The sequence below is a fragment of the Tachypleus tridentatus genome, chromosome 13, assembly GCF_004210375.1.
Source record: "Tachypleus tridentatus isolate NWPU-2018 chromosome 13, ASM421037v1, whole genome shotgun sequence".
Classification (NCBI taxonomy): domain Eukaryota; kingdom Metazoa; phylum Arthropoda; class Merostomata; order Xiphosura; family Limulidae; genus Tachypleus; species Tachypleus tridentatus.
This window is the reverse complement of record NC_134837.1, coordinates 235,939,735-236,228,092: the sequence shown is the minus strand read 5'-3', so window position 1 is coordinate 236,228,092 and position 288,358 is coordinate 235,939,735. Positions and strand designations below refer to the sequence as shown.

The 288,358-nt window shown below is 33.4% G+C and overlaps 5 protein-coding genes across 15 annotated transcripts in view; 4 read left to right on the top strand and 1 right to left on the bottom strand.

Moving 5' to 3' along the window:
- Window positions 1-63,006: 63,006 nt before the first annotated feature.
- Window positions 63,007-180,027, top strand: LOC143239129 (atrial natriuretic peptide receptor 1-like). Of its 3 annotated transcripts, none has more exons than XM_076479969.1 (22): window positions 63,007-64,512; window positions 103,198-103,312; window positions 127,138-127,330; window positions 128,601-128,736; window positions 130,846-130,937; window positions 131,755-131,893; window positions 133,269-133,350; window positions 134,208-134,337; window positions 137,496-137,570; window positions 138,181-138,258; window positions 141,541-141,645; window positions 142,056-142,127; window positions 144,578-144,743; window positions 149,755-149,910; window positions 154,672-154,840; window positions 165,348-165,497; window positions 167,211-167,334; window positions 170,876-170,944; window positions 173,614-173,788; window positions 174,151-174,249; window positions 174,637-174,728; window positions 176,197-180,027. In XM_076479969.1, exons 1-22 carry the CDS (start codon window positions 63,741-63,743, stop codon window positions 176,260-176,262), a joined length of 3,255 nt encoding a protein of 1,084 aa, XP_076336084.1. In that variant the 5' UTR covers window positions 63,007-63,740; the 3' UTR covers window positions 176,263-180,027. The 3 variants fall into 3 exon arrangements, with proteins under 3 accessions (XP_076336084.1, XP_076336085.1, XP_076336086.1); XM_076479971.1 differs by having other exon boundaries at window positions 63,054-63,352; XM_076479970.1 differs by lacking the exon at window positions 142,056-142,127 and having other exon boundaries at window positions 63,016-64,512.
- Window positions 180,028-213,274: 33,247 nt separating this feature from the next.
- LOC143239279 (uronyl 2-sulfotransferase-like) lies at window positions 213,275-226,845 on the top strand. 3 transcript variants are annotated; one of them, XM_076480195.1, is made up of 5 exons: window positions 213,281-213,809; window positions 215,992-216,152; window positions 220,866-220,945; window positions 223,965-224,152; window positions 226,610-226,745. In XM_076480195.1, the coding sequence occupies exons 1-4, from the start codon at window positions 213,422-213,424 to the stop codon at window positions 224,140-224,142; spliced, it is 807 nt and encodes a 268-aa protein (XP_076336310.1). In that variant the 5' UTR covers window positions 213,281-213,421; the 3' UTR covers window positions 224,143-224,152; window positions 226,610-226,745. The 3 variants fall into 3 exon arrangements, with proteins under 3 accessions (XP_076336311.1, XP_076336310.1, XP_076336309.1); XM_076480194.1 differs by having other exon boundaries at window positions 213,286-213,809; window positions 223,965-224,124; window positions 226,610-226,845; XM_076480196.1 differs by lacking the exon at window positions 220,866-220,945 and having other exon boundaries at window positions 213,275-213,809; window positions 226,610-226,813.
- A 1,963-nt stretch (window positions 226,846-228,808) lies between these two features.
- On the top strand, window positions 228,809-234,713 carry LOC143239499 (uronyl 2-sulfotransferase homolog pip-like). The gene is made up of 2 exons (XM_076480622.1): window positions 228,809-229,007; window positions 233,541-234,713. The coding sequence occupies exons 1-2, from the start codon at window positions 228,929-228,931 to the stop codon at window positions 233,690-233,692; spliced, it is 231 nt and encodes a 76-aa protein (XP_076336737.1). The 5' UTR covers window positions 228,809-228,928; the 3' UTR covers window positions 233,693-234,713.
- Window positions 234,714-253,007: 18,294 nt separating this feature from the next.
- LOC143241065 (peroxisomal trans-2-enoyl-CoA reductase-like) lies at window positions 253,008-279,178 on the bottom strand. Of its 6 annotated transcripts, none has more exons than XM_076484549.1 (9): window positions 279,027-279,178; window positions 276,127-276,248; window positions 269,678-269,811; window positions 267,745-267,910; window positions 259,636-259,717; window positions 258,608-258,704; window positions 255,807-255,911; window positions 254,077-254,191; window positions 253,008-253,467 (listed from the first exon to the last, which is right to left on the bottom strand). In XM_076484549.1, exons 2-9 carry the CDS (start codon window positions 276,245-276,247, stop codon window positions 253,394-253,396), a joined length of 894 nt encoding a protein of 297 aa, XP_076340664.1. In that variant the 5' UTR covers window position 276,248; window positions 279,027-279,178; the 3' UTR covers window positions 253,008-253,393. The 6 variants fall into 6 exon arrangements, with proteins under 6 accessions (XP_076340664.1, XP_076340661.1, XP_076340662.1 ...); XM_076484546.1 differs by lacking the exon at window positions 279,027-279,178 and adding an exon at window positions 278,076-278,266; XM_076484547.1 differs by lacking the exon at window positions 279,027-279,178 and adding an exon at window positions 277,987-278,122.
- Window positions 279,179-282,767: 3,589 nt separating this feature from the next.
- The window catches only part of O-fut2 (O-fucosyltransferase 2), a 24,973-nt gene continuing 19,382 nt past the window's right edge, over window positions 282,768-288,358 (top strand). Inside the window, exons 1-2 of one of the 2 annotated variants that reach the window (XM_076483458.1) lie at window positions 282,768-283,176; window positions 285,643-285,905. In XM_076483458.1, coding sequence (XP_076339573.1) covers window positions 282,896-283,176; window positions 285,643-285,905 — 544 coding nt within the window. In that variant the 5' untranslated portion in view covers window positions 282,768-282,895. Of the gene's footprint in view, window positions 283,177-285,627; window positions 285,906-288,358 lie in introns of both variants that reach the window. The other variant, XM_076483457.1, reaches the window with a different exon arrangement.

Sequence of the window (288,358 nt, the reverse complement as noted above, 5' to 3'; positions counted from 1 at the left end):
CTATTCATAGTCAACATAGAGACAAAGACTATTAAAACACCTATGTTTACATCTCTTTTCTCGTGGATATATTTTCTATATTAGGGGGTTGAGTAGGTGGAGGTTACGTATAAGCAGTAAGAACTCTAGCCTGCCTGTTTAACTCAATGTTTTGTATATTGTTTTGTTCCAGTTGGAAATACTAAATGCTAAACTTATAAGACACATATATGTAATTACAGAAATTTTCTCTAAATTTTACGAGTGTCTTAAAATCACGGATATTAAACCTAATGCATCAACAAATTTTGTTCACCACGGTGTTCAACGTGAAAACTGTCAGCCAACATTTTAGTAAGTATTATCTTACAACACGCATATTACACATGCTTGTGAAAGCCATTGAAGTTAATTATTTCCAAATATAGCAACACAGCAAATACTTCTTTGTTTTAACCAAGTAGATTTCAATTTATAGGTTCTCATTTTTGGTTATCAAATTCGTTGTTTTAACCGGCAAACTGAATACGTATTAAAATACACAGGTGATTAAATATAAGACATATTCCTTTCTATGTTACTTTCGTATCAAGTCTCAAGTATAATAATCAACGCTAATTTATGAAACGCGGACTTTATGAAAAGATTAAATATTCTGTAGGAAAGAATGGATGTATACAAATAGTTAACTTCTTCGCTATAAAGAGACAAATGTTTTAGATAACAAAGACATTCTGCCGTAAACCAAGCCAATATGCACAAGAAAAATACATGTATTTAACACTGTTTGAAAGACAAAGTGTGATTTCTATCAAACATAGACCAAATTATTAGGAAATGGCGAATAATAAACAAAATATAAAACACACGTGCTATTTATTGGTCTAATATTGCTCTCGAATACGCTTTAATTTCATCTGTTTTTACGGACTTTACTAGCGAAATATACAGTAAATATTCACAAAAATAAAATGAACCAAACACAACTTTCACATTTGCCAGATTTCGCATACGCTACTTTTAGATTCAGTACGAATACATGTCGTACATGTTATCCACATTAGAACATTAACTTGTACACAAAAGTCAATCATATAGAACATTAACTTGTACACAAAAGTCAATCATATAGAACATTAACTTGTACACAAAAGTCAATCATATTACCTAAAATGCCGAATTACTTAAGCATACAGGTTTCCCAGAGCCATTTTTTAAAGGTGTTCCAAAACTTAGTAGCAATATTATAGGATTTCTTAGGTTCTCTAACGTTCGCTTGTATTATTTATACGATTATCGCAGTATAGAATTAGTCTTAGAACATAGTTATATAAATAACATATGTTTTATCCTTATCCTTGGATCTATAAATGTTATTTTCCATTTATAGATCCGTTAGACAAATTAATCACATGTGACCGATTTACTATTTTTAATATCGATGTTTAACTTAAATTGATATTTAGAAATGTACTTTACTTACACTGTTAGATCTGTATGATGAAACGTCCGCCTATTCACAAAAGTTATAAAAGATTCTCGAGTGTAAGAATCAACAATATATCTATGTACATAAACACTAGCAAATCTATCATTTATATTGTTGTGCAGGCTAAAATTTCTAGACACTTTCCTCACGTCTATAAATGTAACCAACGTGCTGCGCCAAGAGATAGAATATATATATATAATTTGAAATGGTGTGTTGTGTGTGTATTCTTATAGCAAAGTCACATCGGGCTATCTGCTGAGTCCACCGAGGGTAATCGAATTTCTAATTTTAGCGTTGAAATCCAGCGGGGGACTATTTGAAATAGACTTACACTTCACAGAACCAATTATAACTGTGATTAACGCTTATTAATCGGAAAACTTCAGATGTATTAATCAGAACATTTATAGATTTCGAACATTACAAATCATTTAACTTCACATTAGTTTACATAGAATGTGCATCAATCTGTAGTTTTATATTACAATGATAGGATAGATTTGATATAAAAATTGAATAATGAAACACCGAAGATAATGATATTAAATGTCATTATATAATCCTATAATATCCTGTTTCTCGTAAATTATGTTTTCTTCTATAATCTTATATTTGATACTTAATATCAGTGAAGTAAGTATTAATATGAAAAATGATTAATAAAGCGATTTCTTGACCCCCGATAGTACAGCAGTATGTCTACGGATTTATAATGCTAAAATCAGGGGTTCGATTCCCCTCGGTGGGCTCGGTAGATAGCCCGATGTGGTTTTGCTGGAAGAAAACACACACTGATTTCTTAAATTATGTAGGGAAGGCAGAAGATATATTAAAATCGAATTCAACAACGGAAAACTTTTCTTGTATGCATAAAAACATTACATCTGTACTATTTAATCAATTCTGTTTAATTATTTTATATTTTTAGTGATTAAAACTACTCAAGTTTGAAAATCGATTTACTTCTTACAACAGATTTCTAGAACATCGAGCCAGCAGTACATAAAAAAGATAAATTTGACATTAACGTTACGTCGACATACGCTGATACAAGCGTAAAAATAACAAAGCGAAAAGATAAAATAATATACAAGCGGTTAAACATAAAATAAAGTAATGAAGTCAGTGAAGTAGTCTTGACTGATATTTTTTTGAGATGTATCAGTTAATGTTATTTTATGCTATTCTGAGTTTCCTAGAAAGACAATGTACTGTAGTGGTGTGTCTGTATGGTTTCTCGAATTATCAAATCATGTATATTTACGTCTGTTTGTTTGTTTTGTTTTGGAATTTCGCACAAAGCTACTCGAGGGCTATCTGTGCTAGCCGTCCCTCCCTAATTTAGCAGTGTAAGACTAGAGGGAAGGCAGCTAGTCATCACCACCCACCGCCAACTCTTGGGCTACTCTTTTACCAACGAATAGTGGGATTGACCGTCACATGATAACGCCCCACGGCTGGGAGGGCGAGCATGTTTAGCGCGACGCGGGCGTGAACGCGCGACCCTCGGATTACGATAATAATTATTACGCGCTAGGCCATGCCGGGCCATATTTACGTCACACGATAAAATAAGTGAGTTTTACATTACTATAAACATGTGGTACTTAATGATGCCTAATAAAGTATCTGCAAATTGAAACTAGACACGACACTTTGAAATACGAGAAACGTTTTAAAATTTGATTTGTACGAAGTATATAGGTCGTATTATAATGCTTAATCGTGAATACACAGTAAGTTTTACGTGTGAACGCATCAAAACTAACATTGAAGTTCATAAATTGGACGTATTTTAATTTAGTGTTTGGTATTTTGTTCATAAAAGAAAGAAGAACGTAATGAGTTAATGACTATTACATATGGAAACATAGGAATTAATATTATCACAGTTAGTAAACTAGAATGTTTAAAAGTTAACATAGTATACTGATAATTTTAGCTTTGCTTTTAACCACGTTTCTCACCGATTATGAAACATTTCGGGAAAGAAAAAACTCTCAGCCATAGCTACAATTTCACCACTATGTAAATAGCTCGTGATGCCTGATTTCATGGTGTGAAAGGTTTTAAAGGATTTATTAACACTAGCAACAACTAATTCGACTGTTCTTTATCAAAAGACTCTGTTAACACAACGTATTTATGTCGAAATAATGTTTTAGAAAAACAAATTTGATAAATATCAAGTAGTACTACAAAATCACTCGTGTTTTATATCCTCATTAAAAAACTATAGCAACCTATAAATCACTATAATACGAGCGATGTTGAACAGATGTTTATAAAATATTTTTCTCGTGTTAGAATTATATATATAGCTGGTATCTTGTTGTTTAAAGTGCTATGAAGAAAACAAACTCACACCTTCACGAAGCTCTTTTTAGGATTATTTAGTTCTTTAGGAGCACTTTTCATGTTGTTAGGATGTATTTTGTAGGTTTTTTTCCTTAAAATTATTAAGAATTATTATTTTATCATTATAGATACAATGTACACGATGTAAAATTTACTTTCAGCTTTTTTTATCTCTATTTTTAATCCCCGCTTGACTAGTAACGAATGAAAAATGTTTATTTATGATGATTGATATTGATATGAACGCATGAAAATAAAGGGGGATCGGAGAACTTGTTAAATTTAAGTGTTTTGTTTATTTTCTTTTTGTGAAGTATCCACTTAGTTATCGACCACATATAAAGTTTTCGAAACAGCTGTTATAAAGATGATAGATTTATGTGGTCTCTATGAGTGAAACCACGTGATAGCGAACAATACCTAAAGTACAAATGCATTCAATTAACATATAATTTAACCGAACTGTCTCATTTAGAGCGATAGTAGATCCACATAGGCCTAGCAGTTAGGCCGAACAACTCGCTATCTTCAGGTCCCGACTTCGAATCCTATCACCTATTTGATTAGAGTAAACAAAGTGCTGGTGGTGAGAAAAGATCCCTCTTGATTATCACTTGTAAATTAAGAACGGTTAGTGCAGGTATCCCTTGAGTAGATTTGGGCGAAATTCGACAAACACCTTATATTATTCCATTATTTACTTTTATACAAGTATGATTTACCTATGCTCATTTTTAATTATTTGATTATTAATGTTTCAAAATACAGTTGTGAAATACGTTTTGTGCTGTTTTTCAAATATACGCTCATTCACATTTTACATTTATATATTTTTCAATTTTTCATTTTCCTGGCATAGAAAATTGTTTCTCTGTCTGTTTTCTTTCTACACAGAAATTGTTGTACTTTATACCCTGCATTTTAAACACTGTACTGTTATTATATAGTATCAGTCAAACATTTAGAATTGGTTGTTGATTAAGCCATTATTTTAGTTTGTACGTTTAATATGTACTATTGTTTAATTTCTACTTTAATTAGGTTATTCTTTCTCTAATAACACCTACAGGTGATATCGACTGAAATATATGTTTATTTTATTGGTTTTATTGAGTATTTTGGTCAATTCTCAGTATATTGTTTTCTTGTTTATTTTCCCAACTTTGTTTGTTGGGCACTGAAGCATTCTTTTGTGTTTTAAATTTCGTTTGACACATTTTCATTGGTTCTTGTACTAAGTTGCAACGAAATTTTGTAAAACCCTGTTAATGTTCCGATTTCCCCTTTTTTATTGTGCGCAATACGTTTCGTGTAATTGTAAATTTTCAAACTAAAGGTTACGTTTTTGTCTTGATGATAAAAATACCTTTGTTGCTATTATTTTATTAGTACACAAAGCTATATAATGAGCTATATGCATTCTGTCCACCACGTAGCATTGAACACCGGATTTCAGTCTAGTAAGTCCGTTTGGTTTGGTTTGTTTTGTTTTTCGCGCAAAGCTACTCGAGGGCTATCTGCGCTTGCTGTCCCTAATTTAGAAGTGTAAGACAAGAGAGAAGGCAGCTAGTCATCACCACCCACCGCCAACTCTTGGGCTTAAATTAAGGACGTTCAAAAACCAAACCAAGTATTCACGAAACACAAACATCCAACAAACGCACTAAACCTAAAACAATTTATTTGCATATGGTAGGAAACAGGGCCAGAAGGATGAAAGATAAGATAATTAAAGAAAAAAACATTAAATAACTCATTTATTAGAAAACTAAACATGTAAAATAAATAAAAAGAAGAAAGATTTTGTTTGTTTGTTTTGAATTTCGCACAAAGCTACTCGAGGGCTATCTGTGCTAGCCGTCCCTAATTTAGCAGTGTAAGACCAGAGGGAAGGCAGCTAGTCATCACCACCCACCGCAAACTCTTGGGCTACTCTTTTACCAACGAATAGTGGGATTGACCGTCACATTATACACCCCCACGGCTGGGAGGGCGAGCAAGTTTAGCGCGGCGCGGGCGCGAAGCCGCGACCCTCAGATTACGATTCGCACGCCTTACGCGCTTGGCCATGCCAGGCCTAGAAGAAAGAGCCAGAAGATAAAGAACAAAAGAAAGTCTTCAATCGAACTGGTGTAAAGTTAAGTAAATGTTTTCTTCATTTTCTTCAGTGGTTTAAAATTTGCCAGATGTTACCAGCTCAAAAACTAGAAAAGTGACTTCGAAAGACTAAAAATATTAACAAACAGATAAATAAAAGACTAAAATATATTGATAAAAAAGAAAATAATTAAAGAATCGAACAGCACAATAAGAGAGACTAACCAGGATTTGTAAAGAACAGAAAAGATAAAAAAATAACGAGTTATTTTCTTAAGAAACCAAGAGCGAAAGCAATAAGTGAATTTTTAAAGAAATTTTAGATAAATCAGAATTTTTCATTGAAAAGCACAAAATATTTAAAAAAAATAAGATAAAAGAGCTTTGAAATATTTGCAACAAATTTGAATAGGGTAATCACAAAAGATGATAAGGGTAATATTGTTGTTATACTATCAAAAACGAATTACAAAGAAAAATCGAAGTCATTGAAAATTCTAAAACCTTGATAAACCTAAAACAGTATCTTAATGGCATGTGTGAAAGAAAACAAGCTTCACGTTTAAAATAATTAAAAGGCAAACATTTTATCAACATTCATCGTGATTTTCTCTAATAATTACAAACACTAAAATACTGCACTTATGCGAGACACCAACTAAAAATAACAAAACTTTGCTCTACGAAACCAGTTCTATCAACAAACGGCTACTTTCACTACGAACCATGTAAATTGTGTGTGTTTTCTTATAGCAAAGCCATATCAGACTTTCTGCTGAGCCCACCGATGGGAATCGAACCCCTGATTTTAGCGTTGTAAATCTGTAGACATACCGCTGTACTAGCGGGGGCAAAAGGGCGAGCATGTTTGGCGCGACGGGGAAGCGAACCCGCGACCCTCAGATTACGAGTCCCACGCTTTAACCCATCTCGCCATGCCCGGCCATAAACATATACTCCCCGGCGGAGAATCGAGCCTCGGTCTCCCACGTGACAGGCGGGGATACCTACCACTATACTCTCGATGACTCGTGTAAATTGTGAGCTTGGGTCTTAAATTAATACAGAATAATTAAAACTGAAGTGTTGTACCACTCTTACGAAGTAACAAAAGTATTGAAAAGGAAAAACCTGATAATACTGTATCTAACCTTGATATAGTGTCAACTCAATTTATTGCTATTCAAGTATCTGTGATTAAAAGAGCAACTGGAAAAGCAACAACAAAAAAGTGAGATCTAAAAACCCTTTTAACAGATATGAATCAAATATCTTAATTAGTAATTAGCAACTGTTTTATGTTTGAAAAAATCTTATTTGTATGAAGAGAGTGTTTAGGAATGGAAAGCGCCCTATCTCCAGTATTAACCACACTATTCGTTTGTTTTAATTTCGCGCAAAGCTACACGAGGGTTATCTGCGCTAGCCGTCCCTAATTTAGCAGAAGAAAGACTATAGTGAAGGTAGCTAGTCATCACCACTCTTTTACCAACGAATAGTGGGATTGATCGTAACGTTATAATGTCCCAACAGCTGAAAGGGCGAGCATGTTTGATGTGATGGGAATTCGAACTAGAGACGCTCAGATTACTAATCGAGTGCCCTAATCACCTGGTCATGCAGGGCCTAACCACACTATTCATAGTCAACATAGAGACAAAGACTATTAAAACACCTATGTTTACATCTCTTTTCTCGTGGATATATTTTCTATATTAGGGGGTTGAGTAGGTGGAGGTTACGTATAAGCAGTAAGAACTCTAGCCTGCCTGTTTAACTCAATGTTTTGTATATTGTTTTGTTCCAGTTGGAAATACTAAATGCTAAACTTATAAGACACATATATGTAATTACAGAAATTTTCTCTAAATTTTACGAGTGTCTTAAAATCACGGATATTAAACCTAATGCATCAACAAATTTTGTTCACCACGGTGTTCAACGTGAAAACTGTCAGCCAACATTTTAGTAAGTATTATCTTACAACACGCATATTACACATGCTTGTGAAAGCCATTGAAGTTAATTATTTCCAAATATAGCAACACAGCAAATACTTCTTTGTTTTAACCAAGTAGATTTCAATTTATAGGTTCTCATTTTTGGTTATCAAATTCGTTGTTTTAACCGGCAAACTGAATACGTATTAAAATACACAGGTGATTAAATATAAGACATATTCCTTTCTATGTTACTTTCGTATCAAGTCTCAAGTATAATAATCAACGCTAATTTATGAAACGCGGACTTTATGAAAAGATTAAATATTCTGTAGGAAAGAATGGATGTATACAAATAGTTAACTTCTTCGCTATAAAGAGACAAATGTTTTAGATAACAAAGACATTCTGCCGTAAACCAAGCCAATATGCACAAGAAAAATACATGTATTTAACACTGTTTGAAAGACAAAGTGTGATTTCTATCAAACATAGACCAAATTATTAGGAAATGGCGAATAATAAACAAAATATAAAACACACGTGCTATTTATTGGTCTAATATTGCTCTCGAATACGCTTTAATTTCATCTGTTTTTACGGACTTTACTAGCGAAATATACAGTAAATATTCACAAAAATAAAATGAACCAAACACAACTTTCACATTTGCCAGATTTCGCATACGCTACTTTTAGATTCAGTACGAATACATGTCGTACATGTTATCCACATTAGAACATTAACTTGTACACAAAAGTCAATCATATAGAACATTAACTTGTACACAAAAGTCAATCATATAGAACATTAACTTGTACACAAAAGTCAATCATATTACCTAAAATGCCGAATTACTTAAGCATACAGGTTTCCCAGAGCCATTTTTTTAAAGGTGTTCCAAAACTTAGTAGCAATATTATAGGATTTCTTAGGTTCTCTAACGTTCGCTTGTATTATTTATACGATTATCGCAGTATAGAATTAGTCTTAGAACATAGTTATATAAATAACATATGTTTTATCCTTATCCTTGGATCTATAAATGTTATTTTCCATTTATAGATCCGTTAGACAAATTAATCACATGTGACCGATTTACTATTTTAATATCGATGTTTAACTTAAATTGATATTTAGAAATGTACTTTACTTACACTGTTAGATCTGTATGATGAAACGTCCGCCTATTCACAAAAGTTATAAAAGATTCTCGAGTGTAAGAATCAACAATATATCTATGTACATAAACACTAGCAAATCTATCATTTATATTGTTGTGCAGGCTAAAATTTCTAGACACTTTCCTCACGTCTATAAATGTAACCAACGTGCTGCGCCAAGAGATAGAATATATATATATAATTTGAAATGGTGTGTTGTGTGTGTATTCTTATAGCAAAGTCACATCGGGCTATCTGCTGAGTCCACCGAGGGTAATCGAATTTCTAATTTTAGCGTTGAAATCCAGCGGGGGACTATTTGAAATAGACTTACACTTCACAGAACCAATTATAACTGTGATTAACGCTTATTAATCGGAAAACTTCAGATGTATTAATCAGAACATTTATAGATTTCGAACATTACAAATCATTTAACTTCACATTAGTTTACATAGAATGTGCATCAATCTGTAGTTTTATATTACAATGATAGGATAGATTTGATATAAAAATTGAATAATGAAACACCGAAGATAATGATATTAAATGTCATTATATAATCCTATAATATCCTGTTTCTCGTAAATTATGTTTTCTTCTATAATCTTATATTTGATACTTAATATCAGTGAAGTAAGTATTAATATGAAAAATGATTAATAAAGCGATTTCTTGACCCCGATAGTACAGCAGTATGTCTACGGATTTATAATGCTAAAATCAGGGGTTCGATTCCCTCGGTGGGCTCGGTAGATAGCCCGATGTGGTTTTGCTGGAAGAAAACACACACTGATTTCTTAAATTATGTAGGGAAGGCAGAAGATATATTAAAATCGAATTCAACAACGGAAAACTTTTCTTGTATGCATAAAAACATTACATCTGTACTATTTAATCAATTCTGTTTAATTATTTTATATTTTTAGTGATTAAAACTACTCAAGTTTGAAAATCGATTTACTTCTTACAACAGATTTCTAGAACATCGAGCCAGCAGTACATAAAAAAGATAAATTTGACATTAACGTTACGTCGACATACGCTGATACAAGCGTAAAAATAACAAAGCGAAAAGATAAAATAATATACAAGCGGTTAAACATAAAATAAAGTAATGAAGTCAGTGAAGTAGTCTTGACTGATATTTTTTTGAGATGTATCAGTTAATGTTATTTTATGCTATTCTGAGTTTCCTAGAAAGACAATGTACTGTAGTGGTGTGTCTGTATGGTTTCTCGAATTATCAAATCATGTATATTTACGTCTGTTTGTTTGTTTTGTTTTGGAATTTCGCACAAAGCTACTCGAGGGCTATCTGTGCTAGCCGTCCCTCCCTAATTTAGCAGTGTAAGACTAGAGGGAAGGCAGCTAGTCATCACCACCCACCGCCAACTCTTGGGCTACTCTTTTACCAACGAATAGTGGGATTGACCGTCACATGATAACGCCCCCACGGCTGGGAGGGCGAGCATGTTTAGCGCGACGCGGGCGTGAACGCGCGACCCTCGGATTACGATAATAATTATTACGCGCTAGGCCATGCCGGGCCATATTTACGTCACACGATAAAATAAGTGAGTTTTACATTACTATAAACATGTGGTACTTAATGATGCCTAATAAAGTATCTGCAAATTGAAACTAGACACGACACTTTGAAATACGAGAAACGTTTTAAAATTTGATTTGTACGAAGTATATAGGTCGTATTATAATGCTTAATCGTGAATACACAGTAAGTTTTACGTGTGAACGCATCAAAACTAACATTGAAGTTCATAAATTGGACGTATTTTAATTTAGTGTTTGGTATTTTGTTCATAAAAGAAAGAAGAACGTAATGAGTTAATGACTATTACATTTGGAAACATAGGAATTAATATTATCACAGTTAGTAAACTAGAATGTTTAAAAGTTAACATAGTATACTGATAATTTTAGCTTTGCTTTTAACCACGTTTCTCACCGATTATGAAACATTTCGGGAAAGAAAAAACTCTCAGCCATAGCTACAATTTCACCACTATGTAAATAGCTCGTGATGCCTGATTTCATGGTGTGAAAGGTTTTAAAGGATTTATTAACACTAGCAACAACTAATTCGACTGTTCTTTATCAAAAGACTCTGTTAACACAACGTATTTATGTCGAAATAATGTTTTAGAAAACAAATTTGATAAATATCAAGTAGTACTACAAAATCACTCGTGTTTTATATCCTCATTAAAAAACTATAGCAACCTATAAATCACTATAATACGAGCGATGTTGAACAGATGTTTATAAAATATTTTTCTCGTGTTAGAATTATATATATAGCTGGTATCTTGTTGTTTAAAGTGCTATGAAGAAAACAAACTCACACCTTCACGAAGCTCTTTTTAGGATTATTTAGTTCTTTAGGAGCACTTTTCATGTTGTTAGGATGTATTTTGTAGGTTTTTTTCCTTAAAATTATTAAGAATTATTATTTTATCATTATAGATACAATGTACACGATGTAAAATTTACTTTCAGCTTTTTTTATCTCTATTTTTAATCCCCGCTTGACTAGTAACGAATGAAAAATGTTTATTTATGATGATTGATATTGATATGAACGCATGAAAATAAAGGGGGATCGGAGAACTTGTTAAATTTAAGTGTTTTGTTTATTTTCTTTTGTGAAGTATCCACTTAGTTATCGACCACATATAAAGTTTTCGAAACAGCTGTTATAAAGATGATAGATTTATGTGGTCTCTATGAGTGAAACCACGTGATAGCGAACAATACCTAAAGTACAAATGCATTCAATTAACATATAATTTAACCGAACTGTCTCATTTAGAGCGATAGTAGATCCACATAGGCCTAGCAGTTAGGCCGAACAACTCGCTATCTTCAGGTCCCGACTTCGAATCCTATCACCTATTTGATTAGAGTAAACAAAGTGCTGGTGGTGAGAAAAGATCCTCTTGATTATCACTTGTAAATTAAGAACGGTTAGTGCAGGTATCCCTTGAGTAGATTTGGGCGAAATTCGACAAACACCTTATATTATTCCATTATTTACTTTTATACAAGTATGATTTACCTATGCTCATTTTAATTATTTGATTATTAATGTTTCAAAATACAGTTGTGAAATACGTTTTGTGCTGTTTTTCAAATATACGCTCATTCACATTTTACATTTATATATTTTTCAATTTTTCATTTTCCTGGCATAGAAAATTGTTTCTCTGTCTGTTTTCTTTCTACACAGAAATTGTTGTACTTTATACCCTGCATTTTAAACACTGTACTGTTATTATATAGTATCAGTCAAACATTTAGAATTGGTTGTTGATTAAGCCATTATTTTAGTTTGTACGTTTAATATGTACTATTGTTTAATTTCTACTTTAATTAGGTTATTCTTTCTCTAATAACACCTACAGGTGATATCGACTGAAATATATGTTTATTTTATTGGTTTTATTGAGTATTTTGGTCAATTCTCAGTATATTGTTTTCTTGTTTATTTTCCCAACTTTGTTTGTTGGGCACTGAAGCATTCTTTTGTGTTTTAAATTTCGTTTGACACATTTTCATTGGTTCTTGTACTAAGTTGCAACGAAATTTTGTAAAACCCTGTTAATGTTCCGATTTCCCCTTTTTATTGTGCGCAATACGTTTCGTGTAATTGTAAATTTTCAAACTAAAGGTTACGTTTTTGTCTTGATGATAAAAATACCTTTGTTGCTATTATTTTATTAGTACACAAAGCTATATAATGAGCTATATGCATTCTGTCCACCACGTAGCATTGAACACCGGATTTCAGTCTAGTAAGTCCGTTTGGTTTGGTTTGTTTTGTTTTTCGCGCAAAGCTACTCGAGGGCTATCTGCGCTTGCTGTCCCTAATTTAGAAGTGTAAGACAAGAGAGAAGGCAGCTAGTCATCACCACCCACCGCCAACTCTTGGGCTTAAATTAAGGACGTTCAAAAACCAAACCAAGTATTCACGAAACACAAACATCCAACAAACGCACTAAACCTAAAACAATTTATTTGCATATGGTAGGAAACAGGGCCAGAAGGATGAAAGATAAGATAATTAAAGATAAAACATTAAAAAAACTCATTTATTAGAAAACTAAACATGTAAAATAAATAAAAAGAAGAAAGATTTTGTTTGTTTGTTTTTGAATTTCGCACAAAGCTACTCGAGGGCTATCTGTGCTAGCCGTCCCTAATTTAGCAGTGTAAGACCAGAGGGAAGGCAGCTAGTCATCACCACCCACCGCAAACTCTTGGGCTACTCTTTTACCAACGAATAGTGGGATTGACCGTCACATTATACACCCCCACGGCTGGGAGGGCGAGCAAGTTTAGCGCGGCGCGGGCGCGAAGCCGCGACCCTCAGATTACGATTCGCACGCCTTACGCGCTTGGCCATGCCAGGCCTAGAAGAAAGAGCCAGAAGATAAAGAACAAAAGAAAGTCTTCAATCGAACTGGTGTAAAGTTAAGTAAATGTTTTCTTCATTTTCTTCAGTGGTTTAAAATTTGCCAGATGTTACCAGCTCAAAAACTAGAAAAGTGACTTCGAAAGACTAAAAATAAAATTAATCAGCATTAACAAACAGATAAATAAAAGACTAAAATATATTGATAAAAAAGAAAATAATTAAAGAATCGAACAGCACAATAAGAGAGACTAACCAGGATTTGTAAAGAACAGAAAAGATAAAAAAATAACGAGTTATTTTCTTAAGAAACCAAGAGCGAAAGCAATAAGTGAATTTTTAAAGAAATTTTAGATAAATCAGAATTTTTCATTGAAAAGCACAAAATATTTAAAAAAAATAAGATAAAAGAGCTTTGAAATATTTGCAACAAATTTGAATAGGGTAATCACAAAAGATGATAAGGGTAATATTGTTGTTATACTATCAAAAACGAATTACAAAGAAAAATCGAAGTCATTGAAAATTCTAAAACCTTGATAAACCTAAAACAGTATCTTAATGGCATGTGTGAAAGAAAACAAGCTTCACGTTTAAAATAATTAAAAGGCAAACATTTTATCAACATTCATCATGATTTTCTCTAATAATTACAAACACTAAAATACTGCACTTATGCGAGACACCAACTAAAAATAACAAAACTTTGCTCTACGAAACCAGTTCTATCAACAAACGGCTACTTTCACTACGAACCATGTAAATTGTGTGTGTTTTCTTATAGCAAAGCCATATCAGACTTTCTGCTGAGCCCACCGATGGGAATCGAACCCCTGATTTTAGCGTTGTAAATCTGTAGACATACCGCTGTACTAGCGGGGGGCAAAAGGGCGAGCATGTTTGGCGCGACGGGGAAGCGAACCCGCGACCCTCAGATTACGAGTCCCACGCTTTAACCCATCTCGCCATGCCCGGCCATAAACATATACTCCCCGGCGGAGAATCGAGCCTCGGTCTCCCGCGTGACAGGCGGGGATACCTACCACTATACTCTCGATGACTCGTGTAAATTGTGAGCTTGGGTCTTAAATTAATACAGAATAATTAAAACTGAAGTGTTGTACCACTCTTACGAAGTAACAAAAGTATTGAAAAGGAAAAACCTGATAATACTGTATCTAACCTTGATATAGTGTCAACTCAATTTATTGCTATTCAAGTATCTGTGATTAAAAGAGCAACTGGAAAAGCAACAACAAAAAAGTGAGATCTAAAAACCCTTTTAACAGATATGAATCAAATATCTTAATTAGTAATTAGCAACTGTTTTATGTTTGAAAAAAATCTTATTTGTATGAAGAGAGTGTTTAGGAATGGAAAGCGCCCTATCTCCAGTATTAACCACACTATTCGTTTGTTTTAATTTCGCGCAAAGCTACACGAGGGTTATCTGCGCTAGCCGTCCCTAATTTAGCAGAAGAAAGACTATAGTGAAGGTAGCTAGTCATCACCACTCTTTTTACCAACGAATAGTGGGATTGATCGTAACGTTATAATGTCCCAACAGCTGAAAGGGCGAGCATGTTTGATGTGATGGGAATTCGAACTAGAGACGCTCAGATTACTAATCGAGTGCCCTAATCACCTGGTCATGCAGGGCCTAACCACACTATTCATAGTCAACATAGAGACAAAGACTATTAAAACACCTATGTTTACATCTCTTTTCTCGTGGATATATTTTCTATATTAGGGGTTGAGTAGGTGGAGGTTACGTATAAGCAGTAAGAACTCTAGCCTGCCTGTTTAACTCAATGTTTTGTATATTGTTTTGTTCCAGTTGGAAATACTAAATGCTAAACTTATAAGACACATATATGTAATTACAGAAATTTTCTCTAAATTTTACGAGTGTCTTAAAATCACGGATATTAAACCTAATGCATCAACAAATTTTGTTCACCACGGTGTTCAACGTGAAAACTGTCAGCCAACATTTTAGTAAGTATTATCTTACAACACGCATATTACACATGCTTGTGAAAGCCATTGAAGTTAATTATTTCCAAATATAGCAACACAGCAAATACTTCTTTGTTTTAACCAAGTAGATTTCAATTTATAGGTTCTCATTTTGGTTATCAAATTCGTTGTTTTAACCGGCAAACTGAATACGTATTAAAATACACAGGTGATTAAATATAAGACATATTCCTTTCTATGTTACTTTCGTATCAAGTCTCAAGTATAATAATCAACGCTAATTTATGAAACGCGGACTTTATGAAAAGATTAAATATTCTGTAGGAAAGAATGGATGTATACAAATAGTTAACTTCTTCGCTATAAAGAGACAAATGTTTTAGATAACAAAGACATTCTGCCGTAAACCAAGCCAATATGCACAAGAAAAATACATGTATTTAACACTGTTTGAAAGACAAAGTGTGATTTCTATCAAACATAGACCAAATTATTAGGAAATGGCGAATAATAAACAAAATATAAAACACACGTTATATTTATTGGTCTAATATTGCTCTCGAATACGCTTTAATTTCATCTGTTTTTACGGACTTTACTAGCGAAATATACAGTAAATATTCACAAAAATAAAATGAACCAAACACAACTTTCACATTTGCCAGATTTCGCATACGCTACTTTTAGATTCAGTACGAATACATGTCGTACATGTTATCCACATTAGAACATTAACTTGTACACAAAAGTCAATCATATAGAACATTAACTTGTACACAAAAGTCAATCATATAGAACATTAACTTGTACACAAAAGTCAATCATATTACCTAAAATGCCGAATTACTTAAGCATACAGGTTTCCCAGAGCCATTTTTTTAAAGGTGTTCCAAAACTTAGTAGCAATATTATAGGATTTCTTAGGTTCTCTAACGTTCGCTTGTATTATTTATACGATTATCGCAGTATAGAATTAGTCTTAGAACATAGTTATATAAATAACATATGTTTTATCCTTATCCTTGGATCTATAAATGTTATTTTCCATTTATAGATCCGTTAGACAAATTAATCACATGTGACCGATTTACTATTTTTAATATCGATGTTTAACTTAAATTGATATTTAGAAATGTACTTTACTTACACTGTTAGATCTGTATGATGAAACTTCCGCCTATTCACAAAAGTTATAAAAGATTCTCGAGTGTAAGAATCAACAATATATCTATGTACATAAACACTAGCAAATCTATCATTTATATTGTTGTGCAGGCTAAAATTTCTAGACACTTTCCTCACGTCTATAAATGTAACCAACGTGCTGCGCCAAGAGATAGAATATATATATATAATTTGAAATGGTGTGTTGTGTGTGTATTCTTATAGCAAAGTCACATCGGGCTATCTGCTGAGTCCACCGAGGGTAATCGAATTTCTAATTTTAGCGTTGAAATCCAGCGGGGGACTATTTGAAATAGACTTACACTTCACAGAACCAATTATAACTGTGATTAACGCTTATTAATCGGAAAACTTCAGATGTATTAATCAGAACATTTATAGATTTCGAACATTACAAATCATTTAACTTCACATTGGATATTAGTGTTTTAACGAAACCATTATACAACTTCACCCGTGGAGAAACTCGACATATGACCGGCGGAAAAAAAAAAAAAAGAAGAATGTAGAAAAAGCTAGTTTTCCCGTTAAGTGAATTGAACTCTATATGAACTTAAAATTAATTCGCTTATCGTGAACCCTCAATAAGATATCCAGTTCAAGACCAGATAGAAGACCCACTATTGTTGTATGTCTGTAAAACGTTTTTATATAAATCATTACTTGTAATATTATTATTATCAATCGTATTATTCTTTGAATATTAAAACATATTTATATTAAGAAAGAAAATATCTTATTGACAAGCATCCTAAACTAGAGACCTGTCGACATTTATTTAACTTTTAAAACTAAATTACAACTTAACTCAGTTTTAGGCTGATTAAGATTGCAATACCTAACACATGCAATTCACATTTTGTTCTATTATTTAACTCAGGCACACCAGTGGCTCAGCGGTATGTATGCGGACTTACAACGTTAAAAACCGGGTTTCGATACCCGTGGTGGGCAGAGCACAGATAGCCCATTGTGTAGCTTTGTGCTTAATTCAAAACAACAACAACATTATTTAACCCTCATCAATATCTATTTTACTTCATTTTCAGGAAAAAATAAAGCATCTTGATAAACTTAACACACACAATTTTCTTTGAATTTACCATTTGGTTTTCGTCCAACATGAGCAGGTGGTTAGGGATTCCACCCACAATCTGAGTGTCGCAGGTTCGAATTCCCATTATACCAAATAAGTTTGCTCTTTCAACCGTGGGGGCGTTATAATATGACTGTCAATCCCATTATTCGTTGGTAAAATAGTAGCCCAAGAGTTGGCGGTGGGTGATGATAACTAGCTGTCTTTTCTCTAGTCTTACACTGCTAAATTAGGGACGGCTGGCTCAAAATTCAAAACCTACAAACAAAACAAAACCACATGGCCTTCCCTTCCTCATATTCCAAATTCAACTCTATATTCAACTTATTTTCGTATTTTTGTGTTGTTTCCACAAATGCTAAACTTTTCATTAAAGTTAAAAGTATTTAATCCACCTCGACAGAAATAGATGTCTACTAAAACGTTACGAAATTAACTCGTTTGTGTTCAGTAAAGAAAACTTTCTACATGTCGGTTATTTATTCTTCTCTGATAGTTTCAGAAACAAACTGTACCAGACACTAACAGTCATTTTCTTTTTTTTTCCTTATTCTGATTCTACTTTATTAAAAACGTGGCTTTCCAGCAGAAAGGGACTAGCTTCGTATTTATAATTTGTTTTTCCACTTAAGGTTTTTCAAATATTCTTTCATAACGCCTGAATGCATAAAGTATTTTCTTTTTTGTTTTTGTATTCCGAGTTGGAATTGTTATTGCCGCTTGGTCCTTGTATCTAACCTTTATTAAGTCAATTGATCTTTCGAAGCGCACCACACTTTACATACTGACTTTAGAACTATCTAATTTACGTATTCTGATAAAACAAATATTAAATTAGTTATGCTTATGCATCCTCAAAATCAAGAAAGGTTCAATTTCCAATATAGTTTGTTTGAAAGCCATCAGACGTTTATTCAGAACCCAATGCAATGTTACAGCGAAAAAAAGATGTGTTAACTTGGCTGTAAGCTAGTTACAAAATTCGACTCAAAGAAAATCATTTTTAATCTACCAAAAAAGTATTTTTGACAGCGTGTGCATGTCGTGTTTATGTCTCTAATGGTCCAAGGTTGAAGCCATTAGCTACCACTGTACACACTTCAAACTTTTAGCTGTGGATGGAGGGTGGGTCGTAATTGTGTCACTTAATCTCACTATTCAGATATTAGTGTGTTGGAGATGACCTAGTAATTAGTGCTGACATGTTGCAGGCAGAACCAATATATTTAAGTAGACACTTAAGTAGTAAAGATTGTTTAATTGTTGTTCTTTCCTGATCACTAGCTATCAATCAGGAATGGACGACCATGTCCAATCCTTGAAATTCGGATCTGGTTCTTTAGCATACGACGATTATTAGGCATGAAACACCAAATACTTTAGCTATTTCTAGTTCCATAAGGTTTGTTTTCACAATCTTAATAATCTTGCTTCTTTCATTTTCAAATTATGTTGCGTAACATGCTGTTTTTTTATTTCGCCCAAAGTTACAAGAGGGCTATCTGCGCTAGCCGTCTCTAATTTAGCAGCGTAAGACTAGAGAGAAAGCAGCTAGTCATTACCACCTACCACCAACTCTTGGGCTACTCTTTTAACCACAGCTGAAAGGACAAGCATGTTTGGTGTAACGAGAATTCGAACTCGTGACACTCAGATTGTTTATTGTGGCTATTCACAGGCCGCTAAACAAGGACCACCTACACTTACGGAAAGTACCTGATAATCTAGCATCTGAACTACATAAACAGATCAGAAATAAATCTTTTAAAAAAGAACTGATTCAAGCAGAAATATATCGTAAAAGTTTTATCTACTTATAGACATGTACAGATAAATATATATATATATATATATACATATATAAAATCACACGTGATGGCCCGGCATGGCCAGGTGGGTTAAGGCGTTCGACTCGTAATCTGAGGGTCGCGGGTTCGAAACCCGGCCGCTCCAAATATGCACGCCCTTTCAACTGTGGGGGCGTTATAATGTGTAGGTCAATCCACTACTCGTTGGTAAAAGTGTAGCCCAAGAGTTGGCGGTGGATGGTGATGACTAGCTGTCTTCCCTCTAGTCTTACATTGCTAAATTAGGGGCGGCTAGCGCAGATAGCCCTCGTGTAGCTTTGCGCGAAATTAAAAAAAAACAAGTAAATAGAACACACGTGATAAATATCCTTACAAGTAATTAAATTTATACTTTATTAAATGTAATGAACTGCCTCGAGTAATATTTATGGTACTTTTCCCACAGAACTTTGTGGTAATTCCTAAAGTCTAAAAAGGCAGCTGAGTGTATCAGATAGGAAGAATACTTTATTATCATCATACAAACAGAGCCTTAAATGCAAATTAATGTGTAGGAACACAATTTATATATATTATATTTAATAACACTTTCAGATACGGATACTGTTCTCATGCATATAATAATACTTTCAGTTATGTTTTGACTGTTCGGCTATTGTTACTTCTGGTAAATCATGTGTGAACTTCGTCCTTGTTCTTGACTGGATGAAACTTCTTGACTTGTAATGAAACTAAACAATGACCATAATAGAAACATTATGAGTAGGTGTGTACATTTCAATAGTTTTTTTTTGTAATTAATCACAATAGTATTCACAAGTCTTAAAAGAAATATCAATGATAACTGTTGCAAAACACCTATACAAGTGATGCTATATTTGTTAAAAATAATAGTTAAATAATTATTTTAAATAAATAATAAAAGTTGTTCGTTGATGATAGTACAGATTTCCTTTCCTTTCACCAAAAAGTAAAATAGGAAATGCACTCTGTGACGTATCGGTGTAATATGTTTCTTTATTTATATGCACAAAGCTATACAATAGGCTATTTGTTTCGTTCCCACATTGAATTGTTTTAACATCTACTGATAAAATTGTTTTTTTTTAAATATTGACACTTATTCGTTTACTTATGTGAAGCTTTATGCTAAAATACAACAGTAATAACAATGTCTACTTAATTATGAAACTGTCACTTCATTTTTAGGTTTCGGTTGTTTTAATACTTCTGACAAGCTATAGAAAATAAACAGCGAAACATAATACTGAAAGTGTTTATTTACAACATATAACCTTTTACCTAAATATATTAACATTTACAACATAAACAAGAGTTTTAATTTACGTGACAACGACCTGAATTATCTATAAATTTACACAACGAAACTTATAGTAATTACCTACAACGCTATGGGCTTTAAGAAATTTGAGCTTGTTTTCACTTAAGTGTGGAAATAGAAGCTGCCTGTCGTGAATGTTTGAAGGTATTTTAGACTTAGATAAGTTGCCCAGGACAGAACAGTTTGAGTAGTGTAACGGCTAAGCTGAAACTGAAATATTATGATCATAAGCTTTGGGAACCGAAACTCAGACTTGTTTTTAATTAAATATACTCTATTTTGTTTTATCATGATGTGATATATACTCTGAAATTACATCTAATGTTTATTAAATAAATGTATAATCGTGAAGGCCTGCGTTTTGTTTAGTGTGGTGACCTTTGTAAATATCCTTTTATTGACTAAAACAAATAACTAACTGCCAGTATTAATGTAAATTAAACTGGTATACAATAGAAACATGAAGAATACGTTAAGTATAATTTGCAATGTAGAATAGTTTGAAACTAGCACAATAATAATAAAAAAAGAGTTTTTCTAATGAAGCTTGTTCGAGATTGGAAATAATACATTTATTATCATTTAAATAATGAATGAAATTTAGATATTTGACACATAAATTCATATTATAAATTTTTGTAAGTCTAAGTCTTTCACGGCAAAAAATGCCTGAACTTTGTTTTACTGAATGCCATTCAACAAAGCAAGAATACATTACGTGTATATCATAAACAAATCATCATTGACGCCACAAACTGGAGAGACATGGAGAACCAACAGACCTAAAATTGTGATGAAAATTATGTAAGCACTTTTTTGTGAACCAAATTCCTTCTCTTTTTGTTTAAACTCGGATTTAAGAAAAAAAGTAATAAATATAAGCTTAGAAAACCGACATCTAGACTTTTTTTTAATCGAAGTTACTTTTAGAATAAATCACGTCATGATATTGTGTATCCTCTCTAGGCATAGTATTATACTGCTTCTACGTATAAAGTTTCAGAGAATTGTTTCACTTTCATCGTACAGCCGACCTGATACCTATTGTCGGTGACTACTTGGAAACAAAAAATAAAATTGAAATAATATTTTTACAGGCTTTTGATTTTGAATTCAAAATGGAGAAGTTGGGAAGAATGCAAGAGAAAAACATCTGTCTACTGATATCGTTCTAAATGTTAAATCACTGAAATGAAGCAACATTGTAAAGTCATGAGATGGACTTAATGCTATCGGAAACTAGCTCATTGTACGTCTTTGCGCATAACTGCAATTTTCCCCTAAACTTTTATGTTGGTAGTGCCATCTAGCGACACAACGAGATTTGCGTTACTTCTACCAAGTAAGAAACATATGTAGTTCCGACAAAGCTTGACGTCATATCTTCTTTTTTATTAGTTTATCGAGAAACAGTTTGCTTTGATTGCTTCTAAAAATTATGATGTGGTAAAATGCATATCAGCCAAATTCATCGCCGTACATTTCATTAACTAATATTTGTACAATTAACAGGAGTACAAGATTAAAATAATCGCACAATGAATAACCTATCAAAAACAGCGATCAGCCCTAAAAATGAGTACATGTTCCAATGTTTGTACGTCACCATTCTCAGGAGTAAGATTTAAAGTTTAGTTAATATTTACATGTCACATAATCAGATGTATGGCTCTAAAGGACTTACGTTGACTAACCTTTGATTTTACGTTTAGTCACTTATAATTGTCATTTTTCTATAAATAATAAATAAAATTTATCACACGAAAAGTTAATAAACTAACGAGCAAAATTTATGTTTTTTTTTTTTGCTATTTTACACACTGACATTTTCAGTATACTTCCCCGGTGACACAACAATATGTCTGCGGACTTATACCTCTGGAAGTCGGGTTTCAATACCCGTAGTAGGTGGAGCAAAGATTGCTCTTTGTGTTGTTTTGTGCTTAATATTGAACATAAACACCAAAATCTGAGTTAACCGCTGGTACAGCGGTAAGTCTTCTGATTTACAACGCTAAAAACAACGATTCAATTCCCGTCCGTGGACTTAGCAGCTACCGCGAGGTGACTTTGCTTTGAAAAAACATACATGTTCTTTACTTTTAATCGACTAGTTTTATGTTGTATTAGCACATACGGACTTGTAAATTTGAAATAAAATTAGCTTGATACAACCTATGGCATTAATAACCATATAGTTATAAGTTTATTTTCCAATATTAGATTAATAATCCAGCCACACTGTTTTAAATTATTTTAATTAAAATTTTAAAATGCTATTTGACAACGTCTTTATCACGGTTTAACAAAATATGGCATAACTTGGTGATAAGGGTGTTCGAATTGAAATCTGTGAGGTGTGGGATAGAAATCCAGTTCCGAATATTTCGCTCATACATCATCCATAAAGACTTATGATGGGATGGACAATCACATTATTCGTTGGCAAAGAGTAGCCCTAGATATTTTAGTGGGATCTGTTACTGATCGGTTGCCTTTCATGTGGTCGACAGTTCAAAATTAGTAGATTCGCTATAAACAAATAAAAGTTAAAATGTTACAATTGCTTTCTGTCATCATTTAGAGATGGCGCTACAAGACCTTTACGTTGGATGCACTCAGAACAAGCTGTTCGGTTATTTCAATCTCTCATTTGTTTTAAGCATTTTTATTTTGGGTTATTAGAAACCAGTTTTTTTTTCAACTATAAAACAGCTAGTAAATCACACGTAGACCGTTTGTTTTCTTCTTTTCTAATTAATCAAATGAGAAAAAAATCATATATCCTTTTTTTATTTTTTCTTAGTTCGAATTAAACTGGAAATCTTATTGCAATACCGAAATTTATAATCCTACATATTTCTAAAATTAAATTTATAAAGCATATTTTATACAACCTGGATCAATTATATTAAATTATAAGTAGTTGCATCGTTTTAATTTAAAGAAACAAATATCTTATTAAATGGATGTTGTTATTGTGTTCCACAAAATCCTTCATTGTAGATGTTAATTGATTGATTAGAATTAAATACAAAGCTACATAAGGAGCCATTTGTACTCTGCACATCACGGGTATCGAAACCCACTTTCTAGCGATGTGACTCCACAGACATATCGCTATACCACTGGGAGGCTTAAATGCTAGGTGTGTGTGTTTTCTTATAGCAAAGCTACATCGGGGTATCTCCTGAGTCCACCGAGGGGAATTGAACCCCTAATTTTAGCGTTGTAAATCTGTAGACTTACCGCTGTACTAGTGGGGGACTAAAATAAAGTAAACAATATGTGAATTAATTAAAAAACTAACATTTTCGTACCTTCTGTGTTGTGATTTTATTAATTAGAAGAAACAAGTTTTTGTAAATTTAACACAAGGATAAGTCTTAAAACTTTCAGTTTTCTGAATTGGAAGTCAGATGTTAATTTCAATATCCTTGAAATGGAATAGCAGTTTGTAAATAAACAAAACAACGAAATTTTGTCAATAAATCACAGAAATATATATATATACCAGTCGTAATTTACATGACATAAAGTAGCTAGTGCTATACATGTCAGTCGTGTTACACACAATATAAAATAACTACCCCTAAACACACCAGTTGTGTTTTCCACGATGTAAAAATAAATACTCCTATACATACCAATCGTGTTTCACATTATGCAGAATAATTATTCCCATATATACCAGTCGTGTGTTATATAAAATAACTACACCACACGTGCAAGTCGTGTTTTACACAACACAAAATAGCTACACAACATGCAGAAGTTATACTTCACATAACATAAATATTCCACACACGAACTTCACTTTTTACATGACATAAAGTAATTATACTTTACATAAAAGTCGTGTTTTACATGACCAAAAATAGCTACCTAAAATATACAGCTCATGTTTCATATCGTATATAGTATTTCCTTATCTAATGAAATATTGCTAATCCTTCAGCAAAACATTAAAGTTTACAAAGTGGAGGGACAGATGGTTTAGAACAATTTTTCCCAACCAAGCGTGCTCGCACCTCTTGGTGGTGCAAGATAGCGTTACAGTGGGTGCGAGATGACATTAATAAAAATTTGTTTTGGCCACCTTCACTTTTATTCTTAAATAAATAATTCCTGTGAGGGGTGCGTGAACATATTAACATTTTTTAGGGGTGCGGGGCATAAAAAAGGTTGGGAACCACTGGCTTAGAAGAACAAGATATAGTTTTGTCAGATAAAGTACATTTTTTTCTTTTTGTTTAACACAGCAGCATGTCTACAGACTTACACCATGAGAAACCGGTTTTTGACACTCATGGTGGGCAGAGCATAGATATCCCATTGTGTAGCATTGTGTTTAACTTCAAATCTTGCTGTTTACATACTAAATTGTGTGCTCTCCTAAAACTTGCATGGAAGATACTATTTATAGCAATCATAATGTTGTACTTCTTGTTAACAAGGGTAGTTAAAGCCTTAAATTAAGAACAATAACACTTTGATTTTCTTTAGTACATGTGTGTATGCTAGATGATGTTTAAATAGATGTGCATTTCTTGATAGAGTCTATGTTGTGTGTTATGTTATCAATCTTTCAATACAAATCTTATTACATTCTGAGTTTTCTGTTAATTTACATGGTGATATTTGATCACATATCGATGCCAACTTTATTAATTTTCTAAATTAGTTCCTGACATTGAGAGGAGTTGGTAAGTAATTAAAACTGAGCTCCTTTAGGAATTACGCTATAAGCAGATAAGTTTTATAATCCTTATATTCCTTACAAAGTATGGATACGTATCAGTTCATAAAGTAGGGTGCGTGGAAACACTATAATAAAATTGAGAAACCTGTGATAAAATCGCTGAAAGAAAGAGAAACATTTCGTCAATATGTCGGCTAAGTTGTGAGTTAGCAAACTTTTAAATAGTCACTTAATCTATAGAAGTACATTCTGTTGTAATTATAGAAATGTACAGATAAATAAATAGACATTGAGAAAGAAAGTATAGAAATGTCATTAGATAATATTCTAACATACTTCTAGATAGAACACGACAGAAATTATAAATGAAAAATTGTTCTTAACAGCTTTAAGGTTAATATAAGGAGTAAAGATTGTTTGTTTGAATTTCGTTCAAAGTCACACGAGCGCTATCTGTTCCTAAATTAGCAGTGTAAGACTAGAGGGCAGCTAGTCATCACCGCCCACCGCCAACTTTTGGGCTACTCTTTTACCAACGAATAGTAGGATTGACCATCACATAGTAGCGCTCCCACAGCTGAAAGAGCGAGCATGTTTGATGTGACAGAGATTCGAACCCACGACCCTCAGATTAAGAGTCGAGCTCCTTAACCACCTGGCCATACCGGGCCCAAGATTAAAGAAGTGATATTTTTTGGTTTAATTAAAAATTATTTACATCCCAGATATATTAGCAGGCAATTTATTACTTAAATGTTGTCACTAAATATGTGGCAAAATGTGTGTTTATACCTTTATTCCCCAGAATAAAATAACTACACCATACATGCAAGTCGTGTTTCACATGACACAAAATAACTACACCATACATGCAAGTCGTGTTTCACATGACACAAAATAACTACACCACACGTGCAAGTCGTGTTTTACACAACACAATATAGCTACACAATATGCAGAAGTCATAGTTCACATAACATAAATATCCCACACACGAACTTCATTTTTTACATGACATAAAGTAATTATACCTTAAATAAAAGTCGTGTTTCACATGACACAAAATAACTACACCACACGTGCAAGTCGTGTTTTACACAACACAATATAGCTACACAATATGCAGAAGTCATAGTTCACATAACATAAATATCCCACACACGAACTTCATTTTTTACATGACATAAAGTAATTATACCTTAAATAAAAGTCGTGTTTCACATGACACAAAATAACTACACCACACGTGCAAGTCGTGTTTTACACAACACAATATAGCTACACAATATGCAGAAGTCATAGTTCACATAACATAAATATCCCACACACGAACTTCACTTTTTACATGACATAAAGTAATTATACCTTAAATAAAAGTCGTGTTTTGCATGACCAAAAATAGCTACCTAAAATATACGGCTCATTTTTCATATCGTATATAGTATTTCCTTATCTAATGAAATATTGCTAAATCTTCAGCAAAACATAAACGTTACTATTAGTTTATTTTCACTACAGGGGACAGGAGTGTGCTGATGGCGGAATTCTTCTTCTAGACTACAATTTATATACATATCTGTGTTTTGCCCACTACAAGTATCAAAATCCGGTTTCTAGTGTTGTAAGTCTGAGAAGCTTGATAAATTGACCTGTAATAGGTTTCATAGGTATTTTGTACAATTACAACTTACAAATGTTATCACTTAATCAACCGATAACTTGGCAGTAATATTTATTTTAAATCTTTCAGGCATCTTCATTCCTCTTCTGCTTTTACATTAAAGTAGAATAAGACCAGAGAATTATATATATATATATTAGTATGTTTGTTCTATAAATAATATTCTAAACTAACACTAAATACAGATATTTGAAACACAAAAATCTGAAAGACTTGGGTTGAATGTTGAATATAACGGAAAACTATATATACTCTGGATCTTTGTTCAGATCAGTAACGGGTATACTTCGCACGGCGTGACTACCTACCTCTTATAAGTTTTCACTTCGACTTGCTTCCACAATTTCGAAATTTGAACACCTCGAATCGTACTCTTTACAAATATACGAAAATTTGATTTTTTTCTTTTAAAATGTTATTTGAAATATATTAGGAGGAGAGTTTATGTTTGTTTGACACAAAGCTTCACAATGCTCTGTTTGTGTCCACCACGAGCATCGAAGCCCGAGTTTCAGCGAAGTGAGCCTTCACGCTTACCATTGAGCATCATATGAGCAGGAGAGGAGATATTTAATAAATAAGAGTCCAGAGATTTTGATGCATGTTTCTGGATGTATGTTAAGTGCAGGCCCGGCATAACCAGGTGGGTAAGCCACTCGACTCCTAATCCGAGGGTCATGGATTCGAATCCCCATCACACCAAACGTGATCGCCCTTTCAGTTGTGAGAGCGTTATAATGTGACGGTCAATCCCACTCTTCGTTGGTAAAAGAGTAGCTCACGAGTTAGCTATGGGTGGTAATGACTAGCTGCCTTCCCATTAGTCTTACACTGCTAAATTAGGGACGGCTAGCACAGATAGTCCTCGCGTAGTTTTGCGCGAAATTCAAAACGAATCAAACCAAATGTTAAGTTCACTGTGGGGAGACTAATAGTCATGAAGATTATTCAGAACAAAGTAAGTAAAACATTCTTCAACAATAATATCTGTATTCCATTTTATCGTTAAGGTTAAAAGGCAAATATTAATTTCAAAGATTCGTTTTAATTAGGTTTTGATATTTAAACGTCAGTAAAAAGATAATTTACTTTATAATTTGAACTATTCTGATATAAGAGTAAAATATTATAGATTTAAACTTAAAAACAAAACTTGTATATTTTATTTATATTTTGAACTTAAATGTAATACTTATCAATAAAGTGCTTATTTGTTTTCTGGTTTCTACATTGAAATGTAGTCTGTAATGTTACTAAACTGGTTAAATAAATAATAGTTTATATAGATATAGATACATATGTATATATACATCCACACGACATAAATATATAAATACACAGGATTAACTGCATTATACAAAAACGATTTTAACTATGCAAATAAAAAAATTTAGTGAAAAACACAGCATACACAAGTCGCAATGGAATGCACTTGAATTACGTTTAGACATTGTTTGGCATTTCATAAGTTGTGTGACGCCACCGAAAATTGGTCACTTATGAAAATGGTATGTAATAGCCTTCTACAACGCAAAATATTCATACATTGAGACCATAAAAGTCTGTTCAGGTCGTGGATTTAGAATATTCAAAACAGGATATCCGTTTTACCAAAGAAATATTGATAAACTCCTGGCATCAGTACTGTACACGAAAAGACGCGTAACAAGTGTTACTCATCAATTCGAAATAAGCAGAGTGCGGCGTCTTATAACAGGCGAACGCCAATGACTACAAATGCCTCAGTCAAAAGCTGCCAACGTGCTCAACGAAACAATATATCAGATTCTCAAGAACTTCCATCTTGTAATGAGATCAGAGTACCAGTTCACCATGTTTCCAGTCATACCTCCTGTTCAAATATTGCACACCTCAAACAGCGGGAGATTTAAAAATTAATTTCTGTCTGATGAAACGGTTGAAGAGGGTGCTGGAAACCATTGTAGTAATACACTAACTGACGTAGATGAATAACGGAAGCCAAAAAGGAGATATGTTGTGCTATGGATATGATAGCCTTACGACATATTCTTTTACAAAATAAACGGTGTTGCAGGATGATTATCAATATGCATGATTGTCAGACAGAACACGACCGGACACAGTGAAGTTTCAAAATAATTTTCATATAATGGGTTAGCTGGGTTCGAGGTGCTTGTAAACTGTTTTGAAATTCAACCTATAACGTCTGTTTTTTTATTTCTTTCGTATACAGATTCCAAGTAAAACATGTTATGTCATGACAGTAATACAAAATGAAAGTGAATGCATATGTTTATGAAAACAGATAGTTAGTACGTATGTCTGTATGTGTGTGTGTATGTGAATGTTATCACTTCCACTTACACAATCACGAATGTTATTGTGTATCACTTCCAGACATGCAATCATGAATGTTATTGTGTATCACTTCCAAACTTACCCAAGGATTCGTTGTTTACTTCCTGTTGTGGCAAAACAAAACAAAAAACCTCCCCGTATGTTTGTGCTGTTGGTACGTTCCTATAGTAACCATCAAATCACATTTTTCATTCACCAAGAAAATAGAAAATAATCCAACATTGAACCATTAGTGTGATTATCCAGTTAACGTCACTGCAGTCCATCTAACGTGCATTTTCGCGAAAATTGTGGAACATATAAACTTATCTAAAATAAATACGGTCGCAAGATTGTATAATGTAGACGAATGTTTCGTGGTTACCTAGAAAGATACAAAGTCGAATAATGGACCATAAACTTGAAATATATTGTATTTAGTATAATATGCTCCTTAAGTTGTTACTCTAGCTTCTAACTTGTGTATCGTCAACAAGCAGTCAAAAACAAGGGTATAAATACTTCATGTATTGAAACAATATGATATATAATGTTTGGTTTTATCATTGGACATAGAGGTACACAATGCCAGTTGCGTGGATAAAAACGTCAGTTTTAATAGACTTTCAATATTACTTTTTAACTTGGAGGACAATATATAATGGGTCTAGCATGGCCAGGTAGTCAGGACGCTCAACTCACGATCTGAGGGTCGCCGATTCAAATTCCCGTCACGCCAAACATGCTTGCCCTTTCAGACGTGGGGGTGGTATAAAGTTAAGGTCAGTCCCACTATTCGTTGATAAAAGAGTAGCCCAAGATATTGGCGGTGGGTGATGATAACTAGCTGCCTTCCCACTAGTCTTACATTGCTAAATTGGGGAAGGCTATCGCAGATAGCTCTCGTGTAACTATGCTCAAAATTCAGAAACAAACAATGTATATTGTATTTAATTATAAATATAGAAGTATACAATACTCAACGTCCAACAATGATATTTGCATCTACAATCCATAAAGTATTAATCTGCCAGTGGTAAGTCTGAGGACTTATAACCCTATAAACTGGGTGACCACGGCACAGATAGCCCACTTCTTATAAATATATTCATTTTTGTATTTTTTATAAAAAGAATAAGAGATTATTTTCTGAAAATTATTTTATTAATAAATCTAAATCCATATTAAATGGTATATAGTTTAACACATAGAGGGACTTTAGGACAAACATAAATTTGTAAGGCTAAAAATACCTAAAGTTTTACATTGTTAAATCGGTCTTGTTAGAGAAAGCCTTATTTTAGAAACCGAAGAGTATCCTTAAAGAAATGAAACCGATATTCATGCTTCTATTTGTGTATTTTATTTATTTGTTTTAAGTGAATAGCAGTGCAGGTTTTGTAAAAATATTTTATTGGTATGTTCATACTGTTTCATATGTACATATATATATTAAAGAAACTTCCCGTTAGACAAATAGCCCTGTCATGTCTTATCTATGGTTCCACATACTTTTTTGGCTCAGTCACTTACCGTCACGTGGCATGCCTAGTTGGTTCACCTCGGATATTAATCAGAAAACACCATTTTCGATAAAGTTTATTTGACAGAATGTGGTTCGTTGGCTTCGTGAAACGTCCAAGTTACTCAAAAAAGTGTCTTTATATCTCGGTTGTATCACACACCCTAAATATTGTCTGATAATGTAAAGTTTCGCACGTGCGCAATGCTACGTATTATATTTTATCATTTTATGTGTTTATTATGTTACGTATTTCGATTTCGAATAGCCTGAAAATGAGTTAAAATTTTAATTTTAATTTAGAAGGTAATTTGCTAACAGGATTGATATACACAGTTTTCTTTCTTTATGGAACTATATTTTGATATACAAAAAAACTATAATACAATTTATAACAACGGTTATCACAAATAATATGTATATACAAAGTTTTTACAAACTTAAAAACAACATTGAGTTTTCTATCCGATCCGGAAATTCCTCGATATCTGAGTTTGTTTGACTGTTTTGAATTTCGCGCAAAGCTACACGAGGGCCTTCCCTCTAGTCTTACACTGCTAAATTAAGGATGACTAGCTACTCTTTTGCCAACGAATAGGGAAATTGACTGTAAGTAACATTGTAAAGCCCCCACGGCTGAAAGGATGAGCATGTTTGGTATGACGGGGCCTCGATCCCGCGACTCTCGGATTACGAATCGAGTGCCTTTATCACCTGGCCATGCCGGGCCAATTTTGAGTTTATATAGACAAAGTTTAATTAACGAGGAGCTAACTAGCTCTTCGCTGATTACACAAGAGTTATTAACTGCTGAAGTTATATAATGTATTCTTAGAAATACTAACGTTTGAATTTAGTCCGCTGAAGTTAAACGGTTTGTTATGTTCGAATTACATAAACATCCTGCTCAAATATTTCTAGCTATCCGATTAATAAGCATTAATCACAGTTATAGCTTCCAAGGCTATAGTATACCAACTGTAGCAAACCAGCAATGTATACTGTCTCCCCACATGCTACGATGGCTACCTTTTATAATTCTTAGTCGTGATTGTAAAACTTTCAGCTACAGTAACAATACTGGGAATCAGTAGTATTTATATACATACATACATACAAATATCTATATGTAACTGAAACAAACATCAATAATAAAATAAATATATAAAAATAAATCCGTCACAACAATCCAAAAGACATCAATAACCTGTAGGTGTTCATGCAGTACATGAGTGAATTAGTCAGCCTGCGAAAGATTGCGTTTTGTCGGACAGAGCGTTTCGTTAGAAAACAATGTATTAAAATTTTTATCTTAATTAATAAGTCATGGTCAAGCTTTTGCATGACTGGATTTTCAACGAGAAAGTCCACGGTTTGGATCCCGTCACCACTAAAACACTCTCCGCATTTTTAGGTCATGGGTGCGCCAGAAGATTGTCGGCAAAATGTTACTGTTCGGTCTAACAAGAACAACCCAAGAGTTGGCGGTAGGTGCTATTGATTAGCTGTATTTTCTTCTATTAGGAAACGTTTATGCTTAAGATTTGTAAACACCGAAATTGCAAAATGTACAAAAATTTAGAAATATATTTATTTTTTTTTTTTTATAATTTTTGCACAAATCTATAGGAAAGGCTATCTGTGTACAGCCCTCTCTTATTAGCAGATAAGGATGGCAGCTGGTTAACAGTACTCACAGACAATTATTTTAAGCCCCCCAATGGCTCAGCGGTATGTCTGCGGACTTCCAACGCTAAAAACCGGGTTTCGATACTCGTGGTGGGCAGAGCACAGATAGCCCATTGTGTAGCTTTGTGCTTAATTCAAAATAACAACAACCCTTTTGCTGCTATTGTTTTACCGGGTGGCAAGGTTTGATTGTTACAGTAAGCGGTGAAAGAAAAAGTAGCTTTAATTTTATGAAAGAAACTATAGCAATAAATATTGTTAAATAATACAAAAAATACTGTAGTTGAAAAATCTGTGTTAAATATAATACGAATTCAATCATAAAATACTACTAAGAAGGAACTACTGCAAATGTGTCAGATTAATGCATCACTCAGAAAACGTTTTGTGGTTTATCTTTTCGTAATCATTCAAAGACTAAGTGTGACTGACGTTTACCTGTGTTCGTTAATAGCGTATAAACTCACAGTCGTCAAAGCGTCACTTTCGTTAGAACTGTATTACGAGACATCTGTTCGTGACTGTGAAACACTGGTAGCTGCCCGAACAGGGGTTTTCAAGAGAGAAGATTTAACCACACTTTAGCCTCTCAAGGCTGCAGCTGACGAAGCAGTTTATTGAGTATCAGAGCTCAATCAGGTTCGCTGCTTACGACAATAAGTTCTAATTGACACGTCCTTTATGACATTCATCTACATGAAGTTTTATGTAGCGCTGTAATTCATGCGATCCATAGAGTTTGTTTAAGGAAGGAGTTCTGTTGGCAAAAATAGTCCGAGTCCATTGATAACATCAGACATTTGGACATATTTCCTTATTTTTGAAGAACCGAATATAATAAACGTTACGTAGCAGAGGAAGCCCGGCATGGCCAAAGGGGTTAAGGCGTTCGACTCGTAATCTGAGGGTCACGGGTTCGAATTCCGGTCGCACCAAACATGCTCGCCCTTTCAGCCATGGGGGCATTATAATGTGACGTTCAATCCCACTATTCGTTGGTAAAAGAGTAGTCCAAGAGTTTGCGGTGGGTAGTGATGACTAGTTGCCTTCCCTTTAGTCTTACACTGTTAAGTTAGGGACGGCTAGCGCAGATAGCCCGCGTGTATCTTTGTGCGAAATTTAAAAACAAACAAACGTAGCAGAGGTATGTGGTCTACAGTGAGCGCCCCTCTAGTTACAAATGCCTTACTTGAGTAAGGAAGTAAATTAATACTACAATAATAAACAGGTAAAGAATGATTTATAAACATAAGGAAAAGTGGGTATGTTCCATCATTAATACAACTTTTATTTGTGCCTATAAAGCTTTGTTAATTTACCTATTATTACATATGTCTTATTTTAAAAACGTTTGAAATAACTGCTCTGCTCATTATTGAAACTCACTTCTTAGTTTACTTTTAGAGGTACAATTAGTAACCCCTTGATTATGTATAATTCATATATTGTCGTTTTGAATCTCCTGGTTTTATTGTAGTCCATCAAAAAAAAGACTTCTTTTTTCCATTTGTTACAAAAGTGTCATCAGACTTAATCAATGCATACGTATCATTTCAAATGCATTGGTTTTTTACAGCGGGTCACATTACGTGAGCTATTATCATTTTATTTACATAATTATAAAATATAATATTGTAAGATGTTTTCACAGCAAGGCTTGGTTAAATTTAAAATGATTGTAACAAGCATTCCCTTATAGTTCTTGACCAGTTTGTTGGTGTAAATGAGCTCGACAATAAGAACGTTAGCAATTTCAGTCTCATACTTTATTATTAGACTTTTAACGGTTTCTAGATATAAAAGAGCATTTTAACAGCATACTTTGCAACATTGAACTTCAGGAAGTTAGTGTTTATATTTAGTGAGACTTTTCTTTATACGTTCCTTAATATGAAGTATTTGTGACGCGAAAAAGCCCTCGAACCAAACAGGCACTTGTTTCGAACTGGAAAAGCTGGTAGTTATCTGTTATATATATTATCTAGTAAATTTCGGGTAATGTCGTTTATGTTGTTTGATTTTTAGAAGTATTTGAAACATGTAACTAAAAATTATCAAAGCTTTGTAAATCAGCAAAAAAGAAACTTGCAGGCAAAAACTGTTCAAAATAAATTATACTAAAAGCAGTAGGATGGAATGAATATATTTTAATTATTATACTAAAAGCAGTAGGATGGAATGAATACATTTTAATTATTATACTAAAAGCAGTAGGATGGAATGAATATATTTTAATTATTATACTAAAAGCACTAGGATGGAATGAATATATTTTAATTATTATACTAAAAGCAGTAGGATGGAATGAATATATTTTAATTATTATACTAAAAGCAGTAGGATGGAATGAATATATTTTAATTATTATACTAAAAGCAGTAGGATGGAATGAATATATTTTAATTATTATACTAAAAGCAGTAGGATGGAATGAATATATTTTAATTACTAACTAACTATCCTCCCCACCACACCAAACATGCTCGCACTTTCAGCCGTGGGAGCGTAATAATGTGACGATCAATCCCAGTATTCATTGGCAAAGAAGTAGCCCAAGATATGGCGATGACTAGCTGCCTTCTCTCTAATCTTACATTGCTATATTAGGGATGGTTAACGCATGTAGATTTGCGCGAAATTCAAAAACAAACTAACTAACTCTCCACTTCCACAAGTATGCGAACATAGAAACAATATCTGAAAGACTCTTGCATAACTATCTAAAATATTTTAATAAGAATTGGCATAAGAATACCTTAATGTGTGACCTCGAGAGATATTACGTGCATGATGAAAGTAGTCCTACATACCTCTCACCTTTTAACATATGTTTAAGGAATATCACACAAGCTGGCCACCATGCACCAGACACTTAATCCTTGTTTTCTATTATTGTTCCCTAATTTTCTTATTTTCTTTTTTCTTTTTCTTTTTTTATTTTATTTTATCATTACTACTAGTAGTAGTAGTATTTTCTCCATGGAGGAAAGTAAAATATTCAAAAAGAAAAAAGGAAAAAATATATACAAAAAATATAAAAAAAATAAAAAAAAAAAAAAAAATTCTTGTCGTGTCCATGCATGGACTGTGTCCTGAAACTGGCCTGAGTACGGTGTCATACTCTGGCCCAAAGCTATAACAACTAACAAACCCTGAACGACAGACGCTATCAACGTTCGAGATGGAGGAAGATGTCTAATGCACCTGACCCTCTTGGGTATTTAACATCAATACCCAAATACTCACTCAGAGAAACTCGCTCTCCACTTCCAAGTGCAAAAAATTGTCACAGAAATTTATTGGTAGAAAAGCATTTAAATTGTACTGTTGAAGACCTTGCATATTATGGCTAATCCCAGATATAAATATTCTGGTAATATAGCAAATATTTTTACCGATTATTATCAAAATAAAAAAATTACTGGTCGCTATTTCATAAAGAAAAATGTTTAATTTTAAAAAGCTGTAAGCTTATTATTTTCATCATAAAATTATATTAATCTCTACCTTCTTTCATAAGAGTTTGCGTATGTGTGTTTTTCTTATAGCAAATCTACATTAGGCTATCTGCTGAATCCACTGAGGGGAATCGAACCCCTGATATTAGTGTTGTAAATTCGTAAATTTACCGCTGTATCAGCGGGGGCCCTTTTATGAGAAAAAATGTTAAACGTGACGGAAACTTATGTATTTGAAGATGCGGTGTGTACACGTTTGTACAGGAATACAGGACTAGCAGACGTGTTATGTTAGCAGTTATCATAAGAACAAGATTATGATTTAATTGCACTTTAATTTATTAAAATCCTGCTGAAATTTAATCATAAACAAGCGTATTAAACTAAAGTGTTCATTGATGAGGTAAACAAGAGCGAATCATAAATAGTTGCAGCACATAAAACTATTTTAAACAGGATTACAATACATTAAATTATGAGATTTTTCCTTCTTTTTATTAGCTATATGTTTGTGCGACAGGAATATCAAGCGTGGGGTGTTCGTATATTCGATTCGATTATAATTATTACCCATTAGAATTTCTACCAACCTACCCTCAAACTGAAATTATTTCAGGCAGGATTATAGTAAATTAATCTATGAGACTTTGGGCGTGGCCAACTACGTCCATCGAAAGGGTTGGATATTCTGAGACCAAAATGGTAATTAGTTCTCCAATCGAGCAAGAGTTTACGGAGCTATGAATTAAACGTTTGCACTTGAAAAAATCAACAACAAAAATTTTGTTTGTTTTTGCAATTCGCACAAACCTACTCGAGGGCTATCTGTGCTAGCTGTCCCTAATTTAGCAGTGTAAGAACTGAGGGAAGGCAGCTAGTCATCACCACCCACCGCCAACTCTTGGGCTACTCTTTTACCAACGAATAGTGGGATTGATCATCACATTATAACGCCCCCACAGCTGAAAGGGCGAGCATGTTTGGCGAGATGGGGATGCGAACCCGCGACCCTCAGATTACGAGTCGCACATCTTAACACGCTTGGCCATGCCGGGCCAACAAAAAAAAATCTCCACACTTTGGGGTTGTGATTAGTTATAATAGTAAAAACCTAATCCCATTATTCGGTCAAAAGAGCACAGTCCAAGAGTTCATGGTTAATTTTGTTCGCTACTGCCTTTCCTTTTGTGTGTCGGTTAAAGTTCAGGACTGCTAACGTAGACAGCTCTTAAATAGCTTTGCTCAAGTATTAGAAAACAAGAGCTCATCTAAGTATAAATACAAACACGAAATACTAAACTTTGTGGACATTTAAAGCACTCTTGAATTTTTCTGAACACTTTCATGAACAAACGTTTGTTTTGAAATTGGCTATACCTTCTATCCCCAGAATAACAGCCGACACCTATATGAAACTTTATAAAACCATTGGTTACGAAATATGTCTAAAGACTGTATTCATTGGCCTATTCGTTCATAAGTGTAACCATTTCGTTAAAACATTTTATTTTTAAACAAAAAACATACAAACAAGAATCTCTATTTTAATTTAACACCTCATTCAATAGACCAGAAAATATTTATCAGTAATCTAAAAAATGGTAGAAAATACATGGAACTCAAACTGTGATTTTGAATGACAAAAGATTTGAGAATTATACTCTAAACTTTTTGTTATGTTTTTGCAGTTTCTGTTGTGAAATAGGGTTTCATGCACATGTGCTGGTTATAAAAAGGAAACTAGGTTTATTTTTCTTTGCAGATTCTGACATTTACCCATGACTAAAATCCTTGTATTTCCAGTAAAATCATTATTTATTAATGTAATTTGTAAACATGGAAAATTATTAGGATTAGGCTAAAATAATCTGATTTCGAAATCAGTCTCGTGCAAAACGATTCCTTGGCAGGATCCCAACTTGTAGATAATGCCAAAGAAAGCGATAATGTATTTCAAAAAGGCTGGTATGGGTATTAACACTTTTATTGATAAGGAGAGAACAACGTTTCGACCTTCGTAGGTCAATTTTAGGTCATTTCTTAACCTGAAGATGACCTAGGAAGATCGAAACGTTGGTTTCTCCTTATCAATAAAAGTGTTAATACCCATATCAGCGATTCTGAGATACATTTCTGTATCAATTGGGTTTCTCGTCATCAAGAAAGCGATAATAATTACAACGAACATGAAAAAAGAAACATTACGTTGAAAGCAAAATAGAATTTTTATGTGTAACGGTAAGCAGCTGTTACGAGAATAAAAAAAAGGTATAAGGCAACAAAGTTTACTAACTGTAACTTTCCACACACCAGGTTTATCTTGTACCAGAACAAATCACTCTGACAAGATAATGCCATCAATTATTAATGCGTTAGTAGAACTAACGAAGATATTTTTGTGAAAAGCTTTTGCTTGTTTGTTTATAGTTAAGCAAAAAGCAACACAATAGGCTATCTATACTCTGCCCACTACGGGTATCCAAACTCAGTTTCTAACGTTGTAAGTCCGCAGATCCGAAGGCATTCTGCTGTGCCGCTGGCGAGAGAAGGAGGTATCAAGAGCAATATGCAACAAGAAGTGGCTGCCAAATCATGCAGTTCCATTTTAATAACATTAAAAGAAGAAAACGAAACGTTTGTCAGAAATACTTTAAAATTATTTTAACATGATTGGGCGTCATTACTTAGCAACATGATAAAACAAGGAGAAAGTGGCTTGATGGTTTGAGCCCTCGACTCCGAAGTTGTGGATCGGAGTTTATAATGCATGTTACAAACATGCTCGCCCTCTCAGCCGTAAAAGCGTTATAATTTCACGGTCAATCTCACCATTCGTTGGTAAAAGAGTTGGCGATGGTGATGTTGACCAGCTGGTAAATCACTGGTAACTTAGGGACAACTAGCACAGATAGTCATTGTGTAGCTTTGTGCAATATTCAAAATAAACCAAACTAAGGAAAAAAAAACATTTTATCCTACACAATTAGCCAAAAGTTAATTTTGTCACTTGTGTATAAAGAATCTTACTGTTTCTAAAAAAAACTATTACAGTAAAGCTGTTTCTAATAAAACAAAATAAAATATCTGATAAAAAGTATCATGGATATAAGAAATACATATTTATTTCCAGGAAATAAGAAATGATCCTGAATGTTGACTTATTAACCGAAGAGCGCTTCGAATCTTTGCTGTTTTTATATAACTGAATGAAAGAAATGTTAAAACCATAATTAATAATATTGAAATTATTGCTGTTTTATACACTATTCACGTGGAACATTTTATTTATTTTTAACTTAATATCACATGTCTTGATTTGCATTTGTGATTTTTCAAAATGTTTAGCCCTTTCTTCAGTGGCACAACAGTATGTCTGCAGACTTATAACGCTAGAAACTAGGTTTGATGGGTTAAGCAGAGGGAGTCCATTGTGTAGCTTTGTGCTTAACTGCAAACAACCAAACAAAATTTTCGCATATATTTAAAGACAGGTTCAACCATAATAGACGCAGATACGCAGTTTCTTGAAAATGGTATCCCGGTGAGACTGCGATAAGTCTACGGATTTACATCGCTAAAACCAAGGATTCCATTCTCCTCAGTAGATGCAACAGAAAGTCATCTGTGACTTTTCTATAAAAGTCACGGGAATTCGTTTAAAATAATATTAAATACTGGTCAGTTTTTATTGCGTTATTTCAAAGATAAATTACAGAATAAATGAATTTATAAGTTGTTTACAAACATTTATTAACATAAAATCTTTCTGTTTTTCTAAAAGAAAAACTTAATAAGTGTGAATATTATGGTATGAGTCTTACATCAGAGTAGAGATAATTAAACAAACCTTTAATGTATATTTGACAATAATATGAAAATAGAATAGGCATGTCAAGCTCAAGGCGGTTTTCACGTATAACGTGCTGGTATACGAAATTAATCAATGTAGGCTCTGCTCAAATTCAGTTATCTAAGGAAGATAATCAGATGGTTTTCGATGTGTTAAATTTGGTATCCAACTATCGCTTCATGTACAGTTATCTTTTACGTTTATCTTTTAGCAAAGCCACAACAGACAGTCTGCTGTGTCCACTGAAGAGAATCAAACCCCTGATGGTAGCGTTTTAAACCAAAGACTGTCTCGCCGCGAGACTTATAAAACATATGAGCGTAAGACGTGGAAGTTATTTTGAAATATCAGTCTGCGAATTTTAAAAAAACTGTACAGATAACTTTCACAGTTTTAACATTTAACTGGAACAAAAAATGAAATTCCAGCATTTGAACTAAATTCATAAATTCGATGAATTTCAGTTTGAAAGTGATATTTTGATTTTGAAAAACTGTTATGAATACACTTTCACATTCAATAAAAAATGATAGTATTTTTACTTAAATTGATAAAACACGAAATAACTAATATTAATAAAAGTTACTTCGAAAATTATGAGTTGTTACTGATCTATAATTCGAAATTTGGTTTTAATTTTTGTTCCATTGATTATTAAGCTGTGAAAGATATCTGATACTTCGAAGTTTCAAGTATTTTTAATTTAAACTTATTAGGACCATTAATCTCAAATCATTTTAACACTGTGTGTTATATTAATTATTCTCGTGATGCCTCCCTACTTGTTTAATTTTTTAAAGAAATTGTATTAATATGTCCTTCTATATGAAAGTTTATTTAGGTTGTTATCAAAAACCGTTTTTTAATGTTTACAATAATATTTGTATTATAAAGTTACGGCCCGACCTGGCCAAGTGATTAAGGCACTCAACTCATAATCCGAGAGTCACGGGTTGGAATCCCCGTCGCACCAACATGCTCGCCCTTTCAGCCGTGGGGGCGTTATAATGTTTCAGTCAATCCCACTATTTGTTGGTGAAAGAGTAGCCCAGGAGTTGGCGGTGAGTGGTGATTACTAGTCTTACACTGCTAAATTAGGGACGGCTAGCGCAGATAGCCTTTGTGTAGCTTTGCACGAAATTCAAACCAACAAAGTTATGAAATGTCTTTCAAAAATCTATGGATAAAACATTTACATTTCAGGAATAAATCAAGTGAATTTAGTTTACGTGCTTTTGATCAAACTTACACAATAGGCTCTCTGTGTTCTGTCTACCACAAATCATTGAATATCCTATTTTAGTGCCAGAAATTCTTAAATTTATAAGTAAAGAAAACACGTATCCCACTGAATCACATACCTTGTGTTTAAAATCATTAGCTTTTAGTCTGGTAGTTTTATACCTAATCAACATTTTGGTGTCTTTTTGACACTAATATCAAATATCTAAGTATAAAATTAATGATATTTCTAGTTATTAAAAATTTTAATCCAAAGTAAGTATTGTATATCAGAATTATGATAATTTAAAGTAACGTATACCTATATGGCGATTTTTCAGCACAAGTAAGAAGCTAAAGTTGCAAATGTTATATTCGTAGACCAGAAGCAACAAATAAACTACAACCATGAGAATGCCTATTTATAGAATCATATCCTTGTGTTGTTATTGATTTATTAAATAAAAGACATCTAAATAAACAAATATATGTTTAGCATGTAACGACAAGTGATCAATGAAAACCAGCTTCTTGTCTACTGTGTAACCTTAATTTGACATAAAAGATAAATATCGCATGTGTGTGTGTTTAGTAACAGATCTTATAACAGGAATGTCTTTGCATAAATAGGGCCTTTAATTACAAATAATCAAATAGCAACAATAGTTTAAATACATCAAAACTATTTATAATCTTATCAAGCTGTATTCGAACTAAACTTATAAGACAGTATTATACTATATAATGATGAATCACATAGCTCACAATCACGGGTGAAAAGTGATATTAATGACCAATTAACTCAACAAAATTGTTTATTTCTTTCATACTCATTTTAAAATTACTAATACATAATAAACCTAAGCTATAATCATGATATTTGTGAAGAGTTGTAGTTATAAAAATACTTTGTCATTTTTAATTGACGCACCCAAATAACTTAAACCATATTTTCCGTAATTTGCTTTTTTCCGTCTTATCAAGTCACATAAATGTACAAACAAAAATATGCTACAACTGTGAAAAGCAAATAACGTAAGAATTCTGATTTATTCGGCCCTATTATGTATTAAATTTTATTCATTCATGGTTGGTTACAAAGTTAATCTTTGTCAGTTGATAATTGTGTTCTTCGAATCTCGAACTTGTTCAATAATCCTTTATAAAGCTTTAACAACTTTGAATATATATATATTAAAAATATATATATATACATATGAGGTGTGACCAAAAAGTTCTAAGACTTCACTTTTATTCTGAAGAATAATGTACATACATCAGTATTATATGCTTTTCTCTTCAACGTAATCTTCCCCAGCTGATATACACGTGTTCCAACATTCCTGTCGTTTTCGGAAGCAATGCTGGAAGTCTTCAACTGTTATACGATTAAGTTCTACTTTCACATTGTTATGGATGGTTGAAATGCCATCAAATCTCTTTCCTTTCAATTTAATTTTTAATTTTGGGGAACAGAAAAAAAATCACACGGGACAAGATCGAGAAAATACGGGAGGTGTAGTATCACAGGAATGTATTTTCTGCCAAAAATTCTTGAACAGACAGAGCAGTGTGTTTGAAGGGGCGTTGTCATAACGAAGAAACCAGTGACCATTCTCTAACAGCTCGCGGGGTTTCTTCTAACTTTCTCCCTCAATCGAATAAATACCTCTTTATAAAAGGCCTGGTTAGCTCTCTGGCCACTTTGAATTTTTTTTCTTGTACTTTAGTGACCGTTTCATCAGTTGACGATGTCAACGGTCGCCAAGGACGTTGGTCATCTTTGACCGATTCCCGGCCATCATGGAAGCGCTTTATCCACTGATAAACGACAGCCTTACTTAAGCAGTCATCACCAAAGGCAGTTCTTAACATTTAAAGGATTTCTATTCCTCCTTTACCATTTTACACATAAAACGTGATGCAAACATGTTGCTCTTCTTTTCTGTCCGTTTGTATTACGACAGGGGCAGGAGATACGTTTGTCTTTGAACACGTTTTTCGCAACATGGGTATAAGGTCTGGAAAAATGGCTTGTTTGCGGGGTAGATCACTATTTGTACTTTGTGCACACCTCAGTGAAGCTCACTGCCTCTGTACTGGTACCTGTAACAGGAGGTCTTAGAACACTTTGATCAGACCTCGCATATGTGTACGTGATCGTTATGCTGCGGCCTTTTAAATGTTGATTATTGATCATTGTCAATTTGGTATCGCTCCTCCGATAGGTTAGCGTTTCGTTTATAAACTTACAACGCTAAAATACGGGGTTTGATTCTCCGCAGTACACAAGGAACATATAGTCTATTGTATAGCTTTGCGTTAAAACATGATCAATTTTGCATTAACAAAAATATAATGATAAAATATAATAAAGCACTTAAAGGTTATCTAAAAACATCACTATAAACACATACAAAAAACTAAACAACACCCAACACAATAAGCTACTTATTTTCCCATTATCTTCAATCGTAGGCCTGGCATGGCCAAGCTTGTTAAGGCGTTCGACTCGTAATCGGACGGTCGCGGGTTCGAATCCTGGTCGCACCAAACATGCTCGCCCTTTCAGCCGTAGGGACGTTATAATGTAACGGTTAATCCCACTATTCGTTGGTAAAAGAGTAGCCCGAGAGTTGGCTGTGGGTGGTAATGACTAGCTGCCTTCCCTCTAGTCTTACAGTGCAAAATTAGGGACGACTAGCGGAGATAGCCCTCGAGTAGCTTTGCGCGAAATTTCAAACAAACAAATCTTTAATCGTGCACTCAAAATATTGATCTTTTGAAAACTTTTGTTACGGGTCCTTAAAGTCAAATCAAACTACTCCCAGAGTTATGTCGTTATTTTTAAACTAATGAACTGTTCTATAAATGATTGAAATGTGTGTGTGAAGTATGGTGAAACATTTGAACTAATAAAGCAGTGAGAAGCTGTAAAGTTAACAAGATTGACTGAATCGTGTTTGACTGCACATGGATTTTGTTCAGATTACTTTTAATTTATCCCTTACGAACATCAAATTAGAGATGTGAGAAAACACCATTTCAGATAATTTTTGTTTGCCAGAAGCCACTACTAAAAATGTCTTTCGTTCAGTCCTGGAACTCATTAGCTGAAGTGAGGAATTGGTAAACAAAAGATTTTATCGGAAATGCGATTTGTATCCAGCTGAAGAAACTGCAGTGGAGTATAGTGCCTATGGCTAATGAAATAGCGAGTCTCTTTCGTGGTACAAACGTGACTAAATTTATATTTTGTGATGACGAGAAACCTACTTGAAGTAAAAATGTATCTCAAGACGGCTGGCATTGGTATTAGAACTTTTATTAAAATAAAGTAGAGAATAACGTTTTGACCTTTTTAGGTCATCTAAGAAGTAGCCCAAGAGTTGGCGGTGGGAGGTGATGACTAGCTGCCTTCCATCTAGTCTTATATTGTTAAATTAGGAATGGCTAGCGTAGATAGTCCTCGTGTAGCTTTGCGCGAAATTCAAAACAAAACAGATATGGTACGCTGATTATGTAAACTTTGGATGGGTATTCTACACATATCACAAGTTATCACTGAGTAATAAAATACAGTTGAGTTTGATATTTCTGGTCATTATTCATGACCACCACAGCTCCGTGCATGTTTCAGCATCGGGAAGAAGTACATCAAAGTAAAACATAACAAGCATCACACAAGTATGAAGGTAAAATATTTTTTTTACTGTTAGATGAGGTGGAAGGGCGTTGCTAGTTATATTCACATGAAACTGTTCAGTCAAATGGAAGAACACTGGCATCTATGTTAGCTATTGAATGACAGATTCTGCTTCATAAGCACTTAATTTGGACACACTTTGTACTTTGTCATGAGTGTGATTGGATTTATATTTGGCCTTTACGAAACCATACTTACCCTGTGTTGATTATTACTATAATTTTACTTCCAGTTTATTTTCTTCTTTTGCTGGACAAGAAAAACACATGAACAAACGTTTGTTTGTTTATGTAATTCAATGTGATTACACTGCTGCTAGATCTATCATCATGTTAAAATGCGATTTTGTTAAAAAAAAAGGTTTACAAGTGAATTATTTGTTTGTTTGTTTGTTTGATAACGCGCAAAGCTACACAAAGGGTATCTGTGCAAGCAGTCCCTAATTTAGCAGTGTAAGACCAGAGGGAAGGTAGCTAGTTCTCACCACCGACTGCCAACTCTTGGGATACTATTTTACCAACGAATAGTGGAATTAATCTTCACATAATGTTTAGTGTGATGGGAATTCGAACTCGTGACATTCAGATGCGCCCTTACCATCTGGCCATGCCGGGAGTAAGTAAATTATTTGTTTTGTTGTTTTAAATTTACCACAAAGCTTCACAATGGGCTATCTGTGCTCTGCTTTCACGGGTTTCGAAACTCGGTTTCTAGCGGTGTGAGTCCACAGACATACCGCTGTGCTAATGGAGAGACAAGCAAATTATAAAATTTGTAATATTTCTTTCACAAATCTCTAGAACCATTGAAATAACAGCAAATCAATGACAAACAGACCCAATATTAAGTAATGGTGGATCTAAACATATGACAATTAAGTTTTGACGTTATAGTTGGTTTGGTGACTTAGAACGTTTGTCGCTTTTGGAAAGGGAATGTAACACCCCCTTCTAACGCAAAATATTCCCACATGTAGGTCATAAAGATTTTGTTTGTGATGGGAAATTAAGAATTTCCAAGACAGGAACATCCTTTGCACTTAATAACACTTGGGAAGAAATGAATATGGATCAGCTTGTGTCACCAGAACTTGCAACAAGTCGTGTTAAAACCATAGTAAGCAAAGTGCTACGTCTTAGTAACATATGATAATCCATAAACACAATATTCAGTAGCAAAACTCATCTACCTTTGTGGACAACATAATAAGAATGGGCCTTCTCCTGGAAAAGCGATACAAACTACATGTTTTTAAGTTACTTACATGACATATCTGTTCAATATACTTCAAGCTGCTAAAGAATGAAACAGGTAGCAATTTATAGGAAAAACATACAGATCAAGCAAGTCACCGAACTATGGATTTTTGCGCCATTAGACTGTTGAACGGGAATTCAAAGGACGTCATCCTCGTTCCTATATTGCTTATGGAAAGCTTTCAGGAAAGAGTGCTGTTCTTTTGTAGCCTTACAGTGGAAGCCTTTCTCAATGGAAACTGTGCTGCAGAGATAATGTCAAAGTGCATGGTCGTCGTAATAAACATACCAAACATAATTATTAAAGTACAGCTTGCAAACGGTTATATTTTGCTGGTATTTATCTATTTCTTATTTTATTAAGGTTAAATCTATCTATATTGTGTAACCTGAAGAAGAAAGGTCCATCAGTCGAAAGCTCTCGGGTAATATGGTTTTTATCGTTTTATGTTCTTACTTTATGTTGTTTAAATACTCTCTCGGTGTTTTCCGATCAAACTTTGACATAAGACAATACGGTTGTATATCTGTACATCTGTAATTCATTTCTTCCTGTTTATTCTTGTTGTTTATGTTATTTCTTCCATAATTTATCACTTATGATGCAGGAAAGCAGGTTCCTAGCCGTCGGCCAAATACAATTTACATTTTGCATTTTAAACTTACTTTTCATTTTTAATTTTAACTTTTTTGTACAATTTCTCTGGATGAAATTTTCGTACTTTCCTCTTACTGGAAAGCTGTAAACGTCTAATAAAATTTGTCAAAACGAATACCAGTCTCATTGTAATGAAACATAGATCTGTATCAGGCATTTTGCCAGCATAGGCATTATATATCAAATGAAAAAAATAAGTTCTACTTTCTCGTTTCTGTTAATTTATGAGTAAAAATCGAGTAACAAATATTGAGATATACGGCTACACCACATGAGTGTTCTAAATTCTCTCACAAATATATAGACATATATATATATATAGACTTACCAACATTAAGTTGGTATTGTACGCATAACAGCTTAGATGTAATCAGAAGCTATATCCAGTATAGGTAGTTAGTTATCACCATTATATTCCATCCAGGAACATGGGGCCGCAATCGCTTGCGGATTCTTCAACAAGCATTTAAGTGAGTAGGTTATTAGCCCACTGCACCGAGCCGTCCCTAATTTAGCAGTGTAAGACTAGAGGGAAGGCAGCTAGTCATCACCACCCACCGCCAACTCTTGGGCTACTCTTTTACCAACGAATAGTGGGATTGACCGCCAAATTATAACGCCCCCACGGCTGGGAGGGCGAGCATGTTTGGCGCGACGCGGGCGCGAACCCGCGACCCTCGGATTACGAGTCGCACGCCTTACGCACTTGGCCATGCCAGGCCCATATCCAGTATAAATAAATTGAAAAATTAAAATATTTCATAAATTGTCAATGTAATTAGAAAGTCTGATCTAAAACAATTACTTGTTAACTATGCAGGTTTAAAACTAAAGACATCTGAAAATGTAAAAATTAGTATTTAAAGTCATATTTGAAAACATTTCGTAGAGTTTTACGATTTTTCTGTTATATAATAATAGGTATAATAAATTAACAATATTTTCAAAGGGATCAATATTTGTCCGTCCCCTGTACATGAAGTAGGATAATTAGCAAACATGCCAAGAGATAATTTTTGTTTAACATTCTGTACTGAGTAGATTTAGTCGGTAATTGGGAATGACAAATGGTTTAGAATACATAATTAATGGAAGGTGTGCTGAGCCTGACTCCTTCTCTGTATTGCTGTACGAGGTAAATGTCAAAACATATGCTTACTAGAAGCTAACTAGCTAGCTTTAATCACGTTTGTGAGATTGTAGAACTGGTTTATGGGTAATCGTTGGAACCTTTATTATTAATCTAGTTAAAGAAGTGATACCGTTTTCTTGATAAAAACATATCTTACGAAACAAAAAAAATATTGTAACCGTAAAAAAACATTTGAGTATTAATTGAGGCGAGCAAAATAATACATAATGTAATCTTCGTTTCTTTAGAGCAAAACCACTAACGCTATCTTCCCCGTGGCAGTACACAATGTCAAATGTTGGATTACTCTTTTCTATCGAATAGACAGGGATTGACCATATCCTTTCAGCAGTAGATATTATAATGTTCGGCAACTGGTTTCGACCTTACGACCCGCAGGTTTGAAATCGAGTGCTCTAACCACCAGACTATGCCAGGCCCTGTGTTTAGAAAGATATAGAATATCTACTTTGATCTGACGTGGATATGTCGTTATACACCTAGAAATACATCAAATGTGATTTAATCTTATGCGCTAGTACGCAAAAGTTCAAGGAAAAACATATAAAGGGGAAGAAAAATAATAACTTCGAATTAAGTGTTCCACTCACCCAAGGGCATGGGATTGAATAAACTAATAATGTTTGTTGTTTTACCTCATTGGGTCTACCTAATTCTTAGCCATTCGATACGTGCCCTGGGGAGCAAAATGCAGCGTGCTATGAAATAAGAAACCATGTTAGAACTGAAAATAAAAATGCTGGTTATTTTTATCTTACCAGCCGTAATATTTTCAGTTAAAAATGAAGAATTGACATAAAAACTAGATCAATGTTTTTGTCTTATGTTTTGACACAGAAAACTATTTATTGATGAAACACACTAGTAAAATAATCAGTTAAGTTTTTTTTTTCCTTTTAATGTAACAAACGTGCATTTGAATTGCACCTTAGGCAGGCGTTTTCAGGCTGTGACTCCAGAGTGCTCGTGGACGATTATCCAAAGTAGCGCACAGTAAGATGCATTATAACCTTTTGTATATTTTGGATTGAAATTAAACTGTATACGTAGAACTTTATTAGACTAGACGACATTATTCTACAAATAAATGCACTCAGTTTATCTATTTTTTGGATTCTTGAAAACTAGAATTTGCGAGTTGTTCCGGTCCATAAAAGTCTCCCTGAACCACCACATTATTTTTATTATCAAAAACGATTTTCATGTCCATTCGTATCCCAATAAACGGTTTAGTAATCCACACGATCAAAACACATATTTTGTGTAATAACTATTTATTATATAAAAAGAAATGTTATTGCGTTTTGTTTCAAAAGGTCAAACAATAACAAAATCAAAGGGAAATTGTATCTTTTATACTTGTTGGTTACTCATGATAGTGAAAGTGAAATATATACATATCCAGACCTCTGACTAGTTATTAATTTGTTATTTTAACTCAAAAACAAGTCAAAACAAAAACAAATTAAACAAGAAAACGCTGTATCAATTGAAGAAATTCGATGGTACAATATATGGATAGATAGATAGATAGATATGATGAAATGTGAGCAAAAGTAACATATGATTGTTATAATTTTTAATTTGCCAAATATCTAAAGTAACTTTATTGTTTTGATTATTTTTATTCAGTTCTCCTTTCTTTAGCGCAGATCTACACCATGGGGATTCGAACCACGGACCTTAACATTGTAATTATATCGTTCTGTAAATTATAAATGAAAAGATTGATTGATACTTATAAATTTTCAAAACATATCAGCAACACAACCTGGAAATCCTGATACAAACTATAAGAATACGATATCGAATATTACAACAAGCATTTCGAAATGGTAGATTTCTGTAATACTCAGATACAATTTTCTCTATCTTTGCTTACTTTTATGATATTTACTCTCATATAACTGCATTTTACAAGTACTATAAATAAAGGAACAACATAGACCATCTTAAAAAGTGACGTATGGTAAGTACTTTAAGGAACTATTAAATTTTCAACAAATTTAACATAATAATTACATTATTATTAAAATCCTTGTTAAACGTTGTTTACCTATTAAAGATTTACACTTAGTGGTTTAACAAAAAATAAACCAAGTAATCAAATTTCCATATTTAAAGAAATGTGCGAGACAAGTCTGAAATACCAAAACTAACCTTTAAAGATATCAGATTAACAGTTGCAACTGTAGTTAAACTGTACAATCTAAATGTTCACTCAGAAGAGGCAACTACGTTTGCATAATGAATTAAAATTTACACATTTTGAATACTTATTCATATTCTGGTGATACCGCGATAAAAATATGGTTTCAATACTTGCTGTAGACATAACACAAACATTCTGTTGTGTAGTTTTGAACTTAACAACAAAAGATATTTATTTTGTAAAATATAATAAGGCATAAAATTATTGTGCAGAAAATACAGTTATCTAACAATAAGGATATACATTCTGTCAATGAACTTTATTTCTCAGCGTAACATTTTGTTTAGTCACAAAATACTCAGACAAACGGCCATACTTTGATGCTTTAAATCCATTTTATCACTCAAGCATTCTCTGTGATCAGTAATAAGGAGAAAGCTCAAAAACCAATAACTATACACAAAATAGAATCGATTAGCATCCTGTACTATTAAAAACACTGATTTGAAAAATGTATTTCTAGCTAAAACGTATTTTAAACTGCAAAACACTGACAAATTAGCTTTGTTATTTACTAAAATTAAATACATTTTGGTTCATAGTATTTCTATAAATTATAACTTAAACCTACATAATGTTACTCTGAAACAGTAAATTTTATCAAAATTTTTGAATAAATTATTATTCGTTACACGCATATTTATTGTCAATAACATTTTTAAATAATGGAATATGAAAATTAATCAACTGTTTCTTGGTAAACACTCAACCGTAACAACAAATGTGATTAAACCATATGGAAATTTTTTGAGTTATACTGTTAATATATAAATAATTCATACACGGAAACATATGACTGGAAACACATCCACCACTATCTGCCAATGAATAAATAAATGTACGAAAAAAAAAGGTTTAGTATACTGTGCAGAAGATTGAAATATAAATAATATGGTTTTACATTTCTTGAATTTCACGTGAAATAATTATTTTCGTCTAAAGATTGACCATTTCGAAATTACGTTAAATGGAAAATAAATACTTCGCATATACTTACAAGATTTGTTTTACGTATAATGTAAATTTTACGAAATATTAAAATTCTGCAATGGCTAAAACTAGTAACCAAGGACTTTATACTATGATATGACCTAAGGAATGCCTAAAATATATAATAGCTACATGGGATTGTTAACGTCAATATATAAAACACAAGACTGTTGTTTGTATTGTTTAAACCTATATTCTATTATTATTATTATTGTAAATGAACATTGAATAAAAAATTATTGAAATTCTTTGTTATTAAATAATAAGATACCAACATTTAAGAAAATGGAATATAATTTTAAATTTCAAAATTGGCATTCTAGATTTGACCACTTTTTAAAATCAGGATAAAATTCTGGAAGACTTACAGCTTTATATTTCTTATTTTAGATCCCAACTGCCAAGTTTGAGTTTAAGAAAAAAACATTTTCTAAGGATCTACAAAACATTCTTTTAGTTTTGTTCTTTCTACTGGTTGTGTTTCTCCGTTTATTATGACAATATCTTTTTATCGACGTGGTCTATGAAATTATTGTATTAATGATAAACAGTTTGATAGAAAGCTTTTAATGGGCGTAAATCTCCAAAATCACACTAACGGTAACTATAAAAATAGAATTTTTAGTTGTTTTTTTATATTTTCAACCAAATACTTCAGTTGTATATATATTTTTATTTTTCTAAAAGTACGCATTTCAGTGGTAGAGATCTTCATCAGAGATGGCGTACAACTTTAGGAGTGGATTATAATTTTCCAGTTGGAAGTAGTACCTTTCCTCAGGCTTAGGTTTCTTTCCTGTGTCAACTCAACTGAAGAAAACAGATTTTAAGATAAATACTTAAGTATCACACAAAAAAGAATCACATCGCGTCGATATTGTGAACGTATTGGATACATAAGAATACTGTCTTAATCCGTTCCACGTGCTCGTTGTGGAGACGTTAAAGATGCTAACGAAAACAACGTGACAAAAACAAAAAGTGGCATCGGATTGAACCTCAAAATTATATTTCATAGAAGTGTGTATTACTTCAGTCTGAACAAATCTTTTGATGTATCCAAATGTCAGGAAAACTTTTTTTTATAGTATATATAGTAAGCTAAACGGTGTGTTGGGCTAAGGATTCTTCTACAGTAGTTGTCTGTGAGTTGTTGGCGATAAATTCGATGATAAACGAACAGCACACTCTCCACTTATTTCAAAATAATAGATTTAAAACAAGTTAATCGTATGTAAAAAAAATCTTTACACTATGTATGCATAGTTGTGTTCGAAATAATATACAGTTTTCTTCTTGTTGTCTGAAGTCCACTGAAGTTAATTCAATTGCTTTAGAATTCAGTTGAAAAGTCAATATATCTTTCTCTATTTTTATCTTAAACTCTATCAGTGTATAATTCACCTACTCATTTTTCTCATTTTTCTTTTATCACAACAGTATCTGTTTATAATTCACTTACGTTGTCACTATGTTACTGCACTTGGATCATAAACTTTCGATACTCGAATAGGCCTACTTCCAAATAAACGTACACGTAGGTTAAATTGGTTTAGAACACCTTTGGACGAGCCAAATTGTTCTCCTAAAATGTCAGAAAACTATTAATCTCACGTTAACTATCAACGTAAGGTTATTCACTCCTTCGACACTTAACTTTTCGTATCCTAACTTTTCTGTCACCGAAACGTTTTTTCACTAGGATTTATTTTTGGTTCTCTTCATACTATTTTTATTCGTCTTCTTGCCGCTGTTTATAAGTCTATTATATAAGCATCCTAGAAATTTCTGTATCAATAGATTGCAGGCAACGTTCGATGGCTTCGACATCAATAACTTATAAACACAACTTCCAACAATTGTCTGCTTTTAACTCTTTTATTATAGAAAAAAAAACAATAATAATATATTCAGTCACAAAGTAAATTAATTAATACTAACTGCAATAAAAAGTATTTCATATTTGACACAAAGACAAGCAGAAGAGATATTTTCATTAAAACATCTGTCCAGTCAAAGTTCTATGAAAACTCACTGAAATCATTAACATAGTAGTGAAAAGTCTTACACAGAGAAAACATCTAGTGCTGATGCGTTTAACGGATCAACTTGTGAACAAAGGATAAAACTTACTTAATTACTTTCAAAAATATTCTAAGACTAAAAATAATAACATTTTGCCTCTTTTTATTTAATAATTTACTGAATTAATAATGTTCAATGAGCTGTTAGTACGATTAATCTGATAATTAACTAAAAAAATGTTGTTTGTGAAATATAACATAACATAATCAAACCACAATTTTTAATTTTGCGATATTTTTCAGGTGAAAATCTATTCTATTTTGTATTTTTTCTCTATAGACATGTACGAAACTGAAAGAAGGGATATAAACAGAAATAAATGTTTTAAATATAATGAAAACAAACACATATGCAGTGCAAGTAATAAGAGCCGAAATATATTCTTACATGTTTCTGTCTTCTTTATAAGTTACTAAAAATAAATTTAACATATTTAAACCAACATTATTTACTTCTTTGCAATATTTACGTAAGTTTGATAGATAGTTATAAAACTTGAGTACACAAAATAGTAGATTTTGGTTGTGAGCACTAGTTAGCATTGTCATGACAAACATCACCTGGCGCCTTTAAGCAAATTTGTTCAGATGAAAGTTTCCGTTCACCATCCAGTCTACTTCATAAGCACTAATGCAGTATTCATGTCTAAACGGGATAAGAAAAGATAACTAGTTCGTTATTGACGGTTCATGCTTCCATTCAGAGTGTATTTACTTAAAGCATTCATTACAAGACATCAGGAACAGTGCTTACAGTACAATAAGGAATAAATACTTTTAATTATACATACTTTTAGTTTGCTTCTTAATAATTATTTTTCTAGAATACTGATGTATTTAAATTTAAAAATACTGTAAGTAAATCATTCACTATGTTCTCGTAGACTAAAGGTAAAAATGTGAACTAAGATTGTTCGTTTCAGATTAGTTAAATGTTTGAACTTACTCGGCCTTAGCTCTTGATTCTAAAATATGTTAGAATATATTTTATACAGCATACAGTTAATTATATAACAAAATGCATAAAATAATGTTGGTAAATTACCATTATATATAATTAAGTATCAACTCCTATGTGATGTCTCATGTTGTTTTTAGTTATTCAAATTTTAATACCATGACATATCAGTTTAGAACAAAAGAGTTCATAATTTCGTTTAATTTTGGAAGTTATTGTATGTAAAGTTATAAAAGTGTACTTGTTTGTAAACATGTTTTTCTTAAATCTTTAATTTTTTTTGACAAATGATGGTTGTAGTTTGTGATCATTTAGAATTAGTTTTTTAATACTTATTTTCGAAGCATCCATCCAATAAGATCGAGTAAAATCCATTGGAAAGTATAACCCTCACGTGTAGTTGAGCTTTGTACTATTTCACGTCTAACAGGCCCGGCATGGCCAGGTGGGTTAAGGCGTTCAACTCGTCATCTGAGGGTCGTGGGTTCGAATCTCAGTCGCACCAAACATGCTCGCCCTTTCAGCCATGGTGACGTTATAATGTGACGGTCGATCCCACTATTCGTTGGTAAAAGAGTACCCCAAGAGTCTTACACTGCTAAATTAGGGATGGCTAACGCGGATAGCCCTCGAATAGCTTTGCGCGAAATTCAAAAAAACAAACAAATACTTCTTAAATTTTAATTCAGACATAAGCGTGTCTATAGAGCGAATCGGAGTATAAAACGTTTGCGTCCCGTTGCTCTCAAAATGGGTTTTACGAATAACTTTATTTTCTCTACAACTTAATATTGAAAGCTATGAATTGTTCGTCAAGGTCCTGGTTCGTATGCCACATTTCTGTGTTTTATTTGAAGCATCTTGATTACTTAAAAGGAAATTTGCGCGTTTTTGGCACTAGATTATTTTTAATCAGTCATTAATTTGTACATCTCCTGATATTATACAAATGGCATGAAATATATATATATATATATTAGTGAAATTAAATAATTACATCCAAATGAAGTCAAATAAGTAAACAAAATCATGAGGAAGTACTGCATTAAAAATAGTAAATCCGAGCCTCTGATTAATTATATAATAACCATAAATATTTAAGCCATAAACAAAACAAACACATTAAAATTAAACAAAATACTCTGCATATTTTAAAAAAGATCCTGGGGTACAAGCTACAATGTGGGATTATAAAATCTATCCTAGGTTTTAGAGGTGACTGAGACCCACATTGTAGTAGTTATACGCAGTCTATCAGCTTTAGCCTCCAATTCACTAGTCTCACATAAGAAGATTAGAAATTTATAAATTAGAAAAGCGAGATGTGGGTGCTCAAGCCCACAACGTCCCACATCTATATCACCCTTCACTGCCCCTAGACAGTTGTGGGAAGGTGACTGCTCGCCCAGGTTAAAATAAAAATAAGAAAACAATAAGCATAAAAAGATGAAAAATGAATAAAATGAAAATAAAAATAAAATAAGGAAAATAAAGTACTACCATTTGGGGGGTAAGTAAGATAAAACTTGCCTCTTGAAGTTAGCATTTCAGCCCCCAATATGGTAGATACACTAATTAACACGACATGAGTAAAATGATAATTTACTGTGACTGTCGTACTTTCATATGCGCCTTAAGATGTAAATCCGCATAAAGTAGTGCCAAGTTCTTAAATGATCTTATCTTTAACTAAAAATACTTTTGTGTTTTTAATAATATTTATCTCATTTTACTTTCTTTGTATTTGTTTAATGCATTTTTGTATTTATTACAGAATAATTTAATAATTTTATCTACAATTTCTTTATTAAATCCATTAACTATTGATATGATACGAAAATTAACTTAAGAGCAGTTACTTACCCACAACTGTCTGTTACTTTTGTCTCGTAAATTGGAGGTAATAATAAGATGTTAATGATTCTCATCCAATCTTCCCTTTTCTAAAACACTCGCCCCCTAGTGGCTCAGAGGTATGTAAGTCTACGTACTTACAACGCTAAAATCCGGATTTCGATTCCTGTGGTGGGCAGAGCACAGATAGCTTATTGCGTGGCTTTGTGCTTAACTCACAAACAAAACAACAACAACTAAAACACTTTGTTAAAGCTTACATTATGTTTTAAATCGATATGCTCTTTCAGGCTCATTGTTCAGTGTTGACAAAAGCAGATTGGAGTTATTATTTTAAAATATTACACTTATTGCGATTAATATCATCTTAGGTAATCTATTTAGCTCCTAATTACTTTATTGTTTACAGATTTAGATTTTATACTTGTTATACCAGTGAAACATTAAAGGTTTTTTTCTTTAAAACCACCCAAACAGCCTTTAAAGTAATCAATACAAAAAATGAAATATATAAATAGTGTACAACAAATAGGTCAATTGGTGAAGTAATTTTATCTAATAAAAACATAATGAGACTGCGAAATTTCATATTGAGTTTCACAATCCTACTTTACGTTTAACATTAATCAAGATTACCCAGTAATTGGTCTATCTATCTTATGCATTTGAACTCTATCGGAACTCTAACTTTATCGACTGCTATAAATTTCCCACTTATGAAAATATTTTATCAAATCGTTTATATAAACTTATTATTTTAATGGCTGTGGAACATAAATTCAGGTTTTTAATCGATTACATTATTTACGCTATTTAAAAAAACCAACAGTAATAGTGTGTGTTTTATCCCTTAATTGTATACTCTTGCTAATACTTTGTAGTACTTAACAGGCTTATTCAGATAACACCAAACAAGTTGTAACATTTAGAAAACAATTCTTTTTTCTTAAAATCCTTTCTAAACTCTTCGTTTTCAGTATATAGAGTAAAGAATTTTGCATTTCTAACATCCTACCTATGGCAAATCAAAATGACTTTTATTAACAACTTTCATTGGTGTTAGTCGAACAAAATGACCAATTATGATCTGAAATGTGATTGAGAAGGGTCTCATTCTATACTACACGTATTGGTATCACACATCTTTCTTTCTCTATGGTTAATTTGATGTAAACCATAGAGCTTAAATGTAGGTTGTGTATTTTTAAATGTTTCATGAAAACACATTTTTATTGTCGAAACTCAACTTTATGTTCTTTTGTCAGATAAATTTGCATTTTTAGCGACTTTTCGTTAGGTTTAATTTAAATTTGCCACCACCATCAAATGAATGTTAGAAATCTTTGTAACGCATTAACATGAATTATTCCTTCAATTAAATAGCTTTTGTTTGTTTGATTTTGTATTTCTCGCAAAGCTACACGAAGGCTATCTGCGCTATCCGTCCCTAATTTAGTAGTGTAAGACTAGAGGGAAGGCAGTTAGTCATCACCACCCACCGCTAACTCTTGGACTACTCTTTTACCAACGAATAGTTGGAGTGACCGTCAAATTATAACGCCCCACAGCTGAAAGGGTGAGCATGTTTAATGCGACGGGGATTCGAACCCGCGACCCTCGGATTACGAGTCGAGTGCCTTAACCACCTGGTGATGTCGGGCCTAAATAGCTTTTAACGCTCTTTCATGAATTACGAAAATACGTGTGTGTTTTTCTTATAGCAAAGTCACATCGGGCTATCTGCTCAGCCCACCGAGGGGAATCGAACCCCTGATTTTAGCGTTGTAAGTCCGGAGATATACCGCTGTACTAGCGAGGGGCTACGAAAATACAATAATTTGGGGTTGAAATCCCGTGCCTGACATAAACCAAGTATCCTATTTGTGCAGCTTTGCGTTAAAACAATTACTTTCAAAGCAGGCATGAGCTAATGATTAGGGTGCTAGAATACGAGTCGCGGGTTCGAATCCCGTCATCAAAAACGTTTTTAATGCAAACGGTAATTTTACTTGAAGTTGGTAAATTATTAGCCTTACAGTTGGCGATGCTGTTGCTGACTAGCTGCATTTCTTCTAATTCATAACATAGATGTCATGCACATCTAACGCAAATAACCCTGTAGTACTCTTCATAAAATTCCACAGAAAAAAACTCAAGATATTTTGCTGTTGCCATAGTTACCAATTACTCTGCAAACATAATATTCACGATTATTTCATTTTGAAATTTGGAAACGAGAGTCCTCCTGCACATTATTTATTTATTAAGCTCTTAAATTATTTTGTTTTAGAAAATGGAGCATAGAAGTCTACTAACATGTAATTAAGAACTTTATGCTGAATTATCAGAGTTAGGTGTAGATTATCTTTGTCCTTATGAAATTGTTTTACTAGTTAGGAAAAAATAATAGATCCAATTCCAACTGATAGCTATCGGTTTAAAAAGGACGTCTTTTATTCTTAAGCCTTTGACGCCTTCTGGTGCATCAAATATTTTACAGTTTGTTTTCTTATAGTAAAGCCACATGGGGCTCTCTACTCTCTCCACGGCAGGGAATCAAACCGCTGATTTAAGCTTTAGTATATCCGGAGACTTACCTCTGTACTAGCAGGTAACAAATGTTTTAGGCCCTATAATTATCTTGTAATAAATTTCGCAGTGACGCTGCGAGTTTGTATCTCGTATATCTTGCAATCCTGCACACATTATACATTTTAACAAAAATATCAGAAATGTTAGGCTTTAATATAGTACATGAAAGAAACATGTTAATTCATATCAAATATATGTAGATTATGTTAAGTTACTATCATCAAATACTTTTTTTTATTCTTTTTCTCTAAGTCAAGAACTAAATTTGAAGATTTTTCATACTATTAACTCGTTGCTTTCGTAATAGTCTGATGTTAATGTGGTTGTGCGTTGCAGTATATATATATACAGCTATGTGTATATAGCATGCAAAGTACATTTTAAAAGAAGTAAATAAAGTACATCGCCTGGGAAAAAGTTAAAAACTAGTTTTCGTGAACTTGTTTGAATGATTCTTTGCCGAAATCACTAAACTAAAAATGTATGTATATGTATATCACTATAATAATTATATAGATTTTCCTTATGAAAGACTGAAGAGTTTCTTATTCTAAATATGATATAATTTTGTAGTGGCTGACAACAAAAAACAACAAAGAATTTGAACTGAAAAAATGCACGTTATTAAGATTTAAACTTTTATTTAACGAAGGTTAAATTTACGTTCAATGTAATGTTTGTGCAGTTTCATTCTGAGAGCTGCTCCTTTTTCAATCGCACAAATTATTTAATCAACAAGCATGTGTACTTAGATAGTTATTCTTTTTTTTCTTATTATCACTGTAGCTATTAGTTATTTATATGGAAAGAGCATGGCCCGACAGTAAAAATTGGCGGTGGGTACTGTTAACTAGCTTCCTTCCCTCCAGAGTACCTGCTCAAAGTTATGTACGGCTATGCGCAGATATCCCTTTTGTTGCTTTCCGTGAATATACAATATCTTTCCTACCTCGTAAAAACATCTATTATAGATATATTTTGAGTCCTTTCAAAAACTGCGCTTTCAGAACTAGTTTGGTTTGGTTTTTGAATTTTGCGCAAAGCTACACGAGGGCTATCTGCGTAAGCCGTCCATAATTTAGCAGTGTAAGACAAGAGGGAAGACAACTTGTTATATCACTCACCGCCAACTCTTGGGCTACACTTTGTTTGGTTTGGATTTCGCGCAAAGCTACACAAGGGCTATCTGCGCTAGCTGTCCCTAATTTAACAGTGTAAAACTAGAAGGGAGGAAGCTAGTCATCACCACCCACCGCAAGCTCTTGGGCTACTCTTTAAACCAACGAATAGTGGGATTGACCGTAACATTATAATGCCCCACGGCTGAAAGGGCGAACATATTTGTTATGATGGGAATTCGAACCCGCGACCCTTGAATTGCAAGTCGAATGCCTCAACTTTCTGGCCATGCCGGGTTCTTTCAGAACTGGTGACAAGGTTAACAAATGCACAGATGAACAAATTTTACATCATTGAAATGTATTAACATGTAACAAATTTTTTACATTTTCTTGTTCCTAGGCAGAAAGTTTTATTTCCTAATTGCTTATGCCTAAAGTATATGAAAAAGACCTATTTTTTCTCTACAAACTTTGCTTTTGTGACCTGAGTAACGAAAGTTTCAAATTTACTCATTTTTCAGATAATTTCAGGTAGATTCACTGCTGAGTAGCTGATAGAAAATTTTCTCGAACTTACAAGAATTTTCAAGAACCTTTTAGAATTTTCTAGAACTTTTCATAGTAATATATATATACAGGGTCTAATCACTTACCACTCACCACTTAAGTTTAGTTCTAGTTGCTTAAGTGAACACATAGACCTATCTATTTTTATCAGAGAGGGCATCAAGAAGCTGCAAGCATTCTTCAGACGCATTCTGCTATGTATGTAGCTAATTTATCAAGACAAGAGCGAAAAAGTACTCTATCACCGCATTTGTAAAATGTGTGAAGCCTACAAGGCATATTTCAGCATGCCTGTTGGGAATCAAGATAAACTCTGGGCACCTCATTTTACCTGCGAGCAATTACAAAAAAACCACAAAAAACTAGAAGGTAAGACGGACAATTTTTGCTTGCTTGAATAGTAAGATTTTATATTATACAAATTTTAAACCTTTTAACATTTAAATATATTTTAATTTATTTTTTAATTTCGAATAGTATAGAAAAATATCACATATAAAATATTTTGCATGAACCTCTTATATAAACATTAGTTGTAGATGAAATTTATTCATCATAATAACACTGTAGCGCACTATAACAGGAAACACTAGCCACAACGGACCAAGTTATCTGTGGGGAGGCACAATGCCAAGTGTGAGTCACTAGTGGACTTCCAGAAGGTGTTGTTCCCACCATTGAACATAAAATTGGGTCTTATTAAACAAATTCACAGCTCTTGATAAGGAGTCTGCAGCCTTCAAGTCCCTTCGAAACTTCTTCCCTAAGCTGTCTGAGACAAAGGTCAAAGCTGGTGTCTTTGTTGGACCACAAATAAAGAAGATCCTGAAGTGCACAGAATTCCCCAAGAAGCTCAGAAGGAAGGAAAAAAAGTTTGAAGACGCTTTGTTGCAGTTGTTCGGGGCTTCTTGGGCAATCATAAAGCTGAAAATTATGTGGAACTAGTTGAGGTTCTGGTGAAGAACTACAGCAAAATGGGCTGCAGGATGTCCCTGAAAGTCCATATCCTTGACATTCATCTTGATAAATTCAAGGAGAACATGGTAGCTTACTCAGAGGAGCAAGGCGAGCGTTTCCACCAAGATATACTGGACTTTGAACGCCGCTTCGAAAGAGCGTATAACGAAAACATGATAGGAGACTTTATTTGGGGGTTGATTCATGAAAGTGATATACATTACAGCCGCAAATTGCGAATTATTACTCACTAACAAACATTCTTGAATAACTTTAGTATAAATACATGTAAATATTGATTCATATGTTGTTTTATTCATACCTTATGTAAATGAAAATGTGCAAATTTGGCCGTTTTTTAATATCCACTGAGCCCCCCGAGGAGAATCAAACCCCTAATTTTAACGTTTTAAACCCGGATACATACCGCTGTACTAGTGGGGTCGGAGTAGATGGTTAAATATTGTATAATGTAGACATTTCAAGTATTTCTAACATTTGTGAATTAATGTTAATAATTTGGATAATAAATACCGAGGTGAAATTTAAAAAAAAATCTGTATAACAATATTTAATGACACCGTTATTTGAATGATAAGTGTTTCACTATTTTTCTTGTATTTGTATAGTAAAACCACGTCGTGCTAACTGATGTACCCACCGAGGAGAATTTAACCCCTGAACTTAGCGTCGTAAAACTATAGTCGTTTGTGATTTTTTTATAACAAATAAACGTTCAGATATATCAATATTAAACTAACGACAAATATCAAAGGTCATCAAGTACAATCACATAACCATTTTAAACCATCATTTACCTTACAAGGTAAAACTTGTAATGATGAAAGACTTATACCATCATGAATTAATTAAGATTTGCACAGAAATAAAAATACGAAGTTAAGAATTTAGGTGAAGTGACAATATTTATTTATTTATTTGAATATTGAGCTGATGCGGTTTGGTTTTTGAATTTCGCGCAAACCTACACGAGAGCTATTTGCGCTAGTCGTCCCTAATTTAGCAGTGTAAGACTAGAGGGAAAGCAGCTAGTCATCATCACCCACCGTTAATACTTGGACTACTCTTTTACCAAAGATTAGTGGGGTTGACTGACACGTTATAAAGCCCCATGGCTGAAAGGGCGAACATGTTTGGTGTGACAGGGACCCGAACCCGAATACTGAGTTGAAAAATTATTTGTATTTTAACAACTAATCTAGGTAACTAGTGCATACAGCTTCAAATGCCTAAACGTTTAACGGTTTTGTGAAGAATACGACAGTAGAATGTTAACTCACTGTATATGGACTGAAAATTAACAAAAAAATGGATAAAAAAACTGATTAAATATGAGCAATTGAAATTTAAGTTTGAAACGAGCGCATTTACACAAACATATGCATACTGAATATATTGTTTCTTTAATGGTTGATGGTTTGATTAAATCTATTATAAAATCTAGGAATGAACAAGGAGAAGAGTTAATTGTTTTGATTTTTCTTATTTGTCGACATTCTGCATGAGAGGGCGTTCCTTCTGCCTCGTGAGCGCTTACTGGAGAATGTTGCGAAGTCTGCGGAACTTTGTCAAAGCTGAAACTAGTCCAGTTACAGGAAAGCGCCATAAGATACCTCTACGTTCCATAACTAAGATGTCTTGTTATAGCTGTTGGATAAAGAATATGGTTTATTTACATAGTTGATAAAAATTGTTCTCGCTAACTGTTAGAAAATGATGGATGTTCTGGCGTTTGTATTCTAAACTTTCGCTAAAAGAAATCCAAGATAATTCCAGTTTTATACGTTTGCTAAAGCCTTGGATCTTCCACAAGGATTTATGTGGTATCACAGTAACTGTTGGTTGATTTTTCTGTTCATGAAGTTAAGAGTATCCTTAAGTTTCCTGGATCACTGCTTTTTTAGTAAGAGGTATTTTGATCTAAATTGATAAATATATATATATATATTACTAGATGATTTTAATTAGCTTTCCTTTATGCTAATAGATCATAAAGTGGAAAGTGTGGCAACATGATACTAGCATATGATGATCACAGTTTTGTTTCGAAATTTCACGGCAAGTGGTGTGTAAAAAACCGCGACAGTTGACTTTCGGGTTTTTGTCTCCTAGGTAATTTTTTCTCGTTCTTTTGTTTTCAAAGTATTCCATCTTCATTATTTATACTCAGCATATTATATATATTAATCGAGGACTTATTCATTATAAATAATTTTTCTTTTAGTTTTCTTCTCTGTTAATCCCTATTTAACAAAGTTGGGTCTTTTTTATTTCAATAATATCAGAGAAACATGACAACAAGAACATTGTTCTGTGTAATTATGATGGTTGTAGTCATTACGGCGTTGGGCACTTGTGAAACCAAGGACACTGTAATGTTCACAGAGGCCCAACCAAAAGTAGCAGCAACTTTCCGACAAAGATCTTTAGCAGCTGCGGGGGATACCAGTCGCTCCATACGCTTATTGGTTTTAGCTCCAGAAGATCCGACTCTTCCGTACTGTCTGGGTAAAGTATTAACTGGCGTAGCATATGCTGTTCGCAAATTGCAAGCACAAGGTGCCCAGGGTCCTCTCGGAGGACGTTCAGTAGAGGTTTATAGAAAAAATACACAATGCTCTTCAAGGCACGGCCCTCTAGCTGCAGTTGATTCTTACATTTCAGGTGAAGTGGACGTTTTTCTTGGTCCACTCTGTCCATACGTACTCGCACCATTGGCTCGTTACTCGGTTGTTTGGAACATACCTCTACTAACTGCTGGTGGACAGAATGAGATATTTGACCAGAAGAGGCCTTACTACAACCTACTGACCAGGATGAATGGGTCATACACTCAAATTGGCCACATCTTTCGAAAGATATTGAGCAAATTTCATTGGTATGTAATGGCACTACTTTTTCACAATTTTGACGATAAGAGTAAGGGTAACTCCAACTGTTTCTTTACTCTCGGTGCCGTCTACACTGAATTTGAGGAAAAGGTGTACCATAAGAGCTTTGACGAAACCAATTCGAAAGTAAACTATACAAGCATCCTTACACACGTGGCCAAACACGCTAGAGGTAAGTACATGTTTTTAAGGAGAATGTTTCTGAGCTGATAGTTGAGTATAAACAGTATTGTATTTTACACATTTTGTATTGTAGCTCTTAAGTAAAAATTACATATGTGTTTATATAAATACAGTTTTTTGTATTACATAAAACACCTGTTAATAGACAAGGTGAGCAAAGATATGCTACTATTTCAATTTTGAATTATAAAGCCGCCAATGAAATGCAAAGGCTTTTGTCTCCGATATTACGATATTAAAATTTTGTTGCTGAAATGGTATGTAAATATATAAGGAAATAAATAACATGTTGGTGAATTATGATAAAAATGAAAAGTAATATAACAACTATGAATGTTATAACTTAACATTCAGACTTTCAAATTGCTAATTTAGTTTAGATATCCTTTGAGGATGCCTTCTTTGCATTTATTTTCAAAGAAGTCACATTTCAGAATTCGTGTAGGTTCAAGTTTGTTGTTGTGAAATAGAGTTTTGAAGTTGTGTTAACTTCAGTTGGATCTATAGTTTCATCTTCGGTAGTGAATTATAAAACTAAATTCAAATATTAGTTAATATACACACTTTTCTACTTCATCGATAGATATATCTAATAATAACCTAGCACTGACCTACGTAACGTTTGGATCTTGAATAACCGAGGGAGCTGCGTAATGTCTCTTATTACAATGGCATTGTGCTACCTTTATGCATAAACTATAATTGTCTCTTATTCTATTTCATCTTACGATCGTTCAAAATTTAGTTTATATATGTTTATATATTTTAAAGTTAATTTGTATAAATTAAAATGCTTTTATTTTATCCCTGTGTTAAAACTTTCTGTTTCTTAATCACGCTCTCTGTTAAAAATCATGAGTAACTGATCAAGCTGATTTTTATAAGAAGGCTAACTATTCTATGACGAGCTTTTTTCTTTTAATTCAAAATCGCTTACAATTCATGAAAGAGACTAGAAAATCTAAGCAAAAGTAGTTTATCAAAATAAACATAAATTGCTGTAAGTATTTTCTTAAACTTCTGCTATTAAAAAAAAACAACACACATAAACTTGTACAGTTTGCTTGAATTTGCGTTTGACAAAGGCTATCCTTAGACTTTTCTAATTTACTTAGCGTCCTCTTACTGTAAAACCACGGATTCATAGATCACATCCCATTATTCAGTCATAACCGGAAAGTCCAAGAGTTGGCGCTGGGTGTTGTTTTTTTACCATTTTACTTCTTTCCAGTCTATCAGTTGAAAACCAGCCCATCATATATTTATGAGCAATAATTCTGAAACATATTTGTACAATATTCATATGAATGTTGCTGATGATCAGACAGTTTTGTATTCTTCCACCTCCATCTGTATTTCTAATAAGTTGTTGATTACAGTACAGACCTACATGTTTTTATGTACAAATAAAAGCGTAGTGGCAAGAAATGTTTCTAAGTTGCACGAGTGTCCATATAGAATAATTATCTTCAAATGTTTTAACGACGATTTGTGGTTGAAAAGTTTTGTATAGAGTAAAATACTTCAAACATCTTGGTCTGATCACCTTAGTGAAATAGACAGAAGTTAACTTTTAATGTAAATAATTCCCTGTGTTTTCATATTGTGTTCGGTTAGGTTTGTTTGTTTTATGAACTTCGCGCAAACCTTCACGAGCGTTATCCGTCTCTAATTTAGCAGTGTAAGTCTAGAGGGAATGCAGCTAGTAATCACCACCCACCGCCAATTCTTGGGCTACTCTTTTACCAACGAATATTGGGATTGTCCGACATCTTATAATGCCCTCACAGCTGAAAGGGCGATCATGTTTGATATGACGTGGATTCAAAGCCGCGACCCTCAGATTACTAAGTTGAATATACTCTCAGATCTTAATAATGAGTGATGCATATTTCACATTCATTGATAAGAAACATCTGAGGTGATATTACATATACATTAGCACTGCATTTACACGTAAATACGTAAGTGTCCTTAACATAAACCAAGAATGAAAGCTAACTTAAGAATAAGTACACAATTCTATAGTAGTAAAGTGCTCTTGCCCTGGATTACTAATGAGCAGTGTAATTCTTTGAAACCAGTATAATTCAGATATACATGATTATTCAAAGAACTGCTCGTGTTTGTTTTACTTGTGTGTGCGTGATTTCTTTTCTTTCTGCTTTTAATTCTAAAAAATATTCGATTCGTTTATGTTTAACAACTGATTGAAAAGTTGCATCTTAACTACATTTGTACCTACAAACAATAGACTTCCTGAGTTATTTCAATCTTATGAACAACATGTTTATCAGTGTATAGGATAGTGTAATAGTCATTTCTTTTGTTCATGTATAGTAAAATATTTGATATGATGGTTGTTAAGTTTGCTGAGCAATTCACATATGCTCTGATTAATAAATGAAACTAAGGCTTTGTGGTCTCTTTCATTAGTGACGTTATAGATGAGTAATATAGACGTAGGAGTTTATCTGAACTCGGGTTTATTCTCCTAATCAGACGTAACAATTTTTCGGGCAATACTTAAGCAGCTGTTTCGCATCAAACAATACGTTGTTTTGAAATAAAATCATCCTTAAAGATACTGTAAGTAAAAGTAAATATATGTAATACAACACATTAACTTTACTTTGTTCTGTTTATACATTAACTAGTTTTGTAAAGCGATAATTTAACGCCTGTTGCTAATTATTGAACTTTTATGCTTACGAAGATTATTTTGCATTGTGAGATTAGTACATGGACCTCAAAATTTAAAAAAATCTCCCAAGATGGCCGAACCTTATGAAACATAATTACGATAATGGTCGAAAACACCATTAAGAGAAAGATTATCCATTTAATAAGCTAATGTATTTTAATCATTATAGGTGTAGCTGTTTTTTGTACTGATTTATTATTTTATTGACTACTTGTTAGTTATTTATACAGAATTGGTTTTATTAGTTTATAAGCTACTTTTTTGGATAGAAGTTTTGCGATCAAGAAAATGTTTATATTTCCTTATATTAAATTTAGGGAATATTTAAATACATATTGATACGCTGAATTATATTTAGAGTCTAAAAGTGATCTCGTACGACGTCCAGGAACTCGAGATTACATGCAGTTTTTAATCTTTGAATCTTATTCCACCAAAAGGCAAAAGCAAAAATGTTTTATGATTTTGACAAGAAAGTTGGTATTATTGATGAAAAGAAAGAACAGATATGTACCTTAGGATTTCAATTGAGTAATATGGTAACTATATACATTATTACATGAAATATGAGTAAACACTTCCCAGTTTATGAGAGTGCCACAGCATAACAGAAGGGCAGTGTAAGATGAGATGTTAGTGTCAACATCAGGAGAGAGACAAATTTTAAATAGTTTCTCAGGTTTCAGTGATTTACGTTATTCATTAGTACACCAGTGTTCTATTCAATGTAATTTTCTTATGTGTCAAATTACATATGTATATTTGTATTTGCAATATCTTGCTCTTATAATAAGTGCTCCAATAGTCCGTTAGAGTTTGTAGTTCGAATCCTTTGTAAACACAGTGCAGATACCCCAATGTGCAATTTTTGCGTCGATACAAAAATGACTTAATAATAATAATTGAATAAGAAAAAAATATACACGAAAAATAAACTTGAACTAATGATATTCACCAAGTATCTCTATGTAACACTGTGTATACATTTCATGTCTTGCTTTCTTTTGGACAAACACACTTTTATTAGTCCGTTGGTTTAATGGGCATGTTCTTGCTATGTCGTTTATGAAAAACAATCTGTGTTCTTCCTATCATGGGCATCGAAACCTGATTCATAGCGTTGTAAATCCGCGGACATACAGATGTGCTACTTAGATTCAACATTTTTTGTACCCTTCACAACACGCGCTATCATACCCTGAAATCCATCAAAATATTTTGGTTTTGTAAAGACTACATTTGAATAGCCTGATGCAGTGTATCAGTGCATAATATTTAACTGTCTAATAAGGATAAGATATCGAAATAAGTAACTTTACTTTTGCTCTATATGTTGTAATATAAGTACTTTTAATTTTCTTGTGTTTGTTGTTGAGTCCAAAGCTACATGTTGGGTTAGCTGTGATATGCCAACCGCGAGTATGTAAGCCCCAATTTTAGCGTTAAAAGCCGTCAGACTTACCGCTGACTCATGGAAGGGGTTTTTCTGTGTGTATATGCTATAAATAAATCTTATATTGTGTTAATTGATTCATGTAGGAACATGTTACATAACCATTTACAGTAGATGAAAAAGCTACATATATTCATCCATATAGTTGTGCGCATGTAATCACTCTCACGTGTCTTCGTTTAGATAAGGTTTTTGAAAGATAATTTCCTTCTATTGGTCATCAAAATTCAAAACATAAAACTTTAGTATGGTACCGATTTAAAACTATCGACCATATAGACCTAGTCTTTCTTTCTGTAAGAGAGGTATATCGTTCTAGCAACAATAAATTAAATATTCTTTAGCGAATTACATTCAGCTTATATAATTTATTTCTATAATTTTGTAACACATATACAGAAAAACGTTTTGTTTATTTACATATTTGTTACAGTTACTTTTATTTGCGTTGAAAAAATGCACAAAAAACAACGTCACGCCGAAATAAATAGTTGTCGTAAAACAAAAAATGACACGTGAAGGTTAATACAGGATATTAAAATCATGGCTGTTTTAACTTCCTGCCGAATCACACGTTTTTTCTTATGAAAGAGCAAACAGGCCAAACGCAGATTAAAATATTTTATTGAGTTTCTGTCATAGTTTTGGTACATATTAGCTCTGATTTGTTTCTTCAGCTTGTCACAAACTACAATCCTAATTGTAAACATTGTAATGATGTTTCAAATGTACATACGTTACGAACAGATTCAGTTTTAAACGTGTATGACTCTTCATTTACAGCCTTTGATAGAAATAAACATCATCTTCGGCCCATTTACTGATAAAATTATAGAATCCAAAGCACTGTCCCTCTTGGTCAGGGAATGTCACACACCATACGTTTACACACCAGTATTGTCATTAACTTTTTCTGGCGACACTGTTACGTTCCGCACTTTATCGGGTAGTCGTTGCTGTAGTCACGCATGTGTGTAACATATCATTATAGCTGATATACCAACTTCCCTATCTAATGAATTTTATATCCTGTCCTATTAGTCCTCGCGACTTTATGTTTCCGGGCCTTGAATAACAGTTACACGAAAATGAACAACGGGAAATCCAAGCAGTGGAAAGCGTATGTGAAAAAGGTTTTCAGCGTGGTGACCACAGCTGAAGTACTGTAAGCTTATACAATACACTAGTTTAGGATGCGGCAACAGAAATCTAATCACGTGGTATTAGCTCTTTATCCTTTAGTGGTTAGATACATCACGTTTATATAAACAATTAACACAAACTTATGAACAGAATATTGTAACGCACCAGTCATGTTTTGTCATATATAAAGATACCCTATTTATGTTCTTCAAGCTCTTATTCAAAGGAGTATAAAACTTAAGGCATAGCCTAATTATCGTGTCGGGAATACCTTAAATATATAAAGCATTTTAGCTATCTGTTCTCTCTTCAGCGTTTACAGAAAAACTGTGTAGTGCAATTAATTTCTCTTATCCGTACTGAATGTTTTTAATATTGGTTTCTGATCTCTGCTCTGTCGACAAATGAAACAGTTGTATCTCGAAAGGTTTTATTCTTTGTTTTTATGACAAGTCAGTGATAATTTAATCAGAAAACTCCACTTTAATTTTGTTTTCTTCCCTAATATTTAGACTATGGTTTCTGCTCTTTAATACTTCCAAATATATCTTTAAATACAATAAATTTTATTATAATATTTTACGCTTCAAATATTTCTTCCTTACGATATGAGGACTTGTTTGTTTGTTTGTTTGTTTTGAACTTCGCGCAAAGTTACTCGAGAGCTATCTGCGCTAACTATCCATAATTTAGCATGTGAAAGTTATATGATGTAAATGCCTCTAGTACCCATGATGAGTTTCACGAATGTGTTTTTAAGAAGATAGGTGCTCAGATTTTAAGTCTGAGAGACTATAATTTCAAATAATACTTTCAATCATGCATTGCAGTACAGTCAAAAAACTATTATGATTTCGAAAAATAATTACAAAACAGGTCAACATACATTGTAGTGCACTGCCATAAAACTATTATGATTTTGGAACAAAGCTATACGAGGGCTATCTGCGCTAGCCGTCCCTAACTTTGCAGTGTAAGACTAGAGAGAAGACAGTTAGTCATCACTACCTACCGCCAACTCCTGGGCTACTCTTTTACCAAATAATAGTAGGATTGACCGTACATTATAACGCCCCCACGGCTGAAAAGACGAGCATGTTTGTTGTGATGAGGGATTCGAAAACGCGACCCTCAGATTATGAGTCGAGTGCCTCAACCAACTGGCCATGCCAGGCCGAGGACTTGTTAGTAAATAGCATTTCTTCAATGGTATGGCCATTGTTTTCAATTATTTTAGTTTATAAACATGTTATTATTTCATAGTTTATTACCACTGTTTATCAAAAGTATGGAATATCTGGATAATAAGTGTTTTAAATTAGGGAATAAGCAACGAAATGTATCATTTGAAATAAAAAACAAAATATGAGTTTTATGTAACTCCGAAGCACAAAGAGCGCAGCTGCGTGTATTTCAGTATAAAATAATACATTAACAATGTATATTCATAGTATGAGAAAATACAATAAAACAGTTATGCTTTGTTTTTGAACTTTACTGTTTAATTAACATGACATTAACAGTAATAATCATAAACTTCAGTAACCATACACCGCATATGTATCTGAGGATTTAAAAAAAATCAAAGTTTCATCAGTTTTAGGAACAGTATAATAAACAAATTTTGTTTATTTATTATATTCTACAACAATTTGTCGAAAACAACCTGTTGACAGATACATTCATGTGACTCATAACTTTACATCATCCAGATAAGATGGTTAATGTCTTAAAATAAAATTATATTTTAGACATACACACCGGTCGAATTTGATTAATAAGTGAAATTTACGTGTTCTGATGGTTACACATAACTGCAAATCCTGGTTTCATGATTATCGTCCTATTGTCGCAAAAACACTTTAGGGCCGTGGATGTGAAAGTTCTAAATCTTGTTAACTTTATAAAGCATTCTGACCACATTTTTCTAGATTATTATATTCATGGTTAGTTATTCTTAGCTTTTTCCTAACAGAAACATAAACAACACAATCGTTTATTCAATATCACTCTCAACTATTAAAGAACTGTTAAGAATTTTATATGCACGTTCACTGGGTTTATTCAGATGTCCAAAGTGATAAGTCATCCAAAAGTTTCGTATCAGATATTGGCTTCATATAAAGAATACACGTTATTAGTAATTACAATTACACTGAACACTGCTTGTCAGCGACTTATAAAGAGAGATAACATAATAAAGCAAACAATTTCAGTATCATTAATAGAACTGAGGTTAGACTAGTAGAACTGACAATGAATCAAGAAAATTCTCTTTTTTTTTACCAATTAGTTTACCTTTAAGTTGGCTTCACAGGTGTAATGTTACTATAACCCAAATTTGATCACGTAAGTTACAAATATTCCTGTACCTAAGGATCACATGTTTTCAACATCCCACACAACTTCAAGCTCAGCACCATCGGTTAGAAAGCTATAAATTACAATCGCCTCATGTTACATGGTTATTTAATTTTTTTTAAGAATAGTCAATGTAGCTTTAATTTTTAAGAGATCTAACTTTAAAACATTTTTCACATACATTAAGACAAATACCTGCATTATTGAGTAATATACGGAATATAATATGCTACACAAATATGTCGTAACATTATTAACATAGCTAAATTTATTTAGGTTACGATATGATGAAGTAAAACGGACTCAAATCGCCATAGATATTACACAAATCTGTTGTCATTTGTTATAAAGTCAAGATACTAATAAAAAAGTTGCTCGAATATTTTGATATAGTTTAATGTGGTATATACAACTTAATATTTTCTAATAAGGTTAACAATAAAACGTCAACTTGTATAAAGATTTCAAATAAGGTGCGTGTCAGAGTAGTTTCATTTCTAAATTGTAACATCTTTTGTAAATAATGTTCAATCTAGTTAAGAATAGGATGTCTTTGACCTTTAGACAAAGCGGAGGATTTGAAATCTGCACCCGTAGAAAATCCCTTAAGGTCAAAGTAATAACATTCAGACTGATTCATTGTGGTTAATGAAATAACTTTTGCCCTGTCTAGTATATTTCTCCCACTTCAACCCTAAATAATATTATACGAATAGGGCAGAATGTTTAACAAGTGTACTTATATGTTCAAATATAACGAATAGTGCGAGTGAATTAAATGTTAACATTAAGTTTTAGATTCTAAAGTTCAATAAGAGCTGGCATATCACTTTTACAAAGTATTCGAGCCCCAATTTAACTTATTCTCATGTTTCTTTACAGGCATTTTAATTATACATTTTAAAGCCTCATCGCAAGTACGCGAAAATTTTAAAAACTGAGTACTTTTACAACACCCTCCGCCCATTTTACAATACTTGAGGCTAACCTATGTAATGGATTCCAATTATCCAAACACCAACATCTGAAAAGATAACCTGTGAATCCTCAAGTAAAAAAAGATTTCTCAACCTAGCGTCCTTGGCTTTAATTAAGCTTTGAAATCTAATAGGTTTATACAAAAAAAATGTTTAAAATGTTATAATTGGTTCTCAAAAAAGAAAACGTTTACCTAGATTCATCATAAGGAATACATGTTGCACCTTTATAATATTTAGACTGTCAAAATTTTGTTCTCAAAAGTAAATACATTAGAACTCTATACTCAAATTATTAATTCTAAAATAGCGTGACAAGAAGTGAATCATGTCACATATGATATAAAGAAGCTCCTAAATTAATTAAAGTGCGTTACAATCTGTAATTAAACTACAATGTTAAATATGCAATCTTGAGGTCAACAGATTAAGCCTGTGTACATTGTTACGTGTTACAAAACACTAAAAAACAACGAATAATTGTCTGAAAGAGCAGAAAATAGTTTTTTTACTACTTCCTCGTTTCTGTAACTTCTATGATCTGGTGAGTCATAATCTAGTACAAAAATCACACGGAGTTATCACCTAGTACTAAAACCTACACAGAAGCATTATCTAGTACAAAAACCACACAAATTTATCTCGTAGTACAAAAACCACATAAAGCCGTCACCTAGTACAAAAATCACACAGAGAAATACACTTAGTACAAAAAAACAGAGAGAAATACACTAAGTACAAAAATTACACAGAATCATCACCTAGTAGAAAACTACACAGAGTCATCACCCAATACAAAATCCACACAGAATCATCACCTAGTACAAAAACACGTAGAATCATCACCTAGTACAAAAACACGTAGAATCATCACCTGGTGCAAAAACACGTAGAATCATCACCTGGTAGAAAACCACATAGAATCATCACCTGGTAGATAACCACATAGAATCATCACCCAGTACAAGAACACACAGAAACATTACCTAGTACAAAAACCACATGGAGTCATCATTTAATATGATAATCACATAGAGAAAAACACAAAAGTCACCTTCATACGTTTTCGAACACTGGAAATCAAATAAACACAACATAACCATGGAAAACACCCAAATACTAAATAAAGAAGCAAACATAAACAAACGCAAAATTAAAAAAGCCTTACTTATACAACAACTCAAACCCAAAATAAACCAATACAAATGAACACTTTTATACCTATGTTAATAAATATATACAACATCTAATCACGCCCTCTACATTCCTACACTCAGTTACACAACCGCTTTCAAGCATGTGGTCAGCTACCGGTCAGTAACTCCTTCTTTCTTTGTGAACCTGACGATGACCGAAGATGGTTGAAACGTTGTTCGCTCATCTATTAGTGCTTTCTCTATCCATACCAGCCAGTTTTTACATATATAAAAAGCACACACAGCATCACCTAGTACAAAAACCACATACTCATCACCTAATAAAAAATACAACAACAACGCATAAACACAGCTTTTCCACATTGGCAAAACAGAATAGCTGGTTCCAACCTGCTTTTTTTACGTTATTTTCGAGTTTTGTAAATACTTTGATTGAAAGCGTGAAGACACTGTTATGTGCTTTTCGTCCTTAGTCAGAAGCTATTTATCATTATGCGAACAAATAGCTTTCACGAGCATTAATATTCAATTTCAGTGTTAACATCGAATACACCGAAGATGGGCAATATCTGTTTAATAGAAGGTATCAGTATAGTGCTATTATCTATATTCACTGAAATATTAAGCACGAAACTTCAGCCATATCATTAACTTAACATTTTGAAGTTTTTGCCATTATCTTGTCGCGATTATGGAAGCAGCCAACTAATGGACTGTTGGATGAGAATATAAATTTGGAATTTTTATCAAGCCAAAAGGACTTGATAAATTGATGAAATATTATGAAAGACAACTTACTTTTCACGTAAAATTACAAGAGAAATGACACTGCTAAGTAAATAGATACCTTGTGAGTTGATGTCGATGAACATTAAAATTAAAAACAAACTAAAATTGAGAACAAAAAGTGCATTTTAAAATATGTTTTCGTTTGCAAATGTCGTTATGGAAGATATTTCATATGTTTTGTATATATATATATATTTATTCACGGGACCTTACGGCGGTATATACTAATTTCGCACGTTCATTCTATTACCAAATTCTGGCGTAGCATGGCCAGATAGTTAGAGTGCTCAACTCGTAATACGAGGGTCGCAGGTTCGAATCCCCGTTACACCAAACATGCTTGCCCTTTCAACCGTGGAGGTGTTATATGTGATGGTCAATCCGATTATTCGTTGGTAAAAGAATGGACCACGAGCTGGCAGTGGATAGTGATGACTTGCTGCTTTCCCTGTAGCCTTTAACTGCTAAATTGGGAACGACTAGAGCAGATAATCATCGTGTAGCTTTGTGCGGAATTGCAGAACCTAATCTGTAACTTTGATGAGTGATTAAAAAAAATTGAAGCTGCAGGTTAAAAAAAACCTAAATTAATTTAGATTTGTGAATGATACTAGAACATTGCTCCCAATATATTATTCGACATTGTAAATTAGACCTATTGTTTAATAATCATATTAAAGCATTATTTTATTTTCATCAATGATAAAATTGAAAATTATAAGAAGCCTACTGGTATTTCTTTGATTTATTGACAGAAGCTTTGAATAGGCGAAACTGCAGTCCACACTAGTAGGGTTTGTTTGTTTGTTTGTTTGTTTTTAATTTCGCACAAAGCTACTCGAGGGCTATCTATGCTAGCTGTCCCTAATTTAGTAGTGTAAGACTAGAGGGAAAGCAGCTAGTCATCATCACCCACCGCCAACTCTTGGGCTACTATTTTACCAACGAATAGTGGGATTGACCGTCACATTATAACGCCCTCACGCTTGGCCATGCCGGGCCCACTAGAAGGGGAATCAAATAACGCATAGCACTACATCAAATAACGCATAGCACTAGATCAAATAACGCATAGCATTACATTAAATCACGCATAGCACTACATCAAATAACGCATAGCACTAGATCAAATAACGTATAGCACTACATCAAATAACGCATAGCACTACATCAAATAACGCATAGCACTAGATCAAATAACGCATAGCACTACATCAAATAACGCATAGCACAACATCATAGATTATATTTTCAGTTTCACCCATAGTGGATATAAAAGAAATCTGTAATGTAAAATTTGTTTGTTAGAAATCACAGAAAAAGTTTTGAAAAAGTAGGTTGTTTGTGTAGAAAAAAAAATACATTGTATTCATCGGTTTCCTATTGTTTTATGAACTTTGGTGTACCCTGTTGATTTCTTTGTTCTAATAACGTTATATTTTTAAAAATCGCTTGATACTGTTAGTTATATAAAAAAATAGCACCTTTAATACGTATATTAGTAGCAAATAAACAAAACTACAATAGCAAACTGACATTTGCCTGGATCGTATATATAAGAACACTGAGAATACAGTACCAGTGTGACGTAGTGGTTAGTGTACTGAAGTGTGAAACTGAAGGTTTATGGTTTGAAACATATTAGTAGCAACTGTACTTTAAGACACGTGAGAACATCATACATGGTTTTTATTTAATACTAAAAAAATTACAGTTTCAGAAATACTGAAGACTAGAGAGACTGGGAATTGTGTTTTATCATTATATTTTGTTACTATTATTTATGCATGTATCATAACACTAGTAAGAAAAACACATGTACTCTTGTAAGTAAGAAAATATAGTTTAAAAAATCATTCAAGTAACTTACTATGTTAGTTGTCTGAAATATTTCATTAAAAGTTCCAATTGTGATATCGATATTATCTAGTTTCGCTCGAGTATTGCAAACTGTTTGGTATTACGAACTTCTTTTTATATTTCAACACCAGGTCCACGCTCTCTATGGAAAATAATGCTAACTTTTTGTTACTTTCGTATCTCCGAATTCTCTCAGGTTGTTATGAACACTCGACTGGGTTGTGGGGATACGACAAGTCACACGTCTCTGGCTTATAACGCTATTGAAATAGTGATTTCTTTTCCACATCACAGTACATACCTCACTGCACTCAGGGCATCATAAGCGGAGTGGATGTAGATAGAAGGATAAACAAACATATTGGGTTATTGGAATATCATTATAATCCCTTAACAATATACTTTATTTGTTGCTTCTTAACGATTCTAAGACATTTTCATCTTGCGATGTGTTTATTAAACCTAAGTATAATGTAACCATTTTAAGGTTCACACTCTACAATATACAGTTTGTTTCTATTGCTTTCCAAGTTGTTTTTAGGTTATCTTCACATTGCATATATTATTTTGATAACAGAACGTAGAAAATGGTAAAACATAACGTATCAGATAGAATATCTACTGTACATTATGCTAGGAATTTATAGTAATATCCATACTAATAAAAGTAAGATAGTATGATAAACAAAGTAATGTAACAAATAGTTTGATTTTCCAAATTCGTCAATCTGAAAATATTTCAGTACACTTATTGTCAGTAAGTATCAAGAGAAAGACATGAATGTTTTTGTTTCTAGTCTTAAGAGAAAGAGATATTCGAATATTTTAAATGACATTTAAAACTGGAGTTAAATTAGCACATTTCTATTTGCATATTTCAAGTACTTCTCTACCATTTTTGACTTTTTAGGTAAAATTACAATTAAAAAAAAGAAAATGGCGAGGTAAACGTATTAGCTTGATTTCTTAAAGTTCTAGTAAAATTGTAACGCATATGAAACTGTTGCATTACATATAAATGAGGGTAGAATTGTGGTAAAATGGAAACTTACCTACTGATAATTTAATCTTGGATCAAGATGTTTCAAACACTCATCCAGATTTTAAACAAAACTTTTGTAAGTTCTTTTCGAACAATCCAGTGGTTGCCACGCGACACCAGTCGATGATATCCAGTTAGAGTTTTCTGCATTCTTGTGTATTAGGATCCAAGTAAAATTTCATTCGGTTTAAACGCAGGCATTTCAGAATTAGTTATATCACTCTTAACTAGCAAGGCATGGCTATCACTTATGGCTTAGATAATCACGGGAAATGTCAATCAGTGACATAAACACAGAGCTTTCATAAATTGTTTCTTTATTTTTAGAACTTCGCGAAAGCTACTCGAAAGCTATTAGCACTAACTTTCCTAAAAATTAGGGTAGCTTGTCAATACCACCCATCGCCATCCCTTGGACTGATACTTTACCAACGAAAAGCTTAATTGTTTTATCGTTTTGAATTTCGTGCAAAGCTACAGGAGAACATTCTGATTAATTGTCCCTGATTTAAAAATTAAAGACTAGAGAAAAAGCAGAAAGTCATCACCATTCACTGCCAACTCTTGCACTTCTCTTTTGCTAAGGAATAGGGAGATTAATCACACATTATAAGACACTCACGGCTGAAAGGGTGAATATGTACAGTGGTGGTATTCAAATTCGTGACCTGCATGTTGCGAATTGAGCGCTAAGCTACCAGACTAGGCTAGCTCTTTATAAGATGTCTGAATTAAATAAATATATATTGGATTACATTTATTATCAAACCTAAGTCTACAAGCAAAACGCTAAAATCATTTATAATTCCTGGAAGAGGCAATAAAATGTCCTGTTATGATTAAAACTGTCTAGCCTGTCTCTGTTAAATATCCGTCGGCTATTCTCTTTAGTTATAAATAAATGTATTACAACAAAAACCGTTTCTCGTAGTGTCAATAATCTCCAAGTTTCAAATAAGGGTAAAAAACCATTAACAAAAAAAAAAAGAAATGGAAGAGAAATAATCATTAATATGCATTAATAATAAAAAGCTACATCCCTATGTTGCTGTTGTTGTAGTGCAAAGCTACACACTGGGCTATATACGTACTCTGTCTACTATGGAGAATTGAATCTCGGATGTTATCATTGTAAGTACTTATTAATTAAATCAGCCTGAGTTAGGTTTGAATATGTGTCACACCAGATAACACGCTAAGTGAATATCAAAAGATGCAAGAGTGTCACATGATATGAGAAACAAGGGCAATATTTTGTACTTTTTTGATATGTCACTATTCTGTTTTTAACGATCAATCTCAGTGTGGTACCTACAAAAGCGTAATTACCATGTTAACATTATTTTTTTAATTACCAATTTTACCAGTAAAGTCATAAACGAGAAGCTAAAGAGAAACTCGCTCATTTTCTCTCCACACCCATTCAGTTACTCTTGTAAAGAACTTTGATATTTAAAGCTAGTCTGAACAAAACTTTGATATTCAAACATCTTCGTTTTTTCCTTGTTGTTGTTTTTTCAAACTTCTAGGCCTTACTTTTTATAGTACCTAACACTGTCGACCTTACAGCTAAACGTAACATGTGTGGGTAGCCATTTATCTTTGACGTTAAACCAATTATGTTATTCAGTCGGGGGACGAGAAATCAGTTTTCATTAGCCACTAAACACTTTTTGTTAGAATTATAAGGAAAGACATGAGTATATTGGTGTCACGAGTTTTTAGGATCAGTGGATACTTTTTGATTTTTATCCATTTCAGGTGTTGTTTTCTTGGTAACGTTTATCAGATTTTAATATCGGATGTGCACCCCTGTTTGTAAATTCGAATAAATACAAGTATATTTACGTTCCGCGTATTCATAAGCTGAATGAATCTCGAAAGCAAACGGCTGTTGTTTTCATGAATCATATAAATAGTAACCTATTCCATTTCACTTTGTGTTTAGTTTTATCGAATAGTATTAGATACAACGTTTAATAAGGTTTCAATATGTTTGAACGAATGTTTACATTTATAAAGATTATTGTGTGTTGTTAGCTTAGAATATAGATTTAGGATTGATCTAACTCTTCTAAGATAGCCGAATACCTTGAAATATTAATGGGATTACGACAGGAAATATATTTAATAATGAGGCATTCTAATAATTATAGATTTTATTTTGAGACTGGACTTTGCCTACTGCTCAGTAGCCTGGACTGTTCACCGTGAAGGCCCATGCTTCGAGTTCGAGACACGATAAGTTACTGAACCCTGACTATTTAATCATTTCCTGTTATATAGATCAGGTTTTATTTACCTGTAAACCAGTTTTTAATTGTGATACAGTCATTGAACCCCACTATCTAAAAATTTACTTCTATATAGAACAGGCTTCCCTTACCGATAAACTAGTTTTTTAGTTGTGATATAGCCATTCTTGTTGTTATTTTTTTTAATTTCGCGCAAAGCTACACGAGGGCTATTTGCGCTAGCCGTCCCTAATGTAGCAGTGTAAGACTAGAGGGAAGGCAACTAGCTAGTCATCAGCACCTGCTGCCATCTCTTTGGGTTACTCTTTTACCAGCGAATAATGTGATTGACCGTTACATTATAACGCTTACATGACTAAAAGGGCGAACATGTTTGGTGTGAAGAGAATCCGAACGCGTGGCCCTCATATTACGAGCCGAGCGCCCTAACCACCTGGGCGATATAGTCACTAAACCCACACTATCTAATAATTTCCTGTCATATAGAACAGGCTTCATTTACCTGTAAGTTAGATTTCAGTTATAATCTAATCACTGAACCCATACTGTCTAGGATTTTCCTGTTATTTAGAACAGGTTTATTATCATATATCTGTAAGTTGCATTATTCAGTTATATATATTCTATATATTTAAATTAATTTTATTCAAAAGCGTAGATATCAAATACTTTCTTCTTGTTAATAACAAAGTTCTTTGGATATAAGTTATTATAATGGAGGAATTACAAATCAAACACCGTGTAAGTGTGATTTTTTTCAAAGTAAAGGCAGTCGTTTACAAACCTTATTGGTTCATATAATACACTCACTGTAATTTTCTCTAAATAATTTTCAAAATTGCTTTCCTTCCACATTGTGGTTCAGATGAAACTTGTAGATCAATATTTTGCTTTTATTTTAGACGAACATTCTGATTCTCTGTAGTGTTTTGCTTTTATCCTTCCAAAACAAGATTGAATTTTCTCAGCAATGTATGTATACATATACAGGGTGTTCGGAAAGTCACTGTGCAGTTTTGTAATCATATGTCTATTCAGTCTATTTCAAGGCAGCAACTGATAGCGGTGTTTAGAAACAAAATAAGAAGGATCCAAGCCTGTATTGATGCCAACGGGGATCACTTTCAACATTGTTGATAATCGTCATTCATATTTACCTCCTGTATTCTATATTGAAACATGTCTATTAATAAATACATAAGTGCACAGCGACTTTCCGAACACTCTGTATATAGGCGTTTAGATGGTGCTTTAGAGTTTTACTAATTTACATTTAGATACGAGTAGTATTTTTTTAACTTTTTTTCTTCGATAAAGTAGCACAGGATGTGGGCCAATGGTTAGCGTTTCGAATTACGGATCAAATTATTTAAGGATTGAGTTGCAATATTACCGATGAATATACTCCGCATTTTCAGCTGATTGTGACGCGTAAAAACTGTAGTTATCATTTGGGGGGTATCCGCATAGAGGTTTATATTTGTGATTGAATGCCTTTCCTTATTTTATTAGCAGTTTAACATTAGGGACGAACATACCATTAAGCCAGGGAAGACGCAGTTCAGGTTGAAAGTATATAATACTAACCAAACATATTGGTACCAAAAAGTATCTTGCATGCTTTTTTTCCTATTTGTTTTTACTAAATAGCGTAAAAGATACAATTTTATTTTTTAAGAGGACGTCCCTGTAGCAGTACGTCTGAGGACTCGCACCGTTAAAAGCTGGGTTTCGATACCCATGGTGATTAGAGCACAGATAGTCCTTTTTTGTAGCGATGTGCTTAATTCCAAACATTTACTTAAGAGGATAAAATCTCACCTACACGATTGAAACTACGTAATCAATTATTTCCATAGAGTGTATGTGCGTTTTCTTATAGAAAAGCCACAAATGGCTATCTGCTGAGCCCATCGAGGGGAAGCGAACCCCTAATTTTAGCGTTGTAAATCAGGGTCTATTTGCATAGAACTCTAATTTGTGCTTCTATTTTGATCTATTCATCATCCTTATATATCACTTGTTGCTTGTAATTAAATACAAGGCTGCACAAGGGATTATCTGTGATCTACCACCACGGGTATCGAAATACGAAATCCAGTCTTTAGCATTGTAAATCTGCAGACATACCGCTGAGCCACCGGAGGGAAGGCCCTTATGTATCGAAATTTATAAATATATATATATATATAATTATAAATGGAAATATACTCTTCAAAAAAAGAAACGCAAAAGGCAAAATTTGAGACACATTGTTAACAAGTTTATTCCGGGTAGTTCTGTATGACATGTGTGAAACTTTGCACATTCACTGCTGAACATCCAAAGTCTACAAAGGCAAAGTCCACGCCCACTAGTTGACGTTTAACGTCACTCAACGTCAATAACGAGTATGACCCCCGTGAGCATCAATAACTGCTTGACATCTCCTGCCCATGGAAGCGATGAGATGACGAATCACATCCTGTGGAATGGTTGTCCACTCATCCTGCAAAGCTGCTGCAAGCTGAGGTGAAGTCTGCGGTTGAGGTTGTCGCCGTCGCAGACGTCGGTCCAACTCGTCCCAAAGATGTTCGATGGGGTTTAAGTCTGGTGATCTGGAGGGCCAGGGAAGAACGTTGATGTTGTGGTGTCTCAAGAAGACAGTGGTGAGTCGGGCTGTGTGAGGACGGGCGTTGTCATGTTGAAAAACGTCGTTGACGTTCACCATGATGGGTTGCACATGGGGCCTAAGAATCTCTCGACGGTTGTGTACGGTCTGATCGGAAATCCTACGCAGCCCAGTTATGGTTGAGTTAGTATACGTTGCAGTGAAGGTCCTGTCCCGAAGGTGACGTAACCAGATGTAGCGATCTTGTGCGGGCGTGGTCACACGAGGTCTGCCAGATCGTGGACGGTCACAAGTTGATCCATGTTGTTGGTGACGATTCCATAGCCTTGTGATGGTGCTTGGTCGGACATTCACAGCTCTGGCAACATCTGATCGAGGTTCGCCTGCTTCCAAGCGACCAATGGTGTTGTTGCGTTGTGCTTCAGTCAGTCTTGACGTAACTGTATTGCGTGTCGGTGGCTTAACACTGAGCTATGGAAACCGAGAACCCGTCACTTTTATAGGGATTTTGCACATGTTGCACTTGCAGAACATGCAGATCTCTGAAACAAATTTATTGGACACGAATGCGTTTTGGCGAAAAATCCGATGTTTTCCTCCGTTTTCAATTTGCACAACTTTTATTGTCATTTTGGTCTGACAATCAGTGCCTTAACACGTGTAACATCATATACTCTGAGCTTGTAACGTTATTACATATATTTCTCTTAAAAAATAACAAAAATATCCCTTTTGCGTTTCTTTTTTTGAAGAGTATATTTATCGCTAGTTGTTATATACAACATTACGATTTGTTTAAAACATCTTATTTAGATACCAAAAGATTTGCATAACCAAAAGTGGTTCATTAAAAATAGGTATTACCTTTTAACCCTCGCAAATATTTACTAACTAAAACATAGAGAGACTAAGGTTTATAGTTAAATTGTTTTACAGCCAAATACGAAAAAACAGCAGGAAATGAAATATATTTTTGGAACACTATTAACACAATGAACAAACTAATATATCCGTTTCATGGGCAGTTGATCGCTAACTACAATGGATGGAGCATGGGTAATATGAGATTTCACGTTCTCAGAGTGTGATTTGACTAAATTAAACATTCATTAAGAATATGTTCTCCCTTCCCCGACATCGATGCAATTACTGTATCCTGCTTGGTTTGCTTTTGGCATTAAGTATGGAAAATCTCATTACATCAGTGAAATGCCAAGCTCTTCAATATGTCGTGAAGAACTAGAAGTTGTCTTGAAATTATAATGTGTTTTTAGGGATGAAACTCAGGCAACGATTCCTTCTCAATCAATCCATTATCTCCTATTTCTAATTCGTGGTGTATTCTCACAGTCTTGGCAGTATGATGACGTCGAGAATTATGCTGCAAGTAGAAAGTGTATTAAGTATTTTTCAGAACTATATAATCGTCAAATATAATTCTGAGATTTGTAATAAATGGAAGAACAGCTCGTACAAAATGTACTGGGTCATGCTAAAAATTCTACAGAACTTGCTTTATCTTAGTAAGATTTGTTTTATAATCAGTGAAATATTGTATAAATGGGCCAAAAAATCAAGTTCAAATATTGTGATGCAGTATAGATTTCTAGTAGTGAAAAACCTACTTTACGAATGATATTAAGGTGTGTAATGTTTATAATCCAATATACGGTGGCACAGCTGTATGTCTGTGAACTCACACTGCTAGAAACCGTGTTTCGATACCCGTGGTGGAGAGAGAACAGATAGCCCATTGTGTAGCTTTGCGCTCAATTCCAAGCAATCAAAATAAGAGGATATTTTATAACTAGTCCTACATTTTTCAATTTTCTTTTCTTTTATATTGTATGTAATTTAAAGGTAATTAATCAGAAAATATGTATTTTTACCCTTCCTGATAACAGTTTGCACAGGGTCAAATCTTACCCATTAGTCTACGAGTAGGATGTAAAACTTTCGTTCAGAACAGTTTTGACATTTGTATTTGTCTTTTTATTGTTGCATTTTTACGCCTACTTTACCTTCTTGCAAAGCATATTTTATACATAAAATATCCATGTATTCAATAATTTTGTTCTGTCTTATCTCTGAACTTAGAAACAAGAAGAAATGCACCTATGATCTATTAATTAAAAACTTCTTTAACACTGTGGCTTTGTTGCAGGGAATTTTAAACATTACTTCAATGTCTCCTAGGTAATCAACGCTTCCGGTATCTACCCTCTCATCTCTGCTCATAGTCTTTAAAGGCAGGTTGATAAATAGTACGATTTGACTACGTTCTTTAAGAGCTATTATTTATGTGGGCGTTCTATCACATGTAAATTCCTTTTATTTTTCTTAAAAGTCGAGACCTTTGTTTTGTTTTAAATATTCCACATAAAATGCGCGTGATAAAAGATACGTCACTAATTCGAGCGAAGAAAGAATAAAAATATTTGCATTTATATGTCAAATTGTGTGTCTTGTCCCATTTATCTTGCTATCTTCGTTGAGCCTTTTTTATCTATACTTGGATCTGACTGCCAACTAATTACACAATGTATAACATAATACATCACTATATACGTATATCACAGTATCAAGCAAAGACCGATTATTCTGCCTATCAGCGACAAATATAAATTTACACAAACAAAAACTATTTTTATTGTGGGTCTGAAAAATCTGGAACGATGGTCACTTCAACAATCTCTACAGAATGTGTTCGACATGGTGTCATTGTAATTCGAAACACGTTTGAATTAACAGCAGGATTAACTCGACATTCTCATGCTTTGACAGAACCATAATCAGTTACGTTTCTAGAATTAAAACAAAAGCTGTAAATCATCTGTGTTTCCAGACTTTTCTGACACCACGTTTACTTTAAGCAAACGTCATTCTTCTTTTAGCTGTTAAACATGTATACTTACGTTTCAACTTTACCACTCCTTACTTCTGTGTTAGTTGTTCTGTCAGTGATTATAAGCTTAGTATTGTGCCTTTCATGATGTCTTATCAGGGAGCAAAAGTTACTAGTGTACACTATGCATCTGAAAATAATATTTATATTCATTAAAAATGGATAAAGTTCCAAAGACGAAAAATTTAGAAAAGTTTAGAAACCCAAACATAAATAAGTAAAAATCATCTGCGCCTTTTTTTGTATTGTAATTAAAAGAAGAAAAGTAAAGATATTCATCATAAATTTAGGCTTCCCATAACTTTAACAGCCCCACAATGGCACAACAACCCGGGTTACCATACACATACTGAGATCTGTCACCGACGAGCATTTTTGGTGCTGGTTGTATTGATTTGGGCTTAACTACGAACAACCATACAAACTATAACTGCAGTTGACTAACACTGTACTTTATTTTAATAACAATAATTTGTTTCTATCTATATAAATACAATGGTACTATTTGTTGTATGCCCATTTAACTACTTCGTAGAGTTTAGATGGATCTTCGAGAAAATCGGTATGGAGGTTCTTTATGTCTATGCTGGAGTACATACAAATTTGTAGTTTCGCATTTTGCGGTTTACGGTTTAACTGGGCATGTTTCGCGCTTTTATTACTACTTCACCCTCTTTTATTGGATCTTTACCAAATTTCACATGGAGGTTTATTAGGTCCATGTGGGGATACGTACAAATTTGCGGTTTCAAGTTTTGTTTTTTACATATTTGCAGTTTTTTAGAGAAGTTTTGCATTTTTTTAAAAACGTATGAGGGAAACAACTTTTCATGTCCCAAAATAATCTTCCATTAGTCATGAATTTACATAACTTCCGTTTATGGGACGGGTACTTCAGCTAGTATATAAATATTTTGCACGTAACAATGCTATTTGTGGTTTTTTAATATGGTACATAATATATTTTAAGTTTTCTTTAATTGTTAGAAAGTGTAAGTGGAACGACAAAGCATTTTAAATTGATTTAGGCCCCTCAGTGGCACAATGGTATGTCTGCAGACTCAAACCGCTAGAAACCGGGATTCGATATCCGTGATAGGCAGAGCAGAGATAGCCCTTTGTGTAGCTTTGTGCTTATGAACAAGCTACAACAACAAAAAATTGAGTTAGAATCTGTCTTGTCGATGAAATGAGTAAACGTATTTCAGTAATGGAATAAGGTAATAGTTTCATCAAAGAATTCTTAGAAATATAAAATACACATCTTTTAAGTTGAGTATCATCTGAGGCAATATTCTTTATTTTGATTTAGGTTTGTTTGTTTTGACATTTTGCGCAAAGCTACACGAGATCTATCTGCGATTTTTTCCATCCCTAATTTATTAGTGTGAGACCAGAGGGAAGGCAGCTAAACATCACCACCCACCTCCAACTCTTGGATCACTCTTTTACCAACGAATAGTGGGATTGACCATCACATTATAAAGTCCCCACGGCTGAGAGGGCAAGGATGATTGGTGTGACGGGTATTCGAACCCGTGACCTTCCGATTACGAGTCGACCATCTTAAACACATGGCGATGCCAGGCCTAAGTTTTTTGTGTTGAATTTCGCGCAAAACTACACGAGGGCTGTTTACGCTAGTCGTCCCTACTTTAACAGTGAAACACTAGAGGGAAGACAGCTAGTTATCACCATGATCACAATCTATTACGACACTATTTCTTAAAGAATAGTGGAATTAACCTCACATTATATGGCCCTCTCGGTTGGTAAAATTAAGCATGTTTGGTATGATAGGCATTCGAGTGAAGCGCCTTAACCACCTGCCCAAACCAGGAATCGAAAGGTAATACCTATTCAATAAGTCAGAATAAAGATGTTGAATACTACATTAATTGACCAATGTTTTATCAGATTTACTTTTAAAAAATACTCACTTCACTCAGTTTGTTTCCTTTTTTGTTTTGTGAATTTTGCGCAAAGGTACACGAGGGCTACCTGCGCTAACCATCCCTAATTTAGCTAGTCATCACCATCCACCGCCAACTCTTAAGCTACTCTTTTACCAACAAACAATGGGATTGGTCGTCACTTTATATCGCACCCACGGCTAAATAAGCAAGTACATTTGTGGGACGGGAATTCGAATATGTGACCCTCACATTAGGAGTCGAGCTCCCTGATCACCTGATCGCCTTTGATTTAGGTAACATAGTGACAACCAATAAATCTGATTACAATATATTTCAACCTATCAATTGGAAAGTTTTTTATGTCTTTATCATTAATATAATCTGAAATACTTTTAATGGACTATACTACTGCGTTCTTTCATTTCAAAACATGTCTCGTGTTCTCACCCATATGTTTTCATGTATACTCACGCAAGTCTTAGAACGTTCTTAATCACATATAACTTAGTATGAAACTGGGAAATATAAAATTTTAACAGCTCCAGATGTTTTTTATATCAGTTTTATTTCCTTAAGCCTGGAAAATTACTACAGTCTACATTCTTATTTTAAAACTTTAAAGCTTTAAGCTTAGTGCAAATTTATTTAGAAGATAGTGAGTTTTGCATGATATTTACAGATATTAACTTCTATTGTAAATAATCCTGCCCCCTGGTAACATTCAAGTTTTACAACACGTTTTATTACAGTAACTGTCACGTTTAATTTATAGATAAACAATTTTCTCTATGCCAGAAGTAATTTAGATACATAATAAAAAATACTTCATTACTGATCTGAAAGTGGTAAACCTTGAGAACTTTAAAGAGGTAATAAATATAATATTTTATTTACGGTGACGCAAGATTCAAAACTCTCATGTGGTTAATATCATACTTTTCAAGACTGAAACAAAGATTATGTATACTACATATGTATACACACATATGTGTGTATTCTGGAAATGGACACATATACAGTCATGTGAAAAAGTTAGGACACCCTATGAAAACCTGTGTATTTTTGTAACATTTTTGGATATATAGATATTTAATCTCAATTTTAACAATGCTGAGAGATTATAGGAATATAACTAAACAATTGAAACTGAAGCAAAGACATTTCAAGATCTTTAAATGGGCTGTACATGCAAGAAACCCCTCAAACATCTCACAGCTGACAGAAATCTGCATCGAGGAGTGGGGCAAACTTTCTTCAGACCGATGTCAGAGACTGGTAGATGGCTACAAGAAGCGCCTTACTGCAGTTTTTTTCAGCCAAAGGGGGTAACACTAGTTATTAGAGGTAGGGTGTCCTAACCTTTTCCTCAGTTAGAATATGCATTTTTGTAGAATTACATTTACAGAAGATCTTGAAAAGTCTTTTCATCAGGTTTAATTGTTTAGTTATATTACTTTACTCTCTCAGTATTGTTAAAATTGAGATTAAATATCTATATATCCAAAAATGTTACAAAAATACACAGGCTTTTACAGGGTGTCCTAACTTTTTCACATGACTGTAGATCTGTACGATCTATCAATATATCTCTACAATATAATTAATAGAAATATTTTAATTTCTAAAAACTCGCTATTGTGAAATATTCATTTTTTTTGTTATATAGGTTGTAAGGCATTGTATCTATCTAGATCTAAAGTATAATGTTTCTCGCATCTTAAGCTGCTAGGCATATTGAAGTCACACACGTATATTGCAGCTTGTACTTTTAAACCACTCACTCACATTCTGTAAGAATAACTTACTAGTTTACAAAATCTGAGCTTTAATTTGTTATTTTCGATATTAAATAATCCTGACCTTTAGCAACATATTTATTAGCTAGGCTTGAATAAAGTATGAAGGTAATTTCCAACATTACATCACAAGTGTAATTCTCAGAGTTAACGTAAATTACTCCACGAAGTCAGAATTAAAACCCACCCAAAAATAACATATTTAACTTTAATTTGATATGATTCAAATACATTACATGATCATTTATGAAACAGTTGGTTGAACTGTTAGGCTAGATTGTGAAAAGAAGATTCTATTTCTTTTTGAACATCGGATAAAGTTAAGTAGTTTTTTCTAGAATAGATAAGTTTAACCTAACTAAGGAACAAAAGAGAAAAAAATAATCTAACCCTCTCGTCTCACACCAACCAAATTTGATTTGGCAAACGTTTTTTAAATAAACTGCATATCACGTTTAGCTAGTTGTTATACTTCACATTGTTAAATTATTATGGTTATTCCAGGTATTATTTTATATTTTATTTATTGTTTTGTACGAAGTACATAGACATTGTTTCATGTTTATCGATGTGTTCAACCCAAAACGCCTTAACTGAAATACAGGGCATTAACTTTCACAGTGAGGGCATTATATACTAGAGATGCCTCACTGTGTTTCTTAGGGAAATTGCGAGATCAGAGGGAGAAAGAAAGTTTTTCATCTCAGAATTGGGTGTTCTACAAATAAGGTGTCCAATTTTCTTTAACTGATGTTCTTTCTATTAGCAACACTGATTATAATGATTACTACACAAAATGTAATCACTTATGTTTTATCTTCATCTGTCGTTCATTTGTATAATTTATTATAAAGATTGATTTACAATTTAGAATTTCTATTTAGGAATAAATTAAATATACTAAGCTAGACGAACTATGTAAGATATTACTGGATTTATGGCCGAAAATATCGTTAACAGCAACTGTACCCAACTTATGAAGCAATGTGTTTTAATTTTCACAGATAGATAAGCAAGAAAAGTAAATTTAAGTAGCTATGTTTTAGTTTCTTTTTAATTACATAGCTTATTCTAAACAGAAGTTATTATTATTTTAAAACAACTACAAAAACAAACTACTAACAAGCATCCTAAATAGATAATCGAAAGTTACATTGAAACGCAAAATAACAAAAGTTTTATTTAGACCTCAACCGTCATTTCAGAAATCTTTTGATACCAGCATATATAAATATGTATATAATGTCCAAAGATCAAATAACGTTATTTTAAACTTTGTTTTACTGTGTGTAACATGTAGTAAAAATGGTGAGTTTAGAATAGGGTTCTGTAGTTATTATTCATCATTAAATACATAAGTACAGATGCATTGTATGTATATTTAATATGATTTAATAAATAGAACCACATTGTCATTAATATGTTAACTATATACGGAATAAAAATAAGTTGTTTGGAAGCGAAATAAAATTACAAAGCAGAGTAGCTCGACAAACCAATATGTACGAAACCTATTTGACTCGTAAGAACCTGAAATACGTTTTCGCACATTGGATATCATTTTCAATTAATAATGCAGTCAGCTAAAATGTTGCAAAACTGTAGTTCTTAATTGATCAAAATATTCCCAATATAAACTAACTTGTTTAATACTTTTATGCGACGAACAAGTTTCATGTTAGTTGTATGATAGTAAATCAAACTATTCGATGGAACACTAAATCTTTAAAGCCACTTCTAGCAGTAACAATGGAAATATTTATATATATTATTTCAGTGTGAAATGTGTGAAAACAAAACTCTATGTTAACCTGCTAGTTGGCCCGGCATGACCAAGTGTGTTAAGGCGTTTGACTCGTAATCCGAGAGTCACGAGTTCGAATCCCGCTCGCACCAAACATGCTCGCCCATTCAGCCGTGGGGGCGTTATACTGTGACAGTCAATCCCACTATTAGTTGGTAAAAGAGTAGCCCAAGAGTTGGTGGTGGGTGGTGATGACTAGCTGCCTTCCCTCTAGTCTTACACTGCTAAATTAGTGACGACTAGCGCAGATAGCCCTAGAGTAGCTTGCGCGAAATTCAAAAACAAAAAACAAAACAAACCGGCTATTTTATCACTCAGGCTGGTGGAACATAATAAATGATTTTTGTGATATTGTATCACAGTAAGGCTGGCTAATAAAGAGTGAAATGACTTAAATTATTAGCAGTGCCTTTGATATGCAAACAACACACAATATCCACGGCAAGTGTGAATCGACCAAAAATATGATGGTAAATCGAATCATATTTGTCACAGTGTATCTATCTGAGTGTCCAGAGCTGAAAAAGTTCAAAGCTATAATTCGTGGCTCATAAATGTAACTTAATTTATGTTACACTGCGATAAGCCAAACCATTATTTCTATTAACATAATGTTTGACCAAATGATTTCTTAAAGACAGCGGCAGAAATTGACAGTGACAATCGAAAACGATAGGAAAATGTATTACCTTTCGTAAAATTGGGTGAAGAAAAATTTAAATTTCAATCAACTAGACACTTATAAGACTATATGTATATAACACTATGTAACACATATGTTATTCCTGGATAGTATGTGTTATTTCTTAATTGCTTATGTTGTAAAAGTACAGAAAATGGCCATTATTCCTTTTAAACCTTGCTTTGTGACCTGAATAATGAAATTTAGAAATTAACCTATTTTCTATGTAAAAACGGGCACATTTTCACATGTTCATTTACATGAGATCTGAATAAAACAACATATGAATCAAGATTTACATGTATTTATACTAAAGTTATACAAAAATGAATAAAAATGTTTAAAAGTGAGTAGTTTTTCGAGAATTGCGACTGTAATGTAAATCACTTTCACGTATCAGCCCCGAAATATAGTCTCCCGTCATGTTTTCGTTAAACGCTCCCAGGTCACAAAAGCAAAGTTTGAAGGGAAAAATAGTTGTTGTTTTTTTCCATTTACTTTACGCATAAGCAATTGGAAAATAACACTTTCTGCCCACGAACAAGAAAAAGTAAAAAAAATTTACATAGTGTAACTGTGTTGTTGAAATCTTTATTAAAGTTGGATTCAATGAAAATTTTTAATTTTATTGGCAGCAAATTTACTGATACTATACCTGCTGCACACCTATCCAAACACTGCTAGAGTGAATAAAAACAAATGTGTAGATATTAAAACTCAAAGTTATTTCTTGTTGGTTTGCAGTTAAGCACAAAATTGTATGAAGGGCCATCTACGCTCTGCCAATCACGGATATCAAAACATGGTTCCTATCGTTGTAAGTCAGCAGACATGGCCACGGGAGAAGCCACAACACGTAATTTTACTTTTTATCACAATCTTACGTTTTTTATGCACGTCTGTGTATCTAAATTGCGTATTTTTTATCTCATAAAGCTATTTGATAGGGTTATCCATCTGTAAAGATACAAATAATTTTAATATTATTTCATGAAAATTACACGAGTCCTGGAGATTTCTTTGAAAAAGCTTCCAATGTCATTGTTACTAAAAATACAAAGCAAAAAGTAAATAAAGGTAAAACGGTATATAGAGTAAACAACTGTGATATATTACATTTGGCTCGCTAGAACTCTAAATCTGAAGATTCATGGTTCGTAACCCAATTTTCCGAAAACTTCACTCTCATCATAAAAGAATAACCCAACACTTGGCGGCAAATATTGTTGAATAGTTGCATTTCTTCTATCCTACCAGTTCGAAATTAGAGATGGCTATGTGCAGATGTCCCTTGTGTAGTTTTGCTGAAACTTCTGAAGGACACAAACTGAGACAGTGATGTATTATGTTTTAATAGATATATTAAGCTTCACTTAATTAAAAATAGTATCAGATAATACAAGACAAAAATATAAAAAAAGTCAAGCCTAAAGTTAGAGAGTTCGGTATATGCTTCCTATATTTTCCTTTACGATCAAAAGTGACTCCATAGCCATGTTTGGTACAATGTAAACTTCTATTTAGTTTTACTTTTACACTTTAATTATGGAAGATCGGAAGCGACGAATGACCTTCACAGAACTGTTTATTTATCACGCCTGTTTCACTGTCTCAGCTTCGATCGTATCTCACGCAACACAACTTCCGCCTTCTTTACAAGGAAATGGTTTCAAAATAAACAGCTTTATTGATGAATAAAATTACACCGAAAAGAGAAACAAATATTCCACATAAGTAAGAATCAGACGGAAACAGACATTTAACACGTAAACGTCTTGGAATATATATATTCTATCTTCGGCAAACTTTACTGATAAGGTATAACATAAAATGCACATATTTTGTAATTAGTAAAGCTCTATCATTTTGCACAGATAATCAAAATGAAAATATTTTGTTTGTTTGTAGTAATCGCAAAATCACATTAAAGACTCTGGGTGTGTGTTCTGCCTACCACGGGTATCGAAACCTTGGTTTTAGTGTCATAGGCCATCATATTTATTGCTGAGACAATTAAGGGCGTAACAAAAAATAAAATAAAAGGGCAGACGTAGAGAGTGATAAATGTGTTAAAATAATACAGTTTGTATGTGAATTGTTGCAAATTAATTAGAACGAACTTAACTAAGGTGGTGTTACCAGTTAGAGGTGAGAGTTGATGTATAAGAGATAGCCTCTTTTAATTTGAAAGCTCATTAGTTGATGACCAAGATGAGATGAATTTAAGGTTTTAACTTTTAACCTAAATCGAGTAGCTGTTAATTTCACCTGTATGAGTATTCCGGAGACTGGAAGATCTATTTCACAATTCCTATGTATTCGAAGATTTCCAAGGGTAATTGTTTTACTCTTTCACCAACTAGTGCCATTACTTATTCAGGTGAATAAAAACTGGATTCATAAAATTATGACACATTTTTAGTCTTTCTAAACACTCTAACATTAATTTTTACTTGTGAACGTGGACAAAGTGAATAATTTCATTTTCTTGACATCTAACTCAACAGACTACATAATCAGTTTAAATTATTAATTTGTCATAAAAAAAATAACAAGAAATATATACAGACTCACACATTCACAATAACAAAAAATATATACAGACTCACATATTTACAATAACAAGAAATATATAGACTTACATATTCACAATAACAAGAAATATGTACAAATTTACATATTCACAATAACAAGAAATATATATAGACTCACACATTCACAATAACAAAAAATATATACAGACTCACATATTTACAATAACAAGAAATATGTACAAATTTACATATTCACAATAACAAGAAATATATACAAACTTACATATTCACAATAACAAGAAATATATAGACTTACATATTCACAATAATGAGAAATACATACAAATTTACATATTCACAATAACAAGAAATACATACAAATTTACATATTCACAATAACAAGAAATATATACAGACTCACATATTCACAATAACAAGAAATATATAGACTTACATATTCACAATAATGAGAAATACATACAAATTTACATATTCACAACAACAAGAAATATATACAGACTCACATATTCACAATAACAAGAAATATGTACAAACTTACATAGTCACAATAACAAGAAATATGTACAAACTTACATAGTCACAATAACAAGAAATATATACAGACTGACATATTCACAATAACGAGAAATATATACAGACTGACATATTCACAATAACGAGAAATATATACAGACTCACATATTCACAATAACAAGAAATATATACAGACTTACATATTCACACCGACAATTTTATTTCAGACTCCTTAAAACATAACTTTGTATGTAATTTTCTTAATAGGGCTCATAGTATCTGTTCTCCGTTTATTCACACTCAAATAATATAATAAACAACAGTTATCCCTTTCATATTACTCAAGCCTTAGTATGCTAGTTCTTTTCTGAGTATTCTTATGATTTGTGACTTTTAGGATAAAACTTTGTTTACCAACATTTTAATCACTCACCATTCAGGATTCAACATTTTTTGAGAAGTAAACACCTAATAGTAATAATTGGACGTGAGATCACGCCATGAACCATATGTGTGTGGGGTTCATATAGTAGAGCTATATCGGGCTATCTGCTGAGTCCATCGAGGGAAATCGAATCCCTGATTTTAGCGTTGTAAGTCCGTTGACTTACCGCTGTACCAGCGGGGTCCCATGACATGAAGACGAAATTTGGGGAGGGGCGGATATACTATCAAAGATGAAGTGGCCATAGTTCCAAAAGTCACTAGGGTATTGTTGCTACGTCGCTATGGGAGGCGGCCATAATGTCATAGTTTCAACAGAGTGTCACCAGAGTGGGTAACTAAACTTATGGAGAGCTGAAATTATAGTTCGACACAAGATATGCGGCCACGATACTACATAATAGTACCACGAGTTCAAAACTTGTCTTGACAAAAATAAACAGTAATATTATTATAATAAAATATCTGGAGACAATATATTTTTAATAATTTATTTTCTCACTATATATATTTTGCCATCTGATCTGCATAAAATGGCACTTCTATTAAGGATGTATTTATATGAAAACGTTTTACAACAAAGTCATGAATAAACATAACATTAATATCTCTATGAGATCCAGATATAGACACATGTCAACAGTGATAATAACCATGATATATATAATATTGTCCACACACGGGTGAATACGATCTTCGCAATACGTTTTGGTTGTAAATCTACGTTCGACAACTCCGCTTGATAAATGTTCTCATACTGAGATTATGTGAAAGTAGTCCTAATGAATCAAAATATTGTTCTTTTCTATTTGGAACAAAATAAATACAGACTCAGTGGCAACTAGATGCATGACTAGGATCCAGGTTGCTGATGTATATAACTATTTTTTTGCATATTCAAGTAGTTGATCACTGGCAACACACCTCCAAACTGTTTTCTCGCATACAAATCCTATGTGAGTATTGAATTAATCTCTAACATATTCGTATGTTCTTACATATCTCTTATGATATTTCTAGACTGATCGGTATCTAAAACTGACTGAAATTCTGTATATAATAGAACATTTATAATGTTTGGTAAAGCTTATAATGTTAGGTAAAGCGCTACTACAATGTGTGTCAGTTTGTTAATTTTCCCTGTTTCACCAAGCTAAAGCGAAAATAATTAGCAGATAGACTTAGTCTGAGGTCAAAGAATGTATATCCTCCGATGGACCTTGTCTAAAATCAAAGAGTGTATATCCTCCAATAGACCTGGTCTAAGATCAAAGAGTGTATATCCTCCAATAGACCTGGTCTAAGATCAAAGAGTGTATATCCTCCAATAGACCTGGTCTAAGATCAAAGAGTATGTATCCTCCAATAGACCTGGTCTAAGATCAAAAGTGTATATCCTCCCAAATATTCATCATACTCTATATCAATTCCTTTATCTTGAAATTGTTTTCTAGTTCCAATAAATAAAGTTCCATAGCTTCGTGCATACAAATCAGCTTCTAAGTTTGGTTGTATAGGTCGAGTGGGAATTTGTTTTCCGTCCACGTTCGTTGCCGCGAAATTGATATTGTATCCTTTGAAATTGTGTAAATTTTTCTTCCAAGATCCATTAAATGCATCATCATCAGCACGTCCTATGACAGGATGTGTAGGTACTTTACCTAAAAAAAAGAATTATCAAGAGCTATAACTACTTCTTTAGTTAAAGTAATATATGTCAGAATTTTAGTGTTATCATTCATAAATGAATGATATTTTAACAGAATTTATGTAAGTCACTTGTAATTCGTCCTCAGACATACCCCAACAACCCCAAAAAGAGTTAAGACAAAGTTTTTCAACTGATCTTCTGCCTGGATTAAATTATATTTCTTCAGAGTACAGTTGCACTCCTTCCTTTTCAGCATACTGTTCAATATATTTCTGTTTTGTCTCTGATGTTAGACAGTCAGAGGGCCGACCTGAACTTTCCTGTTTTACTTTTTGTAATGTGTCTGTATGACTTTTAAGGAAAAGGTAAATTTCATAAATCTGTAATAACTTATCATTACACTAGACTGCATTCTTTCTTCTTATTTGTACTCCACGTGCCAAAATAAATATCTCTTTATATGGGTGATTATACGGTGGCGATATTCTTAAGTTGACACACGTTTCACACAGAGAGAAAGTCAGTTTCCTTTTAATTCTAAGAGGTAATACAGGATTATAAAGTTTCCTTGGAGCTAAAACTTTACATTTATTGAATTCAAAATAGTTGTTTAAAGTAGAAAAAAAACAATTGTCATTATAACGGTTCAATATCTAATAGGATATTCACAATATTTATTAGTCCATGGTTATTACGACGTATGTTTTATTTTAGCAAAGCCACATCGGGCTATTTGCTGAGCCCATCTAGGAGAGTCGAACCCCCGATTTTAGCCTTGTAAATCCGTAAACTTACCGCTGTACTAGTGGAAGGCTTTATAAAGATGTGAAATCTACATGCTTGATTTTTCTCCTTCTTTTACATTATATAAAAATCTTGTAGCATTGATTTTTCTTCCAAAGAAAGAGTCTTGGTACACCAAGTTAGAGAACTACTGTGTGATCCCTGAGGAAATTCATTAAATCAGCATCGTTAGTTTTTATGTTCTTGAATTCATGCTTCCACATTGTTATCACCTTGTATCTAGACCTTCAAACTATTTTTGTGTTTCAGTAGTACGATTTCTTATAAACGACATGGATATATTTAAAACCACATTTTTTGCACTAGAGTCATAACATTTATCACAACCATGATAACAGCGTCTGTAAAACTCATACATGGTGTTTCGTGCCTGAATTGTTCCGGATTTGTTTCTCACCTCCATTAAGTGCATGTTGAATCTTCAGTCCTTCAGAATTTTGTGCTGGTATAAACTTACTTCTTTAAACAGACATACACACAGCAATAATCATTGTATACCTAAATGGGTCTACATCACACATTGTAAGAAACTCAATCCTGAACTGGAGATTGCATCATTGAAATAAATTCACGTCAAGTCGACAGTATCTAAATAATAAAACAAACAATGATGACATTTTTATGTTTTATTTGTTTTAAATTAAGCACAAAATTGCCCAATGGGGTACTTGTACTCTGCCACCACCGGTATCGAAACCCAGTTTCCAGTAGTGTAAGTCTGTAGACATACTGCTATACCACTGGAGACATTTTCATCAGAACAAAAACACACAATTAGTGATGATAGTATTTTTCTCTTACTTTCACATCTCTTAGAAATCAAATATATATTCTTCCCATCTCTCACAGTGCCAACCAGGGACTTTTGTTAACAGATACTGACATGGCGTCGGGAGAGTAAAAACTGGCGTCTGGGATACGTCTTCAGTATTCATGTTTTGACTTGATGTTGAAAAGATGAGGAAAATATTCTACCTGCATGTCTTCCAATCCAAATGTTTTTGGACACAAAGACAAAGAAAGTGATATAAAATTATAGCTGCCAGTTATTCTTATTTGGAGACTTTTGGCAGTCACGATCATAATTTTTCCTCCGTTTACAGTAATCATGGATTTTATTCCTTGACGAATAAGTTAATTAAATAAAAGTTACCGTCAAAACCTTTCATATTATGTGCTATCACTGTATAATTCTTATGTTCTTTCTTAAAATCATGGACCACACAATAAGTTTATATTGTGAATTCCTTTTTCCTGATCTCTCTTAAAGTAACAAAATAATTATTTATTTGATGGATCTTATATTATATCACTGAAACTCTTTAATCGCTTAATTAAGATACAACCCTTTTCGAACAGGAAATTTAATTCACTCGTGGGTTAGCATTAAGCATCCTTTTTTGTTACGAATTAATTATAATGGATTCAATCATATATGAATTAATATTAAACGCCATTTTATGGAAGAATTAATTATAAAAGAATTAGTGTCAACTGTTCTTTTTACGACGACTTAGTTATACTTGATTTAATTAACTCTTGAATTAGTGATTAATTCTATCATTGTTCAGACATGAATTGTGTGAGTCATATTCCTACTTAGAGGTAGAATCAATTAATTATTAATTAACTAATGAATTAGCATTCACTATTCGTTTAAGGATTATCTAATTAATTAGCGTTTTTTTAGGATTATTTGATTATATATTATTTAATTAACTAATTATAAATTAATGAAGGTCAATAATCCTTTTTAGAATAAATCAGTTATAAATGAATTAGTGTTAATCGTTCTTTTTTACAATATCGCCATGATGAGACATTTTTGATGAGTCATGGCAGCATATCAACGAGTCCTTAATTTAATTTGAACTATGACCTTGTCATTTTTAATGACATCTCCCCCCATCCATCTTCACATGTCATGTTGTGATGTCACTTTCGCCTGCGATGAGCGGGGCTTACTATTCCTATTATCTACCTTTGTACATGTGTTCTCAGATCTTGTCTAAATACACATGAAGTAGCTATAATTTTACTTACTTGGAGAAAACAATACGTGAGTTAAACTTGCGAGTATAAAGGAGAATCGAGTATAACTGGAAATCATCTCTTTCATATTCCAGTCGTTGTAGTTATCATACTTAGTGAAAATACCATCATCTCATTTTGATTAAAAACTTCAAAATCGTCTTATTTTGATCATCAAATAACTAACTTTTAATTAAATAGAGGTTGTATGTTATACAAACTACGATAAAAATATTTAATGCGAGAAGTAATACTTAATCTCAGGTTGTTTACGAAAAACAAATAATGTTGAAGTTAAATGATTTAAAATTTTCCTTAAAAACAAATTTCCAATAAAGTCGTTTTAAGTTTTTAACAAAATGTTAGGCTTAAATTTTAGAGTAGCTTTCTTTTCAGCAGTTATGGCTGTCAAACTTTAATTGGTTTTAAAAACTCTAAACATTTTCATTACCATTAATGTTCTTGTGTGCATAAAATTAAATAGAATATTGAAGAATTGGGAATTGATCCCACCTTTGGATTGTTATTATTTGCGAACCTTTTCTTTGTCGTTTAAAAGTCTATTTAAAAATCTCCTGGGTGGCAGTGAAAGCTTAGACATGTAAGTATTGTGCGTAAAGGTTGTGCTTGTTTGTTTTGTCAGTCACAAACGATTGTCGTGGTTATCGTCTAACTTATATTACCACTTAACTATCAAACTAAACGTCTATTCTGGAGAATTCCGGTCTTTTTTCAATTAATAAATGGCAGATAGAAGTAGCTGTGCTAAAACCACCTACAGCTTCTGTATTATAAAACGGATAGAGTTCATTTGGCATAATGTGCTATTACATTTCAACATCCTGTTTATTACAATAGAAACTTCCAGTTTTGTTTTTAATATAATGTTCTCGTTAAACATGAGATAGGATACATGAAGTGCACAGGTACATACAAGGATCATTTAAAAACTCTTACATTGAATAAGCATTATCTTTTTCATTTTTCTTTAAGCCAAGTTAGTAGTACTTAAACATGGGTTAACTTGCTTTAGAGCAAAGCCACAGGGAACTATCATCTTACGTGAAAGTTGAAGAGTAAAATATAGATCTGAGTGCCTTGAAATCGTGTTCTCCAATGGGACAGCGGTAAATTTATGGACTTACAACATTAAAATCCGGGGCTCAATTCCCCAGTTGGACACAGAAATCACCTTAAAGTGAGTAATATTCTGCTCTAACACTAACAAAAAACTTCAGATCATAGATTCGATAAACTTAGAAAAATAAATTACGAAATCTTAACTCCAAACATTAATAATAAAGTCAAAAATTTGTACTTGTGGACTTGTACTTCAAAATCTGGGGCTCAATTCACCGTAGTAAACATATCACGGGTAGTCCACTGTGTATTTTCATTAAGGAAAAGCAAACAAACAAATACCTGTAATAAATGTCCAGTGATCAACTTGTGTTTTTGTTCCATATACTTCATGAATTTTACTCTGGTTTGTTCATAAATGTTACCATGCCTTCCACTGGGGCGCTTCTGACTTTTTTAAATATTGCATCTAATGTAACTTTTATATTCAGCAGTATCACCTCTCAAACACTGGACTGTTTGTTGGCAGTCTAATATGCTAACTATAAGGCCACAAATGGTGCACTTACTTAATGATTCGTGGGCGCTATTTCAAGAACTTCAGCATCAATCTTCCATACACTTAAAAACTAAGCATGTTTTGAATTTCGCGCAAAGCTACACGAGGGCTATCTGCACTAGCCATTCCTAATTTAACAATGTAAGACTAGATGGAAGACAGATAATCATCACCATCCAACTCTTGGGCTACTCTTTCACAAACATATAGTGGGATTGACCGTTACATCATAATGCCCCCACGGCTGAAAAGGCGAGTATGCTTGGTGTGACAGGGAATCGAACCCGCATCCCTCAGATTGTGAGTTAAACGCAATCTGCCCACGTGGCCATACCGGGCTTACTTAGAAAGCAGATTTTAAAAATACTCGAAAGAAATTCGCAAAGAAATAACTAGGAGAAGTGCGGCACTACTTGCCTGTGGAACTCATTTTAGTGTTCGTTTTGTAATGTGTGGTTAGGCCCAGCTCGGCCTGGAGGTGAGGGTGGTTGACTCGTAATATATGGATCGCGGGTTCGAATCCCCGTCACATCAAATACATCAAATTGCCCTTTCAACCGTGGGGGCGTTACAATATGTCAGTCAATCATTCTATTCTATTTTGATGACAAAAGAGTAACCCAAGATAAATTGTTGAGTGATGATGAGTAGTTGCGTTCCCTCTAGTCTTACACTGCTAAAGTAGGGACGGCGAGTGCAAAAACCCCTTCTATAGCTTTGTGCGAAATAAAAAAAACAAACTATAGTAACTAAGCGAGTTTTGTGGACAACGACTTTTTTTTAAAAATTTGCTAACAAATATTTTTCTTAAATTTGCTAACAAATATTTTTCTTAATCTACCCTTCTTATTAAGGACTTTAATTAAGTAAACCTCTTTTGCTGGGCCTTGCATGGCCAAGCGTGTTAAGGCGGGCGACTTTTAATCTGAGGGTCGCGGGTTCGCATCCCTGTCGCGCCAAACATGCTCGCCTTTTCAGCCGTGGGGGCGTTATAATGTGACGGTCAATCCCACTATTAGTTGGTAAAAGAGTAGCCCAAGACTTGGCGGTGGGTGGTGATGACTAGCTGCCTTCCCTCTAGTCTTACACTGTTAAATTAGGGACGGCTAGCACAGACAGCCCTCGTGTAGCTTGTGCGAAATTCGCAAACAAACAAACAAACAAACAAACCTCTATTGCTATATTAAGCGTAGCGGTATTGTTAGCGTACATCACGTTCTATTGCTTTATGCTGACGTAATTTCTAATATATTTTATTTTCTTGGGTCTGTACATCCATTTGTAAGTTGAGCTTTGCTTTAATACATTCCGAATTTTAATTTGGTACCTCGTCTGAACAAATAGTCGGATATATTTAACCAGATTAATACCACACTATAAAACATGGAAAGTTTATGCAAACTCAGTTTGAGATTTATTGAAGCAATAGCTCATAATATCTGAATGACATCGTGTTTTCATACAAATTACTTAACTTATATTTCGTAATTTATGAAAATAATTATACCCTAGCGGTATGACGCGAACGCAGCTCTAGAAAATAGAGTTTACTATTTTATTACAGTTCGACTTTATTTTTCAGTGATCGTCATGTGTGCCTCTCCTGATACGGTTAGAGAGATTTTATTAGCAGCGGAACAACTAAATATGGTGGACAGCGGCGAGTACGTCTTCTTCAGCATAGAACTTTTCATAAGGTAATTAACTTTATTTGTACAAATTTTAAATGATCATTTATTGGTTGCCTAAAGACCTGTTCTTATATCGTGCAGATTCTAAAATACTAGCTAATTTCGCTGCTGTGTAGTTATAAGAAATCTGTTACCTAATATTCTAACAAGTTTAAAGTTTTTCATGTTGTGAAACATATTTCTCCTGTTTCAGTTTTCATTTTTGTATTATATTTAAAGACTAACAGTAGTTATACTATATTAGTTTAGAAGCGAAAAATTTCAAACAAAAGACAAAAATGTGTGTGTGTGTTTTCTTATAGCAAAGCAACATTGGGCTATCTGCTGGATCCATCAAGGGGAATTGAACTCTTGATTTTATTGTTTTAAATCCAACGACTTACCCCTGTACCAGCGGGTTACTAGAAGAATGTATAGCTTTCAATATGGATCGCAAGGAATTGCACTTAACCCTAATAGAACGCTCGACAAAAAACATCTTCAAAAGTAAAAATTCAGTTGAAACAATACTTACACTCTTTACTGGCCTGACATGGCCAGGTGGCTAAGGCACTCGACTCGTAATCCGAGTGTCTTGGGTTCGAATCCCCGCCACATCAAATGTGCTCGCCCTTTTAGCCATGGGAGCGTTATAATGTGACGGTCAATCCCACTATTTGTTGGTAAAAGAATATCCCAAGAGTTGGTGGTGGGTGGTGATGACTAGCTGCCTTCTCTCTAGTCATACACCGCTAAATTAGGGACGACTAGCGCAGATAGCCCTCGTGTAGCTTTGCTCGAAATTCAAAAACAAATAAACAAACACTCTTTACTATTCACTGCTGTGACTGTACACACATAAAAATGTACAAACATTACGCATGTCTGATTTAAAGGGAAAATAAAATTATCTTAACAAGGCTAGTTTGTAATTATTATTATTATATTCTCTTGCGAGTCTACAACAAAAAAATGACTTGGTATATTGCGCAAAAACCTTTTGAATATTACTAAAGATTTTACTATAAATGAAGATTGTATGGCGTATGTTTAAAAAGCTTAAGTACACTGTAAAACATGAATTACCAGCCAATGATAGATTAACACTAGATGATTGTAACATGTATAGATTTAATGCTTTGTACACTATTCAATCAGTGTCTTTAGGGAGCCAATCCACACACATTATATATGAAGTGAAGAAGTAAAGAAAATCAGTATACATAATATTGATACACACATTTATAGAATAATTACTTTAAACAACATGATGATGTGTTCAATTTGATGTTTTAGACACGTGTTTTATTTCAAAAGACTGATTTTCTACTAATAATGTTTTTACACTTAATAGAGGTTGTATCTTAGATTAGACTAGGTGTCCCCAAACTTTATTGACTGTCGACCCCTTCATGGAATCCTTGACCCTTTATCGACCCCTCCATTCTTTTAAATAATAAAAATCTATAGGTCATAGTCAAAGGAATAATAACTTAATAAAAACATATAAATAATAATAATATATTATAATAAACCAATTTTAACTTTTTATTTATCGTCTGACATTTTTAATGGGAGGGATGTGGTTGATGATCTTTGAGAAGAGCACTAATATTTGGTTGTAAATTGGTGAGTTTTAGTCTTAACTCACCACGCTCTTCTGTGTTCACTTTGTCCGTTTGCTTCATTAGGACTGAATTTACATAGCTAAAACAGCTTCAATCATATAGGAACTTGGGAATGTAAGTAAAAAAGGGTTCACCGCTCCGAAAACTTTTGGATACTTATTGACAACACTTACATTACACCAGAAGTTGCTGATGGTCGTATTTTTAAACAGTAATTTAGTTTCGAGATCCACAGAAAGTTCAATGAGATAATCTTGTAAATTAGATTCAATAATTACCTTTTCTATTTCCGAATCAAATGACGTAACAATCCAGTCAGGTACGTGCAAGTCCTCAAAGCACACTTTAAAGTCTTCACTCAATTTTTCAGGGTGCTTTATGTATATATCCAAGTCATCATCAGAAATAATTTGTTCTTCATCTTCTAGTTGCCGTAAGTTTGAAACGTACTGAAAATCTCTTCGTAGCAATGAATATTTAAAAAGGCCTATATTCATGGAAGCCTAAGAGGATTGTTCGGGTTTGAATAATTGTTACAACTTTACCTTACAGACAGGTCTGTACATAATTAAATTTTGAATATAGGTCTGCCAAATAGAAAATATGATTCTGATTCTTTATCAGTTCATCACATAGCAAGGAATCCACATCTGTAAGAAACTCTACAGTTGAGTCATACAACTCGACAAGCCTTTGCAAGCAAACACCTCTTGACAGCCACCTCATTTCAATATGCAACAGTAATTGGTTCACCAATTCATCATTTTTTAACATAGCTTAGGAAACAGTCGTGAATTATGTGGATGTGCTTTAATTTTATTTATCGATCTGATACACACTTTTAGAGTATCATGCAATTCGTCACTGAGATATTTTGCCACAAGGTGGTGTCTGTGTAATACACAGTTAATAGTAAGTATATCGGTAATTTTTCCTTAAGAAAGGTAGCAAATTCTCTGTAACAGCTAACCATTGAAGGTGCGCCATCTGTGGCAACTGCAATTATATTGCTAAGTGGACTATTGTGCTTTTTAAAATATTCCTCCAAGCATTAAAAAAATCGTCATCCCTTTTGCATCACCTTTAAGACACCTTACAAACAAAAACTCTTTAATAACTTGTTTTTCAATTTGACTAAAATACCTCATATAAGCCATGAAAATGTTTGAATTACCAAAAGTTGATTGATCAAATTGGATGGAAAACTTACAATGTATAAGCTCAGATGCCAAAGTTTTTTCCAGAACTTCAGCCATCTCATCAACACATATTTGAACTGTACTTGCACTTAAAGACGAGCATTTTAAAACAGGATCAGAGTCTTTTTTCATAACAGTTTCAGTCACTTCTTTAATTGATGGCATTATGATCTTCTACGATTTTCCTTTCTTTGCTATATTGAGAGAAGTATTATATGATGTCCTTAACCCTCCTTCATTATCAACCTGAGCAGATGCTTTCATAAATGACATTATATTTGGTCGATTTTTATATTTTTCTTTCAACGTTCCAAAAAATCAAAATCCTTATCTTTCTTATCAGGATAATTTCTTCGAAAGTGGTCTTTCATCTTGATTGTACGACTCTTGCTTCTGCACAATATATTATGTCGATTTGACCAACAATATTTAATAAGCCATGCAATTATTCTTCTGTACTAACAATTTCTAACTGACCCCCAATCGACCCTCGAAAACGTCTCATCGACCTCTTGAGATCGATATCGACCACTTTGGGGACCCCTGGTCTAGACATATGTTTGCTCATTGCTATGCATTATATATAGAGAATTTAATTACACAGAAACTACAGATGCTCTCTATATTCTTAAACAAATATCCATGAAAGTATGCAGCTACATCTTATCATTTAATATCTCGAACTAATGTGATCAAATAGCTAATAAATATAGTAAGTCATCACGAAACGTATCAGCTAGCTACTAGCTAAGTTTATTATCATTACAATGTATAAAGTTAAGTATTATATCAAGTAATCATTTGCCCATAGTTAAGTATAAAAAAGCCTGTAAACAAAATAAATGAAAAATTTGGAATTTAAAAACCTTCAGCTAGGGATCCTGAAAGAAGTAAGGTTTGTTTTGAATTTCGCGCAAAGCTATTCAAGCGCTATCTGCGTAAGAAGTAAGAAAACAAGGTTGGAGATACTGTAGACTTTATTTACTCAATCTACAAGCCTCTATTTTGACTCCACCAATGTAGCCCTAGGTAACAGCATAGAGCTAAAATAGGGTTTGTAGTCTGAGTAAATAAAGTCTACAGTATCTCAAGCCTTGTCTTTTTGTTTCTTTTAGTATTCCTATCTGGAGGTTTTTAAAATTCCCATTTTTTTTGTTTATCTTGTAATCTTAGATCTTATATAATTACCTCAGTGCTTCAAACCATATGAACAATAGTAATACGTAATGCGCTTTACATTTCTTCAAAACAAAAGAATGCAACTTTTTCTGAAATAGAAACGAGAAAATTTAAACGAGAAATAATACTTAAATTGATTAATCTTAACATTTCAACTTGCTTGTGAGAAGAGTTATTTTTGCAATGTTGAATTTTCTCTGACTTGCTATTAATTAATGTTTCTCTATTTTTCCACGGTAATTTAATAAAATAATAATTGTTTTGAATAAAGCAACAATTACGTTATGCAAGTTGAAAAGTTTCAAGTTTAACATGAAATAAAATAAATAATTACGCATTTAACAGGGTAAGAAATGTAGATAAGATTTTCCAGTTGATTTGAAATAGGTTAGAAGTGTTTCGTCGTCTTATTTTTACGCAACAAAAAAAAGGAAGGCGTTTAATTAGATAAAACAAAAGCATGAAACATTCTTATTATAGAGATAGTTTAAAATTCAAAGTACTAAATAAACTTTAGATATATTTTACAGTTTGCTGTAATTAATACAGTAAAACCTTGTTGTGATTGACGTCACTGGTCAGGCGAAACGTGATATTACTCGAGTGAACAGTTCTTTTTTATTATTGATTTCTTTCTTGGTTTAATGTGAGTTGATAGTTTTCTCAGTTCGCAGGAGGCTTTCACAGTCATAACCGCTCGTATATCTTAAAAAATATTTTAATTAACACTCTACTGACCAATAACGATACAGATTATTTATATGTTATTTCTATGCAAAACAATTTTGGAAAACCGGTGTTTAGAGTGTCTGAAAAAAATATGATACGGCTTTATTATGAGTAGAAAATTAAAAAAAAAACTTAAAAGTTATTACTTTGTTTTGTTACCTTATATGTAAAAGTAGTTTAAAGACCAAATTTTGTTAAAAATACAACTGCTGAATTGAATGTTTGTTACACTTCACAAATATATACAACGTTCAAAAACAACCGATAATATTAATTAATAGCAACATTAAACAGCTCAGAAAAAACTATTTATCTCAATAATTATATGTTGTTGCATTTTCTTCCTTTATATAAACACCAGTCTTAACAACGTAAATACAATCATGTGAAAAATTTAGGACACTCTATGAAGGCCTGTATATTTTTGTAACATTTTTGGATATATAGATATTTAATCTCAATTTTAACAATACTGAGAGATTATAGGAATATAACTAAACAATTAAAACTGAAGAAAAGACTTTTCAAGATATTCTGTAAATGTAATTCTACAAAAATGCATATTCTAACTGAGGAAAAAGTTAGGACAACCCCACATTTATTCCCACTTAAAATGGCTCAACTCACACACAGGTGTATCACACCAGGTGCACATGATTAGAAGATCGTTACTCAGCATTTTAAATAAGGCTTACCCTATTTAAACCTCAGACATTTAGTTTGGTGTGCTCCTGACTGTTGAAGTGAGAGTGAGCACCAGGGTGAGAGCAAAAGAGCTCTCTGAGGCCTTCAGAAGGAAAATTGTGGCAACTTATGAGTCTGGTAAGGGATTTAAAAAGATCCCAAAAGAGTTTGAAATCAGCCATTCCATTGTCTGGAAAATAGTCAACAGGTGGAGGGCTTTCAAAACAACTGCCAACATGTCCAGGTCTGGTCGTCCAAGCAAGTTCACCCCGAGAGCAGACCGCAAGATGCTAAAAGAGGTCTCCAAACACCCTAACATGTCATCACGGGACCTACAGCAGGCTCTGGCTACTGTTGATGTGAAAGTGCATGCCTCTACAATCAGAAAGAGACTGCACAAGTTTAACTTGCATGTCAGGTGTGCAAGGAGGAAACCTTTGCCCTCTAAGAGATATATATCAAGGCCAGACTGAAGTTTGCCAGAGAAAATGTAGACAAAGACCAGGACTTCTGGAATAATGTTCCTTGGACTAACGAGTCCAAAATTGAATTATTCGAACACCAGAACAGAAAACATGTTTGGCGTAAACCAAACACAGCATTCCAGGAAAAGAAACTCATACAAACTGTGAAGCATGGAGGTGGAATTGTCATGGTTTGGGGCTGCTTTGCTGCAGCAGGACCTGGACAGCTCACAATCATAGAATTTACCATGAATTCTACTGTGTATCAGAGGGTGCTTGAGAATCATGTGAGACCATCTGTACGAAACTTAAAGCTGAAGCGGAACTGGACCCTGCAACACGACAATAATCCAAAACATACCAGTAAATCCACCAAGGATTGGCTGAAAACTAAGAAATGGAGAGTCCTGGAATGGCCGAGTCAAAGCCCAGATCTTAATCCCATTTATATGCTGTGGGGTGACTGAAATGGGCTGTACATGCAAGAAACTTCTCAAATATCTCACAGCTGAAAAAACTCTGCATTGAGGAGTGGGGCAAACTTTCTTCAGAAACATTATCTCACTGCAGGTATTTCAACCAAAGGGGGTAACACTAGCTATTAGGGGTAGGGTGTCTTAACTTTTTCCTCAGTTAGAATATGCATTTTTGTAGAATTACATTTACAGAATATCTTGAAAAGTCTTTTCTTCAGTTTTAATTGTTTAGTTATATTCCTATAATCTCTCAGTATTGTTAAAATTGAGATAAATATCTATATATCCAAAAATGTTACAAAAATACACAGGCTTTCATAGGGTGTCCTAACTTTTTCACATGACTGTATAGTAAACAAAAATAATTATTGATAAATGGTATTTTCTAAACTTATCCAGTTTAACTCAGTTTAATAATTAATCTCAAACAATAAAACCAAATACTTGTGTCTTTGAAACACCAGCAGATCTTGCAAACAGTATAATCTGCCTGTGTATTAAACGATAACAGTTTCACTGATTTTACTTTCATGTAGTTTAGTGGTGAGAGAGGACCATTCTAAACCTCTCGTTTCAAACAAGTAAACACAATGTGCTCAAAACCTTTAATAACTAAATCGTACAATATTTTTCTTGTCATTTGTTGTATTTCGAACAAAACTAGTAGAGGGCCATCTACACTAGCTATTCTTAATTATGAAGTGATAGACCAGAAAGCAGCTAGTTATGCACTGTCAACTAGTGAACTATTATAAGCCAACATTTTGGTCTGACTCTCATTATTATAATGCCCAAATGAAAGTGCGGAATGTGAATTTGTATGTGTATGTGTGTGTGTCAACATAGAGCCAGTCATGGAGCCCCGGATTCAAAGTTCAGCAATCTAACCACTAAAACGTAACTGGTGTCAAACAATTTTATCAAAAACAAATTGCTTATTAATTAAAGTAACATGACTATTCTCCGAGACATTTACTATTACATCTTAAAAAGTTTATTAAAATAGGCGAGATCGTTTTACGTGAGAAAAAGCTGGGCATTTGGATACTACAGTGTAAACCAGCAAAACGAAAGTAGGATAGCAGTAAAAGAATCTTTTTCCATAACAAATCATAAATATATATATTATTGTTTTATACTTTAAATATGTGTGTCCCAGTATAAAACATTGCAATATATAGATTATTATTTCTATGTGTTTAAGTTAATAGGACTGTTTGAATTGTGTTTTTTTTCTTTGTTGTTAACCACAAACTTACACAAAGAGCTATCTGTATTCTGCCCACTTGGGGTAACAAAGTGTGATTTTCGTGTAATAAACCTAAAGACTCACTACTAAACCACTGAAGGCCAGCCGTTTTAAACCTTAAGGTAATGCTATTTCAGTTTCACAATGTCTTTGCTATTAGAACATTAGGAAAAATTTGGAGACAGGAAATGTTCGGAAAAAGATGCTTATTTATAGTCTGACGTACTCTGAAAATAACAAGTACTTTGTGTTGTTTGTAAAGTAACTTTATCTACATTTATCTATTGTACTTTGCATAGTATTAATAAGCAGCTTTATACTATAAGTGTCTTAATAACTATTGAGAAATCACCTTCCATCAACACTTGATATGCGCAGTATTGTTAAGCATTGTGTAATATACATTGATGTTTCAAGCTTTATCCAATTATTCTACTTTTATTTATTATATCACGTGACCACATATCCATGTATTGTCAGAGTTGTGTTGTCACTTTAGTATGGCGTTCCTTCGCCCTTTCAAGTATGGATGTTTGTAGTTCACTTAAAACATAAACAAACACACTGCGCTGTGTTTTTAACAGAACCAAAACTTTAAAACATGCGAACTATGCCTTCAGTAAACAATCTGCATAGAATCCACAAAGTGTGCAGTTATAATTAAGATAATGTTCTTCTTCACTGTACAGCGTAACCCCAGTCCATGTGCAGTTAAATTAAGTTGATATTCTGTTTCAGTAAATAAAGTTCACATCATGAAAGTTCTTTATTAAATCCTTCTCGAGCAGATTTATTTGTATTATTTTAAGACATATAATGCAAGAACTTCGTACGTTGAGCTAATTACAAAAGTTGTTAAACCTGTACTTGGTTCATAAACAAGTGATGTTTTTCTTAGCTTCATACGACTTCAAACAAAGTTCTATCTTCTGTCTCCGTGAAAGAGCCAAGAGATTATTATAGCAGGTGAATTTTCACTATCATAGCAACCCTAGTAATATCAGCAGACGTTGGCTGAGTTTATTCACACACTTCAGTAATCCTGACCTTTTCTGTATGCCATAAACCTGCGGTAAATTTCACTGCTGTCGTGTTACCACATTCCAGAAAACAAAAAATACATACGTATTAGTTTTGTGTAAGTTTAGCTGTATATCATATTTAAAGAACACCGATCCATGTATTTAGTACGTAGTATGTTTTCTGGCCTCCAGTGGTATATCTGCTGACTTATAACAGCAGAAACGAAGTTTGGACAAGTGTGGTGGGCACATCACAGCTAGTCCATTGTGTAGTTTTGTGGTTAAATACAAACAAAGACAAACGATATGTTCTCTGCATAAAATCATTTTTATTATGTTTATAAATCGTTCTCTGTCTATTTAATAATATTATTAGAAACAATATACATCTCTAAAGACATTTTTGCAGCACGTATTTAGCGTTTTACATTACATGTGATTTCGTTTTAGTATCCTAAACCTTATTGGTTACACTTAAATATGTGCACTATGTCCAAAAGATATATACAACTGTTAACTTCACTATTATAATTTCAATAAAGCAGTTGCTTGCACAAAAATTTAGTACGCAAATTTTAACACGAATTGTTATTTATTACCTTTCATAAGAAATTTGTATACCAATGAAAGTGAAATGTTGAGAATGAGACGTGTATTATAAAATAAACTTTAGATAAAATAAGAAAAGCTCTTTAAGATTTCACCCTTATGCAGTACCTCTGTAATTTATCATTCCATATTCCGAAGCGATCACAATTTATTCTAAGGTATATATATTAATTTTATTTGTTATGAGGAACATGTGTCGTGCTTGGTATTTTCGATTACTTTGTTCTGTTCCATTTTGAAATCCGAAACGAAACGCCTTTAATAAAAAATGTGTTTCTTGATAAGATTTTGGTAGATTGATTAGAATTAAGCACAAAGCTACAGAATGAGTTATCTGTGCTCTACTCACCACGAGTATCGAAATCCGGTTTCTAACAGTGTGAGTCCGCAGACTTGCCGCTGTGCCACTAGAGGGCTTTTGTTTGTTTTGGAATTTCGCACAAAGCTACTCAAGGGCTATCTGTGCTAGCCGTCCCTAATTTAGCAGTGTAAGACTAGAGAGAAGGCAGTTAGTCATCACCACCCACCGCCAACTCTTGGGCTACTCTTTTACCAACGAATAGTGGGATTGCCCGTACCATTATTACGCCCCCACGGCTGAAAGGGCGAGCATGTTTGGCGCGATGGGGATGTAAACCCGCGACCCTCAGATTACGACTCGCACGCCTTAACACGCTTGGCCATGCCGGGCCAAGAGGGCTCTTGATACATAAAATAAACTTTGAACACTAAACGTATTATCGCAGTATAAACAGTTTCCTAAATACATAAATTGAACCCTCTCTTTTCTCTCTTACTACAATGCTACAATGGAAAGTTCAAAAAATAATGTTCTAATTCTCTAGTTTTTACTTTCATATAACCCATATTTTACATTAGAAAGTTACGATCTAATGCAAGAAATGAAGCCAAGGAGACGCAGGTTTGTAAACTTTACGAATTAGGGAAAAATATCGTCTGCCTTTACTTTTGATTCATATGTGTTGCCAGAACGCAAGAAGAAATATTTTACGGTATTTTGTATTAGGTTTTCTTGAAATAAATGTCATTTTTGAGCTACGAATTTTGGAAAAGTATAAACCAGTGTTGTAAAACATGCTTCAATACACTTTTGCCAACGTGTAACAATACTGTTTATGCCACTGTTATAGAAGTCACAGTTTGTGTGGTTAATGAACTCTCTGAAAGCTTCTTCTGCAGCTGCCTGGATTTGAAAGCATTTATTGTTGAAAAAGTTCTCAAAGTGCTTGAAAAATTGAAAACTTGTAGGGCAAGGGTTTGAGGAATTAGGTGGATGACGAAGAACCTCGATTCTTAATTCGTTCAGTTTTTGAAGCATCATCTTTGACAGGTCTCATAACGATAATTTGGCTGATTTTCAATCAGCTCATGCGGAATCCACTTATCCAATATTTTCGTCTTTTCAATCGCACTCAGGTGGTTGGCAATGTTTGGTTTGCTTGTGCCTGGCTTTTCTGCAAGCTCACATACTGTGATCGAGGGTCTGTCTCAACAGCTTCCCTTAATGTGTTTTCAGTTAAAGATAGCTTCCTTCCACGACCTTCGTGGTCTTCAAGACTTTCATCTCCATGTCGAAATCTGTACGTTCAGTAACAGATCCATGGCCGAATGCTTGGTATGTTTTGGGTAGTTTCGGCAGCTTTTCGTCCAAGTTTGAAGTCGTAGAGGAAAATCAGACGAAAATGTTTCTTGTACATGCGGCCTTGAGGGTTGTGAAATCTACTCTGAGTAGAGTTGAAACAGCAGACAATTAAGACATCTTTTAAGCGACAAACTTTGGATTAAATCAACCCACGACAAGTTACTAAATATTCAACTTCTAACTGTCATCGTGAGAATTCTGAAATTTGTTTCTGGACAATCTAATAATTCTGTATGTGAGTATGTATATCATTTGAATCAGTAAATTAGTTCCACATCAAAGAGGTGGTTTGGTTGTTTGTTTTTGAATTTCGCGTAAAGCTACACGAGGGCTATCTGCGCTAGCCGTCCCTAATATATAGTGTAAGACTAGAAGGAATGCAACTAATCATCATCACACACCGCAAGCTCTTTTTAAGTCTACTCTTTTACCAACGAATAGTGGGATTGACCGTAACATTATAACGCCCCCACGGCTGATAGGGTGAGCATGTTTGGTGCAACGGGGATTCGAACCTGCGACCCTCAGATTACGAGTTGAACGCCTTAACCCACCTGGCCATGCCGGACAGAGAAGAACTGGAAAATAGTTATTGTTTTTTCATAACTGGTCACATATTTTTATATTGATAAATATTTAGGAATATTCCTCTACAAACAAATGAGTCGGGCTTCATCTAAAAGTTAGGGTGCTCGAACTGTCGCAATCCGCTTTATAACAATGGTAGTCAAATAATACTATTCAGTCAGATAATAGTGTCCCAAAAAAAGGTGCTGTTGGCTTCCTTTACTTTATCAGTTCAACATTAGGAACTGCCATGTTCAATCTTATAAGACGTACAAAGAACAAACTTAATAAAATAAGTAGTAAGTTATTTATAGCTTCTTATTTACTATGTTTGCTTTAAATGTGAAAGTAACCCATTATATAGAAGTGTCGCATTACAGAATTTTAATGCTATTATTCTTCAAACTATTAACTTGTTTCCTGATAATTCGAATTAATTGTTTTACAAAATCAAAATTATTATTGTTATTTTAACATATGATTTCATTATACTTTATAACAGTTAAGTTAGGCTGTTCTTAAACAGTCTTGTTAGAGTTTGCTAGATGTAGTACCCAGATCTATCAATTTTAATCCATCCATTTTATGAAACTTGAGTACAAGTCAAGTATACTTATCTATTTCAAACTATCAAGCTGTTTTCAGAAACATTCAGTGTAATTGTGACGCAGTTTAAACTTATTAAACTCTACAAATGTATATGTATTCCAGCCAATTTATACACTTAAAATGAAGCCAAATCAGTACACCAAATGTGAATTTTAAAGTGTGAAGAAAATACATTAATTTCACCACTTTCAAGTTGTTAAGAAGAATAAAGCTAGAAAGTAATGTTAGCAAACAAAAGCACAATAATATATTAATGCGTTTCTGCAATTAAAGTCCTTCTTTATATGTTGGTAATTTGGTAAGAAGACACACATCGACTTGTGGAAGGAACAGTAGAAAGCGTCTTGAAAAGATCCATTGAAACAGAATTTCACAGAAGACTGAGACGAAAAGAGTTACAATAAATTTGTTCCCTGCTGGTACAGCGTTAAGTCTACGGACTTACAATGCCAAAATTCCTTTCTGTGGACGCAGTAGACAGTCCGATGTGACTTCGCTATAAGAAGAAAACACACAATAAATTTACCCCTCTATCATTAAGCTGAAAATATTTATTTTAAACGTAATTTAAAAACTGCTTATATCCAACACACCATCGAATTTTAAAATATGGGCAGAAATGGAGAAGTGAGACGTTACACAAAAATTCCGTAATCCGGATGTTGTTAAATGGGTCAGCTGATATCAAACATTGTGTTTTGTGTTTACTTTTAACAGTATTTTAAATAGACTCACTTCTGCTTTTATCTTTATCGTAGTTCATTGTGTTCTAAGTTTAATAACATAAATATATTGCTGTATTGTCAGGTAACAGCGTCATCGTTGCTGTACTATCACATAACAAACACAACTCAAACCAAAATAACAATAAAAAATATCCCAGAAAGCTAGTTTATTCATTGTACAAGGGGTTTTTATAACGAATATCTTTATATGTGTTTCATGTTCTGAGTATATGTGTACACATCTCATATTCATAGTATTTTTTTAAATTCAAATTTTATTACATTTTTCTGACGTGCAAAATGTGGTACACTACACCCTTGTGCAAATTAATTGAAACAAATGGTCATTTTACAATATTTTCATCATGGCAGCCGGTGTAAACTCGCTGGACCCGCTGATTTCCTTTAATAGTCATTTTTTCACACAGCCGGCGTCATTAGCTGTGTTTTGCAGTACGGACGATCTATTTTTGGGATATATGACAGAATTTTGAGAAATATCACGTCATTTGAAATTACGTTAGAAGGGTAAGGAGACCAGTCAAAAACAACTTCTTACCAACTCAATGAAGAAAAAACGGCAACAGTGAGGTCTGAAATACAAGAACTGGACGCAAGAATAATGGAGGAAGGTGTTATTCAGTGACGAGACTCATTTCTTCGTACAGGGTCAAAGAAGTCTGCATGTTCGCAGATCTCCAGGTGAGAAACTTCGAGAATCTCACATCAATCAGTTCGTAAAACATCCTTTGAAAAAGATGTTTTGGGGCTTTTTCAGCTACTATGGCGTCGAAGGCTTACATATCATAGAGGTATCATGCGAGAACCACAGTACATCGAAGTTTTGTAGAGATGAGTCGTTCCAGAATTGAAAAAGAGATTTCCAGAAGGATCTCGCATTTTTCAACAAGATCTGGCTCCGTGCCACACATCTAAACTTGTGAAGAATTTTATGACTACAACGTGAATAAAGGTGCTGGCCTGGCCTGGAAACTTTCCGGACTTAAACCTATTGAACATCTTTGGACGATTTGTAAAGAAAGACTTCAGGGAAAAGACTGTAGTACGAAAGATAAGCTAATTGAGGCCATAATTGAGGTGTGGTACCGTGATCAAAAATTAGTAAAGATTGCAGTCAGCTTGTGGACTTGATGCCAAAACGGATTAATGATCTTCTGAAAAATAAAGGCGGTCATATCATGTATTAATTTGTGAGTAATTTTTGGATTCTCAGAAATAAAACGCAAAACATTGAAACAATCGTAATTTTCCGTCTTGTTTCAATTAATTTGCACAAGGGTGTACTACACCTATTTTCGTAATTATATTATCAGCTATTTATTAGGAGAACAAACAATGAAACAACCAATAATCAAAAAGAAATGATAAGTTATCGGCAAAAGTCTTCAAAAATTGAGTCTTATACCTAGATAAAATAGACTCCTGAGAAGCTGACATTTGTTAAAATAAAAATACCAGTTTCTGTAGTTGATTTCATGACGTCCTTGCAACTCACTATTGAGACCTCTTTTAGGGCATTTCCTACCCTTTTTAGGACTTCTTTTTGGTATAGTCTTAAACTTTTGACCAGCTAGTATTTAGGCTAATTTTACAGTGTTCACATTTTCCCTATTAAATGCTAAAAAAATTTATCTTCCCTTTTCTTATTTTCATCTTTCGATGCTCTACTCAAATAAGTGATTGAGTCTAACAACGCAAAATGCATAATTGTTCTTTATGTTCATTGGCCGTTGTTTTCATTAATACCGATTGGTTGCCCATTATCTTGTGCTCGAATGGCATTCGCTTTTTAATGTTTCTACATTTGTTATTTTCTTCTTTGGCCGTTATTTTGGAAATTTCTTCGATCTATTATATGGTTGTGTTCCTGATCATGATAAACTGTAGCTGATGTGTTTATAGCACAATTGTTTATTATATGGTTGGTTTCCTGAATATGATAAACTGTAGCTGATGTGTTTATAGCACAATCATTGATATCTTTTTGGCGCTGTTTTTTCTTAACCTTACCTTTTACGGGTGTTATGCTTCTCCAATCTATTGTTCATTTCACTCACGCCTAATTCTATAAACTATGTTCTTTGTGAGATGACTGGGAAGTAGGTATTTTATCTTTGTAAGACTGCCTCGTTGTGTAGGAGAAACGTATAAAAAACTAACATGAAAGGTTTTAAGCTCTTCGTCTCTATGGATCCATAAAATCAACATATGGTTAACCTATCTTACGATAAAGGTACGAGGTCGATAAAGATATGGTGTTAAAATGATGTGTTCAAAATACTGCATAAATGTGATAAAGATGAACCCATGGGAGTACCGTATAACATACTGTAAAAATGCAATGAAAGTAATTTGCATCGAGAGATATGTTTGACGGCCCGGCATGGCCAGGTGGTCAAGGCGCTCGACTCGCAATCTGTGGGTCGCGAATTCAAATTCCCGTCTCACCAAACATGCTCGCTCTTTCAGCCTTTGTGGCGTTATAAGTCACGATTAATCCCATCACTCGTTGATAAAAGAGTAGCCCAAGAGTTGGCGGTGGGTGGTGATGACTAATTGCCTTATTATATCTTTTGCGCGAAATTCAAAAAACAAAAAAATTATGTTCGACAACATTATGACGTTTGGGATGGTGATGGACGCTCTTATTGGAAGCTAAATGTCGTAACTTATCGTTTTTGTTATTATTTCCGTGGTATATATAGCAAGTATCTTAATGACAAGTGAAAGTTTGTCGAGGCTATCAACAATATTGTCTTTGGATATTACTAGGTTAGAAGTATGGTTAACGTGAGTCTCTAATTGAATAAATTGGACATATTGTAAGAGGTTTGAGCACGCGAGAAATGAATGTGACTGTATCGTAAGTTGACGAACCTACGAAGAATACAATAGGTGGCATGAGTACATCAGGTTTATGTATCTTGGGTAAACCACAGAACTCTTGGAAGACTGAATAATGTGCAGATAATTTTTGTTCAGTGTCGTGCTTATTTCCTTTTTATTCACCATGTTCCAAAGCTCATTATTTAGCCTTTCTTTTATACGTTCGGTTTGATCCGAAGATAGTTTTTGATAAATTGCGTCAGATGATACTTCTATCTTTTGCTTATAGTCACATCGGTTTAGGAGGACTGTAGCGTTTCCCTTATCTGCAGATAATATAACAGTGTCTCTGTTCTACTTTCAGTTACTCATAGCTTGGTGATTTTCTTTAGTTAGGTTGTTTTGAGGTTTGATCGTAAATGATTTTAGGGCTTCTCGAACTTGGAACCACATTTCATTAGCAGTTGTGAGATCTGATATATCAGCGGCTTCTTGAGTGGAAGCGATAATGTCAGTACAAGGTATTTGTTTAGGAACAAAATTAAGATCAAGAGGTAGTACACTTATTTTATTATTTTAAAGACATTTGTCACTTAAGTTTACAACAGTATACTCATTCATCTTCGTTCTCTTGTCTCTGTTACAATTAGATAATAGTTACAGTTTTTAAAACTTCCCGATTTGTCTCTGCTTGATTTTGTAATATATTCTCGATCAGCACTGATTCCATTAATTTCTCATGAGATCTTTGTAAGTGTTAACAATATTTACCACAGATTTGGTTGTAACACTCACGTTCGGTGAAAACATACTTTTTTTTTTCCTTTATGAAGATATTCTTTTACCAAAAATAGCTTCTTCTGAATGGTGTAAGACAGTTTGAGATGTTTGTTTAAAACATGATCGGAAACTTTTATTGCACTAGGCATTACATAGTAATTGTGACTTTTGTTTAGAATTAAGCACAAAGCTACACAGTGGGTTATCTGTGCTTTGCCCACCAAGGGTATCGAAAGGGTTTTAGCGATGTGAATCCGAAGACATACTGGGTCGGGGTGGATAATTGTGACATCTGATAAGGAAGGTTAAATGATTTGTAGTTCTTGACAGTTTAATGCCCCTATTTTGTAAATGCCACACAGCAAAATAACTTAACCATAACTGAAATTGGTAAAAAAACAAAATCGTAAAACTACGTCTACAAACGTATGCTTTAGCAGTAGTGATTGTTGTGATTTGTATAGGTTTTAATAAATCAGATTATGTAACTATTATTATTTAAAGCATAGAGCTTAAGCTTGATATTTATATTAAAAATTGTTTTAATTCTATATAGCAGAAAGAACAACTGTAAACGCGAAAACACCCAATAATACATTCTATGTTAATGTCGCAGTTGTCGTGATATACATTAACGTATTAACGATTTAAAAATAAATACACAATTAACAGTTTCCTAACTTGAAATACTGCATATTTTGCCTTATAATGTTTCTTATTGGTGTTACATGTATATAAGTAGAAAAGGCTTTTTTTTAATTTGTTTTTAGTTTGTCGTCCCTGCCACCTCTCTGTCGCTGACCGAGGTCTGAAGGCTTATAACGCTAAATAGTGGGTTTTGATATCCGAAGTGATAATAACACAAATAGTCGAAACGTACACGAAATGCTTTTAAAGTGCTTCCTTTTCATGGATTCGTAATGTGTTTATTCAATACTGTGTTGCATGTAAACGAAACAAACGACAATGGCTTTGAACAAATGAATAAAAAGTTATAACCATTTTGAAGATAACAATAAACACTTAAATCTAAGCCTGACAAATGTATGTAATATCTTAGAGAATCAGTACCAAATATACGTATTTGATGCAGATGTACCTGAACGTCTTATTCTTACATATATGTTTATATATATACACACACAGAGTGAGCGGGAAGGGAGAAGATGAAATAATTCATTTATATATCTATATATATTGTTTTTTAAGCACTTAGAAAACCATAAGAAGACTATATAACTACACCACTCATTCTATATTAAAATATATCACAAAGTAACTAAAATGCAGTCTTACTGTTTAATTATAACACACTTATATTCACTACACCTGCTTATTGTCTCTTCAGTAAATTAAACCACTATGAATCTGCGAAAAAATACAATCATTAATTCATCAAATATTCTCTTTAAAGTAAAAAACTGTGTATTTTTCATTTTTTGTTCTGTTAGTCATTATTTATGCATTGCCTATGCACCCCGGAGAAAATGTCAAACATAACTAACTGAGCTTCAACAGCAATCACACTTATATTAAGGATGAAATTAGTTTAGGGAAAAGGGAACATAAACTAGAGAAAACATTTAATAGGATAAAATCGACGACAAACGTCAAATAAAGAAGCGTCAAGGAATGGTTTTAATATGCACTGTGCGGATTTTAATGTGATTATATGTATGTATATATATTGTAAAATGGAAACTTACAGAGTGAACAGTAAATAAATGGCTGGGAACATATACCCGTATTAAACTATGCAGTTGTAAATACTCACCCAAGATATATTCCAAAAGTATGGTTATTTTGAATTGACCTCCAAATGCTTTTATTTGATATAAACGCCTGTTTTACTTCGTGTACGTCAAAGGTTTTCCTGACCCACTGTTCTTGTTTATGTTATGAGCCTTGATTATGACACGGAACTTCTGTCGGTTAACAGTGACTTAAAATAGTTATAGCGCATTCTGAAATTGAATGTTGATGTTAACTTTTGGTGTGCTATGATGCTGATGACAAATTGACTAACGTTGTTGCTTCAACGTTGGCTGAACACACTCAACAGCCCGAAGGAGTGTTGATATTGAAATATGCAGTATGATAGCTTCTATGAAGGAGGTACCACTTGTGATTGGTGGATTACAGTTAGTGTAATTGTGGATGCATAACTTTTCTTTTTTTTAACAAAATCTTTCTTAAAGTACAATGTTCCAATTGAAACATGTTTATTTAAAGTTTAGAACAATTAATTACCCTCAGGCTTAATGTGAAAATGATATTAAATATGAAAAAGAGTAGCTATTTCAATAAACAAGAAAAATATGTTTTCATTTCAATTTTGTGTTTTTACAGTGATTATGTTTTATTGTACTTATTTACTTCCCAGCATTGCACGAATTCCTTTTCTTCTGGAAACCTTTCTTTCAACTAACGTTTGTCTTGGAAATAACAATAAAGTCAATAAAGCCTTCAGCCGTATGTAATGTCAGGGTAGTATCAATACTGATTAATATTGTTTAGTTTTGGGATATTGGTAATATTCAGGATTGTTTGCAGCTTATCCCAGTGAAGATGATAATTTAAATGCAAAATGTTGAAAAGTGAAACTTTAACATGGGATACACTGAATGCTAAGTAGGTGAAAGAGGCCAAAACTGAAAAATACTATTTACGCTAACCTTTAAGAAATAAACAACTAGTAGCACACACACAGAAATATATACATATATATATTACAATACTCAAAAAGGTTTTACTGTCAGAGGAAGAAATGCGAAATCTTCAGAATACAAAGAACACACATAATCTGTAAGTACAAAAAAACTGAAACTTAAATTTAAATAAAAATTAGTTACGCTTTATTTTAGTGTCTAGCGTTATATTTGTAAAATACGTTTGGTTCACATCGATGATAAAATATATATATAAGTATAACATATATATTTTTTGTCGTGAGTCCATGAAGCTACTTAATGATCCATCAACAGGTGGCGAAGCAGTGGTAAACAACTGAAAATGTTTGCGTACCCATGTTTTGCGTTTTTTACCACTATTTCGCCACTTGTTGAGAGATACTTTTTACGGATTTATTGTTTGTCGTGTATCCACCTAACTACTTCGCAGGATGTGAGTGGATCGTCACCTGATTAGGATGGAGTTTTATTGGCCCAATGCGGGGTACGTACAATTTTTGCCACTACTTCTTCACCTGTTGATGGACCATCACAAAATTTGGCATGCAGATTTATTGGGTCTGTAAGGCAATACATTCACATTTTTGGTTTTACATTTTGTGTCTTGCAGTCTTATGGGCGTTTGTTTACAATTACACGTAAGGGAAGCAATTTTTTTAATATCCTAAGATAACCTTTCATTAATCATGAATTTACATAGCTTCTGCTTAGAAGACGGGCACTCCAGCTAGTATATTAATATATTTTTACTTTTATAAAACTTTTCTTGGCTGAAAGCTATGTGTGGTTCAGTACATTTTGCTTAAAACAAGATATTAAAATAGCGTAAAATATTTCCAGTGGAAAGCGATAAAATTCAGTAAAGTATGTTAACATGAGTTATTTTAATATGAATGGGCACAATATAATATAAATACAAATCAAAGGAACAGGAATAGAAAAATAATACATTAACAAGGATTATTTATTTCTTACTTTATTACTTACTTTCTCTAGCCCCCCGCTAGTACAGCGATAAGTCTATGGAGTTACAACGCTAAAATCAGCGGTTCGATTCCCCAAGGTGGACTCAGCAGATAGCCCAATGTGGTTCTGCTATAAGAAAACACACACATATTTACTTTCTCGTAAAGTTCAGATATATGGTGTAAAACGAAAATATGTTTAGGTTTTGAAACTGTCAAAATACGACTAAAGACATGTTAACATGTATTTTCCTCTTTGCTACCTTATGTTATCATTGAAGATTAAATAATTAACATAAAAACAGAGTACCATCGTGTTCACTTGGAAACAAAAAATGTATTTGTAATTTCCAAGGTTATTAATGTTTTCTTATTTACAATCTCTTACATAATGATATACGACTAGAAGGCTCACCATTCGTATTATTCACAGGAGTATGGTGACGAATGCACTCAGGGCAGAAATGCCTCATATAAAACTAGTAGAAACGTCTTGCCTTAGTAGAGGATGTGCATAAACTTCTATGTCGATAAGTGAACCCAAACTCTTCGAACGTGATTTTAAATTACACAAAACAATCCAATATAGACCTTGCCAACGGTGTGAATGTTTTAATTAAAATAGTAAGATGCATATTTTTGAAAAATAGCCTCTGTGAATGTGTAGTCGCTCAAAAATCAAATAGAGTTGGAGGAGATTTTTAACAAAAATTAACAACATTTTGCTTGTTGGCAGAGAGGAGTACAGTATCACATTCAATGAAGAATGCTGGAAGACCAATACAAATGTGAACTGCATTTCACTCAGTAGTGTTGAAGGTCTACACAATAGTTGATGGTACCTTCACTACCGAGTGGTACAATCAAAGTGTCATTTGTTTTCATTTTCTTCACAAGGCCTCGCATGGCTTAATGGCTAGGGTATTGAAATTGCATTCTGATATTCGAGTTCGAATCACTTCCGAGCTTGATATTGATCTCAAGCGAGAAACCAATGTGTAAAATTCGAAACAAACAGTTAAAGTAAAAACTTCATTACATGCAGACAAATCCCGGTATAATTTCAGATTTTTTATTTAACTTTGGTCTAATTCCATGAAATATTTAACATAAAGTTTTATGAAAAGCTTCATTTGAATTGTGTCAGAAATTATAAAATATAGAATGGATGAGCCCTCGAAAACTTAACCCTGTACATAGAGACTATACATTAGTTTACCTCAAAGAAATAAGATGTCGGTTACTTAAGAATTACATTAATGCATTATTCCTTATCTATTTTTACAATGTAATATACATACAACTTAATTGTAAGTTTAAAAAAAAGCATCCCTCGCAGTCCAATGTTTTGGGTTCAGGGCTGTGGTTCTGCGGGTCCTACATTTTCATCTCGTTATCGCAGGCTATGGGGGAGTTATAAAATTGAGGATCAATTTCTAATATTGTTCATACAAGAATAGCCCAAGAGTTGACGATGAATGCTGGTGGCTAACTTCCTTTCCTTTAAACTATCAGTTCAGAATTAGGGAAGGCTAACACTGACACTGCAGAAGTAGCTCTGCGAGAACATCCGAAAAAAAATCTTAACCTCTTTACATTTAAATTCGTTAGGTAACATTTAAAACTTAGGCTAGCTACCTACGCAGTGTGACGATATACATTGGAGTAATGTTTAAATGGTCACTATTGAAAAATGAAACATTTTGTTTTTAACAGTTCTATCACGTGGCGGGCACCCAGGATTTGAACTGTATGACAGGCCTTAATATGTAACATCATTCTAAAATAAGCTTTACAAAAGTTTTACAAAAAATTCGCACTTTTAGTGACGCTTTCAACAGTTTTGACTCCCATAGTACACTGTAGTATAGTAGTCTTATAGGTAGACGTTTACCTCTGAAGGTGTAGGTGTGTGTGTTAACTTATTCTCTTGTCTTCTGCGAGTACAGCGATAAGTCTACGGGTTTACAACGCTAAAATAAGGAGTTCGATTCTCCTCGGTGGACTCAGCAGATAACCTAATGTAGCTTTGCTATAAAAAACACACACACTTACCCTCTTGCCCTTTTGGCTAAAATCAAGCCTAGTTTGTTGTGTTTTTAGCTATTTGTTCTTATTCTTGTTTTCTGAGAAAATACGAAGGTCTTGACATTGGCGTGAGTGGGATAATTCTCATCACCTTCATCTAGGGTACTCTACTGCTTTCAGTGCAAGTCAGTTACAATAATACTGGACAGATCATACCGTAGGTTTTAGTTGAAACCCAGACTTCAGTCGACGAAAGTGCCATCTAGCTGTTTCAAACACTTATTCTCCCATCGTCACTTTTTCTCTTTCAGTTGTTAGAAAGTCATCGACTAACGTAGATGTGCAGGTACAACTATCCTCTGAATACATTTCTCTGACAGAATTTGTTACACATAGTTGGAAGACAAGAACATTTTTGTTTCATTAAATTTCCACTCATAAGATCTTAAGATTATCTGAATCTCCTGGGAGTAATACGGTGCATAGAATCCATAATACAGTCATGCAGAAAGAAAGCAATTGAGTGTTCTGGTCATAAGCACTGAAACTTGATGTCTTCTGTCGATCCTCTTCATTCGAAAAGTTTGATATCGTTGTGGATTCGATACTGAAGAAATGTCTTATTGAATAGACATCATTCCTCCACCCCTTTGGAGTACTATAGAAACGCCTTTCTTACAGATTTTAGTTCTTGGATGGTCTGCGTCGTTTCTTCGGTGTCAAAGGATCCTCAGAAGTATCGCTATACATTTCTTTTTCATCAATCTCCAGTGGAATATCGAATTCAGTCCTTCATTTTTTCTTGCTTCATGCTTTTAATTTGCTCTGCGGTTGTTTCGCACCTGCTTTTTGTGCCACTTTGACCTCTAAGTTTAAGTTTGTGCATCAACACTGACATCGAGGGCATTTTTCCCTGGCACCACATATGCACACTTTGTACTTACAAGCCATTTTTCTTTTTATTTATTAATGTTACTTTATCAACATATGATGAGTACACTTACTTACTGAATGCCGATAGTAGGTCGATGTCTGTTTTGTGGCCTGTTATGGATCTGGTTTTTACTAAGGGTGCAGCAGTCATCTGCACTTTTGTCCAATCACGTTTGGATAAAAATATTTGTCAATAAACAAATGATCCGGAATGACTTGAAAATTTAGATTCCGCAAAATCCTGAGATCTAACCCATGGAAACACTGTTAATATAAATGAGTTATAATATTAATTGCATTATTTTTTTGCGAAACATATTTCTCAATTTTTTATTCCTCTAACATTTTTGTTACACATTATTGTCTTTCTCATTTTTCGATCCCCTGGTGGGAAAACGGACTTACAACACTAGAATCCGACTCCCCACGTTGGAAACAACACATAGCCCAATGTAGCTTTGCTATGAAACAAAATGCATATCTTTCGTACTTCTTTTTCGTTATTTTTTTGGGGGAACTTTTAGGTTTTAGTCTGTGAAAATATTATTGAACTAAAGGAGCATTCAGTAGAGCGCAAACAAGAACTGGTGGTGTTTGTGATGACTAGTTGACTTCCCCCTGGTCTTAAACTGCTAAATTAGGAACGGCTAGCGCAAATAGCCCTTGTGTAGCTTTGCGCGAAATTCAAAAAACAAATTAGAAGATGTTATTTTTATTTTCATAGTTAAATCTTTATATGCCATTCGCCGATCTTTGGCATTCGAGAAGGTCTATAATATTGAGAGTTTTGAATTATTTTTCTGCAGTAAAAAAGAGAGTGAAATTCCATGGCTTCGAAAGAGCGATACAGAAGAGAGGAATGTGCAAGCTCGAAAAGCCTATGAAGCTCTATTGATAGTAACAGCAAGAAAACCCGAAACTCTTGACTATGCCGAGTTTTCTCAAACTGTCAAGAACACAGCAAAAACAAATTTCGGGTTTGATTACGGGGAAGAAGAGGTAAAGTTTTTCAAATTTTTATAAAGGTAAAAATGTTAAATGTTGTTTGAAAGAAGGTTTAGGTGGATGTTAATAATTCTCCCGAAAATGTTTTTTTATGATATTGAAAAAACAAAACCAAAAAACATTTGGTTTGCTAATTTTTATGCACAAAGCTAGACAATGGGTTATTTGTGATATACACACCAAGTGTATTTAAACCCGTTTTTTAGCTGTGAGAACCCACAAGCTTACAATGAATCCATCGAGGAGAAACCTATTGATCAAACTTTGTTATATGAGGTTTTGTGAATGCCTTTCAGTGATTCTGTTTTAGAACTGAAATCCTGGAAAAATTTAAAAGGCTTTTTTTAATTCTAAAAACAAAAGTACGTTACGTTATTTTTCATTTATCAGGCATTTATTTTTCGTCAAATAACAAAATTCAATAAACACAGTCATATTTCTTCTCCTCTCGTACGTTATTAATGCTCAATTACATATATTATCAAGATACTGTTGTAAACTATATTTTCAATGCTTTAATTCAGATGTTTGCTAGAAGGCGCTTGACAATACGATTTGGAAATTCACGACAAACTTCACGAAATTGGTAGAAATGGGGTACAATGAAATCGGTGATTATTTAGTCAGTTCAGTGTCAGAAAAATTATTCGGTGTTAAAAATGAGTTATCGCATCTATTCTGTTATTTATTCAGCTACTTTGTGGGTTAGAGTGTTTATTTATCTAAGTTAAGTAGTAGTCTCAGAATTTCTGTTGAAACATTGATAAAGTTAGGCCTACATTAATTTCATAATTTATGTTGAAAAGCTTATTCACGAAATAGGCTTACAAATGAACATGGCTGTAGTAGAGTTTTACTGACGAAATAAATTAATTCGTTATAGTTACGTGGACTCGAATTGGAATTGATTTTACTAAGTATTCTAAATGAACGTTTTCAACGATAGAATATGTTATAGTAATATTGGAAAACGCTCACAATGTCCACAATAAGACTAACTTTGGGAAATTGTGTCAAATTCATAGACCAAAAATTAAAACTTAATGTCATAATTTGATCAAAGAAAAACCGTAGAAATTATTACAAAATATTTTAATAAGCGTTTCTTTATCTTCAGCAAATTATAAATTGTTAAATGTAATCGAAATATGGATATAAATAATAAAATTTGAAAAATATAAAAAACGCATTTTGGTCGGACGGTTTAAAATTATTCTGTAAATCGATGAGGATAATAGACCAAGGTTTCAAATATTAATTTCAGGTTAATACCTTTGTGACGGCTTTTCACGAAGCTGTTCTTCTGTATGCCTTAGCCTTGAATGAAACATTGACGGAAGGTGGAAGTATTACCGACGGAAGTGTTATAACACAGAAAATGTGGAATCGCACCTTTGAAGGTAAAGGAAATTAAATTCATGACACACACATATTTTACTGACATGATGACAATACAAATTACAACGTTTATTATTCTTTATGTGACGTCATTTTAGTGTTTACTGACTGATTGGCAGACAACACACTACTGTATTGTGGTATGAATGGTTAAAATAGTCGTATTCTCTAGGAGATCTTTGGCCCCCTTTCAAGCAAATAAATGCTTAGTCCCTGCTATATTAAAAGTAAGATAAAATTTTAATTGTGTCTTTGAACCAATACGTTATATGTTTTAATTTGTAATGCATTCTATATTAATTGTCCAAAAATAACACCATGATATTTTACAAAATACCTTTCTGAAATATAGGTGAGTTGTTGTGTACTATCATGTTTCTAATACATTTTGTATTTTTATAATTGAGGTGTCATTATAAATAACAATTTGCACAAGAACATATAAAATCAAATATTGAAAGATTATATCTTAATGATAATTTTCATACATAACATTTACCTGTGTTACAAGTCAATGTGTATAGATCCTCTATGTATTGTTTAGGTAAAACTATTTTTATTTTCCTTTAACATAAATATTTCCCAGAATATACCCTATTAATTCACTTTATAGTAATGTTATATGTCAAAGTTCGATTGCTAGTAAATGCAGTTAGAAATAATAATTATTTTACTTTCATTTTATCTAAACCTAACAGGTAGCCAAATTTGAAAGACACTTGCCAAGATGGTGATTATCATATGCTTTAAAGTATATAATGCCAAAGTTGAACAATATGCATTTTAAATTCAATAGCATTATATATATAAAGCACAATAATCTGTGCGTCTGTCCGTTTGACCGTTATCTAACTACTCTCAGGTAGCTTGGCCAATCTCAACCAATTTTTGTGAGATGATAGTTTTGAATAACGTACTTGTTACTGGATGCTTTACAACCCCTTCCACTTCGATTACTGCTGTTATTGAACATTTATTGTCTTTAGCGTAAGTTAACGTTAAATACATACATAGATAGCTTCACGTCCTTACAACAAAATTTAGAAATATCTTTCTATAAAAAACGCATTCACACAACGTAAGAGTGGACACTCAAACGTCTTGTATGTCTCAGAGAGTTTACTAGCATTCTTTGTGGAGGAATGCAATGAAAAATGGCTGTCATTATTGGAATAATACATAAACTTAAATGAAAACTTTCTCTAACGGGTACCATAGGCTGATATGAGAGTCGTTTCTTGAGTTATACCCACTTCCTAGTTTGACTCACGACCTTTCAACTTCGGACCATAAGACACTTCTATGTTCAATGACCTTCACTTAATTAATCACCTGGAACACTATCAAAAGACATTAAAAACTAGATGTTGAAAGCGAGTAACAGATATCACACTAATTTCACTACTCTACTTACTACCTCTTCCTACAAAGTCTCATACCATTGCATAGCATATACCATGTTTTAAGTATATACATAATGGGTTCTTATAGCTTATTGGAAATTTTTGGTGAGGTAATAATGAATACTGTGATAATATTAAGTTATAATATAAATAAATTGTTTGGAAATTAGAATGTTTGTGTTATTTTCATAACATCCACCCCCCACACACATTTTTTTTTAACTTTCATAACTGAACAAAGAAAGGGTGCCTCAGCTTGTTGCTTTTAATATTCTCAACTAACTGTTTCATACCAGTCCCATATGTTTCACGTAGGATGACGGAAAAAAATAATTGGCTCGTTTATTTTTATCTGTAATTGATAGAAAGACATAAAATATTGATTAAAATGTTTTTAAGTAGGGCTTGAGTTGGTACTTTAATATATAACTTTGGATTTCGGAACTGAACAACCTGGTTTGAATCCATTCGATGATACGAAATACTTTCTACACATTAAGCTGGGGATGCAATATAAGAGAGACAGACGATCCCTAACGTAGATGGTGGAAGGTAGGATACTTCTGACCTTAGGTCTTCTCTTTGTTAAGTAATTTAAAACAGATAGTCTTAGTAGATTTGCCGTAAATGTTTCTTGTAGTTACAAAATTCTACTAGGCCCTAAATGTGAGCATAATAACAGCCTAAAATAACTGCTTATATTTCCAGGAATTACAGGAAATGTGAGCATTGACGAAAACGGGGATCGAAATGCAGATTATTCTCTCTTAGATATGGATCCAAAGACCGGCCTGTTTCAAGTAAGGTCACTCTGTGTTTCTTGGTGACAACAAACTAACTTGAATTAAAAATGTATTTAAAGAGGACTGGTTTGGGTGTCGAGAATTTTCATAGTTGTTCTGTGGAAATAATAATATTTTCATGTTTGTTTGTTTTTTGAATTTCGCACAAAGCTACTCGAGGGCTATCTGTGCTAGCCGTCCCTAATTTAGCAGTGTAAGACCAGAGGGAAGGCAGCTAGTCACCACCACCCACCGCCAACTCTTGGGCTACTCTTTTACCAACGAATAGTGTGATTGACCGTCACATTATAACGCCCCCACGGCTGAAAGGGACGAGTATGTTTGGCGCGACGGGGATGCGAATCCGCGACCCTCGGATTACGAGTCGTACGCTTTAATGCGCTAGGCCATGCTAGGCCAATATTTTCATCAAACTGTGAAAAATTTATATGGATATTTATTTGTAACTAATAATAATTGTTTTGTGTTCCAGAACTAATATGTGATTTTTTGCAATACACCCACCGTTAGTACATTGTGAAACACTTTGAATATGGCCCGGCATGGCCAGGTGGGTTAAGGCGTGCGACTCGTTATCTGAGGGTCGCAGGTTCGCATCCCTGTCGCACTAAACATGCTCGCCTTTTCAGCCGTGAGGGCGTTATATAGTTATGATCAATCACACTATTCGTTGGTAAAAGAGTAGCCCAAGAATTAGCTGTGGGTAGTGATGACTAGCTGCCTTCCCTCTAGTCTTACACTGCTAAATTAGGGACAGCTAGCGCAGATAGCCCTCGAGTAAAACAAACAAACAGTCTGAATATATATATTTCAGGTGGTGGCCAATTACTTCGGTGTGAGTAAACAATTTGTAGAAGTTCCAGGAAGAAAAATACACTGGTCTGGTGGCCGCCAGGGACCTCCACCAGATATTCCAACTTGTGGATTTGACGGTTCGAAATGTCTTGATAACGGTAAAACCGTTTTCACACTGTTATAATAAACTGTGTAAATCTTTTTCTTTTCCAAAAGAAATACGAAATTTTAAAAATGTTGTTATATAAATATACAATTCTAGAAAAATTATAAAAGAAACAAGTGATGAATATTCTTTCAAGTTTTATGCATTCTACTATCTATAATTAAAAAGTAATAATTTAATCTGTAATTTCACAGTGTTGCAATAGAAATCTCAGTCATTCTGTTATAAAAGGTTTAGTTTAATTTGTATACTAAATAATAGTTTACTGTAATGTATATCTCAGTGACATAACTCTTATTACCTTGTCAAAAACTTTATACTAGAAATTACTTTGTCCATTGTAAACAAACCGCGTAAGGAAACTTTTAAGTGCGGAATATATTGTTTAATACAAATTTATTAAACAATAGTTTGCAAGAAAACTTTATGGATATCTAAGTCGAACAATGACGCTAATGGTATAATTAATTAGAAAAACGATACTCTCATTTATTTTAAGTACGTAGATAAAAAGGCTAAATTATTTTATTCTTTGTAAGATTTTTTAAGGCATCATGCATGTTTTATCTACATTAAAATTTCATACCAGTGTTCTCTGATGATTCAGCTACAGTTCAGCTATAAAATAAAAAGAACTTAAGTAGAGCATGGTTAATCTTCTTCAATTGTTGGATGTAGTGTAGTACTTGTTAATTAAGATACCATATCGATTTTTTTCCTACATTTGGCTTACTCAGTGCTTCATCTCGGGATGACCAAATGGTTAAGGCATTCGACTCGTAATCTGAGGGTTGTGGGTTCGAATTCCCGTCACACTAAATATGCTAGCCCTTTCAGCATGGGGACGTTATAATGTTTCGATCAATCCCACTATTCGTTGGTAAAGGAGTAGCCCTTTTTTTTGGCGGTGGGTGATAATGACTAGCTGCCTTCACTGTACTCTTACACTGCTAGGTTATTGACGACTAGCGCAGATAACCCTCGTGTAGCTTTGCGTGGAGTTCAAAAAACAAGCAAGTAGTCAACGGTTTTTTTTGCGCGAAATGAAAATTAAAAAATAAATCACTTATTTTAATTTGTTCACTTTCTTCCATTACTTGTAAATATACACGAATCTTTAATTTACGTTACAAGTAGCCTGCTTTTAATTCTATTACTTTATTTTGTCATTGGATATTTTTCTTAACAGAAATATTTGTCTTATGTTTATGTAAAGAAATACTAAATGTAAGACGGATAGCTGACATTTTGATGAAATGTTAAATTACTGTCAAAATTTATTAGAGGCTTACGTATGTGTTTAGGTTAGTTTTTGTTTTAGAGTGTTAGCTGTTTGTTGTCTGATGATTTATCCTATATTTGTATAGAGATTCCTCACTACATGGTAGTCAGTACGGTTATAAGCGTCTTATTCCTAATATTTTGTATATTCTCCTTCTTCGTGTACAGGTACGTTTGTTTAATTTATTTGTATCCTTGAAATTTGCAACTGTTATTGAATTTTTAAATCACCCCTTTTCTTATTCAAAGAAAAAAAATATAGTTCAACATTTAAAAGTGCATAGGTGGAACTACTTGGTAAATATAAAAGTTATAAAAGTTAATTTCAAATTTCGACTTGCACACTTTCATTCTCGTTGTTTTTAAACGTTCAAAATAATTCTAACCAAAAATATATATATCATGAGTTCATGAATAAATGCGATTTTTTCATATTTTTCTAAATAAAATCAAAATGTGAAATACCTTTTCCATCAGAGCCAAATTTTTTAATATTCTCATAAATAATCTATAATTCAACTAGTTTTTCTTCAGCTTCTCTAAAATCAGGTCCTTAAGAATTAAATCTTTTATTCACCAAAGCACTGCTTAGAGATGAATTATTTTAACGTTAATATCCTATTGCACACATCACTATAAATAAAAAATAATACTTAATTATACATGATGGCGTAATTTAACTTACTGTATTCGATTATGTTTAACTCAAAATAGAAATTTTGTTCTTTAATTTATTTTTTAACTTTTAAATTATTTGGATATTCAACTTATATCTTATTTCACTAGTGACAAATATTTCTTTTTGTTATTATTACACTCTCATGATTTAATGTAAGATTAATTCTTAGAAAAGTTCTAAAGTTTCTCCTTTATAAATATTATCCCTGAGTGCTTTAAATTATTTACCTTCTATAATATTTCATAACTTAGGATCGAAGTTTTACACGCTATTACATTAATCTGTCCTAGCTTATTATCACACTTGTAATCAAGTTCAATGTTGAATTCATTAAAATCTTTTTCAGACATTTCAAATTGGAAGCAGAGCTAGCGTCCATGACGTGGAAGATAAAATGGGATGACATTATAACAACATCTTCAAATCAACCTAAGGGTCTAGGTTCTCGAAAAAGTTTGACCCGGCTCAGTCACATGGTACAAACAATAATCTCTCTTATATAATTTCTCAAGTATAAATATATATATATATATATATATATCATTGTTGTAGTTTCATAGAAATTTGTTTTACAAGTTCACTGGTGAAAACTTGAATGATTCTTTCCGCTTAATCTTTCATTATACAAATAATTAGATATTATACCAGGGATCTTAGAAAAACTTTTTTAAGTGTATTTTTGTATTGTAACTGAATTTTGAAAATACGTACTATCGAAATCACTAAAAGTGGAACGTCACCAAAATATGGTATAAATTTAGTCAAAATCACATTTTGAATACTAATATAGGTCCAATTATTAATCGCAAAGTTTTTATTTTCATAATTCTTCAAATTGCCGTAATATATATATATTTATAAATAACGACAAGTCTAACAGATCATTTCCATTCAAGAAAATGCCTCTCTGTAGGTTGTCACTAAAATTAGAGTTACGATGCTAAAGTTGGGAGACTCGACTTACCTTGGCAGATGAATGGAGTTAGCCTGATATCAATCGTTTGGGGGGGGGGGAGAGGTAGGCGTGTGTAAGTTATGAAAAGGGAATTTGGAAATGTATTGACTCTGAATACATCATATACCGAAAAGGTGAGGTTAAAATTTCCTAATTTTACAATACGTGACAATAAATTGGGTTCCTCTTTATACGTAGCTAAAAATTCAAGAAAATTCATCGTACGTTTCAGGTTTGCTTTTTTTCTTCTTACGTTTTCACAATAGCGCTGCATTAAGCAATGTCCTTTGTGATTTTGTGTTTAGAAGTTAATTTTGTGCCTAACATAGCCTGGTTCTTAGGCTCCTGACTCGTATTAAAATAGTTACCGTCTTAATAAACCGCTCAGGTGTAAAAATCTTGGCTTTCAAAAAATATCCTGGCGACCCGAAACTACTTGGGATTTGAGTCGTTATGAAGAAAACGATTTCAGAGTTAACTGTAGTTTTCTGGGTTTAGAATATATTTTATTATGTAGTTTTGAGGTTAAGCATTGTTTGCTGTTTACTTACAAATAGAAACACACAAATATTCGTGTATTCAAGAGATACTAGATGGCTGAAATGTGTGCGTCAATAGTAAACTAAATCACTTTTACCCATATGTCTTGTAATGTCCAATATTGACTGCGCGTTATAACCCATTATGTAGCTTTGTGCTTGTGCTTACTTCTAAATAAACAAACACAATACGTGCAGACGTCTACGTAAGAAAAATAGCATTAACTGCAGACAAAAATAACCAGTTCAACTATTTTATTTTAACCTGAAGAATGAACTATTATTTAAAAAAAACACTAAAGGAAGAATAATTAACCAATTCATCTCTAAGTCGTATTATACCTAAAAAATTAAGCATTTTACAGAAGAAAATATCAGAATAAGATAGTTTGCATCCCGTTAATTCAAAAGTAAATATATAAATAAATCGCACTCTAGAATTGGAGATAGAAGTGCATCATAAGAGTGGCAGCAAAATATCACTGTTCAGTCTGAAAATAACAACCTATAAACTGATAACTGGTGATATTGACCGGCTTTTTCTATTTCTTTAAAATTAGGATAATTAAAACTGGTAACTCCTCGTTAGTTTTGCGAGAAATTCGTTAAAAATAAATAAACGAAACTAAATCATGCTTTCCACTTTGAAACTGAAATTTCAAACAATTCATTGCGTTTACGTTTATGGTTATAGCGTTTATTTTATAGTTGCTGATTGTAACACTAGTAGGCAACAAAATGGAAAATTCAATAAATCACTGACATAGAGTGTGTGTTTTCTTATAGCAAAGCCGCGTCGGGTTATCTGTTGAGTCCACCGAGGGAAATCAAACTCCTGATTTTAGCGTTGTAAATCCATAGACTTACCGTGGTACCATCAGGGACCACTGAAATAGATAACGAATTAGTAGATGTTTGACATACACAAAATATTCGCTAATAAAAGGTGCAAATATGTTTTAAAGATTATTTATTGGATGGTTTGTTTTGAATTTCGCGCAGAGCTACACGAGGGTTATCTGCGCTAGCCATCCCTAATTTAACGGTATAAGGTTAGAGGGAAGGCAGCTAGTTATTACTACCCACCGCCAACACTTAGGCTACTCTTTTACCAATTAATAGTGGGATTGACCGTAACATTATAACCCCCCACTGCTGAAATGGCGAGCATGTTTGATGCGACGGGGATTTGAACCCGTGACCCTCGTACTACGACTCGAGTGCCTTAACCACCTAGCCTTGGTAGGCCATTGGTTGAGTGAAACTAATATGATTGATTACATGAACTATGGTTATAAAGAGTGGTTAACATTTAATTATTCTGGAATGTTATATAGTTATGTAGCTAGTCATTACCACCGACTTTTGGGCTACTCTTTTATCAACGAATAGTGGCATTGACCCTAACATTATAACGCCACCACAACTGAAAGGGCGAGCATGTTTGGTGTGGTGGGAATTCAAACCCGCGATCCTCAGATTACGAGTCGAGCGCCCCAACCACCTGCCCAGGCCGGGCCTTTTTAACAATGAAAGTTGATAAAAGTGCAAAACACTCAACATGAGATACATCTGTAAAATTGCATAAAGTTATATATTCAAAGGTAACTTTGATGCTTATTGTATAATATTTTTTTATTATCAAAAGAAAAACATTAGAATTGGAAGTTGCATCAATATAAAAGTAATATAGTAATAATGTAGTGTCAAAGTGATGCTTTTCACGTGTGATGTGTTTGAGGAATATGAAAATAATTGTGTTAGTAAGCGTAAAACTTAATGTGTGGTGCCACGATAGGGATTTATCCTGTTCAAGAACGTTTTGTAAGAAGTTAACAACTACCATCTTTCAGTAGTAGTTCATGTTGCATCTCAAGATTACAACTTCCAATAATTACTAATAAGAATGGCCAGTCACGTTATCAACGCTAGTCACTCTTGGTAAATTCTATTTCACCCGGATAATATAAATTTTCGTAAGTCGCACATTCTGGTGAAATTTTAAACAATTAAATCGTAATTTGTTTCAAAAATTAATAGCATTTTGTGAGTATTATGGTATTCGAAAAATATTTATTCTTTAACATCTTTGTTATTCTACAATGTTGTATTTTGGTAACACTTTTTTTCTTTCGTATAGAGCGGATGTTCTTCGGATACTTTTGCTCTGACTGCTCCAAATAGACAGTTGTACATCAGAACGGGGTATTATAAGGTAATTATTTATACCTTCATGAAATTACAGATGACGGCTATAATTTCTTAGCACTTTTATAGTCACATATACTACATTAGAAACAGTTATGTAGTTTTTAATCGTAAACACTGAAGTCATTTCAGCGTGCATTTCAACTCCTAGAATAAATCAGAGCAAGCATAGAGAGTAACGTCTAACAGAGAGATAATCTAACTTGGAATAAACACAAACGAAAAACGAAAGCATTTTAGTATTGTTTTTCGGAAAATCCTAAACTACAAATAGACGTAAACATAGCCGGAGATGAAAGTTAAAATATTAGATAAAATTTCTCTCGTTTATATTTGTTAAAAGATTTAATCAAAGGTTAATAAACAAATGAACTATTTGAATGGATGAAAATGCGATCTAAAAACTCTGAAAAAAGTTTTCCATTAAATATATTAATATTTTAAAATTTAACAATGGAAAGGTGTAATAAATACCGTACATTACGTGTTATATAAAGTATTCTAAGAGACAGTAAATTGAATATTTTAATAATACACGAAAAACATACGTTAAACCTGTAATACCGTATAGCAGAGTACATTTATTTTATTACTTGAATTTTTTTCATTTGTTTCAGGGTATAGTAGTAGCCATTAAGCCTATCAACAAATCTCGCATTGATATTACCCGCCCCTTACTATTGGAACTTAAAAAGGTGAGTTTCACTTGATTCATTCACGATTATTAGTTTTCAAATCTATGATTGTTTGTGTAACCCTGACTTTACCGAAATTACTGTGACTAGCATAAAATATTAGCGCGTTCCGCTACGGATTCGGAGGCCCCTTCGTGATTTACAGAAGCCCGAATATGCGATCAAACTCTTCCATTATCCCCATTTACTTTTATAACTATTCCAGTTAAGACTGGTACCCGAAGCAAAAGACCATTAGGACGTCAACTCGTGGTTTACAAGCATATGTGTGTGTGTGCCATGTTTGATCTCGCTAACTTGTGGAACCACGAAGAAGACCAGGAAAACAAAATTCCATACCAGCTTGGGGCTCAACGGCCATCAAAACCCGCTAAATACTCTTCATGACTGGGTGGCCTTGGTACTCCCTTGGATATGGGGCTATGCCATGTAACTGAGATGACCTCTGAACTCATCCAACTGCGTTTGACAAATTTGGTCATGCTGGTTTCAAAACTGTGAAAGGAATAACCTGGATATACAAACCGCAAACGAACGAATAAAAGATATACACGTCAGTAGTCGTAAAATATTAATATACAGTTTACAAGAATCACAAGTTGATAACATGAGACCAAACGTAACCGTCCAGAAATATATGTTTTTATGGTGAAATCATTAAAATAATTTCTGTCTCGGGTGCTCAACAGTCTTATTATTGATAATGTACCCAATAGTTTATTGAAAAACGACCAAGTGACATTACTGAAGTACTTATTGGTCCAGGGTCAAGCATGGCTAGGTGGCTAAGGCATTCGACTCGTAATCCAAGGGTGGCGGGTGTGACGGAGACTCGAACCGAAACGTTATAACGCCCAATTCCACTATTCGTTGGTAAAAGAGTAGCCCAAGAGTTGGCGGTGGGTGGTGATGACTAGCTGCTTTCCGTCTAGTCTCGCACTGCCAAATTAGGGACGGCTAGCACAGATAGCCCCCGTGTAGTTTGGCGCAAATTCAAGAAAACAAACAAACTTATTCATCCTATTTGCTATTTTTACCATAATGGAAAATGACCGATAATCCACGAATAATAACAGTTCGGCTCTTGTTCTGGTCTACATGACTTCACAAGGGCCTTGAGCAAAAATAGATATTCGATTGTATTATATTGATATTTTAATTTATGATAATATTGGTACATATTTTAACCATATCCAAGGTATGTGATCAAGATAGCGCTCTATTACATTATTAAGATTGGGCGTCGCTTGGTATTAGTGCGCCCTGGCTGTAAATCAAAGTGTTTATGTTTCACGTTTCGCTGCCACAAAGAAAATGCTTTCCACAATCTACAAGTGTTGATGCTGTATACAACTGAAAGTCGAATCCAATTAGCCGATCAGTTAACAGTAGCCGTAGAGCTGAGGCTGGGTACCGTTCTAACTTAACGTTATAGTTTTGAAACATAATATTTTTGAATGTGCCATCTTACTAACATCAAGAAGGTCTGACTATAGTACGTGTTGCTGTACAAGATATTAATATATGGCGTGCCGTTTTTGAAAACCTTATATCCTTAAGGAAAGTTCAGAGATATCACTCGTGATACTTTCCTAAGCCTTGCTAATGCAAACATATATATTTATTGAAATATCTGAGGGATGGTGGATTATAATTAACTTTTCAAACTGTGCTAATAACCTGTGAAATATGTGTTGGTATTTTTCCAAATTTCATTCAAAGCTTCTCCAGAGCTGTTCCTAGATGTTCCTACTTATGAAGTTATAGACTAGAGGAAGAGTAACTAGTCAACAAAATCCTTCAATGTTTGGGATAACTCTTTACCAATTAACAGTGGGATTGAATGTAATATTATACGGCCTCCATAGCTGAAAGGATACACATATTCAGTAGCGAAATTCGATTCCGCGACCCGTAGATTGCGAGTCGAGCACTAATCACCAGACCTTGCCACGATGTGAAAGATGGATGTGCCATTTTGGAGGGTGAACTCTTGTTAAAATTTATGACTATTATCGTCGTTTCAGGATACCATTGACGCCTACACCTTGTAGATATAGAGCTGTTGGTATGTGTTACATCAGACGTGTTTTAGTTTGTGAATAACTGGGCACTTCATAAATTATTTGTACTTCATCTCGTAAACAATATATTTCAAATTTCAGTATCACATGCATGAGGTTTTACCGCATCGCTAAAAATGTAATAGTCATTTTTCGAAATATTTAGTTCAAATCCTATTTTATATTACTTTAAGGTTCGAGAAAAAAAGTTGAGTAATAGTGTATCAGTGAAACATTTGGTTGTTTTCGTTCTTCCGCAAATATCAACATCAAATGTGGAGAACATTTTGTATTTCGAAATAGAAAATTTTCTCTTCCGCTTTGTGAATTTTACACCAGTTTCTATGTTTTAAAGTACTCTGCCTCGATATAAATATGTAATAACTAACGAGAAAAGCTATGAAATGTAAGATTAGGATGAATTATCAGGATAATTTTAAGGAAATCTGATGTTTAAAACCAATATACAAGTGTACAAATCTTATCTAACATTTTGTTCACTCCATTTTGAAACAAGTAGCATCAAAGTATATTAGTAATAAGTTGTTTAAACTTATATAAAGTGTTTACTTCAATGAACTTTATCACCTGAATTCGTATGACCAGATGTTTTCGGCTTTGTAGTAACCTCGTGTATAATGAAGGTTTTATTATTTACGTAAAGTGTAACAAAATAAAACTGACAAAAATAACAATATTTAAGTTTTGCGTTTTCTAAGTTTAAGCTACAAATATTCAATTGATGCGCATAGAGCTCTATGTATCATTTACTAGAAATCTGTAAGGTTTTTACACTACTGTTATTGCAGATTTTCTATAGGGTGACGTAACTATTCTGAATTCAGATGAACCCTCAAGATTTATGTTTATTACTTTTGTTACATGCAGATATGTGTATTTAACTTTTAGTTAGTAGTTTTGTGTTCTGCTTTGCTGTTCTTACGGAGGAAAGGGTACATACAACGATTACACGTGAATTGTCTGTAAACAAGATCTGTTTCTCCTCGGATCATATTACAAAAAATGGTTGTTTTATTTAATTTTTTACCTATATAGTTTCATACCTTATGAAATACTTTGCCCAGTATGAGTTTGACTGCAAACGTGATATTGTTATATGTCATATGCTGTATGTTTGAACTATTTTTTTTTACAATTACTATTTTTAAGTATCTTACATGAGTCACTGAATGCTAAGTAAGTTTCATGTTTCGTACAGATGAAAGACCTTCAGCATGACCACATTGTTCGGTTTCTGGGTGCATGCGTAGATCCTCCTCATTGTTGCTTTTTGACGGAATACTGTCCAAAAGGTAGTCTACAAGTAAGTGTTAAATTCGCTACGTTATCGTGAATGTGAGATATTTTCTTTGCATTTTGAAATTCAAGTAACACACTGTTCTTGAAAGAAAACAGCCTGCAAATAGTTTGAACTATTTGTTCTTCAGGATTAAATAAAGAATTCTGATTTCTATCAATGGAACTGAAGATATAATACTAGAAACGTACTTTATGTTAGTTTATACCAGATGATTAAAAAATACATGGTCAACTTAAATTTTATTCATTGGCTGTGATGATTTCTTTCTTGATATGATAGTCACAAAAACAAATTATCTGTTAATTCACTTATACAAATATTATGGCATAAAAATATATCATTAGTTTTTATCATGATTTGAATACAATTTATGATGTGGCGTAAAAATCACCGTTTAATAACTCAAATCACAGGATATCTTAGAGAACGAAGAAATCAAGCTTGATTGGATGTTCCGATACTCACTGATGCACGACTTAGTGAAGGTAGGGTTTTGAAAGTTAGTTTGGTTTGAATTTCGTGCAAAGCTACACGAGGGATACCTGCGCTAGCCATCTCTAATTTAGCAGTGTAAGACTAGAGGGAAGGCAGCTAGTCTTCACCACCCACCGCCAACTGTTAGGCTACTCTTTTACCAACGAATACTGGGAGTGACTGTCACATTTTAACGCCCCCACGTCTTAAAGAGCGATCGTATTTGGTGTTACGGGGATTCGAACCCGCGCCCTTCGTATTATGAGTCGGGTCCCTTAACCACCTAGCCATGTCAAGCCATGTGACTCAGTCTGTACTGAGTCACATGGTGGTATCAATATTTTAAGTTGAGTTTTGTATCTATTACATGTACTGACTTGATACCGAGATAAATAAATCAATAATGAAAACTTCTAATTATTTAAAGTTTATTTTAATTGCACTCAAATATCATACATCTTGTTTATTCGCGACGAAAACTTAAAAGTAAAACTCAACAGAACACAAAAATAGAAACTAAAAATCTATTTGAAATTTAGCATTCGTGTCCACGTTGTATCTAGAGTGATTAACAAGATTTGGATTATTTTTGTGCTTTTGTTTTTTAACTGTTTTTCTCGTCCTGTGAGCCTATTTAACAAACTTCAGCCTACGTGTTCATGTGATTTATTCAGAATATTTTAACGAATACTAAAGTAGTATTTCGTTCTAGAGCTTTTAAAATTTTATTATTGTTTTTAAGCACAAAACTACACAAAGGGTTATCTGTACTCTACCAACCACGGGTATGTAAACCTAGTTTCTAGCAGTATTAGTACGTAAACATACCCACATTGGGGGGACTTAAATTTTGGTTTCTTGTTAACAAAATAATTACGAGTCACGTTTCAAAATTATATCAATTAACTTAACAACCTAAAAAATCCACTAAAGTCAATAGCAAATGAATATAAGAATTGACAAATGGGCTGTACTGTGAATAATTACAGAAATAATAATGTTTTACAGGATTTACATTTAGCAAGCACTTATCGCACTTGTTTGTTTGTTTGTAACTAAACACAAAAACACACAGTGAGCTGTCTTTTCTCTACCCACGACGAGCCTCGAAATTATATGCGAAAGCTTAAATTTAGCCTAAGTGAAGTTTTGGATATCTGAGTGAGATAGTCATAATGCTCGCTAACTCGTCTGTAAATGATCTAATAATTCGAATGTTAAATAAAGACCTTTACCTACTTATTCCCGTCTTGTCAGCGGTAAGTCTTCGGATTTGCAACGCTGCAATCAGGGATTAGATCCACCTCGATGAATACAGTAGATATTCCGATGTGGTTTGGCAATGGCAAAAGACACGCGCTTATTCATACTAAAATCTTTCATAGCATTCTTTTTGTGGGTGGGTGATGCTTAAATTTAGAGTAAAATCATTTAAACTAATTCGTAAACTAGAAAAAAAAGACTAGTAATTAATTTTTGTTCACCGACAAACCAACATATCACTGCGATTATTTTGTGTTTAAATCACTTCTGCAAACCGGGAGATACGAAATACATTTGGACAGAAATATAAATAAACATGACCAATGGCATTATTTTGGAGTTTAATTATTAAAAAAAAAGACCTTCCAACAAGTTTAAGTGTTGACTTGTAAACACATCTTTTATCTCTGACATTTAACTAGGGTGAATTTTCTTGGCTGATATGGTCTAATGGTTATTCACTCTTCTTGCAATCTGAGGATCGCGTTTCGAATCCAGTCTCTGAGCGCCGTTGGGACACAGTAATGCGACAGTAACTCCCAGTATTTGTTGGTAAAGAGCACACCCAAAGTTGGCGGGGGATTGTGTTAACTAACTGCCTTCCCTCTAGTCTATCACTGATAAATTAGGGACAGCTAAGGTAGATAGATATTCCTCAAGCTGCTTTCTGTAAAATTCAAACATCAGCAAGCAGAGAAAAAAATATTTTGTTTATTTGTTAATTTTATTCAGATATAGTTTTTTTTCCAAAAAAGAAAAAAATGAAAGCGATAATAATTCAGAAGAAACATAAAGAAAACTTAATTATATTATTTAGATAATATTACTTAGTAAATTTCAGTTAATAACTTTATAGTATATGACAAAATAATTTGAGTAAAAAATGTATCACAAATATACATTCTATAGATATATGCTACATTTCTTGTTACACAGCTGCGTTCTAATGGTTATTTTGTTGACTAGTAGCCTTGCCGTTTTAGAAAGTCTATAATAACGTCTTTCCATCTATTGTGAATTACTTTTAAGTATTCATCTTGTTACTGATATGTAGTGAATATCTCTTTATTGTTTAAGTAAAAACCATCCTTTATCTATTAACCATTGATTTAATCAATATGATTTATTTTAAAACAATTTGAGCGTAGTTCTTCCATTTAAATATATCTTTCTGATTTTAACAACTTGATGTTTCCAGGGAATGGCTTATCTGCATAACAGTGATATTCGTACCCATGGAAACCTTAAGTCATCAAACTGTGTGGTTGATAGCCGATTCGTTTTGAAGATCAAAGATTTCGGGCTCCACAGTTTACGAGTTTATGAAGAGAATGTCGATGAAGCTTCATACGCCTACTGGAGAAGTAAGAGTAGTTAGAGAAGATGCTGTTAAGTTATAGAGTTGTTATTCTACTAGTAATATGTTCCATTCCTCTTTCGTCCTGTATATATTTGTCTATATGTGTGTATGTTTACGCCTGCGCCTCCTAGAAGGTCCAAACCAATCACAATCACAGTAGGGTATAGTAATGATTTCCTCATTGGGGTTTCAATTTCTGCTTACTTTATGAATACACCAGAACAATGATACGTGATTACCAAATCAGCTAGTTCACAAGATTCGCAAAAGATAAAGATGTGACGTTTTATTCTACATGATAATATAAAGTGAGTTTTTCAGTAAAAACCACAAGCAAGCATTATGCTATGGTTTAATGGTAACTTGTTATACAGCCTGTATACAAGAATGAAATAAATATCATCTGTCATTTCTACTAAAAATATCCATAAAACTCGCACTTGGTTCCAAGTGTTTTTTCTTTCAATTATTCCGCTATGAATATTAAATCAAATTATTTACAGTTTTCTAATAAGTGTTTGTAATAGACAAAGAAGTATGTGCTAATAAAAGTTGCAGCTAAATGCTATGTCCATGAAATCAGTCAATAACCTGACTTTTACGGTTTACATCACAGTATCATTTATGCTTTTTTACCATTATAAGTCAACGTGTCAACAGAAATTATATTCACTTTTCTACAGGTAACCTAACAAACATTTCCCTTACTTTTACACGCCTGAATTTTCAGTTTTTGAAATCCCTAATCACAAATTAAAAAAGAAACATCATGTGAGAAATTAGAATCATATAATGAACGATGTCACATGAACTTACTCACTCGATTTCATTATAAAATCAAAGTGGCATGTTAGTCTAACACAATGTGTGTCTAAAAATGCAAGAACGTTTTTTGAATACTAGACTAAAAAGTTACAGTCATGTACAAAGACATCGATGTATCAGCAGTGAATTAAATAAAAGCGGGAAATAATTTCTATATGAAATATGCAAACATTTTAATGAATAAGCAAATAAATTATAATTTGTTCTTGTGAACTTATGTCAAGACTGTTTATTAAAACGTATATGAAAGTGTTGACCGATAAAACTAATAAGCAACTATGTTTTAGTTAAGAGAAATAATCTATATAACTCTAAAGCGTACAAAGTTCACATTACGTAAAACAAAATTGAAAACTAAAAATCGTAGATTCAAGAAAGTGAATAGTTTAACAAAACAACGTTCCTAAATAATTATATGTATTCACCATTATAAAGATCTTAAAACGAAGAGAAGTTTTCTTACTTGGTGATTGGCATCAAACTCGATGGGCCCGGCATAGCCAGGTGGTAAAGCACTGGACTCGTAATCAGAGGATCGCGGGTTCGAATCCCTGTCACACCAAAATGCTTGCCCTTCCAGTCGTGTGGCATTATAATGTAACGGCTAATCCCACTTTTCGTTGTTAAAAGAATAGCCTAAGAGTTGGCGGTGGATGGTGATGACTAGCTGCCTTCCCTCTAATCTTGCACTGTTAAATTAGGGATGGCTAGCGCAGATAGCCCTCGTGTAGCTTTGCGCGAAATTCAAAACAAACCAAACAAACTTAATAAAACATCACATTAAAGTTGGTACTCTTACACCTTTTAAATGTTTATTGATACATTTCAGACTGCGAATGATATTAACATCTAATAGAATTTCAAATACATGCGACCGTTATCAACGAGGCTTATCACCCAATATCTAAGCCAGATGTCAACGTATTAACTTCATTTACTCGTGAAATCTTCCGATTTGTTGCTCTAGAGTGTAAACTCCATCAGGTAAAGTTAATTCTTCCTAAATTTACACTTTACGATAATCACCATGTATTATCCCCTGCTGATAAATGCCAAGATACTAGTTCCGATATTAACACCTGTCACACGAGCCAGCTTGACATCATAATGTGAACAGAAAAAAAAAAGGTAGTTAAGAAAAAAACTTGGGTTGTTTCATTAGACAAAATAATTAGCCGTTTGGCACAGCTTTCGATGTCTAGAGCTAGACCAGACCCTTGACCAAGAGAATCAACACAGAGAAGTTAAGATATAAATATAAAGTAATAGCAATGAAACATGTTTGAAATGTTCTAGGTATGTTTGTGAATGTGATGGCTTAAGTGTATCGATTAAGCTAAACCGTGGGCTCAGATCGAATGAGTAAAGAACTTATTCGAAGATATCTCAACAGCCGAGTCGATGATTCGCCAATTGATAACTGCATTGACAGCGAATCATGAAAAAAACGGTCATAAGTAATATAGTTATTTTCACAAAGAGTAATTGGGATAATATATAAATATCCATTACTTTCGATATTTTGTATACATTAAAAATCCATTAGTTCCAATATATTGTATACATAAAAATCCATTAGTTTCAATATATTTCGATGTGTGAAGCTCGGCACAAAAACTTCTAAAACAAACAAACTAAATATCTATAAAAATAGGGCATAATGAAATTATATGGGTTATAATATTGAAAGTAATAGCACTGTAAAGCCTAAAGTTGCAATGTTGAACTTAAATCAGACACACGATGCATTCATTACAAGATTATTTCCCTATTGACTCTCAACTTTAAAATATCAAATGTGCAATGAAGAATTAACATAAGAAAGATAATGTAACACTAAGCATGCTATCGCCATAGTATAAGCCACATAATTTCATTTTGTCCTTTTTTTTATATGTAGTTTGTTTTAGTTTTAGAAGTTTTTGTGACGAGCTTTGCACATCGAGATCTATCGAAATAACCCTAAATCACAGGTTCCAGTTCCCCCTGTTAGCCATTGGTCAGTACCAAATGATATTGAGCTGGCTTGTGTAACAGATGTTATACTAAGATGAAGACCATGCATATATATATGTGTATGTATATTACCAACATTCTATTTAAAACAAGCAAATGTTTATATGCGTACAAATAGAAATTACATCATAGTTGTGATTCTGCTTCGACTATTTTAATGCTCAAATTGTATATCAGGCCACTGTTCAAACATAGTTCTGTAAAACTATCTTTTACGTCTACCTTTTAAAACAAGCATCACAAGTTCGACAGAATCGTGCCATAAAAACTGACATTCAATGTACTATTTGTAAGCTCATTATTCGTGCAAACCCCGTGTGTTGTATTATTTAACAATGATTTGTTTATCTTAACCTCCATTTTCTTATTATTAATCATAGTCTCCATAAATCTCAGTTTTCTAATATTGCAGATACGCTTTTACCCCATAAAAATATCACTTTTCTTTTAATAGTCTTTGTTAATTTGTTTTTGTTAATTCTGATTTTCTGTCAGTAGTTTTTTCTTGTGTTTATTCTTTTTTGTTATTTTGACGTGGAAGTATCCGGACCCGGTTGTGTCCATATTAACCCATTTCTTCTAGATTGTTTCATTTTACCCCACGCTTGGCATGGTCAGGTGGATAAGGCACTCGACTCGTAATCTGAGGGTCGTGAAGACGTTATAATATTTCAATCAATCCCACTTTTCTTTGATTAAAAGGTAGCCCAAGAGTTGGCGGTCAGTGGTGATGAGTAGTTACCTTTCCTGTAGTCTTTCACTGCTACATAAGGAATGGCTAACGCAGGTATCCCTGGTGTAGCTTCACGCAAAATTCAAAACAAGCAAACCAAACCATTTTTACCTTCTGTTCCACTCTTTTAATGACTTGTGAGAACTAATTTCTGAAAATATGAGCGCTAGAGAAATTAACCTGAAAAACTGCTGCCATGGCTTCTAATTCGTCCAAAATACGATATATAATATCATAAATAAAGCATTATTTATTAGTCACCTTTCATCTATATGACCTACAACCTATATTCTCATCATGAATTGACGAAAATAATCTCTCTAACAAATATCACTGTAAGTGAAAAAAGAATTATGCAAGTAAGGTGTAAGCCTAGATTCTTTGACTAACAAAGTCACTGCTTTTTCCAACTCACCTATCTAATATTACAAATATAAAAGACGATCTCTGCGATCTGACGGAAAACATTATCTCGAAATGCCATTTTTTTTCAAATAAAAATGTTTAAAACACTTTGTGGTTGTTGAGCTTACTATTTAATTTATTTAAGATTACAAGCCAAATTATTCTCCCTTGACTTACAAGCCTTTCTAATTGCATGTATGAAATATTGACTTTAAAAGCTGAAGTACCCGTACTTTGTTCGTGTTACAAACTTAAATAAAGTGTAGGGTGAATGCCACAATAAATATCATAAAAGTCCTAGCTTTAACACAAGTTATTTATAACATAACATTATTACACTATTATTCATTATTGCTTAATCAATCTTTCTATAAGCTTTAAGAGCTTAATATCTATTTACTTAATCATGTGTATACACTGTGGAATGGTTAGAATAGCTTTGAAGGAAGAGATAGCGACAAAAGTAGTTGTAGTAAAGGTACTTTCTCTTACTTGATTTCCATAGTGTTTCACGTGATTAATTAACTGACGGGCCGAACTTCAAAGGTCACAGGTCAAAGTAAGAAGTGGGTATAACCTAAGAAACGGTTCTTCATATTATTCTTATGGTGGTTATTGGAGTATAAACTTCTGCTAAGTTTATATAATATTGTAATAGTTTAGTCCAATTTTCCCTTGCTTTCCTCCATATTTACAAGACGTTTATACACCCTTCCCTACACATTGTGTATGTGTGTTATTGAAAATTATTTTTTTGTGTTGTAAAAACGTAACGTTATCTATGAATATAGTTAACGTTAACAGTTATAAATGTCCAGTAACAGCAATAATGGGGGTAAGGGATTGTTAACCCTAAGAACATGCTCCTTGTTCCAAACTGTCATCCAATAAAGTTTGATTGAGGTTGGTTCAGCGACCGAAGAGCAGTTAGATAATGGACAAACAGACAGGCATACAGATTTTTGTGATTTATATACATATATATATGAAATAATAATAACACTGTTTTTTCCTATCATGGCTCCTCAATAAATAGGAAAATTGTGGACTGCTCCAGAATTGTTACGCATGTCTAATCCACTGCCAGAGGGAACACAGAAAGGAGATGTATATTCCTTTGCTATTATCGCTCACGAAGTTGTTGTGCGGCAAGGATGTTTTTTCTTAGGCCTAATGGAGCTGAGTCCCAAAGGTAAGTTACGCCAAATCTTAATTTATAGTACTACACGTCATCAATTTAATATATTTTAGTACATAACAACTGTTGTTCGTGCAACTTGATAATATAAACATGGTCCTTATCAGGACTGTGTGGGTGTGTGTTGTATCGCAGTGGGCCTGGTAAACCCTGGTACCGAGGAAAGAATCGCATCGGCATTGTATAACGCAGGCAGTGCGATTGATATATTGTTATACATTCTTATTGTCCCCCGATGATACAACGGTGAGTCTATGAACTTACAGCGCTAAAATCAGGGATTCGGCTCCCTTCCGTGGACTCAGCAGATAGCCTTATTTGGATTTACTATAAGAAGACAGACAGGCCCATACATTTTTATTTAGAATTAAATAAGATGAGACAAACCTTGTCCCTTGCCATGGAAGGGAATATTTATTTTTCACTGTTGTTTAATAGTTACAAGTTTGTTTTTGTGAAGCAAAGTAATGCAAGTAAAGCTTTATTATAATTTCAGTGAAATAAGGGAAACTACAGGGAAACTTTGGAAGTGGCTAGAAGCCCACCTGTTGAGTCCTGGACATAATCATATTTCCTTGGGTTTGTTTGTTTGTTTTGAATTTCGCGCAAAGCTGGTCGAGGGCTAATTGCGCTCGTCGTCCTTAATTTAGCAGTGTAAGACTAGAGAGAAGGCACCTAGTCGTCACCACCCACCGCCAACTTTTAGGCTACTCTTTTACCAACGAATAGTGGGATTGATCGTTACATTATAACGCCCCCACGGCTGAAAAGGCGAGCATGTTTGGTGCGACCGGGATTCGAACCTCCAACCCTGGGATTACGAGTCGAACGCCTTAACACGCTTGACCATGCTGGGCTCCTTGGGTTTGGAAAAACCACGTTAATAATGTTAGGAGATGCTGAGATGCATTTGGTCATTTTATTAACAATAAAGAATAAAATGACCTACTTAATTAGTTATCACCATTAGATTCCATTTAGGAACATAGGGCCGCAATCGCTTGCGGATTCTTCAACAAGTATTTAAGTGAGTAGGTTGTTAGCCCACTGCACCGAGCCGTCCCTAATTTAGCAGTGTAAGACTAGAGGGAAGGCAGCTAGTCATCACCACCCACCGCCAACTCTTGGGCTACTCTTTTACCAACGAATAGTGGGATTGACCGTCACATTATAACGCCCCCACGGCTGGGAGGGCGAGCATGTTTGGCGCGACGCGGGCGCGAACCCGCGACCCTCGGATTACGAGTCGCACGCCTTACGCGCTTAGCCATACCAGGCCAAAATGACCTACCTATATATTTAATTTGTTAGTCTTGTTACTACATACATAATCTCCCCTAACGGCGCAGCGGTACTTCTCCGGACTCACAAAGCGAGAAACCCTGAGTTTCGATACTCGTGTTGGGCAAAGCACAGATAGCTCTTTGTATAGCTTTGTGCTTACCTGCGAAGAAATAAATACATAATCCATGGGAGAGTCCATTAATCCTTTATTCATCCAGAAATCCATTAACAATAGAGTGCAGAAAGGTTGTGATTGTATTTATGTTCTTCTTTATTTAAATCAGCATATTTATAAAAAATATTTAACCATCGTTCATTAGTTATAACTTAATGACATGTTAACAAAAGTCTAGTATTTAAATTGGTTGTTGAGCAATTTAACTCAATATTTGACTGTTTATTGCTCATGGACGAGATACTTCAAATAGTAAAAAGAACTGTTAATTATCATCGTACAAATGTTCATATGCAAAAACAGTTAGTGATAAACTGTTATAATATAGTTAACTTAAATTTGTCTTTGTTGTATTTATGATTTTTTCTATTTAAAACCCGTAAGGTACATTGTTTATTATTTCCTGTCTTGTAGACTTACTCAAATAATTAGTGAGTCCTTCTGTTAAAATTAAACAACTTAAATCAAATCCTAAAAGTAACTACACATGAAAGAAAATGGCCCTGTATAATAAAATAAATAGAAAACTAATAAATAACATTAATGTTTTCACTAGAAAACAGAATCTATAGTGATGGAAATGCATTAAATTATTAATTGGATAACGTCACTATTAAAAGAAATATTCAGGACATACTTTCCTTGATAGTTCGGGAACTTCAACTAGTCAAGAAAAATTACATTAAACCAACAACGCAAAATAATGTGTATATTTACGGTTATTATGAACATTCTGACGAATAATATTGTTGTGATTAACCAATAAGTCGTCTACCAAAGAGTTACGTGGCCCGGCATGGCCAAGTGTGTTAAGGCGTTCGACTCGTAATACGAGGGTTGCGAGTTCGAATCCCGGTCGCACCCCTTTCAGCCGTGGGGGCGTTATAAGTGAAGGTTAATCCAGTTGGCGGTAGGTGGTGATGACTAGCTGCCTTACCTCTAGTCTTACACTGCTAAATTAGGGACGGCTAGCGCAGATAGCCCTAGAGTAGTTTTGCGCGAAATTCAAAATAACTAACTAACCAAAGAGTTACATTCAGCTTAAGATATTCAAAACTATAATAAATATGACAATCAATAACAGAAAACAAAGTGTTACCAATTACACAAACACACAATAATTTTGTCAATAGCGAAAAACAACACAAACATTCATAAACATTCATTATAGGTACGTAAAGAGAGTTTTCATGACTAAACATGGGTTTAGAGATTCACGGCTCGCGTCCCGTTACCACAAGACACGCACATCACACTTTCTTTAAGACCACGAGTTGCTATCATAGTGAATGTCAAATTATAATATTCGATCAGCTTTGAATGAGGAATAAGTTTGAACTAATAGCTCTTCATGCGAGTTTAAGTTTCTACGACAAAATTTTAAAGTTTCGTATGGCAAAAAGTGCGATTAACGTTTAATAATAATAATAATTGTGCTTTCAATCTTTCGTTCAAATTGTGGAGCCTAGAGAAAGTAATTTTTTTCTGACAATTTTGAATTAACGATTAACTGAAGCAAATGTGAAGCTTTATTTATACACTTTCCTTGTTTTTCAAAATAATTACAACAGACGTAAGATTCTTAAATGAATGAATATCTATAAGTGAAATGAAAATCATTATTTCAGGTGTGGATAATACAAAGTCGACATTGATTCCTGATCATTTACTGTTACTCGAATGAAAATCATAACTGTAAAATGACCTTATTAATACAATACAAATATATGCGCGAAATGATTAAGCAAGTGGATAGCCAAAATCTTCAAGAGTACAATTATCAATAATATAAGACAGGAATATTTTTTAAATACTGTTCTTGTACAGATCAGAAGGGTTTGGTTTGTTTTGAATTTCGCGCAAAGCTACTCGAAAGCTATCTGCGCTAGCTGTCCCTAATTAAACAGTGTAAGACTAGAGGGAAGGCAGCTAGTCATCATTGCCCACCGCCAACTGTTGGGCTACTCTTTTATCAACGAATAGTGGGACTGACCGTCTCTTTATAACGCCCCCACGGCTGAAAGGGCGAGCATATTTGGTGTGATGGGGATTCGAACCCGGGACCCTCAGATCACTACTCGAGTGTCTTAACCACCTGGCCATGCCGGGCCTCGAACGCTGTCTTAAAACCTTTAATGGTTATATTCTGTCAGTGACATAAGACTGACCTTAATAATAATAATAAATAATTAAGAAAATAATTAAATAAAAAAAGTAGAAACTAAATTAAGTCTGTAATGGACTGTATATTTATTTTAATGTCCATATTTGTTTCAGTTTAATATATATTTAAAAATGAATGTATCGTATATTGTTAAATGTGTATTGCGCGAGTTCTGTTTCTACATTTGTAGGTGATTCTGGAGCGTAAGGAACGACAATACATGTTTTACGAAAGATCTATCGTATCTTTTAATATCGTTGCGAAGTAAATATTCGAGAATCTCGCCTTATGAGTATAAAAACTAGCTGTCGCAAGACATGAGGAGAAAATAGAATATTGATGGTCAGTTACAGTCCGTATACTGTAGACTTCAGAAGCTGTAATTATGATTAACGCTTATTAATCAGAAAACTACAGATATTTGATCAGGAACGTTTATGCATTTCGAACATTACAAACCATTCAACTTCAGAGAAGTAACTTCGGACGTTAGTACTTCTACGAGAACATGAGATATTTTCCTCGGTAAAAAGTAAGCTTATAAACCGTGTTAGGCCAACCAAGGGTAGAGCTAGCTAGTTTTCCCATCAATGGAATTGTAACAATATAAACTTAAAATTAATTCGTTTGTTGTGGACCTGGGCCATTGATAAAATATTCACTTCCAGACCAGATCGAAGACTAAATATTGTTTTAGAGTTTGTAAAATTATTGTATATAACTCATTATTTGTAATAACTATTATAAATTGTATGATTCTTTGTATATTAAAACATATTTGTGTTAAGAAAGAAAATTGTGTGTATCAGTCTTGTTGACAAATATCATAAATTTAATAAAAACTGAGATTCAATTAACTTCTCAATTCATATTCCAATTTCCGGTTATTTGAAATCGTAATATGCGACGTATGTAATACGTAATGTAATACGTTGGAGACTAGTCCGAATAATTAGAATACGTAACAAGTCTTAGCATCTAGATAAGAAACAGACTAGATTGGTTTGTTGTTTACTAGAGTTACTGTGAAGTTTATCTTCAAACTCAATATAAACTCTTTTATTCCAAATATATGCCATTTTTGTATTTATGTATTTCTAGCGAGCTTCATGCGTGTTTTTTTTTCCTTCAGAAATTGTGGAGCTGGTAAAGAAAAAGGATAAACCATACTTTCGTCCTTTTCTTGAGGAAGATTTATGTGATGAAGAATTAGCCTTCATGATCAAGCGTTGTTGGGCTGAAGACCCAGCTGAGCGCCCGGATTTTCAGAACCTGAAATCCATTATTCGGAAGCTCAACAAGTAAGAATAGTTTCGCTGGACAATACTAACTTAATGATCTAATCTTCCGTAATTGAAGTACATTACATGGTCAAAAGTATGTGCACACCCCTCTAATTAGTGGGTTCGGCTATTTCAGCCACACACGTTGCTAACAGGTGCATCAAATCAAGCATACGGCCATGCAGTCTCCATAGACAAACACTGGCAGTAGAATGGGTCATACTGAAGAGCTCAGTGACTTTCAACGTGGCACTATCATACGATGTCACCTTTCCAACAAGTCAATTCGACAAATTTCTGCCCTGCTAGAGCTGCTCCGACAAGTGTAAGTACTGTTATTGGGAAGTGGAAACGTCTAGGAGCAACAATAGCTCAGTCACGAAGCGGTAGGCCACACAAGCTCACAGAACGAGACCGTCGAGTGCTGGAGCGCGTAGCTGGTAAAATTCATATGTTCACATCTGCAACACACACTGCCGAGTTCCAAACTTCCTCTAGAAGCAACGTCAGCACAAGAACTGTTCGTCGGGAGCTTCACGAAATGAGTTACCAAGGCCGAGTAGCCGCAAACAAGCTTAAGCGTCGGCTGGAGTGGTGTAAAGCACACCGCCATTGGACTCTGGAGCAGTGGAAACGTATTATCTGGAGTGATTAAATCACGCTTCACTATCTGACAGTCTGACGAACGAATCTGGGTTTGGTGGATGCCAGGAGAACGCTACCTGCCTGAATGTATAGTACCAACTGTAAAGTTTTGTGGAGAAGGAATAATGGTCTGGGGCTGTTTTTCATGGTTGGGGCTAGGCTCTTTAGTTCCAGTGAGGGAAAAGCTTAATACTACACATTACAATGACATTCTAGAGAATTGTGTACTTCTTTCTTCATAGCAATAGTTTAGGGAAAACCCTTTTTTGTTTCAGCATGCGAATGCTCTGGTACACAAAGCAAGGTCTATAAAGACATGGTTTGCCTAGGTTGGTGTGGAAGAACTTAATTGGCCTGCACAGAGCCCTTTCCTCAGCCCCATCGAACACCTCTGGGATGAACTGGAATGCCCACGAGGAACCAGGCCTTCTCGCCCGACATCAGTGCCCGACCTCACTAATACTCTTGTGGCTGAATAGGGACGAATCTCTGCAGCGATGTTCCAAAATCTAGTGAAAAGCCTTCCCAGAAGAATGGAGGCTGTTATAGTAGCAGGGTGGTAACTCCATATGCCTATGGTTTTGGAATAAGATGCTCAACAAACACATAACAGGGGCGATGGTCGGGAGTCCACATACTTTTAGCCAGGTAGTGTATGTGAATATTGTTTTGAATTCAAAAACTTACCTCATAATAAAAAAGCTGTGTATGTTTAGCTTTAACACATAGATTTAATATTACACGCTACATACATTATAAAACATTACTCCTGTTTTAAATTAAAAATGAAATCTATAAAATAATCTTTAAAATGCACCTAAACATTATCAGTTGAAAACCTGTGAAAGTAAAAATATGTTCAAATCTATCATAAAACGGGTTAAAAAGAAACTAACAAAATGACTTTAAAAACTATTGAAAACTAGTTATTTCGTGACATCTTCAATACGAACACTCCAATGTATTTAAAAATGTGGCAAAGGTATCTGAACGGATGATATTTTAGTATAAACAATTGGTGACAACAAATAAAGGAATCCACTGAATGAACGAATGCCCGTAAAACATTTTTGCATCTATTCATTTTATCCGACAATATATAATTCTTTAGCGAATTTAAATAATTATATCTATTAGAGTTAATTAGATAAACAAAATCATGAAAGACTGCATTAAAAACAGCAAATCCCAACCTCTGATTAATAATATTATAACCTTAAAATTTAAGCCTTAAACCAAAACACTAACGTGAATTTTGTTTAAAATACACTGCACATTAAAAAAAAAAAAGATTCCAGGGTACAAGCTATAATGTGGGATTATAAAATGTTTCCTAGGTTTTGGAGGTGACTGCGGTAGTAGGACCCACATTGCAGTGGGGATACACCGTCTATCATTCTTAACCTCCAATTCACTAGTCTCACATAGGAAAATTAAAAATTAGGAAAGCGAGATGTGGGTGCTCAAGTGCAAGTTCTTAACGTTCCATATCTATATAAACCTTCACTGTCTGCAGACAGTTGTGGGAAGGTGACTGCTCTCAAGTTAAAATGAGAAAAATAAAAAAAAATGAAAATAGGTACTACCTTTTAGAGGTGAGTAATATTTAAAAAAACCAAAACCTCTTGAAGCTCGCATTCCAATTTTGAATTTATTTACAACAAAAATAAGATTAAAATTGATCATGACAATGTAAAAGAGAAAAACGCAATACATACTGTGAAAAAAAATATATACATGGTGCATATATACATGATGGGAAAAAATAGCAATAATACAAATAATAAAAATACTTTGGTACAAAAAGATATACCCAAAATGAAAGAAAAACGATAATAAATAAATGAATTGCATGTTATACACACACACACACGTGGAAAAAATAATAACAACAAGAAAATTACAAAACAAATAATGAATAATAATGATAATCATGCATATATGCAATAATATATATAAAATGAAAATAATAAAAGTAATAAAAAATAATAAGAAACAAATACATTCGTATATACAAAATAATAATAAAAGAAAAAAATACATATAATAATTACAAAGATCGAGAGCAGAGATAGGGCGGTTTAGAACCCAGGCTCGACCCCCCCTTCAACGCAAAGGGAGACGAAACGTCCGGCTGCTACTGATGGACGAAGTCCCCGGAGCTAAGCCGCCGAAAGTCCGCCTCAAGACGGAGTAACAGCTTATACCTGGCCTACCCAGTATTTTAAAGTACGACATAAGTGCCTGCTCGAAAACAAATTGGTTTCAAACAAGTCAGATGATGTACTTTAAGAATGTGAACGTGTACTGGAACGAAAAGGCCATGTGGCTGGGAACAGGAACAGGCACGTGATGTAAAATGGCCCTAGCCGAGAGAGGCGGGCCACCCTTTCCCAGATCTCCACCGACGTCGGACAGAGGACCACATTGTGCATAACAGACTCCACCTGAGAGTGACACAAAGGACACATCTCTGTTGTACGAAAATTCCACAGGAACGTACTCTCCCTCACCGGAAGGATGCTATGTACCACGCACCAGTTGAAAACTAGGAGATAGCTATCAACATAATGCAGGACAACGCAGCCCCAAATAATGTCTCACAGCACAGCATGGTGGTGTTGCTCAATCCTGTGGGTACATTCAGGGACCAGCAGGCGGTAGAGGCAACGGAAGACTGTCGGAACATCGGCGAATGCGACACGATATTACCAGATCGTCGCAGCAGCGTCCACATACCAGGAAGGAGGGTCAAACACATAGGTGTTTGCAGGCTCAATAGAACACCAAAGAGCCTGTGCCCCATGTCAACGAAGAATCTAGTGAGGTGGTAACAGAGATGACTCTCCAAGGACAGACAGCAAAAAGTGATTGACAGAAGGAAAGAAAGACATTTGGTTCAGACATATGGGATGCCCAGACCTCCCCCGCGAGGCGGCAGGATCAAAGAAAACTGAGACAGCCTCAGGCTTGCCACCCCACAGGAAGGTGAGGACATGGTGCTCAATAGCCCGTGCAGTGCAGTCATCCAGAGGAAGAATAGCGTCAAGGTACCACACCAAGGGGAGTATCCTCCTCATCATCACTTCTGCCCTGCCAAACAAGTTACCATGGCAGTAGCGGTAATCGTGCGCTGCCGAACCGACACGCTGTACCACCTTCCCCCAGGCAATTTAGGGGCACGCGGGAAACGAACCCAAAAGCAAATGACTGGGGAGGAGGTCCAGTCCAGTCTAAACAGGGAGTCGGCAAACAAAGTCCATTTACCCAACCACCAAGCCCAAGACTTGGCATAGTTGAGTTGGGCAGCACTGACCTGAGAGTAATGGTGTACAATGGCCAGCATCAGACCCAAGAATGTTGAGTTCAAGGAACAGGTTCACATAATCTGCATGAGAAACATACTTGACACTCATACCCTCAGCAACTGGAGGCCACGTACCGAAACCGAGTGATACAAATAAGAGAGCAGGCACTCAATTACCAACGCATTAAGCGAAGGGGATAATGGACAACTCTAACGAACTTTCTGCAATATAGAAAAGGAAGACATCAGATATCCATTAATCAAGAGCCTGCTCGAAGAGGTCATGTACCAGGCTTACACATATTGGACAAAAACAGGAGGAAGGCCACACCTCTCCAGAACAAACCACAAAAATTTGTGGTGAACTCGATCATAAGCTTTGCTCTGGTCGAGGGACACAAAGATTGCAGGGATATCCCTGTCCGTGATATAATTGAACAGGTCACTGAGAAGCACCAGATTTTGTGGGATTCTTCTGCACCACACGCCGCACGTCTGAGTGCAATGAACAAAGGAAGTCATAACTGCACTCAAACAGGCACACAGGACTTTCAAAATAATCTTTGCATCAACATTCAAGAGAAGTATGGGATGCCACGAATAAATATCTTCAGGCTGGCTGGGATCCTTACAGATAAGAGTAATGAGCCCATCCAGTAATTACACATTACCCGGAAGCCTTGGATGGTAATAAAGTTAGGAACCCGCTTCTTCATGTTCAGACATATCCACCGACTCCCGGTGCAACATCCCGGATGCGTCTGGTGTGCTTCATGTTTGATTTTTCGAACTGTCCCATACGCTGACAGTACGTTCTTGACGGCATCGTTTGACAGCTTGAAAATGGGCCAACCATAGAATCATCCACTTAATGTTTTGCTCAGTTGGCTCCACGAGCACTCACTGGCCTCCAAAGGGAAAGCCCCCTTTGTCCAACAAAGAGCGGGTGTGTATGGATGACACCAGCGTCGATGCGTAACGCCCGTTTCCAAAGTATTGTGAACACTCCTCGTGGCTACCCACAAGTCGCTGTGCATGGCATCTATCACCGCCAAGGATAGCGAGGCCGCGGGCACCACAAAGCAGATGGACCGCACCCGAACAGAATAGGGCCGGATGGCCGTAACCATACCGACGTATTGTAGAGTTACGGGCACACACAAAAAAAAACCTATAACGCACAAAATCTAAACGACACTCGAACAAAGTACACGGACTAAACAGTACAGGCTGAAGCATACTGTTAAGGATAAGCACACTCCTGTACAGGACAGAGATTAACACGGCGGCAAAGAATCTCGGGCATTACTCATCCACTAATAGAAATAGTCGCTCATCCTCTCTCACCCATCTCGACGGACCTCTCGAACGACCAGTTTACCCGTCACTGCCTGCAGACAGTTGTGTGAAGATGACTACCCTCCCACGTTAAAAGAGGAAAAAGAAACACATGAAAAAATGAAAAATAAATAAAAAATGAGAACAAGGTACTACCACTTGGAAGTAAATAAGATAAAACTTATCTCTTGAAGTTAGCGTTCCTACACCCATTATAATAGTGCAAAGTTATAGTTTACTCTGACCGTCGTGCTTTTATATGCAGCTTAAAATGTACATCAGCATAAAGTAGTGCCAAGTTCTTAGATGGCCTTAGTTTTAACTAAAAATAATTTTTAGTGATTTTAGTAACATTTACTTTACTTTCTTTATATTTACTTAATATATTTTTGTATTTATTACAGAATAATTTAATAATTTTATCTACAATTTCTTTATTAAATCCATTAACTATTAACTTTCGTATCAGTATACGAACATTATTAATAAAATATTGTAATTTATTACAAATTTTACAATATATGAATAACTGCAAAGTTATAAAGTTTACAATAGATGGGTATAGTACTTTACTATGTAAGGAGGGCAAATCATAAATTGGAAAATCAAAATACAGTAAAACCTGTCTAAGGCGGAAATACCAAAATTTTGCAACATAATCTTAAGAATACTCTTATAAAATGCCTTCTATATGGCAGAACCTGCGTAACGTGGACGAAAAACTATCACCTACCTCATCCATCAATAAGTAGGATTAGAACCTGAATAAGGCAGAAAAAGGTTTTTGATTAAATATTCATTTCTTATCTAACTAATAATTTGTTTAAATATGAATATATTTTGTTACAGTAAGTATTGGTTAAATATATTCTGTTCTGTTTCTGCCGTCTTTATTCCGGAGGTCGCTATTCAAAAGAATGATTGATTGTAAGTTTGGTTGCACTTCCTGATGGAAAACTAGAGAAACCATAAGTAACAGGTAAAAATGTAAATCCGCTATGTTTAAAAAATTTAAGGAAGAATCAACTTCCTGTGGAATGGAAAGCGAATAATAAAGCGTGGATGACAAGTGCTATATTCGAGGAGTTTTTGAACAAATTAAACAAAAGAATGGAACAAAAAATAGGAATATTCTACTTTTCTTAAATAATGCAACTTGTCACCCGAAAGTTCAACTTTCAAATTTTCGTTTAGTCTTTCTACCTCTATGTACAACATCTGTTCTACAGCCACTAGATAATAGAATTATACAGTGTATACAATTGAACTACAAAAAATTGATGCTTCAGTATATTATTGTAAACGTGGACGACTGTAAGAGCGCATCTGAAATTGTCATGAAAATTGACGTGTTAGATGCAATTGCTATTTTAAGTCATTTAATAAAATGCGTAAAAGATGATTGCGTAATAAAGTGCTTTCGAAACTGTGGATTTATTCTTGATAATGGCAGAGATTGTGAAGAAGTTGTTTGTTATGACAATTCTAGTTAAATCCAAACACTGATTGAGAAGATTGATACAAATGATTCTGTGAACACGGAAATCTTTGTGAACGTTGACAATAATGTTTTAACAGAAACTTATGAAATTGATTTAAAATTTATGATAGAATTACAAGATGGTAACAGTGTGAGAGATTCAGAAGATGAACAAAATGGAAAAGATAGTGAGAAAATAGAAATTTCTACTTCATCGCAAGTGTTAAGTTATATTAACGCTATCAAATTGTATGCACAAATGACGGAGGAAAATGAACTTCGTGAAAAGGCTGTAGAATTGGCGTTCTCTTTTAACCACATGAGAAAACCCATTAAAAAAACAAAACAGTTGAAATTGGACACTTTCTTCAAATAAATTAGGTTAAGATTTTGTGTACTAATGTATATTTTGAATATCTGTTTTTGTTCTTATTCTAATAAACATAGCATAAACAGTATAATAACTTTATTCACAAACATATTACTTCCCTTGAGTCAAGCAAGTGTAATAATCCGTGATGACGAGAAAACCAACTTGTAGAGAAAAATATATTTGTAAAAACGGCTGGTTTACAAACCTTGCGATGACCAATGAAGGTTTAAACGTTGTTTGCTCCTCTACATAAAAAAATTTTCTCAACCCAAACCAGCCGTTTTTACATATATAAGCAAGTATAACGTTCGGGTCAAAATTTATATATAATAAAGGAAATGCATGTTCGCTGTCTAAGCCGAAAAACCTGCTTACGCCGGAACTTGTACTCGGTCCCATGCGACTCCGCCCTAGACAGATTTTACTGTATTTTCTTTTATCAAAAATATTTATATTGATATTCTTTTTATCAATTACTTTAACTTCTAAATCTGAATAATGTCCATCTATATTAGAAACTGAAGTATTTTCAGTTTTTAATTCTGTTGGATAAATGGTGTCAATAACATATTTCAGAATTATTTATCCTAATTGAATCATCAGTATACGAGGGCTGTTCAAAAAATCCGCGGACTGTTTGAATTGCGCGGCTCCAGTTGGTTCCAGGAGAATCCGCTTGGTGTCGCTAGGTTCGCACAGATCAGCTGTCTGGTGGCTTGACTGTTTTTGTATTGAGTAGCACGAATACAATATTTCATGCACCAGCTGCTTGAAATGTACGATGGTTGAACAGAGTAGAAGCAACTTTTGTACATATGGCTTCTGTTGCGTGCTGTTACCTTGGCACTAGGATAGCTTTGTCACTGAGCTCTGTGTTTGTAGATTCACACGTTACAAGACACCACTACTGGGGTACGACTTTCTGCAGGTATCTTTCTGAATGATCTTGTTACTCCAAGTTGATCCATATTCCTTTGTTGTTTTTTTATAATGCCGTGAAGTACAAAGAGAGTATCACCGTCTTGGAAATTCTAAATTCCCTATCTGAAAACATTTTTATAATTTCAAATCTCAGTTTATGGATATTTTGTACAGAAAGGAGCTACTATGTACATCTTTAGGAAGGATGATAACTTTTCAATGGTATCAAAACTACAAAACAGTCTCATTATCTATTTCTCATACATACCATTTCGTGTGACATTATATCAATTGCCACATTATCTGCTTATTTGAATATTCGCAATAATTTTAATATATCATAACCAGTTCTTTGAATAATGCTGAAACAAATTTTAAAATTCGATATAAGTGTACGTAGTGTGTGAAGCACAATAATATACAATAAAATAAAATCAATACATGAGTGTACACATAAAATAAATAAAAGGAGGTTAGTTTAATAGGTTACTAAACAGACAATGGAAAAAACAAATGGCAAATTCTGTATATAGACTACTTTCTACGAATGAGTGTATTTCATTATTTATAGCTGCGCTCTAAATAGTTAGCTTCCCTGACTATAAATTAATATTAAATACTAATTTTATTTCGGGTAATTTATCTAATAATCCCTGCCATCACCATTTTTAAACTTTTCTTGGTTTTGAATAATTAAATTTGAGAGCTGTGGTAAACATACATTAAACTTTTCTTTCATTTTATGTGGCGTATCAAATCACCAGTGGATTTTAAATGTTTTGTTGAAAAATATAAAACTACTAATTAGTTCAAAAAACTGATTTCACAGTTCTGGCAGTTCGAATAAATTAACGATCCGTATCTTAAACTAAAACATATTGACAGCTCACCACAGTAACACCGCAGATATTTTACTTAAATAGTAAGACTTTTGGATGAATCACTTTCGTTATAAGGTGTAATGTACAGCAGGTACTTGTTTGTTTGTTTTTTAATTTTGCGTAAAGCTACACGGGAGATACCTGCGCTAGCCGTCCCTAATTTACCAACAAATAGGTGGATTGACTGTAAATTATAACGCCCCCACAGGTGAAAGATCGGACTCTTTTGGTTAAAAGAAGGGGTCAGTCGGACTGCTGTGAATGACATAAGTTATATTAGAATATGAATTTCAACCAACAAAAATAAGAAAAATATTATTTGTCAAGGAAGCTAGAGTAATTGTTAAGCTGATTTATGTTCTTGTTGCTTTGATAATTCATAGAGGACAAAAACGTAGGCCAAGTATGTTAAGGCGTTCGAGTCGTAATCCGAGGGTCGCGGGTTCGAATCGCGGTCGCACTACACATGCTCGCCCTTTCAGCCGTGGGGGCGTTATAATGTGACGATCAATCCCACTATTCGTTGGTAAAAAAAGTAGCCCAAGAGTTGGCGGTAGGTGGTGATGACTAGCTGCCTTCCCTCTAGTCTTACACTGCTAAATTAGGGACGGCTGGCGCAGATAGCCCTCGAGTTGCTTTGCGCGAAATTCAAAACAAACAAAAACGTAAATTTATAGTGGAACACAGCAGAAAATATTTTTTATTCTTTTCGTTTTGTATCATAAAACTCCGTATTTTACATGTTAATGCAAATATATCACTCGGATAAGAGTGAAAATGGGTGATTAAAATTTTGAAAGGCTCGATGTTTCGCGGATATATTTTAGGTGTTAACATTTTAACTTGACTCCGATAACGACTCGAGAGTCCTAACCAGCAGCCATACCGAGCCTTAAACGCAATGGGCTATTTGTGTTGTGCCTACCACGAGTATCGAAACCCGGATTCAGCGCCGAGACACGTTTTTATACCATTGTTTTGTACTAAACGTTCATTTGTACATGTCTATGAAAAGAAGCCAAATGTATGTTAATATTCATGGACAGGTGTTAAAATTCAGTGTATAAAATTACAACATTAAATAGGAAACTCATGGTCAATAGACAAAAATAAATATTACATTCGAAGAGGTTAAGTCCAAAACTCAAACTGGTATAGCGTGTGTGTGTGTGTGTGTGTGTATATATATATATATATCCCATCTGATACGCTGATGTAAATTATGAGTGTTATATGATTAATTTATAGTAAACGTGGATAAATACAGAGGTTGAACCACCAAAACAAGTATAATCTGACAGAAACTGATATTTGAAACTTTATATAATTTTAGGACAAATTAGAAATATTAATATAAGATATATAAAACTATACAGCTAAAATATTTCGTGTTAAATGCTCGCGGCTCTTGACTGGTTTGATACCTCTAGTCTTACACTGCTAAATTAGGGACGGCTAGCACAGATAGCCCTCGAGTAGCTTTGTGCGAAATTCAAAATCCACTTGACTGGTTTTAAGACGACGTTTCAAGCACTTTACCAAAGACTTCATAATCATCATAACTTTCTGTAAACATTCAGGGACAATGAAAGTGGGAACATCCTTGATAACTTGCTGTCTCGTATGGAACAGTACGCCACAAACCTGGAATCACTGGTTGAGGAACGGACAGCAGACTATTTGGAAGAAAAACGGAAAGCTGAGGACCTCCTCTACCAGCTGCTTCCAAAGTATGTTTATTTGAACAATACATTGGAGATAGATTGTATTTTATTTTATTTTTAAGGGAAACGAATGCTTAGATTATTTTATATTCCATTTTCTTTACTTATGTTCATACTGTGCTAACTCTTACATACCATCTTGTTAGCTCAGCATCTGAATTATATATTTAAATCCACTGTAATTTTTTCTTCTCAATATCGCTTGTGAATAACATAAGATATTCTGTGAAGCAATAGCCCTTTTTTTAATTTAATAATCTACTAATAACAGTTATAGACTATACGTATGAGTACAGAATTCCAGAAGAGTTTACTATATATTCTTTTCTCATTCTGATACAACTTTATATCATGTAAAAATATGAAAATGCGACTTATATCATAAGATATTGCTTTTTATGTTTTGAGACCACATTTGTTTATATATTAATACATTTTTACCATTTCTAAGAATCACCATTTTCCAAGTTTACTGATTCTAGAACCGAAATACATTTTTTCATTTAAGTGAAATTAATTAATGAATATTTTCACGTGCATTACATTTTACAACCTACACCACCACGTGCTGACAAACATACTTTTTTTATTGATTCTAATTTGTTCTGATTTTAAAAGTACATTTTCGCCTTTATGTATTTAAGAATAATTAAAGAAATGTAGAGGTATATACGAAGTCCTCAGAGCTTCTATAGTTCTTAACGGTTTGTCCTTGCATTTAATGACATTTATCGACATATAAATGAATTACATTCGCTCATTGTTGTCGTGTTTTAATATCATATCAATTAAGACTCAAAAACATTGATACTTTTCCTGAAAATGTTCTTCAGAGAAGGGAAAGCTAAGTCCTATAAATTCTGCTCTTGTCTTCTTTGGAATTAATGTATACATATAATTAAATGTTTATTGTTTGGTTTGCTTTTGAAATTCGCGTAAAACTCCACGAGCGGTACCTGCTCTACCCTTCCCTAATTTAGTAATGTAAGGCAGCTAGTCATCACTACCCACCGCCAACTCTTGGGTTACTCTTTTACTAAAGAATAGTGGGATTGATCATCACATTATAACGCCCTCGCGGCTGAAAGAGCGAGTATTTTGGTGTGACGGGGATTCGAACCCGCGACCCTCAAATTATGAGTCAAGTGCCCTAACTACTTGGCCGTGTCAGGCCTTTATTGTTGGATCCAACAAGAGATTATACAAACGCTGCAAATATGTCAGTGAAATATTCAGCAAACACGAGAAACAAAACATACTGTGTTCGTTATACAATAACAAACTGTACTCAGTAAAGTATTCCAAGATTTGACAGAATTGCCACGGACTCTCTGAAATAAAACTACTGCGTCATATAAACACTTCTTCAAAAACTGAAAACCAACTCTGAGTTGCTACGATACCGAATGAGAGTTTTCGGAACTTATTCAACTGGAACTACTTCTGTAAGTTTATGCATTACTGGATGAACAAACTTGACTTCAATCCAGTTGTAAGAAGTGGACTGCATGCTCATGTAAATACATTTGTAAACATATATTAGCACTTAACTCTTCGTACTATTTTGCATATTTAAAGATCATTTGATCACAATTTGGCAGTGTCATGGAAATGCGAAAAGGATTATTAAATCAATAACAAGTAAAATTATCTCTTTCTATACGTTAGCTATTGCCTCACTTTATTAGTTAAAGTTGAACTAAACGTATTTTTCCTCAGGTCAGTAGCCAGCCAGTTGATTCGAGGAGAGGCAGTAACAGCCGAGTCTTTTAATTCTGTCACAATCTATTTCAGTGATATAGTGGGCTTTACGACTTTGTCAGCACAGAGTACTCCAATGGAGGTATTAAATATTTTTAAGATAAATAATATTTCGTTATTCTTTAAGTTAAAATATATGAGACAGTTTTTGTAAACTGACAACATTATTCAACTGATAAAACATTTTCTCGTGTCGAATTTTAAAATTATACTCGGCATTAATATTCAAACAAACTGAAATTGTTATAATCGCTAGAACAAGTAACCTTCAACTGTATTTTCGTATAATCCGTTCAATAAATTTTAGCTTATTTGTTTCTAGAAGTTAGCTATTTACCTTATGTGACTTGAGTGTTATTCATCTAATTATAAATGCCTAGTAAAAATTAAAAAAAAAATAATTATATTTTAAACACACCTACTCTTTGAAAGGTTTGAAAAATCTAATGTCTCTAGCTAATTGTAAGCATAAACCCTCAACAAAAAATGCTTCTATCTATTAGTATGGTCTTTATATCTCATAACTAAGAACATTAAGTAAAAAAAAAAATACGTATTTCAAGAGATACTTGAGTAAATTGTTCTACTATTGGTGATAAATATTTTCATATAACGATGGTAGTGGTTGTTGCAGTCATTATTTTGGAAATATTTTGATGTGGTGATTTTATTAAAACTTTTCTCTTTCTGCACTCTGGAGTCAAAGTTTTGTCCAGCTAGTGTTTGTCGAAAAGACGTAAAGGATTTTGGTTCTATTATAATATATATATATATATATAATCACCTGTTAATTGTATACTGAAACTGTTTTGTCCATTGTTTTTTCAAAAACATTCTAGTTTTATAACATCTCGAGTCTTCAAATTCGAATAAAATACACAAAAATCAAACTTAAAGTAATAAACGTAGTATATAATAAAGATTATGTAGAGATATGTAAGAATAACAGAAAGTTTACTATATTTAAAAACACAGTCCATAGAATTATAATTCTAAAATATCGTCATCTTAAGATTTCAACTTTGAACCTTTTTGTTTTCACGTATATTTCAATGTGATATTGAAAAAAACAATATTTTTTACTGTGTAACAGATAATATTTTTCCTTCAACAAATATTTATTTCGAACAATGAAGTTCTGTGTAGGGCTTCTGTGCGTCATACCACACAGCACAATCACCTGACCAATCGGATTAGTTTATTTGTAATAACTTTTGACGTCATAACAAAATTATAAGGAGTGTAGGGTGAGGTATTGTGATGTTTCAATAACTAGCCAAGTTAAATCTAACTTCGCATGTAGGGCGAAGAGAAGGTCTCTTCTGAGCGCCCTTGATTGTTTTGCATCTCTTTTTGAGATGCTAAGTGTTAAATCGGAATACCTGCCACGATTTTTAGCTTTTATTGTGACGTTATTTACACTTCTAAGTTGACGTCGTAGGAGTATACAATCACGTGACTGCTGATAATGTGATTGCAACAGTATAATTATATATTCGATATTTTAATATTTCATAAGCTAATTAGCTGTCCAGTTTTATGGTGTAAGCTTAGTTTATTAAGAATCTAGCAAAGAAAGTATGAGATGGTATAAGAAATATGCAAATTTTGTGTTTTCTTACCTAATTATCTGTTTCAAATGAAGTTTAGAACTTTTCGTTTGTTCATATGTATATATGAATATAATCTAATGTAAACGTTATTACTTAAGTTACATATTCATTCGACATGAAAATTATAATGCAAATTTCGTAATCGAAAAGGCAATTTAATTATCAAAAATTACATGAGCTGAATTAATAGTTTAGATTAGTAAATCACAAAATATACGTATGTAGTGCATACCAGGAAAGTAATTTGTAATTGTTAATTTAAATTTGTAGAAAATATGTATTTGCGATTTACATCATAATTCATTCTTTTTTGGTGATAAAATATACATAAAACATACCATATTATTAATTTCAGTTGTAAATACTAACTTATACTAGATATACATCCGCAAGGTTTTCGAAAGTGTTCTGTTTCAAAAGTAAATAATACCAAAATTAAGGGTAACAAAAATGTTTATTTCTTACTCTTGAAGTTCATATGCCATTCTGTGTTGTAGTCTGCAGAGCTATAATTCTTCTCATGATTCATAGTATGTACATATTTTACTGACGTATCGACAGTACAAATTGTATCGTTCTGTATCTCTTATGTGACAGTGGTGTATAGTGGTGCGACTGGTCAAAAGAGGTAACCTCTATGCAGCTTTTGACCTCTTTTCGGGAAAATTATATAAATGTATTTGTATACAGAATGAAACTTATAAACTTACTTAGTGAATCTCTTTCACCAGTGGAGTCTTTATCATTATAAAATGTGTGATCTATGTTTATTGTTGTTTTGCTGGCCTATAGAGCTATACTATAACACGTACATAACTGATAACTGATTCAACGCACATCAATAATTAAATTTTATCAAGATACTGTAAAACAGAACGGGTTTCTCCACATGTAATAGATACATATTCAGATACAATTCATTTCACGTAAGTGAATTAATGTTAACCATAAAGTTTGTATTAGCGCATAATTTAGTATGTCACAAGGTGTGACTGTACACTGTGACATTTAACATGTTCAAATATACTTTAGTACCCACACCCTGCCCTTGAAATTATAATCATAACACATAACGAATTCAAACTGGATGTTAGCAACGAAAATAAAAAGGTAACATATACCACTTGTACAAGCTGAATCGTAATAGCATACTGGTTATTAGAAACCTAACAATCTAATACTTAATCATACCTTAACATATAAAGTGCGTAAAAACGGGCCTGTAACAATTATGCTCATCCTTAGAAATATAACAATCAAGTATTTCATCATACATAGAGAATATACAATCTGTAAAACTAACATGTACTATATTTCTACTAAATTTGAAATTGTAATAATAAAATGAAAAGTACGAGCAGAAATTAATAAAGAATAATCTATAATGCATAGAAAATAGTCCATGTTAACCCTCAGCCATCCCTTACAATTGCACTGACTCTCCTGTTATAATAACTACGTACCTTCACAGAACAAACTAAAATATTCCATAGTTCTTAACTATCGTGTACTGTCTTTTGTGGAATAACAGTCGAGCACACTCACAGAAGTAACGGAAATATGAATCACAAACTGGCGGATACAAACATCTTGTGTGATACCCCTTATAAATCCGATAGAAATCCAGAGGTATTTAGATTTATTCGTTTCTTAGTGTCAAATGTATAACTAAAAATATTATGTGTGTACAGATTATGTGTTCACGTAAAGAGAAGTACAAAGACATGTAATGTGTCACTGCATACTAACAATTTTGTCATGTCTACTTTTGTAATTACGAAATTTTTATATTCTTCTAAAAGCACCTAGATTAGAAAATATTTTTGTTATAGGTCTGTGTTAAATATATATTTTTACATGATTAGGGCTAACTGGAATTTCTGTATTTCACAACAAATTCTAAAATATTTTACTTCTTACTATTTGGATGATTTAAGCTATGAATAAGTCAGAAATATATCTAATATTAAAACGTGTTTTCTTTAAAAGTTTATTTTGTTTATACTTCAGGTTGTGAATCTTCTCAACGATCTTTACACCTGTTTTGATTCAGTGATTGAAAACTTTGATGTGTACAAGGTGTGTTTTCGATAGTTTAAATCGCCTTTGCTGTTATCTGTTACCTTGTTTTATTCACTACAGTGTACGCACATTTATTTAACAAGTGACGAATGTGTTAAAAGAGATAAAATCTAACGGGATATTTTTTAATTAATTTAACTGAAAAAAATGTATAGTGGTTAAAACCTGTTAAATAATGTAAAATATTTACATTTATGAAAGAGCAGAATTAATTTAATTCCATTTCACAGCATTCTCTCTGCTCTTCAGCTCTTTCATTATTAACTTCTACAACAATCTTTTTACGTCAGGCCTCTCTCTTAACCTGTTAACTCCTACAACAATTTCTCTGAGTCATGTCTCTCTTTATCTGTTAATTCCTACAACAGTCTCCCTGAATTATGTCTTTCTCTTTATCTGTTAACTCCTACAACAATTTCCCTGAGTCATGTCTCTCTTTATCTGTTAACTCCAACAATTTCCCTGAGTCATGTCTCTCTATCTGTTAACTCCTACAACAATTTTCCTGAGTCATGTCTCTCTATCTGTTAACTCCTACAACAATTTCCAAGTCATGTCTCTCTCTTTATCTGTTAACTTCTACAACAATTTCCCTGAGTCATGTCTTTCTCTTTATTTCTTAACTCCTACAACAATTTCCCTAAGTCATGTCTCTCTTTAACTGTTAACTCCTACAACAATTTCCCTAAGTCATGTCTCTCTTTATCTGTTAACTCCTACAACAAGTTCCTTGAGTCATGTCTGTCTCTTTATCTGTTTACTTCTACAACAACTTCCCTGAGTCATGTCTCTCTCTTTATCTGTTAACTTCTACAACAACTTCCCTGAGTCATGTCTCTCTCTTTATTTCTTAACTCCTACAACAATTTCCCTAAGTCATGTCTCTCTTTATCTGTTTACTTCTACAACAATCTCCCTGAATCATGTCTTTCTCTTTATCTGTTAACTCCTACAACAATTTCCCTGAGTCATGTCTTTCTCTTTATCTGTTTACTTCTACAACAACTTCCCTGAGTCATGTCTCTCTCTTTATCTGTTTACTCCTACAACAACTTCCCTGAGTCATGTCTCTCTCTTTATCTGTTAACTTCTACAACAATCTCCCTGAGTCATGTCTCTCTCTTTATCTGTTAACTTCTACAACAATCTCCCTGAGTCATGTCTCTTTCTTTATCTGTTAACTTCTACAACAATATCCCTGAATCATGTCTCTCTCTTTATCTGTTAACTTCTATAACAATCTTTTTACATCAGGTCTCTCTCTTTATCTCTTAACTTCTACAACAATCTCCTTAAGTCAGGCCTCTTTCTTCATCTGTTAACTTCTACGACAATCTCCTCAAGTCAGGTTTCTCTCTTTATCGGTTAACTTCTTCGACAGTCTCCCTGAGTCATGTCTCTCTCTTTACCGGTTAACTTCTACAATAAATCTCTTTGAGTCAGGTCTCTCTGTTTCTCTGCTATCTTCCTACAATAGTATTTTTGACTCAGGTACTTTAATTCCATATCGCAGCATTCTCCCTGCATTCTAATTCTTTTTCTGTTAACTTCTACAGTAAATCTCTCTGAGTCAGGTCTCTCGCTCTCACTTATCTACTGTTTCTCTTTCATGTTTCTCCGCTCTCCCTGCTATCTTTAATAATTATAATCTTATTGTCTAAGTTATTCTTACGTAAATAACTCTGAATGCATGTCCTCGAAAAACAGTTTCTTCTGCCGACTAAAATCAGATGTGTCAATTGGTCTTATGCCTATGCGATGGTAAACATCAAATATCAAATATAGACATAATTTCAAATCCCAGCAGCTCTATGTTGGTTATGTCTACGCATTCATACTTTGAAATAACATATTTAACGTAATAAAACTAGCTGATAATAGTATTTTAAAGTTACTTTTTGTTATTTATTTACAAAAATCAAATAACTCCTAGTGATTCAGCAATATGCTTAAATGGTTATATCGCTAAAATTCGAGGTTCTATTCCTACATTTGGCACAATAGTGTTAGCCTATTGTACTGCTTCGTACTTAATAACAAACAAACGACACTAATCTCTATTATCAATAATAATCATAGGCAAGAAATAGTAAAGAAAAAAAGATGGTTAATTGTTTGTTTTTTAATTTCACACAAAGCTACTCGAGGGCTATCTGTGCTAGCCGTCCCTAATTTAGCAGTGTAAGACTAGAGGGAAGGCAGCTAGTCATCACCACCCATCGCCAACTCTTGGGCTACTCTTTTACCAAGCGAATAGTGGGATTGACCGTCACATTATAACGCCCCCACTGTTGAAATGGCGAGCACGTTTGGTGCGACCGGGATTCGAACCCGAGTCCCTCGGATTACGAGTCGAAAGATGGTTAATTAGCGCACCCTTTTTCCGCCATTATGAAATAGAATTTTACAAGGAAGAGTTTGTATTTATGAGTTGATATTTCACATACTAATTTTGTATGATTGTACTGAATAATTGTTTTTAAAAAAAAACCACCTGTAGAGGATAACGTAACACATTTATACATATATGTTAACTGTCGGCAAATGGCAAACGAAATGTGGCACTCAACGATGCAACTCTTTATTAGAATATTTGTATACATAGATTATGCAACATACTTGTTGCTGAAACATGTTTTGTTTTCGATTATTTTTTTTTATTTCAGGTCGAAACTATTGGCGATGCGTACATGGTTGTTTCAGGGCTTCCTGTTCGAAACGGAAATAAGCACGCACAGGAAATTGCACGGATGTCACTTGCACTTCTAAACACAGTGAAAAATTTCGAGATTCGACATAGACAGGGAGAACAACTTCTCCTACGCATTGGAATTCATACAGGTTTAGTATACGAACATTATGTTGTTATTTTTACAGCAAATACATTTATCTATATGGATTTAACATTTCAAATTATCACTAAAACCAGTTTAATATAGCAAATATATTTTAATCTACCACAATAAAAACTACAACTAAACGTAACATGATTTACACGTTTTATGTTTCAGTAGGGTTATAAGGTTTACACATCCGACTTAGTTGGTTTTTTTGCAAACAGAATAATGAAACTGCAGGTTTTTAGACGAAATGTTTAATAATAATATTCATTCCAGTATTTATCCAACACCTAAGTGCGAAGAAATGATTGGATTCTATATAAAACAATCGATAATTCTGTGATTTCTATTACTTGGCTTCAGGTCCTTGCGTTGCCGGGGTTGTAGGACTCAAGATGCCTAGATATTGTTTGTTCGGTGATACTGTCAACACCGCCTCAAGGATGGAATCCAACGGAAAACGTAAGAGTTTAGTATTCTCTTTTTACTCACTGAACAAGCTGACTTAAAACTGAAATATCCCAACATAGTAAATTTAACAGTTGAAGAAAAAACTTGTGGGTAGCAACTCGGGGATTTAATAATGAAAGGACTGGGATCAAAGAGATAGTATTCTCTTTAAAAGCAATAATCTGTTGTTCAGTTCGCAACGACTTTAGATACGTTTAATATACTTATAATTACCTTAGTCGTATTGGCTATTTGTGAACATTGTTTTGATACAAAGAAACTGGATTAATACTTCATACTTATAATTTTGGCGATCGAGAGCGAATTAAATACGAGTAATTTTAAATATTGTATATAAATTCAAGGATAACAGCAAATATTCTTTGGTAACTTTCACAGCGTTGATGATCCACATCAGCTTAACGACTAAAGAGGTCTTAGATCACTGTGGAGGATTCCAAATGAAGCTTCGAGGAGAAGTAGAAATCAAGGTAAAATGGTCATGAATGAACCTCAAGATAAATGAAGGGGTCGTGAAATACAAATATTGTATATACCTATATAAAATTTCAAGGTGACATCTTCGTCAGATATATACCTATAAGGGTCACTCGCAGCGAAATTGTAGGCAAACAAATTAAACCAAACTGTACGATTACTTTTGTTTTTGTAGTTCATATCTTACCCTTTCCAACCTTCCTTCATGTTTTCCTTACATCTTCTCTTAACTTTGTGTATTACAAAGAGATCGTTTGAGAAGCAAATGTTTGAGTCTCGAGTGCAGATGCGATAATCCTCCTTACATTACTAATTGTCTTCTCACTCGATACGGTTCCAAACAGTTGAGTTTATTTCATCTACCTATATAATGTTTCAGTATTCCATAGTTTTATCTTCCCGTACAATGTTTAATACTCGCTAGTTTCATCTTCTTGTACAATGTTTAATAATTGTTACGTACCAAAACGTTTCATTAAACTAATCAGTTATTTCCTCCTCTCTCTTTTATATGGTCCTCCGCTGGTACAACGGTATGCCTATGATTTACAACGCTAAAATCAGAGGTTTGATTGCCTTCGGTGGACTCAACAGATAGCCCGATGTAGCTTTGCTATAAGAGAAACACCCACATCAACTGTTTTATATGCTTAAAAGTTTTCAGATTTCTGTTTACTGTTAGATCACTTATGCCAAAATTCATTTAACGCTTTTTCTTTTTGTCAATTACTTTTTCAGCTATGGAGGCGTTATAATGTAACGGTTAATCCCACTTTTTGTTGGTAAAAGAGTAGCCCAGGAGTTGACGGTGGGTAGTGATGACTAGCTGCCTTCCCTCTAGTCTTACACTGCTAAATTAGGGACGGCTAGCGCAGATAGTCCTCGTGTAGCTTTGCGCGAAATTCAAAACAAACCAAATCAATCATTGCTAAATTAGGTACGGCTAGCATAGATTGCACTCGCGTAAATTTGCGCAAAATTCAAACTAAGCCTTTTTTTTCAAACTGTTCAGTCACTCTTTCTTTCTAAACTCCTTTATATAGTAGTAGTTATATAGTAGTCTAGTGACTCTTTAGTTCGTCTTACCAGTTTTATAAGCTGTAATTCACTCTTCACTTCCTGTCTAAATTTTTAAAGCAAATGTACTTTATTAATTTCTAATTTTGCCTCAACTTGTTCCACACTATTCAGTTATTTTTTAGTTCTAATTCAAAGCGTTTCATCAGACCTTCATGTCTTTCGCCTTCCTGTTACATTTTTGTCCGTACTGTGATATATTACCATACGTACTTAGTAAAGAACTTGAAAATGTCAAGAATTAACTAGAAGATTGTACGTATGATTGTTCTTTGTATATTATTTTAATTATATGAAAGGTTAAGGCCATACGCTCGTTTTTAACAAATTATATTAAATCATTTTAATGATAACGTTTGATGTTTCTTTTGGTTTTTAACGTAGGGAAAAGGTAAAATGACAACTTACTGGTTACTTGGTGAAGATTTACCTTCAAACCCGAGTGACTGAGGATATGAGATTATTCAGAAATGTCAATTTTCCTACTTAATAAAATCATCAGAAGTATTGGCGTTTCCGTCCAACGGCACAGATAAAGATGGCTTATGACTCGACCAGATACGTTTTGAAGAATATGATCTCACAACTTCTAGTCTGTTGTTTATTCACAAATAATAGTTTTGTATGTCACAGTATAATATTAGAACGTTTGTTTTAAATGTATCATGTAATGAATGTTAACATAAGATCTCTTAAGGTGTTCCTTTCCAAATAATTCAGAACATACTTATTGAACGTTGTGGGTGTGGTGTCAGTTAAAGACAGCTTTCCTTCTAGTAGTCTGTTAAGGACGTATATTTGACCTAGAAAACGAATGATAGAATAAATCAAAGGTAAGGTAAAATAAATACCGTTTGTGAGTTGAGTGCATCAACTAGGTTTTACTTTCAAGTCCGCAGCTGGTCTAGTATTAATTAATCTTCATGTGTGTTATGTATTATTATATGCTATATATGCTTTATGCTGACGTGATATGTAAACCTTGACCATGTGTTCCATCTCAAGAATATTTTTCGTGTGCTACAACGTAAATTAACTGGACACATGACGAAGTTCCAATTAATATTTTTTTTTCGTGTGTACCATTATTGTTAAGATATAACACTGGCATAGTTGTACAATAAGAAAATCAATATCGCTCGACACAGTTCCTTTTATGATATCATAAAGATAATCACAATGACTTTATGGGATCTCAGTTTCCATGGAAACTATACCCTTATTCGAACATCACTAAATGGAGCTTTATGTAAGTAAATGGGAAAACTTATTCATTTAAATTTCGATTTGTAAAAAGTGCTTAAAGTTTGATGACGTAAAATGAGTCTAGTATGATTCATAGATTCATATTAACTGTGTATAAAAGTTAACATATCTTCGTTCTTGAGTTAGTCGAAAAGCTGGACAGCTTCAAAAATTCCAAAGATTTACGTGGAGCTATAAAAACCACAAAGTAAAATAAGTAACCAATTCTGTTTCCAGTCATCTTGTGATGTCGATCTGACGAGGATACCAAGTTTGAATTAATGGTGTCATAAATGTAGTTCAACAGAAAGTAAATTAGGTAAGACCGTTTGTTTTATAACAAAAAATTCAGAAACATGACATGGTAAAGGAATTGTCATCAACATCTACAAATATATGGTAACGAATGTGATGTCAGTAAGTAAGTAAGGGAGGTATTGAGTCTTAATATGTTAAGTATATTAATGTTATGGATAATCGTTATTATTATAGAACACTTTAATTTAAGGTACATACTATTGCTATTATACGAGTGTCAATCACAATGTTGATCTGAACTTTGCGCTAATGTTCCCTTATATAATTTTAGCAAAAAATATTCCTAATTATGTCTTGATTTTACGTAAATAGCACTTAAATTATCCTTTTTTTTGCGTCTGAAAGATGTGTTTATTATTAGACTGAAAGAAAATATAGATAGGTGCACAATGGTTTCTCAAAATGTTATGTGTGTTTCTTATAGCAAAGCCTTATCGGAGGCTATCTGCTGTCCACTGAGAGGAATCGAATCCCTGATATACCGTTGTAAATCCAGAGACTTACCATTGTCCAAGGGGGAGATATGTTTCTTAAAGACTTCTTAACCTTTGGAGCAAGCCCGGCATGGTCAGGTGGCTAAGGCACTCGACTCGTAATCAGACGGTTGCGGGTTCGAATCCCCGTTACACCAAACATGCTCGCTCTTTCAGCCGTGGGGGCGTTATATAGTGACGATCAATCCCACTATTCGTTGGTAAAAGAGTAGCCCAAGAGTTAGCAGTGGATGGTGATGACTAGCTGCCTTCCCTCTAGACTTACACTGCTAAATTACGGACGGCTAGCTCAGATAGCTCTCGAATAGCTTTGCGCGAAATTCAAACAAAAAAAAACCAAACCTTTGGAGCAAATATGCCATGTTTCTGATGGGGGAGAAAATGGCAATTATCTATTTTGATATTACAATATATTTATATAACAAAACATATATTATCAACAATAGAAAGATGTGCTCAATACTCCTTTAAACTTTTAACAGATTTTTATAATTAATAGTTATATAAAACGTGAAATAAAGTGTATTAGCGAATTATATAAGAATATAGTAATGAAAAATAGGGAAAGGAATAATAATCAGTGATGTCGAGAAAACCCACTTGTAGAGAAATATATATGTAAAAACGGCTCGTTTGGGTTGAGAAAATATTTTACGTAGAGGAGCGAACAACGTTTCGACCTTCATCGGTCATCGTCAGATTAAAGGAAGTCAGTACTTGTAACATTTGTGGAATCAACATGTTTGGAAAATTTAATCATTTCAGACTTGAGAGCTCAATTATAATTATTAAATGCTTTGAAACTCTTCGCAAACGTTTAAAAGTATGATGTACATAAAGAAACCTGCACTAGATTATGATTGGATTACGAATTTTTCCTATTCGAAAATGAAGAATGAAAATTCTTTTTTACTTTTGGACTTCACACAAAATTTTGATACGTTAATTATTGAAATTACTTAGGAATTCTTGTGCTTTCAACTTAATTCTGTTTTTCATCTTCAATATTTAGGAGATTAAAAACGCTTGACTGCCGATCAAAATTCTGGAATTTGGTCGTTAAATACTGATGTTTCGAATACACTCATGAAAGGAAAGTGTCCCAGCTATTGGGCTACTCCTATCAACGAATAGTGAGACTGACCGTCACATTATAACGTCTTCATGACTAAAAGGGCGAGTATGTATGGTGTGATGGGGATATGAGCCCGCGACTCCCAGAGTACGAGTTGAGCATCCTAATCACCTGGCCATGCCGGGTCGTAAATACAAAATATTTAAATAATACAAGAAGTAAAAAGAAAAAGAAGTAGCGTATTTGGAATACACGGAATTATTGTGCAGGTGATTTAAAACACTGCGTTAAGACATATCAGGCCAGATATAATTATTTAATGACTATTTAAAAGTAGTAAAGGGAATGTGTGTGTGTGTTTTTTCTTATAGCAAAGCCACATCGGGCTATCTGCTGAGCCCACCTAAGGGAATCGAACCTGTAGTAAAAGGAACAAAAATTTGCTGCACAACCTTGCTAGGATAAGTGTGTTTGAATAAAAATGTGAAGATATTAATATACAGGAAATGATATTCATATAGTGTTGAAGTACCGTTTAAAACTGAAAAGTAACTTGTAATCTATTTTTAAAATAACACAATGACGGTGATAACTATAATACACCTGATACATCGTAACGTTTACAACAGGATACAGAAAGATACATGAATTATTATATGCATGCTATGATTTTGATATATTCAAAATTGTAATAGGGTTAGTATGTGGCTATTTTCATGAAGCTGAGAAAGGTTAGCAGATGACTGTATTCACGAAGGTTAAAAAGATTAGTAAACAGCTATACTGAAGAAGCAAGAGAAGGTTAGTAGGTAGCTATATTCATAAAGTCGAAAAGGTTTAGCAGATGGTCGACAGTCTAAAACAGTATTACTTTGATCTCACTCAATTGCGAGTTTATTCATTCATTGGCCGAAATTTTCAGTAAATAAGTACAGCCTGTATTTTTGTGGTGAAACACTAACGACTGGAGAAAATATAACTTGTTGCTCATATTGACAGAATAAATTATTTGTAGTTGTCATAATTGAATTTATTGCGCCCAATGTATTTAAGCTTTGAAATAAATGTATTTTTTCTCTTTAAGCCAATGACTTAGAGATTCAAAACACGAGGTTCAAAGTCACTGCACACTTGTTCACAGAAATGCTATTGTAAATTGAGTGTGTAAAAGCTCTTCTGTGTTTATAATAGATAAGACTAATACAATCAACCAGAAAATACTTTTTATAGGGTAAAATCCTAGAAGGTAAATTCATCATTCATCTCACTCAATCATTCTATTAGCAAATACAGGAAAGACAGATGCTTTATGTATTTTTAATTTACAAACAGGTACAACCCCTAAGTAATTCTCCAACACCTTCCACGGGAAAGTCTAAAAATGGTAAAAGAGTAATGAATTTGACAATATCTAACTAATAGAAAAAGAATCACTGCATTCCAAACTAGGTAATCTACAGATTATGCGTTCAACAAGTGCACCAAAATTTTGTTGAAAACGAAATTTTCAGCCTTCTAGACCAAAAGAAAAATAAACATCTGGTATAAGTTGCGTATCAGATTTTATTAATGTATGAAGTAATTTTTCCTTGTTACTATAGTATCGACAATGATGCAAATGGATGTTTGCCATACATAGGCAACTATATAGTTAAAAGTAAATACATAGTCTGCCATTTAACCTTATACTTCTGCCATATTAAATAGATATATTAAATAAGTTACAGTTTTTGAAGTCAAACTATGAGTAGAATAAAGTAGCAGTTTCTCATTGATGACCCAATCATGTATTTATTACTCTTCCTGTTGATTGTTTTTCTGAAGTTATTGTTATTCAAAGTATGAATGTTATTAAAGTATAACCTGTGAAAGTGTGACTTACAGAAGTACTTACAACCGTACAATAAATTGATGGACTTCACTTGTATTAAATAAAAGAAAACAAATAGGTAATTTTGAAAGTTAAACTACATTGAATCGCCATTTGGGTATTCTGGCTATTATTAATATTTTCTACCATAATTTTAATAATACTACATATGGTTCGATTAGTTTAGAACCATATACATCACAGTCCAGGAAAAAAATGTTAATAATAATAATCCTATTCCATACACTACTCCCATTATTTTATTGGGTGACCTTTTGAAAACAAACAAATTTCTTCTTGTAAGCAAATAACTGTATACGTAATTCTAAAACTATGATACAACTTATGGATACACCCATGTTAAAAATCATAAGTTCGATAATAACCGTCAATGTCATGAAAAGACACGAAATTTTAAGAATAGCCACTTATAATTAGACCAAATCGTTTTAGACCAGTCCTGGTGAAACTGGACAAAATCGATTTCAAACAGGTGTGACAGTAACTAGCTAATCATGAAAGTTTGTCTTTTCATGACATATACAATTATTATCAAGTTCATGATTTATAACGTGGGTGTATGCATCAATTGTATCCTATTATTAGGATTACATGTATAGTTATTAGTTTGAATAAAGGAGTTTATTTGTTTCAGAGAAGTCGTTGAATTTTGTGTCTTTTAATGACTTAGATGGATTTTATCGAGTTCAGGAATTCCAACGTTAATGAAATACCAACTTTGAGGGTGAGGATGACATTCTAGCTTTCCGCTGTCAATAAATGTCTCTCAGATATTTGTGTAAGTTCCGAATTGCAATTTTCCTAATACATATGGAAGATGACTAAGTACTGTTCAGTACAAATTCACTTATAGAATAGGATTAATAGTAACAAACTATTATTTTAATACTGGGTCTGAAGCGCTCTAAACTATCAAATGACTAAATATATTGAGTAAAAGTTTAGTTATAAGTTAGGACTGATTACTGCTTATAGGCTTAGATACACACTGTCATCTGAGAGTTGTACATAAAAACATTCTTCACTGGACAGTGATGTAGAAATATGATACGAGGAATAACAGTTTGCTGTGTTCTACTATCATCGATTGTGATTTCAAAAACAAATGATAGTCGAAAAGAAGAATAAATAAGTGAATTACAACTTAGTTTTTCGCTAAGTTTCTTTTTATTTCATAGAGAAGAGCATTCACTCAAATTCACGTTTGGAAATATAAGAATATAAAAAGCAAAATTGTTGTGTAAGAAAAAGACACATTTTTCATGTTTTGGTGTTTCAGGGCTTGTCCAACAATTTGTCCATTCCTGCTTTGTTTATTTTTTCTATGCTCTACCCGAAAACGGCTCTATGCAGGTATTTACCCAATTATGCACCTGCCCACGCATGTACCTACGAACAAACTTGCGCACATATATACCAATATATGCACCTGCTCAAACATGTACTCAAATATGCACTTTCATTCACATGTACCAATACACAAACCTTTGTGCTCGTGTACCCAAAGAGAACTGATTTCGGGCAGATCAAGCCACTTTCGAGTGAAACGAACCAGGTCCAACTGGAGCAAATCAGTTTTAGCCAGTTCCAACCAATATGTTTCAGCTTAACCTACTAACGTCGTGACAACAAGAGCGTGGAATAATATGACATAAACGTAAACATTATCACCACAACTAGAGGTTTGAGCTCATAATGTCAATCTTACAATTAATTCTCTAGACAAGTAAATGATGAGTAAAGTATCAAGAAAAATAACCCTCCGGCTTAAACTGAATCTCTTTGAGTAATTTCTTTCCTCAAAACTATACTCAAACTCTATCTGGATATTTTTAAGTTAGTTTTGCCTGAAAACTTTGACGCACTTGTAAGGTACCTGCTTCAAGACTGAATTAAATATTTATAAGTGCTACCAGATACAGCGTTACCTTACAAGAATAGATACAAGCCTGTAGTATGATTCATACTATAAAGTATGACTTTATATATGACAAATTTTAGCGGACAAGAATCGATACAAGCTCCTCAAAGCTTTTCTGCATATCAGACACTGACTAAAGTGACTTATGTTCCTACTCAACTACAAGGCACACAACTGCTCGATTCATTTCAAAAAGTGCAAAGAACATGCCCAGTAGACTAACAACAGTTGGAACATTTCACTTTTAGCTAGATAATAGCCAGAGATAATCTGAAAGAAACTCAATCATGTTTTCACAAATTATAGCATTATACATAAGACAGTAGTATAGGTAAAAATGCTGCAGAGTGTATTATTTTTATGTTGTAAATAGCATACAGTGATCGTATCCTCTGATGCGCTGTATGCTGATAAAGTTCATCCTAGCTTGTCACCACTGTCTTATGTCAGTCGACATGTTCCTTCTTTCCAATCGAATATACATAAGATGCTCTTTGGAAAGACATCATATTCAGTCAAATGAATCATTGCATACGTGCTCTGAAAATTTGTTTGATTTGAATTTCATGCAAACTTACACGAGGGCTATCTGAGCTAGCCGTCTCTAATTTAGCAGTGTAAGACTAGAGGGAAGGTAGATAGTCATCACCGCCAACTCTTAGGCTTCTCTTTTACCAACGAATAGTTGGATTGACCATCACATTGTAATGCCTCCATGGCTGAAATGGCGAGCATGTTTGATGTGATGGGACCTTACTTGAAGACTATACTATCCAAACTACGTAAATAATAAATATATATACTGTGTATATATATCTATATCTAAACACACAGTATATAAACAAGTACATTAGACGCACAGCACTGATACATACGTTTAACAAAAATCACGGTACTAACACTTCCATGGACACAAAAAACATGATCGATCACTTGTCCACTGATACATTCAGAACTTATTTTTTAACATTATACATACCTTTAGCATATCATGTACAACATTAAAAAAAAGTTGATCAACTTATCTGGAATTTGTTTTCATAAATATTATACAAAATAAGGAGATGTCCTTTCAGTTACAGTTAAAGTTAACATGATCGTTGTATTAGAAATACAGGCAGACTATTACAAGCACTTAACTGTTAAAATGGAAAAAAAAAAGTTTTGATTTTTGTCAAATCACAGTAATTGATACAACATCGTTAACCGTCTTTGTTCTTTAAGAAGGAATTAAAGTTTCATGATTTTGCCAATGGTCAACGGATTATTCTCTGGAAAGCCAGAGATAAACTACATGCTCAGTACAATGTTGTGGAATTTAACCATTCTGGTAACGCTACAGTTAATGTGTGAAGAGACAACACTACGAATAGACCCACACGTTTTACATTATACTTCCTACGTTGGATTTTCTTTTTGAGAATAAGTTGATATAATATTGAGCTTATTTATACCACAAAGTCTCGTGAATCGGACAAGAATGTCATATCCTACAACTTGTACTTAATCGTTGATTTCTGATTTTCTTGTTCATCAACATTTCTTCAAATATCACACGTCTACAAAACATACTTAATAGGTTTATGGTATTATATGTCATTTATACATTTAACTACAATTTATAGAAAATAATATATAAATGGTAAACTACATTATCATAATTAGGTAAAAATTAACTTTTATATAAAGTAATTAGATTGCAACTGAGAGAAAAACGTGTTTTTTTTCTTTTTGTCCTTTGACATAGATATTTTGCATCATTAAAGAACTAAGTAGATATATTTCATATTTCTTCCTACACACTGTGTTAGAAGAAGTATTTCAGAATAACAACTACAAATACATTCGACTGTAATACTACAAATCTAGATCACAGAAACTAACGTTTCGCATTTTGTACATCTTATGTTCCGATATAAATTGTTTGTATACTCTTCATTCTCATAGGATGATTTTATTCAAATTAAAAAAAATAAACAAATTAGTTGCCTACAAATCTTTAAAACTTTAACATACTTATTTTTTATTAGACCTATTTATCACTTTGTGTGTCAGTCACTTTATTCTGTATGGTAGATTATGACTTTATGAATTTTGTTCCTGGATAGTTTGTGTTATTTCTTAATTGCTTATGTTGTAAAAGTACAGAAAATGGCCATTATTTCCTTCAAACTTTGCTTTTGTGACCTGGATAATGAACTTTATAAATTAACCTATTTTGTAAAAAGGGCAAATTTGTACATTTTCATTTACATCATGTCTGAATAAAACAACACATGAATCAATATTTACATTATTTGTGCTAAAGTTATACAAAAATGTTTAGAAGTGAGTAGTTTTTCAAGATTTCCGACTGTAATGTAAATCATTTTCACGTATCAACCCCCAAATAAAGTCTTCCATCATGTTTTCGTTACACGCTCCTTGGAAGCAGCGTTTAAAGTCCAGTATATCTTGATGGAAGCGCTCACCTTGCTCCTCTGAGTATGCTCCCACGTTTTCCTTGAACTTATCAAGATGAGCGTCAAGGATATGAACTTTCAGAGACATTGTGCAAGCCATTTTGCCATAGTTCTACGCCAAAGCCTCAACCAGTTCCACATAATTTTCGGCTTTATGATTGCTCAAGAAGCCCTGAACTACAGCGACAAAGCTGCTGCAAGCTTTTTTTTCCTCCCCACTGAGTTTCTTGGGGAATTCTGCGCACTCCAGGATCTTCCTTATTTGTGGTCCAACGAAGACACCAGCTTTGACCTTTGCCTCAGACAGCTTAAGGAAGAAATCTCGAAAGTAATTAAAGGTTGCACACTCCTTATCAAGAGCTGTGACAAAGTGTTTCATAAGACCCAATTTTATGTACAATAGTGGAATCAACACCTTCTGGAGGTTCACTAGTGGCTCACACTTGACATTGTGCCTCCCCACAGAGAACTTGGTCCGTTGTGGCCAGTGCTTCCTGTTGTAGTGCGCTGCGGTGTCCCTGCTGTCCCAAAAGCAAAGATAACAGGGAAACTTGGTGAAGTCTCCTTGGAGACCCATCAGGAATGTCACCATTTTGATGTCTCCGATAACCTTCCAGCCATACTCATCATACTTCAAGGCTTCTAGCAAGGTCTTGATGCTGTTGTATTTCTCTTTGAGGTGCACCAGACTAGCCAGGAGAAGAGACGGACACTTAATCCCTTATGGAGCAGTACAGCTTTGAGGCTTCTGGATGAGCTATCAATGAAGAGGCGCCACTCGTTCGGGTTACAGGCAATTTCAATTGCCTTGCACAGACCGGATACATTGTAGCTGAAGCAGAGCCCATCATCACGAGTGAAGAAGCTTGAAAAATATCGGTCACGCTTCCTCTGACTTGCGACTTGCACTCTTTCATCTAACAAATCTCACTCCTTGAACCAAGATGTCAAAAGCTCGGCAATCGACTTTGTTAGACCAAGATCTCTGATCAAATTATTAAGATCCCTTTGGTTGGGGTAGTATGGGTTTCTCTCACCAGCTGCACCTCTGAAATTGTAACCTGGATCATCAACGTCTAACTCCTCTTCTGATTTGCTGCCCTCTCCTGAGGTTGGCTGCTTTCTCTCTGGCGGAGTGGGTACAGGGAGTTCAGGGCAGTGTGGCACTAGGGCGATAGATGATGGAATCTCCGGGTACATGATAGCAGATGCATTTTTGCCAGCCTGACGTTTGGAAGGGTCCACCATGCACGAGTAGCAATTGCTTGAGTAGTTAGTGAGTTCACGCCAAATTCTTGGAATAACGAAGTTCATGGCTCTCTTTTCCTTTCTGTACCATCCTGCAAAAGAGCAAAATAAAATTGTTATTATGAAGAATAACTTTATTTCATCCACAATTATTGTGTAAAAGGTTCATGCAAAATATTTTATATGCGATACTTTTGTCTATGCTATTGGAAATTTAAAACAAAATTAAAAGATGTTTAAATTTTAAAAGGTCTAAAAGTTGTATAATATAAAATATTATTCAAGCAAGCAAAAATTATCCGTCTTACCTTCTAGAGTGTTTTGCGGTGCTCGCAGGTAAAATGAGGTGGCCAAGGTTTGTCTTGATCCCCGACAGGCATGCTGAAATATGCATTGTAGGCTTCACACATTTTAGCAGATGTTGTCACAGATGACTTTGTGTGTCAGTCACTTTGTTCTATTTAGTAGATTATGACTTTGTGTGTCAGTCACTTTTTCTGTTTCGTAGATTATGACTGTGTGTTAGTCACTTTGTTCTAGTTGGCAGATTATGACTGTGTGTTAGTCACTTTGTTCTAGTTGGCAGATTATGACTGTGTGTTAGTCACTTTGTTCTGTTTGTGTCGTCTTTCAATTTTGTTTTCTTTCGAGGTAAAAATCTACTCTTATATAATAATACACTTCAGCTATAATAAAACAAAACTCACTGTTATATATACTGATGCACTGTAGTTATCATAATGCTACTCTTATGAAATAATATCACTGACCTTTTTTAATTTGCGTTTAGCAAATCAGTTGTCTGATAATCCGTTATGTAAACTGGAATGCAAATGATTGAACATTGAACTTACGCTGTTAACTTAAAATTTATTAGAAGTAGATTGTAACTTTAAACATTCATTTCATGAAATTTATCTACAATATGAAGCGTGGCTACCACAAACACCAAAAAGAGCTGGTAGTGATGTTGCACATTTATAATTAGAATGTTGACAAGATACTGAAGAATCCCCCTCTGTTTCTTTGAAAGAGCTATTTCCAGATGGTTAAGGCACTCAACTCGTAACCTGAGGGTCGAGGGTTCGAATCCCCGTCATATGATGACTTTGTACATAGTGGTGGTGATGACTAGTTGCCTTCCTTCTAGTCTTACACTGCTAAATTAGGGACTGCTACCGCAGATAGCTCTCGTGTAGCTTTGCACGAAGTTAATAATACAAACAAACAATTAAGTATGGTAATGACTAGCGAAGATGGCCTTAATACTAAACTAGGTATAACAAAGTGAGTTTTTTCATTGCTATTATCGAAGTCATATACAAAAATAGCAGTAAAACATAAAAGGCTGAAATAAAGGCTTACATTTGAAGCAGAAGTGCAGAGATAGTAACGTTATAGAACACCATTTACACAGCACACTGTCATTACCCTTCTGTATCTCTTTCTCTCAGACCATTAGGCATTTATCAGAATTACTCGTGCCTTAAATAACACCCTCAAACATTGCATCAAACGGTTAGAACAAGTTAGCTTTAATTTGAATTAATATATTCAAGGAAGTGTTGAAACAGTATGGACAAACTAAAAATAATGCTATAAAGACTTGACACCGATGAATATTTTTTTTACGTCCATACATTTTCAGATCTATAATTTCACAATATTGGAAACTTTAGAGTTATAAAAATATTTGTTTTATACAATAACGTAATTCATTTACATAACCTAGTCTTCCGAGTTGTTACTGTAATGATCAATTTATATGTAACCTAAACCACTAAAGGATTAAAAAAAAAATTTTAGTGAATATTTAAGTTGTATATTATATCTTATTGTATAAGAGAGAAGTTGAATTTGAATGTGATATTTATCTAAGGAACATAAAACCTGCTTAGTCTTCACAGTTTTATTTTCAACGTTTATTATATCTTTAATGTATTCCAGCTTTCCGATTATAGCTGTAATAACAAATTATCATAAGCAGTTTCCACCTACACATCAGATCTGTTGTTTTTAACTCAAAGTTTTCTGATGACAAATGTTTCACTCCGTTTCACCAACTCAAATGCATAACAAAACCGAAATAATAAATTTCACTGAGTTATACTTTACGTTTTTTGCGTTTGTATTGTCAAACATTCTGTATTTGTTTGTTCTTTCTTCAGCCTGACTCTTGTTTTCAGTTTTTTGCACAATTAGTAACTAAAGGATTCAGCTTGTCTTCTTGCAGCAACATTAGGTCATATTTTACTTGTTATCATTACTATTAATTTTGCACTTCGTATAAAAATTATTTGTAGCCAAATATAAATGTTCTGTTCTCTTTCGGTCTGTGAATTTACTCCTGATATGTGGATTCTTTTCCTGACAATATGTTCTAAGCATCGGAATTGGCTGAAAGTTTCTTGCATTTCTTCATAAAATTATTTTTGACAATGGCAAAGTAGTTCGTATATATTAGATCATCTGTTTTGAATTAGTTAGAATATACTTCTCTACATCTAGTTTTGTATTTGTAAATTTGTAGTTGTTTTTTGTAAAGTTTAATACTAAGCGAATTTATTTGCTAATAGAGAAACGTCAGTGGGGTATACTGTTTAAAAAAAACATTTAAATTTATATAGAGTTTAAAATACAAATTTATCAACGGAAAAAAAAGTATTATTCTCCCTACTATATGAATCTCCAGGTGTTGATGAAAATATGTCCATGATCTTAATTTTGTCAAACAAAGTGAAAGATCTAACTCAATCAATAATAATGTTATTTTTAACACGTTAATATATAATAATAAATTCTATTAAATCTTTTATAAAAAAACATTATAACAAACGTATTTCATAAAAGGATCCAAGCTTCAAAAATACCTTTCTAATAGTCAACCGTTACACTTTAACGCATTCCAGACGATGTTTATGGTTATGTTTCTACACGGAGAGCAACTGATACTGAGTTAATTAACAGAAAAATTACAGGAATAAAGTTGAATTTGTGTTATAAAATGCTCTTGAAGTTTATAAGAAACTCAATAGTTGTAACTAAGACAACTAATTTTGCTAATTTTCATCAATAAAATAATTGTTTGTTTGGAATTAAGCACAAAGCTACTAAATGGACTATCTTTGCTCTTCCCACCACCGGTATCGAAACCCGATTTTTAGCGTTGTAAGCCCGAAGAAAATAATTGGAGTAAGCATGATCTGAATATTGTTAACAGGATTTTCTGCACACGTGTGATAGTCATCTAATAAATATTGAACTTAAATTTAATCGTATATGATATATTATTACATTGTATAATACGTAAAACATAAATTTAATACAGTATTTAAGGTATACAAACACACATGTATGTATATATCGTTTCTCTTATCCAACGGACAACTTGCTGAAAACCATCACAAAAAGTGCAGAACATACACTGTAATGGAGTATGCAGTTTTTCATAGAAACAGAAACTTCGATATTGTCTAACGCAATGTATTCTTAGTGTTGTTTGTTTTATTGTAAAGCATCACAGTTACTTTTCTGTGCTGTATATGCCCTGAATTTAAGCTTTATAAGCCCTAATGTTCACACTGAACAACTTTAGTGAGAAAGAGAAAACATATTTTAAGTGGAATATTTCATGACCCTCTTGATATGTTTGACTAGAAAATGGAGCTGTAGTCTCGTCTCTCGATCATCTTTGGTTATGACAAACAACTCTCAATAAATCTGCTCTCAAGCGGGCTTAGTAAGGGAATTTTGTAAAATGAAGACCGCTCGATGTTTTTAAAAGGACAAAAACTGCTCTTTATTTACACTGATGTAAGATCAGTTTATCGAAAATTACAACAGTGGCAATAGATTGTATCCTCAGCACTTAGTATATTAACCCGTCTATGTTTTATTACTTTAATTTACATATATGTTTTACACTTATGCATGTACATACGTGTCTGTATATATGTATAACAACACAAAGTTCTGAAAATATTCCTGGTCTGTATTAAATTATTAAGGCCAGTGAAATATTAAAAAAAGTTAGAAACTTTATTTACAGATCATTAGATTGATTCTTGAGTTTTTGCTACTTGTAGGGAAAAAAATGGAGCAAACAATTGTGCCCAAATATCAGAGGTAATACTCAAACACTGAACCCTAGATTATATACTTTTAACTCTGTAGCCGAGTTAATAGGAGCATACGATATTTTTCTTGGTAAATGTCTCCTGGGCGAGTACATGTCAAGTCAACAAACCATGGAAACTAAACTGCCCTGTGCTATAATCAGTGTGAAAAAACAATTAATCTTCTATGACCATAGGTTATAGATGTAAAATTACACATGTTTTGACTACATACAGACATCAGTGGACTATCCAAACAAAATTAATTCTAATCTTTCGAATTTTTAACGTTTATAATTGATTTGAAGGGTGAAGTTTTGTTACAAACTCTAAACACACATATAAAAATAAAAAAGCATTCCTATCGCCCATGGGTTTATAAATATTTTAGGGAATTTTTTTCGTTAAAAGAGAAATACGAATGCACGGAAAATTTTAAAACTTTATGCTTATAGTATGCTCACATTCATGATTTATGAATTAAGAAACAGTTACTTGTAGATGATGTACTGGAAATCTTGGTTAACCTGCAGTGCTTCAATATAGAATAACAGTTCTTGAAATAAGTTTTCCATCAGTGATTGATTGCTAGAAAAAAAAGTATCGGATACCTGTCGTTAAAATGTCATGATGTAATTTTCTGAGTCAGTAAAATATCGTTTTGTAGTATGAAAAAACAGTTATAAAATTAACTTTTATATTAATTTAAACAATATACCTAAAAGATTTTCCTAACCTCAGCTCTGAAGAGATATGACTTGCTTATAATAATATATATATATACATGATCTGCCAGATTTCTAACTTTATTAAAAAGAAAATGTTTCTTTCTGTTAATCTTGAATACAGCAATATTCTATTGTTATGATATGATATACGATGTTGGTTTACTCATTTCAATGCATCTAATGCCTTTCTTTCATAGAGTTTTAAAAGAAGATTTATGTTTCGGTTCTCCTCTAGAATATTACAAATAAATATATCAAGGTGTACTCAAATTATAAGTATTTTTTTCTCAGAATAAATCTCACGTTAAGCCTTAATGACAATAATCAAAGCTATAATATTACTATTCTTCAGTTACTTTAACAAGAATTAAGCAAAATTCTATGTAACATTGTGAAAAAAATTTCTAAACAAGTATCTCTAAGAAATATTTATCCTTATAAAAAAAGACTTTTTTCAGTGATGTCGAGAAAACCCACTTGTAGAGAAATATATATGTAAAAACGGCTCGTTTGGGTGAAAAAAATTTTTAACGTAGAGGAGTGAACAACGTTTCGACCTTCTTCGGTCATCGTCAGGTTCACAAAGAAAGAAAGAGATAACTGACCGGAAGCTGACCACTGTTTGAAAGGGGTTGTGTAACTGAGTGTCGGAATGTAGAGGGCGGGCTTAGATGTTTGAATATATAATTTTATATTATTTATTTTTATTATTATTATTTATTATATTATTTTTAAATATAGGTATAAAGGTGTTCCTTTGTATTGGTTATTTTGGGCTTAAACTGTTGTATAAGTAAGGCTTCTTTAGCTTTGCATTTGTTTATGTTTGTTTATTTAATATTTGAGTGTTTTCTATGGTTATGTTGTGTTTATTTGACTTACAGTGTTCGAAAACGTGTAAAGGTGACTTTTTATGTTCTTTAAATCTGGCTTTCATTTTTCTACTTGTTTCTCCAATATAGAAGTCGTGGCAGTTTTCACATTGTATTTTATAAATAATGTTGGTGTGATGTTTGTCAGTGTGGTTTTTGCATAGTATAGACCTCAGTTTTGTGCCTGGTTTTTAAATAAATTTTGTATTAACTGGAATGTCATATTTTGTTACTAGTTTTTGTCAAATGATGGTTATTTTTCTGCTGATGTCGGGAATATATGGTATACAGCAGTATATGGTTTCGTGATTTTTTATTCAACTGGCATGCTGCATCAAACCAGAGATTTACGGACTTATACAACAAAACATAAACCAAATCAACACTAGGAATGACAGAGACAAAAAGATCTGCCACAACAAAAAACTAGAAAAACTAAGATGCAAACAACAGAAAAGACATCAACATGATAAACCGTTGACTAACCTCATAATTATCAGATCCGACCGATAATTAAACACAGGCGAGATACATCTATTTAACAAAGAACTCAACTTCGCAATAGCACCTAGGTACATTCCAACCTTAGAAATAAAAACATGTTTAGAAGATCTAGCCAGGAGACTTGTGATACTTTCCACAGAAAACAAAACAAGAAAATAACCGAAAACAACCAACAGAAAGAAGAGAACTTAGACCAGCAGCCAAACTTTCCAGGAAAAAATAAAAATTTATATTTTCCAGGAACACCTAAAAACATCATCTTAAACGATTTTTAAAAGAATTTTCTCAGAAAACCATCAACATAATTTCACAAAACAGAAAGTTAAAAAATAATCTTATAAAAAGAGACATTACTTTCATTAAAAACCTAAAACAAGACAAAAACATTAAAATTCTAAAAGCAGATAAAGGTAACGCTATAGTCATAATGAACACGAATGAATACATCCAAAAAATGAATAACATCCTATCAGACACGAACAAATTTAAACCAATACACACAAATCCAACAAAGACACATGAGACGCAACTAAACAAAATACTACTAAAAATAAAAAATGCCAACACAATTTCACAAACACTTTATTCCTACCTACGTAAAACCGACTCACGCACACCGCAAATATACAGCATTCCCAAACCTCATAAACCAGATTGTCCATTACGACCAATAATGTCCACATATGAATCGTTTAATTACAATCTTGGAAAATACATAGCATGGGCATTCTCCAAATATGTAACATCAGCCAGCTCATTCATCAAAGACTCTTTTAATTTCAAGTCTAATCTTAATCAACTTAATCATAAAGCCTTTAATGGCCAATTTCGATGTTATATCCCTCTTTACAGAAGTTCCAACCGCTGAAGCCTGCAAGATAGCCTAAGAACTCTATATCCGAGACCCTAACCCATCTATAGACATTCCCAGTAACCAATTAGCAACCCTCATAGAATTCACCACGATGAAGACAAACCATAACTATATATAAACAAATGGCCTAAGCATGAGCAATCCGGTATCGCCAGTTCTAGTCAATATTTTTATGACACAAGTTGAAACACAAGCAATTAACACAGCATTACATCCACCAATATACTGGTACAGATATGTAGACGACACGATTGCGGCATTCACATCTACAGAACACACACTTAATTTTTTCAATCACATTAATTTTATACATTCCAACATCAACTTCACATGTGAACAAGAAGGAAGCAATCAAATATCATTTCTTAACCTCAAAATTACAAGAACCGATACACAATTTAAAACAGAAATCCACCGAAAAATCACCCATACTGCACTCCTTGGGACTCAGCACATGAAACAAAACAAAAACTCAACATACTAAGGAACCAAATAAACACAGCCATAAAACTATGCTCACCAGATAAAATTAACGGTGAATTAGACAAAATAAAACAATACTTCAGCAACATCAATAAGTTTCCTCCACAAACCGTAGAAAACATTATACACACACACACCTAGACAGAAAGCAAAATCAACCAACAAAAGTAAATATATCTCACGAAACCATATACTGCTGCATACCATATATTCCCGACATCAGCAGAAAAATAACCAATATTTGGCAAAAACTAGTAACAAAATATGACATTCCAGTTAATACCAAATTTATTCAAAAACCAAGCACAAAACTGAGGATCTATACAATGCAAAAACTACACTGACAAACATCACACCAACATTATTTATAAAATACAATGTAAAAACTGCCACGACTTCTATATTGGAGAAACAAGTAGAAAAATGGAAGCCAGATTTAAAGAACATAAAAAGTCACCTTCACACGTTTTCAAACACTGTAAGTCAAATAAACACATCATAACCATAGAAAACACTCAAATATTAAATAAAAGAACAAACATAAACAAACGCAAAATTAAAGAAGCCTTACTTATACAACAACTTAAGCCCAAAATAAGCCAATACAAAGGAACACCTTTATACCTATATTTAAAAATGATATAATAAATAATAATAATAAAAATAAATAATATAAAATTATGTATTCAAACATCTAAGCCCGCCCTCTGCATTCCGACACTCAGTTACACAACCCCTTTCAAACATGTGGTCAGCTTCCGGTCAGTTATCTCTTTCTTTATTTATGAACCTGACGATGACCGAAGAATGTCGAAACGTTGTTCACTCCTCTACGTAAAAAAATTTTCTCAACCCAAACAAACCGTTTTTACATATATAAAAGACTTTTTTATTCGCACTGTTTATTGTCTTTTTAACTTCACGTTATCATCTCTTTCGTGTTGAACTTCAACTCCAGAAAAAGAAGAAAATGATGGCTTCTTGCCAAGTGACGTTGAATATTTGACTGTTTTGATGAATGGATAAAATTCTCCTGAAAGTTCAGATTCTTTAAAAATTGAAAAATATAAAACAAACTAAGGAAATTTGGATTCTGCAGAAGTAAAATGAGTCTCCTAAAATAAAAAGTATTGTATATTAAACACGCAGCAATATTTGAACAGTTGTCCTTTCCAGTGTGCTAGAAAACTGGTCGTATGAAGCATAGGATGGAAAATGCAAGCATCACTATCTTTTAGTTCTTTTACAAACAAGGTCTATAAGCTGGAAAGAACTAATAAAAGACTCATATGCTTCGTTAGAGGTAGCTGGGTTTTATTTAGCTATATTATATGTGTTTTTTGTCATAGCAAAGATTTTTACGCTCTTTACAACACGAAAACAAATTATTATTTTTTTAAAACAACGAAAATTTACAGATGATTAACAGCATAACATTCACTGATTGTTAATTTCTGATGGAAGTGATTTATTTTGAATCGCTTTATGATTATGTGGAATTTTATTCTTCTTCTGTCTTTTGAAATTTCGTTTCATTATTAAACTTTAAAAAGTTTATCTCTATAATATAATAAGTGATACTTTAAAACAGTTTTACGTCATGCAGTTAATTTAGGAACAAAAGTAATTAAGCATTTACTATTAGAGAACAAAGTATTAAAAGATAAAAAAAGATGCAAGGTAAATAAATTAGCAGAAACGGCAGCATTTATAACTCCAGTGCTTTTATTTTGCCTTAAACGAAATCGTACTTTATTCCTATCGAGGTAGGGTAGATATAGTCTAGTGATAAACGTGCTGGACTGTGGATCGTAAAACTTTTTTTTATTATTTCGCGCAAAGCTACATGAGGCTATCTGCGCTAGCCTTTCTTAATTTAGCAGTGTAAGACTAGAGGAATGACAGATAGTCATCACCACCCACTACTAACTCTTGGGTTACTTTTTTACCAACGAATAGTGGGAATGAGTGTCACTTTATAATGCTTTCACCGATGAAAAGGCCATCATGTTTGATGTGACGAGAATTCGAACCTGCAACCCTCAATTTACAAGTCTTAACCTACCTGACCTAAGATAAAATGTTAGTGTTTTAATTCCCTTTAAGCTTTTCCTTATGCATGTATTTGATTCCGGATATGACAAGAAGATATAAATAACAACTCTCTCTCTCTCTCTCTTGTTTTTGCTTTGCTTTAAGATGGAAGTTTTAAGTTCTAAAATAAGAATTAGAAATATAAGTCTATATGTCAAACTGAGTTTAAGACAAAATCTAGTTAGATTAACTTTAAAAATAAGCTTGGAAAACCTAAACGCTATTGCGAAGTGGAAGAGCAAAACATTGTCACTTTCTCCAAGCGTTGTAGTTGAACTAGACAGGTAACTCCAGAAAATAATAAATCGAAAACTATATATCACGCAAAATTATAGTTACAGTCTTTAATATATGAGTATGGAACTTGGGCTGTTTTTATTGCTAATAATTTCTTCTTCTGAATTATTCAGCAAACACATTTGTTAAGATGGTGATTTTTCACTCAACACTAAAAACATACCAAATCTAAGAATAAACTGGACCCAGTGTTTTTTTGGTTTGTTTTGTTTTTGTTTTTTCGGGCCAGGCATAGTCTAGTGGTTAACTTCAATTTTACGAAAAAATGCTTAACTGTTTGGTTATCAATAAAATTTTGTAATTTTAAACCAAAATAATAATTTACATGATTCTTAACTTTCAAGTACCTGAATTAATATTTATTATATTTTTATTTTCTACGTTTTAAAATTTTTGATTCCATGAAAAATAAACATTTATTAACATTACTTTGTACAATAATAATATTTTATGGAAACATTGGTGATAAATAGAAAAATAGTCTGTAATCGCTTTTTGAGAGTTCATTTTTTTATTTCAAAAATAAGAAATTAGGTCGGTTTCTTTGTTTGTTGTTTGAGGCAAAAATCACGCAATGGCCCGTCTAATACTGTGCTCACTGCGTTATGGGTCAACAAACTTGTCGTTTTCTCACAAGGGGCAAAAAATTAAGTAATGTTTGAAGATTAGCTGCATGTACTTTTTGTGATTTTAAGTTTTTTATTACGTATTTGTTAAATCCCTAGTTGGTTATTTGTAAAGCACAAAAATAAATTTCATTTCATTGTCTCCGCAACAATTTTTATGAAAAGAAAACAAATAACACTTTCGTTATGGAAAAAATAGTGTTATGCTTTGTTTTGTAAGAAATAGTTGTGAGATATTACTTCACTTTGCGATATTATTTCCGACTCAATTCTTGAATATTAATATTTGGTATTGCTTGTTGGGAGGATGAACAGAAAAAAGAAGCAACTAGGTTTATTGAGTTTCGACCAGAGCTACTTGATGGTTATCTACCCTCACTGTCTCTAATTTATAATTAACACGCTAAAAAGAAGACAGCTAGTTAACACAGATAACTTTTGTGGTACTCTTTTTCCCACAAGAAGTATGATTGACTATCACATTATAACGCCCTACAACTAAACTAACAAGCATATTCGGTGATGGGATTTGAACTCGCAAAGTGCAGATTACGAGTAAAGTTCCCTAATTACCAGTTCATATCAGACTTCGAATATTCCCAAGATATTTATAATTGCACACTTAAAAACGTTTTAAAAACTCGGTACCTTGAAGACTGATAAAATCTTCAAGGGATTACTTCGTAATTAATTCACACTGAAACTTGTAGACATGATTATTAGTAAAATAATTAATATAATTTATTCGGTAACAAACTACCCGGGCCTGGCATGGCCAAGCGCGTAAGGTTCGTAATCCCAGGGTCTCGGGTGCGCGCCCGCGTCGCGCTAAACATGCTCGCCCTCCCAGCCGTGGGGGTGTATAATGTGACGGTCAATCCTACTATTCGTTGGTAAAAGAGTAGCCCAAGAGTTGGCGGTGGGTGGTGATGACTAGCTGCCTTCCCTCCAGTCTTACACTGCTAAATTAGGGACGGCGAGCACAGATAGCCCTCGAGAAGCTTCGTGCGAAATTCCCAAACAAACAAACTACCTTCAACAATAAGATTGATAAAGAAAACATTTTATTAAACAAACATTTGGCCTCAAAGGTTTATTTAAATGTGCGTGAAAAAAAGGATAAGGTTTCTGAAATACCAAAAACTAAAAGGTTGCATTTCATCATTTAGATCCTTTTCATATATTTAGGGAAAAATTAGATTTGCAAAAATCAGTCTGTTTGATGGAGAAGAAGAAATTCAAGAAATAATTTACTAGGTCACGTGAAATTTTTGGAATTGTTTACAAGAAATTAATTCAAAGACGAGTCTAATCTTGCTTTTCCTCTTTATTGCTCTGGTTTAGAGTTTGTATTTAAACAAAGTAGCTTGCTTTGAATCAGTTTTTTTATCATCAAAAACTACGATAACGCTTAAACAAACAAACAAACAAAAAACTGTGTAAGCATATTTTGAAACTAGTGACACTAAAAAAGCAGTCAAATAGATTAATATACTACAGCATAATGTTTAAGGATAATAACCTATTGGTCTATCTCAGCTTACCCATCCTGTAAACCAAATTAAAAAATTAAGAATTTAAAAAAAATATATATAAAACCAGTCCTTATCATTCAGATAACCATTCAGCTTTCTTTTAAACATTCCAAGAAAAATATCTTCTAATACTTATAAACCGAGAAAATTTAAAATATAGAAATATTTCTTCTATTATTTTGGTTATTTAACAAACACAACTTTTCAAACTTTGGCTATGTCGAAATTATTAATTTTCATTTTTTCCTTCATCTTATGGCCCGGCATGGCCTAGCGCGTAAGGCGTGCGACTCGTAATACGAGGGTCGCGGGTTCGCGCACGCGTCGCGCTAAACATGCTCGCCCTCCCAGCCGTGGGGGTGTATAATGTGACGGTCAATCCCACTATTCGTTGGTAAAAGAGTAGCCCAAGAGTTGGCGGTGGGTGGTGATGACTAGCTGCCTTCCCTCTAGTCTTACACTTCTAAATTAGGGACGGCTAGCACAGATAGCCCTCGAGTAGCTTTGTGCGAAATTCCCAAACAAACAAAACAAACCTTCATCTAAGTGATCGTACCAAATTTATTTGTTTCGTTTGGTTTGTTTTGAATTTAGCGTAAAGCTGCACGAGGGCTTTCTGCGCTAGCCGTCCCTAATTTAACAGTATAGACTAGAAGGAAGACAACTAGTCATCACCACCCACCACCAATTCTTCGGCTATTCCTTTACCAACAAATAGTGAGATTGACTGTTACTTTATAACGCCCTCACGACTGAAAAAACGAGCATGCTTAATGTGACGGGATTCGAAGCCGCAACCCTCAGATTACGAATGGAGTGCTTTAACCACCTGGCAACGCCGGGCCGTCAAATTCATATTTCAGATTTTTAAATACTCTAGCATGACCAAATGGTTATGGGCTTAAGTCGTAATCTGAAGGCCTTCTGTTAGAATCCCCGATACAGCAAACATGTTTACCCTTTCAGCCGAGGGGGCGTTATAATGTGATGGTCAATCCCACTATTCGTTGGTAAAAGATTAGCCCAATGTTGGCGGTGGGTGATAATGACTAGCTGCATTCCTTCTAGTCTTATACTGCTAAATTAGGAAAGGCTAGCACAGATAGCCCTCGTGTAGCTTTGCGCGAAATTCAAAAACAAAAAAGAAATAAATTTTTCAAATTTCACACACCTGCCCGAAATGCCAGTACATCGCATGTTTTCATATTTAGTATATGAGCAACCGTATTTCCTTATTTGTTTGTGAAATAACATGGTTTACTGCTTTTTTGTTTTACTACGAAGAACACAAGTCTGTCAAACTATGATTAGTTGTGAATTATTTCGTATAAAAATATTATTAATTAAATAATAAACTAATGAATAACTAAATAAATGTTTCATGTGTGTACATGGTGTTTTTATTGTTATTTTACTAACCCCAGGTATTCGCAACATTAATATTACTTATACATTCTTTTGAATTATTTAATACACGGTCACACCAAACATGCTCGCCCTTTCAGCCGTGGGGGCATTATATGTGATGGTCAATCCCACTATTCGTTGGTAAAAAAGTAGCCCAAGAGTTGGTGGTGGGTGGTGATGACTAGCTGCCTTTCCTCTAATCTTACACTGCTAAATTAGGGACGGCTAGCGCAAATAGCCCTCGAGTCGCTTTGTGCGAAATTCAAATAACAAACAAACAAACATTTAGTACACGTGTTGTACAACATAATGCTTTTTTTTAATCTCAAACTAAAAGTAAATATATTGCCTTGAAAAATGTCTTTCTCTGTTGAATGTGTACACAGAGCTACAAAATATAATTCTTGACTGCCTTTATAGAAGAGTGGAGTTTGACAGAAACTCTAATAATGAAATAATGGCGATTTTCAGCGAAAGGACGCAAATTCCCGGTGTTACAGTCAATCAAGCTAACCATTTAAGCACGTACAGCCAAGAATTAATGGATACTTTAAGCTATACAAGGATTTTTTTTAAAAAGGAAAACAAATGAAGCGTAAACAATTTGGAAATTACTCCAAACATAGAGGGAAACTTTATATTTATTGAAAATTTAAAAGTAAGCTACATCGTTCGTATCGTAGCTTGTTTGATAATATAGCGTTATACTATTATATTTATTTTTATAAATCTTCGTTTAAAATCGTCAGCTAAAATAAATAGTTCTCGAATAAATGTATTAGCAAGTTTCTCTTCTTTTTAATTATTTAGTACACGATCGCACTAAACATGCTCGCCTTTTCACTCGTGGAAGCCTTATAATGTTACGATCAATTCCACTATTCGTTGTTAAGAACGAGCCCAAGAGTTAGTAGTGGGTGGTAATGACTAGCTGACTTCCCTCCAGTCTTACACTGCTAAATTAGGGACGGTGAGCACAGATAGCGCTCGTGTAGTTTTGCGTGAAATTCAAAACAAATAAACAAACCTAACGTAAGAATCAGAAAACCTATTTCTTTCCTGTACGTTGTAACAATTATGTCATATTTATTTTGTTAACCAAGTTAGTTTGTCTTCTCTAGAGGCAAGTCTTCTCCAGATGTTACCATAAATGTTTCCTAATCTCTGTATATTTGTGAAGCCAAATGAAATATTAGCACTTAGATTTATATTTCACTTCATATACATTTTTAGACTATTCCAAAAATAGAGTTCTTTCCTTTTGATTCTGTGGGTTTTTAACCAATACCCCTATCCATATACGCAGAAAGATAATATATTTAAAAAAGTATGAAAAATAGTTATTTCTTTAATCCAAATTTTCCATCTTATTTAAAAGATTTATTCAGTTGTTCAGTACAAAAGAACTTTGAAATTATAATTCATTAATTACTCAAATCATTGATTTAAAACTTTGTGAATGTAAAATTAATTGTTTTAGGAGACGAATGTCATTAATATTACAGGGAAACTTAATAAAAAAAAGTTTTCCTTATAGATAATGTTGGTAGCCTAGATGAATAAATGTGCCGGACGTTTATAGGAATTCAGTTAATTCGCACTATTCAATTACGGGGCCCGGCATGGCCAGGTTGGTTAAGGCGTGCGACTCGTAATCTGACGGACGTGGGTTCGAATCCCCCTCACACCAAACATGCTCGCCCTTTCAGCCGTGGGGGCGTTATAAAGTTACGATCAATCCCACCATTCGTTTGTAAAAGAGTAGCCCAAGAGTTGGCGGTGGGTGGTGATGACTAGCTGCCTTCTCTCTAGTCTTACACTGCTAAATTAGAGACAGCTAGCGCAGATATTCCTCGAGTAGCTTTGCTCGAAATTAAAAAAAAAACAAACAACTATTCAATTGCAGAAGCCCACTCTCACTCAAAATTAGAGTCGGCCAGTGCGAATAGGCCTTCCATAGCTTTGGGCGAAAATGAACAAACAGCAAACCCGTTCAATAAATTGTTGTTATAAAATATTATTAACGCTAAAAGCATTTTAAAACGTCTTTAACAACTTCATTTTCTAGTGTTGGTCACTTCAGTTAAATAAATATGTGTTTACTGCACTAAATGCTTTTTTTGCATTCGATGTTTTTTAGATTTCCCAATTTTTTCAAGAACCGATCTCATTCATTGCATTCGAACAAAACAGGTGTGTTTCTTTACTATTTCTTCTGGTTCAGAAATAGGTTATTCAGCTATTTTCTAATAATAATAACACTCTTAAAAATCAGTCTAATTTCAATAAATATTCTCCTTTTTTTGTGTTTTCTTTAGACGTTCGCTCTATTTTAAGGTAAACTTCCCGGTGTATTTATTAGTTTTGTAGTTAAGAATAGAAGTCTTGGCACACTTAGGATAAATGATATAAAGAGAGATAAGATAAACAGTTGCAATGAGATTTTTTATAATCACCAACAAAATGGAAATTAAATTTTATATTTTTATTTAACATTATAAGAACTTCAAATTTGGTTTTCATATTTAAAGACGTAATTTGTCCACTTGGACAAAGATTATTTTCGACGTCCTAAGCTCGTAAGTGCAATGTCTCGATTTCATTCGATAGCAGCCAGACAAAATTCACTTATATCAAATGCATAGTATTAGCTCTTAAAAAACAAAAGGGAGATGAAAACATGATGGCTTAGGCCTAGAGCCCTAGACCGTTCGTTCGATCTCAGAAAAAGTCAACTACAATTCGCTGACTTCCAATCAAATGTGTTTAGTTGCTGCTAAAACTCAGCTTTTTAATACATTATTACTGTTAATATCTTCAGAATCCGATATTATATGAGTGAAACCGTCAATTGTAACAAACATCTAAAGATTAAACAGCCTACCCAACCTATTCGGAAACGAAGCACTGAAAACAGCCTTAGGATCATTTAATATTCTTGGACTTCATTGTTAAACCTAAATTCAACATAGCGAAAACTTTACCCTAAAGTTATCCAGCGGCTGACAAGTTGAATAAAAGTATTACGTTTACATATCATAAAAATGTTTTTTTTATAAACGTATATACGTATAACTATGTAAAACATTTTATTTTTGCATAATTCACAAAATTTTGATGATTGAACTCGCCAAGAATTTGAAAGTTATAGCTTCTTTTAAAACATCTAAAGGCGGTAACGAATATCGTGGTTTCCGGATTAATATAATATTCGAAACTATAAACGTGTTGAAATCATAAAATCACGTTATTCTATCATCTTCAGGTTTTTGTATCATTTACACAAAGGATTAGAGATTCTAGAACAATATAAATTCCGTTGTATATGTTCCACGCAAGTACAGCTTTAATTATCGAGAATTTCTAATTTCGGATGACGATAAAAGGGGAGGGAAAACTTCACCCTAGAACTACTAAAACTATGCAATAAAATGCATTCAAAACTTATTCTATAATGAATTTCATGAACTCATTGGTTTGTTGCTGTTGGTTTTTTTTCAGACTTTCCATTCACAAATACTTTAAGTGGTGGAAAAGGATGATATATTTTATTTAGGGCCAGGCATGACAAGATGGTTAGGGCGCTTAACTTGTAAGCTGAAAATCGCGGGTTCAAATCACCATAACATCAAATATGCTCGTCCTTCCATCCATGGGGCATTATAATGTAACAATCAATCCCATTATTCGTTAGTAAAAAAAAAAAGAGTAGTTCAAGAGTTGGTGGTGGATGGTGATGACTAGCAACCTTACCTTTAGTCTTACACTGCTAAATAAATTAGGGACGGTTAGCGCGGAGAGCTCTCATGTAGTTTTGCGCGAAATTCAAAAACAAACAACCAAACAAACAAATTATCTGTGTATTAGAATTTAATTCCACACTAACAGAACAATACCAAATGTATATGAATATTAGCTTCGATTCACATATCCTCTTCAGTCCAACGTTAGATACAAATTTGGTGTTTTTCCATTAGTGTGTATTTAAACTTTAACGTAAAGTACTCTACGCGATATGTTTTATTTACCTACTACTATATATTAAATTATTTGCATCAAAAATGAAACGGGACACCAAAATAAGTATTCCTAAAACACGCTTCTTTCTATAAAATGAGTTTTAAATTGTACTTATTTATTTAAGTTTTAAATGGTTTGGTTTAAGTTGCGAGTCGAACGCCCTAACCGCCTGGCGAAGTTGTAAGTGATCTAAGCATTACATGAACGTTTAAGTGATGTCAAGACACTACTAAGGTAATCTGGAGAGTACAATGGAGTCACGTGAGTATTAATTAGTAAGGGCGTAAGGCAGCTTAGGTGGTTGTTTGATAAACAGAATGAAACATTTAATACAGTTAAAGTCAAGATCACGCAAGACAAAATAAATTAAAGTAAATATGATCTGGAATCGAAAGTTAGAAATATATATATTATTTTGTGTTTAAGTACAAAACTAAACAATGGACTCTCCGTGTTTTTATTAACCACGGATATAAAATACAGTTCCTAGCATTATATGCTTTTAGACTTACTCCTGAATCACTAGGAGACTGCAAATACAAATGATTATTTTGTTAGCCTGAAGATGACCTAGGAAGGCTAAAACGTTCTTCTCTGCTTCATTAGTAAAAGTGCAAATACCTATATCAGCCGTTCTGAGATAGATTTTTATTTCAAATGGATTTCTCTTAACCAAGAAATGACTATTTACATATAGAGGGCTTGCATAAACAACGTTTGGATATAACTTTGATACTGCGAGAAACTCATACAACTTTATTAAGAGTTAATAGAAACTATATAGATTTTGGTTCATCCAGTTTATTTTCCTTACAATTATAGCATTATTTCCATTTTTAGATGATAGGTGGCAGGTCGATTACGAAGTGGGAAGCTGAATTTTGGTTCTTCAGAAAACTGTTTTAGAAGAATATTATTAAACAAACTTTTAAAGAGTAGAAATATCATACTTCTAGTCTTTAAAAATCTGAGAATACGATTTATATTACTTAATAATTTTCAGCAATGTTTGTTTATCACATAGAAGAAATAATTATTGTTTATTGTTCTTGCCCAATTTTCACTTTGATTTAGGATCAAGTTAATCATTACTCACGATTGGGGTGTATATGCATTTTTGCGAATGTCTTAACATTTATAACATTTTTTTTTTACTAACTCCTTACCAACTCACGTCATAAGCAATAATGTCACGTTAAAAGAGATTTTATTTGCAAAGAAATCTTCTGTAACTGAATTACGATAACCACTATGAAATAATGTTTGTTTTTATTACTACTACTAATTATCAATACAAATAGTCAGGCCTAAACACACAAGAACGAAACCATGACGCTTCTCTGGAAGACCATTTCACGGTATGAAAGTCTTGAGCGGCGTGAGGAATTTCCCTACTAGAGGGAAGGTGTATAGTCCACATCACATAACCGACCGACAACGTTTGCGCAACTTTTTACCAACTAGTAGTGGGATTGATCGTCACCTTATAACCACATATGCACGGCTCAATGTTTGGTGAGAGTATTCGAGCCACCGGCCAGTGTTTGGTTTTAATAAATTTATGAAGAGCGAACTTATTTTTACAATATGAAATTTAACACTGTAGTTTAAGATAAGAAAATAGTTAACTAAAAAAATAGTGAACCTGAATCGTCTTAAGCCCATGAGTACATTGAATCTGGATATGTAGAGCTATAACTGTGATTGGTGCGTCTTTAAGTACGAATGATATTTTTATTATCTTGAAAAATATAAATATCCACTATCGGTTTGCTAGGCCAATAATATCTTCACCAGAGCCCCATCATCCATCATCAGGGTGACCAGCCTTCATAATTACTTTAGAAGTCATACAGAATAAACCTACATAATGCTTCAACCGACCCCAAATATTCCCTTCGCTAATTAACACTTGCGAGATGAGATGCTTATAGAAAGCTGATAATTATTTGTACAATTCCCACTTAGAGAATACGCTGAGAAGCAAAAATTCAAACTGTTCACCCAAATAGTGAAAATGCAGCCCAACCAAACAGAGACACGAGCATATATACATATATATACATGTACATATACACACAAAATAAATAAACAACATACTGACTCACTTTTGGTTAGTAAACTCTTGTTATGACGAGTTCAGAAACTAAATGTGGGCAATATATTCATCAAACTTTCATTTTACTCAGTAAAAAAATCAGTTGCTGTAATACAAAAAACTTCAATAACAAATATACATAACCCTAAGGTCACTAATCCTTTATATTGAAAACCATCTTTAAATAAAACAGCTGCAGTTAATTATTATTTTCTATTTGTATTGAGCAGATTCTTCACATATATGTGATCTTTCTTTTGATAAGGTAGCTCATGAACAAAGCAATAAAACTAGAGTAGATAAAGTACTGACGTTTTATATATATTTACTTAGGAACAAGTGTAGTTTAGATAACTATAAATTCGATTTGTTTATTTTTTATTTACGTGGAAAGCTACACGAGGGCTATCTGCGCTAGCCGTCCCTAATTTAGCAGTGTAAGACTAGAGGGAAGACAGACAGCCATCATTACCTACCACCAACTCTTGGGCTACTCTTTTGACAATGAATAATGAAATAGATCGTCATATTATAACGCCCCCACGGCTTAAAGAGCGAGCACGTTTGGTGTGACGGGGATTCTAACCCACGACCCTCTAATTACGAGTTGAAAGCTTTAACCACCTGGCCATGCTGGGTTCATTTTCTTAGAGACTCACCAGACAGTAAAATTAGTTAAAATAAAAAACTTAGCCACATGTTTGCGTTACTGAGGAAGGCGTCATCTGAAGTCATTAGTATTTATAATTATTCACCTTCCACTAGTTATTAAAAATGATATGGATAAAAGGTGGTAGAACCATTACCTGTCCATAATCTCTTGAAATTAAATACTAAGGGTAATAGAAACACAGCAGATTAGTTTAAATTCCAAAGTCTAATGTCTTCTATAATGGTGACATAATATTCTATTTAATAGTTTACCTCAGGCGCCTGTGGCCTGTCTATTTTGAAACAGTGTTTGTACTTTATCCACTTTGCACGAAGTGAATATGTAATCGTTTATGTTATCTTTATTTGTTTTCTTCTGATGTTTGATAAACAGAAATTTGCAAATAAATTTGAATATGTGTTTTCGTGCTATTTTATGAACGAGCATTTCCAAGACCATTAGCTTGCAATTCGTTTAAAGCTCTTAGAGGAGTAAAAGTTTTCCCTAATTATGAAATGAAACAGTAAAGTGAAGACAGCTAACCAGAACCACCCACCGTCGTTTTTTGGACGACTCTTGTCAACCGGATTAATGGTATTTGACTGTCACTCTTATAATATACCCACGGCCCAAAATGAGGAGCGGTAACAAGGCCACGGCATTTTACATCCATATACTGGCACACTACACATTATAATGTGTTCGTCTGTATTTATAAGACACTAGATTTATTGGAAATTGAAGCCTGATTTTAAAAAAAAATCTAGTATTTAATTCATCGTCCAGTTACTTCAAAAATATACCTAAGTTACCATGGTAAAAGACATGAATAAATACAAAAAATTATAATGTTACAAACTTAGAAACACTCGTTTCACTTGATATCCTAATATATATATCTGAGGGTGTATGATGCTAATTATCTCATTTTGATGCCCGCAATTCGTAAAGCATAGATAGCCCATTATATAGCTTTGTGTTTAACAGCAAACAAAAACTTTTCTTTCGCTGATAAAAAAAATATAAAATTAAGGTTCAAGATTCATATTTTAATAATCTAATTCCAATAAGCAGTACCACAACAGGGAACAACACATAATAGTCGAATTATAATAGTTGCTCTATTTTGTGTACAATTTTAGTTCTCATTATTGAAGATGTATCACATACACTGCTAAATTACGGACGGCTAGCACAGATAGCCCTCGTGTAGCTTTACGCGAAATTAAAAAACAAAACAAAAGAATATACTTTAACTGTATATACGTAATTTCTTAATTAATATTTGCTAATTTAATCCAGTCACTGCAGTGTATGTGATACATCAGCGAATGTTATAGTTGACGAATGGCATCAAAGAAACAGATTAAGTGGCAGTTATTGTGTAAATACTGACACGAAGTTGAAGGATTGGAGCAAAATAAATTCGAATACACACGTTACTTGAAACGGTGGAATAGTCATACAACCCACAGATGTTAAAATTGACATACTAAACAAACCCAGATAACGTTCGTTACGTTTCAAGGTCCTCTTACAACGTCACCTTTGGTCTTTTGTTTCAGACATATGTATTTATTTGCAGATCCCTATAAACTGTGAACCTGTTGATTCTATGACATTCTCATAATGTCAAAGGTATGTGCAAGCTTAGTTTAGACAAGCCTTGTATATGCAAATAGTCAATATTTTAAGTTAAACAGTAAATCTAAAAGCATATAACGCTAAATTCGTGTTTTGATATCCGCAGTTAATAAAAACACGGAGAGCCCATTGTTAACTTTTGTGCTTAAACACAAAATAATATACATATTTTTTAACTTTCGATTCCAGATCATATATAATTTAATTAATTTTGTCTTGCGTGATCTTGACTTTAACTGTACTAAATGCTTCATTCTCTTTATCAAACAACAACCTAACGTTCCTTACATTCCTATTAATTAATACTTATGTGACCCCACTTTTACTCTCTACATTAACTTTTTAGTGTTTTCACATCACTTAAACGTTCGTGTAATGCTTGGCTTACTTACAACTTCGGCCTGATGATTAGGGTGCTCGACTCGCAACTTAAACGAAACCACTTACAACTTAAATTAACAAGTACAGTTCAAAACAATAACGTTTTTTGGTTGCTCAATAACAATTTTTATTTGAGAATGATCTACAGTTTTAAATAAAGATGATTATTGAATAAACGTAAATGTTTTAACTGTATTTTTTTATAATTTTACAAGGGTTCAAGAAGATTTTTATCCATTACGACTTAGATCGAATATAATTACATCACCTGCAAACAAAGTTAAATTATACTTCACACAACCTTGTAACTTTTCTATTAGTTCAGACGGTTTACCCTGATTTCCCTTTATAATTATAGATATATAATCATAATTGAGAATTACCTGTACTAGTATGATTCAACCAACACACCTGTACTAATACGATCCAACCAACACATATCCTTGTTTTTATTTCATACTTATGTAGGTTCGAAACCAATACTGATCCTTATGTATAAAATACCATTTGAATATCGGTTGAAGCGTTTGTTGAAGTGAGCGATGAGGCAAAAATTAATTTGATTTAAGTTCTGGTTCACCCTGCAAAGTCATTGTTTACCAATGTTAATGTTATATATGAACCTAAATTTAACCTTTATTACTGTTTAAATAACTGTTGCAAGTCACTTAAAAGTACGGATTTCTTCAAAGAATACGACAAAGAAATAAGCAAATTTAAAATAGACTGAATGCATCCAAATAAACATTTCAAATAAGTTCAGTTTTTACTCTAATGTTATAAATTCATCCCTTACCAACACACTTTGATTGACTTTAATTGATTCACTTTTGCTACCTTAATTACATTCTTACATCTTGGCCAGGTGATTATAGCACTCACCTCGCAATTTGAGGATCGAAGGTTCGAGTCTCCGTCTCACAAAACATGTTCGCCTCTTTCAGCCGTGAGGGCGTTATAATGCGACGGCCAATTCCAGTATTTGTTAGTAAAAAAGTTTTCCAAAAGCTAGCTAACCTTATTCTGCGAAATTAGAGATGGCTGGCGCAGATAGCCCTCGTATAGCCTTGCACAAGATTCAAAACAAATCAGTCTTATGTAGACTCTTAAGCAGTTAGAAGTGTTTATTCAAAATGTTACGATTTCACTGTATTTCATTTATTATAAAGGAAATAAACCAATGAAAAAATATATTCTCACAATATCGTTTTCGTTCTTTCCTTTTACAGACTTTTTTCTTTGAGCAAAAAAGCCATTTAATTGAAGGGAACACATGCAGTTTTCAGATGATCACATTTTATCTTTGATAATTATATTGGTGTGTCCGTCTTCAGAATATTTATTTTTTCTCACTAAATCTTTTTGTTCACATTTTTAGAGTATACACTGAGAAGCAATAAAACACTTTTTCAAAAATTAATTATTTTCTTACCTATGTATTTTACTCAAAACGTTTTCTGTATCAATTAAATGATTTTTACTGCCTTATTTTCGACGCGTTTTTTCATTCTCCTTTTTAGGTATTTTGTAGTTTATTTCAAAACCTGCATAATCACATACAAATCATAATTGTAACGGAAGTAGGTGTTATTATTCAAACAGGAAAAAGGCTTTCTGCTCACTCCCATTACAAATAGTGTTCATTAAAGTACCAAAATACCTTATAATAATCTAAAGTGTTTTCTTCAACTTCTTTATGTTATGTGTCATTTGCTGCAGATCTGGAGTAAAAGTTCTCGAATAAATTTAAAGCAAATGATTCATAACATAAAGAAGTTGAAGAAGATAAGTTAGATCATTATAAGGTAGTTTATAATTTAGATAACATTATTAGAGAACTAAGTAAGAAAGAACAATTGGATTTAATCCATTATCCAGAAAAAGTTGTTTTCTTCTTGGTAGCAGCTTTGGGCTGGGTCTATAGCTATCATTTCCGGTGTGCGAAACTGAAGATTCATGGTTCGCAACCTTTTGCCACAAAATCCTTGCGTGAGCTCGTTATAAAAGTAATGGTCAAATCCTACTATTCGTTCAAATAAATGTGACCTAAGAATTATCAATAGTTTCTGTTCACTAACTACCTCTCTTCTGACCTGTCGGTTCAAAGAATAAAGGATAATTGTTCGCAGATAGTCTTCGTGTAGCAAGAAATTCTAAACCAAACAAACCGCTTTGAGCTCGGTAGCTGTCTGATAAGTTTTACAATAATCCTGTCATTCATTGAACACTGGCTATCTTGTGTCCACCATTTATTTGTTTTATTTTAATTAGTACTTAATTTTTTATATTTTAATTTCGTGCCTTATTAGATATTGAACGACAGCAGAGTTTTAAGCACAGAATACAAGACACATTCATTTACATATTTAACCTTTTACTCTGGACAGTATTATTATGAATGACAAAAACTGTCCGACTTTTTAAATGCCATTGTTCGTTATTCTTTTGTTTTGGCTTCATCATTATTTAATGCATTTTATTAGTTATTGATATTTATTTTTGATTTGTATTTTACTTTGTGTTGGATGCTAATATTCATGTTTACAATTGTTTGTCACTTTCTGTCATTTAATTAGTCTTAGAGTGTACGGTTTCGACGTATTATTTCATTGTACAGTAAACAAAATGCGAGGGAGAAAAAAGTTCGTTGCGGCTAGTTGAAAGGATTCTAAACCTTGAATCTCTTAACGTTAGGACAACAAGAATGAAACAGTGAATTATGGTTTAGCATACGTTAAACGTAGAAATGATATACATTAGTTAGCAAATAGAATACATAAAATAAGTATTCCAAAGCTAGCATACCACAGTAGCTGAGAGAGAAGCAAAGAGCAAATTTCATAATACTATGATTTTGGTAATATATACAGTAAACTTTTTATAGCATAATATCGTGAGTATACGCCAATAATTTTGATGAACAATGGATTGAGAGACAAAGAGAACAACCCAAACGCAAACAATTACTGTATTCTTACAAAGAATGAGAGTCTTATACGTGTCATTTTATAGCCATAGACGTTTTAGATATTTTACTTTTACTCCTGTAGAACTCCGTGTCTACAGTATTTATTAATAGGTGAATAAATACTAATATATTTTTTAAGGTTGATGAAGATAATATGTGACTTATGAGGTATTAAAAACAGAGACAACTGCATACAGTTCAGGTACAAACGAATTGGTAGAAGCATTTATTATGGTTTTTCTAGATGATATATTATTGCGAATAAAATGCCCCCACAGTGGTACAGGGATGTGTATGTGGACTAGAACCCGGGTTTCGATACACGTGGTGGGCAGAGCACAAACATACCTTTGTACGGTTTTGCGATTAATAACAAACAACAAACGAATAAAATAAAAACATCTCAGTAATTGTTTGTTAACAAACACAAAGCTACAGAATGGGTCTTACGTGTTAGCACTCAAATTTACCACTGACCCATTAGGGAGTAACATATGGTGAACATATACTCGTACATTATAGTTTGTTTGTTTGGTTTTATTAAAATATTAAAAAATAGAATTTATGTGTAGAAAATCAAGAAGAATGAAAAATCATCACGATATTAAATTAAACAATCAAGTATTATTATTATTATTATTATTATTATTATTATTATTATTATTATTATTATTATTATCATTATTATTATTATACTGTCAATAGAAAGGACAAAAACGTTTCACGTTGAGCAAAATATCATTAAAATTAATGAAACTTTTCGGTAACTCTAAGTTATCGTAATACTGTACATAAATTCCATGAACTACAGACATTATTTTTCAAAAATATTTTAGTTACTTTCTTTTCAATAATATAAACGTGTTTTAACAGTAACACCCTAACAGCTTTCAACTAAAGTTTAAAGAAGCGTTGATAGGGTAGGTAGATTGATGGATGGATGAATAGAGAGAAAGACTGAAGGATAGATAGAGAACTATTTTCTTCTGTATGAAATGTTTTGTATTGCATAACATCTTTGGACAAACATTCCTATCTACGACACGTGCAGGACGTACGCACCTTTGTTTACAGCATTATGTGAATACTCAAATACACATGTACACGTATTGTAAAAATTAAGTGATACAGTAATAGATATGAGCTCATAATCACTTTCACGTAACACCAGCACACTGTTCATATGGTTATGAAAGTTACATATTGCATTTCATAAACATGAGGGTTTTTTAGTTGTTATTGTTGTTTTATTTTCTTTTTATAAAGATATTCAAAGAAAAATAATTGTACCAGTCATAATCACGACTTCCAAACTCGTATAAAAGCGTATTTAATACTTTTTGTTGTATATTCTGTTCGTGTTTCTCTTGTAAATATGTTTTGAATTTTATACATGATTAGCTATCATATATATTACACTGTTACGTACAGTATATGTTTAACAGCGCCACACAACACATCCAAACAGCACATAATAGTTTTATATTAGTTGAATCTAAATTGTTTGCTGATAAAATACGTAGTAACATTCTGTTTAAAGTACAATGCCGTTATCAAGCACATGCGTAATAATAGCCAAACGTTAGCGAAGCAGCGCCCCGGCGTATTGAAGATAAAGCACGACACGGAAAGAATGAAAATATAAACATTTGTATGTATGACAACAAGGAACGCAAAGTTAAGCACAAAACTAAAACTTTTTTCTACTATGAGGTTTAAGAGATTTGTCAAAAACGACCTGTTTCCTGGAATTATCATTTTTTCTGTTTTACTTTTTCTGTTCGATTTGAGTCAGTCCAATTTTAGACTCGGTTACAAAACTGTACAGTTTAGTAACGGTAAAAGCAGCCAACCAGTTTTACAATACGACCATGAAATAGTGCCTTCTGTGCATATAAAAGAAAAAGAACTTAACAAATTTAAAGATGTTAAGAAAAGTCAGAGAGATATGTCGAATCCAAAATATGATGATATCACTGACACAGACATTTTAAAAAAGAATAAGCGAGATTTTAACCAGAAGAAAACAGAAATATCTCATAAAAGTAAGTTGACTAATATTGTATTTCTTGTATTAGTGAAACAAATCTATAACTAGTTCTTTCAATGTAGATTTTTGTAACTGTTGTTTAAAAACTTTAAACCTCATTCATCTATACATATATGAGAAAGTGTGGAGTTTAGCCTGATAAATAATAATAAGATTCGTCCTAGGTTTTGTAGTTAGTTTGAAAATCAGTTATCAACATTATAGCAGTTTATTTGGGGACACTTTGCAAAAATTAATTCATTTTATCTTCATAGCAATATAATTCTTCTGATATTTCTGAAAATATTTTTTCAAACATATAGTTTTCAAAGGATCAAAAGAAACAAAGATGTAACTACAAATTGATATTGAATTTGAAAAGTAAATCGACATTTAATTCTGCCTGACAACCATTTTCTTGTTGTTGTTATTATTGTTTTTTATATTTAACCGTCAGTTTTGAAAGTACATCGTTCGCTTTAATCCTGATACTGTGTTGAGTAACATTTCTTACAGTAATTATGATAATTTATGATTAAGGGCAAGACTACACTGTTGTATTCTGAGTTGTGTTCACTGCGGATATCGAAACGTGAAACTGTAACCATTTAAGTACTTATTTTAAATTTAATAAGTACTGCACTTCTAAACAGTTGTCTGTGATTCCAAAACTTTGAATACTTCTTATTTCCCCAACTGAGAGTAATTAAAAAAATTTAATTATTTTCTACTCCAACTTATTCTTACCATATGCGCTACAAAAGGTTGATTGTTTGAATTTAGCTCAAAGTTACTGGAGGGCTATCTGCGCTAGCCGTTCATAATTTAGTAAAACTAGAAGGAAGGTAGCTAGTCATCACCACTCACCGCCAACTCTTGGATCACGCTTATTACCAACGAATAATGTGATTGAATAGAGCATAATATCGCGGTCGCGGGTGAAAGGGCGAGCATGTTTGGTGAGGTGGGGATTCAAACCCGCACCCCATAGATTACAAGTGGAACGCCCTATCCACCTGGCCATAGAAGACCTCGAAAGATTGTTTCCTTCAACCAGACTATAATTTTTTTCTTTTATTTGTCCAACATTTGTTAATTCTTATAAAATTTTCATAAAGAGTAGGTCGCTATTATTGAAAATGTACTTCTAAAAATACTAGTCACACGTTAAATTATAAATTGTGCTTTCCATGGCACAATTTATAATATGAGTTGTAATTTTATCATTTAGCAACAGATATCAGAATGTTGCGAAAAGTATTGAATAAATAAATACATATTGTTTGTAGAAAAACATTATAATGGCAGATCCGTTATTAAGCGGAATTACAAGAATATTGTAACGTGGAGAACTGTGAAACTGCTTTAAGTCCCAATCCTTACGGCCATTTCCAACTGCTACATATATGTCCGATTTTCATGTGATTTCTAGTATTCGAAACAAGCAAGAGATATTTGTACTACAACCTTATTCTTGTTGTTAGTGATTTCTAGTGCAAAGCTACATAATGGACGATCTGCACTCTGTCCACTGTGGGAAATCGAGCCCCGGATTTTAGCATTTTGAGTCCAAATATTTACTGCTGTCTTTCGAGGAACTTACTACTCCTAATGTTAAATTTAACGTAAATAATGAAAAAGTGTTCAAAATAAGTAATAATTTCATTATTTTCTCACGTCTTGTGGTTTCATCCACTCTGTATTTTAGTGTAACTAAACAATGCTTACACACGAAACGTTTTACTAACAATATATTCTTTATTAACTGGTACTGGTACCTGTCCTATGAAACGTTTTAAGTGAAGCTTATTACCCTATTAAATCCCCCCGTAGGAACTCAACGGTAAGCTTGAGGACTTCTAATGATAATATTTTGAGTTTTATACCTTTGTTAAGCACAGGGCTGATAGCTCTTTGTTCACGTTAGAATTTAAGAAAACTAATTCTAAATGTACAAAGACATAAGAAATTATAACTACAATGTCAACTGAAGTAATTCTAGCACATGTAATACAAATTATTAATAGAAGCCACTCATCTTGAGGGAAGTTTATTTAACCCTTTCTCAATCCTTTCTTTGGCCATTTTTAAATCAAGCAGAAAACACAAAAGGAAAGTTGTTATAAATAAGCTTATATAAATCGTTAACCAAAAATCTGTTGAGACTTAAAATGAAATAAACTTTTCCTTTCTCTTAGACAAAAATGTAGTGAACTCAGATATGCTCATGTATAACCGTATACCCAAGACTGGCAGCGAGACCTTGACTTTGTTGATAAATGTATTATCTAAGCTTAATGATTATAAACACCGACAATCAACAATCTTCAACAAGAGACGTCTTAATGAAGATATGCAGGTAATAGCCATTTTACAATTATTCTCAGTTAATTCATATTCATGTGATGTATTTTATTTTCATATGTATATGATTGATTTTGTACATACCTAAATACACAGTTAAGGTTCTTAATCAGTGTGTAGAACTATTTAAAACGTTACTAATCGATAACTCAAATGAGACGAAATAAATTAATATTAATATTTGATATTTTCAGCCTGGGCAGAACCTCATGCGATATATAGGCTAGACAACTAGGTCAGGGACCCCTTATGTTCGATAAAAGCTTCTTTGGTTTAGATCTTCTGAATATAGAAAGGGCAGCCAGTCAGCAATATTTAATACAGACGTCACAACCATAACACCATCACAGTTGGAAGACAAGAATGTGAAAGTTTATTCCCCAAGATATTTTGGAGGTGGGTCTTCCTGTAACAGGGACAATCTGGGAATCAGGGCAAAGTGCAAAGTACGTTCAGTGACATATAACGGTTCAAATTTTCCACCTTATGATCTGCAACCAGAAGTTGCTAGCTACTGTTACTAAGTTATTTCTGGTAGGTAAAATAAACTATTCAAATTCAGCATTCATAATTCCCACTGCTTTCTACCTTTTCAGCTTGCTTGGATTACATTAATTTCACACAGTAAGTTAAGAAAAATCTTTCATTTGATCTTAAAATATTACTTTCGTATCCACCTATCAAAATTTATACCACATACATTCTAGATTTTCTAGTTGAGTTGACTTACATCATTCTCACATAGTATAATGAGATAAAATACATATTTAATTTATTATTTCATTCAAACATTTATATATCAATTCAATACTTTAATGTACTCTTACAAAGTCTAAAACTTTTTGGTAAAAACATTTTTCCAAGAAGGTATATAACTGTGAAATGTATGAGGCAAGTTTTCTTTTTTTAAATAAAACGTTTTTTATCCTTTTACGTTCTCATAGCAGAAAGGTAGAAGTTAAGGCTTACCAAAGTTAATCTGAAATAATAACATTTAAAAGACAGTGCAGATTCCATCGCTATGTTAGTTTTAATGAATAGCTTGTTTTTCATCGGCTGATTTATACAAGCTCAAATAATTAACTTGCATATTGTCACACAAACTCACACATTGGTTAGTAATACGTTTTTCATTTCTTGGTTTAAATGAGCTGAAAAACAAAGTTTACATGCTATTATGCAAGTACACACGTCGATTATCATATTTACATGTCTTACTTGTTTCATTTTTCTAAATAGGTTTATAACCAGTTCTATTCTTTCCAAATCAGATAATTCCATGAGTTAATGGTACAGAAATAACAAGAGCGTGTTTTTCAAAAGTTTATTAATTTAGAATATTCACATAAATTTACACAAAGGATAAGGCTACCTGCGCTAGCCATCACTAATATTAAACTTATAGACATGGGAAAATGCACCTAGCAAACTAGTGGATTACTGTAATTGAATCGTAGGGTTTGACCGTCACTCTTATAACACGCCCACCGCCCCAAAGTACAAATTTTGATTTGTCGGTAAAGTTGTTGGAATCATGCACCCTCAGATTTATATATAGGCAGACTAACCACTAGACCAAGCCAGATGTATTTGTAAATGAATTATGTCACTTTAAATTAATTATGTTACATCGAATTTTAAGACTTTTGTTCGTTTCTCAATTCTTTTTGTTTGTTTGCTCTAAACTTGTGCTTGATGCTTTTAGATTTTAAACATATTACATATTATTTTTTGCTATTCTATTATTGTTCTCTCTTTACTCTTGCATTTTCTTTTTTGCTTCGAATATCATATATTTTTAGCCAATCAGACTTACTTAACTCATTGAGTACTTTTGTATTGACGCTGATTCTTCCCAGGAAAGTACCATATATTCACAAAATGCAAGTTTTATAAAGAAAATTATTTCAAAAACAGGAAAGGAAACACAAATGAAAATAAATATACACCATTTATACTCAAACCATCTAATGTGAATATGTTTTATTTTTAACTTGGTTGCTTCCAGCTGAGAAACTTCTGTCTGTTGATTGAGGTATTTAGCAACATGAACCGAAAAGATCCACAAGGGATCGAAAATAATGGCATACCATAACGTTAAGTCAGACGAATGTCATAGCGTGTCTTAAATTATCTACATTAACGATCATTCTCATTAAAACATATTCAAGGGAAGATAAATCTCCAGACCGTACTATCTTGCAAAAGGTGACTCTACCCCTTGTAATGAATAGGCAAATTTTTGCACAAAGTTATATCCCCTGAAACAGATGATATCTTACAACCAAAACTGCTTTTACCGCATTTAATAACCAATTTACAGTAAACCAAATTCAAACATAAATGTTAACTACCACGTTCACGCTTGTCTAATTTTTCTTTCCAATAAAACCAACACATAGCATGAATATTCAAGCACTCTTCAGCAATGTCTATGGCAATGTGTTTCAAGTCTGTTAATAAAATGTTTAAAATCCTTCTACTCCACAAAATCAAATTAGTTGCAGATAACAATAGGTTAATAACAAAACTGCTAAGAACCTAATAAACAACTGGATAAAATAATGTATATAGTTTCATATCTGTGTCTCAACTTTGTTTTCGGACCCAGCATGGCCAGGTGGTTAAGGCACTCGACTTGTAATCTGAGGGTCATGGGTTCGAATCCCAGTCACATCAAACATGCTCGTCCTTTCAGTCGTGGGGGCGTTATAATGTTACAATCAATCTCATTATTCATTGGTAGAAGAATAGCCCAAGAGTTGGCGGCGAGGGTGATGACTAGCTGCCTAGTTTTACACTGTTAAATTAGGGAAGGCTAGCGCAGATAGCCCTCGTGTAGCTTTGCATGAAATTCAAAAACAAACAAACCTTTTATAATTTAATGAAGTTATTCGTAACATCCCGCTTTCGTACACACTTTACTCTCCTGAAATACGTGACATCGCTTAAAGAAATTACGTTTTTATGCTGTGTGAAAAATTAACTTATCGGTATTAAAATTTAATTCTGAAACCTTCTACTTTAATACATAAAAATGAAACAATTAGTTGCGATAAAAATGGTTTTGAATTTTTACTTCATCTGCAGATCTCAACAACTTAAGGTCGTTATTTCGCTAGTTTGCTACTTTCTAGCAACAAAAAAGCATATTTTGAAATATAAATACAACTCAATTAAGTTACCTTTATATTGTATAATATAACCAGTGAACCTCAGTTAACATACAAAGTTTCGGTAATCTTTCGCAACTGTTTTCCAACTTGTGATTGCGATTAGAAGCTATGGTTGAGGCTCGGCATGGCCTAGTGCGTTAAGGCGTGCGCTTCGTAATCTGAGGGTCGCGGCTTCGCGCCCGAGTCGCGCCAAACGTGCTCGCCCTCCCAGCCGTGGGGGCGTTATAATGTGACGGTCAATCCCACTATTCGTTGGTAAAAGAGTAGCCCAAGAGTTGACGGTGGGTGGTGATGACTAGCTGCCTTCCCTCTAGTCTTACACTGCTAAATTAGGGACGGCTAGCACAGATAGCCCTCGAGTAGCTTTGTGCGAAATTCCCAAACAAACAAACAAAACAAAAAAAGCTATGGTTGAATTGAAAACTCAAGACAAATAATTACTAGAGTTGGTATCCAGCTAAAATATTCATATTTAATCCTGAATAACGTGAATAAATCTTACCTCGAAAAATAGAGAAAAAACAAAATAATGCTTATGTACTAACTCTAATCTGAAGCGTCAGTTTCATTTCAAATCTGTCACACTAATGTTACGTATTACAACTTCAAATACTTGGAAATTTTAATTTACAAGATAATTGAATGTCGATATATATATCAAATGCATGACACTTACTAACAAGATTAAAACATACAATTTTCTTTCTGAATACAAATGTATTTTAATATTAAAACAACAATACAATTTATAATAACATAACGGTTATTACAAATAATGATTTAAACACTAACGTTTTACAAACTTACAAAAAATATAAAGTCTTCTATCTGGTCTAGAACTGAATACTTCATCGACAGTTCACGAGGAGCGTGTTACGTTTGTTGAGTTTGGAAAATGTATTTATTAGAAGCCTACTATTCTGTTAGATATCCTTCGTCTTTTGGGTAATTTTTGTATAAAGAAGAAATATGCTTTAAGACATCTGTGTATGAGAAAACGTTATCAGTATCAAAACTATCCATGTAAACAGAATAACAGATAAATATTAGAAAAATAATAATTGAATAAACTTCGATATATAATTGTTAAATACCAAAACGCCAAATATTATGATAAAACTGTGTAAATAAGAAACGTTGTTTTCATGTGAACGGCAGTTTACGTGATTTTTATCACAAATATTCGCGTATCGGCTTTTCTACTACACTAGTCGTTGGTGTTTAAACAGTAACTTATAATTGTTAATTACCCTCAATTTCAAAGAGTGGGTTGCTCTTCTGTGTAAAAAATTAGAAAGAGGTAAGTTTACTAGGTAAGAGACTTTACAAACTTGGCCTACGCTTCCTGAAGAAAAAATACTGTTTCTTGACTTAGTAAGTAGAATTTGTTACATAAAATTTGGAGAGTGTTTTGTTTTGGTTACTTTTAACTTTCAGGACCTATATCTTTATTCTTTTACAATTCTCATATGAAATTTTGTTTAAAATATTTTGAAAAGTATTTTTACAAAAACATTTATTATGAAATGCAGAGAAAGTTTGTTCACGAAGTGATGATGATCAAACCACCATTTGCTTATGATCGACATGTTTATTTTACTGATTTTTCCAAGTAAGTTGTAGTTTTTAATTTATTTAGTATTGTAAAAATTTAAACAAATAATGTTTATGTTTTTGAAGTCAATTTATTTCAAAAATGGAAACTGAAAATCATGACATCAGGTTTTTGTCACTCTGTTTCAAAATAAAAACTATAAGTTTAAAGATTTATTTGTTAAATTTCGTGCAAAGTTACACACGGGCTATCTGCACTAGCCGTCCCTAATTTAGTAATGCAAGACTAGAGGGAAGACAGCTAGTCTTCACTACCCACTGCCAACTGTTGGGCGACTATTTTACTAATAAATAGTGAGAATGGCTATCACATTATAACGCTCTTACGGCTGAGATAGCGAGCGTGTTTGGTGTGTCGGGGATTCGAACCCGTGATCCAAATATTAATAGTCGACCATCCTAACTATCTAGCCATGCCGAACCTAGTTCAAAATATATCTTAGGTCTTGCTATTAGCGTGATAGTACAAATATACTAATTTTTTAGATCATTTTTTTAAAACTCTAAGTGAAGCACTTTTCTTTCAGATGCTGTCCCGGACTCAGCCAAATTTGCATATGCTTAGGTATATGAAACCTTCTAAACAAAATATAATAATAAAAATGTAACTAATTAATTTGAGATCGACGTTTCTGCGTCAAAACCCAAGTGTCGAAGGGAGATAATTGAAGCACAAACCTTTAAGTAGAACCAGTACAAACAGAAACGTTTAATAATTATAGCATTGAGAATCAAGTGAGCTGATATCGATATTTTAATTAAAACATCATTAATGTGCCAACTAATGGGAAAGAACTACATCCAACTTAAATGTTTCAAATCTTTCTCTTTCTTTTCTTCTCTCTAGTAAATTTTCTGCAGGTTTGTCTGTCTGTCTGGCTGTGTTTACGTATTTTGTAGAAACTGATTAACGCTTGTTTACAAATCTTGTCAAATTGATTTTTAGCATCGTACTTTAGTTGTATGAAATAACTTAATCTTTCCTTTTTTAGTTTTAGTATTACAGATGTTGGTCAAAGTAGGAGTGAAAGATAAGTCTACATCAGCTTAATCAAACAGAATAACCAAACACAATACAAGAAAACTTGGCCCATAAATAAACAGGGCTGTGAGTATCTCAGATTAGCTTAGATTAATTAGAAATTACATCCACAACTTGATCTTCATTGGAAGATTTCACAAAGGAGGTGAAGCCATACGTTCTTTAAAGCTAAACTGAGGTAAAGGAAACAGTGTTAACAATCGAAGTATTGAAAATAGTAGGACTAGAGGAACCTTTGTAAAAATACCAGTATATCAAGGAGTAGTATTAATATAAATTACGGCAAGCCACCTATAAGGCTGCTAATGAACGTGGAGGAACCAGTTTTATCCTACACCAGTTATTGAAAATGTAATAACCCCACACGGTTATTGCATAATTCCAAATCGGCTTTTATCCAATAAGAAATTAGGCACAAATAGGGTGAATTACAAGGCCTTCCGTAAGATAAGGGTGAGAAAATTGGATTAGCTACCAACATTGATGCTTCAGTAGACTTCATATTCAACTCTTATTAGACATGTATAACAGAGACCAGGGAAATGTTTCGACAGACAAGTACGTAAAATCCTACTAGAGTATTTGAGGTCCTGCGAGGCGTCGTCGTTAAATGCCTCGTGCATGGTGATGGTTGCCTTAAGAATGAATTGTGAGGGTGTATCTATCTAAAGTTTATGTGTAAATCAAACAGTTTAATATTCATGCCTTATTTTCTTACGCTACTTCGCGTTTCAGTTGAGTTAATAAAAAAATCTATAGAATGTTTTTAACTTAATTTGTTATAAAACTGTGAAGCACGCACTCAAAAGGATACAAAAAAGAATACACTCAGTATACCTCGAAACGTTATCTTTAATAAATGTGGATTTGATGCACAATAAACACATGGAATTGTTGGTTCTTAGTATTTTTTTAGTTTTTTGTTGTTTTTTTTAGTTCTTAATTTTTCTAAATGTTGGTTACACCTAAGCTGAATCACGTGAAAAAGCCACAAGTTTCCTGTACCCGACAAAGTAAAAGAATAATAATATATTTTCATTCTAAAGTTCGAAAGTCAAATGTGTATAGTGTACACGGTGAGTTTGAATTCATAACATATTTCAGTCATAGGATAAGCTTCCCTGTTTATAAAATGTTTAGCAATGATGATTCACATACACATAAGGAGTTCATTTTTCATTGTTTTATATAAAGGGCACATATAAGACATGAGGTAATGAGAAATGAATACATAACTATTTATTTCAACCCCAAAGGATTTAGATCTCTTCAATGTGTTTCTAGAATTAAGTAGATATACACTTGACAGTCACAATAATGAACCCCAAAGAGGCTCAGCGATAAATATGAAGGCTTATAACGCTAAAAATTAAGTTTCGATACTCATGGTAGACAAAGCACATATAGCCTCCTGTGTAGCTTTGTGCTTTAGAAAAATTCGCAAAAATAAACTAATATGCAAGTATATTCCTGTAAAGTTGTCCTCAAAGCTAAAAATATCACTTAAAAACTCATTTTACGAATGCAAAACTTCATTTTGTAATTCTATAAAAGATGTTACTTTAGAATCCACGCAAAATATATGCTAATGAAAGATGTTTTATCCTGATCTTTCGATTAATCATGAGCGTTTCTTCCCAGTAAAAGATTTACAACGCTAAAATCAGGGGCTCAGTTCCCCTCGGTGGACTCAACAGATAGCCAGATGTGGCTTTGCTATAAGAAAACACACACATACACACACCCAATAGAACTTTGTCTTTATTGGCAAATGATGGAAGAGTTATTATATTCTTATAGTATTTTAAGTATTTCAAAAAGTATACTTAGCAACATGACACAAATCATATGACAGTTCCTTAACAGTTCTTTTAAAAGTTTTATATATGAACAAATATGAAGTGATCATAAAAGTTTATTATTTTTTAAAACTTTCTTCACAAATCCTCTCTGTTGTGATTTCATTTCTTTCCAGATTTGGCCACCAAAACCCTTTGTACATCAACACTATGCGAGACCCTGTGGAGAAGGTTATCTCTCGGTTCTTTTATTGGAGATCACCTGGTTTATCTATCTTCGAAGAACTAAAGTCAGCTGGAAAAGTGCATTCAAACAAAAGTTACTGGCTATCAAAAGTAAGCATAATGTCCTGAGATATAACAGGTGAATACCAAACTTTCTTGTTTTACTAATATCATTTCTATTACTTTATTCTTGAAGTCAGAGAATAATTAAATCTACATAGTGTTATTTGTGAGCTTTCTCAATATATTTAACCATTGAGTGACACCATGGGAGATTATTTCCTTTTAGGTTTTGAGACATCTGTTGTACAGATTTACGACGATAAAATCAGGGGTTCGATTCTCCTCTGTGGACTCAGCAGAGAGCTCAATGTAGCTTTGTTATAAGAAACAAACAAACATCTGTTGTAAGGTGACAGTTATGTTTTCATGAATTCGATTTCAAAATCATAAATTTTATTGTATTGCGTGTCATTCCTTTTGTTTGATACATTAAAATTACACCCAATCTATTTTAATATTTAACAGAATTTTTTTTCAGAAAGACACTACAAACAATCATTATTACACTGGTATATTGTTATATGTAGTAGTCAGTTTATTAAACCAACGCTATATGGGATAAGAAAATAATGTTTGTCATCTTCTTTTGTCATCTTATTGTTAAATTTAAGAAAACAAATACAAGTAGAAGAACGCTTGTTTGAGTGTTATACTTGTTTATTCTGGTATCATCCACTGCGGCCCAGCATGGTCAGGTACTTAAGACGTTCGACTTGTAATCTGAGGATCGTAGGTTCAATTCCCGTCACACCAAACATGCTCGCCCTTTCAGTTATGGAGGCATTATAATATTACGGTCAATTCCACTATTCGTTGGTAAAAGAGTAGCCCAAGAATTGGCGGTGGATGGTGATGACTAGCTGCCTTCCCTCTGTTAAATTAGGGACGGCTAGCAGAGACAGCCCTGTTATAGCTTTGCGCGAAATTTAAAAGCTAACAAACAATTAGCCATTGTTGTTTGAGAACGAAGCGACATTAGGCTATCTTCTGTGTCTGCCGCGGAGAAGAGAACCACAGATTTTAGGATTATAAGGTCATAGACTTTCACTGTCCCACTAGAGGACATCATCCATGATCTTTACTAGAATGTGTTTTAAAATTTCATTATATCTTTACCATAAGGAATATTTGACAATGAAATATTATCAATCACTTTGTTCAAAACCCCAAATATAAACATACTTAAATCCAATATGAATGTATAAATAAATATATATATTTTAATTTCAGCTACGTGAATAATTTAACCATAATACATGATTATCATTGCAATTAGTATTATCACAAACCATAGTTAGATCAAACAGATCTATCATACACTCTTGTAGACATATAAAGAACTACTGTCCCTCTGGTGGCAATTTACCAAAAAATCTCCCCTATCATTGTTTAATCTATCTTCACTCTCTGATGATCCTCACTAGAGCGCCTCGTTTGGTTTGTGTGTTTGTGTTTTTCTTCTAGCAAGACCACATCAGGATATCTGCTGAGTTCACCGAGGGGATCGAACCCCTAATTTTAGCGTTATAAATCCGTAGACTTACAGCTGTACCAGCTGTCTTGTTTGGATACAGATTAGGTCGCTACTTAAAAATATTTTGTTCACTTTAATTTATATCATATTTTAGTCAGGTTGAACTCATGTATAACAGTTTTCATCGAGACCACGTAATACCACAGAAGTCGTGTGTTTTTATATTTTGTGATGTTATTGTCATTAAATAAAGAAACAATAGCTTATTGGTTGTGATCATGAAATATTAAAATTGAAGGATGAATATACGTTAATTAAATCACTGTGGTTATTAAAATATATCATTTTTTTGTTTTCTGTTTAGAAAATAAAACCAGATTACTTAATAGTGACACGTTAAACTATGTAAAGATTTAACTGTCAAAATAGGTAACTCATGTCTCAATAAGAGAAGTAGTTTGAATGAGGGTATAATTAACTTGCTTTCATTGTCTTGAGAACGTTGCAAACAAAGAATATCCTAACAGAATGATACACACAGAAGTTGGATTGACGTCACATTCCTTTTGTGTCCAATTGAAAAGTGACGCTTCGGTTTATGTAAGCGCTCAAGAAGTCAAAACTATATAATCGTGTTATCGGAAACATTTTAGTAATTCTTGGTTTCAGAATTTAAGTATACAATTTTAAGGAAATTTAAATTGTTTTTTTAGTTATTTGAGAATTTACGATATGTTGAAATTAATAATCTTTGAAATCAGATAACAGGAGCACGATTTGTATAGAAACATTACATTGTCAGACTAACAGTCTTGATGTATTATCAAGGGAAAAACATGTAATGAGAAACTTAAATATAGAAAATTAATGAGTTAGTTTCGCATATTGAAATTCGTGAAATAGTTCAATGAAGCATTAATAATTTTAGTAATTTCTATACGTAGATTCAACGTAGACTGATTGTTACATGCATATAGATGTTTTACCTGTAATAAATTATCTGTTTTGTATTGTGTTACATTTAAAGCATTTACATATTTTTCTGTTCTATGTGTTTAGAATTTTGAACAGTGTGTACTTACACATGATCCAGAATGTACATATATAACCGGACAACCTTACGACCTTGCTATACCTTACTTCTGTGGTCATGAAAAAAGTGCATGTGAGTAAACCCAAACAGAGGACAAAAAATATCGAATTCAACTTTTTTTTATATTTCATGCAGTTGAGAAAGCACATTATATAAATTAGATATTGTTTATACATTAATAAACACTTATTACTTTGAGAAAAAATGTTTTACAGTGTCTAACAGTGCAAGTTCTTTAACTTGATACCAATGTACAGTGGAGCGCCGTTAAGCCGCGGTATTTGGGAGGTCAACCTGCTTAACCGCGGCTTAAGTGGTCCGCGGCTTAAACCTTTGTGACTGAAAAGTCGAAGTCGCCAACAGCTCCGCCGAGGAGCCTCATCCGGGCCATTGCGTGATCATTATAATATTAATGTATAGACTATTCAGATACAATTGATAAGTGCCGTTTTAACACAAACGACCAATGCATTGCGATGGTTTGCTTTTCCCTGTAAAATTTTGTCTTCCCGTGTTACATGCGGGCCGCCATGTCAATATTATATGTTCACTATTAATTCAGAAACTGAAGTGATTTCTATTGGGTTTGTGGCCAATATTTATACAATTACATAAAAATATCGGATTATCGAATTAAAAATAATACTTTAATTATTGATCACTTTTTTCACGGATTTACCGCGGATTAACTTTAATGTATGGAGAGGTGTGATTCGGTAACAATGGCGGCCTCCATAAAGCTGACATAGAGAGCGGATAAGGTAGATTAACGGTCGATTTCCATTGTAATATATTTTATTTATTTCCCAAATTAAAGTAAATCCTTTTTAAATATCCCCTAGAAATTATAAAGACAAGGAGAGTGTGATAAACTTTAAAAAGCCAGGTAGTAGATTTAATACATCAAATATTTTGGGACAAGACTTGCTACAGCGGCTTAAGCGATTTCGCGGTTTACTGGTCCGCGGCTTAATGGCGCTCAACTGTATTCAGTAATTTATAACTTTTTTTTTGCATAACGAACTTCCAATACATGGCATTGAGATAAAGATGAAAACCTGTATTGTAATGGTAAGAAAGGTATTTCAACAAATTACATCTTCCACATATAAAAAACAAAATATTACAAGGTAGTGTCCGATGGTCATTATTTTAGACTAGCTGGTACAACTGCAACCTGAGTTTGAGAAGTATTAATTGTTATTCGTGGATTACTTAATGCCTGGTAGCAAGCTTGGAAAAAAAACAACCTATTTTTGTCTCTTAAACTCAATATTTCATTCACAAAAAAGAAAAAATGTTACTTGTTTTGGAATTTCGCACAAAATTGTGGGGGCGTTATAATGTGACGGTCAATCCCACTATTCGTTGGTAAAAGAGTAGCCCCAGAGTTGGCGAGTATGTTTGGCGCGACGCGAACTCGCGACCCTCGGATTACGAACCGCACGCTTTACGCGCTTGGCCATGCCAGGCCAAAAATGTTATATACGCTTCCATACAATATATGCTTCAATAAACGTATTGAGACTTGACATATTGCTGTGTTTGGGTACAATACCAGAAATATGTCAAAGACTGCATCTAATTAATCTACTTTAAACTATTCCAATTGCCACTTAAAGTATTCCTCTACAAAATGGCAAAAATGTTTTTGATTTTAAATAATCCAACGTGTTTTCATGGCATATGCACATATGCACTGACCAGCTTGACTGAATTTCGAATTAGACCATATTTTTCATGAAATATTGGCCTACAGATAGCCAAGTTAAAGATTTGCAAACTACAAGCGTATGGTTTTATAGCATATATACCTAAAACAATTAAAGACGATGTACCCTCTATTTTAAATGTTTTCATGACAAATGTGCCTGAATTATGGTTAAAATCAATGGTCCTCAAGCTACATCATATTTTGTTGTTTTTAAATTAAGGGTATAATTCCAATAAAAACTGAAGTTTTCTATGACATTTCGAAAACGTGAAATCCGTTGCTTCCAAGCAGATGAAAGGAAATATTTCAGCTTTTCTGTATCGTGGTAAAACAAATATACTATAATTTCCCAATGTTAACACACACAATGTACCTAACTACTTGTATTTAGTTTACTCACAAATATTATCCAATTGTATTAATTTTCTCATCGTTCATAATACTTTTAAATCCATGAAATAAATTAATGAAAAAATGACTTCATTCCAGGTTTTTAAACAATAAGGCTGCTTTGAAACGAGCTAAACGGAATGTTTTAAAACATTATACCGTAGTGGGGGTCTTAGAAGAAATGAATAAAACACTGAAGGTGTTGGAAGCTCGTATTCCCCAGTTTTTTAGAGGTATTTCTGCGTTATACAGCATTAAACGTAAGTACATCACATGACTGAACTTTATGAAAACTTCAGTAGTTGTTTACGATATGTTTTTCTGTTATAATTGGTTGATTCATAAAGGTTATAATTACTGTCATATTACATCTAATCAAAAACACCCAAAATATGAACAAAATATGCAACAAAAAAACAATTAGCGTGCGACTTAAAGGAATAAAATCAGAATTGGCAGTCAAAATGGTAGCTACATTTGTTTATTGATTAGATATCAGGATTTTTTGTCAATACAAATGAATAAGTCACAGCAAGTAAAAAAGTGACACTCGACAGTAACTAACATCAGCTTTACGATCGCAACCATATAAATCGGAACAAACCTATACACCATAAACATTTATTTTAATTTATGATAGTAATTTTCTTCTCAGTTACGTATTACAATTACAAATATCATGAAAATGAGCAAATAGTAATTTAGATTTAGAACCTAAATAAACGTCGATATGTGTCCAATTTAAAATACTTGCCAACAAGATTGTTAAACAAAGTTTCTTTTTCAATACAAATATATTTTACTTAACCGGGAGCTAGCTAGCTGTGTGTTCTTTCTTTCTACACCAGTCATAAGCCAACTTTTTCCACCGATGAAGTTATATAATGTTTTCATAAAAATATTAATGCCCGATGTGAATCCACTGAGGTTAAATGACAATTCAATGTTTGAAATCTATAAAAGTTCACGGTTGATATATCCGAATTTCCCGATTAATAAGCATTAATAACAGTTATAGCTTCCGGAGTTTGTAGCACACCAGCTTCAGCAAACCAATAATATATACTGTTTCTTGACGCATCACGCTGGTTACATTTATAAGCGTGAAGAAAGATTCCAGAAATTTCGGCCTGCACAACAATATAGTCGATACAGTAGTATTTACGTACACGCATATATTGTTCATACTTATACTGGCAAATCTTCTACAATTTTAGTGAATAGATGGAAATTTTGCTATACAGATTTATGTATAGTAGTATAAGTTACGTACACTTCTAAATATAAATTTAACTTACACAAACATCAATATTAAAACAGATACACAATATTAATTTCACCCCACTTCTAAAACACTATCAATAACCTCCTTAATAGTAACGCCATGGAATCTAGAATGATAGTTTCATGTCATCACCCATATGAACTCGGTGCACCACAGCCGTATGAACCATCATTATTTACACTAATTGCTTAAGCTAATATTCCGTGACGCTAAACATTCTTTAACTAGAAGATTTTTATAAGCTTCAGTTCATTTGGGTTTAAAAGTTGGCAATGAATAATAACTGTCCACGTGATTGATTCTTTTGAGAACTTAAGCTAAATCTTATAATCAAGTGTGCTTGGCTTGACGAATAATAATATATCTATGAGTCCTTTCACCCTATAGTTTTACTGTCTTAAATCAGCCGCCTTTCATTTGAATGACGAAACCTAAAACACAAAAATCCACTTTTGCTCTCAGGTGAAACTATGGTAAAATTTCCAAATAGTTCACGTGACGTTTTCCGTAAGCAAGCACAAAAAACTCTGTTTAAATTTGTTCGTTTTTTGTTTAATAACTTTACACAATTTAGAGTAAATTTGACACCTTATCGTAGTTTGTAAAAAATCTATCTGGGTATTAGGTCTCAAAAAAATCCATAAAAGTTAAGTACGTTTTTTTATGAAATAAAATTTCTCTACTTTTGGTGCAGAGAAAGAATAAGGAAAAATTCACTTAAAATTGGATATTTTATTTCTCATGTATTTCTTAATTATTGTCTCGAAATTTGGTATGTCAAGTAAGATTCCACTAGAACACATCAACTGAAATATGTGATGACTTGTTTGGAACACCACAGTACGAGCTACAGAAGTCGGACGATCGCTAAACTATCACTCTTGTTAATAACACACAGTTCTGGCCGCATAACACACTACACTTGATTTCAAACTTTCATTTCTCTGTGTATTTACCATACATGCCTTGGACGCCAATCTGTTTAGCTTGGGGCTCCCAAGTCCTTAACAATTTTATGTGGGGATAGCAAAAGATTCTCTTAATGAATGGATAAAATTTGTAAATAATAACCATTTTGAGTTTACCTTATTGTCGTTTAAAATAAATTTCAAGCATAACTATAGCTGAGTAAGCACATTTATTGCAATAAATTAAATTATTACATATAATATTTCGTTGTCGTGTCAGTGTCGTCGTCTTTATCAACAAGATAAATGTTTAATTAATTAAGCAATATTTTAATAGAATGATATCTAATACATATATAAGCTACTTGAGTTAATTAAAAGCGTGTATTTTTAAAATTTATTATAAAAACAATCGTTATCGGCTTGGAGTTGTTAAACCGCAAACTGAAAAATTTAGGAGATCGACTATATTCGATTGTCGAGCATTTATTTTGACGTTATAAAGACACATTCTTTGATATTTTGGTATTTTTCAAACTAAACGGAATTTTTGTAACAAATTAATTGAACGGCGAAGGTTGTTGTTGTTTTGAATTAAGCACAAGCTACACAATGGGCGATTTGTGCTCTGCCCACCAGGGGTATCGAAACCCGGTTTGTAGCGTTATAAGTGCGCAGACATACGGCTGAGCCACTGGGGGGTTCGGGGATAACTGTCCCTCTCTCATTTAGAACATTTAGTTAACGTCATTATCTGCCTACACAAATATCTTAATCGAATAACATAATTAACTGTCATAATTATAGCACTCTCTCAGCTATATATTGATAAGCTTTTAATAAGCTTTTCAATGTAGATGCGTTTGTAAAAGTGATAATAAATCTCACATTTCATTCAACTATCCAAACAAAGCTCTTGTAGAGGTGGGTGTTTCTGGCTGGTTGGTTGATCTTCTTCTAACCAAAATGTTAAAAAAAATTAGGGGCCTAGCCGTTTAATCCACGTGCGCTTAAGGTGCCGTTTTTATTCAAAATCTTAATTACGATTTCTACATGTGTAGAAAATCTTATTATATTGTTATATGCATAGACCATATTACGTATATGTTCCTTACTGTTTTTTTATTATTATTGGAAAGACATAGAAACGTAAACTTTTTAGTGCGGATCCAGTACGCATTTAGAAAAGATACCAGACTATAGAAAACAAAAATCTAGCGCTTTGAGAAGGTAAACATTCCTTCAACAGTCGGGTAATTTATTCTATTTTTCAACTAAATGACGCTTTAGTAGCGTGAAAGACCAAATTATTTATTTGACTACAACATTGAACAATCTATTGTGAACAGTCCACAATTTCCTTAATATTTGTGTTTCATTCCATTATAGTAACGTTAAAAGCTTATCTTTGACAGTTTACGCATGGAAATACTTACTTGTTTAATGTTTGATAATAAAATTATGCTTATAACACGTAAAATCCACTCAAAAATATTCTAATTGTGATTCACTTTCCTTGAGAGATAAAATAAAATAATTGAATCTTAAGAAACTGAAAGATGTAGACAAGTAATCATGATAGTAAGAAGTTACTGTCGAAAAACTTGATTTATATCGATGTATTTGTGTTAAAGAAGTAAAGCTTTTGTCTAGTTGACCGTTTCAACTTAATGTATATTGTAGTACATATTGACCCTTTCAACTTAATGTACATTGTAGTACATATTGACCGTTTCAACTTAATGTATATTGTAGTACATATTGACCGTTTCAACTTAATGTATATTGTAGTACATATTGACCGTTTCAACTTAATGTATATTGTAGTACATATTGACCCTTTCAACTTAATGTATATTGTAGTACATATTGACCCTTTCAACTTAATGTATATTGTAGTACATATTGACCGTTTCAACTTAATGTATATTGTAGTACATATTGACCGTTTCAACTTAATGTATATTGTAGTACATATTGACCGTTTCAACTTAATGTATATTGTAGTACATATTGACCGTTTCAACTTAATGAATATTGTAGTACATATTGACCGTTTCAACTTAATGTATATTGTAGTACATATTGACCGTTTCAACTTAATGTATATTGTAGTACATAGGATATCTATAAAAAATAAAACATTTGAAAATATATTAGATTCATGGCTGGAAAGAAAGTAAAAAGAATATTTTGTGGTATGTATTTTGTTTCTTCGACTATTTAAGATTAAAGTTTGTTGAGGGAAAGGTTATTACAATTCTATACAATTCTACATACCTGACGCATTTTTCAACTTTCGAGTATATTTTTTATAAAAAACAACGTATTTGGTTTTAATTTGCTAAGAAATCGTCTTGCATTATGGTTTTCTGATATTTGAAATAAAATATCTAAACGTTTGTTTGTTTTTTGACACAATTTAACGTTCACTGATTCTTGGTTTTAAGTTTCATTGTATATTTCATTGTTAACCAATAACTCTTTACGAAATTGTAGAGGAAAAAAAATTGTGTATGTGAAAGTTTCGCCATTATACACTTACGTAGAAATATATAGTAATTATTTTTGGGTATGATTTATTTTATTTTCATTTGCAGAAAAAGTAAAGAACAGAACTTCGGGAAAAAAGAAGATTTCAGAGAAAGTGAAGAATATATTAAGACAAAACCTAACAATGGAATATGAATTCTACAACTTTATTTGTAAACGTCTTAATGATCAATTCAATCTTATTAAAAAGTCCTCTTGATAACTTGAAATAAAGTGCTAGAAAGATTCCTTTGTAAACATCGCCAATATAAAAGAAGCTCCAAATAACATTTATTTTCTTTATTTAAATGACACAACATTTTAAATACAAGTCAAAACATCTGAATGAAATCCCTTTAACAGTTCTATTTACTCTTCTTTGTCAGTTTGGTTTACTAAAATTAGAAGATTAAAATTTGTTAATTAATTCGAATTTAATTTTTTTTCAGATACTTTAGGGTAATTAATAATTACAATTCAGTATTCAACTTCCTTACAGGAACTGAAATGCGGGTAGTTATAAAAACGAACTCCAACTAAAAGTAAAAATATATCGAAAAAGTTAAATTCTATTTTCTTCATTGTAACACACATACATGCAAGTTTTCGTTTTACCAGAGTAATATATCGGTTTATTTGTCAGTAAAACTTGTTTTCCATATTATTTCAGCAGTCTAATTAATATCCCATTGGTTCTAAAGAATATAACATTCTTCAAAAAAAGGTAAGCTTAAGAACTTATAAACCTTCGAAGCTAGATTCCTTCTGTGGGCATAAATAGCCAATCGTGCAACTTTATTTTTAACGACTAACAAAGTGACTTAAAAAGAACAAAACTGTTACATTTTGTTGCTATAACTTAATAAATTTTACAACATTACATAATTTTTCTATTTTTTGCAAATATTTGTTTTCATTCACAAGTAAAATTTAAAATAAGTTATTTAAGCTGGCTTGAGTTATCACTCTTTAAACATTATAATAACGGTTCAAAGGAAAACGTTTCTTTCGGAAACACTAAAGAACACTTTATACATGTTTTTTATAACTCCATAAAAATTCTTCTTTTCATTCTGTTAAAAATATCAATAATTCTGTGGATTTGATATCTGAATGTTCGTATCATTGGTATTTTTAACCTAATCAGTTTCATATTGGTGATAATTCTGGAATGTGTGACATACGAAATAAAGTTCGAAGACGATTTGAATGGATGATAAAACACTATTACGTGTTTGGCATCGTGACAAATGTATAACGTTATATATTTTTAACTATGCTAAACTTGTAACAAACTTTTCTTCATAACCTATTAAAGTCGTCTTCAAACCATATTCTCTCAAAGTGGGTTTCTCATCAGCGCATTTACTAAACATAAGTTAGAACATCGTTGTGGACGAGAAGTTGCACTCTTTTTAGACAAAATATCACTAAATTTTTTCACGAAAGAGTTATTCAACATTACTTCTTTTAGAATTAGTTTCAGTTACTGCACTGGTCTTCCTTCCTTTATACCCAAGTCTAAAAGATGCAGTAATAAAAAATGTGTATTTTCTAAAAAATAGTGATAAATTTTCTCAATATCATTTCTGGTAAGTACACATTTTTTATTACCTCGTATATTAGATTTCAGTATAAAGGATGAAAGACCAGTGCAATAACTGAAACTAATTTTGTAACAACTTTAGAATAGCACTGAAAAAATAGCTACTAACTTTTGACCAGTAAATTGTTATATTAGTCAAAGGAAAGGCACTGAAAGCTTTTAAAAATATCATATTCCTGTATTAATTTGATGTCATAGAAATATTACTTGTATACCTATTGTTATATAGCATTTGAATAACCATGACGAATTTTCATTTCATTTTTCAAATACCTAAAGAAATTGCCAAGATTTAATGAGTCAGTGCCTGAATGACCGTTGACGTCACAGCTGTGAGATAAAACACCGAAGCCATTGGAATAATTCCGTGGTACTGGTTAATATAATTCTAATTTTGCTTGGTATATTTGCACCAGAAGCTAAATTACGAAAGAGGTGGAAATACCTTTTTGTGATCCACTTTTACATTCCAACCATAAGACAAAGACTACTTTACTGAATTCAACTCAGTCAATAGAGAATTTCGTGCTAAGAAGAAAATTAAATGAATGTCGAAAATGTTTTTGATGAAAATTTATATTCTCACTTTTTATTATCTCTACAATAACACTAAAACTATAGTTGAAATATTCAATGTACTGCAAAATGAAAGTTTAAAAATATGAAATGAAATGCCTTTGTGCCTTTTTTAAATGAGCAATTTGATCCAATCCTTCAAAATTACTTCTCTGCACAGTTTCAACAGTTATCTTTTCGTATTTGCTTCTTTAATTTTACAGTTTTATCAGAGAAGCGTTTTTCCATCTGTCAAAAGCAATAAATCACAATTATAGCTGTTCTCTTAAATTTGGGTATTTAAGTAAAAATTCATGCAACCTTTAAATGTGCATTTTACATACAAGAAATATATTAGTCATTAGTATAGAATGTTTTAAAACTATTATAAATCATTTGGCTTTTTGAGCGAGCTATAAGTAGGTTACAAAAAATTCCTTTAGGTTTTCACGCAGGATTATAAAGTTCGCTCACAAAAAAAAAACAATAAACTATGACAATCTATCATTCTACGACCGCCAAAATCATATTTCTGTAATGAGTTTGTATTTTTACTTGACTGGAGAAGATAAAAGTTTATTATTGAAATTACAAACTGCTGTTTTGAGAAAACAAAATTCAGTGACAAAAAAAGAAGCTCAATAATTTTAAACTTTTTTTGGTTAAAAAATTAAAACTCAGGTAATGTATAAAATATATATAAAGCACAAAAACTTGTGGAATTAATTAATCACGTGAAACACTGTGGAAGGACATTAAAGGCTAAATGTCGAAAGCGGGTAACAAAAAGCACCATTACCTCCACCACTTTGACTGTTTCCTCTTTCTCCAAGATCACGCTGACCACCCCATAGTGTATATCTTGTTTTATGTACATACATACTGAGTTCTCAAAGCTTGTACAACACTTTTGGTCATGTAATAATGAATTCTGTAATAATATGTCATAAATAAATATTATGAAAGTTTGGATTTTTGTGTTATTTTTCATAGCATCCACCCCCACAGTTTTGAAGTTCATAACCCGGATAAAGGATGGGTACCTCAGCTTGTATATTACAAAATAAATTTTCTTATCACATTTATTAGCATTCCTTGATAATTAAACGGTCTAATTTTATTTTTAATGTAACTCTATAAAAATGTGATAACAGGCACATTTTTACCTGTCTGTTGGGACAAAGTTACATTTATCGACAGCCAGTATCGAGCTATATACACCAGTAAATAACACCCAACGTATCTGTTCGAACTACTCTCAAGAAATATAAACAATGAGCCTAAAACCAATGATATATATTGACCTGTGAGAGAACAAATCAGAAAAAGGCTATTCCCAAACCCATGCTCAAAGCAATATGCAACGGATAATTTAACCTGGCAATATTTCGATATGAAAATATTATCTTGATTTATTTTATAAGTTGCAGTATAGTCGATATGCATTCATAAAAGGTACTATTAGAATCGGTTCAAATAAGAATTCATCCTTTTCTGCAAACAGTAAGTTCGTTTTCCCTCGGTGGACTCAGCAAAGAGCCCTATGTGGCTTTGGTATAAAAAATACACACACGCGCAAACAGTAAATGATTAACCACTAGACCCGCTAGGCTTTAGTGTAGCGCATCACAGTCATGAATCTGTATTTATCTGAATACAACTATCTGAAGTTGTTAAGGTGAAATGAAATGTTCATTTTGTAAATTGCATAAAACAGCACTCAAACATTAAATAATACTGAGTTTTTAAATGTTTCTCTTAATTATTCTTGATTTTTTATTGTTGTTGTTTAGAATTTAACACAAAGCTACACAATGGGCTATCTGTGCTCTGCCTAACACGAATATCGAAACCCAGTTTCTCGTGTTGTGAGTCCGCAGACATGCCGCTGTGCCACTGGAGGACCAATTATTCTTGATATTTGCTATTTGTTTTCTTATTAACTCCGTCTATGAAGCACTTCCTCTTATTAATTTGAAATTTTATTCTCACTGGTTTCTTGAAAATATCTTTTTCTCCAGTAAAAGCGTAGGCGGCCGCCATGGCCAGGTGGTTAGGTCGCTTGACTTGCAACTTGATATATTCGGAAGCATATTAAGTTAAATTCATTTTCTGCCCAAGTTTAAATCAGTAATATTTTAAAATATCTTTTTAAGAGACTTTCATTTCCCTGCAATACTTACATAATTATGACCGCTGACACATTCGGTAAACGGCTCCATTAGGGCGCTCTACTCGTAATCTGAGGGTCACAAGCTCGAATTCCCGTTCAGCTAAACATGCTCAGCCCTTCAGCCGTTGGGATGCCTTAATGTTACAAAAAATCCCACTATTCGTTGGTACAAGAACATCCCAAGAGCTGGCGGTGGGTGTTGATGACTAGCTGCCCTTCACTGCCAAATTAGGGATGGCTAACGCAGTTTAGCCTTTGTTTAGAATTGTGCGAAATTTAAGAATAAATACAAGCGTAGGCCTAAATCAGTACTCTACTTCAACTGAGCTATTCTAAAATTGATCTCAAACTAGACTAATCTTTAACTTCCATTGCAATTGAGCTCTCATAAAATGAAATAACTAGTAAAACAGTTCTCTTTTACTTACAAGAATTCAAATTACCACAATACTTTTCAAAAAGTTCCAATACAGAATGTTACGTCATACTCCAAGAGCTTACATAATTACATTGTTTGTTTTGGAATTTCGCACAAAGCTACTCGAGGGCTATCTGTGCTAGCCGTCCCTAATTTAGCAGTGTAAGACTAGAGGGAAACAAAAAGCACCATTACCTCCACCACTTTGACCGTTTCCTCTTTCTCCAAGATCACGCTGACCACCCCACAGTGTATATCTTGTTTTATGTACATACATACTGAGTTCTCAAAGCTTGTACAACACTTTTGGTCATGTAATAATGAATTACATCACCAACCACCGCCAACTCTTGGACTACTCTTTTACCAACGAAAAGTGGGATTGACCGTAACATTATAACGCCCCCACGGCTGAAAGGGCGAGCATGTTTGGCGCAACGGGGATGCGAACCCGCAACCCTCGGATTACGAGTCGCACTTCTTAACACGCTTGGGCATGCTGGGCCAACATAATTACGTTACAAATACATTACATAATTAAATAACGAATTTATAATGATGTTTACGAAAAATAAATATACAGAAAATATGTGCATGGTATAAGTACAATTTTCATATCACTAATATAAATGTTAAACTTTCACATAAGATTTTCATAAGAAAATAAATATATGTTTTGAAGCATTTCGTAGTCAACTTTTCTTGATGACGCTAGCTACTAATGCCGTTTGCTTTTATGAACTTATGGTTCTGAGGTACGTTACTGCTGTAGCTGTGTTTTCGATGCTTTAATATACATATTAGATAAAAAGCACATGACACTAAAATCGAAAATTTTGTAAACAGAGGCCTAGACTGCCTAGAATGTTCTAAATTTGGCGTGAAAAATCTCGTATCTTCAACAAATATCTAGAAGTGAGACATCAGATATAAAATCCTAGAGGACTAAGCAATTAGTAAACTAGCAGTTAATCAGTGAACCATTGAGTCAGTTGTTTTCCGTAGGTATAGAATCAGTCAGTCCGTATACTTCAGTGTTATTTTTAACGAAATCAACATTAGTGATATAATGTTGTTATGAGGTAATGCAGCAAATAAGTAGTGAGTCAATCACGAAAGAATGTGGCATATCTTTTAGCAGTAAAACCCACATTTCAACTTTAAATTAGGATAAAATGGCTTAAAATGTTTGAATGATTAGAATTCTGAATATCGTTTATTGTATTTAAGTAAAGAGAAATTTCAAATGATGAAAAATATCTATACATATAAGAGAGTACGGTGCGAATGAAATCTGTTAAAGCTGTAAGAGAAAATTATTATAGCACCAATAATTTTATGATATATATTTTTATTAGTAATAACAAAGTCAAAAAACTGAGTCCAACATGACGCACTTGTTAGTATGCCGGACTATGGATATACGGATCCCTAGTTCGCGTTTCGTCACCGAAAAAAGAAAATCGCGCTCCTTACTTTGACAACATGGATAGGTTATAATGTGACGGTCAAATCTTATTATTCGGTCAGACAAAGATAGCCCCAAAGTTGGTAATGTCAACTGTTCACTAGCTGCTTTCATCTAACTAATACTTCAAAATTACGTATATTTTATGCTGATAGCCCTTGAATAGCTTTATACGGATATACACAAAGAAACAAAAAAGGCATCAATCTCACAGTCTAAGTCCTGCTCACCATCTCGTAATTAGCCTATAAGCTTAATAAGCACATTAATAATAAAAGAACAACGACTGAACATTAAATGAACTTCAAAATGTTTAAAGCATCTTGATCAAACCTTTTGAGAAAAGAGGACAAGTTATTATATATGAATATGCCATACCTTCCTATCTTCTTGTAACATTGTAGTATTTATTTTGAATTTGCTCTTTGTCTCTATACTTGTGGGTTTCACGTAACACGTGGTTGAAAAAAACGTTAAGTTCATCTCGTTCCAGTTAAAATTATTCCTCTATTATTGGAAAAATCAATGTCGTACAATAGTAGATCAGGCGATGTCCAGGGATTACAGCCCTGTCCACGTGGGAGTGAGGATGACCAGCAAGTGATCAATGCTAGTTGCTCTCAGTAAATGCAATTTTTCTTGCAATCGAAGACTATGATTTTAGACAGTCTAGAACAGGGTTTTGAAGGAGTAGTAGTTGATTTCAGTCAAAGAAGAAGTACTATAAAGTAAGTGCAAACTATATTTGTGCTTAGTGTTGTAATAAAAATTATTTTACATTGTAATCAATCTGGTTATTCCATCTACCACCACGACTTAGATAGTCAACGACTTAACATTATTTGATGATCGACAGCTTGACGAAATCATTTGTTATTGAGCAGACCTGCTCCTTTGCTCGAAAGACAAAAAGAAATAAAACTGAAGGCTAGTAACTGTGGCAACGATCTATTTTTTTATTTGTTTGTTTGGTTGTTGTTGTTTTTCACTTGTCATCTCCTGTATTTCAGATCTTTAAACATTCTTCCCGTGCTTATGACAACTCCTATTCTTTCTATTAGGATAAAAGAAAAAAGAATGCACGTTTATTTATGGAGATTTTTAATCTTCAAAAATATAGTTCCACTTGCTATCAAGGTGCTTTCAAACATGCTCGCCCTTTCAGCCGAAGGGATGTTATAAGTGGCGATCAGTCCTACTTTTCATTGGCAAAAAAGTAGCCCAAGAATTGGCAGTGGGTGGTGATGAATAGATGTATTCTTTCTAGTCTTGCACTGCTAAATTAGGGATGGCTAATGCAGATAGCTCTCGTGTAGCTTTGCTCGGAATTAAAAACAAACAAACAAACACAATGTTGTGTAAAAATTATACTAAACGGAACAACGCTCACATTCTAAACAAAACATTATTTTACAAAATTATACGTCAAAACATAAACTGCTTCCCAGAACGTGGTATGAGTCATGGCAATAGAAAATTAAATGTCGTTCCCTCTCGCCACTGGTTTATCAAGTCTATTGTGTCAGAGTAGTGTCAGTGTTTCTTATTCGAATCAGTGCAAACATTCCTTTTCTAATAAGTTACTCCCAGCCTCAAACCCTAATAATTGTAACGGATTTACTATGAAATTTATTTTAATATTGATGTTTGTTTTAGTTAAATATATATATATTTAGCAATACTTTTCACTTATATTGTTACATGTGTGTTGCGAAAGTCCCCTCCAATTCTCTAAATTTGTAGAAGAATCTCGAGTGTAAAAATCAATAATATATGGTTTACACAAACACTAGTGTATTTTCGAATATTGTTCCCAACTGAATTTTCGAGAACCTCATACTAAAAGTTTAAAAATCGACGTGCCAAGAGCAAGAATAATATTGTTGGTTTGTTACAGTTAGTATAATATAAGCCTCAGAAGCTGTAACTGTGATAAATATTTATTAATTAGAAACTATAGATATTTGACCAGGAACGTTTATAGAGTTCGAACATTGCAAACCGTTTAACTTCAGTGAATTAACTTCGAACGTTAGCATTTCTACGAAAGCATTAGATTTTTTTTTGCATTTATTATAATTAAAACCCATTTGTCATTTATTTGCTCAACTCACTAAATAATCTATATTCTTTTGTAAAGCAGAAGCATTCTCTTCACAGCTATCAACATCCAAGACGTTAATATCATCTGCAAAGTTAAATAAGTCCTTGACAATTTCTTCATCTATATCATTGATGTAAATAAAAAATATCAAAAGTCCTAAGTCTGATCCCTGAGATATCCCACTTGTGACATTAATTCAGTTTGATTGAACTTCATTTATAGCCCTCTGCTTTCTTTCATCCATATACCCACCTATCTAATGAGCTAGCTTATCCACCACACCTATAATACTGTGGCCAATAGATATAACTTTATTTCACAATAGTTTTATGTGGCACCTTGTTGAATAGTTTCTCAAAATCCAGATACACCAAATCCGCATCCTTACCCTCATCTACAAAAACAGTAACTTTTTCAAAGAATGTCAAAAGATTTATAAGGCAAAATTTTCCCTTAGAGAAACCGTATTGATTAACTAATAAAATTTTAAACTTTACCTCAGCAAAAACACTAATGCATGTTTCCGACATTAGCACTTACTTTACACGTATATTATTAAATGTATGCAAAACACCTGCACAAACATTTATAAATTTTATTTGAATATACTTTACGACAAATATTATAAACTAGTTATGAAAAGGTGAAAATCATCAGTTATTTCAACTGTGATAATAACCAATTACTTTGTATTCTCTCTTGAAATAATAACATTTTTTTACATATTGCCTGATATTATCCAGTTCTAGATAATAACACTCTTAACTTACACTCACGTAATTTATTTTTTCTTTCGAATGAAATTTAATAATCTCTATAATGAATATTCTCGGTTTACCATATCAATATCATGCCACATCCCTATGTTCAGTTTCCTGTACTTCTCTATAGATGACGCTAAACCAGACATTGCTGCGATTCCCTTTTTTTAAAGTCAGAAATATCGTGAAAATGTATTTTTGCTTTAACGCGAGCTAAGACGGGAATACTTTTTCTTTTTAAAGGCTTTTATGTTTTTGTAAAGCTTTAAAAATGAAGTGATTGGTTTAGTTTGTTTTGAATTTCGCGCAAATCTACTCTTTTACCAACGAATAGTGGGATGGACCGCACATTATGACACCCCCATGGTTGAAAGGGCGAGCATGTTTGGTGTGACGGGGATTCAAACCCGCGACCCTCGTATTACGAGTCGAGTGCCTTAACCACCAGACCATGCCGGCCAAGATGAAGCAAAAACACATCCACGATGCAAATATAATTTCAAATATAATTCCACATTTTTAATTCCCGTTTTATATTTGGAAATTATCCTTGTCTAATACTGCAATTAGACCAATTTCCACTTATTGATATTGACTTTATCAAATAGACCTAAGCGTTATATCTGATAAACAAAATGTCTAAATGTAATATTTGAATGAATAATTTCCTCATAACAAACTCTTATTGAATAACAACATTTTTCTTTGTTTGCTACGAAACAAGCACAAACATTGTTAATTGCATGTTTTTAATACTGTGATACAAGGATGAGCCGTGTTAGGAGTGTGTGTTATGGTCTTCATCATAAAGAATATTTAATATGAAACTAGGATGCGCTTTGAGAGGAGTAACAATAGCATCACATAGAGGTTTTTATGCATTTCATCATAATATTTGGAATAATTACAATAGTATAGGAGAAATTAATGTAAATACATGAAAGGGCTGATGGAAAATGTCATCACACTAAATGGGTCTAAGTGAAGCCAGGATAAGCAGTGGGACAAGTGGTTGTGGAGCCATACAGGAATGTGCGTATGTGTGATTAGAGTATAATTGTGTTTAATTGTTATTATTTCACTCTATGATGTGACAATGTTGTTCATGCATATCCTCTTACCAATAGTGTGGTTGAAAAGTGTTAAAGAAAGGTGGATATAAAACTAGTCTTCATTAAAAATATTCTTCTTTCCCAGGTTCAACTACAGTCGAGTGGTTCGAGCCTGTTTGTCTTGTGTGGAAGTAATAGACTCAAATTTTCAACATTCTAATTCATTTCATATTGCAATCAGTATTTAAACAGAAATAAAATAATAACGTAGTAAAAGTGATAGCTTCTAAAGATAGTCCAGACAGCACAATATCAAGTTGTTTGAATATTTAACACAAATATCTTTACTTGCAATTATTGCGATAGTTGGCGTCAAAATAAGAAATTATTTTAATAACAGTTTAATGGTATATACAATTAAATATACTCTCAATAAATTATCATTCGTAGATTATCCACTCTGGGCGGATAATATATTTCTTATTCTTTCATTGCAGCTAATTTGACTGGAGTGTTATAAGAAGTAAGCGTTACACGTAATAAAAAATAAAATACATTGTTTATAAATTAATAACATGATAAGTAATGTGAACAAGTTTTCTTAAAATGTAATTATGAAATAAAGTATGAAGGAAATAAATTAATTATAAAGGTGAGAATAGTTCTACTTTCCATGATCCATGTGTTAATTAAAACAACATTTATTGTAGAAATTTTTATAGGTCAAATATAGACTTTTACAGACGGTAAAGTTTTGTCTTCTCAATTTCAAGCTTCTAAAACAAATATTTAATCAAAATATACTCTTAATAAGTATTAAACAAATGAGAGTTTGTATAACTTTTGTTGCTTCAATGAATCTTTTTGTATGCTTTCTCAGGTTATTCTTGTTAGAGATCATGGTGAACCCCCCTCCCATAGTGTGTGTCCTCATGGTAACAAAAGAGATACCATCACACTCATGTTGTGGGTGAACACTTCAACTGTTCTCCAAACGAATTCTGCCCGAGAGTTTCTTTCATTGTTTGGTTTGGTTTGAATTTCGAGTTTGGAAAAAAAGTTATTTAAAATTAAATACTTTTCAAATATGCAACAATTTAATTAAAAAGTTAACAAGAAAGGTAATATATCTGTTATTATTTGTAGCTTCCATTTGACCTGCATGTTACGAAAAAGGCGTGAATCTCCATCTCAACATCTGTATAAGATTCTGCAGCTTTTAAATGTCGATCTTGTAATCTTCTAAATCTGAATGACCAGATCTAATCATTGCTCAAAAATTAGTTATCCAAAGTAACATGATATTTTTGTAAACTAAAGAACACATCCAGAATGAGTGAAGGGAAAATCACCTTCATAAAAGTTTTGTGTCGAGTTCTTTTACTAGAATGAATTGAAAACATGCTACTAGCATATTCTGTACCCACATGATGACAAATAAAGGTCCCCGGAGGAAAGCGGTAAGGTCCCCGAACTTGCAATGCAGTAGACACAGTAGATAGCCGACTGTCGCTTTGGTAAGAAAACAAACAGACAACTGGTTTGTCTGTTTGTTTAGAATTTTTCAAAAACTACAAGAGAACTGTTTGCAATAGCCGTCCTTAATTTAATGGTGAGAGACTACAGAGAAGGGAGCAAGTCTTCACCATCTCTTGGGTTACTCTTTTAGCAACGAACAGTGGGATTTACAGTCACTTTTTAAGGCCCCCACGGCTGAAAGTGAGAGCATGTTTGGTGAAATGGGAATTTGAGTCTGCGACCCTCAAAATTGTGATTCGAGAGCCTTAATCGCCTGGTTATGCCGGACCCAGACAAGTAAAAAACAAAAGTTACATTTTGGTTACAAAGAGGAAGTTTAATATGTAGTGCAATATTTATAATAAATTCGTTCGTTTTAAATAAAAATAATATACTCTGCCAAAAATGTTGTCTAGGCCAACTTAAACCAGCCAATTAAGAAAAGATGAGTTTAAGTGTGATGGGCGATAAAAATATTCGAATATAAAGCTTGGATAAAAAGATAACCGTTTGACATTTTGGCTGCGTAATGGATCATCTCTAACTTTCCTTTCAAAATATATGCGAAAACAAAATGTATTTAAAAGGAAAATTAGATAAAAAATTTCGGTTGCGTTTCCTCTGGCAAAAATTAAATTACCCTCCCCCCCCCCTATTCATAACATCAATTGTCGTTAATTGCTGTACTTAGCGCTACCTATAGATCAGTAGAGAAAATTAAACAGATAGATGCTGAATAATACTGAATTATATGACCAGTAAGTGATTTTTATCCACAGACATTGGAAAGTAAAATTATTATTAAGTCTATATTTTCATCAACCAAATTCTACAACAAAAGAAACTTACCAGTTAAGCTTATAGCACGTATATAAAAAGAGTATTTACCTAAATATCAGTATTATAAATAAAAAAGTTGTGTTTTAGCCACTAACGAATAAAGAAATATTATACTAGTTACTAATGTGGCATATTATAAAATAAAGAATTTTAAATTAATCTTTTATTTCAGAGTATGGTTGTGCGATATTTAGTTCTTTTTTCACGGATCTCATTACTGGCCTGATTGGTTTCTTTATCTAGCGAAACCATAGTGACATGAACATGTTGAATATCATTTTACACCTGCACTTATCACCGTATCGTCAGCAAATTACTACAAGATTTACCTCGTGTTCATCTTCACGCATACAACTTTTTCAATATAAAAGGTCATCCCAAGAACATGCAAAGGGTTGCAAAGATTCGCCATTTATGGTATTTAAAAGATTTGTACGCATTTTACAGCAATAAAATCGCAAAAAAAAAAAATAAAGGCAATACGATTAAAATGCTATTTACACAAATGGCTCTCTGGTAAATCTGTAACTTGTAGCTATTTACTGATGTTATTCATTCATTCATTCACCTCTCGATTCCATCAAAAAACATAGGGCCGCAATCACTTGCTGATTCTTCAACAGGTTATTTAAGTGAGTAGGTTGTTAGCCCACTGCACAGAGCCGTCCCTAATTTTGCAGTGTAAGACTAGAGGGAAGGCAGCTAGTCATCACCACCCACCGCCAACTCTTGGGCTACTCTTTTACCAACGAATAGTGGGATTGACCGTAACATTATAACGCCCCCACGGCTGGGAGGGCGAGCATGTTTGGCGCGACGCGGGCGCGCACCCGCGACCCTCGGATTACGAGTCGCACGCCTTAGCGCGCTCGGCCATGCCGGGCCTTTACTGATGTTATATTTAACATCAATTCATTAGCGTCGTTTTTTAATTGTTACTAGAGGTACGTTGTGTGGATCTGGAAACTTTTCTATTATTTGATACATGGTTGTTTATCTCGTGCTTGATATCAATAGCACTCTTCCTTCTGCCCCAAAGGCTGGATAAACGAAGATACTTAACATCAGTATCATTGAGTTTAGATGTTTTCAAATTTACCTGTCTCGGCTTCACGATCTAGGGTATACTTGACAGTATTTAGGGTCCATTTGAAATGGTCCGTAGAATTTGTCAGAGAATCCTAACCAGCATCACGTAGAGTTTTAATGAGAACTCTCTGATAATTCTCTATACTTTTGGATGCGTGGCATGACATCAAAACTAGATATATAGTGTTAAACATCGTTTTTATTGAGGTTTATTGTGGAGTGCTATTAAACTGATATCTTTTAGCGTATACCGGTACAAATATTTCTTGTTCGTTGCTACTTTGGCTCATTAATTTGTCAACAGGGATCAGTGAAGCATTACTATAGCCCTGAAATTAGTATTGTGCAATGGCATTGAGTAATTAGCCCCATAAAATGAAAATAATAACAAAATAACCTCTTCTCTTAACACTTCTGCACATTACTGTATGTTAAAATAGATACGAAAGTTTTAATTCGGTGTTTTAATTATTTAATTAATTAAATTTTAATCACAAACATATAGTAATTTCGCTGCCTATAATTAACAAGTATTTAAACAGATAACTTGTATTTTAAAGGAAAGTAATTCCCAATCATGGCCAACTTGTATGTATTCTTCTATGAAAATATACTTCTGAAACAAGCAGTAAATTCTAATTTATACAACCATAATTTCGCTATAATAACGATTTAATTTTTATCAATAATTTAAACTTCAATCCTACACAAATATATCCAAATAAACTTGTTACAAATAAGTACTAACTGTGCTCAGTATTTAGGCTTAAGATATGGTTTTCGTTGAAAGCAAAAAGCAGTTGATCATTTCTGATAAGGCCCGGCATGGCCGAGCTCGTTAAGGCATGCGCTCGTAATCTGAGGGTCGCGGGTTCGCATCCGAGTCGCGCTAAACATGCTCGCCCTCCCAGCCGTGGGGGCGTTATTATGTGACGGTCAATCCCACTTTTCGTTGGTAAAAGAGTAGCCCAAGAGTTGGCGGTGGGTGGTGATGACTAGCTGCCTTCCCTCTAGTCTTACACTGCAAAATTAGGGACGGCTAGCATAGATAGCCCTCGAGTAGCTTTGTGCGAAAATTCAAAACAAACAAACAAACATTTCTGATAAAAGAGCCCCAGTTACACAGTGTTATGTCTGCGGACTTATACCGCTAGAAAGTGAATTTCGATACCTGTAATGGGTATAACACAGGTAGCCCTTTGTGCAGTTTTGTGCTTACTACAAAACAATAACTGTCAGAAGAGAATATTTTAATTTTTTCATCCTTGGTCTATCTATATTGACTATTTGTGTGTGTGTTTTTCTTATAGCAAAACCAGATTACGCTATCTGCTGAGTCCTCCAGTGACTATTGTAATAACGGTAATTTTTGTAACGTGCAGTTACTGGCAGGTACATGTAAAAATAATGAATGTAAAAACTGGGAAATAAATATTATACTTTTTATAATAAATATTGTAGTATGTTAAATATATATATATATATATATATATAAATTAATTGATCGCCTTATTTCTTTTCTTGAAATTGTAAAGAGGACGCTAGTTATTCAAGATTCTCTAAAGATTATAAATAATAAACCTTTTAATAGGTAGTTAGGAATTAATTTGGTATACCGGGACGGAAAGACCAACTTCAGGTAACTGGGATTGTCCCAGTTTTCCCGGCTTATACTTAAATAAGCCTTAGCCGCCATAGGAGAGGAGGATTATTAATTATTACTTAATTATCAAGGTGAGGGTTTATGCTTTCAATTACCATCATTTTGTAATAATTATTTAATTAGCCGTAAAACAGGCGCCATCATCAATTGATGCTGCTACCTACAACATTCCCAATATTTAAAGGTTGAAAGGTGGCGATTGGGAGTTCTACGAATGTAAGAATATATTATAATATGGAGGTTTATTTCTAGTAGTAACTTTACTATAGAATATGATGTAACAATATAAGGATATTTTTAACAACTGCCTTCTCATTCAGTGAAGCAGTGAAAGTTAAGTAGGAGTCAAAGCACTCGGCTCTTAACCCCTGAATTGGTTTTCAGTGGCTGTTTGGTTTGATATTTGTTTGCTCTTGAATCATGCCAGATCGATGAAATATCTCTGGTATTTTCACTTAATGTTTTAACTGCTATAATCACAGAAGTTTCCGCTGTGAATTTAAAATATACTTAAAAGGACTGACAATGAACAAATTTTTGTTGTCTTTTCATAATTGACATCTAAGTTTTTTTTATAATAATTTACATCATTGTTTTATAGTTCTGATTTGTTCCAACGTATACTATTAGAGCTATTTACTTCCACGTTATATATGTTACATTAAAATTTTTGTTACTGTTTTAAGTTTGTAAGTGCTTCATGAAGTACAAGCCTTTTTGGAAGCCAGCAAAGCTCCTGTCTATTAAAATAACGTCTTGTTCTAAACCCACTTAAGACAGTTAAAACAATTTCCTTGGTCAAGTGATATTTGTAAACGCTTGTTTTGTCACGTATATATTGCATGCAGAATAAGTATCCCTTTTGGAAGTATGGGCCACCCAGATTAACTGGATCTCCATTTGACTAACTCGCCACTATGTTGGCCACTGCATTCATCACTTAGCATATCTTACCATCTGACTCAGTCATGCTCTTTCGTTATGGACTGATAAACGGAACCCATGAAGAGTGGGGAAAAAATGGTGACATAGACTACAGACATTGTTTCTTATGTAAAATAGCTAACTAAGACTAACCGCCATATAAATGTAAAGTTTAACATTTGACTGAAAATCCACTAACACTTGCATTGCTTCTTTCAGATACAATTTCAGTACTAGCTAAGTGTGATTACAAAGTCTTACTATTATGTTGTGGCTGAAGTGATATGCTCATAGCCTATATTTTCCTGTATCTTAACTGCCCTTTGTACTGAAATAATCTTAAATATTAAGAAGAGTCATGTGCTTAAAAGATATTTAATCTGCTTAATTAAAAATATTTCACAACCACATAAGAATACACCAAGTTCAGATTTCGTATGCTAAGTTACTATACTTGAATTTCATTTTCTATAAATAACTTTATGCAGTCTTGAATATTTTGATTTGGTTAATAAGTCATGGTATGTAATTTTTTAACATAAGAAAAGATAATTAGGATACATATAATTTAGAATATTTATTTATTCATCCATAAAAGTTTACCTATTGTTTTTCTAACTAATTCCATTAAAAATGTTTACAGTAATACTTAGGCCTCAATATAATAGAGATGAATGTCCACTTAATTCATAATTAACTTAAAGTTCCATATTCGTGATTTTGGGTTCAGTTGGAAGTACATTACAGATGAGTCATTCCAAGACTTAAAAAAAAAAAAATTAGGAAAGGTTAATAAGGAAAAACAAGAAATTAAAAGTAATGTATGACCAGTATAGAAATGTGTATCTTTAACTTTCATGACTTGCATGTACACTTTATAAACAAAATGTACCATACAATGAAAGTAATAGCAACACTATTCTTCAAAGTTTACTGGTCCTTCAAGTAATCTTAAACAGTGAAAGACAAATGTACTAGTTTGCAAGCAATAAGAGTTCTCTATCATAAGATAAATGTAATACATATAGCGGTAAAACTTAAAGAAAATATACAAGGAAAATGAAGCTGGCATAGTAACATACAAGTTTACACAGAATGTTGTGTTTGTATTTTCTGTATCCAACAACTACAGCAATGCTGAATATTTGATAAAGTAGTCTTGCTGATTTAGTTTCTACCAACGTTTGTAAAACAAATTAAGCAAAAATTAGTGTTTGTTCTCTGGGAAGTGTTACAAATAAGTAACTTACTAAGTGGGAAAAAGAAAAATGTTTTTAGTATGTTACTTTAACAATGTCAGAAAAACAGATTCAAGAACTTTTGATATAAAATGATACACCCTATAACCCAAGCACTTTTAGAAGGTGGACCAATCAAAAGTACTAAGATTATATGATTTTTATCAATAAATAAATATTTACTTTTGCCACTAAATCAGGTCCTTTTTCTACCCATTTACCCTATAGCTGTACAAGTTGGAAATGGAAATGTTATTTTGATAAGTTTGGCTTCTGTTTTTCATTGTGTTAGCTCACAGTTGCTACTTTGTTGAACTCCTTACCACACAAATAGTAAAATAACAAAACTGTTTGCTGGTACCAGCAACCAATGTTTAAAGTAGTTAACTATTCAGACTAAAGTAAATTTTAAATGTTTAGGTATTTCTGAATAAAGGAAAGGTAATTGATGACATTGGACATTAAATACTAATTATAACTACAACTTAGTTCTGTGCTTAATTCTAATTTCTTTAATCTATTTCCAAAATAGTTCCTAACCAAAGTTAAATTCAAGATTTCTTAATGTGGACACTAATTAGTTTAAAATACCTAACATATTCACAATATACTCTTAAAGTACATTAGATATGAAACAGGTTTAATAATTCAATATTAATTTAAACTACTCAGTCTGGTTTTCTGTTACATCTTTGACACAGCCAGCTTACTGTCATTGAATACTAAACCAGGAAATAAAGCATTTATTCAAATAAAACTTGTTTTATACTTTTTCTAAAGGTAACTTTTCTAATCAGTTAAATTTCCCTATAGGAATTGAGAATTTTTATCAAACAATTAACATTCTTCCACCATAACATTAGTATTTCATCATTCCTTTCCTTTCTCATATAATGCTCACTTTGACATTTGTCATCATAATGACTGAGAACATAGGAAAATGTGAAACTTAATTTCACAGCAAATGTATTCACAACTTATTCTAATACATTTATTTGAAATTGGGACAACAAATTGATTGAGATGGCCATATATTTACCTTTCAACAACATACAGTAATGTGATCCAAATGTATACTTTTAATTGTGGCTCATAATTTTAGGTTAGAAATTAATCATTGAAGCTTCTAATATAGTTTTACATCTGAAATACTCTAGTAAATCTCAACCTGTGATTGCTGATTTGGTAACCCTTTAATCTCTAATGCATTGTGAAATATAAAAATTTTTCAAGTGTCCTTTTACAGAAATGAGTGAGCTATATAAGCCATACCAACAACAGAAAGAAAGCCTTGAACACCATTCTCCTGTTCAACAGTGAAGTTATGCAAGAACAAAGGTAGCTGTTAAGTGGGCTACATTTATCTAAAAATCATACAGTGGAAGTATTACTCTAATTGTGGTGATAATTTAGAATTTATGGTTTGTTTCATGTATAGAAACAAAAATATTAAATATAGTAAACTCTACAATAATCTGCTTCAAACTGTAAATATAAGGTTCAGACCACTAAATTGGGGTAGTGTCTCAACATTAAAACTATAAATCTGCAGTATTCTAATTTGAAACAGCATTTGATAAATAACCACTCATGGTGATATTTCAGATTTCTGTAGTGATTTCAAAAGAAGACTGATTTCATTTCAGACAAAAAACAGTTTGAAAGAGATTAAAATGACATGGTGCTTCTGTTTTAGGGCAGTATTGAAAACTTAAGATTATCATGTAACTTGTTTAGCACTGACATGGTTCTTGTTATATTGAAACATTATGTATTTTCTTAACTGAGAGACTAGTTATTCTGTAGCTTGCATTGGGTACAGATGTCTTTTCTTTTTTTTTTTTTTTTTAACTGTCAGCTATCTGAAAGGGTATACATTTCTATGAAAAACATCAAATGAGTTTACTACAGTCATTAGAATTAAGCATAATCTAAATATCAAAAACATAACCACAAAATTTTTGGAAAACAGTTCCAAAGATGTGACATTTAGTATTAATTAATCAAATTTTGACAAGTTGCATAGTGCATGGTGTACTTATTTTGTAAATGTCTTTCGTTAATATTTTAACACAACTTCATTAACATTCAACTGATGGATCAGAAAGAAACTACACATGAGAGAATTTAAAACAATGGATGTATATATTATTTCCCAGACTTTCATTATACAATCTAAGCAGTTTATAAAATACTCTTTCATTCTTATCTCTATTTAAAAGACACTGGATATCTGAAACGTTTTTATTGCTTGTACATATTTATGCTTAAAAACTTAGCCAGGTCAAAATTCGAAAATGATAAAGAACATTAAATGATTCAACAGAGTAAAACCAGCAAGTACAACTAGTTCTTCAACCATCTTACTATTTGCTTTATCATCAAATATTTACAAAAAACAAAACTGTTATACTTGCATGGGGCTTTTTAACAAAATTATTTTTGTACAATATAGCACTGTTTTTAATCAAATCAATTCTTATATAAGGACCAAAATAATGCAGACATGAAGTTAAAGTTTTGATTTAGGTTTGGTTGCATCTTCAACATCTTCATTACTGTGGAATGGTCGAAGCATTTTGTGATCTGCATTGAAAATCAAATGAAACTTGTTAGTGTTTGATTAATAAAACAAACATTAGCTTCCTTTAATAGTGGTGCTAAAATAAAACTAGGTCAACCACAATGTTTGTAGTAGGTTTAAATTTGAAATATAGTTTGTTATAAGGTTGAAACTAATTTATTCCATAGCTTTAAATTATTTTGTGACTTGAAGCAAATGGGAAAACAAATTACAAAACTTATATCCAGAACTGGTTTTCAATATTAACATGTTGGCTCCCACATGACAAAATGGTGTTGTGCTCCATTTTCTTTTTAAAGGGCCATTTAGTGGCTGGGACACAATGGCTACACATGTACTCTTCCAAAAAGAAGAAACAAAATTGTAAAATAAGTAGTAGGATCCAGGAAAGTATTTGCAAAATAGGTTAGAGAGCCAACATGTTAATCAAGTTATGGTGATTAATGTCAGGGAAGCATGATCTGCCTAATTTTAAATGCAAACTTTTTCAAACTTACATTTACATTAACTTCAAAATTAATGTTCCTAAATTGTATGTAATCTAAAAGTTGTCATGATAGGTAACAATTTGTTGTTTTTATAATCATATTATACATACAAGTTTAACTAACCTGGTACAGTCCAAAACAGTGGGCTGTAAAGGCGACCCCCACCATCTACATGCACAGTTTCTCCTGTTATATATGATGCTGCAGGAGATAGGAGAAAACAGATAGCTGCTGATACCTGTAATAATAAAAACAAAAACATCTTTGTTTTAGTTTGGTCATGGTATTTAAACTTATTTCAATACATCAGTATGTAGAAAAGATCTTTTAATACTATGTAAGATAACTAAAGAGATAAGAGTTTAAACTTGAAATGTGTTCAAACATAACGAAGTGAACTGTCATTACATTTTTTCTATTATATTGTTATTCATCCTACCAGAGTTGAAAGGTTTGTAAAGAAATAACTTAAGATGTATCTTTTAAAATAGAAAAAGCCAATGTCTGCAAAAACCTTTCTTTAATATCAGAACTTATCTCTGTTAGAACTCAAACTATTTGTATGAAATACAAAGTATAATATTACAAACAAAAGTTGGGTAAAACATGTAAGCTTTTTAAGCATTGTGTATTGTTACGTAACAATTACACTAGACTGCAGATGACTCGTTTTCTTTTCTATATTCACGTAAATTACAAAAACACTATCTGTAAGCTTTGCCAAATTATAGACATTTTGGGGAGAAGATAGCTAGTCAACAATATTCATTGTCAACTCTTAGACTATTGTAATAAAATAGTAGGAATTGACCATCACTATTATAATACTTACAATTCCAAGAGCAGAGTACAATTTTTCAATCAAAATGTAAACCATGTAGTTCCTGAAATGGTACACTAGCTGATATAAGCTACAAAATATTCATAGTAATTAAGTCTGACCTTTTTTCCCTGTATGTTACCTGTACAACTTGCAAGTCTGTTTTGTTGAATATATGGCATTACCATTGCCACATATGATCTTTTTCTTTAAGTTGCCTGGAGAGGACTCACTCCAGGCTGGAATTTGGGACTTGAAAAAAAGTCTTTTGCACGTACCTTGTTTACTTTTGACTGTGGTATACTTATTGCTTTTTTTTTTTTCTGGGGAATTATTTCACTTCAAATAAGGAAAAAACAAACTTCCTATTTCTTTTCACAACTGTTAGTTCACTCTTTCACTTGTTTGGCACAGATGGCTTAGTTGCTTTGCATCATTAAATGCCAAACCTAATATGACCAAACATACAAGTTATTTACCAAGGTATTCAGGTGTTTCTTTTGAAAAATATTGTTCATTTTTAAATATGTGAACATGTTTTATGTTTTCTGCACTTTATTTTGTATATAAAGATTTTTGTAAGATACATTCATCTTCCAATACTGTTGTGGTAGCTTATTACGTATTTTATGATCATGTAAAAACTTGTTACAGATATGGTGAACAAAATAAGATGCTTTATGTATATATGAAATTTTTAAAGACTTAATGAATTAGAGGAAACTTGCTAATTAATTGCTAATGAAACCACATCTAAAACACCTTGGCCTCCCAATGTCTGAACTTGTACTGCTAGAAACCAGGTTTCCATACTCAGTGAGCAGAGGATAGAGCTCTTTGTGTAGCATTGTGCTAAATAACAAACTAGATTAATTCATTGTCAAGGAAAAAATTCCTAAAATAGCTTAATCTTTATTATGCTCATAAAGCTAATGTTTAATATTCAAATTTAGTATTAATCAGGAAAATAGGTATTTTTGATAGTGTCTGGTACAACATTTTAAGGATCATGCAAAATAAAATTAAACATTACCTCTTCAGGGGTACCTAGTCGTTTAGCTGGAAGGTGAGACTTTACTATTTCAAAAACACCTATAGGATAGTTTTTTGCTGCTGTTTCAGAATATATGGAGTTTCCCTGTCAAATTTCAAACTTGATATTCATATGTGTATTTTTCTAAAGATAAAATATTGTACTCTTTTTAGTTAAGTAACTTTTGTTTTTACAGTTCTATTTACATATACATACCAAAGTCACTATATATTAAAAAAAAAAAGTCCATTTCTTGTTTTCTTACTGAAGTCTCAAAACTTAAGTTTGACCTTTCTGCACTATAACTTAAGATCAAAATTAAGACTACATTGTATATTCATTATATTGTCTTGTAGTAGTATTATATACACAACTAACTTCAAACACATTTTTTCAAGAACTAGTCACACAGCCAATGCCCCTATAGATTATGTACATGGTGAGGGGGACCTCCCCGGGAAGGTTCTATAATTTCAGTTTGCCTTCTCTACGGACCTAAACATTCTCTTGCATTTGCTGTGCAGGGGAGGAAGAGGATCCTAGTGATTGAATGGTGTTTGGAGCTTTTCAACAGTTGTTCCCAACAACTGAATACCAGTGTTGGGAGTTCTCAATGGGTGTTGTGGACATTGTGAGCACTATACCCAAACACCAGCAGTCACAAAGCCCTGGCATTCCTGCAGTGTCCTGTCTTGTCATTGTATTGTATCCTCTCATGGGGCTTCATGATGGGTTGGGTCAGTGGGAACTAAATCATTTTGCTCTTATTTTGGATCCCCCAAATCCTCAATGATAAAATAAAAACTCAGCTTACTGGTAAACAACTATGCCTTGAAGATCCTGACCAGCAATTTAACTCATCTTGCTCCTGTATCTTGTTTTTTTATTTTGCATTCCTTGTTAGAAAAACCTTTAGGACAAATATATACATACATACACACAAGGGATTAGAGGGAACTGCTGGCTCTCCAAAGCCAGTCAAAAAGCTATGGTCAAAGGACATCTACACCAAAACACAAACTCCTCCTGAATTCAATAGCTATGAGGGTTATAACTACTGAGGTTACTCCCCATGCTACACCTCGAATTCCTTACAAGGAGTTATTGTTAAAAGGGATTTGAAAAACATCCTTGAATCAGATTCTTAGTGGTTTCTCCTGCCAAGGAATTTCTGCAGTGCAACATTCCTCTACTCATTAAGATAGAGTTATGCTACCCACCAATGTTCTTCTTTTGACATTTACATCTCCATGTCAGCCTGCTTCTAGTGCCTGCTCAGGTCCATCTTCAGCCCCAAGATGCAGAACAGTTATTCACTTGTGTCCATAATCTGTTATCTACTTCAAATGAGGGAGATCTGCCCACTGCACCCAGGACAAGATGCCTGGAGAATGACAGACCTTATACTGCAAAAAAAAAAAAAAAAAGGCTGTCATAAACATGGGTTCTCTGCCCAGTCCTTCTCCACCTAAATAAAAATGGCTACTTTGATATAGTGAAACCTTCAAGGTTTTTGTTCTGATTTTAGATGACATTAAGGCCTTTGTTGATTACTATCTTCTCATGCTGAGTTTTCTTTACCTTGTACTGACAGGTTGTGTGATGGATGAATTCATGGTGGGATTGCACTGCTGGTTGAATAGTAAGTGCCCACCTTGTCTGTGCCACTCAATGTACCTTTGGAGGCCATAACCATCTCTCTCCTTTGGTTGTACCATCACCATTTGTTTGCTTGACCTGTTTCTTTGGGAGACTTATGATCGGTCAGACCTTGATGTTCTACAACAATTGCCATCTTCCTTTTTTATTTTGGATACAATCCCCTCTGTTATACTGATGGGAGGGGTTGTTCTGTGAAGTGTATGCTCTCAGATCAGGCTCTGAATCTCTTCAATACTGGTTCTTTACATATTTTCATGCATCTGGTTGATCTTTTACTACTAGCAATATGTACCTGTTCCCCTTAACTTTTTCTCATTTTTCTGGAAACTGATCCTGCTGTTGTTAGACTAACCTCTATTAACAACTGTGTGGAAACAGTAACTAATTGCATTGTTCAAGCAGCTATCCATTCCATACCCAAAACCTCTACGTTACCCATGGTATCCTCGTCCATAGCAGTCTCCAGCCAACCAGCAGACATGGAAAGCTCGGAAAGGGGCCTGGAATACCTTTTGTAGGTATGGCACTCTTTCAAACCATATTACTTTGCAGTAGGCTCATGCCCATGCTCAGCTAGTTATATATCAAAAGAAAATTGTAATTAAGTTAACAACTAACATCTCTTCTACCACCAGTTCTTAAGTCATAAAGGAAGGTCAATGGGAGATACTTTTCTCATCCCCTTTCCATCTTGCTCTCCAATGACCAGTTGCTAATGTATGAAGCATCAGCAGTACTCTTGGTGAAATAATTTCTCATCCTTCCAGCACTTCTTCCTCCCCCATCAAGTCTCAAGCAGAGCAATCACATTTTTCCTTTATAGCCAATCACCCCTTTACACTGGCTGAACTCAAGATTGCTCTTCATCGGTTGGACCTGATGACATTCACTATGAGTATTAAGTAACCTACTTTAAAATTTTTATTCCCATTACTTCACAACTACAATTTTTCATCAAAATGATTGATCTGCTTTCTACCTCAAAATAAGTTTAAAATTTAACTGTAATTAAAAGATGTTTCAAAGGATTAATGCAATAACTTGTATTTCTGAATTACCAAGATGTTGTAATTATCAACCATTAATTGCATATGAGTAATAAAATACATCTAACTTAATTTTTATATTGATTAACTTACTGGTGCTACAGCATTAACTCTGATGCCATGATGTGCCCATTCTATTGCTAAAGACTTTGTGAGGTTTTCCACACCTGCACGTGCTGCCCCTGAATGACTAACAAGAGAAATGTATTCCTATTAAGATCAAATTTGTGAAAACCTACCTTTCTTAAAGTAGGTTAAAAGCTACTAGTAGCTTAAATGCTTGTACCATACCACAACTATAGCATAATTTAATTGTCAAGTGAAAATAATTCAGAAGAATGAATACAATACAAAAATTTATTCACTGTTACTCTAAATGTTTCAAAAAAAAAAAGTTTCAGAAATATTATGTACCAAGATTATGACTACACCATAATTACTTTTTGTATGTTTAAAGCAATGATTGTTATAGTTTTTAAACTCAACTAACCGTTTACTGGTTATTCCACATGGGTATTTATGTATGCATTAACTTGTATTATAAAATTCCAGATTATTCACATTCTGTTCACATATTGGGAAGTTTATCATTTAACAAATGTTAATCTCTTTGTATATAGTCATGCAAGTGGCTAATTTAACTAATTATAAACTTTATTTTTATAAATAATGCATATAAACAGTAGCTTTCTTCTAAAGATGTTTTCATTTAACAGAAGATGAAAAGTGAAACTACTAGATCAAGATCAATGGTCTTTCATATTTATATTAGGATATGTTTGTACCCAAAATTCCCTAATATATAATTATTTAAAAGGACCCACAAATGTAAAATGCTATTAAGTGTCTAAACTTGTGGTCTAAAGATAAAATTCTTTATACAATTATGCCATAAACAGTTAATTCAGAGAATTAACTTTCCTAATAAAAAAAACCTTTTTGGGGATAGAATATTGAGATAAAAATACTGACTTTGAAAATATTTCTGCACTGTATTTAGAAATAGAATATATCAAAAGAATTTTAATTAAATTAACAACTAACATTTCTTCTACCACCAGTTCTTAAGATCAATTAATATCAACAGTACAGTATCTGATGTAATATTTTTGACAACTTACGCCATCATAGGAACACCTCGGTCCATGTCCATTAACATATTAACAATAACCCCACCATGCTCACCCATCCACTGTTTGTGTGCTATGACAGAAAAGACGTACAAAATTATGACACCTATTTTATGCAACTTCTAGATAAAGGAATATAAACCATAATTTCACCAAAATATATTTATTCCAAAAGCAATTTCTGGCATTGTAATTCCACTTATCATATAAACATTATACATTTAAAATAATATTATTTCTCAGTGATGTTGATAACCTATAAATTTCCAGATTGAATTAAGAGTGTTAATTGAATTCTCTACTAATGTTTTAATACCTGTTTTACTTCACTTTTAACTTAGAGTAAACTATGTGCAAAAGCAAAACTAAAAATTAGCCTGGCCTTCAGTATATCTACTTGGTAGTTATATGTGAAAAGTAGAACCTACATACAAAGAAACCTGTTTATCATCCAAACTTTCCTCCATTGTGTTGTGTAACTAAAGAAAACTTTGACATGTATCATTTCAGTCATATGTTCAAATTAATTAACAAATGTTTAAATTTAAACTGTTTATTGGATCATAATGTCTTTTTACTGTGACCATTTATAGCTCTTGTTCATAAAAGAAAAACCTAGAATCTTTTACAAGGAAGTTATACACTTCCCTTTCCATAAGTTTATCCCAAAGTGGCATTACAGGGTACATAAGACAGTTCAGGGAGTAAATGCATCAACCATTGAGTAAAAACAACTTTAGTGATATCAAAAAAGCCATTTCTACGTGGTCTGGAAGAGTGAACATACACGGGTAAATATACATAGCAGCCTAAACAGTGTCATCTACAGAGAAAAAAGTAAATTTCCAAAGATACTGGATGATATTATCCAGAGAGAACTTTGCAATCTACAAACATAATAAAGAGGACTGGGGAAACTTGTAAAACTTCAGAGGAAATGGAAGAGTGTTGGCATGTTCCTTTCACACAATATTTTAATGAATTGTGAATATCTTAAAAATTGAATACTTGAAGAAAAGGAATCTTAAAAAGATAATATACATAAGAAGTAGGCAAATGCACTTGAGTTAGAAGTGGATCCCTGCTAAAAAGTTCCAAAAACACAGGAGTCACATATGAAGTGACAAAGCCAAAGAACACAACCATGCCAATGTGGAGCAAGGAAGGAAATGTCTACCTGTCAAAAACTCCTCAAACAAATAGTGGATAACTTCCCAAATGAAATGATGAAATATAAAGAAAGAGTATTGAGGGTGAACCAAAGACATGAGAATTTATATTCTATACTTAATCAAGAGAAGAAAACTTAAGACCTATAGTAGGCTTATGCACACATATCTGCCTAATGTGAAGTATAAAGCAAGCTGGATCACCACGAAGGTGGGACAAGTTGATTGATTGATTTAGTGTTTTATGGCACAAAGCAGCTAGGCTATCTGTGCCAAATGTCTGGTAAAAAGGTAAAAAATAAAGTAAATGTAGTAAAATACATAAAAGGAAATGAAGGTAAAATAAAATATCACTGAAAAACAGAAAAAGCATAAAACCAATGTTGATACCTAGTCAACAATGTTAAGAGAGAAAGCAGAGTAAGAGAAGTTGTAAAGTACTTACTCTAGCAAAATGGTAATGATCATAACCCGCCAGGAAGACTAACAGGTAAGTTCAAGGACCACTGTCGGTCACCTGAAGTTGGTCTTTCCAGTCCTGGTTCCGGGTTATGAGTCAATATGGCCAGTACTAAAAAGTTAAGTAGTAAAAGTGTGAAATGATATGCAGCAAAAGCACAATAACAACTCACCAGGACGACTAACAAGTAGTTCAAACGGATAGTTCAAACAGTAGCATTAGTCACCTGAAGTTGGCCTTTCCAGTCCTGGTGTCGAGTTATTTAATGTTCTGGCCATTTTCCAATGTCAAATTGAACTAGAGAGAATGAAACTGTAAAAAGGGAACCACAATTAAAAAGGTGTAATGAATAAATATTCAACACTTAAATGAGATTAAAAAGATTAATGGCCATTAAAAAACCAAAAACTTTATCAAGGTGGACAGTGTCACCATCACCAATAACACTGTCCAATGTAAACAGATAAACCTTGGGAAAAAAACATGTTTAAAATAGTGCTGTCGTTGACAATCATAACGATGGCAAGAAAGTAAAATGTGGCTTACAGTGATTTGAGTGTGACACAAACTACACACTGGTGCAACAGTTCCAGATAAAAGAAAACTAAGAGTTAAACTGTGACCAATGCATAGTCTAGTTAGAACAACTTCCTACTTCCAAACCTTACGGAAGCTAGACGGCCAAAGCCCAATAAAGGGTTTGATGTGAAAAAGCTTGTCGCATTGCTCACTCCAAGTGAACTGCCAGCTAGCACTGAGCCGAGCCTTGAATACAAGACCAAAGTCCATGTATAGAATAGGCACAGTGGTGATAGTGCCAGAGCAGATAGATTTAGCTGCCATGTCTGCAAGCTTGTTCCCGCGAACATCAACGTGGCCTGGTATCCAGAAAAACTGGATAGAAGTAGATGTTAATGAGAAATGGGATAGTCGGTTTTGAATATCAGTGAGAACAGGGTGTGAGCCAACGTGTAGCAGTTCCAGGGCTAGTATAGAACTAAGCGAGTCAGTATAAATAGTGCAGTTGGAGTACTGCTCAGCTTCAATATGATCCAGGGCAAGAGATATGGCATACAGTTCAGCAGTGAACACAGAAGCTGTAGAGGGGATTCTGCGCGCAACCACCGAACCGCAGCAAACCATAGCAGAGCCCACTGAATAACCTGATTTGGAACCATCTGTATAAATGGGAATAGAATGATCGTTTGAAAGATGTTCATTAAATAAATGACGGTACTTCCAATCTGGAGTATCTGCCTTTTTCAGATGACTGAAAGGTCACATTTGGGGGCTGTAATAAGCCATAGTGGGATGGGCTGACCTGTGGAATCTGTGGAAGGTTCATGAGATTCAACATATAAACTTTGAACTGGAGAGGTGCAGAAAGCCCCATTGCAGAATCGAAGTGCTTGGTGATTAATGGTGTCCAGCATCTTTAAGGCCGAGGGTCTGGCAGAGCCATAGACCATTGATCCATAGTCGAGTTTTGATCAAATAAGAGCATGATATACCTTTTAACATTGAACATCGATCTGCTCCCCAACTGGTAGTAGAGAGGACATGGAGGATGTTCAATGCTCTTGTGCATTTGACCCGAAGCTGCTTTAAGTGTGATATAAAGGTCAGCCCCAAGAACTTGGTCTCAGGGACCACTGGCAGCAAAACTTCATCTATGAAGTTCAGGATCAGGGTGAATACCCCGTTGGCGGCAAAAGTGCATGCAAACTGTTTGAGAGAGAAATTAAAGCCGTTCGCCTTAGTCCACTTCAGTACACCATTGAGGGCAGTTTGTAGTTGCTGCTCAATATATCTCGTTCGAGTGACATGAGATGTGAAAGTCGGCAACATAGAGCCCATTTGCAACTGTGAGAGGGAGTTGTTCAGTGATAGCATTATTTTTTATACTGAAAAGTGTGACACTCAAAACACAGCCCTGAGTTCCTGTACAAAGGAACAGGAAAGTGTTGAACCCACATGAACTTGGAATCTCCTGTCCATTAAAAAATTTTAATAAATATGGGTAAATGGCCACGTAACCCATATGTATGGAGGTCTTGCAAAACGTCGTACCTCCATGTTGTGTCGTAAGCCTTCTTTATGTCAAAGAATATTGACACAAGATGTTGGTGTTTGAGAAAGGCTTCTCTAATTGATGTTTCAAGTCGAATCAGGTCGTCTGTGGTGGAGTGCTGTCGTCGGAACCCACACTGGGTGGGCGAGAGGAGATTGTTTGATTCGAGGAACCAAACAAGACAAGCATTAACCATCCTTTCTAAGGTTTTACAGAGACAGCTCGTCAAAGCAATTGGACGGTAGTTTGAAGGAATCTTGGGATCTTTCCCTGGCTTAGGGAAAGGTAAAATAATAGCCTGGCACCAGGCATCAGGAAATACATTCTTCTGCCAGATCCAGTTAAAGACAATTGGGACATCAAGAGAAGCAGGAGATAGATAGTGCAGCATGTCATAGTGTACATCATCAGGTCCAACAGATGTACTGCCAGACTGATGAAGGGCCATTTTCAGTTCCACCAGTGTAAAGGGATAATTATAGTCAAAGAGACAGTCAGTTCAAAAGGAAAGAGGTGAACGCTCTGCCCGAGTCTTGATGGCCAAGAAGGTGGAGGAACAAGAAGAAGCTTTCACCTAGAGTATTAGCGATGCTCCGGACATCAGCCACCTCCTGACCATCAGAGAGTAAGATCGAGAGAGGGAGCAGAATTGTAGTGCCCACTAACCTTTCGAATCCTGTCCCATATGACCTTGGAACTGGTGGTAGAAGATATGCTAGAGTTGTGAACTTAATCCAAGTTTCCTTCTGGCTTTGACGTCTTACCCACCTAGCATGTGCACGGGCCCATTGGAATGCGATGAGGTTTGAAAGTGTGGGATATCTACGAAAAGTATCCCAGACCCTTTTTGAGCCTTCTGTGCTAAGTGGCAAGCTGGATTCCACCACAGACGAGGATATCGTGGAAAACGTGTAGAGGTTTTAGGAAGAGACTGAGCAGCTGCGTGTATAATACAGCCAGTTACCGCTGATGGCTGATTCACAATGGCAGGATCAAGTTCTGCGAGAGAAGTGAAAGTGGACCAGTCTGCCTGATCCAGCTTCCACCAGGGCACGCGGGTAGGGTGGCATCAACCACAGCCAGTCTCTCTCAAAAGTATAGGAAAATGGTCACTGCCTAGTGGAGTGCTGTCAACCCTCCATGTAAAATGGGAGAATAATGCAGGGGAGCAAACTGAGAGATCAATAGTGGTAAAGGACTGACTAGGTGCATGAAAATAAGTGGAAGAACCAGTATTGAAAAGAGAAAGATTGTGATCAGAGAGCATACGCTCTACAAAGCAACCCCTCCCATCAATAACAGCACTTCCTTAGAGGAGATGATGTCAATTAAAGTCCCCCAGGAGTAGAAAGGGAGACGGCAACTGTTCAACGAGAGCATCAAGGTCTGATTGATCATATGTCTCACCAGGGGACAGATAGAACAAACAGTGATGGTATGACCCAAGGAAACACAGATGGCTACGGCCTCCAAGGGTGTGTTGAGTGACAGACAGAGTGGACACATGCTGATCAACCAATAGTGCCACCCCTCCATGTACTTGTCCATCACACAGCCTGTCATTTCAGTACAGAGAATACTGCCGAATGGTGACTGTATCAGTAGGTTTTAGAAATCTTTCTTGTGAGGAAAGGCATACAGGATGGTAGGAAGCAATCGGTGTTTTGATATCATCCAGATTAGAACGTAAACCCCAACAGTTCCATTATATCAAGGTGGCCATTTTTAATGACGGGTAGGCGAAGTAGCTGGAGAAACCTTCTGTTTACGACCATGTTTTTTTTTCCTTACTGTCCTTAGTCGGAGAAGGCCTATCAACCTCCATGGATCCTGCCCTGGCTCGATTGGGCAGGTCTTTGTTATTAGAAGGGGATTTCAGTGACTGAGGATGCGAACGAATGATTGTTTTGCCTCTTGGGGTGGGAGAAAAAGATGTATCAGAAGAAATGTCTGAAACTGAAGGATGTGGATCTTGAGGTTTGTTGGAATGTATGGGAGGAACAGAGATGGGTGTAGAATTCGATTCATCAATCTTTTTAACCATGGAGGTCAAAAGGCTTTTCATTTGTTTTGAAAACAATTCTCTTGGAGGCACAAAGATATCTGTCTGCACACCCACTGTAGTTGTGGAATGAAATGCAGCAGCATATGTTCAAGATGGAGTGGCGGGCAGCAATTTCTAAGACATTTTCAAACTCTACACCTCTTTTTCCTCCAACCATTTTGGGCAAGAACCATTGCAGTTGACGCAATGTGGATCCATGTCACATGCATAGCCATCGTGGTCCTTGCCACCACAACGAGCACATGTCAGGGAACCACAACACGATGTCTTTGAGTGGCGAACCTCTGACATTGGAAACATCGGAGAGGGTTTGGAATGTATGGCCGTACCCTGCAAATTAGATAATGTGCCTTGATGGTGGCAGGTGCACGTGATGATGTAAATGTCAAAACGAGGGTATTTGTTGGCAGTGTAACTCCATCTTTGCGAGTGGAGATGCGCCTCATTGCAGAAACTCCTTGAGTGGAGAGACCAGCAAGAATCTCTGACTCGGAGACGTTCTTCAAATCCCTCAACAATAACTCCTCGTCATGAATTCAAGGTAGCATGAGGGAAAAACTTCAATAGGTATATCACCAATTGCCATTGAATTCAAGAGGAGTTCACTGTGTTGGGTTGTGGATGTTTCAACCAATATGTCTCCAGATTGAAGCTTCATTACTGACTTTGGAGAGCCAGCAAGACCCTCTAGTCCCTTCTGAATAAAAAAACGGGGGACAATTACCCTAAAGGTTTTTCTGAAAGAGAATGTAATATAAGAAAATGAGGTACGTGTGTTACAGATGTTGAAGATTGCTGCTCAGAGTATTCAAGACGTGGTCGCTTACCCATTGACTGTTTTTTTACAATTTTATTTAAATTTTTTAGAGGATCCATAGGAAAAAGAAAATTTCGGTACCCACTGACCCCACCCACCATGGAGCCCTACAAGGGGATGCACTACAAAGTCACGCAAGGAGAATGCAGCAACGCCAGGGTTTCGTGAGCACTATACCCAAACACCAGCATCAGGCACAATGTCCACAAGACCCATTGAGAACTTCCAACACTGGTACTTGGTTGACTCTAGCCCAAGTGGACCAGCCGACTGACCCAAGGGAGGCCACCCAAAGGCTGCCCATCTACAGGAATTCAAGGCCAAAGTGGTGTTAGAGTTGGACCCCTCAACCACCAGGATCCTCTCCTCCCCTTCACGGGTCGCCATGCATGGAAAACACGTGGGTGAATATTTAGATTCCAGAGAAGGTATCCAGACAGAACAACCTTCCCAGGAAGGTCCCCTAACCACGTACAGGAATTTGTCAGCATGAGTGCAAATATCTGTAAAGAGAGAAGACAAATGCTGGATCAGAATGGGAAAGGGACAAGTAATAAACAAAGAAAAGAGGAAAGTTTAACCTGAGATACAATTTCAAGGAAAGATAAGGGAGTATAATTAAATGGTGTGATCAATCAAAAAGCAGAGCAAACAATTACTTTTTCTTGTCACGACCTTTGAAGTTGTGTGCTGCTAGCCATAGGTTGTGAAGCCTATTAAAATTTTGCATGTGAAGAATATCAAACAATTTTTTGATTTTTGTACATAGTTGAATGATCAAAAGTATACTGATACCATAGAATTACACCATAATTTATTAAGCTTAGTAACTAAGGTGTATTTAGATTTTAAAAAAATATGAAACTTCAAACAAATGAAAGACCCAACTTACGTTCTTCAAATCTTTGTTTGAAAGAAATGTGGTAGCCTTTTCACAAATTAAAATGGCTAAGGAAACCATTTTGGGGACAACCTAAGATGATGACTGGTTAATGTCATATATTGAATTAAGTGTATACAAACAAACTGTTTCCAAAACTGATAAGAGATGAATGGTTCCCACTGTGTTTAATTCAGAACATTAAACCATATCTCAGCAAAATAAAAATATCCAAGGTTCTTATTTTATATTCTAACTTGTTAATATTTAGTAATTTGAGTTCCTAATTTGTATATAGACTAAGTATTTTGGCATCATAAACATATAGTTTTAAACTGCTGTATTCAACATACCACTTAATTCATTAAAATCTATATTTAGATATTCTTTTCATATTTACTTTTAAATTATAACATTTATATTAATTAATTTCAAAATATGAATTATACTCCACAACTTGTACCAAACTTACTGACATAAATTCATAAAAGAACAGTTCACTAAAATTTTGAATACAAGTTAACAGAAGCAATGACATGGCCTTTCACCCATGACTCATTGTAAAAGGGTTAATATAAAAAATGTACAAGTCACCATGTAGTATTAAAATTACTTCAAATATTATACATCACAATAACCTTCTTGGCACATTAAAAATGTTCCAGTCAGATTGGTTTCTATAACAGCATCCCAGCCTTTTTTACTAATATCAGCAGCTTGACACACAAATTGGCCACCTCCATTATTAACCAAGTAGTCCAGTTTTCCATACTGCTTTAATGTTTCCTCAAATAAATGTGTTACCTATATACATAAAAAAAAAAAAAATCCTAAAAGACAATGATAAAGAAATACAGGCCTCTTTACCCTGTTACTGCAAGTGGACACTTCAGGTGTTCAGTGCATTCCAGTATGTCAAAACCCATGTAAAAATGAGAATTCTCATTATATTTTAATAATTATTTATTAAACATGTTTTGTCATTAAGTCACACTTAGTGAGTGAATTTCCAAAGTAAAATATTCTAACTTGCATTTCTACAGAGTCTTACCTGTAAATAACACACTAAGTAGTTTCTATTAATTTTTCTCCCATACCTAAAACAAAGATCTTTATGTGCTAAGAAACTAATTCTTTAGAAACTCGTGACCCAATTCAATGAACCAAGTCTTGTTTGTTCATAAATTTCATTCTGTATTTTGAGTTCAGTTCTAAAGGCCTCTGTTTAAGCAACAAGGGAAGTCACACAAACAAGTGAAATAACTGTCAATGAAGAATAGTTTTGAAAGAATATACAGGCAATGTTCTGATAACAATACACAGAGCATATCATACACCATTTGCACCAGTATGAATTGAATAAAGTGGTGTGAGAATTATTTGTGATTTCATAAAAAAAAAAAAAAAATTTAAATGTAGGCTTTAAAGAACAACAATGAAATTCAATAACAAACTTCATTAAGAGCAAATCAGATTTGGGAATTCTTTAATATTATCTTTTAGGTGTTCATTATATTTCTGAAAATATATTTATTTCAAATTATATTTGTTTGAAAGCTATGGCATATTCTGTGACAAACCATCAGGTAAACTATTTAAGGTTTAGAGAAAACATTAGTAATGGCATAAGTTCCTGTGGCTCAAATCCTTATTTTTGAATGTTACAAATAATGCATATAAATTAATACTTTACTGAAAACAAAAGTGTACTTGCTAGATATAAATGTATTTCAATCAAGACTTTTGTGATAACAAAAGTACTGGTTACGTATACCTGGAAATGATGACTACCATAATTGTTGAAAGAAATATGTGAAGATTAATGGACTTGAAATTAAATTTAAAAAAAAAAATTGATATTTTATCTAAAACTAGGTAATGTTTAATAGAGTTGAATGTTTCATACAAGTTGGTTTTAAGTATTTCCATTGTGAAAAAAAGGTTTACCTCAGACAATAGTGACACTGTACAACTTGATGTTTGCAGGCCATTGGCCTTCTTACTTGTATTTATATTTTTTCTTAATTTTTGGCATTGTTCTATTAACTTTTTACCAGTCATTTAGTACAGATAGTCTAGTTGCTTTGTGCCACAGAATGCAAAACAGCCATCTAACCATTGTAAAATAGAAAAGATTAAGATATTAGTGGCAACTTATATCTTTAAGTTATACAATAAATGTACATAACATTTTATAGAAGTCATCACTACTTACACTTCACTGAATTGTGATAAAAACTAATATAAAATGTTAATAACAAATTGAACTGAAATAAAAAATGCACATATTATAATGAAATCACTTTAAAGGATAACAATATTTCCACTTATACTAGCTATGACTGCCTTTAATTAGTTTTAGTATACAGATAAGAATTTATATTTATGAATAAAACCTTCTCTAACAAAAACCTGAAATGTAACAATAAAATGATTTGTTTATTAAAAGCAACATCACATAATGTTATTTTTAAGATTGCTGTTGAACATTCAAACTCGGTACATATAGTCAGTGATTACAAATTTATATTTTTGTAATATTTCACAGATTTCAAGCAAGACTAGACTAACCTGATGTTCTTGCCTAACATTGCATGGAACGTGCATTATTCGAGGTGGTAACGTTTCCTCTATTTCTGCCTTCAATTCTGTCGCAGCTTGTTTTAACTGTTCTTCTTTTCGTGATGCAATAACAACATTACAACCTATAAATACATAAGTACGAACAATGTTATAATGTCACTGCATTAGCTACAAAAAGTCTTACTGTAATTCATGCAAGAAGTATCAAAATATGTGACTTATCCAGTTTAGTTCTATTACTTTTAAAGTGCATTACATAATTCTAAATTACAATGAACTTCACATACCAGTAAATTACTTTAGTTTTCTATGACAAATGTTTAAATGGAGATATGACCTAGGTACAGAATAGAGGGATGAGTACATTATAATAACACAATTTTCAATATGTAGGCCAACAAGTCACACAACAATCAGACAATATAGTCATGGTTGAACTGCATGTATAAAAACTACATTTTGAAATTATCTGGCATTCCTTATGTAGTCTAATTCCATCAAAAACTGATCATATTTTAAAAGAATATGTAACAGCTCTTCTCTTCCACAAAATATTCATCCATTCACATTATAATCCCTCAGTGTGGATGCCTGTATATGGTGAGAGGACCTTCCAGGGAAGATTCTGTATTTGCAGTATAACTCTTCTAGGATCTGAATGGTAACCCATGAAAGGAAAATGATTCTGATGTTGTTTGAGGGGTGCAACCCCAACACACCGTTTTGGCCTTAAATTTGTATAGAAGGGTCAACTGGCTTGTCCTCCAGGGCTAGGGTCAATTGACTACTAGTATTGGATGTTCTCAATGGGTTTCATGGACTTTGAGTCTCATGCTGGTAATTGGGTATGTTCCACAAAACTCTGGCACCGCTGTGAAGCTTTTTTGGGAATTTTTATTGATCCTAAAATACTATTGATTATACAGCTCACTTTCCAATTTTACATTATTTATCTGATAAATCCCTAGGGTAAATGCCCATTTTTATTTAGAATGTTTGGGGGACTTGCTAGCTCTTCAGCTTCTGTAAAGAGGCTTTGATCTGGAGACATTCTACATTCCTCTTGAAATCAGTCTATTGGTGATATACTCATTGAGGTTACCCCCCATGTGATTTTGAATTTATCCATAGGAGTGATCTTGTTAACATCCTTAAGTCAGAGATTCTCACAAGTCTCTCAAGCCAAGGAGTCTTGGCCATGCAACATATCTCTACTTCCAAATATGGAGTATTGCAACAAATTTGCCTCTTCTCATTTTGATATTTAAGTTGCCTCATCCCTATGTTTTTATTGTTGTTTTTTTTATAAGGTATTGTGCTGTTATTTCAGTACATTTATATTCAACTATAACAAAACTAGTTTTAATAAATATTTTAGTTCACAGAGCACACAAACTTATCAATTCTTATACAGGGGTGTAGATTTTTTACACCCAATGGGGGGGGATGATTTTTGCAACCACTTATGTGGACTGTTCAATTTGCAAATTGGTAATCTGTGATTAGTAAGTTGTAAACATGCAGTTGCAGAGTAATTTTGTTCCCACGATACTTCAAGGTTTCCGTGTAGGTTTGTATAAGTGAAGTGTTGTGAACAGTTTTCAAAATGTTAATAGAATAAAGACAAATGTCACAAATTAACTGCCACATGAATTTATTCCTGCACACTGCACAGTATAAAAAATAGCCATTATACTTGACAAGGTTACTAATAACTTTCATTGCATGAATTATATTTTCAAATATTAATAAAATTAGTAATTACCCTTGATAAGTTTATATCTACTGAAAAACTGTTCATGTTGTTTGATAAAATAATTAAAATGTCTTTGCAAACTCTTAAATTACACATCAATACAATATAGCACATAATTATTCATACTTTTCATTGGAGTAGGATTCATTTAGTCCTCTAGTCTACATGTTCCCAAACGTAGACCTCCTTTGTGATGATCTGTTTATGAATTCCTTCATAAGCTCTTCTATATTTATTATGTCGACCTCATCTTTGTGAGTGTGACAAACTGCCACATGGTTGAGGCAGCACTGAGACATAGTTAACCTCAACCATAACCATGTCTTGAACTGTCTTAATGCAGAAAAACTGCATTCACATTTGCAGCTGGATACTGAATATACAAACAAAATTTTCATGAGATGAAACACTTCACTAAACATCTGCTGGCTTGTTTCATGCATTTTACAGTAAGCATCCTTTGCACCTTTCGTTGTTCCTTTGAACATGGGCAACTGAAACTCGAGTCGTTGTACAGATATTTCTGGATAGAAGTTTATAACTGAATTGTCAATCATGCCAGATGTAATCATGTTCTCAAGTGCCTGATATTGCCTCAAATCATTGTTGTCTGCATTGAATCTAGTGGTCAGATGTTCTATGACTGTGTCCACAAATTCAAAATATTGGCTTCTGTAGTAATCTCTAGCTGTTGTAGAATGGTGTGCTGAGCCATCACCTGTGATCCTTCTGGGGGTCTGCGAATGCATGGTAGTTCAATAGACACCATATCTAGGGAAGTTACCTTTTTCTCAGCTTCATCAAATATCTTGTTGTAATTTTCCTCTGTTCACAATACCTGCAATTGCTCAACTGTCATTGCAGATGCTTCAATCATGCCAGATACTGTTGCTGATTTTGCTTGGAATGCACGGTTTAGTTCCTCTAATGCAGCTAATGGATGCTGAGCCATCAACAATCCTAAAACTGTCTTTCCTTTGTCAAACTGTCCAGCAGACCTAATGCTTTTACTGCTACATCTGATTTTTCATTTCTTAATTCAGACAAAGAATCAACAATGTCACTGTAGTGATCATTAGCACATGCAATTGCAGATAGGCAGCACAACCAGCGTGTTGGACACAGTAGGCGCTTAATCCTGACAGTGGTAAATTGAGTCTAGTCAGTAGATCAAGTATAGTCGAGGATATTGTTTCACCAGTTGTATTGGAAACACTGTACAAACCAAGAAATGTCTCATGGACATCAAGGTTCTCATCTACGTATCGTACACATATTGCTTCCTGTTCGGCACCTGTAACATCTTGAGTGCCATCAACCATTAATGCAAAGATTTTACTTTGCTGCACTTCATGTGATATGTTCCTCAGTATTTGATGGCTGAACATCTCCATTATTTCATTCTGAGCCTGGGGTGATGTGAATGTGGTTTTCTTTGACAACTAGGCCATCAATTCAGGATCTTCCTCTTCTAGGAGCTTCATTAACTGCAGGAAGTTCCCCCTCCATGTTAGTATGTCCACGTAATGCTAAACCTTGATGCAGTAAGAAACAAACTTCTGGATATTTTGGCTAGACTTCTTTTGCATTCTTCCTGCTGCTGCTTTTTTCCTATTATGTAGCTAGACAGTCACTGGAGTTACATCAAGGGATCCTTCTGGAGATATAGCAAATCTGTACTAAGAGGAGGATTGGTGTTCGTTGAATTTCTGTTTTGCCTTTTTCCAGTTACAAAAACCGGTGGATATGAAGGTATACTCCACTGGCCTCTCCAATTTCCCTGCAAAAAGGCCTCTATTTTCCTCCTTGGCACAATGAAAGCATATGACTTTTTGAGTCTGATTGTTGAAGCGCAGCCATGGGAACTCATCAAACCACTTGCCTAGAAGTTAATATTTTGAGATTTTGCTTTCTGTTGTGGTATTAGTTGTGCATCTGGACGATATGGCTTTCCACACTGTATCTGTGGAGTGTCAGATTTTTCATCACTGCACAAACTTGTTTCACAACTATCTGGTGGTTCATGATGTGCAATGGTTGCACAAGCATTTTCAGACTCGTCCTCTGATGAACATGGTATTTCCTCTGTATGGCAAGTTTCTATTCCTATGCTTGAGGTTGTTGGATTATCTGCATCTGCATTGTCACTTGTAGTACTAGTAACTGGCTTGCAGAACTGTCTAATATCGGAAAGTTTCAGACGCTTGCTTGTCATAATTGGAATCTGTTTTCCAGATGACTCAACAGGCTAAAATACAGTCTTTATTGAAAAACTCTAACGTACAATGAGCGAAGATAGAACAGAATCGACGTAGGACTGAACTGTACAATGTATTTAAGTTTAACGTGCGAACCTCACAGTTACTACTGAGCCGACTGACCATCGCTGGGACAATAATGTGTGCTAGTTACAACACAAGTAACTGCAAGTTTCTCGAAAAATACTTAAACAATCACAAATATATTATATTCCTGTTAAAGCTCATCAAAAGGCAAACACGTTGTGATATAATGTCTATAAGCACCTCTATTAAATAAAAAACACAAACAAAAACTAGCAATACAATTCGAGTAGAGGCTTCAGGCCGTTGAAATTGCTCCTTTTGTGTTCTAATTATACAAGAAAATACAATATTTTTTTATCTATGATAAGAGAATATATTGTTCTTTTTCCATAAAGCACCAGCACTTTATGAGAGGGTGGTGATAATCTGAAATTTCATGGATTAATGAGGGCCACAAACACAGGTCTAATGAGCCCTGTTGTAAAATCAAGGCTCAGACTAAAGGGAGCGGAGGGGATGATGAAGGGAGTGTCTGAATCCAAGTGGCCCGAACCTGTCGTAAACTGTACATTGAATGTACACTATGGTCAGCGGCTTTGGCAGCGAAGGAGAGTAAGGCGTTCGACAATAAAACCAGCTAGACATGCATAAGAACAAATGGCGTAGGAAAACCACACAATATACACATAAGATTGATGCAGCTACAAGCTACAAATGGCCTACCAGATCTCGATCACAGAAGTTTACGCTTGGAAGTAATATTTTTGAATTTCATGCTCTGTTCAATCTGTTGTGATGAAAATTTTACTTCATCTTACACTACGTACAAGACACAGGTAGATTCTGTGATAGTGCATGCAAGCCTTGCATGTATACTTAGGCCTACTTACTGATATTTACGAACTATCGCTTAGATTGAAAACCTTCGAAGCACATCTATATTAAAGATGTACATTTTGGCTACTGAAAAAGCCTACACCTTGGCCTAATTATGTAATTCGATTGGTAAGAACACAAGAACAAACACACAATTTGTAGGCCCGTGATGCAATAAAACAATTCAACAGACCAAACTGTATGGGGGGGGGGATGATTGTATGCACCATACCCCCCACCTAAAGTGAAGGGGGATGTATCACCCCTATTCCCCCAGGACCTACACCCCTGTTCTAATAATTTTCTTATGATGAAATTATCAATATTAAAAATATTTGATCAAAAATGGTTTCCCTCTAGCACTCTCATCAACAAAATATTTTTTGAAAATATCAGTAAAGCTTAGAACCCAAAAATTCTTGACCTCAACATTCCTTAATGTCCTATGATACTGATGTTACCTTCCACTGGTTCTCAGTGCATCAAAGTAAAAAAGTAAAATAAAAAACAAACATTCTGCAATTACCTTATCCTGGTAGGATACAAAAATTTCTGTTGTAAACAGGTCTATATTGGGTCAAGAACTCACTTTAACTACCTGAATCAAGGAGCATGCACATAACAGACTTTTCAATAATTCTAGAAGTTACAACCACCTAAGTAAAAACAATAACAAAACAGTAAATACTTCAGAATAGTTGACTCAACAAAAGATTAATGGATGCTAAGAGAAAAGGAAGCACTCCTAATTTATAAACTACAGGTTTAGCTGAACAATCGACCAGCTACATCACTGCATATCAAACTGTCATCATCTCATCATGTCTGATATGGGCAAAAAAGTGAAAACTCCATCCAACAAACAAGCAGCAATATCTCCAGTAACAATTTAAACACCATAATCAGATCATCTCTAACTCTTTTTGGTTTTTCAAGAAAACAGTTCACAGATCTTGACCTTGTATAACAACTTTTCCACCCCAGGTATTGTCCTATTATTAGCCTTCCTCTGAATCTTTTTCAATAATTCAATGCTTTCTTTAAGATATAGAGCTTAAGACTGAACACAGAACTCCAAATGTGGCCTAATCAATTCCTATATAATGACGCTATAATTTCTTTTGGCTTGTATTATCTCTGTATGTACAACCAGATCATATTTCCCCTGCCACTAACAACAGCACATTGCTTGTATGGCTCAAGAAACCAATGAAACAAAACACCAAAATTCTTTTACCCCTAATACTATAAAAGGTATTACTATCGAAATTATGACATCTTGCACATATTCATCTTCCACTTGTTCTCCTAATTCATTAGATAATCCAAATTTATTTTAAAGTAAAAAAAAAAAACGCATATCACAATCTATATTACATTAATTACATTTCTGCAATATTCACATTTGAATGAATGACAGAGTAGTCAAATGAAATGGAATTGTCATCTAGTCAATCCTCAATTTACACAAGCATCTGTGCAATACAAGGACAGTAAAGAAATTACATTAAACGCTTTACCTAAATAGAGTAATTCTTGAGTTACTGCACGGCCTATGCCAGTTGCTCCTCCTGTAACAACTGCCACTTTGTCAGAAAAAAGACCTTTTCTAAAAACACTCTGTACAGCTTTAATGGCCATGCTAAAAAATAAAGCATTTAAAAGTAATAATCACATATGGAGTTAACTAGGAAATGCATATGCATACTTTTTTTTTTTGGTAAAAATACCTTATAATTTGCAAAATGTGTTAATGTGAATGTTAATTAAATAATGTAAAATCATACATCATAATAATGATTTGCAATGATATTAACAGAGCTGCATTATAAAATTCCCATGGTTTTTATTCATTTATTTGTTAATACTTTAGTATTTCAATCTGAAATATTTAAATATTTACAACTTTCTATTACATTAACAAATTTAATTAAACATCTACCTAAGATGTATAGAATGTCTTTCATAGATCTGGAATAAGATTTAACACTTAAAATTGATTGATTTATAAATACATGCAAGTTTTCCATGAAAATAATAAGCACAAGTTTATTTGTAAAACAAACAACTCAGAATTAACAGCACTCAGTTAAAAATGGTTGGTTTCAATTATAGATCGTAAAAGCAAACTATTCTTTTGCACCTTATAAGTCGGCCATAATCACCATTTTCTGTTTCAAAAGGATTTAATTAATATACAACTTGGTTTAGATAATGAAAAGACAGTTAAAAACTGTAGATATGTACTAATAAATTAAAAAGTTTTGGGTTCCTTACAAGTTATGAGTGCACACTTTTAAGCAGTATCAAAATTTATCAATTGAAGCTATTCTGCATCAGCATCTACTTTTAACATTTTAAGTTCACTACCATGTGTTTAAAGCAGTTACTTCTAATATTCTGAAACACTGAAGTAATTTAGTGTGGATAATAATGCTTATAACCTTTACTGCACAGGTTTTACAAATTACTCTTTCATATTCAATTTATCATATTGCAATCATGTAGAAATCTTTTCTTTTTTTTTTACTTTGAGTCTGAAATACTTAGATATAAAATTACACTATTGCCTATTCTACTTTCTTGCAGGTGTACAGCTATACAGCACACGTCTGTATAGTATAAGTAAATACAAAATGATTTTAAGAAATGATGTACAATGTATATAAAACTTTTACAAATATTCAACACTCTCCTGGAACAGTTTTAGTGAAGTTGCACACGTCACACCCTCTCCCATTATTAGTATTACCTGACATTATGAACGTGACAAGAAATGTTTACATGATAAAATTAGAAAAATAAATTGTTGATATGAAGTAACTAACTTCAAAATTTTATAATTATGCAATGTTTAGTCTTTAACACTCCAGTTTAACAGCTTTGTTGTTCGTTGCTGTTAGATTATAAATGCAATATAGTATGATATTCAATATCAAAAATATCTTAAGTTTAGCTATTTAGCAATTCAAGTCATTTAATGTATTGTGTATACATCTATACTATATACAATAATGTGAATCTTACACTAAATTTTGTCTACTCTTCACAACATTTAACTTAAACCTAAAACTGTTATTATAACCTAATTAATTTTTTGCCCCTACAAAACAGCTATAGAAACTCTTTGAAACGTTTTATATTCTCGGTTCCCCGATTTCTTTTAGGTTAATTGGGTAGATATACAAAATAACAATACACGCAATAAAAGAAAAGCTGTTACGGTGCTAAAAGAAATCCAAATTATTCTATCTCCACCGATTTGAACAAGAAAAAAGGATTGAACACAATTTAAACACGATGAAATGATTAGTATTTAAAAAACGACATTTATGGTTTAGATATAACTGTATATTAAATATATATATTTCAATCAATACCATTAAATAAATCAGGTTACATATCGAAAAAATATGAAATTGTATACAAAAAACCAAAAAAGTTATTTATGTCATAATGTAGGCACTACCTAAGTAACTTCGATTAACTCTCACTGCAAAACAAGGGGCGTTACGTCAAGGAGTATCACCTGACTTGCTTGTGGTAAAGATCACTGTATTTTTATTCAGTATGCTCAACTAAGAAAAAAAAAAGTTCTTCCAATTCAGTTGGTAATTAAGGCAAATGATCGAATGTAGCTGTTCTCTTCAAAAACAGTTTATTAAGCTATATTTTTCATTTTATAATTTTGATGTTAGTTAGAGGACACATAACACTAAATTTAAGAAAGTCCTAGAAATATCTAGCACAAGTGTAGAATATAAATACAATATTCCATGAAGCATCCAGTGACGTATTTAGGTAGAGGCTCGTGGTCTTAATGGGGACGCATTGATAATTTCATTCAATCTAAACTTATTACACGAGATGTATGGCCCACACAACTTTAAAATAAATAATTTAGTTGTTGTTTCGAATTATGCACAAAGCTACACAATGGGCTATCGGTGCTCTGCCCACCACTGGTATCGAAACCCGGTTTTTAGCGTTTTAAGTCCGTAGACATGCCGCTGAGCCACTGGGGGCAAATAATTTAGAGAATGAGTTCAAAGATAGTCAAAGAAACAGCAAATCAGATTATTTCAAGATCGAGAAGGCACCAGTTAGTATGTCAGTTGCTGCAGTTACTTTGTACAAGTTTATTTATTTTACGTTAACAGAATATCCAACGTTGCTCTAATAAAATGACTTTAAATATCCTGAGCTGTTTTGATTAAATCACCCATAATAATAGCGATTTTATTTTGAAAAAAAAGCAAAATGATTTCTTCACAGAAATAAATATTTTGATTATAATCAATAAAAATAATAATTTGCAATAAAATTAAAAGTTTGCTAAAGCTATTTTAATCAAAGCAAAAACGGGTACATTGTTCCTGCTTCGCATGACATTTCAAGTTTCCAAAACAAAAGTCCTTACCTTTCGGTGTCATGATTTCTGCTGCGTAAGGTTCGGTTGTTGTCCTGGCTAGGCTATACATTGATCACGTTTTTTTTTTTTTTAACTCATCGTTTTCTTTTACCTGGGACTGGGCCACTAATATGTGGCCTTTGTGACACTCAAATCACAATACCTCACTGTCGTGTCGTCGTCCAGAGCCTGAATGACAGTACGGTTTTATACTCCCACACACACACGGGTTTACCCCTGGCGCTGGATCATGATAGTGTCATTGGCTACGGTGACACTGTCGAACTTACTTGCGCTTTTAAATTTTTAAGGGCCATTGGCCTGTTTAATTCTATTTAAATTTCTCAACTGCTACTTGACCTTTATTTGGTTTTTACCTTGATTCCTTTTTACACCTTACAACGATTTTACTTTTACGCTTTTTGTTACCGGTTGTTTGGCTCAGATAGCCTAGTTGCTTTGCACCAATAAACCAACTATTCTACACACGAACAATGGTCCTGTACTGAATGTTCGCCTTCGCGCGAGTTCACAGTCGAATTACAGTGAGCAACATCGTAATAATCTTTTTAAAAACAAACCTTCTGGTGTTCTTTGGCCATCTTGTTTCGGTTGATCGGAGGGAGGAAGTTGTTCTAACTAAGCTACACATTGGTCACATATTTTAACTCATAGCTTTCTTTATCTGAGACTAATCCACCAATTTGTGGCTTTTGTGACACTCAAGTCGCAATGTCGTGCCATCATTACGGCCATAGAGAGGGAATAATTTTTGACACGTCTTTTCTATGGGTTTCAGTTCAACTTCCTTATGTTCTTAATTTTTATGTGCAGTTAGCCTTTAATTCTATGCAGATTATTATTCGAATTTTGAACACTATTTTGTTTTAACTTGAGTTATCTATTTTGCCTTTTATTATAATTTTAGTTTTGCTCTTTTTACCGGTCCTTTGACGTAGATAGCCTAGTTGCTTTGCGTCAGTAAACCCCAACCAATCAACCTCAATCTATTACTACCATCCAGTTTTTCTGGATACACAAATAATGAAAGAACACCCAAGAATTAAATTATATGACATGACAATAGAAAAGATATATGAAACCATAAATAAAAAAGGCAGAAATAGTAACAGAAGACCCACAAATAAATTGCAAGACTGCATGAACCACGACAGGCAATAGGAAACAGAAGCAAAAAGAAGAGACTTAAACTATAACATAGCACGCAACATAGTAAGTACAAGAAAAAGATTAAATAGACAAAAATTGACAACAAAAATAAATGCATATACTGCCAGTACATGGAAACAGCAAAACATGCCTTCTATGACTATGCCTATGTGCGTGTATACTGGAAATAAATTATGAAATATTCGCACTAGTATGATCGGTTGCACTACGGTTCTGTTTAACACCCCTCCCAGTGAAAAATAGCCAAAAATTTGTATTTCTCTTGAGTGAATTTAAATATCAGATCTGGTCCGCAAGATGCAAAGCAGTATATGAAGACACAAAGGAAAGTGTGATTAGGAAACGAATAGGAGCAAACACCAGAATAAGGCTAAAAATCGAGGAGGAGTTTAGCAAGAAATGGGCCCCAGAAGTGTCGTGGATATTTGAGAAAAAGGGCAAACTCATCGGTCTTGAGTTCTGAATTCACTACGTTGAAGCAGACATCACTTCCTGATTTCAAGTGGATGATGAATAAAATACCCACAGCGGACAAGCCAACTCTGAAGGTGCAAGCCTGGTCAGTGATTGTGTTTATTTATTTAACTTGTGCAGGTGCTAGGACAAATGTCTTGTGGATCATAAAAATAGTGACTTTGACTGCTCAGCTAAGTTGTGTTTTGTGTTTCCCAAATATGCTTTCTATCATAAAGATACAAAACAGGAAATCCAGAGGCGACTAAAACAAGGAATCACTACTACCAAGTTCCGAAGACCGATACTACCCAAGATGAGTAAGATAAGAAAAACTTTTAATACTAAGTTATTATGACTGTAGTCGTAATGTTACTGTGGTGGAGGCATGCCCTGCCTTCCTTACACAGTAAAGGTGTTGCTGGGCTAGTTAGTTTATTACCTGAATCGCTGGGCCAGACACGGGCTGCACAAGATGGAGTTTGGAAGCCTACCTTAGAAATGCGAGGAAAATTCTGCATCTTCCAGGCCGGCAGGTACGATCCCTGTATGGTCGGCTGCTAAGTTGATAATTCGCCATGCTATCTGGTACTGGGGGTCTTTCCTTTTTCAAAGACTCGACTCCCTTCACGGAACTGAAATTTTTGACTTGCCTCCGTACACCCTTGTTTTGGCTTATAGGGCTGGAGCACCAAAAAGAGTATGTGACGTCGATGAGGCCAAGTACGGATTCAGAGTATGGCAACCTGACGAGCTCGATCGTTCGGAACAATGACCCGAAGTCACTTAGCATATGTACGAGCTTAAATTCTGAATTCAAATTAAGAGCAGCCTGCTAACTTGTACTGGTGGTAAAGCTAACAGTTAAAGTTAAAAATTGTATGTCATTGGCTTAAAGTATAACAAACAATATACTGTATAGAAAAAGTGACAGCATAAGATACTGGAGGATAAAGAATAATCTTTATTCTCCCAGTATCAATAGTGGTTAGAGCAAACATCTGTGGGAAAATGACGGTTTCGAGTAAATAAAAAATAGGTAAATTTTAAGTAGGGAAAAGTAAAGCGTGTTGTCCACAGAAACACCGTATATAGACTACGATTATGTATTAAAGGCTCGACTTCGCGCCTGTTGGCAGTTGACTTGAGTGAGAAACATCGTAACAAGCTTTTCCATATCAAACCTTCTGTTGTTCTTTGGCCTTCTTGTTTCTCTAAGAATCGTAAGGAGAAAGTTGTCCTAACTAGGCCATGCATTGGTCACAGTTTTTAACACATCGTTGTCTTTCAGCCTGGGACTGCATCAATGAGTTGACGTTTGTAACATTCAAGTCACGATAGTTCACGTTTTACTATCGTGTGCCAACCATTTAAACAAACTCTTCTTCCTATTCTTTGTTATATTTTCTCCCCCTCTTCATTAGGATTTTTTTTCCTTTTCCCAGTTTTTAGCGGTATAACATTTACTTATCGTTGAGATATTCTAAGAATATTACGATATCATAGCACTTCACCACAGATTATTAACTTACAAAGTACAGTACAGTACTTAATCACTATTGTAAAGCTTCTAACTAGTTTTTAACATACTGCTAATTATTTAAGCCTGATCAACTATTCAACAAGCATGTGGGGCATGCACACGTTTAAAGACTTACTTTGAACAAGTAACGCACATACACGTTGGATAGGATAGCGTAAACGCAATACATGTAAAACGTAAGGCAGTACAATAAGCAGAAACCGTTTGTTTATAACGAAATTATACATTTATCATTTTTACTTTTGTCCTTTCGTTTATTTTGATTTTTCTCTCTTAAAAAAGCCAATTGGCCTGCATACAAAAATTACAAAGGGCAAAAAGCTTCCAAAAATATCTAACGTGGCAATTTTGGGTCTAAGTCTTCAGACTTGCCACGAAAACATTGTGGGAGGAAATTTTTCATCTAAATTTTATTACTATATTCCTTCTTTAATATTTATTAGCGAATAAAATACTTTATATTAAGTTTATAAAGTTTTATTTTTATTTAAACACTGCATAGCTGAATATGGTAACAGAAATAAATAATTATTTTCAAAGTTCACTGTTTTACTTAAAATAAGTTAAATGCTTTTCTGAGTCTACGTATCGTACCATCATTACTATGGGGGAATGGGCTTTTTTGTCTGCAGTGTAGGTTTCATTCATTTTAATTTAAAAGAATTGTTTAAATATCAATATTAATGTAACCATGAAATTTTTAGATCGTTTATTTTTACTGCTTTTGTCCATTTTTTTCAATTCAAGTGTGAAATTTGTTAAGTTAGTCCCAGAAGAAGAATATTGCGATTCGGATTTGAAAGGTGCATGTGAAACTCAAAGTCAAATTTCAAGAACGTTTTCGCCCGATGATAACACAGATTTTCGTGAGAAAAGTGATGCTGTCAGCAGCAATAGATTTTCTAAGGAAGTAGACAATGAAAAGCAGTTAAGAAATGAAGAACCAAAACATATTTATCACCCCATAAAAAGGTTAAAATATAAATGAAATAACTTATTATAAGCATAACTTTTATTTTCAAGTGTATACATGACTAAGTGTTAGTTTTAATTACTGTATTATTCTTTTTCTGGTATTTCAGTATGCGAGATAAATTGAGAAACAGCACAAGTAGACGTAAAAAAATAGTTTATTTGCAGTGGAAAGTATAAATTTAATTAATTGTGGAGTAGAGGAAGAATGAAATAAAAACGTGTCAATTTAAATTTTATTAACAATGCACACTTTATTTTAATTTTACGTGGATAAGTTAGGATTGTGTTTCTTTTCTCCCTTTATGACAATTAAAAAGCATTTTTAAGTTGTATTTAACAGTAACATTATCATTAATGATGTATAATTTATTGAAGCTACTTTTAATATAATTGGTGCTTTTAATTTGGTTAATAATGTTATATTTAATACCAAGATTGTTCAATACAAATTTAAATAAATAAAAAAAATGATAAAATTACCTTCTTTTACCCTTTGAAAAATCAAGCTTGTCATATCCTGAAACATAACTTAGTTCTTTATTCACATCAGCCAAACAGAATTTAAATAATCTGAAATTCAAGTTTACTCAATTATTTAATGGGGATAATGTATTTCACACTATTTTAACAACTATTTATAGTTTTAATTCTAAAAGTAATTTACAAAGTTCTATTAGTTTATTGAAATATCTTTTAATATAATAAGTCTTTTTAAGTTTATTTATTACAATTAATAATGTTTTATTTTTAACATATGCAACATATTTGTTTACAGTGTACATGTACAGAGAATACTGATAATGTTCACTTTTATTTAAAGTATTAATTGTTTTGAATATATACATAAAACAATTTCAAAGTTACTGAAATGAGAAGCCCATCTCTAAAAGCTCAATGACATTAAAATGAAACAAATTTTTTCCATGCTGTTAAATATAAAGCTATTTCTTCTGATATTTAAAAAAGTATTAATATTTCATTTTTCCTTGAAGGTATAAAAGGTAATGAAAGTCTAGAAATAGATTTGCAATAGCCTGACATTGCATAGTAAGTTGTACAAATGATTGTCAAATGGGTAAGAGTATTACTATTGAAACACTTGTGTGAACTGAAAGTCCTTGTTTCAAGCCTCATTTAAGAGGGATTTTATAACATGTTGACTTAATGGAATGCCATTGAATTGTTACCATTGTGAATGGTGGTATAATTTTATATATATTTTCCAAGAATTTATCCTTGCTATCAAACGAGATAGTGTTTGTGCTTCTGTTTAAATTTTGACTTTCTTTTTGGGCATTGTTTTGGTTTTAGCTTGATTTCTTTTTCTGTATTTTACTTGCAGTTTTCTTTACTGATTGCTTGGTGAAAACAGCTTAGATACTTTGCACTATAAAATGCCAGACAACTAATCAACCAACACACCAGCCATTGAATTTGCCCTTACTTTTAGTTAAGTGAAACAAACAGTACTATCAAAACAAATTAGAATGAAAAGGCTAAAATGAAGCTATCACTTGTAGTTTTATTTCAGAGAATATTTACTATGCTAGAATAGAGCTTTGTTAAATACTGAAATCATCATATAATTACTGATGTGTCAACTAACACAAGAATAGTGCTAGAATGCACAACAACCTGTAAATAAACATTAGGTTAAGAATATTACTGTTACAAATTTATTAATGCCTAGTTAGATATGGTAAAAACTTTCCAGTGTAATGTGACAGTTTTATTGTTGATCAGTTAGTCATGTGAGGTCATTATGACCACATGCAGTTTTGTTAATTAAAAGTAAATAATGAATTTTATTGTACAGTATGGCATCCATTTGTAACAAATTTTATGTCTTAATTTGTTGATGTATTTATTCACAAAATTTCTCAAGGTTGTTGTGCTTTACACCACACCCATCTAATAATATGGTAACTACTTTGCTTTTTAATGCTTACATTTTTTTACAGACTAGTGAGCTCTTGGTTTTTTTTAAGTTAGCTGTATTTTATTTCCATGTATACCTTAGCATTCTTACAGTTCGATTCTTAAGTGTCATTTGGTATGGGAAGAGTAAATCAGTCATTTTTCCTTAAGGGTTCTTACCGATGATCTCATTTCAAAATGTATTTTTTAATGCTAGCTTCCATAAAGTTAGCTTGATTTTCCAGATCTCAATTAAACATACGTAATGATTATCACAAAAACAGCTTGACCTAGAGTTATTTTTTGCTATAGTTTTTGCTTTCTGTTTCTGGTCAGTTAAAGTGTATTAACACCATTGTTGGAACATGTTAGCATTTATCAGTAATGGATGTCACTGATGTTGATTAATCAGTATATTATCTTTCAGTTTTGTCAACAAATTTAGTCTAAAATCGTATGACTTTTTTTATATAACCTATGAAGTCAGAAAGATGGTCATCACTCTATAAACATGTAATACATCATTTATAGCATTGCTGTTTCCAGATATATACTTTATGATGTGAACCCAGGTGAAGGATTTAACCTGCGAAGAGATGTCTATATGCGTCTAGCAAGTTTTGTTAATAAACTACGTCAGGAACAAAAAAATGAAACTTGGATCCTAGTGTTACCTCCATGGGGTCCTCTTTACCACTGGCAAAGCAGAGACTTGGGGCCTCAATTCCAAATACCATGGTCATTGTTCTTTGATCTGTCAAGTCTTAACAAGTATGTGCCTGTAATGGAGTTTAAAGATTATTTAAATGGTTTGTATGTTTTTTACTTTTTTTTTAAATTGGAAAGTCAACAAAAAATAAATTTTAGATTTATTATTTCAATTTCAGTGTTTAATTGATACTACCTATAGAGCTAGGTGATTTAATCAATATATTCAATTATTTATGAGCAGTAATTACATCAATCAGTGTGTTGGAAACTAATGCTTGATTGAAATTACAATTAATGTTATGATAAAATATAAATTGGTTATTCCAGTTATTGTTTTTGATTATTCCCATTTATCCAACTAATTGAAATATTGCTATTATATTGTTAAACACAAAACCACATAATTAGGGGGCCTCATGATTATTCTTATTTTTAATGTAGTATAAGTAGGTACTGGTCTTGGGTATTCAGGGGGTTTAGACCGTCTTCTCATCCTTTGTTTTCACAAAGATGATAACTGTATTTTTTAATGTTGTATAAACATACAAAGATCTAGGAAAAGAGTGGTCTAGGGAAATTTGGAGCTCCTTTCATTTTTTTCTGGAATTAATAACTATTCTTTAAAGTAATATAAACAGAAATGGATTCAGGGTTGCCATATATATATAAGAAGTTCAAAAACATCACATTATTAGATGTGTAATATTAGTAGTCTAGGCTAAAATTAAAGTATAAGAGTCATAACAGCCAGTATCATTACAAATTATAACAGGATCCGAATTCAAAAGTATTTTTGTTTCTTGGTAAGAATAAAATTACCAGTAGTGGGCATCATGACAAACTTGACAGCAGCCCTAACATTTCCATCAAATCTTGGCAGATATTTTGATTTATTATAAAAACCACAGGTACTCTGAGACCTTTTGATCTCTCTTCACCCCAAGTGTGATTAAAATTAAGGCATGGTGAGAAAAAACAGGCTTAGTTATATCAAGTGTTTTATTATTAAGGTGTAAAAGTGTGGGAAAGTTGTGTATGTTGTAGTCTTCAATAACACAACTCAAATTGCAGATTACTATGTTTGTTTTTTTCCTTCTCATTTTGAAACAAGCTCTCACAAAACTCACACTTTTAAGGACCAGTGTAATAATATCCTCCAAACATCAAGTCATTATGTGCTGTGCTTAATTAGTTTAATAGCCAATTAACTGATATTATGGTTAAGTCAATTCTTACAAATAATAAACTAACAAATTGTCTAATTTTGATTATTTCAACTATCCAAGTAATTAAAATCTTGCTGTTTTGTTATTTGAGCTACATAATGGACATCTATATTATGCCCAATTTTAGCCTTAAATTTTGTATATACACTATAACATTCCAAATATTTATACATATATGATTATTTATTTTCAGGCATTTTTCCACCCTGTATGATTATTAAATTTTGGCTAACAAGGTAGGGAAGTCTTGCCAGTATCACTTAATTGAGAGAAATCTTGCTTCACCAGCAAATCCCCAAGCAAGTATTGCTCACATTAATAAATGCGAGCCAAGCAAGTGCAAACTAGGCTTTAATTATAACACTCTGTGACCTGTCGAAAGCAGCATTACAAAGCAGCATATAGGCTTTGGCTTTTTTGAAACTCAAAATAGAAGCATTTTCATTGTATGTAAGGGAAATTAGCAGGTTACTAGTCTGTAACTAAAGTAGATGGTTGATTAGATTAATGTTACAGCATCTTATTTTACTATCAGTGAAGATTCAATTAAAACAGTGTGTGCACTTTTTTACTCCCTTGCCTTTCAATAGCTAGCTGCCAAGAAGTTCACATGAAGTACAGAGGGAAAAAACCCTCCATTTTCCATCCTGTATTATTATTTGGAACTGTATGGTATATATATTTCAAGTTTGTTCAACTTTAGTGACTTGAGAGTGGGGAATTCAAGGGACTTGGGTTCTGTTCTCATTCTTATCAGACTGCTTGCCCTGTCTTTTTTTATGGCAAAGCCACTTCTTTTGAATAATTGGCAAGAGGGAAGGCAAATTACTAGCAAAAACCACCAGCAACATTTTTTTTTTCTTTGCTTGTAATACTACTATGGTTTGAGGAAGATTCTACTTCTTGATTAATTAGGCTGTTAATTAGCAAATACCACTGTTTATCTGATTCTCTTTGTTGATATTAAGTTTTTACACACATTTTGTTTAAATCCAATATTTATGTTGAATCGTTTTTGTGAGATACCTATGAGGGAGATAAAACTTTCGTTTAGATTAATAAGTTCAGTAGAAATGTTTTGGCTTTTAACTACATTATTTTTGCGAAAACAATATAACAAATGCATTAGTATATTAAAAATATACATAAGAGAATCAAATAATTCATACAATGATTTTTAGCTACATTTTTTTATATAAATAGTACTGAAAGAAAGTTCTCTCTTAGAATGCAAACTTTTCAGCAGTCTATATAAAAGAAAAAGAGAAGAAAATTACATGGTAAATATTATAGCGAGCCAATCAAGTTATTGTTTTGTATTTTCA

What these genes read in the sequence shown, in the direction of transcription:
- LOC143239129 (XM_076479969.1), top strand. Translation starts at nt 63,741, where the DNA reads ATGACAACAAGAACATTGTTCTGTGTAATTATGATGGTTGTAGTCATT. An exon ending in TGACCCGGCTCAGTCACATG is followed by an intron (nt 134,338 to 137,495) that starts GTACAAACAATA and finishes TCTTTCGTATAG; the next exon opens with AGCGGATGTTCTTCGGATAC. An exon ending in AAAACTTTGATGTGTACAAG is followed by an intron (nt 170,945 to 173,613) that starts GTGTGTTTTCGA and finishes TTTTTATTTCAG; the next exon opens with GTCGAAACTATTGGCGATGC.
- LOC143239499 (XM_076480622.1), top strand. Translation starts at nt 228,929, where the DNA reads ATGAATAAAACACTGAAGGTGTTGGAAGCTCGTATTCCCCAGTTTTTT. An exon ending in TGCGTTATACAGCATTAAAC is followed by an intron (nt 229,008 to 233,540) that starts GTAAGTACATCA and finishes TTTCATTTGCAG; the next exon opens with AAAAAGTAAAGAACAGAACT.
- LOC143241065 (XM_076484549.1), bottom strand. Translation starts at nt 276,247, where the DNA reads ATGGCCATTAAAGCTGTACAGAGTGTTTTTAGAAAAGGTCTTTTTTCT. An exon ending in GAGTTAATGCTGTAGCACCA is followed by an intron (nt 255,912 to 258,607) that starts GTAAGTTAATCA and finishes GAAATTTGACAG; the next exon opens with GGAAACTCCATATATTCTGA. An exon ending in GACTAGGTACCCCTGAAGAG is followed by an intron (nt 254,192 to 255,806) that starts GTAATGTTTAAT and finishes TTATTATTACAG; the next exon opens with GTATCAGCAGCTATCTGTTT.
- LOC143239279 (XM_076480194.1), top strand. Translation starts at nt 213,422, where the DNA reads ATGACAACAAGGAACGCAAAGTTAAGCACAAAACTAAAACTTTTTTCT. An exon ending in AACAGAAATATCTCATAAAA is followed by an intron (nt 213,810 to 215,991) that starts GTAAGTTGACTA and finishes CCTTTCTCTTAG; the next exon opens with ACAAAAATGTAGTGAACTCA. An exon ending in AAAGTTACTGGCTATCAAAA is followed by an intron (nt 224,125 to 226,609) that starts GTAAGCATAATG and finishes CTATGTGTTTAG; the next exon opens with AATTTTGAACAGTGTGTACT.